Source organism: Tenrec ecaudatus, unplaced genomic scaffold, assembly GCF_050624435.1.
Source record: "Tenrec ecaudatus isolate mTenEca1 unplaced genomic scaffold, mTenEca1.hap1 Scaffold_55, whole genome shotgun sequence".
NCBI classification, from domain to species: Eukaryota; Metazoa; Chordata; class Mammalia; order Afrosoricida; family Tenrecidae; genus Tenrec; species Tenrec ecaudatus.
Genome location: NW_027459461.1, coordinates 128,548 through 416,905, shown reverse-complemented (window position 1 = coordinate 416,905; position 288,358 = coordinate 128,548). Strand labels below are relative to the sequence as shown.

General features: G+C 40.3%; 1 protein-coding gene and 1 pseudogene across 1 annotated transcript; one reads left to right on the top strand and one right to left on the bottom strand.

The window, feature by feature from the left end:
* Nucleotides 1–70,484: 70,484 nt before the first annotated feature.
* On the bottom strand, nt 70,485–71,497 carry LOC142436725 (ribosome biogenesis protein BRX1 homolog pseudogene; annotated as a pseudogene).
* Nucleotides 71,498–131,398: 59,901 nt separating this feature from the next.
* LOC142436724 (uncharacterized) lies at nt 131,399–257,307 on the top strand. The gene is made up of 3 exons (XM_075540207.1): nt 131,399–131,464; nt 138,132–139,696; nt 256,592–257,307. Exons 1-3 carry the CDS (start codon nt 131,399–131,401, stop codon nt 256,653–256,655), a joined length of 1,695 nt encoding a protein of 564 aa, XP_075396322.1. The 3' UTR covers nt 256,656–257,307.
* Nucleotides 257,308–288,358: the final 31,051 nt, after the last annotated feature.

Sequence of the window (288,358 nt, the reverse complement as noted above, 5' to 3'; positions counted from 1 at the left end):
ATTGGCACACAATTCTCATATCATACAATCGAACAGTTCAATCGTTCAATCACATCAAGGGGAGTTGTATTCAGTTGATTAATTCCTCCTTCTTGCAGTACTTTCTTTCCTTGCTTTTTCATAACAAGTTCTTAATATTCTGCCTACTCCCTCATCTGCTTTTCATGAACTTCTTTGATAGCTCATGCCCTCTGAGATTTCCCCAATCTTGGGGTGCTCTCGCACTCTACCTGTGGCTACTTTCTCCATCTAGACATCTTAGGAGTAATCCTATCCATTGTCTTGACTTTAATATCTATGCACAGAGATGGCCACATTTATCCATGGTAAGCCCTTGGACAAATGCCAGACATCGATTTCTTCATTTGGCAACTCGAATTTGATGTTTCATATATTGAAACTTACCATGTACAAAATAGAACTCTTCATTTGCCACTCCCCTTAAATTTACCTTGTAACTTGCTCCATATTAAAGTTTTAATTAAAACATTTTAAATTGAAAGATCATTCTATCGGGGGGCTCTTACAACTCTTATAACAATCCATACATCAATTATATAAAGTATATTTGTATATATGTTGTCATCATTATTTTCTAAACATTCACTTTCTATTGAACCCTTGGTATGGGCTCCTCTTCACCAACCCCACCCTCATGATCCCTTGATAAATTATACATTATTGTTATTTTTATATCTTACACCAACCACTGTCTCCCTTTCCCCATGGTTTCTGTAGTTCGTTCCTGTGTTCGTCTGGGTAGACTAGAGAAACAAATTCATAGACACTCATGTATATATAGAAAAGAGCTTTATATACAAGAATAATTGAACAGTGAGGAAACATTGTAGCCCAGTCCACATCAAGTCCATAAGCCCAATATTAGTCCATATGTCTGGTACCAATCTATAATGCCCTCTTCTGACTCACAAAACACATGCAATGACATAGAATGCAGGAAGATCACAGGCCAGTGGGTAGAAAGTCTTGTGGATCCAGTGGCATTGTAAGCATCTTAGCGCTGGCAGGGGTCTCCATGTGGCTTCTGCAGCTCCCAGGGCTCTGGTTGCATCAGGGTAGGTCCATGAGGCTTCTCAGAAAGGTCTCACAGGGAGTGAGCATGAGTCCCGCCACCGCCACCAGTGAACTATTTATCTCCTTAGCATCTCCAAATGAGGTCATCAAGCTACTGCCTGATTGACAGGCTAGACTCCACCCCTTGACACCAGATTATGTAACTACCACAGTCCCCCTCGTGTGTGTCTATGTGTTGATCATTGCAACTGGTTCCCCCTTCCTTCCCTGCTTTCCCTGCCTTCTCTCTACCATCCTGGTATTGCTACTCTCATTTCTGTTACTGGATTCCTTTTGTTCTGAGCTTTTACCTCTCATCTGTACTTGTGCACATACTCTGGTCTAGGCTGCAGTGAAAGGAAGGACTGGGGTCATGATAGTGGGGGGTGAGGAAGGCTCAAGGAACCGGAGGAATATTGTGTGTTTCATGGGTGCTATACTGCGCCCTGGTTGCCGCATCCCTTCCTTGTGACCCTCTGTAAGGGCATGTCCCATTGTCTACAGATGGGTTTGGGTCTCCTTTCTTCGCCACATTTGCTTACGCACGCATTTTGTTTTCAGTGATTGCGCTGGGAGAGTGAGCATCACAGGGTGCCAGGTTGTTAGAACAAAGTGTTCTCGTATTGAGGGAGGACTTGAGCAGAGGCCCGAAGTCTGTTTAGGAGCCCCTCAAATAGACTTCAGGGTAGGAGGGGCAGATCCTGGAATTCCCCCAGGACCAAAGGGGAAATAGTCATAAAGGTCAACAGACAGACCTGGAATCATGTATTTTTTTGGTTTCTTTTTTGCTAATTACTATTATCTTTTTCCTTTTATCTTTTTATTCAATTTTTTTCTCTTTGTTTGGTCTCTGATATTGTTGGTTTGCCTACATATATAAGATAGGCATGGGAAGAAAGTTCGAGGAGAAAGCAACAGGACTGATGGTTCAGGAAGGACTTGGGTGGGCTAAGTGGGGGAGAGAAGGAGGCAGGGGAAGGGAGCAGTGAGCAAACCACACCATAGAGAGGGGAACAACTAGGGAATTAAAATCAGCAATGAGAAGGACATAGAGATCCTGCAGGGTTTGGAGCAACAGCAATCTAGCTGAGAGGAATTACTAAGAGGAAAAAGAAGGGTGAGCATGATGGTGGGGCAGGAGGAAGGTAAAAGGAAACACAGGAATGATCTAGGAAACAACGCTATGGAGAGAGGTATAAGCGTAGGTGTATAGAGCTTAAATTTTAAGCACTAGGGTTTCAGAAGGCTACCATTACAGTGAAAGCCCCAACTCCATCTGAGTCTCTAGGGAGATTAAGGTGCCATTGAATTTCTTTCTGACCTTTAACTAGCAAAGTATATATCTTTGCTCTGAGACAAAGTACATTATCACAAAATCAAACTCACTGCCATCCAGTAGGTGTAGACTCATAGTGACCATACAGGGAAAGGGTTGAACTGCCATTTTGAGTTCCAAAGACTATCTGTTTACAAGAATAGAAAGTCCTATCTTCCTCCCTAAGAATTGCTGGTGGTTTTGAGAAAAATCTCAGTCCAAGGCATAACCACCAAGCTACCAGGGCTCCTCCCAGGGTACATTGAAAGTGAATTCCTACACTCCCCTAGCCAAGGAACAGGGGGAAGGCCTTCCCTCAAGGGCTTTCCTAGCTGTGTCTTTGGTGTAATGGGGTACTAGAGTCTCATGGTCATGAGTCATACTCTGAGCGTCCTGGTCAGAGGCCCTCAAAAGCAATTCTGTCTAGCATTTTGCATGCTTCCCAATCATGGTCTTACTGCTGCTTCTGTATTCCCACCTGCAGATGTATTGATGTGTTGCCAATCATGCTTTTGTGTCCATTTGCCCTGTACTCCCATGTCCTGCTTAAGCAGGCAAGCTCACTACCATGAAGTTGATGCTCACTCATATTTTCTTACAAATCCTTAGGCATCATTACAACCTCCCACTCATGGTCTCCTTCATCGGGATGAATTGTTTCCTTTGTTGTCCTGTTTAAGAAATAATAAATGTGTCTTTACCAATGATATTTGAGATCTGGGGTTTCTTTTGTCCCCTACCTTTATCTAACAGCTCCCAATTTGACCTCTATTTCAGTTAATGGCCACTTCTCTTTTCTGTATTTATTAAGCTCTGGTTTAGCCTGGTTTTCCTCTCTTAGATTACTAACATCAATGAGCTAATTCTCTGTATTTAATCCTCTTCATTTGAAACATTCCCTAGATTTTGTGGAATATACCCTGATTAACATAGTATTTTTAATCTGTTTGATTTTCTGTCCTGATTGTTACAGGCTTGCATTTTCTCAGATTCATGTACTTATTCAAATGTTACCACCATACTCTATATTTATGAAAAAATGAATATTGATAACACATTGAAGACATTTTTGAAATCATTCATATATATGAATCATTTGAAATTTCTTTTTGTAATCTACACTGTTTTGTGATATATCTTTGTTGATAAGTGTTGAACAAGTTCATTAATTTTCCCAACTATATGCTATTGTTGAACAGACTATAGTTTATTTATATAGTCTTCTACTGATTTACTTCCATTAAAACTATGAACCAATCTGCAATCAATATACTTTTGAATGTATCTCTTTGAGCCCAGTTTCTAAGTTCATTGCCACAGTGCTTTTGATACGTCTTTCTTGTTTGAAGTCAGGGGATGTCATTTTAGCTACTTACTATTTTTGGTTTAGCAGTGCATTCCAAGGAGGTAAATGAAAGCCATTTTTTTTAGGATTTGCTATAAATAATTATCTAGTTTTCATATTTTTGGAATAACATACTCTTGAATTTGTTCACTATTTTACTCAGATTTCTCAACGAAATTACCTCTTAATTGATGAGTTCAATTGGCCTATTTCAGTTTTTCTTATGCTTTGCTGCTTGATAGTTGACACACTCTCTCCCCTTTTCAGTCAGCTTATGTCCTCTTCTCTTTGCTTATAGTTAGACGGCACCACCCACCCCTGAGTCACCGTTAGCTATTGCTGCCTCTGACTTTTTCCCTATTAACTCCTCCACTCTGTGCTTCCTGGGATTTGTCTGTAGTCATTTTCTCTTATGTAGTCTCTGTGCTAGTTAGGTTTATGTCAAGTTGAGTAGGACAGGATTCTCCCATGATGCCATCTAACATAGTGTGGTCAATTCCACGATTCAATTTTTGACAAAGCACTTAAGCAGCTGTGGGGAGAATAAAATTAAAAGCCCAACTCACTTCCATGGAGTGGATGCAGGCTTTTAGCAACCCTATAGAACAAGATAGAACTTCTCCTGGGAGTTTCTGAGAGTGCAACTCTTTACAGGAGTAGAAAGCGTTGTCTTTCTTCCCGTGTGGCTTATGGTTTTGAACAGCTGACCTTTCAGACAGTAGCTGTAAGTGCAACCACTTAATCTGGTCACAGACTTGATATGGCTCAGGGAAGTTTCACTTAGAATGTGGCCTGTGCTTAGTATAAGTTGACAGTGGATGGAAGTTAGCTTATTCTTACTGCTGAATTTGGATCCTGCATTGCTTCATCAACCTCCTATTTAAAAAAATCCTGCCCATCAAAGGAGCAATCATTAGATTCATTTGAAACGTGGATTCATTTGGCTGATCTCAGATTCATTCACCTGGGCATCCACCAGTCTGTGGTCTTCTTGTTTCATCATCTTGCTTCTTGTTCATTAGCTCTTTCAGCTTTGGAGGTTAGCTTACATCTGGCCCATGTTCATGAACTGAACTGAACTTGATGCCCTTCTACAATGGTATGAGACTTCTTGATAAGAACCTCTTTCTATATGCATGCAAGCTTCATTGGTTTTGCTTCTCTAGAGAACCCAGCCGAATTCACTCTCCCTAAGGAATTGCATGAACTATCAACTTTGGACATGTTAGCGGGAAAGACCAGTCCCTGGAGAAGGACATCTTGCATGGCAAAGTGGAGCGGCAGTGAAAAAGAAGACGGTCCTCGAGATGGATTGACACAGTGGCCACAACATGGGCACACACATAAGAACAATTGTGAGGATGGTGCAGAAGAGGGAGGCGTTTCTTTCTGTTGTAGTTAAGGCTGCTATGAGTCAGAACCAACTCAATAGCACCTAACAGCGACAGTAACAAATATCAACTTTTACTTGATGCTTCCCAAACTCTTCATTTGAGTATCTCCTACTCTCTAATCTATTTTAATTAATTATTCAACATTTTCATCTGGATGCCCAATAGGATCACAAAGTCAGCGTGTATATGCTTAAGTTCATTACTTTACTTCCAATTCTCATTCACTTTGTTTTAATTATCCATCTTACTGTCAAATTAGGAGTTGAATTTGGCCAGCAATGTGGATGAGCATCTCAGAGTCAAAGACATAGACTTTACCCAATTATACATATCTATCTCTTTGTATCTGGATCACATTTCTTATGTACCCATGCACTTTTCTTTTCAATAGTATTTCCAATGTCTGTGTTTCTTACATTGAGGTACTTTGACCCTTTCCAATTCATGGAAAACAGCTGTACAAAGTATAAGACAAAGGATTCTGAACTCAGAATCTTCATTTAGATTCATTCTTTCTAGGAGTACTAAATAAGTTATGATGTACAGAATTTTTAAAATAAGGACATAAGATAATATTTTATTCTAATAAAATAACTGTAAATTGTTATCATCAAACAATTCTTTAAAGGAACTTTTTGGATCAATGGACTGCCCTGGTTCCCGCATGGGAATATTTGTTCTTCATTTCTCCCAGCCTGTGCTTTTCTGCAATGCCCTGCACATCAGCATTCTGCTCACTCCTTACAGTTCAGGTCAAATGCTGCCGCTGCTGTGGAGCGATGCTACTCTGAATTAGAATTAATTATTGCTTCCTTTGTGTTAATAAAGCACTGTTTTTTTGTTGAATTTTGTCTTGTGCTTTATTTGTTCATAGGCAATTTGATCCCTACTGTTGAATCTTGTTTATTTTTTCTTGTATTTTAGTTATATATATATATATATGTTTCTTCATGAATTATATAGCAGGTAATTGTCTACTCTTTGTAGCTTCGCTGTACCTAGCTCATTTTAGGTGCCAAATGCATATTATGAATTTAATCCCTATTAGCAGATAAATAATATTCTACAACTTTTTCTTTATACTTTTGCAGCAGGTACAAAAAGAGTTGATTTTTTTCCCACTCAAATCATATCCTCTACCTTTAAAGCTAGAAGAACATGAGATGTCTCTCCATATTATTCTTTTTCCCTATGTAATTTCATTGTTTGATTGTTGATAGAATTAGTCTGTTAACCTTTCAAATGAAGATAAAAATATAAACACAAAACAACTATATTACTTTTATAAAATAACTACTTTAAAATATAGGATTATATGCTATACTATAATACAACATTACATACATGTGACATATTTTTCTACACATGTAAAGGAAAACATTTTTTTGCATGCAATGAATTACACTTGACAACTAATAACTTATAGGAACTGAACTTGTTGAAAGCAATGGAAACTACATGATTTACTGAACACAACTGAATGAAAATAAGACTTTTTACCTTTTCTCTTTTAGTGTAGTACTCTAAGGTCTTCCACATTTTCTATTACAGCTCGCTAAAATGCGTCAATAAATCTCTACATTTTACTTTCCGTGCTACTTTATCGTTCTCTTGGACATCTGCTCATACTTCGTCCTTTGAGACTCTTTTATAGCCCCTCTCCCCAGGATCGCCTGGTACAGCTGATGACCAAAAAAGATGAGGAGAGCAGGGATGTTACCTATGACTCAGTCATATTAACTTAGATCGAAAGTGTTATTCGGTTTTTACCCCTGGTGTCACCTGATCCTCATTGGAATCTTACTTTACTCAGGAAGCCTAGGAAGAACAACCTCTTTGGGACACGTAAAAGGCCACGGTCCAACTTCTTAGGGCTTGAATCGAACCGTGTCTGGAGAACAAGCATGGTTCACAAATGTCAGTTCTAATGCAGAAAAAGGTAGACAACTTGGCACATGGTGAGCATGATCCGTAGCAAAAAGGCTAAGCCCCCTGAATATACTGGTATGTTTAAAGTTCAATATTTATGTTAATATTTATAGAATTAAACCTGGATCCAAAAGGCATTGGAAGATTACAAACTACCCTAGCAAAACGTATTGGCAGCTGTGCTTGACATGATTGAAGGGGACGCTTTGTTGCTCTCCTTTTGCTCTCCCGTAGTCCCGTGTATCTAGCACACGAGGTGGCCTCAGGCCTCCCCAGTCTGCTAGCAATGAGGCCACATTAACATTCACGCCTGCTTTTGCTGCATGCTGACATTTACCTGTACCACTGTGAGGCCTCAGTTCCTTCCTGTCCCCATCTCAAACATCTTATTTCTCCAACATTTATTTCTAAGCATCTCTAGGAGCAGTCTCATGAGATCTCTGGATCAACAACATTAATCTACTTTTGTCTCTTCGATGTCTGTTGCCTGTGAGTCACTAAGGGAAGTGTCTCACCATTGTCACTGTTGCCAGCACGTTACTGTGCCTAAGTTCCTTCTGTCGCCCTCTTCCTAATTATTTCACATTTCATCACTGAAGCTGTCCAGTCTGTGTAAACCCAAATATCAGGGTGCTCTAACCAAGGGCCCCCCGTTTCTGCCTTCAGAGGGGGGAGGGAGGAGGAAAGGAAAGTGGCTTGGTCATGGCCAGGCGCGCAGAACCAACCTCACCACTTCTTCTGCGACTCAGAATAAGTTACTAAAACTCACTGAGCCTACTCTGACTCTTCTGCAAGTGGGGATTGATAAGAATATCTATTTTAAAGAGTTATAATGCAAAGCAAACTCACTGCCACAGCTCGATGTTGACTCACAGCTACCCAACCGGACAGGGGAGACCTGCTCCTGTGGGTCTCTGACACTGTGACGTTTTACAGGAGTAGAAGGTCTGTCTTTCACCCAAGGAGGGGTTGGCGGTTTCAAACTGCTGATCTTGGGATGAGCAGCCCAACAAGTAACCGCTATGCCACCGGGACTCGTTCAGAGGGTTATGACAGAGGATTGAATTAGTTACCATTTGCAAAGTATTTATTCAGTGCTAGTGAACATTGGATATTATTACCATTTGTTATTGAGGCTACAAAATTATCTTTGAATTTTATATCCATGCTTTATTCCAGAGTTGAATTACTCCACGCTTCTCTGGCTATCTTGAAGCCACAGACACCATCTCGGGATCCAGGCCCTCGAGTTCAATGGGTCCGTAGAACAGCCCGTTCTGCCGCCGTGAGACCGATCCTCGACACTGGCCCTCCGCCCACTGGGGCATGGGTTAGACTGCTAGCCACAAGGTGATCACTTTGAAACCACCAACTGCTCCATGGAGGTAAGATGAGGTTTCTACTGACGTGTAGATTTAGTGCTGGAAACCCGTCCGAACGGCCTCGATGGCAGGGAGTTTGATTTGGGGTTAGCTGCTCTTACGGCTTTCCTGCTCTCCCACTCCTCCCAATCCGCCGCCACTCCCCTTGGGATTTTTCCGAATTGTCCTTCTCACCTGCTTTCTTTATCGTCCAGCCATGGTCTGCTTCTGGACGTGTCTGCTTAGCCTCCCTGCGCCAGTCCTCTCCTGTTGTCAACTGTACCCGCTTTCCGGAGACAAGAAGCAGATGGGTTGTGATGAATACCATCTCATGTGCCTACACTCGTTCGGTAACAGGTGGCTGCTCCGTCAGCTGGGGTCTCCTTGAGGACACCCTCCCGGCCTCCCTTTGACCATGCATACGCTCGTCCAGATGGCGACTTGCTTCCCCAGAGTCCTGAATCAACCTAACAGGAGATGGCAGGGCTGTGCTCATTTTGCCTGGGGCTTAATACAGGCATGGAGTTTTATTTATTTTTTGCCCTCTTAATTCAGGAAAAAGGAACAAACCTTATGTGAAAATGATGTTCACAACGTGGTTTTAAATTCTCTCACAGGAAGTCTAAATTTGTGTGATTAAATTAGCATTCATAAATGCCAAAGCAAGAAACCAAATTAATTTGTTTTTGCTGTTGGAAAAGAATAAAGATATCTTTGAATCATCTAATGTATTAGATTTTTACTCTGTGTATCTTACTTCTGTTTAATGCACTCTGGCTACATTAAAATGGAGGCAACTGAATTTATTATGTAAAGATAAATGTATAGGTTAGGTTCACCTTGGTAAGATGGAAGCAAGTTGCTTTCCCCTAAGGTTAAAACAGCTCTTCTACCTTGTATTCTGGAAGTAACCTACTTTCAACCAAATTACGGCTTCAAGAACAGTACACATTTGCTTGAATTCATCTCTGTCTCTATCGTTTTCCAGATGCATCTGTGCAAGCCCTGATTAAAGTCTTCATGTTGCTTGAATGCCTACTATCCCTGAACATTAGAGTAAGAAAACCTGGAGCCAATGTCCCAGAGTTGAAGGATAGACATTTTTAAAGTTTAAAAATAATATGGCTTTATTTAAAACATATCTAGTCATTTGTAATCCCTGTAAAAGGAATCACTTATGGAAGATTTTTCAAAGAATTAAGAAATCCCAAATATAAAGTCTTCTAATCTTAATCTGTTAAACATTGGTGTAGGTCAGGTTCACTAGGCAAGCAAACCTGGTGACACTTATAAAGGTATTTATATTAAGAAAATGCCTAACAATTATAGACGTGAGCATGTCCAAGTTCAAGCAGGATTCAAGTCTGTGAACCAGACGCTAGGCTAGAGGTTTCTCCTGACTCATGTAGCTTCAGGGAATAGTAATTCCAAGATCAGTAGGAAGACCACATGATGGTCTTCTGAGTGGCTGCTGAGACAGACAAATCCAAGATTAGTAGATCAGGCTTGTGGCTGCAGAAGCAAATTAATTCACAGTCAGCAGGTCAGATGACGGGGCCCAGAATACTCCCAGGATCAGTAGGCAATAGGGCAGAAAATTGGCTCAAGTCCACAGAACCAGAGGTTGATGAGCCAGATACAGGAGACAGATTCAGCAGAAAGCAAAGCAAACTTTCCCACAATGTCCCATTTATATTGGACGTAGGACACACACCCTAGGAAACATCCTTTCCATTGCATCCATCTGTGACCTTAGTAAAGATGTTGCATAACACGTTAATCTTGTTTCAAAGACTGGCTGCTCGTAGTAGATTCCATTATGTAGTTAACTACACTGTGTTAGATCACATGATAAATCATAACTACCAAACCACTGGGAATCTTGCTCCAGCCAAGTTGACACAAAACCTATCAGAAACATTAACTAATTTAGAACCACAAAGAGTGTAAGTTCAAGAAGATATTTTATGTGCATATACATTTTTCTCCATCACCTGTCCGTCAGTTTGTCCTACTGTTGTGGTTCTGTGTTGCTGTGATTCTTGAAGCCATGTCAGTGGTATTTCAAAAACCAACAAGGTCACCTACAATAAACAGAGTTCAGCAGAGCTTCCTGACTAAGCACAGACTATCAAGAAGGAAGATGCTGTCTGCTTCTGTGGAGTGAACCACTGAATACCTTATATATTGAAGCACAGCACTGTCACATACGGAAAACCCATTAACATCAACAGAACATGGTCAGAGACAGTTCCAGAGAAAGAGTCTCCCAGGTCAGAGGGCACGGCCCTCACATTATAGCTGAAGTACTTGGGGAAGACTGCCTTCTCAGAGCAGAATGGACCACAGTGATGCAGCTGGAGTAAAGCTTTTGTGACCTTCCTTTGCTGATGAGGCGCCGCTGAAAAGGAGAAGAAACACTTGCAAACACCAAGAATAATTGGAAGATGAAATGTAACAAGTATGAATCTAGGAAAACTGGAATTTGTCTAAAATGAAATAGAACTTCTAAGGATGGATTTGCTAGGTATTAGTGAGCTGAAATTAACTGATACTGGCCTTATTGAATCAGAAAATCATATAATTTACAATGCTGGAAATGAGAGATTCAAGAGGCATAGTGTCTCATTCATCATCAAAAAGGATATTTTAAGATCTATCTTGAAGTGCAATGCTGTCTGTGATAGGGTAATATTTATCTGCAGGCAAGTAAATCCAATAAATACTATTATTCAAATGTATGCAGCGATCACAAAAACTAATGATAAAGACATTGAAGAATTTTATCAACATCATTCTGAAATGGAACTAAGATGCATTCATAATTATTGGTGATTGGAATGTAAAAGTTGGAAACAAAGAAAAAGAAATAATTGGAAAATATGAGTTTTGTGATAAAATGAAACTAAAGATCAGGTGATAGAGTCTTATATGACCAATGGCTTCTTAATAGCATATACTTTTTTCAACAACACAAATGGTGACTCTACACATGGACTTCTCTAGATGGAACACACAGAAATCTAGTTGACTGTATCTGTGGGAAAAGACTATAGAGAACCTCAATATCAGCAGCTAACATGAGGCCAGGGACTGATTATTGGAAAAGACCATCAATTGCTCATATTTAAGTTCAGGTTGAAGTTGAAGAAAATTGAGTCCATGACACCCCAAATAGGATCTTGAGTTCACTCCACCTGAACTTTTAGCACATCTCAATTATAGGTTTGGCATTGAGCAATAATGACAGAAGACCTGATGAGCTGTGGGAAGACATTGAGAACATCATTCATGAAGAAAGCAAAGGTCATTAAAAAGGTAGGAAAGAGGGTGTCAGAAGAGGGTGTCTATGTGGGTGTCAGAAGAGACTCTGAGACTTGTTCTTAATCACAGTGTAGCTAAGGCACATGGAAGAAATATTAAAACCAAAGGGCCCAACAGAAAATTTGAAAGGCAGCTTGAGAAGACAAAGTAAAATATTATAATGCAATGTGAAAAGACCTGGGGTTATAAAATCTAAAGGAATAATGCACTCAGCATATCAAACTGAAAGAACTAAAGAAAAAAATTAAAGCCTCAAGTTGCAATATTGAAGAATTCTTTGGAAAAAATATTGTCTTAAACAGGAGGCATCAAAAGAAAGAATATACAGAGTCCCTGTACCAAAAAGAACTAGTCATCATCAACTGCTTCAGGAGGCAACATACGAGCAAGAACCAGCAGTACTGAAGGAAGAAGTCCAAGTTGCACTGAAGGTATTAGCCCCAAAGAAGGATCCAGGAGATGATGGAATATCAGTTGAAATGCTTAAACAAGCTTATGCAGTATTGGAAGCATTCATTGGTCTATGGAAGACAGCTACCTGGACAACTGAATGGAAGAGAGCCACATTTGTATCCACTCCAAAACAAGGTGACCAAGCAGAATACTCAAATTATAGATAATATCATTAATATCACATGAAGTAAAATGTTGCTGAAGATGATCCAACAATTCAGAAGAGGATATTGATCAAGGGATATCTTTGCTTATGTCAGTTGTGTCTTGTCTAAAAGCAGAGAATATCAGAAAAAAGATTACTTGTGTTTCATTGAGTGTATCACAAAAAAACTATGGAGAGCCTTGGGAACAATGGCATTCCAGAACACGTCTTATGTTTATGCAGAACTTGTACATGGATCCAGAGGCAGTTGTGCAAATAGAATAAGGGCATGCTGTGTGGTTTAAATCAGGAAAGGTGGACATCAGGGTTGCATCCTATCACCATATGTCCATATGTATTCGATCTGTCTACTAAGCAAATCATCAGAGACGCTGGATTACATGAGAAAACATGCAGCGTCAGGCTTGGAGGGAGGCTTACTAACAACCTGAGATGTGCAGATGACACAACCTTGTTTGCTGAAAGTGAGGAGGATCTGTGGCACTTGCTGACGAATATGCAATTTTCTTTCTGAATTACAACTCAATACAAAGAACAGCAAAATCCTCACAACCGCACCAGTAGGTAACGTCATGATAAATGGAGAAAATAGTGAAGTTGCCAAGAATTTTGTCTTGCTTAGGTCCACAATCAAGCTCACGGAAGCAGCAGTCAGGGGGTCAAAGGACGCATTGCACTGGGTAAATCCGCTGCAGAAGGCTTCTTTAGGGTATTGGAAAGGATGTCATTTTGAGGACTAAGGTGTGGCTGACTCAAGCCATGGTATTTTGAATTGCCTTGTGCATGTGAAATTGGACCCTGAAGATGGAAGACCAAAGAAGAATTGATACATGTTAATTGTGATGCCAAAGAAGAATACTGGAAGCACCATGGGCTGCTGAAAGGGAAAGCAAATCTGTCTCAGAAGAAATGGGACCAGAGTGCTACTTAGAGGTAAGGGTGACCGTCTGACATACCTTGGACCGGTGGTCAGGAGAAGGAGCGTGCCAGAGGGGACAGAGTGGCAGCAGTAATGGGCCGAACACAGCAGCCATTGTGAGAATGGTGCAGAGGGTCGCAGTATGTCAGAACTGACTTGATGTCACCTAACAACAACAACGTATCTGTACAACTGCGTATTTTTAACAGATTAGTTAACATATCAATCATGTACCATACAATCTAATGGTTTAATATATTTTCCAAAGATTGTTCAATTATCACCATAATCAGTTTTAGAACATTTTCATCATTCTTGTGTCCCTTGTTGTTAGCTCGGTGTTACCACCCTGTTTCCTCTGCTATAACCCTAAAGAACTATAAATGTATTTACTGTCTCTATCGATTTACCTATCTTATATTTCATATAGAGAAAATCATACATAAGAAATTGATAATGACAACAAAGTGCAACACAGAAAAACCTCAATTCAAGAGAAAGCAGAAGTTAATAGAAACTAGAACCTATTAAAATAGTCTAAGGGAAAACAAATGATAATATATTCAAATTTAACTTAACTAGTACTGAAGTAGTCTACTCTCCAATGCACTCTGAGCAGAAGAGTATTTATATAGCTGGTCAATTTTCCAAGGGAATTCTATGGAGGCCTAATTCTGTGTAGGCTCTGAAAATACCTTTTAATCTTTAATTTTTATCCACCATCTTGCACAAACCACGTGCTCAGATGTTAAGCTCTAGTACAATCTTCTCTTCTGAGCTTGAATTTTATTATTTACAATCCTTGGATTACATGGGCTGGTGTGTGCCTTCACTGTGAACAGAGCATCTCCTCATTTAAATGGCTGCTTGTTTTATGACAAGCCTTTAAGATCCAAGACTCTTTTCTTTCTGATAGCTGGGCACCATCTGATTTCTTCATTACCATTTGCTATGGCACCACTGTCTTCAGTGTGCTCTTCATGAGGCAAGTATTGAGAAAGGGCCACATCATCAAAACTATTTGTCCTTTGATTAATGCTTATGATTGTGAGTTCAAAATCCATTTGTGTATCTAATGTTTACATTTCTAACCCTAGTTCCCACTCTAGAGGCAAAATCATCACCATCTGTGAAATAATTTAAGTAACCTGCATGAGACATTGGGTAATTCTCATAATAGCATAATTTATCTAGGCAATGGCACAAACTTTAAAGCACTTTAAAGGAAAAATATACATATGTGGGAATGCTTTTTACACTTAAATACATGGGATGTTCACTTGTACAGGATATAAACTTCAGTAATTTAAAGCTGCTTAAGAAAAAAATGAGGGCTAGACACAGGGCAACAATTTCAGCCACATTGATTCACAAATGGAAAATCACGTCTGCAGGACTAACACATGTCACAGAAGACAAGGTGGGGTGAAATTGGCCAGTACATGGCAGTCTTCAGTTGCCAATTAATGGGAAACCTCAAAAGCCAGAGATTTGAGCCAACGTCCACGAGCATCCAAATGTCCTACTTCAGGCTGCAGGGTTCTGCTGCTTCTCACACTGGGGTGTTTCAGCTTTAACTCCAATGGAGTGTTTACGTTCCTTTCTTTGCAAGAGTTATGTTTAAGGTAAAGTCCTGTCCCATAGTGGGGTTTTCAAATCACATAATTCTGATGTGGATTATGAAAAGTGCTGTCCACCTTGAAAGACAAAATCTAAAATCCAGGTGGTCTGTACCATTCAGCCAGGGTCACTGAGTGCTAAAATAAACTTGGTCAAAAAAATGCATGATTAGCAATATTATACTGGGTGGGTTCTTGAATTGAGAGTCTATGTACGTAATGGTAAGCCATACAGTGAAGTTTCTTTCGACAATTAAAAGAAATTAAACACTGACATAAAATAGAGTATGGATGATTTTTCAAAGCATTATCCTAATGGAAAGAAAGCAATCCCAAAGACTACATATTATATAATTATGTTTATACAAAATATCCAGAATAGCTGAATCAATAGCAATAAAAATTAATTAGGTTGTGTTTGCAAATGGAGGTGGGAAAAGTAGGGGACATTGAGAGTAACTGCTAATTGGTGTGGGCTACTTTTTAGGGAGTTGAGGATGTTCTAAATTTAGATTATGGAGATTGTTGCTCAAAACTGTCAATATACTAAAAACCATGGAAATACATACTTTTAGACTAGTATTCAAATTATGTCTCAATAAAGTTGCTAAAATTATCATGATATGTTGGTGCTTTGTAGTCCATGTGTCAGGTGACGTTCTCTAGAGAAGCAAACTAGAGATGTTTCTGCATGTGTATGTAGGCATAACTTTACATCAGGCACATGGTTCACTTAGCCGCAGAAATGGGTAAGCCCAAGTTAGTTTCAAGTCAGATGTTAAGTTGGAGGCTTCTCCTAACTCACATAGCTTCAACAGCTGATAAACCAAGCATCAGCAGGAGCACCACAGGCTGCAGATTCAGACAGATTCAAGGTCAGCAGGTCAGGTTTGTGACTGGCAAAAGTGAATAAATCCAAGGCTGGCACAAGCCAGAAGGCAGGCTGCTGGTGGCTCCAGGATCCAAACGCAGGACAAAGCAACACACTTTGCTGCATGGCCACATGGATACTAGGTCTTCAGAATGCAAACATCATGCTGTTTCCGTTATACTGTGGTGCTCTTTAAATTCATCCTGCAGTTATTAAATTCCAACAAGCTTCTTATACTTAATCTAATTTGTGCACATGAATGAGCACCACAATTTTTGCAAAATCTAAAAAGAATTGCTTGGCATTATACACAGGCCACAGGATAAAACGGAATTTGGCTAAATTTTCTGTGAGTCAAGTGAAAGAATTGCCTATTAGTTGACTAACGTTATTAATTCAACCATGATATATCCCATATTACAAGGATCAACTATCTGGAACTGAGGAAAAAATGCCTTTCGCTAACAAAACTCTTTAGTAATTCCTGGCTTCCCACCACTGACCTTTTGTTGGGGAGCACAGCACTGTTGTCACTGTATAGTCAGAGCTCCTTATGCATCTCCATATGCTACAGCGCCCAGACGATAGCACACGGCGGACTGAAGAGCGAAGAAAAAGAGTTACAGCGTAAGTTCCTGGTGCAGACATATAACCAGACATGTAATTTTAGCTAAGTTCAATTTTTTATACATCTCACTCCCAGCCTTTGTCTGTCAGTTTGTGTCTTATAACATGACTTGCATGTTACTATGATCCTGGATGCCAGGCCACTGATATTTCACCTGCCAGCAAATGCCCATAGTGGACAGGTTGCAGTGGAGCTTCCACACTAAGCAAAACTGGGAAGAAGCTTCACTTCTGAAAACTAGCCCAGTGAAAACCTTCTGAATCACAGTCTGACATATCTTACACTGTGCTGAAAGAAGAGTCCTTTTGGTTGGAAGGCACTCCAAATAGGAAAGAAGAACTGCCTCTTCAAAGTAGAGTCAACAACAAAAACATAGATGCCGTCAAGCTTTCAGGACCTACATTTGCTGATGAGAAGAAAAATTTGCAAACTTTCATTAGTGATTAGAGTGTGGAATGGACAAACTATGAATCTAGAAAAATCGGAAATAGTAAAAAATGAAAGATACACTTGGATGCACAGTAGGTCAGGTGATTGTCTGATTCAAATTGTCATATGCCAGTCCCTTTTAGCTGACTACTATGCAAACATGACGAATTGAAGAGGGATGGCAACCATGCACTGTCAGAAAGAACATTTCAGAATTTATCCTGAAGTACAATGCTGTCAGTGTTAGGATAATATTCCTTCATCTACAAGAAAGATGAGTTATTATGACAGTTATAAAAATTATAAACCAACTACTAAGGCCAAAGATGAAGAAATTTAAAATGTTTAACAATTTGCACAATTTAAAATTGGGCAAATATGCAATGGCGATGCATTGATCTTTACTGGTGATTAGAATGCAAAATCTGGAAATACAGAATGATTAGAAGTAGGAAAATATTAATTTCATGGTAGAACTGATGCAAAAAATCATATAATAGACTTTTACAAAATCAATAATTTATTCATTGGAAAATGACCTTTTTAATAACACTGACAACTACACAAAGGGCCCTCGTTGCATGAAACGCACAGGAATCAAACTGACTTCCTCTGAGGAAAGAGACAATGGAAAAATCAATGCCATCAGGCAGATAGGACCACCCACTTTCCTATGGAAATTTGAGTCAAAGCTGAAGAAAATTAAAACAAGTCATGAGAGCCAAAGTACAACTTTGAGTAGCTCCCACCTGAAATGAGAGACTATCTCAAGCATAGATTTGATACTAATTGAACACTAGTGAAAAAAGCAATAAGAATTTTCAGATGGCATCAAGGACATTGCACACGAGGAAATTAAAAATTTCATTAAAAAGAAAGGGCTAAAATGAATGTCAGAAGAACTCTTAAACATAGAAGAGCTAAAGCAAATGTAAGAAATGATGAAGCAAAAGAGCTGATACCAGCTGATACCAAAAGAGCTAAACAGAAGATTTCAAATGGTGGCTGATAAGGAAAAGTATTATAAAATGAACAAAGACTTAGTGTTGGAAAGCTAGATGAGAAGAACACACCACACTTGACATATCTGAAAAGAATTGAAGAAGAAAAAAATTCAAGCCTTCAGTTGCAATTTAAAAAATCATTTTATTAGGGACTCATATAACTCTTATCACAATCCATACATCCATCCATTGTGTCAAGCACATTTGTCCATTTTTTGCCATCATCATTCTCAAAGCATTTGCTTTCTACTTGAGCCCTTAATATCAGCTCGTCATTTTCTCCCCTCCTTCCCTACTCCCCCCTCCCTCATGAACACTTGATAATTTATAAATTACTATTATTTTGTCATATCTTACACTGTCCGATGTCTCCCTTCACCCACTTTTCTGTTGTCCGTCCCTCAGGGAGGAGGTTATATGTAGATCCTTGTAATCAGCTCCTCCATTCTACCCAACCTTCCCTCCACCCTCCAGGTATCGCCACCCTCACCACTGGTCCAGAAAGGATCATCTGTCCTGGATTCCCTATGTTTCCAGTACCAGTGTACATCCTATGGTCTAGCCAGATTTATACGGTAGAATTGGGATCATGATAATGGGTGGAGGAAGAAATTTAAGAAGTAGAGGAAAGTTGTATGTTTCATCATTGCTACCCTGAAAACTGACTGGCTCATCTTGCAATTTTTAAGGATTCTGTGGACAAAACATTGAGTGATATAGAAAGCATAACAAGAAGAGAGAAATCCAAAGATGGTACCAAAATTATTTATCATACAGTCAGCCATTTTAGGAGGTAGCATATGATCATGAACTGATGGTATTGAAGGACGAAGCCCAAGCAATGGCGAGCAGCAAGCTTTTCCAGAAATTGACAGAATATCAATTGAGATGTTTTTTGAATGATGCAACACTGCATTATTTGCCAAGACATTTCAATGACAGCAACCTGGCCGAGGAACTGGAAGAGATCCTTAATTGTGTAGTTGAAATTATCAAGCAGTATCATTAATACCACACACAAGTAAAATTTTGCTGAAAATAATTGAAAATGATTGTAGTAAATACAACAAGGAGATACTGCCAGAAATGCTAGGGATATCATTATCATGTCATGATAGAAGAGAATCCCAGAAAGATGCTTACCTGTATTTTAATACCAGTGAAGGCATTTGCAAATGCATTTGACTGTGGATTATAACGAATTATGCATAACATTGTGAAAGGTAGGAATTCCAGGCACTTAATTGTGCTCATTGTTTGGGCCGGGTCCAGATTAGGCAGCTGCCTCCAGCTCCTCAAAAGGATAGAAATTCAAGGCCCCCTTTGCCAGCCTCTCAGGAGGATAAATGACCTATTGAAGTATGCATCTTCTGCCCCAACATTCCAAGGAGCTTGTCTCTCCACCAAGGTTGTGCAGCCCCTGTCCCAACAATCCAGGGAGTAGGTGGGTCGGTAAACAATAAAGGCACTTCCCATGGATCGCATCTTGACTCAAGGACCTGCAGCTGCAAGGAAAAATATCTCTCTTCTTTTTGTCAACGTCTACCTCCCTATCTCGAGCCCTGCATGTATATCTCCCACGGCCTCACCGACAAGCTGTGATTTCCCTGAACCAACTCGTTGGGTCTTGGAACCTCCCAGAAGCTCAAGATGCTCCTGTCCCTTTCTCTGCTCTCCCTTCCAGCCCGGCAGCTCTTTCCCTGCCCTAATAAAGCCGCTCTTAACCTCACATTCTTTGTCCCAATCCTATCTCCGTCAGTGTCTCAATGTTGACCTCTCACTCATGTATGCCCTGGACACAGACCAATGGGACAAGATGACACTGTATGGTTGCAATTAAGAGAGGTGTGGGTCAGGATTGCGTAATTTCACTGTAATTATTCTTTCTATAAACTGAGCAAATTATTTCAGAAATTGAGCTATAAGAAGAAGGCCATATCAGGACTGGAAGGAAACTAATTAATAATCTGAAATACGCAGGTGATGCCACATTACATGCTGAAGCAGAAAGGATTTCAAGCACCTTGATGAAGCTCAAAGACTGCAGTCTTCAGTATGAGATGTACCTCAACATAAAGAAAGCCCATGCTCTCACAACTGGACCAATAAACATCATGATACATGCTAAATGAAGAAACTATTGAAGCTGTGAAGGATTTCATTTTATTGGGAACCAGTCAAGAACGCAAACAACATATTGCATTGAGTTAATCAATTGCAAAAGGCCTTTGAAAGCGATAAGGAGCCAAGATGCCTTTTTGAGGATTAAGGGCCACCTGACTCGACCCAGGGTACTGTCAATTGCATAAAATACTCATGAATGTGGAACCACGAGTGAGGGAAATAAGGAACTCTGGTGTTGGCAATGAATATTGCATACCAAAATAAGGACTACCCCTGTCCTGAAAGAAGCGCAGAGTATGCTCGGCAGGAGCATTCTGGTTGCACTTTCAGCGAGAATTCTTCCCAGGTCCTATGAGTATGACAGTAGGAGGGACCACTTCCTTGATGCCATGCTAAGTAGAAGGTCACTGAATAAAGGGAGACCTTCAACAAGATAGACGGGCACAGTGGCTGCCCCAATTGGCTCAAAGCTAGCGATGATGGTGGAGATGGCACAGGCCTGGCGATGACATTCTTCTTTTGTACCCGAGGTCACAGTGATTCAAAACAATAAGAATACAACATTTCACTCCTTGCCACAAATATCTAAACAAAGCGGTGATGATTTTACTGTCGTTCGGGGGAAGTGAGAGCAGGTGAGGGGTCCGTACAGGAAATGAGCTGGCTACGATTTCCCGAGAGGACACGCAGCATGTTTGGCTGCAGTTTCTTTACAAAGTACTGCTTTCAGTGGGGACACAGCACTGCCTAGAATGTAAAATAAAACCATCAGTTCTCTGTGACCCTATTCCAGGATAATTTGACTAGAAATTAATAGCTGCCAACTGGAGAGAGTTTGCTGGCACTAAGGTAAAATGATGTGTGATTCTTCCTTCAGGTTACTCATATTGCAAACAGCAGTTACACCCGAAGATTAAGGTACCGACTGGAGTGGGGGAAAGCATTTTAATTTACACAATTATTGCCTTTTCTGAGGTCATGAATTTGGTTTTCTAGATATTTAAAAGTGCTTCCTTACTCAATTTCTAAATAGCAAGTAAAGCTAATGATATGGTTTCCATGACTTTCTAATAAAGAATTCAGTGTTTTACATTTAATGGGGTTTTTACACATTTGAAAATTATTCTATGAGGACCATTGAAAACAATAAAGACAAACAAGCAGAAGACCCAAGGACACATGCTCATCTTATGTTGAATGCACTGGTAGAATCTGTTAGGAAAACAATCAGACTGTTATTGAAAGACATATTTCACATCTATTTTCTCCCCTCAGACACTTTTTTTCTGCATGCTCATGCTGTTTAAGAACAAAACCTTTTTTAATTCTACATGTACGTTCTACTGTGCGACTGACAGCACCAATTGTTCTAAATCTCTGAACGCGTTGAAGGAACCATGAAAAAGTTGTATCTTTTCGCTGCTTCACTTCGCCCAAGCTGTTGTTTATCGAGTGCCTTCCTGCGCTTGATTCCTGAGTGTGACCTCACTTCTCTTTGCTTCTCCAGCTGTCGATTAGATAGCTACTTGTTTTGTATGTGCAGAATGAGGCTCCGGGAGGACAGAAACTGCCAAAGGACACTCAACTGTTCCAGACTCCTCAAGCCGCGCAATCTCATGTCTCATTTATAAAATGTGGCTATCAAAATGTATTTCTATGAATTATTTAGAGGATTAAGTCAGCCCATACAATGTATCAAAGAGCAAGGATGTTGCTTTGCGAACTAAGGTGCACCTGACTCACGCTGGGATTTGTTCAGTCCCCTCGTACGCCTGGGAAAGTGGGACCATGAGGAACCAGGGCTGGCGCAGGGCTGACAGCTTTGAATTGTGGTGTTTTCGAAGAATGTTTAACAGACTATGGAATTCCAGAACAAACAAAAACTTCCCTTATATTCTTCAGACATGTCCTCAGGAGGGACCCACCCCTGGAAAAGGGCACCCTGCTCGTTGAAGAAGAGCATCAGAAGAAACAGGAAGGGCCTCTGGAAGACGGCTGTAAAAGTGGACTCAAACGCAGCAGCAGCTGTGAAGATGTCACAGGACTTTACCCACGGAGCTGCAGTGAGCCAGAACTTCTCCATGGCGCACACCCACAACATATAAAGGCCTAGGTAGGAGGAACTCAGAAATGTTAGTCGGTTCCATGCTTCTGAGAAATCCACTGACTAGGAGCAGTCACAGCAGCCTGGCTTGAGTAGCCTTTGCATTTGAATCGATATGAATTCTCCGTAGGCGATCTTGAATTCATGTTTATAGGAAAGCAAGGCCACCCTGTAATACTTTTAATGTACCAAGAATTCTCAATACACTCTTTCACCTGATACTTTTAAAAGGCTTACGATAGTCTCAGGCCTTATACTTAGTATGTGGTCTATGTAAACTCTGACTAATTAAAGATGCAGGGTCTCAATGAGTCACAGTCACCTTGATGGCTGTAAATTTGAAATTTTTGTTTTAGTAAAGATGAGGGGGATGATATTCAGAGTGTTAACATAACAGCCAAAGTCACAAGATTGCCAGTTAGGGAAGCTAAATAACGTGTCTTCTGTGTTCAGTATGTCATTAAAGATCTCTCCTGAGGGGTGGGGACGTAGTAAAGTTGTAATGTCCACATTATTCAGATTAGCTTGAGCCCATGGTTCTTGCTGATCTTAATTTCCTTTAGAGTATGTGTCTTAAATAGAAAAATATGACTCTTATGGACAATATAGAATCAATATTAGTGATCATTTTGGAAGCGAGACAATTTATGCTGATTGGTTTGTTGCATCACCCAAACATCATTCCTATATTTTCCAATTACATTTTACATTTCCTTGAAGACTTTTTACCACTCTAGCCATATACCAACATAAATTTGCATTTATTTCACTTCAGAAAGGTGAATTTCCTATTATAAATAATTGAACTGAAAAAAATTTACATGAATTGAATTCTCGGCATTTCATTTTAATGATATTGGTCGTGGAAAGTAAACAGCAACGAGCTTGATGAGATTTTCGCATCTTGTCATTGAAAGAATTTTAAGGTAAGGTCAGTTTTTTTTTTAAAGAAGTAAGATGGTTGCAGTTCAGTGAATTACTTAACACGGCCCTTCCAGCTATATTCTTTATTAATCGTACTAAATGACTGAGCATGATTATGCAATTATGAGGTGTCTGTGGTACACCAAAAGGGTTGGATAGCTTGTTGATAAGATGACTTCTAGGGGTCGGACCATGCAAATAGGCGCATGATATGGTAATATGGGGGTTGGTAACTTATGCCAGCCTGCAGGGCCTACAGTGCAGGATAAAAATGAGCCACCCCAGAGTTAGAAAGAAGGATCGTACTATAATCAAGAAGGAAGAGTTAGTGCATCCTTTGGAGCTGACCTTTCTATGCTGAACTTCCTGGAGCCAGGAGATAGACACCTATGACACGGGAGACAAGGAGCAGCAGTGAGGACCAGTGACAGAAATAGCAGCAGCAGACGCAGAGCCAAGTGACTGCAAGGAAATGGTGCGGTGGACTTCCCAGCCCACAGAGTGAGATATCGGAATGCCTTTGGCAAGAGGCAGGTTGGAGAAGTGGGGTACCTCTGAGCTGTTGTTGACACAGTTCAAGAGTTGGTACCACTTGCCAGAGCAGGTTAGGGGCCAGGCTGAGGGCGCAGGAGCAGAGAGTGGTGTCTCTGGAGCCGTGGCTGAGAAAAGGCTGTCCTGATTGAAGAATTGTATCGGGAGCTTTCCTGATCAGGAATTGTAACTTGTTACCTCCCTAATAAACCAAAATGCTGTCTGGGAGTGCTCAGTGGCCACTTTCACGAATGCTGGAATACAGCAGAGAAGCAGAGCGCCGTGAGAGACAGAGGTCATGTCAGAATTGGCAATCGGGTCGGAGGATAGAGGCTTATCTGAGATCTACATCATAGTCATATTCTTTGGCTGATGTTAATGGTGATTTTCTACTTTCCCCAACCCTTTTCACACCATTTTCACAATTGTATTACAGGAATTATTAAAATAAATAATTATAGTTTTCTGTTTCATTGTGCAGCTCATAAATGATTTCTTTTCAAATATCTGTATACTGCCTTAAGAAAAGCATTTAGGAAGAGGATAACGTTTACTGATAAGAAATCTTAAGGAAATAAATACAAGTGACGCTGTGAGGGAGGTATTTTTGTACACAACATCTTCACTGTTTCTCACTCTGGAAATCAGATCTAGTAATGAACTTTGTTCCATTCAATTTCAGCTACTTGCCATAATGAATCAAGTTACTCTATAACCTCATTAATACTAAATAGCTCTCTTTCTAGCCCTTAGTTTCCTAAATAGCTATCCATCCACATCTTGGTTAAGGACCTTCCTTTGTGCCTTTAGTAATTAATGGATTGGTAGCATTACTGCACTGCATCTTAAAACGCCAAAGATCGTTTACTATATTTGGAAAAATCCAATGGATGTCTGACAGGACATGAGCGTTCTTTGCATCTGTCAATCTCTTATTTGGTTGTCAACGTGCAGCATGTCAGCTAGGTAGTCTCTGCGGGAGGAAGTAAGCCTGGTTAATCTCTTTCACACCCAGAAATAACTACTCCATCATTCCAATTTAATGGCTGATTTTTATGCTGGTAGAACGGTGCATATACATTTAAAGTAGCAAGATCTCTGCAGATTCAACAGAATACTAAGTGAAATAGAGATGCTTTCGTTGCACAATATCATGAATCAGAAACATGAGAAACATGAAAAATTTAAAAACATAAGCTTAAATGTCAGATTGCAGAACACATCAACCCAACTTTTTTTACTATGTTTGATGGGAAAATGTTAGAACAAAATATTGGACTTTCTCACAGAAACCCAGAGTCAGATATAATCATTTACTTCTGCATAGTATTAAAATAAACTTTAAAATTGTCTTTAAATGTTCATTTCCTTTGTCTCCAACAGGGAATGTGCAGATGATTCTCAGCCAGGGGAGCTCATTTTGCAGTGGCAGAATTGTAGCCTCCATCAGTAGCCATGTATTTTACTTTCATTCATACATCAGTAATAAAATGATATTACCTATCTGCTCAAATAAAGACACCCACCAATGTTGGGTTATAAAGTCCAGGGGGAAAAATGTGATTACCTTCACAATCGTCATGATTTCATTTCCATGAGATTTTGAAAGCAATTGATGGAAAGCGTTATTGTTGTGGTTTCTGAGACTGGTGCTAATTTGGCCAGACAAGCATCTGACTACATATGATTACCAGCGCTCAGCTAATACTATCACTCTGATGCTTGTACCATGAGCTGTCAAACATTTCTTAAACCACAGGCTCCTCCAGTTTCTTTAATTTCATGATGTTTTTGTAAATCTTACCCTGAAACAATTCCTCCTTAGTTCTCTAGACCTGCACTAACAAATTTAGCACACATTGAGCGGCTTCAAACGCCAGAAAATTGTCTCCCACAGTCCTAGAGGCTAGAAGTCAAAAACCCGGGTGTTGAAGGGACTGGCTCCTTCTGGCGGCTCTGAGGAAGAATCCTTTCCATTCATCTCTCCAGGCTTCATGTGCCTGCTGGCAATCTTTCTTCCTTGGCCCATAGCTGCATCACATCAGTATCTAAAACCATCACCCCATGACTTTCCTCTCTGCCTCTTTGTGGCGTAACGTCCCCTCTGTGTTGAGATCCATCATTGTAGCTAGACCCAGTGTTAGACTGGGTTGGCTAGTGCAACAATTCCAGAGACTTTCATATATATATGTGAAAGAGCTTTTTTATCATTTTATCTCTTCCAGTTCTTATTTTATCTTATTTTTTATCACATCTCTTCCAGCTCTTATCACAATCCATCCATCCATTGTGTCAAGCACTTTTCTACATTTGTTGCCATTATCATTTCCAAAATATTTTCTTTCTACTTGAGCCCTTGGTATCAGTGCCTCATATATTCCTCTCCCTACATCACAAACCCTTGATAAACTAAAAATTATTATTATTTTCTTATATCTTACATCATCCACTGTCTCCCTTCACCCACTTTTCTGTTGTCCATCCCCCTGGGAGGGGGTTATATGTAGATCATTGTGATCGGTCCCCCCTTTCTGACCTCACCTTTCCCTACCCTCCTGGTATTGCTACTCTCATTATTGGTCCTGAGGGGTTTATCTGTCTTGGATTCCCGGTGTTTCCAGTTCTTATCTATACCAGTGAACATGCTCTGATCTAGCTGGATTTCTTAGGTAGAATTGAGACCATGATAGTGGGAGAGGAGAGAGAAAACATTAAAGAGCTAGAGGAAAGTTGTATCTTTCATCGTTGCTGTACTGCACCCTGACGGGCTCGTCTCTTCCTTGTGACCTTTCTTTAACTCTGTAATGCCAAGCGTGACGTTTTCATAACATTTAATTAAATGTATATATTAAGATATAGTGATAACTGTGAAATGTTATCAGCAATGTATGTATATAGTAGCTTTCCCCCTATGCCCCTTTTGCATTTTTAAGTTTACCCCAGCGGACTCATGTTGCACTTGTTCTTTTGTGCTTGGTTTGCTTTGCTTAGCATAATTTCCTGCAATTCTCCCCATGTGGCGATGTGCTTCATGCGTTCATCACTGTTTTTTAGCGATACCTAGTACTCCATTTTATGTGTGTACCACAGGTTTTTATTCCATTCATCTGTTGATGGACATTTGGGTTGTTTCCAACTCCTTGATTGTGAACTGTGCCGTGATGAACATTGGAGCACAGATGTCTGGCCGTGGTTTGTTTCTTGCCTCTTCTGGGTATATGCCCAGTAGGGGGATTGCTGGGTCATAAGGTAGTTCAATTGCCATCTGTTTTATATATCACCAAATCAATTTCCCTAATGGCTGTACATACCTACAGGTTCACCAGCAGTGGGTGAGTGTTCCTATCTCACTGAAGCCCCTCCAACACTTGTTACTTTCTGATTTTTTTTTATTTGAGTTATCTTTGAGGGTGTTAGGTGGTATCTCATAGTTGTTATAATTTGCATTTCTCTTATGATTAATGAATTGGGAACATTTTCTCAAATGTTTATTGGCCATTCGGATTTCTACCATTGTGAAAATTCTGTTCAGGTCCTTTGTCCACATCCTCAATGGGCAATTAGTTTTTTTTTTTTTCTTTTTGGAAGGTAGCAGAGCACTCTAGATTTTAGTAATAAAATCTTTTTCTGATGTGTCATTGCTAAAGATGTTTTCCCTGTCTATGAGCTCTCTTATTTCTCTCTTCGCAAAATCTCTCAATGTACACAGGTATTTTATCTTCAGCGTATTGCACTTGTAATTTGTGCATCTTCTGTGTTTGAGTCCGTCTCTATTTCCGATAGCCTATGTATTCCCTGTGCCCAAGTTCTCAAGTTTGTACCAATTCCCTCACTGATGACTCCAATAGTTTAGGGTTATACCTAGAGGTCTGTGATCAACCTTGAGTTTATTCTTGTGAATGGAATGAGGTAAGGGTCTTGCTTCATTTTCCTGCAGGTAGACATCAATTTTTTTCCAGTACCACTTGTTGAAGAGCGCATCTGCTTCCTATTTTTGTTTTGGAGGCCCTTATCAAAGATCACATGTCTGTATGCTGATAATTTTATTTCTGGGTTTTCAGTTCTTTATCATTGGTCTGTGTATCTGTCATTGTACCAATACCATGCAGATTTGATAATTGTGGCTGTATAATATGTGCTAAAGTCAGGTAAGGCAAGCCCTTCCACTGTGTCCTTCTTCTTGAGGAGTTCTCTGCTAATTCTGGGCTTCTTCCCTCTCCATATGAAATTGGTGGTCAGTTTTTCCAATTCTTTGAAGAAAGATGATGGTATGTGTACACAGATAGCATTGAACTTATATAGTGCCTTGGGAAGAATTGACATCTTTACTATATTGAGTTTTCTAATCCATGAGCATGGGATATTATTTTATTTGTTGAGGTCACTCTTGGTTTCTTGTAATAGCATTCTGTAGTTTTCCTTATACAAATCTTTTGGGTTGTTTATTTTTAGTCAGCTATATCCCTAGATATTTCAATTTGTGCTTAGCTATTGTGAAGGGTACTACTTTTCTGATCGCCTCTTCCATGATCTTCTCAGATTTGTATAGCAGTCTGATAGACTTTTGGTTGTTGATCTTGTATCCTGCCACTCTGCCATATTCCTCTATCATTTCCAGCACTCTCTTTGTGGAGCTTTGGGATTTTCCATATATAAAATCATATCATCTGCGAATAACGATAGTTTCACCTCTTCCTTTTGGAGATGAATACCTTTTATGTTTTTTTCTTTGCCTTATTTTAGCTAGGACTTTTAGTACAATGTCAAATAAAAGTGGGTACAAGGGGCATCCTTGTCTGGTCCCCTTTTTCAGTGGGATTGTTTTCATGTTTTCTCCATTGACCACCACAATGGCTGTTGGTTTTTTATATATTATCTTGTACTATATTGAGGAATTTTCCTTCCCTTCCTATATTCTTGAGTTTCTTAAACAGGAATCTGTGTTTGATGTTTTTGAATGCTTTTTTTCCACATCCATTGCTATTATCAGGTGGTGAAAGAACTTTATATCAAGAAGTAATTTATATCAAGACACTTTGTTAGGCAGATAGGCAGGGATGGGATGTCCATTGACGCATGCCCAGGAGAGCCAAGCATAGAACAAAGGCCTAGGTTTTCCCCTTGGTGGGCATGGTGGGCTGGTGGGCGTTAACTTGGATCAGCCCACCTGGGCCAGGTGAATTCAATCCAGCCAGTGAGGTCAATCTGGGGTCGTCCACCATGCCTCGCCCTGGAATCCTTGAAAAGGCAGGAGCCAGGGGGAGAGAGAGAGAGGAACTGGGGAAGGAACTGGGGAAGGAACTTGAGATAGTCCTTTTGGAGGAAAACTTGGGAGAGAGATCTTTGCGTGACCCCGAGCAGTCTCTGCCAGGCTGCATGGTCGAAAGGAATCTTATGGGTGCCGCGTAAAGCCTGAAACTTCTTTTAAATCTCATTAAATTCACTTGGATCACGAGCCAGGCTTCGGCATGAATTCTTTCTCGTGTAGCGCCAAGGACGGAGGTGTAACTCTAGCCCAGTTGGGAGAGATCTTACAACTTCAGCCCATTGCAACTCAAGTCCATAAGTCCTACACTAGTCTATAAGTCCCTCGTAAGACTCATGGGGCCACATGCAAGAATGCAGAATGCAGGAAGATCACAGGCTGTGGGGGGCAAGCTCATGTGGATCCAAGGTCAGTGGTAACATGGCAGGGCTTCAGCAGCTCTCAAGTTGGCCAGCAAGCAAGCAGGAGAGTGAAAGCAGAGGGAGGGGGTTCCCCAGGGCATGCCTTATGAGAAGGCCACGTTTACAAGGAGGCACCATCAGGCTGAGACTTGATTGAGAATTTGGATACCATCCCTATACTTTTATATATCTGCAATCTGACAAAATGATCTATTACAGGCTCCAATCTAAATACAAGATGGTCTACTTTTAGTATCTTTAATTTAATGACATTTGCAAAGATTCACCATCTCTTTCCCCAAGTATGGTCACATTTATAGGTGCTGATCAAATCTGCGATTCCTTTCTTGGAAACATTTAACAAACTCATCTGTTGGATGGCTGACAGCATCACCCTCATTTTTTTTCTTCACACCTTTTCTATATCATCAAATTGCTGTCCTTTCATGATCCTCTTCATTTTTGTAAACAAAAAGAAGTCTCACAGAGTGAGGTCAGGTGAGTAAGGTGTGCAGGGGCAAGAGGAGCATGCTGTTTTTTGCCAAAAACCTGGCGCACTGAGATGGATGCATGAACTGGTACATTGTGGTGGCTAAACAAGTCCCCCACCTGCCATAAACCAGGCTTTTTGGTCACACACTGTTACATAATCTTTGAAGAACTTCTAAATAGAAAGCTTGATTAACAGTCTGGCCTGGTGGAACGAACTCCTAGTGCACTACAAGTCAACATTTTCATACATTCAGGAAGTTGATGCATGTCCAGAATGAGGTTAGTCATCAGTTGACATTTCACCTTTTTTGAAATGAGAAAATCACTTTTACACGTGAGATTTAACTATAATGCTCTCCTTGTAAGCTGTGTTTAACATTATAACAGTTTCTGTGGCATTTTTCTTGAGCAGGAAACAAAATGTCACAGCTGCATACTGTTCTCTTCAATCAGACATCACAAAAACATGAGGTTCAAGTAAAACTGATTTTAAGAAATTATTCACTATGACCAGAGAGAACCTTCCCTGCTGATGCCATTGGGTGCACTAACTCAGAGCCAGTTGTTCAATGCTTGCCTAGTGGGAAAAATCTGTACTACAAAAGCTTTGCCCAGCGGAGCTTTCTTCCCACTTTTTTTTAAGGTACACATACACACACACACACACACAGACAGACACACACAGAGACTGAGACAGAGACAGAGACAGAGAGTATGAGAGTGTCACGATTCAACCTACTATACTCTCTCAGACCTGAGTTCTGCGAATTGGTTCAACTGGAAAACTTCACACACCAACAGCCTTTTTCTTACCCCTTCAAATTTCTTTTTGTTCCACAAGCTCAAAGAACACTTAAAAGGAACACAATTTGAATCCCTTGAAGATGACAAACTGCCATCTTGACAGGGTATAAATTGAAGTTCAGAGAATAACTCTGTAGAGATTTCGAAGAATGGCATCGCCTTCAGAAGTTTTACCAGTTAGCAGGGAAAAGATACAGCAATTAAAATGAAGTGAATTTTTCATACAACCAAACGGAATCAAATGTAGAAAACAATGTTTATTTCTGTGGTTATGTAGTGGTTACACACTGGGTGGTTGGCTTCACATGCCACATGTCAAAACCACCAGCCACTCTGCAAGAGAAAGATGGGGCTTTCTTCTCCTGTGAAGAGTTTTAGTCTCAGAAGCTCACAGGGGAAGGAAGCTCTGAATCAGCATCGACTAGATGGCAGTGAGGTTCTTTTTTCCCCCTTTCTTCACAACTGCAAACTCACTGCCATCAAGTGGACGCTGACTCAGAGGAACCCTGTAAGAGTGAGTAGAATTGTCCCTGCGGTGTCTGGGCTATCACTCTTTATGGAAGTAGTCCGGCTCGTCTTTGGGCTTGCTGTCAGGGTGGGGGTGGAGGCTGGTGCTTTTGAACACAGACCCTGTGGTTCGCAGCCCAACATGTAATCCACTATGCCACCAGGCCTTTGATGCCCTTCCTAGTTTCTTCTTTTTAAATATAGTGATGATGATAACAATTTGGAAAAGAAGTCATGAAATACAACAAAATATTTGCCATTTAACCACTTTTAAGTATACAATTAAGTGATAGTAATTACATTCACTATGATATGCAACTGTCACCACTGTTCATTTACAAAAGTTGCCTATAATTATTTTCTTAAATATAATTGGGCTAGTTCACATTTGTATTTGTTGTTTTGTGCCTGATTTATTTCACGTAACAGTGTTTTTAGTGTTCATTCATACCTGGAATTGGTTAAGAGCTGCAAAGGAAAGTGTGGAATGGCCTTCCAGCCACAGATAATGGAATATGAAAAGAAGTAGATGTTTGACGGGGTGCAGCACATTGGTAGATCAATCTTCCCAAGACTGTGTGCTGAGTGTGGGAAATGAGGCCTCTAGGGTGTGCCTTGGATTATGACTTTTAAAAATTTTTGTATGGATTTTATAGTGGTTTAATCTCGAAATTATAGTTACACATCTACATTAACCAATCTGATGTGACACTAAAATTGTACATTTATTCTCATACTTATTACACTGCTTAACTCAGACTGAGTTTGTTAGATTCTGGTTGGATTTGAAGTTTTGCAGGAGATGTGAGCCTCGCATTGCCTTTCGGATCATTTAAAGAAGTGGAGGAGCGCAAGAGTGACTGCTCCATGTGCTGCAGAGCTTCTCTGGAAGCTTCAATGAACTCACCTGCTCAGGAAGATTTAGGCATCGTCACTTTTCCCCCATAGTCATTTAAAAAAATCATTTTACTGGGGGCTCTTTCACAATCCACACATCCACACACATCCATTGTGTCAAGTGCATTTATACATTTGTTGCCATCATCATTCTCAAACCATTGTTTTCTACTTGAGCCCTTGGGATCAGCTCCTCATTTTTCCCCTCCCTCCCTATACCACCCTCCCCCACAAACCCTTGATAATTTATAAATTATTATTATTTTGTCATATCTTACACTGTCCAACGTCTCCCTTCACTCACTTCTCCATTGTCCGTCCCCCAGGGAGGAGGTTATATGTAGATCCTTGTAATCTGTTCTCCTTTCTACTCCGCCTTCCCTCCACCCTCCCTGGATTAAGTGTTCAGCAAACATTCTAACTGCTTCTTTGTTTTCCAGGCTCTCTCTTCTCCAATCCTATAAACTGTTAAGGCATTCTTCACAAATTTGGCCTTGGTCATATCATTTCCTGCATAAAAACAAACAAATAAACAACTCATATAGATGTCCATGATGTAAAATATGTAGTCTAGGTCGGTAGTTAATAGATGTATTATGTGTTAAGGGTTAAGACCAGTGACAGACTCAAGATCAGTACTCTTATTGCTTGTGTTGCTAGCCTGGCATTGTTCTACTCTGTACTTGCTCTACTTTCAAAATCATCTGTTATTATTTTTTAAGTATACCTTTATACTTTATAATTAGAAAATACTTGAGAACAAACTTACTAGAGATGCTCAGGACAATGTCAAAACAAATGCAAGAATTAATGAATAACATCAGAAAGTTATTTAGGACATCTGAAAATTATAAAACAAGCTCATATATCAACTGAGACAAATGGAAAATTCCAGTAGGTTTTTGGGTTAGGCTGGGATGACTAGAGAAACAAATTGAGTGACACTCATATATGTGTAAGACTGAGTTTTATATCAAGAACGAATTATACATCGAGAAAACATCCCAGCCCAGTTCAACTAAAGTCTATAAGTCTGATACCAGTCCATAAGGCCCTCTCAGACTCATGCAGTCACACATAATGATGCAGAAGCAGGAAGATCACAGTCTGGTGGGTCACGTTTGCAGGGATCCATGGATCCTGTGGCTCAGCACAGGGATTGAGCAGGTCTCCACGGGGCATCAGCAGGAAGGTGAAGGCAGAGAAATAGGGTAGGGAGGCTCGCAGGTGCCTCCTTTGTAAAAGGCCACTCCCACAAGCAGTCACTATGAGGCTGTCACCTGAAAGACAGGCTAGACTTCACCATACAAGTTGGCACGAAATTATGTAACTACCACATTTCTGTTACTTATTTATCTTTAGATCTTGAAAATTGTTCTAAAAATTATCCAACATAATAGGGACAACTTTTATGAAAAAAGCATTTTGAAATGGGAATAGTCCTACTTGCAATTAAATTACATTGCGTAGCTGTGTTTAAAACAGGGCAGAGAAGGTGCACGCTGAGAGGCAGATCAATAGTCTACAGGGAAAGCCTGAGAAATGAGGGTAGAAAGCCTTTGCTTTTTCCTGCAGCAGGTGATTTAGTATTGCTGACCTTTATGCCCGATGCGTAACCACTAGACCACCAAAAACCAAGTGAAATGCACTGCCATGGAGTCGATTCTGACTCCTAGCTACACTACAGGATAGAGCAGAACTGCCCCTGTGAGTTTCCAAGACTATAAATCTTTACAGGGAAAGAAAGCCCCGTTTTCCACAGAAAGCTTGGTAGTCTCAAACTGTTGACTTTGCAATGAGCAGCCCAAAGCGTATCCATGAGGCCACCAGAGCTCCTCAAAATGGAAAATATTTTTCCAAACTTATTTTTCATCAGAATTAAGTTTTGTTTAATCAAAGCTTAGGAAATAACCCCCCAAAGTATTCATACTTTGCTCTTCTCTCAGGATCTATGCTTTGCTGATGCCACGGATCATCATTTCCAATGCAGACTTGGAGCTGGGTCATAAGAACACATTTCAGTGCTCTCAGGACCGGTCTAGCTCCCTGACTAGACTGATGATCCGCAAAGTGACTTCAAAAAGTTTGTAGAAAAATTTTATCTTTTAATTACATTTCCCATGAACTTTTGAAGCCCCCTTACATGTATGAAGTATATTGTAAGGTTCTTCTATTTGCCCATAATAGCTACTCCCCTTAGAGGATCTCCTCCCAGTCTCTTTATAAGCAGATTATTGATCATTGAAACTAAGTTGGCTGCTTTGCATCTGAACAAATATGATCCCACTACTCCTTATTTCTGTGAGACAGTGGTGGCTCAGTGTAGATTTCTATTCTTTCAAGTGGTAGGTCTGGGCTCCATTCCCAGGAAGGATACTTCATGTCCCCTACCTATCTGTTAGGGAAAGGATACTTCATGTCCCTACCTATCTGTTAGGGAAAGGATACTTCACGTCCCTACCTATCTGTTAGGGAAAGGATACTTCACATCCCTACCTATCTGTTAGGGAAGCTGAGTGCTGTTGTGATGCTGAGCTGTAGATCACACTCATTTGATCTGTAGTCCGTTAAGGGGATGTGCCTGGATCCACCATGAGTTTGGTGGATTAGAAGACAGTTAACAACAACAAAAAAAACCCAAAACAAACAACTCCTTGCTTCTTTTGTGTCATTATAATGATAGTGACAGATGAAAACAAACCTAAAAAACAAAAAAATCCAAATTCCAAACTTTGTTCAGATTTACAAAGTACATTGAACTACTGACTTTTGATCTTGTTCAAGACAGCCACAAGTTAGATAGAGGAGGTACACAGCCCATTCCTAGGAGACCAGGAAATAAAAGAACAAAGGTAGAAACCAAAGGTGGAGAACAATCATATAGATTTCTAAGCGGAAATCTTGACAACAGTGAGTCAGTAAATGATCCTTAAGGGTATGTGATTTAAAATGCAAGAATAAAAATATTAACTCACACATTAGAAAAGTTTCTCTTTGATGCATTGTAGCATGGTAGCTAAGGACTCAAACTGTCAAGGCCACCTGTTAGATTGTGACCATCTCAATTATTAGCTATGTGGCTTTCGGCAAGCTATTTAACTTTCCAGTGCCTCAATTTCCTTATCTACCAAATGGGGATGACAATATTAGTTCCTAATTAATGATGTTTCGATGAGAATTAGGTAAGTTAATGCTAGAAAAGGGTATAAAACAATTACTAACATGTGGTATATGCAATGGTATTTGGAGATTATTATTGTCAGGCAGATGAGGATTAATTTGTGCATCATATACGAAGATACAATCAAAATCAAAGAAACTGTTATTAAACAAAAATAACACAATGTGAAGGCTTTGTTTTTCAGTCTATTTCTTGGTCTATGAAGGTATTCCTTCATCTAGGTCTATACATTTCTGAAGGAGGGATTCTATCTCTCTAACCTTTCCCTGAAGAATCTGCTTTCTATAATTAACATGCAGTCAAAACAATAGTTCTGGCATCCTCAGGGGACTTAACGTTGAGTTCCTTATAAATGTTGAGTTTGGGGAACAAATAATTCTACAGTCAAGATCAGGGCCATCGGGTAGATAGGGTAAATTTTCTGAATGAAATTTTCATAGGATATCTCCTTCTACCCTCACAGGATGAGCAGCTACAGGGTCATGATAGAAACAAACAAAAAAACATCTCGCTGTAATTTTCCTGGTCTTTTTCTCACCAATGCAATTTTCAACTTTCTTAAAAATGTCTTCTTCATAAGTCCCATGATCATCCTCTGATTTTAAGAACTTCTATCCAGATGGTGCCTTTGAGGAGCTCCAAAACCAGTTGCTGAACTCATCTCTCTGTTGGATTTAGTTGACATAGCAGGTCTCCTCGGAGAACCACTGTTTAGATTTTTCCTTGTGCTGGACCATATTGGTAACTGGAAGACTCATCCCCACTTATAATTTGTTCCACAGAATCACTTTATAGCTTTTATCTTGCGTAAAAGACTGGTGGAAAGTGAGCTAGTTTACCTTTGCACTGCCCATTACCTTAAAAGATTTCTGAGGACAAGGTGTTTGCTTAAAATTATAAATGTGGAATCATGTGATATCCCAACTCCCTAGCTATCACATTAACACTAACTCGATGGTTTTTTTCCCACTGGTTTCTGAACCTCAGGCAATTTCATCATTTGTGATGTTGATGATCTTTCTTCCCTTGGCTCATCTTTGAGGTCTTCCAACAGCAGTGACAAAAAGAATGTATAACCTACTCCCTTACTTTTGGGAAGTAGACGTAGTTGTCGTTCCTGTGATAGGCACTCATGGACCAGGAGAGGAACAGAAAACAAAAAGCAGAAAACCGAATTAAAATCCAATCTTTTCAGTGGTAAGGAAGCCTTATGGGAACATTGGTTAAGTATTGTACTGATAATCACAAAGTTGGCGGTTCAAACCCACCAGCTCCTCCCTGGGTTTCAGCTGCTGGGTAAGGAGTGTAGGAATATTAAAAACATTAGTGATCTAAACTGAGTGGTGAGGAAGAGGATAATTTGAGGGGGAAATTCTCATCTCTTTACCCTGATATCCCATATCAGAAATCAATGATTTTCAAACTTCACCACGAATCAGTCAATCACTTGAGGGCTTCTTGAAATACAGATTTCGGAATCTCCAGGGCTTTTGATTAATAATGTATGGAGTGGGGTGATGAGAATTGCATTTCTAATTAACTTTGAGAAGATGTTGAAGCTACATATCTGAAGATTCTACTGTATGAACCTCTCCTCCAGATACTAAGTCATTCTTTGTTTACTATTGTAACCCATTGTTTTACTTAATGTAGTCAGAAAAAATCTCCCTTACAAAATGTAGTAAGCTGAAGTCAGTGGTTCTCAACCTTCCTCAGGCTGCGACCCTTTAATACAGTTCCTCATGTTGTAGTGACCCCAACCATAACATTATTTTTGTTGATACTTCATCACTGTAATCTTGCTAATCTTATGAAGCATAATGTAAATATCTGATATGCAGGATGTGTTTTCATTGTTATAAATTGAACATAATTAAACCATAGTAATTAATCACAAAAACAATATGTAATTATGTATTATGAAATATTTATTTCTAATTACAAATAAATGAAGTTTCATCTTGAAGCATGGTGTAGCACAGGTAAGTCTTCATGCCAGGTACTCGTATGCGGGAGTATTTGTCGACCTGCCTGGAGATGGATGGATAAAGGAGCGATGTCTCAGTTCTTAAGACCATCAGAAATATGTTCTCTGATGGTCTTAGGTGATCCCTCTGAAAGGGTCATTTGACCCTCAAAGGGGTTGTGACCCACAGGCTGAGAACCACTGGCCTACAGTGTTATTTCTTAATGCAGTATCTGTGGAATTTTATAAGTGGCTACATTGCCGAAAAGCAGACAGGTTAGATGCAGGTATCTCCTAAAAGGGCCAGATAATGCGGAGAGTCTTCTCTTATTTACTGTTGTGGTTAGTTACAAAATCTGTTGTAAATTTGAGAGGATATGAGTGAAGGGTTGGAGTTTAGCCTGTCATTCAGGTAACAGCTTGATGACCTCACTTGGAGGCATTAAGAAGATAAATAGCTCACTGGAGGCAGACTGCAGATAGTCCCTGTGAGACATTCTCCTTGGCAAGCCACATGGAGACGGGCTGATGGCAGCCAGACCCTTGGAGCTGGAGAAGCCACATGGAGACCCCTGACCTTGCTGCTTTGCTTACAACACCACTGGATCCATAAGACCTTCCACCACCTGGCCTGTGATCTTCCTGCATTCGGCATCATTGAATGTGTTTTGTGAGTCTGAAGAGGACTTTATAGATTGTTATCAGATATATGGGCTAATGTCGGAATTATGAACTTGATTTGGACTGGGCTGGGATGTTTCTCAATATTCAACTGTTCTTGCATATAAAGCTCTTTTGTGTATGCATGTGAGTTCTATGAATTTGTTTCTCTAGTCTACCCAGACTAACACACCTATTCGTAATTAAAAACCAGGCCCTGCCACCTAGTTGGTCAACAAAGACATCCTGAGACAGGCCTAAGACTTAAAGCATTTTCTCATCTGCTTGTTTGCTCATGGTCAAGAGCTGTTTCCCTTGGTTATCTTGAATCCTGAGTTAATGTAAAGCTGCTATACATGACTCCCCAAAGTGTACATTCCAAAGCCAAAGGCATGTATTTTCCATGTATTCTGATTCCACCCAGCACACCACAAAGACAGTCTGTTCTGAACTGCTGTGGTCTCCTCACTGGTATACCTGCTCAGTAAAAACAAAAATTTCTCTTTCTGCCTCTGATGTGGAGCGGGTGAATTGCCAGGTAAAACACCTGCATGTAAGGTGACACAACTTGCTTCAATTTTCATCAGGTTAATTCCACATTGTAGTGATGCACGGAGTCACTATGATGCAAAATTAACTTGATTCATAGCATTTGGGGGTTGATTTTTTCGGAACTAGATCTCCAGGTTTCTTCTGCATTTGCTTTGTTTAGTAGTTGAGTGCTTAACCATCTGTGCCACCAGGGACTCTGGTTACCTCAGAGTAACCAGTGTGACAAAGTAGACCTACCCCCGGGCTTGTCTAAGCTATACCCTCACAGGAGCAGATTGCCCAATCCCTGTGAACTGAGAAGCTGAACACTTAACTGTTGATCCACGAGGGCGCGTTACTCACGCCTTCCCCTTGTTCATTTGTTCCTTTTGTTCTTTGCACCCGCCCCTGCATGGGCCACGTCGAGACAGACCTCTTTTCCATGTATGTGATCCGTCTCCATACTTTATTTTGGACCTATCTGCCTTCAAGGTTGATGGAGGGAAACGAGTAAACTGAGAAGAATACAAGAAGGCTTCAGGTTTGTGAGTCCTGCTCCCTTAGAGTGGCACCTCTAACTCTGGAGTGGGTACGATGCAAATCTACTCTAGTTTGGACACAATGAAGATAACGTGTTGCTTTCTGACCACTTTTTTTTTTAAAGGTCTCAGATGCCTCCCTTGTTCTCTGGCAGACACTGTTGGCACCCTTAAGCATGTTCTGTCCACACAATGCCTTATGAAACGTATGATTCACCCTCTTTGGGCTACTGCTTTGTAAAAAACAAAAATTCACAAAATCAATATAGTGAATGGAAACACAAATTACAATGGCGCAATCTGGGGTCTTAAATATTTAAGTATTCTTATAATTTCCTTTGATAAGTTTAAAGTTGTTGGTGAAATTAATCTATATGAAAGAACACGAATTTGGCTGTTAGATCAGAAACAAAGGCAGACTGTACAATCTGATCTTCGGGGATATGGACGTGGTGATGATGTCATGGAGCCTGAGCATCAGGGGGTGCATTATTCAGGTTCTACAGTGCAAGGTTAACAAAACTGAGTTTTGCAGAAACCACGACACTCTGGCTACTAAGGCTTGTTCACAGTTGATTTAAAAGCTCCAGTCAAAGCAGGCAAAGAAGAGCATCTGTCCCCATTACTGTTCAAGGACAATGCTGAATATTGGACTCAGATCTCTGTCCATTTGTTCATATTATTAATCTAGGATTACAGACATATCTGGTTGGACACAGAATGTTCTTTGTTCAACTTTTTAAAAGAATGAGCTATCTCTAACTTAAAATTATAGACCTCGTAGCTTAATAGAAATTAATTTGTCTACCTGGTATCCATCTGTATTAATCAGCATCTGCAGCAGTATGAACTGTGTAGCATACTGTCTGGATTCAGCCCCAAGAGAAGAAGAGACCCTCCGTACACATGTCCCCAGAGAGCCAAGGACAGATGGAGAACCAAATGAGAGAAATCATTTGATTTGCATTGGGGTGGGGTGGGGAGGAAGGGTTCCTAAGGAATGGGATAGGGAGTAGCTTTGCTTCTAGTGAGGCTGGATGGGAACGTTTCGTCTGAGAGGGATTGCTCTGGGAAATCCTTCTAGAGTTGGAATAGGGGGCGCTACCGAAACTAACCTACCCTGAACCGGAATCCCACTGCGAGGTCCATGCTCTTCTGGTAGGGAGAGGACGAAGAGATCATCCACAGCACCTCTGGCAATGCTGTGGCACCTGGCTATCTTTAGGGGAGCAGTATCAGGACCAAGGACACTTGGGGTGTGCCTACGTAGCTGAAGCATGGGCCATTTTTGGAGCATTAATACTTACCTACAGATATAGACATCAATGATCTAAGTTTTTCTCTGATTGACTTCAAAGACATTCAGTTGAATTGCCTTTTTCATTGCGTCAGTAAGTGATCTTGCAACTCTTTTGTTGTCTTCTAGTCCCATGCAGGTGCTAGTCTAAGAGTTCCTTACAGGATAAAGCACCACCAATTCTCTAAGTCGAGGAATCCTGGGGGTGGTGTTTGGAGAGCAGGGCCAGTAGATGATTTACAAAGTGAGTCAGAGTCAATAGCATATTTACGAAGTCTTGGAAACTTTGCACAGAGTAACTGTGTGTCAGAATTGACTCCATCGTGGTGGAGGGTCTTTTTTGGTGTTGTCTTTTAATCCTCTAACTCATCCTCCATCAGGGAGAAATCTCGATGAGGGACAAGGACATCGTCTATCCTTTTACTGTCCTTTGTACCTCCTGTTTTCTGGGTTTATACTTAATTTATAATGGTGAAATCTGGCAGGCGATATGAAGTGGGAAAGATGAAATGTCTCCCATTTAACCAGCCTGGCTTGGTCATTTATGGCTCTGTATAATTCAAAGACTGGCTTTAATTTAGGGAGCATATGACAGATTTTCTGGGGTCCATTGGATGTACTCCACTGAATCATATGCTGAATATTGGAGCTATGTTCCTGTAAGACATATCCACGTTGGTTTCTCACTGCCAGGACTCTTTGGGCTCCTACCCAGCTATCGTCTGTGGCATCATTGCCATTCAAAATGATGAAGGATCCGGCTAGTCCACTGACTATTTCACTCAGATTTCTTTCCCTCTTCTTACTCAGGCTCAGGATGGAGATTAGGCAATATGCTTCAGAGGTGACTATCCAATTTTCTGTGTAAGTCCCTCTTCCCTAATCCCCCCAAGTCTCTCTCAACTATATCACACTCACGACTCTCTTTGAAAACAAGTATTTGGCAAAGTCTCATATTAAATCCTGAAATGAAATTCATGGGTGGCAAGTATAAAATGTACTCATAATTTTATAGCAGAACAATAAAGCACTGTATAAGATAAAGGAGAGAGAAAAGAAATAGAATTTACAATAAAGGAATAAGTACTTTCGTATGTAAGTGCTCACATAGTGATACTAGAAAACAAATGAAAAATTCAGATGCTGGCAGCTTATTACTTAGATGAATGAATACTTAGAGTTAAGGTTATTTAGAAAGAAGCTATTCTGAATAGGGAGAACATTCAAAGGCTAGAGATGTGGGTGAATCCTAATTAAAATTAGTGGACAGATAAATAATTTTAAAATATTTATTTGTAAATGATAAGATGAAAAAGAGAACAAGGGAACAACAAGTGATCCAAATGGGTGGTGAGGAGGGTGTCAGAGGTTTGGTAGGTTGTGATCAAGGGTAATGTAGCCAAGAGGAATTACTGAAACCCAAATGAAGGCAGAGCATGATAGTGGGACAAGAAGAAAGTCAAAGGAAATAGAGGAAAGAACTAGGAGGCAAAGAGCATTTACAGAGGTCTAAATAAAGGCATGTACATATGTAAATATATTTATATACGAGGATTGAGAAATAGATTCATGTGCATATATTTATAGATTTAGTATTAAGGTAGTAGATATACATTGGGTCTCCACTCAAGTACTCCCTCAATACAAGAATACTTTGTTCTATTAAACTGGCATTCCATGATGCTCACCTTCCTGACACAATTGTGTTAGACAGGGTTCTCTAGAGAGATAAAACCTATTGCTGATAATTATATATATATATATATACATATATATTTATAAAGAGATATATAGTACAAGAAATGAACAGTTAAGTTATAAACAGATTGATATATAATGCAAGAAATGAACAGTTAAATTATAAAGCAGTACAAATGGCTCAGGGCGACTCACTCCCATGAGAGAGTGGTGATACACTGTCAGTCTTTCAAGTCTTGAGGGCCGTCAGGTAGTCCTCTGTAGAGAGAGCGAGCTAGGCTCTCCCAGCACAGTCAGCAAACAGCAAGGCAGGTCACCAACTGTCAGCCAGGTCACCAACTGTCAGTTCTCAGCTCTGGAGATGTAAATTTCATTTGTGTGGTCTTAAAGGGACCACACAACTTACAGAGACACAGTCCACAGGCTAGGCGTCTCACAGGTAGTGTGTCCTTTAAACTGAGGCACAGAACAAGCAAGGCAGCTGCACCCTGGTCCGATGATTAAAGAGTGAGAGACAAGAAAGGCGAGGCTAACCGAGCCACTTATCTCTCCTCCCTTCAATTAATCCCACTTATGTTTATCGGCCAGGTTGGCACAATAAACTATCTTACTCACCTTCCTGACACAATTACTAAAGACAAAGCAGGTGCATAAACCAATGTGGTGAAGAAAGCTGATAGTGCCAGGCTATCAAAAGATATAGCATCTAGAGTCTTAAAGGCTTGAAGGTAAAGAAGTGGCCATCTAGCACAGAAGCAACAAAGCCCACATGGAGGAAGCACACCAGCCTGTGTGATCACAAGGTGTTGAAGGGATCAGGCATCAGGCATCAAAGAACAAGAAATCATATCATTGTGAATGAGGGGGAGTGCTGAATGGACCCAAAGCCCATCTGTAGGCAACTGGACATCCCTTTACAGAAGGGTCACAGGGAAAAGACGAGCCAGTCAGGGTGCAGTATAGCAACGATGAAACATGCAATTTTCTTCTAGTGCCTAAATGCTTTCCCCCAACCCCCGCCCCACTATCATGATCCAAATTCTACCTTACAAATCTGGCTAGAACAGAGGACGTATACAGGTACAAATAGGAACTGGAAACACAGGGAATCCATGATGGATAATCCCTTCATGACCAGTGGTGAAAGTGGCAATATTGGGAGGGTGGAGGGAGGGCGGGGTAGAAAGGGGGAAATGATTACAGGGATCTACATAAAACCTCCTCCCTGGGGAACAGATGTACAGAAAAGTGGGTGAAGGGAGACACTGGACAGTGTAACATACTACAAACTAATAATTTATAAATTATCAAGGGTTCATGAGGGAGATAGGAGTGAGGAGGGGGAAAATGAGGAGCTGATGCCAGGCACTTAGGTGGAGAGCAAATGTTTTGAGAATGATGAAGGTAATAAATGTACAAATATGCTTCATATGATTGATGTATTTTTGGATTGTGATAAGAGTTGTATGAGCCCACGATAAAATGATTTTTAAAAATGCCCTTGGGAGGGACAAATCAAAGCCATAGAGGGATTGAGGAGGGGCTTGTAAAAAGTGTAATAAACACGCAGGATGGAAAAAATAGAGGCGAGAGAGAATATAAAGTGAGGTAGAGAAAACAAAGACACAAATTACAAACTGTCAAAATGGAGGAAACAATAAAAACAAAAACAAAATCCTAACAAATATGTTAGTCTTATTTATAACCACAGTGAGAAAATGGTTTCTATTCTTTGCCCTAAGATAGATTATTGTTAAAATAACAGAAACCACTCTGAAGTCCACAAGTCGAAGTACATATTCAGGATCTTAATGTCTTAAGAGACATACGGATACTATGTGGCACAGAGCTTGGAACACACATCTTCACGGACTGGGTTTCTATCTCCCTTTCTGTTTCCCTCACTCATGCTGTGTGGCATGTACCCACTGCAGGATGGCTAGCAGCATGGGCTCATGCTTGTCAACCGACTGTCTTTGTTGTTGTGTGTGCTGTGGATGGAATGTCCTCTCCTATGGCAGAGTAGAACTGTCCCATGGATTTCTTAGGCTGTGATCTTTACTGGGAAAGACGGGAAGTTCTTTTCCTCTCTAGGGTTGCTGGTGGGCAAAAACAACTGACCTTTTCGTTAGTAGGAGAGCATTTAACTACTAAATCAGTTGCCTATCATCCACTGCTATCAAGTGGATTCCAAAGATTAACCCCCTATGACACCAGTACGGCAGCCAAATGCCTGTAAGTGCCCCTAAAACTGTAAGAAGAAGAACAACGCATTCAACGTTTTCACAGTGCTGCCTAGAGGATAGCTCCTCCCCTAGAGGAAGCAACAGATCTTAAAATGGTTTCTTTGCTGTGATTTTTTCATTAGACCGTTTTTATGGTTGCTCTCCAGTGAGACCTGCTTTTGTTGAATTCAATACTAGCGTGGTGCTGCTGGTCTGCCCTGACTCTATCTCAACACTGTATTTTCTAAAGTTATGGATAATGTCGATGATGCTATTCTCAACATCAGACCTGTGTGCTTATTTATTTTTCTATGCAGACTAATGGAAGAAATGTATCCCTGACGCCATAATAGGATAGCGAAGCTTCTCTCAACTCTTCTGACTTTGAGACGTATTTATGCTTCTCTGTGTGTGTTGGTCAAATAAGTCACGGGTCAAATTTGTGTTCTGTATCTTGAAGGCAGATTTTTAAAAACATTTTTTCTCCTCTTGTTTCCATTTCCATTCTGCTTTTGTCATTTCATGCAAGCAACTGTTTTTACAACGATTATTTTTTTCCTTGTTGAGTCAAAATAACTCAATAATTCTAGTTTTTAAGATTTCAGACTGAGCAGATATTGTAAGTATAAACTGTAGCTTTAACTATCATCTTCCCCTGTTTACATCAAGCATCCTAGGAAGTACACACACTCACACACACACACACACATATCCCCCATGGGCTATAAAAGGGGGCCATTCAACCATATGGTTGCAAATAAGAAGAATTCCTTTGATGAGGGAATGGAAAGCTAATAAAAATTACTGGACTCTTATATTTCATCAGGTAATGGCTATACAAGAAAAAAAAACTAAGGTCTAGAAACCAAGGGGCAATGCGCACGGTGCAGTTTGGAGGAAAGCAAAGCATATTAATACTTTAATATCATATCGTTTCATACTGAAGATCTCCACTTAACCTGATAGATTTTATTCTTATTGGACTGTATCAATGTTGCTTGGGACTTGGTTATGAGGGCACACCAGGTTACCCAGAGGAAAGCTATAACTTTCTAAGTGTAACAAGGAATTCTGAGTCCTCAGTATGAGTGGGATTCTCACTAGATTTACATCACATACTCAGGTCAAGAAAAAATGAGCAGCTATGGTCCAGTAACAATGACGTTCATTCCTGTTACAAAAATTCATGCATGAGTATTGTGCAGTGCAATGTTTTCCATGTGTTGGCTGTCAGATGCCATAGACCTGTTCTCGCTGGCAATGCGAGGGGAATAGGCTGGAGCTGCTCCATAAGGTTTCCAAGGCTGTGATCTGTGGGAAGCTGATTCCCAGACCTTTCTTCTAAATTGATATCTGGCTGGAATTGTTAACCTTTCCATAATTAGCCAGAGCTTAGCCATATGTCTCATAAACCACCTTAACATTAAAGTAGGTTGGGAAAAATATCAGTGGTTTGAATTTTAATCATAACTCTCCATTAGTACACATATGCAAACATGGCTACATTTTAATCATCTTCCTCCACCCTTAATTCTTGTAAGCTCATTCAATTTTGCATATTTAATTCTTGAGCTTATTCTATTTTATTTATTAGGATTTCAAGTAAGTAATTTTCAGTTTACTTTGGAACCAATGGCTTAAACCCATGCCTACTGAACTTAAATAAATTTCCCTATGCTAGATGAATTGGTAAATCCTGATTCTGCAAAAAATTCTGCAAAGAAATATACCTCCTCCTTGTGAATAAGAATATGAGTATACTGTCTGTCATATACTAAAATGATGCAATTGACCAGCTGTCAGGAAATGCTCTCTGAATTTTTTTCCCAGGGATCCTGCTAAATTACTCTATTGGCTGTAGTTAGAGAAACAGTCTTTTTTGTGGAAAGATTTTTTTCCCCTCTCTGTAAAGTTAACTGACTCAAATAAGGAATGAATATGCAATCTTAGCCTCATAAGCAACATACTATCACACTCTAACCAAAGAATTGCTTTAGTAATATTTACTACTGTGACATATAACCATCTGTGGTTTGTTAAAAGTCTCACTTAAATTTTTTCTGCATATAGTTAAATTTTCTTCAAAGGTCTTTAAAGTTAGGGAAAAGTCAGTGGAAAGAAGAAATCTAGGAGATAAAAACGTGAAACAGGATAAAGTGTAAGGTGGTTGAAACAAGGGATACACATTTATTCAAAGCCACTTTCACCAGGTTTGTAAATAAAACAATTATATTGATGTCCAGAGCTTCTAAGCATTTAATGTGATTACATATGGGAGGTCAACTACAGGACTTCTTTTCTTATGCTTATAGGAGGCACCATTTCTCATTAGGAGGTGGGAGACTAGTTATTGAATTCCTACAGGAATGATGGAAATGAAATTTTCTTTTGGTCTTGAGGTTGGAAGCTTGCATGTCTGACTGCTTTGTTCTTCATGATGTTCCTGGAAGGAAAGCCCCAGGGAAAGATACTGGGTGATATTTCTAGGAGCCTGAGAATGAAGCTTTGACCAGGGGCAGTAGGATTTCTCAGGGAAGAACCAGAGGCTGACTATCTCTTTGGTGTTGTAGACAAGGATCTCACTAGAAATCTAAGATGTGTCATGAACTTCAAATCGTATCGATGTTTGTACTAGAGAGGGTGTAATACTCAGTGTTTTCAAGGTGGGATAGTCGTTAAGTTGTGTGGTAGTTATATGAATGGTACCTAAAAGATAAAAAAACCAAAAACACTTTTACTATGGGTATGGGCATGATAAATGCTGCAACAAACTTATTCTTTATTTCCTCTGAAATCTGTAAGCTCAAACATTTTCCTCTCTTGAGAGCCATTTAAAGGAATCATTTAAAATGACAAACAAGATTCTTGGGGATATGGCTGTCAGGTAACAATCACAGGAAGATCTCCTTAGCAAGTAGTAGAGAGGTCCCACTAGTAGGGAAATCCTGCACTCCTGGGAAGGCAGAAAAACAACTAAACACCTAAATGCACCAAAAATTCTTAAAGTTGGAACTTAGCACCACCTTTTGATTGTGACTGACTCACCTTTCCCATTGACTGGCATCCAGGTTGTTTATGTGTGCTCCCCCTCCCTTGTACAAGTGGAACTTTCCCTGTCTCTGTTCCAACCTGCACACTAAACCTCTTGCCTTGCTGGCCTCTGTGGGCCCTGTGTGGACAACAGACTGTGTGGGTAGCTTGGGTAGGCATCCTAACTACCCAAACAATACTTTTACCCATTAATATTTTTTTTCTTATTTCCTCCATCTTTTGCACCCCTCCCCCACATGCCACCACCTCTTCACCATGCAGCAGTCAAGGGAGCACACCAAAGCAACTAAAGGATTCAGAATCCCCACCCAAATTATGGTTTTATTTTCTACTTTTTGTTTTTTCTATTTTTGACTTGTTTTATTTAATTTTTTCTTTTATCCTGGTTAACTCTTACTTCTTCCCATGTGTCCTCTGAACTGTGAAGATATGCATGCTTCCTAAGAAGATTTACAAACCTGCAGACAGTTTGATACAGTTACCCAAACAAGGTTTTTTTGTTCTGATGATGCCTGATACCTGATCCCTTCGACACTTCGTGATCACAAAGGCTGGTGTGCTTCTTCCATGTGCACTTTGTTGCTTCTGAGCCAGATGGCCGCTTGTTTATCTTCAAGCATTTAAGACCCCAGATACTATATCTTTTGATAGCCAGGCACCATCAGCTTTCTTTGCCACATTTGCTAATGCACCCATTTGTTTTCAGTGATTATACTGGGGAGGTGAGCACACAATGATATGATTTTTTATTTGATGCCTGATAAGTGATCCCTTCTGTACCTCGTGATCACACAGGCTAGTGTGGTTCTTCCATGTGATCTTTGTTACTTCTAAGCTGGATGGCCAATTGTTTACATTCAAGCCTTTAAGACCCCCAGACGCTATATCTTTTGATAGTCTGGCACCATCAGCTTTCTTCACCACATTTGCTTATGTACCCGCGTTGTCTTCAGTGATTGTGTCGGGAAGTTGAGCATCATGGAATGCCAGTTTAATAGAACAAAGTATTCTTGCTTTGAGGGAGTACTTGAATGGAGGCCCAATGTCCATCTGCTACCTTAATACTAAATCTATACATATATGCACATAGATCTATTTCCACATCCTCACATATAAATATATTTACATATGTACCTGCCTTTATTTAGACCTCTATGAATTCCCTTGACCTCCTAGCTCTTCTTTCCTCTTTTTCCTTTTCCTTTCCTCTTGTCCTGCTATCATGTTCAGCCTTCTTTAGGGTTTCAGTAATTCCTCTCGGATACATTACCCTTGATCATGCCCTGCCAGGCCTCCTACACCCTCCTTACCACCAGTTTGGACCACTTGTTGTTCCCTTGTCCCTGAGTTTATTAACATCACTTCCTTCCCACCCCCCACCTCCCCATATCCCCCCAGAACTGTCGGTTTCATTGTTTTCTCCTCCAGATTGCTCATCCAGCCTATCTTATTTAGACAGACCTGCAGAGATAATAACATGCACAAAAACAAGACAGAGCAAAACCAAGCAACAAACTAAAACAAAACAACAAGAGCAACACCAACAAGCCAATGGCAAAAATCAAAACAAAGCACAACAACAAGAAAGAAAAGCTTGTAGTTAGTTCAAGGGCTGTTGGCCTTTAGGAGTGTTTTCTGATTGAATCTGTTGGGGCACCAAGCCCTGGCCCCAAAGTCTATTCTCTGGGAACTTCCTTGCTCTGTTCCCCTTGTTGTTCTGTTCCACACCCTTAGTGCTTTGCCTTGGTGTGGTGGGATCAGATCAGGTGCAATTCCCACACTTTGTTTCCAGTGTTGTCCCCTGTAGGGCTATGGGTCAGTGAGGGATTTCGTATCTCATAGTGGGACTGACCGTGTTGTCTTCTCTGTAGCGACTGCTCTGAGTGGGAATATCATCTTCTTCAAGGCTCGCAGGACAGGCTGTGCTCCACTCTCTCTTCCTCTCCCTTTATCTGCTCCCATGTGCTCTGATCAGACATGTGTCTCTCCTGGAGCTGCAGATACAGTGTTGTCCTTTGAAATAAATCCTTATGGGGGGGAGGGGCAGCTGTCCACATAGTTGGGATTGAGGCTGGCCCCTCAGCACTCTCCACTGGTTCCCTAGTCCTTGCCGGCATGTTGCATTTACATTGGGTTGAAGTCTGGTCCCTTTTTCCCTGTGGAGATATAAACAATACCCTCCCCCTGGGTGGGTTAGAGCCCTGACTCCCCCTACCCATTATTTTTTCTTCCCCCACATCCTTTTTAGTTGGCTACCATATGTATCCTTGTATTTGGTCTGGCCTCTGCCATACTACCTGGTTCTCACCCCAGGAATCAAACAAGGTTTTTAAAACTAGATTGGGTTTGTTTTTTTCTTTTTTGCTTATTGCCCTGAGGGTAGACTCACCCATGTTCACATCACCATAGTAACAGAACTCCATACTCATACCCAAGCCAGGTCTAAGTGTTTATTTGTTTGTTTTTCAATCTCTTCTCAGCACAGTTAAAGTTTACTTTTTTCTTTCTTCTTTTATCATATTTGCCTTCTCTCTTTCCCCTTCCTTCGATTTTTTCTTCCATTCCACCTTCATTTTCTTTCTTGTTCTTTAATTCTACTTATTCTAAATACAAACAAAAAACCAAACTCACTGTCATTGAGTCAATCCTCATAATGACCCCAACAAACAAAAAAAATCTACACAGATAGAATGGTCCCCTGTGGGTTTCTGAAGCTGTACTTCTTTAAGGAATTAGAAATCCCCATCTTTTTATAGTGCAGTGGTTGATGGCTTCAAAGAGCCAACCTTTCAGATCGCAGCCCAATTTGTAACCCCGACCCGACCAGAGCTCCCTTCTCCATGTAAATGCATATTAGTGCACTTCTTCTGGTCTGACTATTTACTTACAATGTTCTCCTGCCTCATGGACTCTCTCTTCTCTATCTCCTTTCCTAGGACACCTTTAAATCTTATGACCTATCTTAAAATGTATTTTCTTTATTTTTATAGACCCTTTGCTCTATTAAGATATCCCTCTTATTATTATTATTATTACTATTAACTTAATTTTATCCTCTCTCTTCTTTCATTTTACCTTCCCCATTTGCCCATCTCCTTCCATTTTCCACTAAATGTTCTCTAGCTCCTATTTCACTCTTCCCCCATAACTTGACAAAACCAACTCCCACAACTCGACACAGCAGCTCACACACTATTAATAGCTTCACCTTGATGCCAGGGAGCAGTCAACCAGAGCACACTCTACAAATCAAGAAAACAGTCACTAACCACTGGTAATCACCTAAATACAATGGGTTACTGTATCTGAAATTGAATTCAAACAAAATGTGTTGAGGTGCTGTCATGAGAAGTGGGGTTTTTTCATGAGAACAATGGAAAGAACTAAAAAACGAGAAGTCTTACATCAACCGATACCAAGTAACTATCAGATGATAAGCAATAATGTTATAGAACCAGGCAGCATGGCAAAAGACCTGAGTTCTATGACAGAAGAAAAGGAGAATTGAATCAGTGAACTCAAAGAAAATATTCTGACTACCAGCTTGGAGAGAAACAATAAAAAAGCAGAGCAATGAAATCCAAAGAAAGCCTGAGAATGTGGTGGGGAAAAAGTAATATCCTACATCTCATTGGGTAAGAAGAAACACTCCAATGTGGTGTGTAAAAAGTAACATCCTACATCTCATTGGAATCCAGAGTAAGAAGAAACAATCGAAAATATCTACAAAGAAAATAGTAAGAGAAATCATGCAAGAAAACTTCCCTAACATCACAAAGCAGGAGAAAATAACTATTTAAAATCTAAGAAAACCCAAACAGGACAGAATCCAATGAGAAATGCTTTGTGATATATGGTAGCCAAATGATCCAATTCCAAGGTAAAGAGAAGAATCATGAATGCAGCTTGGGGAAAAAAGTCATCTACAGAGAAAAATGATAAAGATAAGCTTGGATGTCTCAGAAAACATATGCAGGCGAGAAAACAACAAAGTGACTCGTGTCATGTTCTGAAAGAAGAAAGAAGATTGACCAAGAATCTTGTGCCCTACAAAATAATTCCTCAAATATGAGAGAGAAGTAAAGGTATTTACAGATAAAGAACAATTAAAGGAATTCAGAAAGACAAGACCAGCATTACAAAACGAGGATCACTATTGACAGAGAATCAATAACAGCAGACAAACCTGAGATCATCAGACAGGTAACAGCACCCAGAAAACAATACAATGAAAGCAGTATTCAGACCAACACAGGACACCAATAAAATCACAGCAATAAATAAGGACCAACAACAAAGACAAACACAGCAAAATTATAATGTCAAACACACATATATCAATAATGAAACTGAATGTCAATGCATTGAATGCACCAAGCAAGAGACACAGGGTAGCAGACTGGATTAGAAAGCAAGGCTCACCTATAAGGTGCCTACAAGAGACAAACCTAAAACTCAAAGACAAAAATTGGCCCCAAATAAAATACTGAAGAAAAATTTACCAAGACTTTGGCAACCATAAAAAAGCAGGAATGGCTCCATGATGCTCACCTTCCAGACACAATCGCTGAAGACAAAGCAGGTGCATAAGCAAATGTGGTGAAGAAAGCTGATGGTGCCCGGCTGTCAAAAGATATAGCATCTGGGATCTTAAAGACTTGAAGATAAACAAGCAGCCATTTAGCTGAGAAGCAGCAAAGCCCACATGGAAGAAACACACCAGCCTGCGTGATCACAACAGGTCAACAGGATCAGTTATCAGGCACCAAAGACCCAGAACAAAAAATCATATCAAGGTGAATGAGGGGGCATGTGGAGTAGAGACCCAAAGCCCATCTGTAAGGAACTGGATATCCCCTTACAGGAGGGTGTTTCCTCCCCGCCACTCTCATGACCCCAATTCTACTTTACAAATCTGGCTAGGTCAGAGCATCTACATAGGTGGAGATAAGACCTGGAAGCTCTCAGGGCCAATATTGAGAGTAGCCATATCAGGAGGGTAAGGGGAAGGTGGGGGGAGAAAGGAGGAACTGGTCAAAATGCTCTACCTATTACCCACTTCCAGGGGCATGGACAACAGAAAAGTGAGTGAAGGGAGATATCGGCCAATGTAAGACATGGAAAAATAATAATAATTTATAAATTATCAAGGGTTCATGAGGGAGGGAAGGTGGAGAGAGATGGGGAAAATGAGAAGCTGATACCAAGGGCTCAAATAGAAAAAAAAAATGTTTTGAAAATGATTCTGGCAACAAGAGTACAAATGTGCTTGACACAATGGATGTGATATGGATTGTGATAAGAATTGTATGAGCTCCCAATAAAATGATTTTTTAGAAAGGAATGGCAATATTAATCTCTGATAAAATAGACTTCAAAGTAAATAGCATAATTTGAGATAAGATTGAACATCATATAATGATTAAAGGAATACAAGAACAAGACATACCATAATAAACATGCAAAGTCAAATCAAACTAACTGCTATCAAATTCATGCTGACTCATAACAACCCTAGTATTGGTTTCTGAAACTGTAACTGTTTACTTGAATAGAAAGCCCAGCCTTCCTCCCTCGGAGTTGCTGGTAGTTTTGAACTGGCAACCATGCGATTGCAGCCCAACTGGTAAACAATACACCACCAGGGCTCCTTATAATAAATATATGCCCCCAATGAAAGATCCTCAAATAAATCAATTAAACCCTCATAGGGTTGAAGAGAGAAATAAATGGCTTGACTAATTGGAGACTTAATTTATACCAATATCAAAGAAAGACAGATCATCAAGGCAGAAATTCAGCAAAGAAACAGAAAAGCTAAACAACACAATCAGCTAGCTTGGGCTCCTACACATACCCAGAGCACTCCACTAACAGCAGCATGGCATCCATTCTTCTCCAGGACACTCAGTATGTACTCTAGAATAGACCACCTGCTAGACCACACAGCCAGCCTTACTAATTAAAAAACAAACCAACATTGAGATCCTACAGTCTGTTTCTCAGATCACAATGCTATAAAACTGGAAATCACAATTGATGTATGTATATGTATGGATTGTGATAAGAGTTCTATGAGTCCCTAATAAAATGTAAAAAAAGAAAAGAGGAGAAAAAATGATTAGGGAAAAGAATGTACAGATGTGCTTTATACAATTGATGTATGTATATGTATGGACTGTGATAGGAGTTGTATGAGCCCCTAATAAATTGTTTTAAAAAAAACAAAACTGGAAATCAACAAAGTAAGGAAGAGGAACATAAAACTAAACACAAGTACAATGAACAACATAATACTTAAAAAGGACTGGTAAGAGATCAAATAATAATTAAATAAAACACTTTACTACCGTTGAGTCAATTCTGACTCATAGTGACCCTACAGGACAGAATAAAACTGTCTCTGTAGGTTTCCAGACTATAATTCTTTATGGGAGTAGAAAGCCTCATCTTTCCCCCAGGAGTTTCTGAAATTTTTGAATTGCTTACCTTCAGGTTAGCAACCCAACATATAAGCCTTACATCACCAGGGCTCAAATATCAAATAAGAGATGAAATTGAGAAATGAATGAAAATGGTAGCACAATATAACACAGGGAAGGCATTTATCAGAGAGGAAATTATAGCAATCAAGACACACATGAAAAAAATGAGGGAAAATCCACAATCTACACATTAACATAACACATGCATCAACTGGAACAAGGGCAGTGACATAAACGCTCAGCCAACAAAATAAACCAGAAATAAATGAACTAAAAAACAGAAAAACAATGGAAAAGCTCAATAAGACTGGAAATTGGTGTTTAGAAAGGATCAATAGAATCGACAAACTGCTGATAAATTTAACAAAGGAAAAGACAGAGAAGATGCAAATATCTAGAATTAGAGATGAAAAAGAAAAACGTGACAACAGATTCAAATGAAATTAAAAGAAGAAGAACTCACTACTGCAAAAGACAATAAGTTTGATCCTGGAAGTGGACAAATACCTAGAAATACATCATCTACATAAATTAATGCTGATGCGTTTCGAAAACCTGAAGAGACCTATAAGAAAAAAGAAACAGAGAAGGTTATCAAGTAGCTCCTAAACCAGAAAAGGCCGAGACAGCTGGTTTCACAGGGGGAATTCTACCAAGTCCTCATTGACGATCCGTCACTATTCCGACACAGAATACAGAAAGGGCCAACAGACCCCCACACTCATTCTATGCAATGAGCATATGCCCGATACCAAAGCCAGGCAAAGACCCCGCAAAGAAAGTGAACTGCAGACCAATATCCCTCAAGAAAAAGACACAAAAATTCTCATCAAAATTCTGACTCATAGAATCCAATAACATATCAAAAAGACAACTTGCCATCACCAAGTGGAATTCATACCAGGGGTTCAAGGATGGCTGAACATTAGAAAAGTAATTAATGTAAATAACCACATAAGCAAGACAAGAATAAGAACCACATGAGCATATCAACAGAGAAAATGTAAATGACATTATCCAACAGCTATTTCTAATTTAAAAAAAACCCAAGAAAAAAACAGAAAAGGAAATTCCTCTGCAGAATAAAGGCCCTATATAAAAAATTCAACTGCCAATATCATGGTCATTGGGGGATAAACTGAAAACATTTTCTCTGAGAACAGGAACCAGACAATGATTCTGCATATCATTACTCTTACTCAACAATGTGCTGGAAGTCTTAGCCAGAGCCATTAGACAAAAAAGGGAAATCAAGGACATATAATTGGGAAAAGAAAAAGCTAAATTCTCACTATTATCAGATGATATAATTTGATAAATACAAAACCAGAAAAGATTGTTAGAAACAATTGAGGAATTTGGTAAAGTAGAGGGGTATAAAATTATCCAGCAGAAATAAATCAGATTCCTGTATACTAGCAAAGAGAACTCAAAAATGACATCCAGAAAATAATACCATTTATAATAGCCACATGTGTTAAGTTGGGTTATTTAGACAAAGAAGACCAACGACACTCTTATATGTACAAGAAAGAATTTTTATATCAATTAACTTCATATCAAGAAGGCTCCCAGCCCAGTCCAACTCAAGTCTGTAAGTCTGATGCTGGATTAGTATTTTCAATTGCCGTGTAGGCATGTGAAACTTGAACATTGAATAAGGAAGAGGGAAGAAGAATCCATGCTTTAGAATTGTGGTACTTTTGAAGAATGTACCATGAACTGCTAAATGGACAAACAAATCTGTTTTGGAAGAAGTTCAGCCAGAGTGTTTCTTAGTGGCAAGGATGGTGAGACTTGATCTTACATACTTTGGACATGTTGTCAGGAGAGACCAGTCCCTGGAGAACAACATCATGGCTGATAAAGTAGAGGGCAGTGAATAAGAGGAACTCCCTCAAATAGATGGATTGACAAAGTGTCTGCAACAATGAACTCAAGAGTACCCACAGTTGGGAGGATGGCAGAGGACTGAGCAGTGTTTCTTTTTGTCGTGCATGGAATTGCTATGAATCAGAGCTGACTTGATGGCACCTAACAAGATCAATAGGATTACTATATGAGAGGGTACCCCAAAAAGTCTGGAATTTTTTCAAAGCTATATATTTAATTTTTTTAACAAAACAACCTTATTAGCTTCAAAGTACTCTCCATTACAGTTAATATACTTGTCAAATCTGCATTTCCATTCTTGGAAACATTTTACAAACACATCTGTTTGGATGGCTGACAGCTTCTCCCTCTTTTTTCTCTTCACCTCTTCTAAGTCGTCAAATCATTGTCCTTTCATGTCCCTCTTCATTCGTGGAAACAAAAAGAAATCTCATGGAGCAAGGTCAGGTGAGTTAGGTGTGTGGGGCAAGAGAAGCAGGCTGTTTTTTGTCAAAAACTGGCACACTGAGATGGCTGCATGAGCAGGTGTATTGTCATGGTGGCAAAACTGGTCCCCCGTCTGCCACAAATCAGGCCTTTTTGGTCACACACTGTTACACAATCTTTTCAGAATCTCTAGATGAAAGACCTGATGAAAAGTCCAACCTGGTGAAATGGACTATTCCCCTCACATTAAAAACAACAACAACAACAACAAATAAGCATCATCTTGATCTCAGATTTCACTTGTTGAGTTTTTGGAGGGTGAAGTGACAATGGGGTCTTCCACTAGTGTGATTGATGTTTGCTTTCAGCGTCATGTCTCATTACCAGTAACGAACTTGGTTACAAAAAGTCTGGGTCGCTTCAGAACTGTTATTTCAAAGCATGGCATGTTTCCACTCAGTGTTATTTTTCTTGTTCAGTCAGAACCTGAGGGCGCACATTTTCCAGCAACCTCATTCCCAAATCTTCCGTTAAAATTTGCTGAACCAAGCTCCAAGATAGTCCCTATAACTTCTCCATCTCTTCAATCATCTGACATGGTCTTTGAGCACAAGTGCACAAATTATGTTGACATTTTTGTCCATTTAGGACAGACATCCAGAAGATTTGTCATCAATGGAAACTTCACCTTTTTTTTTGAAATGAGAAAACCACTCGTGCACCTGAGTTGAATAAACTGTGTTCAACATCACAACTTTTGCAGTATTTTCCCCAAGCAGGACACACAATTTCAGTCACACACTGTTCTCTTAAATCAGCCATCACGAAAAACGAGAGTCAAGCAAAACTGCTTTTATGAAAAAAATCACTGTGACCAAAGAGAACTTTCCCAGGTGATGCCACTTGGTGCATGTGGTAGTCACCTAATCTGCTGTCAATTTGAGTCTTAAGGGTTTAGGGGTGGAGTCTAGTCTGTCAATCTGAAGATAGCCAATGTGACCTCTGTGTGGGTCTGGCCTTCTCCTGAGAATTCTGGGAAATCCAGTACTTCCTCCTTGGAGGCAAGAGACACCTCTCTCTGCTACTTCCTAGGGGACATTGCAGAAGGCAAGCTACATGGACATAACCATATCTCAGAAGCTGGAGAAGCCACAGAGAGACCCCTGCCAGCACTGAGATGCTTACAATGCCACTAGATCTAAAGACTTTCTACCCACTGGCTTATCATCTTCCTGTATTTGGCTTCATTGCATGTGTTTGGTATCGGACATATAGGCTAATATCAGACTTATGGCCTTGGATTGGACTGGGTTGGGATGCTTTCTCAATGTTCAACTCCTCTTGTATATAAAACTCTTTCTTATACACATATGTGTGTCCATGGATTTGTTTTTCTAATCTACCCAGATTACCACAATGCACTAACTCAGAGCAGGTTACTCCATGCTCACCTAATGGGAAAAATGCATATTATGAAGGCTCTGCCAAGTGGAGACTTTTTTTTCTTCCATTTTGGGGTACCCCTTGTGTTACCTATATGGATGATTTATGACCTTCTCTCTTAAGATGGTAAAGATACAGTTACTATGAATCAGGGGCCTGTGTAAACTATAGACTTATGAATACATTTTGAACATTCACTTAATTATAACCGTTCTTGTGACTTGGTCATATGATCACTGAAAATATGGTGCTATTGTAAAGTGTGGCGAAACATCAGATGGCACTCGCCTATTGCAAAGGATAATGTGTGGGGCCTTAAAGGCTTGTCTTGATCCAATTTTTGTAACTAATGAAAGCCAAGACGAGAGAAGGGAATGGCATTAGAGCTTACCTTCTGTGCATCCAGTTTGCATAAGGCTGCGAAGGACAGGGAAAGTCCCAATACATTGTCAGGTTACCAACCTGGATTAAGCCTCGAGGGAATTCCCTCTGGCTATTGGCCATGAATGGGAATGGCCTTCCTATCAGACAGATTGCATTGGAATTGGATCAATGTAGATGTATTGCTGTTGTTGGTATCATCAAGTCTGTTCCATTTCATAGCAACGCTATGTAGAGCAGAACGAAACACTGCCTGGCCATGGGTCATCCTCACAATTGTTCATATGTATGAGCCCATTGTCATGGGCACCGTGTCAGTCCATCTGGTCAAGGATCTTTTTCTCTTTTACTGCTCCTCTAATTTACGAGTCTTGATGTCCTTTTTGAGACTGGTCTCTCTTGATAACACGTCCAAATGACATAAGACAAACCCCTTTTTCTGTCCCTCCACTGCTTCCCGCTGATAACATGTCCACAGCATGGGAGATGAAGTTCTGTCATCCTTGCTTATAAGGAGCAATTTGACTTACTTCTTCCAAGACTTATTTATGTGTTCTTTTGACAGTCCATTGTACTTTCAATATTCCTTGCCAGCCCCATAATTCAAATGCATAACTTTTTCTTTGATCATCCATATTCCATGTACAAGCTTCACATGAGCATGAGGCAATTGAAAATTCCAGGGTTTGAATCAGGCACACCTTAGTCCTCAAAGTAGCATCCTTGCTTTTCAGCTCTTTAAAGAGGATCTGTGCTGCATATTTACCCAATGCATTGTATCCTTTGATCTGTTCACCGATGCTTCTAAGAACATGATTGCGAATCCAAGCAAGGGGGAATCCTAGATAACTTCAATCTTTTGTCTATTTATCATGATGGTGTTACCTATTGGCTTTTCTTCACATTGAGTTGTAACTCATACTTAAGCCAGCAATTCTTGATCTTCACCAGCAAGTGCTTCAAGTCCTGCTCATTTGCAGCAAGGAAGGTGCTGTCCTCTGGCTATCGCACATTTTAATAAGCCTTTCTCCAGTCTTCTTCATAGAGCCCAGCTTCTCTGATTATTTCTCAGCAGCCAGATTGAAATACAGGCAAAGTTGGGTTAAAAGTTAACACCTTATGCTTTGTTTCCTGTTGGACCAATTTTAAATTTGTTCTAGGTTTTAATATTTTCTGCTTTCCTTTCAATTGAGATTTTTCTCTGATTTATTTCATTGTTGGGCTTTTTGTGTTTGCTTTTAGTTTGGGGTTTTTTTCTGCGTGTGAAATCTAGGATAAGTAAATCTATAGAGACAGTTTCTTAGGGTTAATGGGGAAGTTTGAGGGAAATGGGGAGCTACTAAAGAGAACAAGAAAGTAGAACTATTCCAAAGTTGATTGTGGTTATGACTGCACAACTCTTTAATATGATTCAACAATTGGAGTTGAAAAATCAATCAATCAATAAAATCACAACGGTTGTTACGCATGGCCAAGGGGAGTCCAGAAGTACCACGTTGAGCATGTGGAACAACAGATCGCATTGGCATACACATCTTGTCTCTTGCTGGCCCTGCCCTCTGTTTTGGTGTTCTCCATGGCAATTTGATCGGCTTCCATGTTTCCAGAGTAGATCTGCTCCCTAAGGTCTTCAAGGCTGAGGCCCTTTGGAAGCAGGGCACCAGACTCTTCCAAGGCACCTCTTGGTAGACTTGAATTCCCCAGCAGTCTGATGCTTTACCGCTTACAGACTCCTCATTCCTTTTCAACTTCTCAGAGATGTAAGAGTGTGGAAATGCTCTGTCTTTACTTATGTGGCCACTCTGTAGAAAAGACAATTGATTTTGACTATAGTGTATTTAGTCTAACTGACAAACAGTTCATAAAAATGTCACTTTAATAAAATAGAAATTATTTTGATTAGTATAAATTCCAGTTAGAGACTTCAGTTTATCTTATAAATAGACTTTAAGCCTCATTGCCAATTTGTGAACTTTCAGAGACCTACTAGTAATTGTTTGACTTTCTGTCATAGAGAATACAGCCAAGTGACAAATAGAATCATCATTTTAATATGCTGAGGCTTGCATCATTGAATGTGCTATGAGGCTGGGATAAGGTATTTAAAGTACTTTAAAATGGACAACAAACAAACACAACTTCTAGTTAAGATGGCATGTGCTTCAGAAACTACACATTTCCTCATGATTTCATCAGGGAGTAATTAACTAAAAAGATGAGAATGGTACCGAAGATTAATGATAACATCAATAAGCTGTTTGAACTCAATAGGCTAAAAAAGGAATACATCGAACATAGCAATTAAGCACATTTGGTTTAAATAAAGCACCTTTAGTTGCCAGGAATATTACCCACTGTGTTTGTGTTTTCACTGGGAAATGTTTCTTGGGATTGGGGTAATGAAAACATTTAAAAAACAATGGGAACAATAAACTAGTTAAAAATAGTTCAGAAAGAAAGCAAGAAAAGATCCTCTGGCCATTAGTATTTAAATTCTCAGTAAAATTCCAAGGCAGATATTAAAGGGAAATGTATACATGCATCAAGAGAGAAATGAAAGCTTGTATGATAAACAGCATGAGCATATAAAGAACAGATCATGCCAGAGATATTCAATTGCATTCCTTTGATCAAATTACCAAGTGGATGAAGGGAATTTAGTAGATGCAATATATCTGGGCTTTACTAAATCATTTGCTTTGTGCTTTATGAAAACCTACTTAAAATTTTAATTAAAATTAGCTTAACTATTTACACTGTCCCATAGACTGAAGTAAACTCACAAATAGATAAAGAGAAATGAGACTTTGCAGCCGTATCTGCACTGAGGAAAAGGGCTGTGGAAAGTCCCCCGATGGCACGAGATGTAGAAGGAACAATTGTATGCTAAGGACAATGAGAACTGTTAAAAGCATAGAGGGGTGAGATGCTAATGTCGTGTTAGAAATTTCAAGGTTTTTCAAATATTATAATTCAATATTCATTTTAAGGAGCTTAGGAAAAATGAATTCTTTCGCAACCTGATATATGATGCAGATATCAATAGTTTATAGATGTGCTAGCAGGAGGATATCTAGTTTATCACTGGCAGATGGTTTTCTTTCTAGAGAACCTTGAGTGATTGAAATCTGCCCTATTAAAATTATTATGTCAATAAAGCAAAGGGCCTTACGTCCTAAAGAGTGTAAAATTTGTAACAATAAACTTGTATTTCCTGTATACATCTTGATAAGTATTATCTGAGATCCTTTCTAGTTTTGGGTCTATTAATTTTCCAGGGCTGTTCTAGCAACACACTAACAGGAAGGTGGCTTATCACAACAGGAGTTATTGACTAAAGTACAAATCAACATGTCAGACAGGCCAGGCTCCCTCCAAACCCTCTGGGGGCAGACAGAGCCTGTCTTGTGTCTCTCAACTGTTAGCCTGAGGCATTCTTGGGCTAGTAGATGTATCATTACATGACTGTTCTTCCCTTGTCTGTTTTTCTGTATCTCTTCTCTTCTTTTATAAGGACTTCGCGCAGATTTTATTAGTACCTACTCCAGTATGACCAAATGTTAACAGACGTTAACAGATGACAACATCTTCAAAGACCCTATTACCAAATAAGTTCACAATTACAGGTACCAGCAGTTGGTACTTCATATCTTTTTCAAAGACAAGTCAATCTGTAACACCAATTAATAATCATCTTTGTTTACTCATAGCCTTTAAGTATATAATTAGCATAGTGATTTCATGTTATTATCATCCATATTATCCCTATTATAATAAACAAAGTAGCTATTGTAGTAATTGTTTCATTCTTTTTCTTATATTTCCCCTCCTGACATTCATGTACCTGATACCAATATATTGCATAATATGTAGTCTGAATACTATACTTTCTAATTAATCAATCACATCATAACCAATCCAGAATGTGAAAATTTACACTTTCAAGCAAATACTGTTTATAGACACACATCAAAACTGAATCTCATTCTGGGTAACTAGGTAATTATAATATTATTGTAATTTGCAGTTACTGTCACTAGATAGTGGAACTAGCTAATATACTGGTTTTTAATAAAGTCTAGAGCTCCCCACTCAGAAAACCAAGCATTCCCCAGGGTGGCTGATTGCAAAAGCTCTCAGGGAACCTTAGCAGAAAAACCCATCAGCTTTGACAGGGTTGGGAGATACATTTTCCCTCCACTCTACTTGTGGTAAAAATTTCCCCGTGCAACATATGCTTATAAAAGTTGGCTGTGTCTTATAAGCTGCCAAAGCTTATAAATGAGAAAATACGGTGATGTGTTCAACAGATATGTAGTCTTCCCCCAACTGTAGCACAAGCTCTTTTTAAGTCAAACGTTGTTACTATGAATCATAATTCTGTTTTCATCACTCGATAGAAATGTAATTGAAAAATAACACACTGGGATTATTTTAGGACCAGAAATTAGCATAAACTGTGAAAAGAAAATGGGTAACAGAAATGATATTGTCATTTTTTGACTTTGGACATTCATCAACACTTAAAGTCAGAGCTGTGTTATACCCATAGAATTAATTCACATACGAGGCAGAATTTTAACTGATTAAGTTTTGCTATTTTTTGAGAAAAAATAAACAAACATAAGACATGTTTATTTGACAATGAAGAAAGAACATGAAAACAAAAAAGAGAAATATTTTAAAATCCTACAGAACACTTATATTTCACTACATTGATCCCCCACTGCTCTGTCAGGCCCTGGCTCATGTATGGCTGTGGGGCTTGACGAAGTCACCAGGATTTTAAATCCCAGAAAGGTGACTGACGGTAGACAGGCTGTAGTGGAGCTTCCAGCCTAAGAGAAGCTAAGAAGAAGGAAGAGGCATTTCACTACTGAAAAATTAACCACTAAAAATCTTATGAAGAGCAGGGGACATCATTTTACATACTAGAATCAGAAAAAAAACAAAACAAAAGTATTGCTGCTATGGTTCCAGTTCAGACACGAATGAGTTCCTTCCAAACAAACTGGTTTATACCTGGCTCAGCCATCAGCGACTGGCTGCCAACAAGGTAGTTCAGTGATACTCTCGTGTCAGTCCATTGGAACACTTCCAACAAGGTCTACTCAAGTAGTCGCTTCCAAGGACAAGTTAAAGGAAAGGCAGAAAGGTCAGTTCAGAAGATTTTGATCACTTGGGGGCGTGGGCAGACTTCAAAGGACAAATCTTTTTTTCATTTTATTGTCTTTTTTAAAATTTAATCATTTGATTGGGGACTCATACAATTCTTATCACAATCCAGACATACATCCATTGTGTCAAGAACATATATACATTTGTTGCCATCATCATTCTCCAAACACTTGCCTTCTACTTGAGCCCTTAATGTCTGCTGCTCATTTTCCCCCTTCCTCCCCACTACCCCTTAACTCACGAACCCTTCATAATTCATAAATTATTATTATTTTGTCATCTATTACACTGTCTGATGTTTTGCCCTACCTTCTTCTCTGCTGTCCCTCTCCCAGGGAGGAGGCTATACGTAGATTCTTGTAATCAGCTCCCCCTTTCTACCACATAGCGTCTGGGGTCTTAAAGGCTTGAAGATAAACAAGCGGCCATCTAGCTGAGAAGCATCAAAGCCCACAGGGAAGAAGCACACTAGCCTGTGTGACCATGAGGTGTACAAGGGACCAGTTATTAGACATCAAAGAACTAAAAATCACATCAGTGGGTGCCCACCTTCCTGATACAATCACTGAAGACAAACGTGTGCATAAGAAAATGTGGTGAAGAAAGCTGTTGGTGCCAGGCTATCAAAAGATGTAATGCCTGGTGTCTTAAAGGCTCAAAGATAAACAAGTGCCCATCTAGGTCAGAAGCAACAAAGCCCACATGGAAGAAACACACCAGCCTGTGTGACCACAAGCTGTCGAAGGGATCGGGTATCAAGCATCAAGGAACAAAAACTCATACCATTGAAAATGTGGGTGAGTGCAGAGTGGAGACTCAAAGCCCATTGGCAGCCAACCAGACACCCCCTTACTGAAGGGTTGTGGGGAAGAGATGACCAGTCAGTGTGTAGGGTAGCAAAGATGAACATACAACTTTCCTCTAGTTCTTAAATGCTTCCTCCCCCCCACTATCATGATCCCAATTGTACCTTACAAATGTGGCTAGACCAGAGGATGTACATAGGTACAGATAGGAGTTGGAAACACAGGGAACCCAGGACAGATGACCCCTTCATGACCAGTGGTGAGAGTGGCGATGCCTGGAGGGTGCAAAGGACTAATCTTGATAGATTTTCTATAAGGGCATAGCACAATCATTCGGTGAGGAAAGGTCCAGTAAAATTGTGTCAAGGAATTTTCCCATCACAACAGTGCACCTGCTCATTCTTTGTGGGAAGCAAATTATCCTACAAGAACTTAATAGGAAACCTTATCCCATCTGCCCTACAGCCCTGATATCACCCCTTCAGTCATTGTGATATTGACAAAATTCAAAGAATATTTAGACAGAATATTGTTGTAGGCTCCCGAGGATGCCCAAAGTTTTGATTTAGTCTAAATCAAAGAGCACATTCTTCAGGAAGGATTACAGAGATGGAAACCACCTTCAGAAGTCTATAGACCTAGCTAGAGAACAATAGCTTCATATTTTGAAATTTTTGTTTAGTAAAGATTTCTGTGATGTTTTTTGCAATATTTTTTAACTTAACTTTTGGTGCCGAAGGTGGGCCCCTCAGGTTAGAAGGTATTCCAGATAAGGCTGGAGAAGCCATCTCCTCAGAGCAGAGGTGAACGCCGTAGTGGACGGCGGCTTTTGAGACCTTCATCTGCGGGTGTGACATGACGCAAGATGAGAAGAGACACTGGCAAACATCCATTGCTATTCAGAAGTTGCAATGTATAAAGTACAAATCTAGGAAAATTGGAAGTCATCAAAAATGAAATGGAAGGCATACAAAGCCACATCCTACACTTTTGTGAGGCGAAATGCACTGATCCTAGCCGCTTTGAATCCAGTCATTGGTTTAGTATTGCTGCAATGTCACAGTGTCAGGCATTCATCATTAGAAACGAACATTTCAACATCGATACCGCAGTACATCAGGTTTATTAACAATCTGCAGATAACACAGCCTTGGTGACTGAAAGAGAAGATGGGAAGCTCTTGTTAATGAAGACGAGTGACTGCCGCCTTCTGTATGGACTGCAACTCAGTGTAAAGACTGAGATCCTCATCACATCATGATAAATGGAGCAAATATTGACATTTCCCAGGACTGTATCTTGCTTGCACCCATAATCAATGCTCATTACAGCACTAGTCAAGAACTCAAACAAGGCATTCTATTGGACACTCTGCTGCACAGGGTTCTTTGAAATGAGGACCATGGATGCTATATTGAGGACTCACGTGTGCTCGGCCTAAATCAGGGTCTTCGCTAAAGAGTGATGTATTTGAATTATGGTGCTGGGGATGAATAGTGCAAGTACCACGGCCTAACGGAAGAACAAACAAACCTGTCTTGGACAGAAGTACAACCAGAATGCTCCTTAGAAGCAAAGATGGCAAGACATTGTCTCACATACTTTGGATATGTTCTCAGGAGAGACCAGTTCCTGAAAAAGCACACTGTGCTTGGTCAAGTAGACAGGCAGCAAAAAAAGAGTAACTTTCCAGAAGACAGCTTGCCACAATGGCTGCGACAGAGGACTCCAACGTAACATTTGTGGAAGTGTTGCAGGACAAGACAGTGTTTCACTCTGGGGCTGCTAACCCCAAGGTCAGCAGAGTGAAACCACCAGCACTCCTGAGGGGAAAGATGGTGCCTGAACTTCCTGGGGGCAGTTCTTGTCCTCTGGAGTTTCTGGGAGTCGGCATGGATTCAGGGGCTGTGAGATTTCCTTCTCTGAGTTGGAGCTGACTTCACAGCACTGGTGGCAACAGTAATTGAAGTACAAGATGAGCAGAGGTAGGATAATGACCAGACGTCTTCAAGGAAGACCAACTAATATGACTATTATTCAAATGTACACTTTGGCCACTAATGCCAAAGATGAGGGACTTAAAGAGTTTGACCGTGTTCTGCATTCTCAATTTGATGAGATGTGCTATCAAGATGTATTGTCAATTACTAGTGGTTAGAAATTTGGATAAAAAGATGATTTTGAGTTTGGAAAAGATGGCTGTGGTGATGGAAACAATGTTGGAGATCATATGATAGAATTTTGTAATACCAGTGATACATTTTGAGTCAAATGGGGTCAAACCTGTCCTCCTGCATCAGCGTCTATAATACTCTATGCACGGACATTGCCAGTGGATAAGACAGCCCAGAGGGATACTGCGTGGTTTAAAACCGGAACAGATGTGGTTGGGGTTTTGTTATTTCCGTATACTTTTTCAAACTCTATGCTCAACATACAATTTTTGAAAATTGAACTATATGGATGAGAACCTGAAATCAAAATCGCCAGTTCCAACTCTTTGCTACATAAATCCGAACAAAACACTGCCTGGTCTTGCACCATGCTCATAATTGTTCTTACACTTGAACCTGCTGTTGCAGCCACTGTGTTGATCCATCTTGAGCAAGGCCTTCTTTTTCACTGGCCCTCTACTTTAGGAGATGGGCTGTTCTCTGGGGACTGGTCTCTCCTGACAACTTGTCTAACATACTTGAGACAAAGTTTAATCATCCTTGCCTCTAAGGAGAGTTCTGGCTCTACTTCTTCCATGATAAATCTCTTTGTTCTTTTGCCACTTTCAATCTTTGCCAGCATCATAATTCATATCCAATGTTTATTCTTTGGTCTTCCTTATTGAACACCAAACTTTCACTATTATATGAGATGACTGAAAATATGACATGAGTCAGGCGCACCTTAGTCCACAAAGTAACACCCTTGCTTTGCAACACTTTAAAGAGGTTGTGTGCAGCAGATTGACCTAATGCACGTGTCCTTAGATTTCTTAATTGCTGTTTCCATGAGCATTGTTTGCAGATTCAAGCAAGATAAAATTCTAGACAACCTTTTCTTTATTTATCATGATGCTACCTATTGGTCCCATTATGAGGAGTTTGGTCTTCTTCACATTGAATTGTAATCCCTACTGAAGGCTGACTTGATCTTCATCAGCAAGTGCTCCTCACTTTCAGCAAGCAAAGTGGTGTCATCTGTACATCACAGATTGTTAATAAGCCACCGCCTTCTTCCCGTAATCCAGCTCCTCTGATGATTTGCTTAGCATACAAATTGAGTAAATATGGCTGGTGGACACAACCCCAATGCACATCTATCCTCACTTTTAGTTATGCGGTATTCTCTTGATCTGTTTGTAAAAGAGCTCCTTGATCCAGGTACAAGTTCCACAGGCGCATGACAAAGTACTCTGGAATTCCTATTCTTTTTAAGTCTATCCTTAGTTTGTTGAGATCTAAATAGTTGAACGCCTTTCCATAGTCAATAAAACACAAGTAAACATCTTTTTGGAAATCTCTCATTTCATCCAAGATTCATCTGATATCAGCAATGATATTACTCGTTACATGCTCTCTTCCAAGTTGGACCTGAAGCTCCCTGTTGATATTCTGCTGCAACTGTTGTTGGACGATATTCAGCAAAATTTTACTTGTATGTTATATCAATGATCTGGTTCTATAATATGAGCATGTCGCCTTTCTTTGGAATGGGTACAAATATGGATCTCTTCCAGTCAGTTGACCAAGTAGCTGTTTACTAAATTTCCTGGCATAGACCAGTGAGTGCTTCTATGCTTCGTGAGCTTGTTGAAACATTTTAATTGCTATTCTATTGACTATCCTGGAGTCTTGTTTTTGGTTAAGGCTCTCAGTGTAGCTTGAACTTCTTTCTCTAGTAACTTTGATTCTTGTTTATATGCTACCTCTTGAAATGGTTGCGTGTCAACTAGTTCTTTTTGGTACAGCGACTGTATCACTCAATATTTTGGCCATAGAATCTTTTAGAATTTCATCTTGAGGCTTGATTTTTTTCTTGAGTTCTTTCCATTTAAGATATGCTGAATGTGTTATTCATTTTGTATATTTCACTATAATATTTTACTTTGTCTTCTCAATCTGCCATTTGAAATGTTCTGTTTAACTCTTTGACTTTCTAAGCCCCGCCCCCATTTGCTTTAGCTACTCTAGGATTAAGAGCAAATTTCAGAGTCTCTTCTGACATTCACTTTGATCTTTTCTTCTTTCCTATGCTTTTAATGATCTTTTGCTTTCTTCATGAATGATGTTGTTTTCTTTTATTTTTTTGAAGTTGACAAAGATGTTTTTACTTGACTCCACAATCAACACCCATGGAAGCAGTAGTCAAGAAGTCAACTACAATATTGCTTTGCGCAAATCTGCTGCAGAAGTCCTCTTTACATGTTAAACGAAATAAGTAAATCACCTTGAGGACTAAAGTGCTCCTGACTCACAAAGTCATTATATTTTCATTGATTTATACCCAGCTGAAAATCAGGCAATGAAGAAAACTCAGAGCAGAATTCCTGGCTTTGAATTATAGTGTTGGTGAAGCATATTGAGCGTAGTATGGAGTCCTATAAGAACCCTCGGATCTCTTTTGGAGGAAGTCCAGTCAGAATACTCCTTGGATGTGTGAGTGACAAGGCTTCACCTCCCATACTTTGGTTATATCATCAGGGGTGAGCAGTCTTTGGAAACGAACACCATGCTTGGTAAAGAATAGTGCAATGAAAGAGCACAAACCCTCCAGGAGATAGATAGGCACGATGATGAATGATGTTCTTGATGTTGTCTCAGCAACTCAGGTCTCATCGTTCATGTTGTGTTCAATGTATCAAATCTGTCCTTGCGATATTCTCAGGTGGGATCTACTCAAGTCCTATTTTGGCTCTGGTGGGCTTGTTTAATTTCTGCTTCACAGTCAAATTACATATAAACAAATGATGTCCTGTTTTACAGTCATTCCCTGGTCTGGCTTACCTGCTAATATTGAGCTTCCTCCTTGTTTCTTCTTACAGATGGAATCAATTTTGTTTCCTACATATTCCATATGGAGAAGTCTATGTGGACAGTCACTTTTTATATTGAACAATGGTATTTGCTTTGAAAAAAATATATTTGCATTGGTCTTGCAAAAGTCTCTAATGCAATCTCTAGCATCATTTCTATACTGTTCCTTCTTCTCGGCTTCTAACTTTTGTGATCCAATTTCCAATAATAATCAATGCATCTTGATTGCATAATTAACCAAGTTCAGAATGAAGAGTTGGTAGAAATCTTTAATTTCTGCATCAGTAGCATTAGTGATTGGTGTATAAATTTGAATAATAATTATCATAAATATTTGTGTATAAGTGGAGTTTTCAGCACATTTTAATGCCATTTTTGTGGTAAAATTAGGTGCCTCGGCTGATATTCGGGTCAGCTTATACTGAAGTATATATAGTATATTGACTTATTAACTTGCATTTGGATAGATATTATGCTATCACAAACAGCAGTGAAATGTCCTTTTTGACAATAAATCAGACACCATTCCTCTTGAATCTATCATTCCCAGCATCATAATTCATAAGATTTTTTCATTCAAAATGGCTAATACCAGTCCATTTCAGCTCACTAAAACCTAGACCATCAATCTTTATGTGTTTCCTTTCATTTTTCACAACTTCTGAATTTCCTAGCGTCGTAGTCTATGCATTCCAAGTTCTGATGATGACCAATGGCGTTTGCGGTGCTTCCTTCTCATTTTGGGTCAGAGCCCATCAGCAAGTCCAAGTCCCAAAGGCTTTGCTCCTGTAAGCCTTTTCTCCATCCGTGTCATGATGACCCACCCTGCTTTGAGAAGCCAGGGCCTCATGACCCTGCATTGGCACCACACCGAGGCTGCATCACTGGGATGACTCATAGAAGTGATTGTGAATGCAGCCTGACCCTGGCAGTGTTTCCGTCTTCTGTCCATAATGTTTCCATGCGCTGGAACCAATGTGATGTCCCCTAGCACTAATCTGAGTCTTTGATATTCCAGAGAGTTGTGACTCTTTTCAGCATTTATTCACTTCCTTCTTTTCCTTCTTATGTAAATGACGCGGCTATTTCAGCCTACTGGCCTAGAAGAAGTTGTGGAGGTGGTGCACACCATGGGATGGGTACCATCTTTTCCTTACCCAAAAACGCCTCTCCCTATTCCTTTTGAGGACCTTCCAGCTGATGACAGTCTGCTGCTGCTGTACAACACTTCGGAAAGCCCCCAACGGGAGTTAGACGTGGCCCGGGAGATCTCTTCTCCCCTTCACTCTTTTGGTCTCATCAAACCAGACCCATGCTTTTCTGTTCGCTTTGTTTTTATGTCTAGACAATGCAAACAGTACCTCCAGGAACCCAGTTTATTATGATTGGAATGTTGTCACCACTAAGAACGTAAGGCTTTGGGGTTACTTTTGAATATTCTGAATAGAATATTTTTAACTTTTTTATTAAAAATTACTGTGAATTAGGTGAAGGTTTACAGAGATGGTCATAGTTTTACATACAATGAGTCATACACCTTATGATTAAAATAATCCACTCCAATCCCCTCAGTATTTCATCATGTATCCCATATCCCCTGTTCAGACTCAGAGCTGAAGCTTTCGTGGGGATCCCACCTGATCTTTCCAAGAGGTTAACCTGTTTGTTTGTTTTTGAGTTGTGATACCATTTTATTTAGAAACATACGGACACCATTAAATCCATACAAAATGATTCTGGTATTTCATTTTTTTCTTTAAAATTGCATGAGTTACACAGCTCTGGATAATGGAAATATTAACACTCTGAATGTAAATTAAATACAAAACAACTGGACTCCTTTCGCACCCCCACTGCTCATCTTCTGTGGCATTTTTCGTTGCCTTTTGTAGATCTTTTTCTTCCTGGTTTTCAATCCCACCCGGGGCTCTGATTTCACCCATTCGATTTTGATGGACTTTTCCTCGGCTGGGGGTTGAGCACATCTGCAGGGGACCATGGGCAGCTCAGTCGTGGGCTCTTTCTTTCTCCGTTTCTGCACCTCCTCCCTTGCTGTCGTGCTTTGTATTTTGCAGCTGTGATGGATTTCTTGATACGGCTGCGTGTTTGGTGACTGAATAGGGTTTTCCTATGAAGTTGGTGCTCTGAGCCTTCCCTGGAAAATCTGGATAAAGTTTAAGACAAAACGTTCCCTATCTCTACCAGAGCAGCATCTTCCTCTATAATCTGGAAATTCTGCAACCATAACCGATTATCCACAATGCTGAAAGCAAACACATGATTCACAAAGGGCTGACAAGGAGGTCAGCTGGGGCGACAGCGGGGCATCCAGAAGATCTGAATTTAGCAGTCTTTTAACAAAGTATCCTGTGGGATTCATCCAATACAGGGTCAAGACACAAAAGGGGCCGAGAAACCTGCAAACAGCTTCCAGTCAACTTGAGTTCAGCTAGGGTATGATTATTCTGAACAAGGAATTTAGCAGATGGTCCGTGAGGTGAATTTGAAAGCCACATATAAAGATGCTGCTTTTTCTTGGCCTCAAAATAGATGCACTTATTAGTTTTTCATTTAGTAGGCCTCATTAATCACGAATAACTTATCTTTATGATCTATTTTAGTATCTGCTTTTGAACGAGGCATCACCATTCTTAAATCTTGCATTAAGCATCTTGTTCTGAAATTTACTCCTCTGGAAGAATAGATGAGAACTTGATCCTTATTCTTCCACTTGCCCTTGCTGACAGGGCCTGGGATATGGTCTATGTATTCCTCTTGTGCCTCCTTTGCAGTGTCATGCTGCTTAGCCGGTGATGGGACATCTTTTTGGTTCCATTTTCATGTCTTGGCTTGGATGACCAGGTTTCCATGCCATCTAATATGATCTTTTTAATGCTTTTGAATTATGTTCCACATTTTCCACTCGTCATGTTCATGACATCCTACTGTGATGCTGCTCAGAGCAGTTGATAGTGGTCAACAAACATGCACCATCTACGTGTTTTGGTCTTAGAATGTTTACATGATCCATTAGTCCATCAGATGAATTATTTCTATGTTTTTATTTTTATCACTCTTTTTTTGTTTTGAATTTGGTTCAATGTAAACACATTGTTCACAATTAAGATGCTGGAATCGTTCTGAGTTAGGAGGCACCACTTCTATTAAAGAGTTCAAGGGCGGTGGACAATTGGAGTACAACTAGAGAGTCAAAGTGAGGGCAGATGGTTATGATCTTGTTTTAATCCCTAACCTAACCCTAACCCTAACCCTCACCCTCATGCTAGCCCTAACACAACTCTAATTGGCTATGATCTTATAACCAGAGGTTGGAATTGGATTTGTGTGTTGTAACAAAGATTGGTTTTGTGTATGTGTATGTATGTATGTAATAATTTTCAGTTATACCGAGCTAGACTCTAAGACAGAATTTTGAATATTATAATATTCCGTTATAATAAAGAGAACCACCATTATTTTCTAATGAAATAAAAATAATTTCTGAGTTGCTCATCTGCTACCTGAGAGAAATTCTGGGAAGGAGGTATTAAGAACCATAGTCCTACCATCTTCCTTACCAGAACACTAACTTCCAAGGGGAAGGCCTAGCTCAAGTTCAAGGGGGAACACCTATATCAAAGTCTTTTTTTTCTTATTTCTAAGACATACTTTATCAGCATATATCTAGGTTCCCCCCTTATTTTCTTGATTCTATTACCAAAATAATACCTTCAGTCAATCTTCTTTCCCGCTGTCTCATATAAATCTGTTTTCTTCCACAGAGTCTCTTTTAATAACACCTATCATTCTATAATTTATACATTTTGCTTGTGTACTTTGCTTATTATCTATCTCCCTCATGAAACTGCAAGCTTGATTAAAGCAGGGAGTTTCATCTGTTGTGTTTACTACCGTTTCTCCATGGTTTTGAACAATGATGGCACACGGTAGATGCCTACTAAATATTTGTTGAAAACATCCCTTAATGAACCATGATGTATGATGTTCAACTTAAAGCTGCTTTCTGTTCTTTTGAAACCTTCAATAACTTTTTTTTGCACACACAGCTTGAGGAATGAAGGCAGAAACGCAGGATAAAACTACAGGGTGAGCATTATCTAGAAGGAATGTAGGCAACCTCAATCTAGTTCTTAGGAGGTAAGGCAACTGGGGTTTGGAATTTCCTGAGCACCTGGCTTGGGATTCAAATAATTTTATTTGAGTATTAATTTTAATTATTGAGTATTAATTTTAATAAAATTCAAATAATTTTATTTGAGTATTAAAATATATTCCAATTGGGTAGGGCAGTGGAGTGCCTATGTAGCACAATGATATTGCAAGAAAGTCTTGGGTAAAGAGAAAAAAATATTTTTAAAATATTCAATAAAAAGCAAAACTGTTAATAAGTTAAGTGAAATTCACAGGAAAAAAGGAAGCAACATGAGTTTCGTTTAAGGGAAGAGACATATTATATCACTACTTGTGTCATTCTCAATATTACTGTGTGATAGTTTCTCAAAACTGGGGTGATTGGCATGATTGAAATAACTCACCTGAGTCTGAATCGAGGCTTCATTGATTACTATTTAGCTACCTATTTACTTTTTGACTACTATCTACTTTGTTTTCTATTTTGCCTTCAGAAGTGTACTGCCTGCTGTTTGGAGCCTTCTGACATTCCTGGAACATTTAGAACCTGAATAGCCAACAATGGAGGAGTCAATGATGCTATTTGCAACAAAATGTGTGTTTGCCAGAGTGGTCTTGCAGGAGTATTTGAGCAGCATGCCTCAGCACGGTTATCCAGGGAGATGTTTCAGAGGATCACTTTCTAGGTTGGAAGGTGGATTAGCTAACCTTGCACTGTTCAATTTGCTGTTTTCCTATACATAATCCCTAATCCTGCCATCGCGCTCACCTTCTTCTTACCCCACTTTTCTATATAACGGTTCATCTCTCTCTCAGAATGTCAGAACATTGAGTTTCTTTTCCTGGGCTCTCTATTTCCCTTTTGACCTCTTAGTTTTACTCTGAATAGAGGATTGGAATTTTATTCTATGGCTCTTCCTTGATGATGTTCTGTGTGCACTTCACTGATATATGAGAAACACAAAACTTCAGCATAAAATTTCCTAGTTTGTGAGTCAACAGTGAAGGATAGGTACATAATGCAGCAACTTTTAGATACATAAAAACACTATTATTATTTCATACTGCTTGGTAACGTTATTCTCTTGTATACATTTTCAAAATTTAACTTTTGAGATGTGTTTTCTTCCCCAGTCAATGCAATACCTTTTCTGTTTTGTCACCTAATTTTTCAATCACTGACTTCCAGCTGATAATAGAAGAGAATGAATAATACCCCAGGTGTGTGCTAGATTCTGTGTTTGTATTGCAATAGTAGAAACTACTTGTACATAACGATAGTAGACCATTTCTCTAAACTGAGGGTAATTTAAGTTATTTGTATTTGTGATGTGACACATCTGCAGTATACCTCTGTAACAAGGAAATACTGAATTTATTGTAAAATTTCTTGATGAGGTATAGTATAATTCAATTTTGGTGTAAGTGAATACAATAATTTTTTCCTGTAAGTGATACAGAGAAAATATCTAAATATTGAGTAAATCCTTGTAATTTTTATGTTCACCGCTTTGTCAAAAAGATGTTATCTTCCCAGCAGCATCATGTTATCAAAGATGCAAACTTTAAATCAACAGTTGTTACACCTCCAGCAAGTCATGAATGTTTTCTGATTTATAGCAATCATTCTTTTTATATCTTTTCTCAGTCAAGCTGGGGCATTACAGTTATTTTCATGTAAAAGATCAAAACACTGTGGCTTACTGGTTCAAATAATCCACACCCAGTACTTTTAAAATTAATTGGCTATTGAAATAAATGTGACTTGAGGGCTCTTTTGATTAATAACATAAATATTGTTAACAAATACAAGGTAGAGACATTTACATAAGAATAAAATAGAAGATAACATAGACATAATGAAAAGAATCCTTTTTATGATTTATATTATAATGATATGCCAATAAAATATGACCATAAAAGCTGAAGAAATTTGTGGTATTTCAGGAGAGAAATATTACAGTTTTGTTTTTTGTTGGTTTTACATTCTCTTTTTAAAAAATCCACTTTGCCTAAATCAAACAAAGAAGGTTACCTTTTGGTGAATTTGCATAAATAATACTTTGAAGTTACAAACTACAGTACGCTAAAACTGACCTTATAGATCATAAAATTGTTTGCCCAAATTAATAATAATTAATCTGTTTTGATTTATAGTAAATTACAAGTGTAAATTACATACTGTATGAAAATATTTTCTATACAGCAGCTAACAGTTCTGGAAAGAACTTTTTGGAGCTAAATACTATTGCGTACTGATGATTCTGACTTACAGAGTCATGTGAGAGTAAAACTGTGCCACCCTCCTGGGCTGTAACCTTTATGGGAACAGAACAGCTGGTCTTTTCTTCTACGGAGCCTCTGGTGGGCTGAACCACCGAGCTTTCAGTTAGCAGCAGAGATCAGACTACTTTACCATGATAGCATCGGGGTTCCTAAGCACTATTATTGGTTCTATGTCATTGATGAGAAAAGTGAAATCCAGTGTCTGGGCCAGTGCCCAAGTCCTAGGTTGTTAAAACCTAGGTTTTTAAATCCAGAATTAAAAAACAGGATTTTGACTCATCTGAAGGAATAATTGAACAAACATAACCCTTAAACATTTTATTATACTGGCTTTGGCTACAGTGTCTTAGAAAAAACTGGGAGAGTCTGATTGAAATGAAAAGAAAAGAGCTTTTATTGAGAGAGGCGTCAATTTACAGAGGATTCTTAACTGAGAAAAGGGGGAGACAATTCACAGTGTTTATATATGGAGTTTTAATAAAAATTCAACAATTGGTAGATATTTAAGTAATAGTTACAAAATTGGGTGATAGTGTATCTGATTGGAAGATTATACACAGTTTCTAAAGTGGTTTTTTTGTTGCTGTTTTTTTCTTTTTACAAAGTGATCATTGCATTGGGTACATTTGGCCTTCAATCATGAGAACTTCCCCTGCCTGCATGGCTGCAGGGTGGACATACATAATTCTAAAGTTTCTTTTGGGTAAGCATCTTTTCTGAGAAGTGTTTTGGACATTGCTTCCTAAGCGGCAAACAAAACTTTTCAGTAAGTAATGGAGAATTAAGATCTGAAGTTGCTTACTGAATGATTTTCTCAAGATAGAATAGAAATTACAGGAATGAAACACTTCCTTCCTGGTGCAGAGGTTATATTTGATTTGAAACAGAATTGTTAGCCTTGACCTTACCAGAGTCACCCTCCTACATTAAGAACCCTAAATTAATTAGAGTTGCTCTCCTCCAGCAGGGAAGCACGTTTGCCAAACCCACACCAAGAACCGACCGGCCGAAGAAGCCAATGTAGAAATGGCCATGTTTTTTACCAGGGAGACCTAAAAATGTGGTTTAATTATACTCAAGAAGAAGAAGCAAAAATTACAGGTAGAGGGATAACAGTTCTAGTTATTTTCCAAACTAATTTTAGCTTGCTTGTGGAGTCCTATGCACATTGCAATTGTGCTTAACATTCTCTCCAAGGCCACTTATTGTCAACAATCAAGAATCACACTTTGGACACATTTCTCGGGCTCGAATAAGACAACTTCATAACGTGGTTACGTTCTTGATAGAAGTGCTTTCTCAACACATTGATTGGTTTATTTTATTTATCAAACACACTAGTAACGTAGTAACTGTGTGCTAGCTACTGTTGTAGGAACTTTGACATATTCGATTTTTGAGATAAATTCTATTATTGTCTCATTTTATGATTAAGATGACTGAAGCATAGCTTAAATAACTTGCTCCCATAAAACGTAACCGGTGAATGGTAGAGATTGGACAGAAAACGGGTTGCATTCACAATCTGTACTCTTAACCACACTACATTAGGATTCTCTGTATCACCCCACTATTGCTACATTGTTGCATTTGGCAAACCACCTCCAAACGTCACGATTCAGCACAAGGATGCTCTCTTCTTGTTTACAGATCTTCCGTTTCAGTCAGGTTTACATGACTTCAGACGGGCGCAGCTGATGGTTCTGCTTTCAGTTCTAATCCAGGCTCCTCACCAGACTCTCAGCTAGGGCCCAGTCTATTCCATATGTGTGTGCAGAGAGGTTCACGCCCACGAGGAGCAGAAACAAGGGCAAGCTCTTCTCAGGTAGATCACCAGAGGACCAAGCTAAACTTAATAAGTACATTAACTCGCCTTTAGAGTGAGGCATGTATTAGCTAACACGACTTTACGCTAGTGAATTAGAGATATTCTCACTCTACATTTGTTTTATACAAGAAGAGCTTGTTGCTCCGCAGCACGCCATATGAGCAGACTTCCTCAAGCGTATTTGTGGATTCAGCTAGGCCTCCATGTATCCTGGCTATTCCTTCCTCTAGCAATCAGACATTGTTCCGTCATAAGGGAAGGTACAGAAAGAATGGGAATTGGCCCTGACGGTAGCATCCTTTAATTCTCTGTATTACATTGGCTAGAACTCAGACACATCGTTCCTAACTCTGAGGGAGAAAGGAAAATGAACTAGAGTTTGTGCTCCAAGAGGGTATTGGGTTTGGTTAGCATCTAGCCAATTTTGAACATGCAAAACGAATCACGTGATTATACAACAATGAGCAGATATCTGTCTACACTTGTTCTTCATGCTATAGCAGCATTAAGTGCATTAGAGAGGTACCTTAAATCCCTTACTAAAATGAAGACAGAATATTAGCATAAAATCAAATCTTTAGGATAATAAATTCAACAAACTACTAGGGGTTTTTTGTTGGTAGTTGGGTGGGCAGGGTGGTCTTATAAAAGTAAGAAGTCACCAGCCACCTCTTTGAATTCCTAGTTCACACTATCATGTAAAAATGAACTTGGAGTATGAAAATCCATAGTTTGCACCAGAGTGAAACAGTTAAAAATGTGTAAATGTGAGTTTTTGAAGTCTCAAAGCAGTTTGTGTCTTCTGAGAAAAATATTTTGAGAAGACATTGTTTTTTCCTAGAGCCGTAAGAAACAGACATTGATCTTTGGTTTTTATGAAAGTACACTGCCTTTCTGCAGACTCTCAACTACATCACATCTTCCAAAATTAATCTTCCACCATTTTTTTGTCAATCGTGACCAGTTAACACTCCATATCATTATTTAACCTCATGGTTTTTCTTTTCCTTTTTTGTATTCAGAAAAATAAAATTATTCATACGAGACAGATGGAAGATTAAGGATTAAATCTATGCTTCTCTACTGCCAAATTGAACCCCATTTTGAGTCAGAGCACCAGCTACACGGTGAACACAAGTATTCAATGAAGGAAGTTATTCACGATATGACTGGCCCATTACTAATGCAATTACTATAGCACTTGTTGCAATGACTACGAGTTCAATTACGTTACAGCAAAATGACTCCAAAACACAAAATGGATATTTCTGGTCTCGTTAGTTGCAGGAGGTTGGAGCACCTAAATCACATCATGTAGCTGTCACTTTTCAATCATTATTTATGTCAGAGGTATTATCGACTGATAAATCCAGTTATTCCTTGCTCCCCTGAAAACACTTAGCATATTGCTTTTTTGTCTCTCATTTTTGACAAGTACTTTTTGTGTCAAAAACAGATTATGTCACAGTATAAATCACTGCTTCAACCTCTGCATGCATTATTTTCTTAATGGAGATAAAATCTGTTATATTCTTTTAAAGTTAAAAAAAACCATAAAACACAACAATTTTTAAAAAGAAATGTCTGTTACTTCACATCCTAAACATTTAGCTTGATATATATAATTTGCTTTACCTACTGGTTATGCCACAAATATAATTGAACTTTGGATGAGGTCTTTTTGTGTCTGTGAGAATAACAAGGACAACACTAATAAGAATCCCTGCTTTAATTGATTTTGTTATTTTCATGGGAATGCCCGTATTTTGTTCCTACCAAAAGAAATCTTGCAATGTTAAAAAAATCCAATTTATGTGTTTTTCTTTCTTTTTGGGTGTTTATTAGGTTTAGGTAGCCCTGCAAAGTAGTCTTGTATTTTTCTTTCTATTTTAAGTAACGTGTTGGTTCCTAGGAAGAACTAGTCTCCAGAGTTGAAACAGCTGGGGCTTCAATATCCATATTTTTAAGCTGAAATAGCACCGTAAGAGCATTGCGGCTAGAAAAGAAGGAAATAAATCAGCCTGTGAGATGTTATCATTCACTTTACATCGTGCAAAACAAATACAGCTGCCATATTCTAACATCCACCATAGATAGATTGAAAATGTATATCATTATTTAACATGGTGCAATGAGGGAGAGGGCGAGAGCATCTATGGCTTTGAAAGTACAGTATTTTGGTAATATGTCTTATTAAAGCAAAGTAAATTGGCTACTGGATGGTAAAATTGCAAAGAGGTTATCAAAGTGTTGAATTGTAGAGACTCAAAATTATATGAATTTAGGAGTGGAGAAGATTTCGCTGTTTATTAATCTCTGAAATAGGTTGTAACACCATGTAACATTTTAAAAAATATGAAGAGGTATCACTAGGCTTCTATTGATTTTTCTTCTTAATACCTCTGGGGAAAATGACTGTTTCCTTTGGAGAAATGCTCTCTCCTCGTTCCCTTTCATCTGTATGTTCAGGGTCTTTGCTATTGGGGAGTGCCGCTGGCATTTCTGACGTCAGTGGCTACTGTCAGAAGAGTAGCTCACCCCGTGAACTAAGCCTAGTGATTCACCTTTTCTATGAACAATGCACGCGATTCAAGCCTGGACCATTTCCCCCCTGTTATTTGCCTGTAATCTCTAAGAACATCTTGTGTCATGAGCTACTTCTCCATATTTTTTTCCTATTAAAATTTTCATAGTTTTATAGTTTCTATTTACTTCTCCGCTCCATTTTGAGTTGTTTTTTTGCACTGTGTATGAGGTTTAGGGCAAGATTCTTCTTTTTTGTTGATGTTGCTATTTTCTTCTAATTCAATGGCCCATTATCCTAGTACTGTTTTTATACATTTTCATTTCAATCCATTATTTAACTATTAAATATTTTCCAACATCTGTCAAAATCAATTAGTCATTTTTATAGCATTCTGTTTCTGGGTTCTTTATTGATCTTGATATCTTTCTCTGTGTCTGCAACATGTCATCTTAATTACACTGGCTATGTAGGAAGTCTTACAATTAAGTGAAATAATTCCTCCTGCTTTATTCTCATTTGTCACACTTGCTTTGACTCTTCAGGATCCTTCCCCTTTCCAAACATATATTATAATGAGCTTACTCATATCCAGAAAACAGTCTTCTGGAATTTTGATTGGTATTGTTTTAATTCTATAGGTCAATTTTTGGAGAATTGACATGATTATTGGTTGAAACTTTTGATATTAAAACATTAGATGTCTCTTCATTGATTTATTGAATTAGTATTATATAATTCTGAGAATACAGACTCTATACATGGTTTATTATAGTAATTATTATTTCCTATTTTGTTGTTTTAGATATTTTACATGAACTAATTTTGATATTTTTTATTCCAATTCATTATTACTAGTTCATAAAAATACATTCTTTTAATTGATCATGTGGCCTGTAACTTTGCTAAACACCAGTTCTAACAGGTCCTTTGTAGATTCTTTGAGATATTTTTACATTAAAAATATTTCACCTCTGAAAAGGGTTGGTTTTATGCCTCCTGCTGTGTTTTCATGTTTTTTTAAAAAAATTTCTCCTTCCTTTCTTTGCCATATTTTCTGTCTAGGGCTGATTAAAGTAGAAATTCTTATCCTTTCCCCAACTTTTGGGATGAAGCATTTAGGTTTGCATCATTAAATACAATGTTAGCTACAGATTTTTGTATATAACTCTTATCAGGCTAAGGGAATTGTTATATGTTCCTATTTTATTAAGAATTTTTATCTAGAATGCCTGTTGAATTTAAAAAAAGGCTGCTCTGCACTAATTGATCGAATCATCTGCTGTTTTCTTTAAGGCTGCTAATCAGATTTTTTCTATTGATTGATTTCTGAATGTTGAACTGCATTTGCATTCTCTGATGCACTCCACCTGACTTTCCTATTCGTCAGTTTATATATTGCTGAAATTGGTATATGGATATTTCTGAGAGTGTTTGTATTTACGTTCATGAGGTCTGTTTATCTGTTTCAGTTCTCTTGAACTCTTTGCTCGTTTGCTAGCAGGGGAATGTTGGCATCATAAGATGAACAGAGAAGTGTTCCCATTGCGCCTATAATTTGGAAAGTTGTGTAGAACTGGTGATAGTCTTCATTAAAAGGTTGATATATTTCACTGATATATACCAGTGAAATGGGGTTCTGGAGACATTTTTGGTTTTACTAATTTATTTTAATTCTCTCTAAGCACAAGATTTTTCTCATTTTTGGATTAATATTAAAATGGCCACAAATATATTTTCTAGCTCCAGTCTCATAGATTCTGATTCAATAGGTAAAAGTAAAAACCATAACCCTGTATTTTTAGTAATCATTGGTTTCAGTATTCTAGAATCCTTACTATAGATTAATATGTCTGACTATGTGCACATGAACTCACATGTTGCCATTTTCTTCAAATGCTTCAATTTCTCTCTTTACTCTAGGTTTTTGCCCCAAGATTCTACTGACACAGGCCTTTCAGAAGGTGACCAATGATTTTCACATAACTGTAACAGGCAATTCCAAATCCTGTGCTATTTGGCACAGTTTAATCTATAGTGAAAATCTTCCAATGTGGAATTCTTCGTTTGGATTCCAGGACACCAGTTACTTTTGTTTCTTCCCTATGGTCTCACTGGCTGATCCCTGTCATTGTCCTTGATTTTTGCTCCTAATCACTTAGACCTCATTCCTCGTGTTCTGTTTGTATCTGCAACCTTCTCTGGAGGCTCTCCATATGTCCTATCCGTGCTAATGATTCTCACATGTGTATCTTCATCCCAGATGCCTCCTCTGAATTCAGGACTTACATATCTAACTTTTCAACAGTTCCACTTAGAAATCTCATAGGTATTTAAATGTAATATGTCCAAAATAAAATTCCTAAAATTATCTCCAAATCTACTCTTTCTGTAGCCTTTCTCATCATAGTAAATGACAACTCCATACTTCAAATTGCGTAGATTAAATTTTTTATATTTTCCTTTTAAAAAAAGAAGCTTGGGAGCTCTTACAGATATTGGAACAATCCATATTTCAATTAAAATAAGCATAATTGTACAAATGCTACCACGATCAGTTTCAATATATTTTCTTTCTTCTTAAACTCTTTGATATCAGCTTCCCTTTATTCCCCCTTCCCCACCCTACCCCCAGAGACCCTGTTTTATTACATATTATTATTTGCTGTATCTTACACCATCCAGTGAATCCATTGACCAGCAATTCTGTTATTCCTTCTCCTCAAGTGGGGTTATACAGTCATCATTACTATCAGATCCCAATTATCCCTCCCACCCCCCTCGCCAGTCTTCCAGACACTCAGGGAATCTTTACTCTCATTACTGTTACAGAAGGGTTATCTACTTAGCTTTCATGCATGGAGCGCTCTTAATTGTACAGATGAACATATGCAGGCCTACAAGTTTAATGAGGCAAATCAAAGACCATAATAGTAAGGGGAAGAAATGTTACAGAATTAGAGGATAGTTATGTGTTTCATCAGTGTTATCCTGCTCCCTAGATTTAACATTCCTACCGTGTGGCCCTTCTATGAAGTACTATCTAATTATCTTAGAGGTGGGTTTTGGGTCTCAACTTTGTCCATGCTCTTCCCTTCAATTTGATAGCTTGCTTTTGAACATCTGATACCCATTCCCATTGACACCTCATGATCACACAGGCTGGTGTGCTTCTTCCATGTGGACTTTGTTACTTCTCAGATAGATAGCCACTTGTTTATCTTCAAGCCTTTAAGGTCCCAGGCACTATATCTTTTGATAGCCGGGCACCATCAGCTTTCTTCACTACATTTGCTTATGCACCTGCTTTGTCTTCAGCGATCGTGTTGGGAAGGTGAGTATCACACATTGTCACATTATTAGAATAAATCATTCTCATACTGAGGTAAGGTTTAAGTAGAGGCCCAAAGTTCATCTGCTTATTTATTGAGTTGACACATGTATACATACATAGACAGATACAGTTATTTTTATATCTTTATATATTTACATTATATATGTATATTTATACCTTTATCTATAATTGTTACTTTCTTCTTCTTTCCCCTGTTCTGTCTGCTGTATTTCTCACCTTGCATCATTCAAATACTATCCTTAACCCAAGTCCATCACCCCATCATTTATACTCTATTTCAAGCCATCATCAAGTATTGTTTATATTATTGTAACAATGTGTATAATAAACACAAATAACCCTCTTGAGAAGTAAGGTTATTTCCTTCCTCTGTTCACAGTTCTTCAGTGGTGAAACTCATCACTCAGGGTGAAAGGGATAAGACGGTCCCTGCTACTTCATTAACCTCATTGCCTCCTACTCCTGCTCGCTCTCATTTCGCTGCCGTCATGTGAACTTACACATGCCAACGAAGCTCCCGAAGAGTCTTTACTCTTCCTAGTCCCCTACCTATCATGTGCTTTTTCTGGAGAGATATAAGGTTTGCTTGCTCACTTTTTTTGTATCGCTACTTAAATGTATGTGAGACCATGTGCCCACTCCCATGATATCCAGTCTTCCTTAGCTGGTTTTATTGTGGTCTTTCCATTGTCCTTATCACAAACACATACATGTGCATATATGTACATGTATATAAATATGTATGCATATACATATGTGTATTCTGTCTTCCTCCTCCCTTTCCTGCCCCTCCTAGAATATAAACTCCATCTGAGCTTGGCAGTTTTCTCTATCATTCATTGCTCTGTCTCAAGTATCTGGAGCAGGAATCAGCAACCTTTTGAGATGGAGAAGCCACTCCTGTTCCTCACAGCAATTTACAAATTATTCAAGAGCCATAAGTATATTTTCACAAACAAATGAAACTAGTACTATCTGAATAGTATCCATTAAAGGAAATGATGTTCGTTTCATTTTCATTTTCAATTTTACTTCAGATCCCTGGGTGCCTTCTGAAGGAACTGCATACGGCATATCAGCTGACCCGGATCTAGAACAGTGTCTGCACAGGAAACTCATTTCACATCCAAACTAAGTCATTCCTTCCTCTTTTATTAAAGTTTTATCGGGCTTTACTCTCACATTTTACCTCTTGATATCTTTAGATTCTGATGCTTTTACTGTAGACTTCAAAGGATTTTATATTAAAAGAGGATAAAGAAGTAATAACTACAGAGTAGTTTCTCTCACAGTTTATTTTCTTTCTAGGGATTGCAAATATTAGCACACACAATTATGAACCTTTCAGGAAATTTATTAATGATGAGAACAGGTTGGTTAATCCATAATTGATATTCTCTGTTGCCCCTTTGTTGGTGTCATGAGCTACGTAAATGACGAATGCAGCTTCTCTGCGACCGATACTTCTTTTCTGGAGAGACAATGGAGGTGGTTTAACTCCGTTTACTCACTTTGATCCTAGGAGATTTGGGCCTGGTAAGACAAAATCTTGGACAAGAACAAGTGACTTTTCCACAGGGGCTATACCATTTTTGCATTCCCCTCAGTAATAGAGGAAGGTTCTGATTTCTCCACATGCTTATTAAGCCCTTACGTTCAGTTATGAGGCTCTATTTATCATTTGATGTTACTACATTTATTATCCTTTTTTGGCCCATTGATGCACACATGTTCAAGTCTATGATGTTACTAACTCCGTTCGTAGCAACTTCCTCATGGAATACCACTGTCAATTATGTCCTCTTGCTATACCATGATCTCGAAACTGCAGTAACCATAAACTTGGAGGTCAATGAAGCTACTCTATAGGTTTGATATTAGAATGGGAAATTTTACAGAAATGTATTTTAGATTCTATTGTAAATAATATATTTAACAATACATTTGAAAATTCAGCTCTTAGCCGTCACTTAACATACCTTAACATACTCTTCTTTTGGCTATTAATTTCCCTTCATTAATGATAGAAGTAAGCATTCCTGGTTAAATGCTCAACGACTAAATGAAAGATTGGCTGTTTGAACCCACAAGTTACTCCACAGAGGAAAGATGTGGCCGGCTTCTTCCATAAATATTACACCCTGCCAAATATGGGGCTGCTCTATGACCAACTGACTCGCCTACAGAAGTCATTTTGTTTTCTTAAAATAGATGAAAATAACTATTTTCTATAAATATATACACGAATTGCTAAAAAGGCATCACCATCTCATTAAGAAATCAATTTCGCAATTAAATATTACTTTATGTTTCTAATTATAATGATTTCGATATGTTTTTGATGGATTAGATACTAAAAGTAATTTTGTTGCTGTAAGGTGTTGTTGAATCAGTTCTAACTCCTAACAACTGTGTACAACGGAAGGTAGCACCACTGGCCCTGCACCGATTCAAAAGGAAACTCACTGTACTTGATGGGTCCATAATTATTTGCAAAGTAAAAATAAACGTTACATACATATTTTACTGATGAAAATGTGATAGGGGGTCAATAAAAGACTTCCAAGAACAATATTCAAGATAGTGTTCTGAGAACTAAGAGGTTATATGATTTACATAGGAGCCTTGGTGGCATAGTGGTTGGGCTGCTAACCAGAAGGGCACGGTTGGAAATCACCAGCCACTCTGCCAGAGGCCTCGGGGCCTTCCTATGCCCATCAGAAGTGACAAAACGGAAACTCCCAAGTCATCTCTACCTAGTCCTTCTGCATCAACTCAATGGCAGGTTTGGTTTCTGATGATTTCGATGTTGCACGAGCTAATAGTCCGGGCCTGGCTCTGGAATATGTTAGTGCTTAGTGGTGATCGTGAGTGTGCCGAGAGGGATTCGCTTTATGTTTCATTTTCAAATTATATTATTAGCAGTTTGTCCATATCTACTATAGATCCCCCGGCACATTCATTAGCCCTGTTGCTTTCAGTGGAGCCAATCTTTTACAATGTAGAGCATTTCTTTTCCTTTTCTGAGTATCCTAATTGCCATGTGGGACAAGCCTAAATCGTGAGCGATAACATTCACTCATTTTCCACTTTACTCTTGTTCGTAACCTTGCTTCACTTCTGAATCAATATTTCTGCCTTTCCTTTGTATGTAGCTGCTAACAGTGTCAGCGATTCTGCCTTCCTCGGGAGCCATGAAGCACATCATGGAAATATTTTCTAAGGAAAATTGCAGAGAGATAATGCTAAAACTCTTGAGAGTTGTGCTCTTACATGATATTGCATGTTGCTGCCTATGAGTTGAAACATATTTGTTACTTTGTACATTTAAAAATAGAACAAACCGTACCATTAATATAAATGGTTATTATGCCTAGCCAGGCATACATATTTTAGTTTTATATTTTGACCGGGCAGTGCGATCCCTTGTACCCAAGAGGAATTAGATTCCCCTTGTCTTACCTGTGGGAAGCGTTGTGTTCTCTACGTACCATTCTTCAATTGGATTTTTGCACTCTGCACTAGTACATGTACATGTGTCAGATGTTCTGAGTAGATGTTATGTGGCATATGACTGCAAGATCAAATTCTTTGGGGACAGAGGACTAACAATATAATTTTAAAGAGGAAAAAGAGTGGTAGAAATTTTCTGACTACCAAAGAGGAGCTTTATATTTATATTTCTGTGGTGTTTAGGCCATTGGCTTATATTAAACATAATGAAATGGGATTTTTAATTGAAAAACAATTTATTTTATATCCCTTAAATCATTAATCATAAAAGTGAAAAAGTGCTTGGAAAACAAGTAGGGAAATAGGAATGAGACAAACAGTCTTTGAACAATTATTTTACCCTTGAGAGATAGCTTAGTTTTGTTTTTTGCCATTCATTCAAAAAATAAACAAGCAAACAAAATATCTATCAGATTCCTTAAAAGGTACCTTTTAATATTTGAGTGGAAACACAGAAAATGACTCTTTCAACATTAAATTATCTATATTAGGCTAATTTATTACTTTACTATTTATTATAAATTGGGCAGATATAAAAGCACACCAGTTTTCCATCAAAGAATTTATTAATGTTTTGGTACATAGCATTAATTTCAATAATGTAACATCATTTACCCCACTTTCATATTTCCCGTTTCAATTCCTTTTTTTCTCACCCTTTTGAACTCTGCCGCTGCCCTTTTCACTACAAGTGGTGGCTTATTTAAGGTGTGCATATCTCTTTAGGGTCAGTGTTCTCCTTATTGACCTCACAACCGCTTGGCTAAAATACTGAGCCACGGAGGTGAGTTCATTTCCAGACGTGGAAGGTGACTAAGGGCCGTAGTCTTGGGTTCCACTACTCTCTGCACCACCAGTAAGGCTTCTCGTTATGATTTTGAGATCTCTTTCAGAACAGTTGTTTCTAGTATTCCAGTACCATGTAGTTCTTCTCCTCTTAGGGCCACAGAGGTTGTCTATGATTTATCATTACAATGGACTCAATTGTTTCCATGCATCCTCCGTTTTCTTCACTCCTCTCATCCATTCATAGAGAGACCAAGTTCCATCTGAGGCAGCTCTTCTGGAGTGTTTGGAGCCCCAGTGACACAGTCAACAGCTTGTTTTATTGATGCTTTGCTGTTTCATTTATTTCTGTTCTAAACTTCTTTTTCTTTCAGTAATTATAGGCCTATTTTGCTGTTCTTATCCTAATTGTTGTAGATATTGGGTTACGATGTTGATTTTATTCATTCGATGTGGTACTCATTGCTTTAAATTGCCTCTGAGCACTCTTTTTGTTGTGATCCCAAAACATTCTGATATGTTGTATTTTCACTATCACCTGATTCAGTAAATCTTAAATTTTCATTTCTTCTATTACCCAGTTTTTAAGCAAGTTGTTATTCAGTTTCCATGTATTTTACTCCCACTACCCTCAATCTTCCAATTGTTTACTTTTAATTTTATAACACTGTGAGCTGAAAAGATGCTATGTTGTTTTCCTATTTTTAAGAATTTCTCAAGGCTTGCATTGTGGCCTAAATTAAGCTCCTTTCTGGAGAATGTTCCATGTATTCTAGAGAAGAATGTATATTGTGGTGTTGTTAGGTAGGATGTTCTATATACATGTATGATGTTAATCTGATAGAACTGAAGGCAAACAATTAAAGTCTGTAGTTAGAATATTAAAAGATTATATGGACAAAATATTAAACATAAAAAAAACCCCAAGCCTTCTTTCCATCATGTAAATTCCAACTGACAGTAATCCTATAGATAGAATATAACTGCCTCTTTGGGTTTCTGAGACTTTAAATCTTTAAAGAAGTAGCCCGCCTTGTCTTACAACAATACAGGAGGCACACATTATGATGGAAGGAACACACAGTTAGTGCACCAAAAATAACTGATGGATATTCAATCCTTTCAAGAGATGGCATGTGATCAAGAACCAATGGTATAGAAAGAAGTCTAAGCTTCCGGAAGTCATCAGTGACAAATAAGGCTCCTGGAATGGATAGACTACCAACTGACATGTTTTAATAAACTGTTGAAGCCTTGGAAACCCTCATGCTTCCTTGCCAAGGAATTTGGCTAACCAATTGGAAGCTATTCATATATGTGTCTATTCCAGAGAAAGGCGACCCAAAAGAGTGGAGACATTATTGAACAATATAATCAATATTGCACACAAGTAAACTTGTGCAGAAACAATTCAACCATGGTTGCATTAGTACATTGCTAGAAATTCAAGCTGGATTGAGAAAAGGACGCAAAATGAAAGATATTATTGCTGAGAGCAATTTCATTGTGGCTGAAAACAGAGAATATCAAAAAAGAGGTTGACTTGTGGTTGATTAACTATGTAGATACATTTGTCTGAGTGGCTCATAACAAACAATGGATAGCCTTGAGAAGAATGGGAATTCCAGAACTCTTCATTGTGCCCCCGCATAACCTGTATGTGGACAAGAGGCAGTATTCAAACAGAAAAGGGGAATGCGGTGTAGCTTAAAAACAGGAAAGTAGCATGTCCGGGTTATAGCCTTTCACCCTACATATTCATGCCTGCTGAATAATCTGAGAAGCTGGATATCAATAAGACTAGAATCAGTGTGGGAGAAAGTCTTATTAACAAGCTGTCATTTGAAGATAACACACTCGCTTGTTGAAAGTAAGAAGGACTGGAAAGATTCGCTGATACACAATACCAAGGAGCTCAGCTTGCGGTGTGGATTGCAACTCAATGTCAAAAACCAAAACCAAATATGCTCACCACTGGATGAAAGTCAGCATCATGATAAATGGGGAAAAAATGAAGTGCTCAGGATTTCATTCTGCTCATATTCACTTTCAATGCTCTGGAAGCAGCAACAGGGAGTCAAACAGTGCGTTGCACTGGAGATATCTGCTGCACAAGCCTATTTTTCAGTCTGGAACAGGAAGGCTCTCACTCTGAGCACCAAAGTACATCTGACCCAAGTTATGGTATTTCCAGTCACCTCACATCTATCAAAAAGTTGGGCAAGGGATAATGAAGACTGAATGATGTGTGGAATTATGGTGTTGGCGAAGAATATTGAAAGTACCATTGTCTGCCCAAAGAGCAAACAAATCTATATTGCCTAAGTACAATCAGAATGCTCCTTCGAAGCCAGGATGGTGAGATTTCATACTCTGGAAATGCTCTTAGGAGCAACCAGGCCTTGCAAAAGGACAGCAGGCATAGTGAACTTGAAGGTCAGCGCAAAAGGAGAGTCTCAACACAGTTAGGGATATGGGACAGCTAGGATGTGGTTTCCCAGTGAATTTCTCTAAGGAGAGCCCTTGCTACTCCTAAAGAACGAGCAGGGGCACCATTAAGATGGACGTGGGTCTGGTTACTTCTGGCCATTTTTTCACTAATTTAGGTGTACAGTTTTCTTAAAACTTCATATTAAGTTCCAGGAATCACCAAAACTTACTGGGTACTCTGTACCTCAAGAAAATCTGTCAAAATTATCCCTTTGGAATAACAGAAAACAACGGCATGACCCCCTAAGATGACTTGTATTTTACTGGTCAGTAGATGCCTTCAAAAGTCAGTTTTCATTGGCCTTTTTTTCCCTTCCCCTCCCCCCCATTCCACCCACTAGCCGATTGGATTTTTTTAAGGTACTCTAATGAGGCTAAGATAAACACATTACTGAGAGAACTTGCCTGCAGTCACACACTGATCACAGACATATTTAAATATTTAATTTGGAATATATCATGCATGTGAATCAACTGGAACTATCGTAGCAATAACTTTGTACTTACTTTGTATTTATATGTAATCAGCCACTCATGTCGCTGATCCTACTTTTCTCCCCAAATCTCAACTTTAGTGGGAAAAAATTAAATCACTCTATTCTCACACACCTTGAAGGCTACACATTATTCAATTTTTCATCTGAGATATCCTAGTGCTGCTAGAAGTTTCCCAAGTCTCTTCTATGAAAACACTATGTTCTGATTCCTACAAGTATTCACAGGATATACTTTTCCTTGCAAAAAGTAAACTTTTACTCCTATGGATATGTTTACCTATCTGTAAACCTTAAAACAATTTAATTTACTACTCTTTCAACATTTCAAAAAAATGATTAAGTAAATGAAGCATATGACTTTACAAATTACATTTTTTTACATTGCATTCTTCTAGTAAGGAAATTATTGTTAAAATTTTTGGTCATTATTTAAATTTACACAGGTACAGATAAGTTGATTAAAATTGATATGCACATATATATTTAATTTTAGGAGAAGCATATAATATATTAGGTTAAGTTTAAACAAATATTTTTCACAACAATAAAGTCTAAAATGCCATGATGTATTTAACCACACCCTAATGGTTTTTCCGCAAGATGTTTTCAAAGTCTTTCTCTTAATCACATGCAGTGTGACAAAGAGCGTCCTGGTGAAAATATCACTGCGTGTGTTTGATTATTTCTCAAATATAGATTCCTAAAGTGGGGTGACTTGGTCAATGATTTTACATGCTAATGTTTCAAAGATATTGTCTCCCCAAACAAAACTATTTTACATTTAGATAACAGTGGAAAAAAGGTTTCTTACACCTTCTGCAAAAATGCATATTTTCAACTTTTAAAACTTTTTGCCAAGCAAGTAGGTGTGAGAAGCTGCAAGAAGTGTGACTTCATGTGGACATTGGCATTTCTCTGTAGCATATTGCTCTGCAGAGAGAAGTGGCATGTCTATAATTTGAGTTTCAGTAATGCTGAGTTACTTTTTCTCCCCCTTAGGCCATGTTTATCTGCACAATATCAGTTGGATATGGATTTTGATTCCCCTCTGTCTCCAGAGAAACATATTTTCCTGCTTTCTTTTTGAATCATTTCCTCCTTTCTATTTTCATCTTCAGGAGCTCTGGTGGCTTAGTGGGTCAGCGGTTTGAACCCATCAACAGTTCCACGGGAGAAAAATGAATGCGTCTGCATCTGCGAAAATGTGCAGTCTCTTAAACCCAAAGGGGAAGTTCTACTCTGTCCTATAGGCTTTCACTGAGTCGGAATCAACTTGATGGCTGATTCTGGGAGTATAGTATAATTAGCATAACAAATGATTCCTTGTCTCCAAACAGGATTTACATCTACAGGTTTAGAGGTTAAATTTACAACATATATTTCAGGGTAACATAATTTAACCCATAATATTATTAATTCTTTTTTTATGTTGGACACAGAATATTGGAGTTAAGAACCAGTGAATTGAGGTGAGTGAAGAGGAAACTGACTTTTTCAGTGTTACACACGTTTGTATTTGACACACTAAATTCTACTTGTTTGGGAAGTTCAGAAAAGGAAGCAGGAGCAATGGGGAGCAGATGACCGCTGTTCCAAGATTGTAGACTTTGTGCTTGTTGGCCTTTGCTTCCAATTTCTTGCTTTGAAGGTGCCCAGTGAATAATGGGTGGCCTGGGACTACCAGATATTTACTATGTGAATACACTCTGCTTATTTATGACATGTGTTAGCCTGGCTGTCATGGTTTTGCCTTTGGTGAGTGAGTGTTATTGAAAGTGTTGCCCTATCCGCAATCCTCGCTGCTCCTGTGAATAGTGGCCAGTCACTTACGCACTGAACTTGACAGATCAACAATTCATGTATTGCTGTCTGAAAAGCTGACCTGTACGTGAACAATATCCTTTTCTCAACAGTTTTCAAAGTCTATACCTCTGGCTAAACTAATGAGACTATCAATAGGATTGCCTCCTGTCCATGGAGATGATTTATCATATTCTCTATCAAAAATAATGATGGCCCCAAAGTGACCAGAGACCTGTATTATTAATGGATTTTGGACGCACACTTAAGCATAGTCACAGTCTAAGAACACCTAGGTCTCATGATGTAATACTAGCCTTCTTGAGGAGAGCCCTGCGGATAAGGGCGCTACTGCAGAGTATGGGGAAGAAACCCGATGGTGCCTGGCATACGAATGAATACTATCTTGGGTTTTAAATTCTCGTCTCCAAGCAAGCAAGCATCTAAGTGATGGGTCAACTAAGTCCACATGAAAGAAGCGCATTAATCTGTGCGATCCAAGGATTGCAAATAATCAAATCCAAATCTAAAGGAGGGGACCATATCAGATCTTAAATTGTGAACACCTGGACTTAAAAAGCTATGGAGGAGAATGGACGCCCAAAATCCATTTACAGGGTCCCCACGCCGAGTGAGGCTTCCTTGAATTCCCTCTGATGGCACTGCACCAATGGAACATTGCTTCCCCACAGAGAGTAGTATAAGATCAATTATGACAGATGTAGTTAATACCTTATCATTTGATCCCTATATGATCCATTTGAAAGCTGTTTCCATTTTTAATACTTTCTTTTCTATTAAGATTTTTTCCTCTGTCTCATTTTGTCATTGTTTCTGTTTGTGTTTTGTATGATTTTCTCTTTATGAAATCCAGAGTGGGTAACTCTATTGACAGTGACTGCATTAATAATCATCCGCGGGCATGGCAGGAGATGTTGGCTGCTGGGGTAGGATGCTAACAACAATGGGCATGAGAAAAAAGAAAATGTTCTGAAATTGACCATGGTGCTGATTGAACAATCCTTCTCAATATGCTCTATTAATGGTATGGCATGTGAATTATATCCAATAAAATTATTTTAAAAAGAAACATGTAGATCAGCACTTCTCAAATTTTTATATTATCAAAAGTTATTGAGGGCCTCAAAGTACTTTTGTCTTTGTGAGTTATAGTTATCCATGTAAACTATGAGATTAAAATGTATTTATAAAATATGTTAATTAATGTAAAAAACGATTCATTTATATTAATATAAATTATTTGTATTTTATTGAAAAATAATAGTTCTCCAATTAAAGATGACATTAAATGAGAAGAATGCCATTTTTTTACCCTTTTGAAAATCTCTAAAATGTGTGACTCAAGAGAAAACAGGTGTATTCTCATCTTTGTATCTGCTGTCTATCGTTGCAATATATGCTTAAATTGAGAATATAAATGAAATTTAATCTTTTACATAGTTATATACATATAAAAGAAAAGGATACTTTAGAAGTCCTTTTAGATCAGTAGTTCTCAGCCTGAGGGTCATGAGAAGACTCAGCACTATCTGGCCCTTTCAGGAGATAACTGTACCCAATCTGTCTGCTTTTGTGAACAATGTAGCGACTTAAAAAAAATTCCACAGATACTGCATTAAAAAACATACCTTAACCAGCAGTTCTCAGCCTGTGGGTTGTGACCCTTTTGGGAGTATGACCCTTTCGCAGGGGTAGCCAAAGACCATCGGAAAACATATATTTCCAATGGTCTTAGGAACTGAGACACCGCTCCTCTATCCATCTCCAGGCGAGTCCACCCACATGCAGATACGCCCACATACGAGCACCCAGCAAGAAGACTGTTACCCATGCTGTACCATGCTTCAAGACAAAATTTCATTTATTTGTAATTAGAAATATGTCACAAAATATAAATATATGTTGTTTTTGTGATTAATCACTATACTTTAATTATGTTCAATTTGTAACAATGAAAATATACCCGGTATATCATATATTTACATTATGATTCATAACAGTAGCAAAATTGCAGTTATGAGTAACAATGAAAATAGTTTTATGGTTGGTGGTCACTACAACCTGAGGCACTGTATTGAAGGTTGTGGCATGAGGAAGGTTGAAAACAAGTGGTGGTTTCTTGAAGGTTAGTTATAATGTGAAATCTACAGTTTGTCAATGTTTTTGTAATCTATTATATTATGTGCTATTGATCCATCCTGTTCTTTTACTAGATCTTTTACCCACGCATGACCTTGTAACACTATGCATGGCCACTTGTAAATGATTGATTTTCTGAGTCATGTAGGGTTTCCAAATGTTGCTACACTGCTTTGTACCATATAAAAAACTTTTTAGCCTAAGTATAAATTTCTTTAGAAAAATCATTAAGCCTTTTTATAGGCAGCAGTTTCACTGTGGCAGGAACACACTTTGCAAATTTCTAATTTTTCACTTCAAGTTCACATTTGATCATTGGCAACTGTTAGTGTATTGTTTTCCTTAAAGTGACAGCTAATTTGGTTTGTTGAGAAAATTTCTGCCAAATGCTCCTGTAGAAATAATTATTTTTCAGTCTTTAATTCAAACAAAAATTATGTTCATGCTAGAGTGATTAGTTTCATTCAGGACCTAAGCAATCACACAAATCCCTCTCTTGGAGACAAGTCATTTTATACAACAGTGTAAAAGTCCTGGATGTGTTTCTTTCATCTTGGTGCATAGAAGAGTAAAGGGATGTTTCTAAGAGTTAATATTTAATAACATTCATCTTTTTCTAATTAAATAATGGACATTATTTAATTTTGGGGGGTGTTCTCTTACCACGTGTTGGTGTGCGATGGTTGTAAGTTGCCGTGGAGTAGGTTCTGATGCTTACAACCCCATGTCCTACAGAATAAAACAATGCCCAGCACTGGCCCAGTGCCATGGTTTGAGTCCATCCTTGCAGTCATCAACCAGCAGCATTGGTCCATCTCCTTGACAGTCTTCCTCTTTGTTGTTGATCTTCTACTTGACTAAGCTTGAAGTCCTTTCCAGGGACTGGTTGGTCATATGCCCAAAGTACATGAGACATCGTTTCACCATACACACTTCTAAGGAGCCTTTTGGCTGGGTTTCTCCCATGAAAGATTTGTTTGTTCTTCCAACTGCCCATGGTACTTTCAATATTTTTTGCCAATACCATAATTGAAATAAATGCATCACATCTTCTTCGGTTTTCCTTATTCGTTGTCAAACTTTCCCATGCATACAAGGTAATTGAACATAGCAGGTCTTAATCATGTGGTAGTGAAAAGTTCAACAACTGGGGTAGCTTGTCCCACTTTCTTAATTCATGCTGCGACTCCAGAAACTTTACTAAGCATTAATAAAAATGTCGTCTTAACATTTTAAAAAAATGACATCTCTGCTTTAGCCTTTTAACTTTTGACCTTGTGGACCCCTGAAAATGTACAAGGGGCTTCCCGTGGTCCATGGACCAAGTTTTGACACCCCACACTAAAAAAAAAAAAATGCTTCTCAATCCTGGCTGCATGTGACAGTGTCTTTCACATTGCAGGCCCTCAGATTACATGCTGGGATTATATTGGGAAACCTACAAGTACATAAACTTTTTAAAAAATTAAATCACCTTATATAACTATGGTACTTTGTGCAGAATATGGGCCAAAGCAATTTCAAGAATCTCTTTCTCAGACTTACAGAGAATTGAAAATATTTTGGAACTTCATTTATATTAGGTATAGAATATTTAGATACTCCAAACCAAGTCCACTGCCAGTGAGTTCCTTATGACTCAAAATGACCCTGTCTGGGGTTTCTGAGACTGGAAATCTTTATGGAGATGGACAGTCTCACCCTTCTCCCTGGAAGCAGCTGGTACATTTGAATCACCGACACTGAAATTAGAAGTCCAACATCTTACCCACAGCACCACACCAATGTAGACAAATGGAAAACAAACTATAAATCAAAAAGTGAAATTTTTATTTAATGCCTTTTCATATTTATATACAATTGAATTGCTCTTAAAAGATACCTTTGCTAAGTCTTCATACAATTTCCCTTTTTTGGCTCCTGAAGCCAACTTATTTCAGAGGGTAAATCATTCTAAATATGTTAGAATGTTAGGGAACAGAAAGTAGAGTGAAGGCATAAGATTTAGGGTTCACTAACGAAGCAGTAGCTGCCCTGACTCTTCTTGAGTATGGGAGGGGGTAGAATTGTTGGTCTCCTTTAGTCACTCCAGGAGAATCAGAACATTTTTATTTAAGGCACTTGCCTTGGTGTATCTGAAATATGGATATTTTGTTAAGAAACTATGTTGCTTATAAGTTTGGAGTCCATATTAGTAGATATCAGCTTTCTTATTTATTCCATTGATGGGAAGTTTTAGGTTTTAAAAGTAAAATATTGAATTTCTAATACATTAAATTAAATACTTGTTTATTTTTAATTTTATTTTATTGTTCAAAACAAAGGCAGGTACTGGCTGTAGACCGACCATCAGTTTCTTTATTTTCTATTTTAAATATCATTTTATTAGGTTCTTACGGTCCTTAAAGCAATCCTTACATCAGTTGTATCAAGCATAATTGTAAATATGTTGCCATCATTATTTTCTAAATATTTACATTCTACTCTGTCTCTGGTATCAGCTCCTCATTTTACTCTCCCTCCCCCAACCTTGTGACCCCTTGATACATGATAAATCATTATTAATTTCATATATTTTAATAATTTTATTGGGGCTCATACAACTCTTATCACAATCCATACATACATCAATTGAGTAAAGCACCCTTATAGATTCATTGCCCTCCTCATCATTCTCAAATTTCACCTTCTGCTTGGGTTCCTGGAATCAGCTCATTTTCCTTTTTTCCCTCCCCCTCCCTCGCAGCTCCCCCCTCCCTCATGAACCCTTAATTATTTATAAATTATTATTTTATCTTATCTTACACTGCCCGGTGTCTCCCTTCACCTCCTTTTCTGTTGCCCATCCCCCAGAGAGGAGGTTATATGTAGATACCCGAGATCGGTTCCCCCTTTCTACCACCCCCTTCCTTCCCGGTATTGCCACTCTCACCGTTGGTCTTGAGGGGTTCATCTGTCCTAGATTCCCTGTGTTTCCAGATCCCAACTGTGCCGCTATGCATCCTCTGGTCTAACCAGGTTTGCAAGGTAGAATTGGGATCATGATAGTTGGGGGCGAGGGGGGGGACGGGAAGAAGCGTTTAAGAACTAGAGGAAGGTTGTGAGTTTCATTATTGCTATACTGAACCCTAAGTGACTAATCTCCTCCCCACTACTCCTCTGCAAGGGATGTCCAGTTGTCTCTCTTATACCCACTACTGTCTTCCTTCCCCTGAAGTTTCTTCCCTGTCTTCTCCCCACCTTCCCCCTACCCTCCTGATATTGCTACTCCCATTTCTGTTCCTGAGGGGTTTATCTGATCTGGATTCCATGTGTCCTGATCTGTATCTGTACCTGTGCACATGCTGTGGCCTAACCCACAGTGAAAGAAAGGACTGGGGTCATGATAGTGGGGAGGTGGGGGGTGAGGAAACCTCAAGGAACCAAGGACTATTATGTGTTTCATCAGTGCTATATTCACCCTGGCTTACTCGTGTCTTCCTTGTGACCCTTCTGTGAAGGGATGTCCCATTGTCTACAGACAGAGTTTGAGTGTCTGCTCTGACTTCCCTGGTCCTCTGAAATATATTTTTGTTTGTTTGTTTGGTTTGGGCCTTCTGGTGCCTGTTATCTGATCCCATCAATATCTCATGATCGCACAGACTGTTGTGCTTCTTCCACGTGGGCTTGTTGCTTCTCTGCTAGGTGGCCACTTGTTTAACTTCAAGCATTTAAGACCCCAGACACGATATCTTTTTTCTTCACCACATTTGCTTGTGCACCCATTTGTCTTCAGTGATCGTGTCAGAAGGGTAATCATCACAGAAGGCCAGGTTGTTGGAACAAAGTGTTCTTACATCGTGGGAGGGCTTGAGCAGAGGCCCAACATCTGTCCACTTCCTCAATGTATTGTCATAGAAATGTATGTACCTATGCCAATACCCCTATTTTTATGAATTGATATATTTACATAAGTGCACACCTATATTTAGGCCTCTATCCATAGCTCTGCTTTCTAGGTCTTTCCAGTTTCCTTTTACCTTCCTACTTTCCCACCATGATGACCCCTCGCTGGAGCATACCATGACAGAGGTCAGTGCTGGGGATACATGGTGGGGAGTGCGTCCAGTCTGAACCCCCGCAATAGGGCGACCCAAGAAGGGAACATAACAGATCCACAATGGGAGCAAAGCCAAGCCACAAAACCACTGAAGAGCCCCCAAAATAGACTTCCGGCTAGGAGGGGCAGTTCCCGGAACCCCCAAAGACCCATGGGAATATAATCAATATGGTCAGCAGGCAGCCCTGGAATTATTTATGCTTGTTCAGGGTTTTTATTTGTTTTGCTAGTTATTATTATTATATATATATATTTTCTATCTCTTTTTTCTCTCTTTTTATTCATATATTGTTTTCTTTTTGTATTGTCTGCATTGTTGTTGGGTTGCCTACCTATATACGATAGGCATGGGAAGCAAGCCAAAGGACCTAAGGTTCCAGAGGAGGCAGAAGGAAATGGTGAGGAAACAACTCCATAGACAGGGGAACAACTAGGGAATTAAAATCAACAATGAGGGGGACGTAGAAATCCTGGGGTTGCTGGAGCAACAACAATCTAGCTGAGAGGAACTACAAAGAGGCAGAAGAGAGGAGAGCATGCTGATGGGAAATACTTAAGTTTAATACTGAATACTTTAATACTAAGTAGTTAAGAACTAAGTTTAATACTAACTAACTTAAGAACTTAAGTTTAATACTACCTGAGAAAAATTGAATGTAGCTCTGGATTTTATTATTTTTTAAAATTTTATTCCAAAGCTAGTTGGAATGTATCATAGACTTGATGTAAAATATCAAACAAAGGATCCTTTAGACAAAAAACAGTGGTTAAGATCTTTATGACATTGAGAGGAATAGATTTCTTGAGGCAAGAAACAAAAGGAATTAGCTATCAACATTTTATGTCCTAATTAAGATCTTGTTAGAATGAAAACTTCTGACAATTTATTATACTCTTAAGAAAAAGTATTAAAGTAAGAAACATATTGGGAGATAATATTCACAATGTATGCACACCTGACAAAGAGTTTTTATCTGTTATATATAAATTCCATAATAATAAGAAAAAGAACCCAATTAGAAAATGGGCCAAAATGTGAAAATTTCAATCAAAGAAGATGTGTGAAGGCCAACAAGCACAAAAATCTGTTCAGCATTAGTAATCACCAGCGACATATACCTTAGAACCACATGGCATTCTACCTACTAGAATGGTAAACATTTTAATGATTTCACAACAACCGAAAAAGCCCCGATCTTATCAACGATGCAGAACTAGTGGAACTCCCACACATTGCTGATGGGAATCTTTTCTTTATGCATTTGAGGGTCTGGCTTTCTTGGTTAAGTGGAACACATGTCTGCCTTTTGATTCTGCCATTCCACGGCCAGCTGTTTGCTCAGGAGTCTTTAGATAGCCCATAGAGACTTGTACATGAATGCTCTTAGCAACTTTATTGGTAATAGTCCCAAACGACAAGCATCCCCGATATCCTTCATCAAGTGAATGGCTAAGGACACCTCTGGTCATAACATGGAACATGCCTCAGAAACAGCAGCAGCAACAAAGCAACTGCTTAGATAAATCTCAAGACTCTCATCCCGAGTGAAACAAGTCAGACCCCAAAACATACATGCTATGTACTTCAGTAAAATTATGAAAGAGGCGAACTTAATCTATATTGATGAAAAGCAAACTAGTGGTTGCCTAGATCTGGGGTTTGGAAAAAGGGGACAAGTCAATTTGGGATGTTCAAAATGTTTCATAACTTGATTGTGATGATGGTTCCACAGGACTGAATCTATTTGTCACCATACACTGGATGTACATGTAAAATGAGTGCTTTTTACCACATATTAATGATGACTTAATTTAAAATAAATATGTTAATATAGGTAATAAGGGTTAGAGAAATTCAGAAATGAGCAAACTCATTAGGGCCTGGCAGTTTCAGTTGTAGAAATGTCAGGCTGGCAAAACTCTCTGAAAGGGGATCTAAATGGTAGGAAGATCACACTGTGAGTCAGATAATCCAGCTTTGAAGATGTTTCTCATATCCAAATTTTGTTGTCACAAATTTTAAAGGGCTAAAAGATGTTTCTCCATTATGCTAAAGGTCAGAAAGCAATCAGGAACCAGATAAAAGAGAGCTCATTTTATATGGTCAGCAAACAACACAAAAAAATTCTAACAAGTTATAAACAGGCTTTTAGATGATACTGAAAGAATTTTTGACACCAAGCTGCTTTGAAAAAGCGTCCGAGGCTTTCACAGTAAAAAGGGCAGGAGAAGGACTTTGAAGGTGTCTTTCTTCTTGGCCAGAGGTAGTTTGACTCTAATAGGTTGACATTAGCTCTCACAATGTATATGCTGCTTTTATTTCCTTGACTTTTGCCAAACATGTTTTGCTAAGATTTTCCGGATATTTTTTTGCATATAAGTTCATGAGAAACATTGATGTATCATTTTTGTTCTGTCTTTGCTAATTTAGGGTAATATTATCCTCATAAAATGAATTGAGAATCAATACCTTTTCTTCTACGGTTTGAAGATATTGAATAAATTATTTTTACTTTTTCTCTCTGCTAAAATTGCCTAGTGAAGTTATCTGGGCCTTAATGTCTTTCTTTTAGGTACTTTTACAAACACATACTCAATTTCCTTAATGTTTATAAAACTACTTAGGTTGTTATTAAGTCTTGGTTGAGTTTTTGGTAGTTTGTGATTTTCAGGGAATTAGTTCATATTTAGGAGGATAAAACTTCCTGTAAAAATATAAATATATCCCATTTAATTACTGCAAGATATGTGGTGATATCCCTTTTTCATACATACTCTTGGTATTTTATGGCTTTCTCTTCATTCATCATGTTTTGGGGGTGGTATCTGACCTCCCCTAATTTCATGAAGAGGAAAGAGAAGAATTGCCATTGGTAGCAGCCCAGCACTGATGTCTATAAGATAAAGTTCAGGAATGCTTCTACCCTCCACATTTCTTACCAATTCTGACACCAATCGCCTCTCCCAAGACACACTATGCTTCTCTACTATGTTCAGTAGTTCGTTTTGAAAGCCACACAGAACTCACAGGCAACATTCACCATGAAGGGATTTATTAGTAAAGTTAACAGATACAGTTCAGGGTCAGAAATGCTCAGGACAGCATCTTTTCGGCCATGTCCACGGACATAACTCTCTCTTTTCCTTGATCTCTTAGCCACTTCTTTTGGCAGAGGACGTTTAGAAATTATTTTAGCTCTGTCGATAAATGTCCAGAGGCACCAGACTCTGCCAACAAGCTTTCTCCTTGAAACCCCTTAACATTCTTGCTCTATCGGCTGGGAAGCTCACTGCACTGTCTGCTGCCAGTCCCCTAGCTCAGCTGCTGCCCTTTCTTTGCTGTCGCTCTGCCATTTGTGGTGTCACAGCCCTATGGATCTGTGCAGGGATTTCTAGGTCAGCCTCCCCTCCTAGCTCTTCTTTCTTGATGGTGGTTGGACCCACGTGGCATCTCTGGAGTGGTTCATTTTCAGTTTAGCAGGATGGTGTAACTAACCAATCCCTTTGTCAAGGTCCCATCCTCCTTATTTGCAAGGTCCCACACAATGGTTTCATGTTTCTTATTTACACTGTTAACATACTAATTCAGTGTAGCAGCAATGAAACTCAAAACCTTTCTCTAGTTCTTGAATGCTCCCTCCCCTCCCAATTATCATGACCCCAATTCTACCTTGCGGACCTGGTTAGACCAGAGGATGTACAGTGGTGCAGTAGGGATCTGGAAACACAGGGAATCTAGGACTGACGAACCCCTCAACACCAGTGGTGGGAGTGGCGACACCGGGAGGGAAGGGGGTGTAGAAAGGGAGAACCGATCTTGGAGATCTATGTGTAACCTCCTCTCTGGGAGATGGGCAATGGGAAGGTGGGTGAGGGGAGACGCCGGGCAGTGTAAGATAAGATAAAATAATTATTTATAAACTATTAAGAGAGCAGGGAGAAGGGGGGAGTGGGGAGAGGGGGTTAGGAAACTGAGCTGATTCCAGGAACCCAAGTGGAAGGCGAATTTTGAGAATGACGAGTGCAACGAATGTATAAGGGTGCTTTGCTCAATTGATGTATGTATGGATTGTGATAAGAGCTGTATGAGCCCCAATAAAAACATTTAGTAATAAAAAACAAACAAAACAACTAATCAATCCCTTGGGTGGATAACAAACACCTTAAATTTGTGGAGCCATGGTGGTGTAGTGGTTATACTTTAGGCTGCAATCTACCTGGTCCACATAGGCAGCAGTTCAAAATCATGAGCAACTCCACAGGAGAGACTTTCAACTCCAGTGAAGAGTTACCGTCTCAGAAACCCACAGGGAGTTGCTAGTAGTCAACATTGCCTTGATGGCAGTGAGACTACACCTCATCATGAAGGAGCCCTGGTGGTATAGGGAGTCACTCCGTGAATTGCTAATTGCAAGATCAGCAGCTGGAACCCACTAGTGTCTCCATGGGAACAAGATGAGCTTGTCTGATCCCATTACGATTTAAAGTCTCAGAAACCCAAAGACCGAGTGTTATTCCGGGTTGTGGGTTGGAGACCCAGTCTTTTGGTGAAAGTTACACAGATGATAGCTAGAAGAGCTATAATAAGCAATACACTACAGCACACTCTTTTAAACTTTATTGTTCTTGCTAAATGTTAATTAGCTATTTTACTTGTATTTCTAAGAAAGCAGTCTTTGGTATTGTTGATTTTCCCTATTGTTTACTGTTTTCAATTTCATTGATTTATCTTCCTTATCATATCCTTCTTTCTGACTATTTGAATTTATTTTTCTCTTTTTAAAAATTCTTTAGGTGAGAAGCATATCCTAGATTATTGATTTGATATTTTTACTCTTTTATTATATATAGTCATACATTTATCTTTTACCAAAGTTAGAGAGTTTTCAACCATTATTTCTTTGAATAATTTTTCAGTCCTGTATTTGCTCTCCTTTTCTCTTGGGACTCTGATGATGTGAATGTTGGATCTGTTATTGTCCCACAGGACTCTGGTGGTCTGTTCTGTGCCACCACCATCCCTGGCCCCCATTCCCCGCAGAATATTTTCTCTCTGCTTTACAGGTTTACTAAATTCTAATCAGCTCTTATCTACTCCACTGGTTCTAACTCTATAACTGAACCCATCTATCATTTTTCTTTATCATCATGTTATCTACTGGTATAGTGGTGAGGATTTTGGTTTCCTTTGCATTCACTTATAATCCATATTGAAGTCTGTAAACCTTGATCTTCATCAGCAAGTGTTTCACGTCTTCCTCACTTTCAGCAAACAAGATGGTGTCATTTGTATATTAAAGGTTAACAAGCCTTCTTATAATCCTGATGCTGGATTCTTTTTCATATATCCAGTTCTCAGAAGACTTGTTCAACATATAGATGAAACAAATATAGTGAAAGCATACAACCTTGATATAAATTTTTCTAATTTTAAACCATTCAGTATTTCCTTGTTCTGTTCAAACAACTGCTTCTTGTTCCATTTACCGGTACCTCATGGACCCAATGGCGTGCTTTGAAATTCCCATTGTTCTAAATGTTATTTCTTTATGATCCATACAGTCAATAAAACACAGATAAGTCTCTTTCTGGTGTTCACTGCTTTCAGCCAAGCGCCAGCTGATGAAAGCAATGATCAGTCACTCTTCTATGTCCTTCTCTGTATCTGTCTTGAATTCCTGGCGACACCCTGTCTATGCATTGCTGCAACCATTGTTGAATAATCTTCTTAAAATTTACTTGTATTTATTATTAATGACATTGTTCTAAAATTTCAGAATTCTCTTGGGTTGCCTTTCTCAAGGTTTTGCACAAATATTTCACCGTAATATTTTATCTTCTTAAGCTGCTCTTTGAAATGTTTTCAGCTGTTTCACTTTGTTATTTCATTCAAGTGATTTATGTTCAAAAGCAAATTTCAGTCTCTTCTGACGTCCACTTTGGCCGACTCTTTCTTTCTTATCTTTTAATGACCTTTTGTTTTCTTCATCTGTGATGTAGTCAAGAAATAAAATAAGGCTTTATATGGGTAATTTGTTTCACAAGATTTTTTTTAATGTGTTGAAGATCATTGATGTTACTATGAGGATTAAGGTGCTCCTGACTCAAGCCATGGTATTTTCAATCACCATGGTATTTTCAATCACCTTAAATGCAAATACTGGACATTGAATAATGAAGAAGAATTCAGGCATTTTAATTATGGTGCCATCAAAGTATACTGAGAGTACCATAATCTACCACCGGAATAAGCAGATGAAGTAGAGCTAGCATGTGCCTTGGAAGAGAGGATAGCGAGACTCTTTCTCTCATTCTTTGGATCAGGAGAGACCATTGCCTGTAAAAGAACATGCTTCTTAATGTAGAGGGGCAGCAAACAAGAGGGAGATCCTTGACCAAATGGATTGTTACAGTGGCTGCAAGGATGTACTTGACCATAACAATTGTGGGGGCCGGACCAGGCATTGCTTTGCTCTGTTGTACATAGGGTTGGTATGGGTTGAAACTAACTAGTTGGCTCCATTTTATTTCAATTTTCAATTCTATAATTTCTTTTTAAAACTTCCATTTCATTCATTTGGAAGAAAGCAAACCTTTATTGTTGTGTCTAATTTATGGTGGCAACCTTATATTCTTTGTCAGATGGTTTCAATATTTGATTCCTCTCAGAATTTGTGCTTGCTGAAATGTCAGTATTTTCTCAGTTGAGCTGTGATTTTTAAAGGTTTTTGCTATAATGAGTAATCTTTGATTGTAGTGTGGACATTTTAGATATTATGTTTAGAGGCTCAAGTTTATTTAGATCTTCTATGTTAACTTGATACTTTCTGATGCTGGTTTGGCAGAGGTCTGGCAGGCCTTCCCCGTCTCTGCTGGGATTGTCATTTGGCAGAATGGGCGTGCTGGCTTAGGGAAGGACAGCTGTTAGCGCACTGGATACTGATGATGGTAGATCATGTTTGTGAGGCAAGGGATGAATTAACCCTCTGGGTGGCAAGTGACTGGCAATTGCGCCCATTACTGTCACCCAGTGTGAATCAAGGGGTGGACAGGATTGCTTAGTCACTTGCTGACAACCCTATTGTTGACAGATCAGCTGCTGCTGCCAGAGTGTGGCTTGTCTCTGCTGGGCTACTGTCTCCCTTTGTTATTTTAGTTCATTAGTCAAAGCAACAGGACATTTCTCCCTCTTTCATCTTTTTTTTGTTTATGCCTGTCGAGAGTTCTGCATTGCAGGGCTTTCCAATGTCCAGCCTGGGCTACAGGAAAAATTAAACACCAGCAGCAACTTATAATGAAGTCTAAGAAGTCATTATAACCTTATTCTTTAAGCCCTAAGATGCCTAGCCAAATAATCTTCTTTCCACCTTCAGAGTTCTCCTATGATTTTGAGTGTTTTGCAGGGTATTTAGTTTTGCTTAGAGGGAGGGAGTAGAAGAAAGCTACTTTTTCTATTTTATCTCAGATATAGACTCTTCTTTTAAAAGTTTTATTGGTAATTTCTTTATCCACATGCCATACAATTCAATAATCCAATCATACCAAGAAGAGTTGTAGAATTACCACTTCATTCAATTTTAAACATATTCTTCCTCCTTGTACTCATTAGTATTCATGCAATTATTTTTTTAACCTTGGCAAAAATATGCATCACAAAACATTCTCCAATTTGACAATTTCTATGTGTATAATCAAGTGCCATTGGTTATACTCTTCATGCTATATAATCATTATTAATATCTGAGTTAGTTTAGGTAGACTAGGGAAAACAAATCCACAGAAACTCATATATGTATAAGAGAGTTTTATATAAGAGGTAAATGTACATTAAGGAAGCATCCCAACCCAGTGCTGTCCAAGCCCTTAAGTCTGACATTAGCCCATATGTCCAACACTGAGCTACAAAGTCCTCCTCAATCTCACAAAACACATGCAATGACGCTGACTGTAGGAGGAAAGCCAAATCAGTCAGCCTGGAAGCATCTCAGTGCTGGCAGGGGTCTCCACGTGGTTGCTCCAGCACCCAGGGCTGCATCAGGGTAGGTCCATGTGGCTTCTCCTCAGGGGTGTCTCGCAGGAAGTGAGCCTTGCCAGCTGAGGCACGGAACTAGCTATGGCTGCACACTGGTCCCACTATCAGAGAGCAAGCGACAACACAGGCGAGGCTCGCTGACCCATTTATCTCTCTCCCCTTCAATTAACCCCAGGTGTTCATTGGCCAGTTTGGCATAACTATCACAATATCCTTTCCCAACATTAACATTAACTCTTCCCCTAACTATTAACATAAACTATTCCCCTAACATTAACATAAACTCAATGACTTCTAAGCAACAATTCTTCCTCCTTTACCCATGTTAACCATTAGTCAAGTTTGGTTTCATTTCCCCCCCTCAGTTTTCTTAATATAGTATTCACATATCATACACTCCTATATTTAAATTGATTTTAAAAAGAGTTGTATACACGTGATCACAATCCGTTCTAATGCTCCTTGCCCACTCCCGAATTTATTGTTTGTTCTCTCTCCCTCCAGTTGTCCCCCAAAATCCCCAATAAATCATTGCATCATGTATTAAGAAATACATCATTCTTTCAGAATTATTACATCTGTCTACTTGGTAGCACTTTATCCAGGTTGCTTAGTATCTGTCAGGGAAATAAACATCCTGTCAAAAAATACAGAATGCCATCTTCACCAGAATTCTTTGTATTATTTTGATTTCTGTTATTTAGCTTTAATAAATAACCAGTATGTAAATAGAAGTTATTTGATTAGAAGATTTGATGTCTGAGTCTCACCTTATCTGTTTCCATCCATGACCCTTCTATTGCAGAGATAAAAGTTGAGAACCATGTCCTGTACTCATAAATGACACACATAATATTTTGTAGATTAAGTAATTTCACAAGTACATATATGCACCCATATAATTTTAAGGTTAATCGTATCTGAAAAGTCTCTTTGTCATGTAAAGTAATATAGGCATATCTTCCTGGGATTAGGATATGGGCATCTGGGGAGTCATTATTCAATGCACTGTGCCAAGCATACATAAAACGATGGCTTTAATTATGAATTCTTAAGGAAAAAAATATCTCCATTCCCTCCACACAGCACTTAAGCCTAGCCCAGAATAAGCTGCCGCATTGTTTGCTTTTTCTGGTGGAAACGATTTTATCTTATTCATCTGTTCATTGAAGACATATGTTCAATATAAAGTTTACCACTCCAACTTCATTTGTTGGATACTCAGGTATTGACTATAGTTTTGCAAGGTAATTAAACACCACCTACTTTTGTTTTTAAAGTGGCACTATTCCCAGGTACCTGTCTGCTCAAGAATGTACCTGTATTGGTTTCTACCTTCTCTTTCTTTTTATTGTATGGAGGTATTTTTGTTGTGTGTGTTTTTTTTTAAAGAGCCCTGCTAGTATTGTAAAGGATCACTTTAAAGTAGTTTTGTTATGTTTCATCCAGAATTTCATGGTATTTTATTGCAGAATATCATTTAGGATACACCTATTTTCTTAAGAGTATATTAGACATACACTGAACCTTATAAGGTCAATGGAGACGATAAGAGAATAATCCTCCAAAACAACTCACTACCATCCAGTCAATATGGCCTCACTGTGAGCCGATCTGGATTTTTGAGGCGTAAATCTTTCCTGGAACAGATCACTTCCTCTTTCTGATGGGAAGTGCATCTGAATTGCCAACCTCGTCCTTAGCAGCCCAACACCAGGTCTATGGGGCTCACAGCCCAACACCAGGTCTCTAGGTCTCCAGGGGCTCCTGGCTCCTAGAGAATACCATAGTCTAGACTGAGAAATAGAGCCCTTGCTGTTCTTAAAGACCCTTCTATAGAAGTGCAGATTTCAAAGGAATGTTTTGGTTTTATGTATTTGATGTAGAAAATTGACAAAAATTTACTTAATAGTGTATGTTTTTTAAGATAAGAATATCAGCATTTTAAACTTAAAATACTGAATTATACAACTTTAAAATATTTCCTAATATTTGACCTATCTATCCAATATGTGCATTTTGTGATGTAATACTGTGCCACCCAAGACCATGGCTAACATCATGGCTAAAAAGAAAGATGATACCTTACACGAAACAGTATGTTTCCATCTTTATAATCATATTTATCAATAATTTCTTTTCTGTCACTCTAATAAAAACTTCCAGCTCAATTACATTCTAGTTACTTTAACCAATTTTAAGTGTTTCTCCAAATGTCATTTCATACCTCAAACTAGTTCACCTGTCATATAACATGCTGCAGAAATATATATAATTGGTATATATGTATATATTTTAATTAAATATTATCTGAATGAATTTTTAAATTCTGACTTGTTTCTAGTGACATTGCTCAATTTCCTTACTGTCATGGTTTATTTGTATTTCGTCCATACATAGTTATGTTATATGTGGCCAATGAAGCTTTCATTTCCTCTTTACCAATCCTTAATGTTTTTATCATTTTATTTGGGGCTCATACAATCCTTATCACAATCCATACATCCATCCATTGTGTCAATCACATTTGTACATTTGTTGCCCTCATCATTCTCAAAAATTTGCTTTCTACGTGAGCCCTTAATATCAGCTCATTTTCCCCCTCCCTCCCTGCTCCCTGCTCTTTCATGAACCCTTGATAAGTTATAAATTACTATTATTTTGTCATGTCTTACACTGTCCACCGTCTCCCTTCACCCACTTTTCTGTTATCCATCCCCCAGGGAGGAGGTTATATGTAGATCCTTGTAATTGGTTGCCCATTTCCACTCCACCCTCCCTCCACCCTCCCGGTATCGCCACTCTCAGCACTGGTCCTGAAGGGATCATCTGCCCTGGATTCCCTGTGTTTCCAGTTCCTATCTGTACCAGTGTACATCCTCTGGTCTATCCAGATTTGTAAGGTAGAATTTGGATCATGATAGTGGGGGGAAGAAGCATTTAAGAATTAAAGGAAAAGTTGTATGTTTCATCATTGCTACCCTGCACCCCGAGTGGCTCATCTCCTCCCCACAACCCTTCAGTTAGGGGGTGTCCAGTTGCCTATGGATGGGTTTTGGGTCTCCACTCTGCATTCACCCTCATTTACAATGATATGATTTTTTGTTCTTTGATGCCTTATACCTGATCCCTTAGACACCTCATGGTCACACAGGCTGATGTACTTCTTCCATGTGGGCTTTGTTGCTTCTGTGCTAGATGGCCGCTTGTTCACCTTCAAGCCTTTAAGACCCCAGACGCTATATCTTTTGATAGCCAGGCACCATCAGCTTTCTTCACCACATTTGCTTATGCACAAATTTGTCTTCAGTGATTGTGTCGGGTAGGTGTGCATCATGGAATCCCAATTTAATAGGAAAAAAGTGTTCTTGCATTGAGTAATTACTTGAGTGGAGGTCCAATGTCCATCTGCTGTCTTAATACTAAACCTATAAGTATATGCACGTAGATATATTTCCCCATCATCTTATATATATTTACATATGTACATGCCTGTATTTGGGCCTCTATAAATACCCTTTGTCTCCTAGTTCTTTCCTCTATTTCCTTTTGCTTTCCTCCTGTCCCACTATCATGCTCAGCCTTCATTTGGGTTTCAGTAATTTCTCTTGGTTACATTGCCATTGCTGAATCCCTACCAGGCCTCTCACACCCTCCTTACCACTAATTTTGGAGAACTTGGGTCGGTCCATACCACCACTAATTTTGGAGAACTTGGGTCGGTCCATACCACCTACTTATCCCCACCTCCCCCTCGCCCATGTCCCCCTGGAACCATCGGTCCAATTGTTTTCTCCTCCAGACTGTTCATCCAGCCTATCTTATCTAGATAGATCTGTAGAGATAATAATAGACACCAAGAAACATGGCATAGCAAGACAAAGCAACAAAAGAGAACCCAACAATGACAACAAAAAAGAAAACCAATGACCCACAAAAGAATAAATTAATTTAAAAAGAAAAAATTAAAAAAGAAAGAAAACCTGTAAATAGATAAAGGTCTGAATTTTGACCTCTAGGCATGGCCTCCAGTCAAGTCTGATGGGGTGCCACGCTCTTTATCGAGTTTATCCTTTGTACTTCCACCAATCCTTAATTTTAAAATGAATTTTTATTGTGGTTGTGCACTGGGTAGGACCTTCAGAGCAATGTACTCTATAGGAGTGACAGATGACTTTTATTGTTCACAATTGTGAAAGGCATATTCTTATAGATCACCATTAATTATGATTTCTGCTGTAGGATTCCTCCTCCCCCACACACACACTTTTTCTGGATATGTGTTGGTGTGTTTAACAAGTATCTTTCTACTCCTAGTTTGTTAAGGGTTTAAAATTTTTTTTTATTCTGAGTACTAGAGTTTTGTGGAATGCTTTTTCTATAATTATTTTCTTAAACTGATTGTTTTTCTTTATCCTGATGATAGGATACTTTATGTTGATTGATTTTTAAATGTTAAACCGCCACTGCATTCCTGGAATATACCATTTAGGATCATGATGCTTTAAAAAACCAAAAATACTGGATTAAAGTGTTATGCCGGGTTGACTGGAGAAACAAATCTAGAGACTATCTATCTATCTATCTATCTATCTATCTATCTGAAAGAGTTTTGTATCAAAGAGTAATGTATACCAAGAAAACATTCCAGTCCAGATCATCTTTTAGTCCAATTTCAAACAATAAGTCCAATACCAATCCATATGTCTTTCTTCAGACTCATACAGCCACATGCAATGATGCAGAATGCAGGAAGATCACAGGCCAGTGGGTGAAAAGTCTGTGAACCCAGTGGTGGTGGATGTATCTTGAGGTGCTAGTTGGTCTCAGCCATGTGGCTCCCAACAGGAAAGAGAAGCAGAGAGAGGAAGTTCCCGAATCCTCCTGAGGCCTTGCCCACAAGGAGGCATCATCAGTCTGTGACCTGATGGACAGACTAGACTCCACCCTTTCACTCTGAATACCCTCAAGTTGACACAAGATTGTATAACCACCACAGTGCCTAATATATGATTTAGGATTTTTGCATTTATTTTTATGAAAGAGAATGGTCTATAATCTTCCTTTTAAATTACATTCATGTCATTTTATTATGACAGTTATGCTGACCTCATAAGTGAATTGGAAAGCATTCTCTTTTTATCTGTTTTCTGAGTTTGTGTAAGGTTGGATTTATTTTTTCGTGAGCTATTTGGAAGAATTTATTATGGGAAATTTTTTATTACAAAGATTTTTAAGTAAATATATAAGGTTTTTAGTGTCAGATCTGATAAATTTTATTTTCTTAGGACTTTTCTTTATATCTAAACTTATAAATGTTTTGACTTACGTTTTTTCCATTGTATCATTTGATATAATTTAATATTAACATTTGTAATTTGTGCCTTGTCTTTTGTCTTGATTAATCTTGTTAGGATTTTATAAGTGTTATCGGCATTTTCCAAGAATCTAATGTCAGTTAGTTAACTGTATTAATATGTACTATGTATGTTTAGATACAACTCATAGTATGACTTATCCCTCATAAAGTGTATTATATTAACCTTTTGAAGTACATACAATGGTTTTCAGTAATGAATCAGTGCTACTTCATGATTCCTACCAAACCATTAGTATTATTTATTGTTCTGGGCTAAGGATGTTTTAGGGTGTCTGGAAGTATTTCTTTGATGCATACAAAGAAGCCTCCAAACATGTCTCTTGCTGTCAATTTGGTTTGACTCGGAGACCCTGTAGAACTAGGCTTCTAAGACCATCAATAATGATGGAAGCGGATTTCTAAGTCTTCCGGGCAGCACCGAGCCCTGTGCCACCACGGCTTTTGATGCACACACGCTAGACTGTATGCGAAGACAGACGCTTGACTGATAATTACGTCAGACCTGTTTCAACTTATATGCACATTTGACGTCAAGACAAATTTGGCAACAGAACTCGTCATAATCCAGAGATTGCCTGTTTCGTATCTTTGCAGTTCTCTTGACTGACGGAGACTTGTTCGCGGCCCCACGCGTGCATAATTCTGCAAATTGGTCCACGTGTACTGAAAGGCATGAACGACATGCATTCTTCGGATGCTGAGTTCTCCATTTTCTGGCTAAGTTTGTGGATTATGCTTTTAAATCTTATGCAGTCTTGATATTTTCCCTGCTTATTTTGGAATTACTGAAAGATATATGTAACATTGTGAACTGTGAGTTTGTCCATTTGACTTTTTATTTCCGTCAAATCTTGCTTTATGTATTTTCAGGCTATGTTACCAATTTCACGCAAATTTAGATTTTGTCTTCATATGTTCTTGAATCTCCTATTATGGAAAATATTTTTTAGTGAAAGTTTTTAGTTAGTAAACCCTTCTTGTTTTCCAGCATACTTTGTCTGCTATTAGTAATGCAATCCCATGTAAATTCTTTGAGTTCATATTTGCTGTTATCTTTTCCTATTCTTTTATGCTTATCTCTTCCTCTATCTTTGCATTCAAGATGAGTAGTGCAATTTTTAAAACTCAGTTCATAATGCTTATCTTAAAGTGTTCAATGTCTTTCCACTTCATGCAGCTGCTGGTACAATGAAGGAAAAGTTACCATCTCATCACTAGTCTTCCATATTTGCTTAAATAACCTTTTCTTCCCTTTCTTTCGTATTTGACATTAATCAAGGATTTTTTTGCATTTGTTTGGTTTGTTTGTCCCACGTATCTTCATTAGTTAGGTCTTGTTACAATTCTTTTGTTGATTACTTAAGCGTCTAGAAATGTCACCATGCGATACGGAAAGAAAACGTTTCTGTGCTCTCTCGACCACTTGTCTACTCCCACCACTTTTATTTTTCATTCACTCGCACTGTCTCCACTGCCCGTGTTCATGTTGTGCTCACCCATGTTCTTCAGACTGGCAAATAAGAGCAACCATCAGACCGCATATCAATTGATTACCAACAAGAGTAACCCCAAAATTTTTGTATTTTTCTCAATCTTGGTCCTCCTTCAGTCTTCTCTACTTCAGTAACTAAGTTCTGTCTCCTTATTGCTCAGGCCAAATATCCTGACATTATTCTTGAGGTCCCTCACAGGCAACAATAGAAATTCTTTAGCAAAATTCAGTTACTTTTCACCACTTGAAATGCTGCCACTCTAGTCCAAATCACAGCTGGCTTTTGCTTGGCTTATTATTATTTTTCAACTTTGTATTGTGAATTGGATGAAGGTTTACAGAGCTGATCAATTTTCTCTTCAACAATTCACAAAGATTTTCATCTCACTGATTGTAATCTCCACACGTGACATCACTTATCCACTTCCGCTGTTTCCTATTTCGAGTCTTTCCTAACCCATCTGAAGCTTTTCTTTGGGTCAATGCTGCCCTTTTATAGCTCAGATGGTTGATGGCTCTCACTGGGCGGTTCTCAACCTGTGGGTGGCGACCCCTTTGAGGATCCAACGACCCTTTCACAGGAGTCACCTGATTAATCACAGTAGCACAATTACAGTGATGAAGTAGCAACGAAAATCATTTTATGGTGGTGTGCGGGGGGGAGGTCACCACGACATGAGGACCTGTATGAAAGAGTCCCGTAGTTAGCTAAGTTGAGAACCACTGCTCTAAGATAAGGATACCCCTCTACTGCTACTGTTCCTTTATAGACCTATTGTTTGGCTGAATAGTGAGCCCTGGGCAGGAGTTGTTTCCAGACCTGAAGCGTGATTAAGGTGAAAGTGTTGGAGGTTCCATTAGTCTCTATCTGACCAGTAAGCCTGGTCTTTCTGTGACCCCAGGTTTTGTTCCACATCTCCACTCTACTCAGGTGCTTCTAATGCGATCCCTTTTAGAGCCGTTGCCAGTGCTAGCTGGGTGCTCTCTACTTGTTCTGGTTTCAGGGTCATGGAGAATGATGTTTGCATGGCCTGTTAGTCCATCAGACTAATTGCGTCCACGTGCTTTTGATTTTCTGCATGCTTTCCTCTGGACAGGGAGAAACATATGTTGAACATTAGATAGCCTGTATTATTTTGGATAGTTTCCATACTGTCACTTTTTGGGTTTTGTAAATTTACATCAATTACAAGAAGAATTTGTCATAAAGCTTTTGCTTTGTCCACTCCAAGTACACACCTTACTTACCACTGGTGTTTATTCACATATAAGGCCTTCCCTGTCAGTTTAAATCCTGGGTCTAGCTCCATTTATAATATACTTATTTATTTTAATTCTAAAATTTTGTCTATTAGAATGAAATCTCCACACGGGAAAATTTTTGTTTTTGTTTTGTTCACGGTGCCCAGAGAAGTACTTTGCACAAAGTTCTTATAAGCATATGGTGAGTGAGTTAGTAAATAAATACCAGGAAGGACAACTTTGGGACAAGTTTCAAGACCCATGATCTAATATAAGAGAGGTTATGCTGAGAAGAGATTGGTTTAAATGGGGCCACATGTCCCAGCCCCTTTATTGTGGCAGAGAGTACCCAAGGAGGGCTGCAGATCCTGGCCTAGAAGAACTAGACCCAGGATTCGCAGCAGCACAGAGTGTGACTTACCAAGGGGCTGTTCTGGATGAAGTCACACAGTATAAGCTTGCAGTAGCTGGGTTTGAACACTGCATCATAGGAAATGTCCAATAAAAGCGGTTAACAGGTCTGGTTACAAGTAGTTCTCAGGGGGATGATCGCTTGGGCAGGGATTCTTAGAATGCCCCAAATACTACTCACCTGATTTGTGATTTCCATTCTTCTTCTATGGCCATTTTCCTTCTCGCCATTAACACCGAGACGGAATTAAGGAGAATGTGAGGTGATCATGACCATAATGGAGATGAGGCAGTTGGTGATTGCAGGTGAGAGCCCCAGGTTATCTAACCGTGTATTCCGTTAGTCTCTGTGAGGCAGATGAACACGAGAACTAAAATATCTCACCAGATAGACTGTGAGTCTATTGTTTCTCCTGATTTGTGGATATTGTTCCAGGTCTTAGAAAGCTCTGTGGCTGTCATTGCTGCTTCCTTTGTACTCCACCTGTCATTACTAAAGAATGGTGGCGATTTTAATTGCAGTCAAGGTGATTTGAATTTAGATCTTCTAAAGTTTTCTTTCAACAATTTCTCACATTCTTGACAAGTGGTGTTTCAGAGTGGCAGGCTGTTTTATAGCCCTGACTTGAATTGCAAGGGGAGAAAATTTAGAAAACCGAACAAAAGAGAATGAAAAGGAGGGGGGATGCTTACCACCCTGATTTCCTTTCTTCTCACAGCTTTAAGGGAGGGTTTGGAATAGAGTATAGGTCAAGAAATGTTGATGGTGGGCCTCTCTCTTTGAATGAGTCTCAGAAGCATTTTTACATCTCTGGTCAAGGGAAAAGGAGGCCTGGTGGTGTAGTGGTTATGAGATGGGGGCTAATTGCATTGTCAGCAGTTCAAAACCATCAGTCTCTGTGGGAGGAGGGTGGAGCTTTCTACTCCCATAAAGAGTTGGTCTCAAAAATTCAGTTCTCAGTTCTACTCTGTCCTGTCTGGACACTGAGTCAGCATCAACTCAATGCAGGTGAGTTTTGGTTTTGGTGAAGAGAAGAGAGGAGGAAACGACGGATAAAGAAGAAGAGGCCTGTGAGGTAAATGAATGGGATGAAGAAAGCTAGGAAGACCAAACTAAACTCCCTGTCTCAATATTCAGTGACTAAGTTCATTGTGACTCACAACGATCCTATAGGACAATATAGAACTGCCCATGTGGATTTCTGGGAATGTAACTGTGGGAATAGAATCGCTCATCTTTCTCCTATGAACCGCTGATGGTTTTAAACTACCGACTTGGTAGTTAGCAGCTAACGCTAACGCCCCAAGTTACCCCTTCCTCCGTCGGTGCTCGCAGGTGATTCATGGGGCTGGGAGAGTGGTCTAGCAATTTGCTGCTTAGCGTGGCCTCTTCCAGAATAATAAACGATGTCTCTAAAAATAAATTCGTGAAGAACAAGAAGGAAAACATACTCTCAAAATAAGTCTTTTTTGGTGTTTAAAATGGTTACACAGGCTTTCTTATGGTGGAAATGTACTTGCAAGACACCAGGAAAGTGAGTGAAAGCAAAAACTTGACTGTGAATTAGTCGGTGGATGGCTGCCACATGACCGCTTCACCTTTTCCCCCACTTTACTCCCGCTTTCCTTACTGCCACTCTACCAATGTTCTGTTCCTAGCAGCACAGGGGCACCTAAAAATAATACTGATGAGCAAGCAGAGAGGCTTGCCAAACAGACTTTTATTTTCAATAATTCCAGCCTGATAGAAGCGTTGTATGAATAGCACAGCATGATGATCTGCCCAGTAACCGCGTTAGTCTGGGTGCTTCAGCGAAACAAAGCCATAGCAACCATGCATAAGACAGAGTTTCATATACAGGTTAAGTGCACATCAAGAGTACATCCCAGCCCAGTGCTGCCCAAGTCCACAAGTCCAACGTTAACCCACTAACCCAGATGTCCAATACCAATCCACAAAGTCCTCCTCCATCTCACAGAACACACACTATGACGCCGACTGCAGGAGGAAAGCGGAGTCAGTGAATGTGTAAGCGTCTCAGCACTGGCAGGGGTCTCTACACGGGTGCTCCAGCACCCAGGGCTGCATCGGGGTAGATCCATGTGGCTTCTTCTTGGGGATGTCTTGCAGGAAGTGAGCCTTGCCAGCTGAAGCAGGGAATTGGCTAAGGCAGCTACATATTGGTCTGACCATTAGAAAGCAAGAGACTCGAGAACTCTAAAGGCAAGGTTCACCGAGCCATTTATCCCTCTGTCCTTCAATTAACCCCACATGTGTTTATAGGCCAGGCTGGCACAATAAACTAACTCAGTAACCTTCTCCCAGAGACCAAATTCAAAATATGCCAATTATTCCAGTAATGTGCTTGCAGCAACAACGGTCACTTCAGGATCGCATTACTCTCAGGTGTCATGTCTTCTCAGCCTCCGTCAGTCTGAAGTAGCTCCTCTGTCTCTCTGACGTTCATGGCCCTGACGTTTGTGAAGGCCAGTGATATTATAGAAACCCCCTCCAGTTTTGTTTGATGTGTATTCTGTTAGGTCAAGGTAATGCAGTTTTACCTGGAATACCAGAATTAGGATGCATTCTTACTGCATCTCATTAGGTGAGTTTTAATGGTTTGGCTTGCACTGACTGTTAACCAGAGTTGGCGGTTCAAAACCACCACAGAGGAACAGGCCGGACAACCTGTGTCTGAGAGGCCCTAGAGCCCATCGCATCCATGGGGCCCCCACAAGTGGAATCAATTTGATGACAATGAACAAGTGTTCATTTTTATCATTTGATTCAAATGGTGTTTTAAAATTAGGGTTCTCCACTATGAAGTTTTCTTCTTTTTTGCAATTGGTAACAATTTTGTCTGAAGATACTTTAAGACGGAGTAAAGTCGTGTCTCACTTTAAAGCACTAGATTTCGCATCATTGTTGTTTCTTGCTGAGTTCCCGGTACCTTGATTAGCTGGCATTCTAAGCTAAGAAAGCACTTCCTTTTCTATTTGTATATATCAGTGTGGACAAACAGATTTCTCTTTTATTCATGAATTTATTATCCATTACTCGCTTCATTGTGCTGCATCAATTGTCTTACCTTCCAGGTGGCTTCTGTGTTCTTTGGCCATGTTCACATCGTTCTTTGAGCTCACTGACTCCGTGGCATACCAAGATGTTAAAATCTCACTTCATTCCTGCTTTGACCCACCGTTGGAACCTCCAGTGATCTTGATTTCTTTAGTACGGAGAGATATTTAGAAACCAGGATTTGGCCATTAACTCTTCTCACTGCTTCGGCAATGTTGCTGCTTCCAGGTTATTTTAGTGGATGCACGCACCATCTCTCGGTGTGTGTCTTAGTTACATGTGGCAGAGTAGGCTTCATGTCGAGCTGCTAAGCACAAGGTCAGCAGTTCCACTCCACCAGCAGCTCCAGGAAGACGAAGCTGTATGCTCCAGCAAAGATTGTCAGGCTCAGAAACCCCAAGGGGCAGTTCTACTCTGTCATCTAGGGTTGCTATGAATCAGAATTAACTCGATGCTAGTGATCTGGAGTTTGTATCTATATTTGTTAAAAACTATGAAATTACATCTTTACCTCCACTTACAGCTTGACTCCACAAAGTTAATTTGAAGTCCTCCCTTTGCATATTTGTGTCTTCCTAAGAGACTTGGTTCCTTGTCCTCATACGTCATCATTCATCTGATGCTGTTGGTCCTCTGATCTGCTCAGGCATCCCTCCTTAGAGTCCTGAACTTTGCCAGATTGCCTTCTTGTCAGCTCCGATGCACTCTTTAGGCAAGCCCAGACAAGCACTGGACTGCTTTTCCTGCGGGACAGAGAGGAAGGCATTACGACTACAGGTAGACTCTGTATCTTTAAGCATTTGTAGACAACTCAGAACAGATGCATATGGTTTTTAAAATTTACCCTTACTTTATTGCAAGAAGAAGAGGCCTGGTGGCCTAATATGTTGTGTATTGGGCTGTTACCCTCAAGTCAGCCGTTTTAACCTGCCAGTCATTCTCTAGGAGCAGGTGAGGCACTGGGTTCCTGTGTAGATTTACACCCTTGGAAACCCATAGGAGCAGTTCTACTCCCTCTGGATAGTCACCATGAGTAGGAATAGACTTGATGGCTAAGGGTTTACTATAGGAGCCCTGGTAGTGCAGTGACTAAAGTGCTCGGCTCCTAAGTAGAAATACAGTGATGTTAACGCACATACGGCAGCCTGCTTTTTTATTTTTTTAAAGGATTTTCAACCTAGGCAACCCTCTGGTTTCAGTTCTACAGGGTCCTAGAAGTCAGAGAAGACTCCAGGCAAGTGAGTTTAAAGGATAGGTTCCCAAACTTCTTTGGCCTACTGCCCTGTGTTCAGGAAAAAACAAACCAAAAACAGCACCCCCAAAACCAAAGCAAACAACTCCTGCCACAATAGCACACAATCCAGGATAAAGCGCAGGTGTCTGACTTTTCCAATCACTTGCAGCAGTCCAGCATCCCCAGGGGATGTACTACCTACTTCGGGAAACACAGATTTAATGCAACAAAAGGCTTGCTATCTTTCCAATGCCTTCAAGTGGCACATGCAGCAAATGCAAGCGACTGTGATGAAGAATTTGTTAGAGGTCTGTGTAGTTGGCTTTGTGTCAGGTTGTTAACCGCGTCAGCAGTTAAAGGTACCAATCTGTGGAAGAAAGATGAGGTTTTCTACTTCCTTAAAGATTTATAGGTTCAGAATCTCAAGGGTTGGTACGAGTAGCAGTTGACTCGATGGAAGTGAGTCTGGCGATTTGTTTTAATGGAGAGGTTGGCTCAACGGTTTCAAAGCAATAGCAAAATTATGTAACATTAAAATGTAAGTAGAAGTAGTCCATGAATCCTAGGTTAGTAAGCCAGTGAGCATATTTTTAAATTAAGCTTTCTGTATTAGCAAGTTATTTTGACATCATACAACTACAATAGTAAATTAGCAGCAGTGTTATTTAAAAAGGGAGGCAGACTAAATGTTGTGAAAATATCAACATTTTCAAAATACTTTACAAAGTCAGTGCACTTGTGATCCAAATTCCATCACAAATTTTCAAAGAAATGGAAAAACTAATTACCAAATTTATATGAGAGAGAAAGGAACCTAGGACAAACACACACACCCACAGACACTATTCAAATTTTTCACAAAGCTAAGAGGGTCTTTCACTCCCAGCCTTTCAAACCTACTTTATTGCCATGCTAACACGCAGCCTGGGACTGGCACAATGGCAGGAAGACCAATGGATGATAATAGACACCTCAGAAGAAGAACCACGTATATACAGACACCTCCATTTTAAAATAAAAACTACAACCTATTAAATGAGTGAGAGACAGCTTTTCAACGAATCATGCTGGAAAACTGGATCTTCACCTGCAGGAGAATGAAACAAGAGCCAAACTTCATCCCATGACCCCAAACATTACCAAAGATGACCCAGAGGTGGCCAAGAACCATATGAAGAATTGTTAAGCTCATTAGCAATGAGAGAAATACAAATGAAAGCAATAAGTTTCCATCGCACACCATCACTTTTCAAAAAATTCAATAAACTAGAAATTAAGAAGTGCTGCAGAGGATGCAGAGCAAGAGGAACGCTGTAACCCTGCTGGTGGGAGGGGGGCGCCGTGCCGGAAGCCAGCGCGATGCGTGCGGCCATCAGCACACGCAAAGCCAAGTCCCTTATGACCTGACCTAGCAATCTCTCTCCTCTCTCCAACTTCTACGAAGAAATTAAGAGGAAAACACAAACAGACATAAGTACACCCATGCTTCTTGCCGCGATTTCTGCAATAGCAAAAACAAAGAACCAAACCCCCAACCCCAGAGCCATGGCTAAACAAGTTCTGGTACATTCATACGATGGAATCTTATACATCAACAAGGAGCAGTAACACTCTTACGCACAGAAAGACATGGACAAATCTAGAGATCTTAGGCTGTCGATATTACAAATTGACATATTTAATCTCCATTGTTATATGCAAAACTAAAGGAGCAATGTGGCTTGGGCACCAAAAAACGACTTGATGCCCGCGAGGAGGCCAGCAACAGGCGTGGGGAAAGGGGGAGGGGATACATAGGAGAGGGCAGGTTAAAAAAAAAAAAAGGTTTCCATTAGAGAAAATAAACGCACAAAACCCCTCCAGACTCCCCAGTCTTTAGATGTAATAAACATTGGTCTGAGTGGCTAAACAATGAACATTGAAGCGAACTTGAAGTCTTCAGTGACATACAAGTTCATTTCAAGCATATGGCGGGGTGGGGGAAAGGTAGTCAAATTACTTGAGTGTTTTATTGACCCAAATTTAACGTAATCTAAAATATTGTTTATGTATTACATGTGGCATTTAAACATACATATTGGTATAATGAAACAGGCACACAAAGCTGACTTACCAATTATTGTAGTAAGTCTGAGGTACTGTTTAGGAGTAAATTGCACCGCAGGTGCCTGTTACCTTATAGTCTTTATTTCAGAGTTTAAGTCCCGTGTGAAGTGTAGCTCATTTTGTAATGCCTAACGTGTTCCAACATCTAGTCACATCCTCCATGTGGGAAAACACATTCACTTTGGTTTCAAAATTTGAAACTTCGAGGATCTGATACTAATTTAGATCCTACTGACTTACTGGCTCATTCAGGGACAATGCTGTCATTTCTGTTAGCTTGTCTCCTCCCAAAATAGGTGGAACTGCTTTCAATAAATATTCTGGTGCCAAATCTCTGACGGGGTTGGAGAAGAGGCACCTTAGTGATGAGATCGCCCCCCAAAGGCGGTTCCTTGGGACGGGCGGTAGACGTCCGAGGTGAAGAGCGCCTGCAGCAGGCACGCATCCCGAGAGGATGTGGCAAAGCAAAGGCAGTGAAGGAGCCAGAAGGCCAAGGGAACTGATGATAAGCACTACTGACTTCACTCATGTAACGTATATGTACTAAGGGCTTGGGATGCCCTGGAGTGCTTGCTTTGTGCATACATAAATAAACATGCCTCTTTATTCCATTTTCCTACGAACCCCTGAAGCCCCTTTGACATATTCCTCACCCCTGAACAGCCTGCAGTCTAGTAAGTGAGGTTTCTGTTAACATTTATGATACAAGGTGTCTCAAACATCTCACTGCAGCTGTTTACTTTGGCGAATTTGACAAGCATTTGCCAAACTACTTTCCATAAGGTTTACATCACTCTATAATGAGAGTTGGAAAAGTAATTTCTAAATATTACTTAAAATCCCCACTCCACACAGGATCTTGTGTATTGGGAAGGCAAAGTGGAAGAAGGGTTTTGTTAACAATTTTAGACTTCCTCAGGACATTTTTTCCCTGCACATTTTCTTCTTCTTCCGAGTTGCTTAACAGGTACCAGGGAAGTGGTAATGCTTTTCTGAGAAACAGTGGCTAGTGGCTACATTTTTCTAGATGTTGACGGTACAGGACTGAACTCCAAGGGGTATGGAAATGATCTTCTTGTCCAGAGGTTGGTAAACTGTGGAGACAGAACAGCCAATCCTGTTCCACACCATTAAAAATCAAAGAGCCAAAAAGATACTTTTACAAACAAATGAAATCACAATTATCTGAACCCTATCCAAAATCCTTTACAATTTTCTGTTACTTCAGAGCCACACATGCCTACTCATAAAACGACATATGGTTTGAGAGGCGCAGTTTGCTGACTCGTTCTAGTCAAATCACTATTGGGTTGTTGGCCTGTTTATTGCCTATTAACTATATCCCAAACCATCGAGTCAATTCCAAGTCATAGTGGCCCTGTGTAGAGTAGGATACAACTGGTCCTCTGGGTTCATGAGACGTCAACTCGCTACAGTAGACAGCCTCAGCTTCCTGGATGGAGTGGCTGCTGGTGTCAAATGGCTAACCTAACGGGCAGCTGCCCAACTCAGTCATCATGCCGTCAATTGTTCAGCGACTGGTACATGAGAGGCATTCAGCTTAAAGCTCCCGGGACTTTGCAAAAGCAGGTGATCATTTCATAACAAACGCTTCCCTGAGAGATTACGTGGCTGAGAGAAACCCATTTTGAGGTTATGGAAGAAATTACAGATTGCTCTTAAGTGATCTTCAATAAATAAACGATGAAGTCTGACATTTACACCTGTGCCTATGTATCTTCATTTTTCCCTCTAGAGAAAACACTGGAGAACATAGCAGTTTGGGGGAAAGTAATTAAGGAACTCAGAAGTAACACCGGAATATAAAGGTCCTCAGGCCGGATTACTGTTGGAGTTGGGGAGCAGACAGTAGGGAAGGTGTGCAGTGGGAGTCTGTCATTCTTCGTAGCAGAAGCTCCCCTCTCAGCTAGGAAGGTGCAGACAAAGCCTACTGAAGAGAGGGGAGATGCAGACCATAATTAATTCTCATGGTTAATGCAATTTCAACTAGCTAATAACAGACAAGGCAGTTCAAGAACATTAACACTTTGAGCCATAGGCAATCAAAACGGAGGGCTCATTCTGCTCAAGTCATAATACAGGTTATAGATTATAATGTTGCTGGGAAGCAACTATTTGCATACCCTAAAAGGTATAGCTTCTGCTTAGAATATTTCAAGAGAACTGCTATAGAATTCTGAACATTAAACAGAATTACCAGAGGTAAATCTCATGGAGCTAGAAAGAAATGATTCTACAATCATGGTTTTACAATTATATATTTGGATGATTATCACATCAGTTTAATTTGGCTATCTTGGCAAAAACTGAAAATGGAAGAGTGGCGCAGTATTTTATAATACTACAGGTCAGCAGAGTCTCTATTCAGACCCTATGGAAACATGTATTCCTTTCTCATCAAATGATACCTCTCTCTTATTCATAGATTTAGATACATAAAGTAATATATACACAAATAAGACACAATGATCACAGAGAGGGATTGTAAGCATTGATGCTAACTTGTGGGCACACATTGATTTTAAGTGTATCTTTTACTTTAAATAGCTTTGATTTTCTGTCTAGAAGACAAAAGGGAACATTAATAGGTGTCACTTACTGAGTTTTCCTAGTTGAATGTTAGCGCTTTTAAGAACAAGTCAAAATTCATCACTTTCCACTTTGGAAGATTAAAGGAACCAAGATGCTAAAGAATGTCAGGAATATATTTTGTGCAGCCAGACTTTAAGAGGAACTGAACAGAGACCATACATGCCATTTGACTTTAAAGTAGAAGTCTGTTGGTCTATAATGTAATCCAATTAGGATCTGTCCAACTTGAAATCTGTAACAGAGAAGATATGAAATATGTTTCCTGTATCTATTTACCATAAATAAAATAGAACTTCATCACTGCAGTTCAGCAGTCCCTATCTGCTCAATGGGTTTTCTAGATGGCTTACATAGCAGTTTCTGAAGCTTAGGGTATAATTTGCTGAGAGATTTATATCTGTTCCTAGCTGGTCGTAAGGGCGAGAAAGAAGATAGGCTTCTAATGTTAATGCTGAAGTTGAAGCATGAAGGAAAAACTGCTCAGCACTCTTCTTGGTCCAAGGTATAGGAGTCTAGCTCCGGGGTTTTTGATTTTAGGTTTGGATTTCAAAGCAACTTTCCGAGCACAGGATAAATCGAGAACAACGTAACTGACATCATTTGAAGGTATCTTTAAATTTGTTCCTGTATGAAATCTGTGGGAAACAATGAGGGCAAAATGGAACAATTAAAGTTCCTGAAATGGAAAACACAATGTATTAATTCTGGAAGCACAGTGTGAGACTTGATCAAGATCAAAGGTGAGTAGGGAGTTATATTCGAAGGGTTTGCAGTCTTGCTGATAGTGTTTGACTGGACTGTGTCCTAGTTCTGTAATTAGACTTTAGCAAGCCTAGAAAAATACTTACATTTTCTTGTTTTGTTGGTGTGCTTCCAGCATTGATAACCAGTAGCTTAAGACATTCCGGTTATAGGTCAGGTCCGAGGCCTTATTGCAGATCCAGGGAAAATTACTTTTTGAATAATACATGGCCCAACCTTCAAATGTTAATAGGTTAGGAGGAGTTCAACTCTGAGCATTTACACATTCCAAGTAACCAGACTATACATGATTTTTACTTTCTCTTAAATGACTCCAAAAATACAATTTCAAAAAGTGTCCACATACACCCACAGCAGTAAGTTCAGACACATTCACTTTTTTTTACGTTTGTCTTTTTTTTTTCTTTTTTTTACATTTTATTAGGGGCTCATACAACTCTTATCACAATCCACACATATACATACATCAATTGTATAAAGCACATCGGTACATTCTTTGCCCTAATCATTTTCAAAGCATTTGCTCTCCACTTAAGCCCTCTGCATTAGGTCCTCTTTTTTCCCCCTCCCTCCCTGCTCCCCCCTCCCTCAGGAGCCCTTGATAATCCACAGATTGTTATTTTGTCATATCTTGCCCTATCCGGAGTCTCCCTTCCCCCCTTCTCTGCTGTCCATCTCCCAGGGAGGAGGTCACATGTGGATTACATTCACTTTTTAAAGAGGATAAGCCATGGATTTTTCTTTGACAATTTAAAAGATTATTATAATATGTAGAAAATGTTATGCCCTCAACCTTCCTCATGCCGCGACCCTTTCATACAGTTCCACATTGTGGTGACCCCCAACCACAAAATTATTTCCGTTACTACTTCATCACTGTTATTTTGCTACTGTTATGAATTGGGCGACCCCTGTGAAAGGGCCGTTTGACCCCCCAAAGGGGTCACAACCCACAGGTTGAGGACCGCCGTGTTAGGGAATATATATTTCCTGTATGTCTGAAAAAAGACATTCAATATATTGTGCGGAATTTTTCCTTCTTCTCTCATAGCAGCAGCATAATTGAAAAAAAAAACCCTGAGTATGATAACTCAATGCAAATGCAATCTCATGTTAGAAGTAAGCTGCCTTAGCGACGAAATCAGATACCAGAGCTTTTCTACAACAGGATTAAGCAGCGCTGCGAATTACCTAGAATCAATTCTCATGGGACACTGTTGGAAACATCATGATACTGAATTGAGAAAACACTTTTCTTATGGAAAAATCACGTCCGAGCTGGCCAGTTATGTTATCCAAGATAAGTTTGGTGATTATCCTGTAAATTAACATCGATTTTTGTATAGACTCCAATATTGCCGATCTCTGAGAAATCATCCTGGTCTCCAGAAGGGCCAGTTGCAGAGGTATGGCACATACCTTCTGGTGCAGAGGCTGTCTGAGGACACGAATGGCCGAGTTTACCACACCACGATGAAGACTAGCTTAAACACAGCAGAAGACAAAAACTTCCCCCAAACCCCAGAGACTAAAAACTACGTATTTATTGTTACTGGCGAACCCACAAGGTGGCACTAAAGAGAAAAATGACTAAAGTGAATATACAAGGAAGACTTACATAATAAATCCTATACTGAGAATTAACCAATTTTATGAAAGGGTCAACTTTTATTTAATAATTCACAAATCGTCTCCTTCAGGTGCATTGCTTTTCCCCTCCCACAAACTGTTGAGAGGAAAAATGCTTCATTTTATGACACAGTTGGTTATTTTTCAAGAGTCAGCAGTTTGCATTTTCTGTGGATCCCTTTTGCAGGGACGACTTTGTACAGATATAAACTGGTCAACTGTTTGGCATATAAATGATGATCATTGCACTTTTACGTTTTGTATAGTCCCCAGCACTTAGTTTCTTAATATAAAAGGCAATCAGTGTAACAACATATTATATGAGCTGGGGGCCTTTCAAACATTCCTGGGAAAATTCCATTATTTCTCAAGTCCATTTTTTTATGAACTTTTTGAAGATTCTTTTAGTGAGATTTTTAATATTTGTAATAATACCCCATAGCCAAAAGTCTAAATGTTCGAGTTTCAAGAATATTTCTGCATTCCCAAATTCCTACTTTCTTTTTAAGCCATTGAAAAGTGCCTTCTGGGTGTGTGGAAATGTTCTCAGAAAACAATGTGTGTCTCAAACAAATTTGGTGTAGTCTTAGTATCCAATCCTGAGACTGAAGATGGGTTCTGAATTAGGGTATCATGAGCTGAAAGGAAGAGTTTCCCTTTACTGACTATGCACAAGCTTTACTGACTATGCGCAAAGAGATGGAGTGAACCAGAAGCTGCTCTTCAGTTCCGAGGGAAGGAACTATGCTATTTGCACACAGACCTAAAACTTGAAGAGGGAAAAAAAACAATAATTCATTCCTGTGTTAGGCTGAGTTGTTTAGAGAAACAAAACCAGTGACACTCAGATATTTATAAAAAGAACTTTCTATCAAGATAAAAGTATATATTAAGAAATCATTCCAGCCCAGTCCAACCAACGTCCGTGGTCCTCTTCAGACTCTGGTAGCCCAAGACTGATGACACCGAAAAGTGAAGCGGGACGCAGGGACATCAGCCTGTGAACACTGGGATCCAAGGTCGACGGAAGCAAGGTGGGGCGCCAACAGTTCTCTGGAGAACCACAGGGTGCTGCCCTTGGTGGCAGGCAGAGTCCCAGCAAGGAGGCCAGTCAAGGGCAAGAGAGGGAGTTCTTCCTGCCTCGCTTGCAAAAGGCCATACCCTAATGAGGCATCCTCAGGCTGTGACCTGAGGGATAGGTTGGACTCCACCTCTGCACCTTCACACAGACATAGTGGACTGACATCTAAGCACAACTCCTTTGCCTAGTATCCCGGTAGGAATTTAGTGTAGTTGACAATGTGATTTAAATTTTTAGCATTATTTTGCATGTTCGTCATGAACTATTTTCTAGCAGAAAGTCTGCTTCTGACACAGACATTAAAATGTCCTTGACCAGGAAGCTGACTATGCAAGAACAGGGTTTAATATTACAATATTAAAAATAAGACACCGTGTGCCAAAATCAGCTTTTAAAAAAATCACACCTAGGCATATGACTTCCATGTTAGCTGTATTTTAATACTACACTAATTCACCATATTTTTGTCAATTTATCCACAATGATCATCTGATAGCTAGATTTAATATTCTACTTAGTATAGTTATATTTATATATCAAATAAGGGGCTGTGATGATTTTTTTCTATTAATGTAAAGAGATGGGATAAATTACTGTAAGAAAGATTAACATTTACAGATTAGAGTACGTGGAGGCACTAAAGCAGGATGTGTTTCACCTTTATGTGCGTTTACACTCAGTATGTCTTTTATGCAGATACTGACTGTGGTTTGAAAGTGGTGAGGCGCCGTTCAAATCGTGTAAATTTGATCTGTCAAACCATCTTGGGTCAAAGGGGAATATTTTTAATGCATCCACAAGTTAAGATTTGTAAAGCACATAAACTGCTTGTTCTGCAGTATGAAAATAAGCTATCGTCAACTCTTTCAACTACTTAGTTCTCAATCCAGGATGGATAATGCTGTGCTTTCTATAATCATTATTTTATAAAATTATAATTATTCTGCGGAGGGTCACACTACACTATTCTCTATTTATTCACTTCACGTAACAAACACCCAGGTAGCACTTCTGTACGCTAGTAAGAGTAGAGCTCAGAGCTGTCTGGTTCTGCCCTACACTCCTAGTTCAGTGTCTCACCAACTTCATAACTTATATAAAGAGTTTCAGCTATGCACTCAGACTTGTTACAGTTGCTTACCTTTCTGAGAACAGGATAGCATTATGGTTACCTGTAGAAGTTACAGAACAACATGACCTGATTTGGAATCTGAGCATTGCCACAGCTGTTGATTGAAAAGGGCTCTCACAAAGGTATGTTGCAGTTCTAACCCTTGCTAGGTATGACGGTAGCTTTTTAGCACATAGGATTCTTGCAGAAGCCCTCGGTTGGCATGAGGTCATCCTGGAGCAGCGTGGGTTCTAATCCTGTGTGGCTGGTGTTCTCGTAAAAGAGGAGCAGCACGGACTTAGGGCAGCCATGTGAGGATGCATCTGACAACCCGTGAATTTTTCAATTTTAAAAATGTTAAATTTTTTAAAAATTTTGAAAACTCATGAAACAATATTTATTGTAAATTAGGTGCGTGTTTAATTTTCAGATCACTAACTTTGTATTCAACAATTTAAACTACTAATCAAAGTCCCAATAGTTCACCCTTCATCCACTCGATTTCTCTTCTCCCTCTTGTGGACCGCCTTATTCCATTTCACCTAATGAAACACCTGTTAACAGCCTAGCCCATTGCTTTGTCTTTCCTCCATGGCCTCCCAAATTCCAAAGCCTGTTCCCTTTAGCATGGAAGTCCTCATCTTGGTTTCCCCCCTCGTTATAAGAGTGGTCTCATATCACACTTCTCCGTTTGTGACGGCTAATTTCATGCATCATCATATTCTCTAGTTCCATATGCCAGGACATGATTTGTGGTTTGGTGTTGGTAGTTTTAGTGATGCATACTATTCTATTGTGTGTTTGTGTCAGTTTCTTTATCCGTTCTTCTACACTTAGGTTTTTTCCATCTTCTTGTTCCAGCTTACAGTGTTGCATTGAACATGGATGTGCTTATGTCTGCTCCTGGTACGGCTCTTACTTCTTTATGATTTACACCCAGCAGCGAGATTACCAGGTCCTATGGAATTTTTATTCTCAGCTTGATTTCTTACCGATGACTTTATGGCTCTGGGTTTTACTTTTAGGTCTTTGATCCATCTTAAGTATGTTTCTGTTCATGGGGTGACAGGTCTTGTTTCATTCTTCTACAAAATGGAAATCTAATTTATCTAATGCCATTTGATGGTTTTAGGACCTTTTTTGAAGATAAATTTTCTTTAGGTGGAAGGATTTATTTCTGGCATCTCGATTTGGTTCAACTAGTCTATGTACCAGTGTCATTGTGCCAGTACCAGGACGTTTTCGATAATGTGGCTGTACAATGGGTTGTGAGGTCCAGAAGGGCGAAGCCTCCTCCTTTGCTTTTCTTAAGTATTATTTATTTTTATACCTCCTGGGTATCTTTCCTTACCACATGAAGTTAGTAGTGTCTTCTTCATGTCGTTAAAGAACGCATGTGGAGTCCGGATCTGAATTGCAATTGTATTCATAAATATTCTTTAAGTGGTTCTCTTTCGGCTTCTTGTAGAAGCATAGTTTCGCTGTACACGTCCTAGGTTTTTCTGGTGAGGCTTATCCTTTATTCCTAAGTACGTCTCATTGTTTGTGTGGATATTGTAACTAGTATTGTTTACTTGATTCCTTTTTCTCATATTCTTCCCGTATTGCTCTCATTAGCACACAGGGATCAGATTATGTGTATGTTAATCTTGTATCCTGCCACGTTGCTGAGTCTCCTCAGATTGTTTCTAACAATTTTCTGAATGTTTGGGGGATTTTCTATGTATAAAATCATATAATCTTCAAGTAGTGAGACTTTGACTTCTTCCTTGCCAATCCACATTCTTTGATTTCCTTTGACTGTCCAATAGCTCTGGCTAATCATTCCAGCACAAGGTTGAATAATAAGAGTGATGAGTCTCTGTCCGATTCCCACTCACTAGGCGGGGATCTTTGCCGCTTTCCTACATTGACGAAGAGAGTGGCCTTTGGTTTATAATCTATGGCCTTAATTGTGTTGAGAAATTTCCCATCTAATTCCCATTTTGTTGATTGTTTTCATCAGGAATAAGGGGTGGATGTTGTCAAATGCCTTTTCTGCATCAAACGATATGACCATATGGTTCTTAACAAAAGATCTTAAGAGTAGCAGTTCGCAACCTGTGGGTCGTGACCTTTTTGGGGATCAAAGGGCCCTTTCAAAGGGGTTGCCTGGTTCGTAACAGTATCAACATTACAACCATGAAGTAGCAACAGAAATAATTATGTGGTTGGGAGGGGGTCACATGTGAGGGACTGTATTAAAAGGTCGCAGCCTTAGGAAGGTTGAGAACCACTGTCTTAGAGACTTGGAGTGGGGGGGAAGGGCTATGGCCTGGTCTACACATTGAATTAGACTTCTAGCTTCTAAAATTATGGGATAACATTTCTGTACTAATATGTTAACCACAGTTTATGATGTGATCTGAGCCTTAGAAACCTAAGACAGTCACCAACTAATTAAATTAGTTTAGGCACATTAATTTCTTTCAGTCTCATTTTTTTCAAATAGGGATCATGGTAGCAATGATCCTGTTGGGGTCATTTTCACGATAAATGAGATATTCTAAAGTCGCTCAACAACCATAGGGCACGTGGCAAGTTCTCGGTGTTGTTAGTTGCGGAGCTGGTTCTGACACACAGGGACTGCATGTACAGCAATGCCGCACCACCTCACAGCATTGCTCTGTTTCACATTAGTGCTGCGGCTGGGGCGCCGCTTTATCTGAGGTTCTTCCCATTGTCTTGCTGCCTCTCTAGTTTACACTGAAGTTCGAAGTTACCATTGATCGGGTCTCTCCTGATACCATGTCCAATGTGCGTCAGGTGACATTTCACCATGCTTGCCTCTAGGGAGCCTTCTGGCTGCACTTCTTCCAGGACCGGTGTGCTTCTTCTTATAGGCCACAGTATGATCTTCACCAAGACCGCAATCAAAGGTAACAATTTTCCTTCGGTTTTCTTTATTCATTGACCACAAGGGACTGAAAATACCATGGCTGTGGTCAGGCTCCCCTTAGTCATCAAAGAGGAACCCGCCTTTTGAACACCTTTCATAGGTCTTTTGCAACAGCTATTCCCAGTTCGGTATGTCGTTTGGCTCCCTGCCTGCTGCTTCCGTGGACATTGACGGTGCACTCAGTGAAAATGAGATCGTTGGCACTCCCATACTGCTCTCTTTATCATGGTGTTGCTTATGCTGCGAGGGCCTGTGTTTTCTTGATGCCGAAGGGAAATCCACATTGAAGGCTGCGTTCTTTGTTAGTCATCAGTACGTGCTTTCAATCTTCTTTACTTTTAACCAGCTAGGGTACATGATCTGCACATAGCAGGCTGTTAACGTGCCTTCCTGTAATCCTGAGTTCAGTTTCTCAGGTTACTGGCTGAGCACACAGATGGAGTAAGGATGATGAAAGCATACAGCCCTTCCAGTAACTTAGTCCTGATTTTAAACGATGCGCTATCCTCTTGTTCTGGTACAGCCTCTTTGTCTGCACACAGGCTCAATAGGAGCAATATGAAGTCTTTTGGAATTTCCATTCTTCGCAAAGTTATCCATAATTTGTTATGATCCACACAGTTGAATGCCTTTGTGTAATCAATAAAACACAGGTTGACTTCTTATTTGTATTTTCTGCTTTTCTGTAAGCTCCATCTGCCATCAGCCATAATATCCATCATTCTCCACCTTTCTCTAAATCTAGCTTGAATCTCTGGCAGTTGTCTGTCAATGTACTGCTATGCCCACTTAAGGATATTTCCAGTGAAAGCTTACTTGTACTAATATATTGGTGGATAGTTGCCAGAGTGAGCCGAATTACCTTTCTTGGGAACTGGCACAGATGTGAGTCTTTCCCAGTCAGTGGAGCAGGTGTCTCTCTTTCCCATTTCTTGCTGTAGGTGAATGTGTGCTTACAGTATTATCTGTTTGACAAAACAGCTCAATTGCTATCTGTTAACTGCACAATTCCCAGAGCCTTGTTTTCGCTGATGCCTTCAGTGTAACTTGGACTTCTTTTTTCAGTACTGTCAGTTCTTGATCAGCTGTTCTCTCCTGGCGTGAACTGAACATTGGTTGATCAGTTTTTTTGGCTCTCGATTCCTTCCTTATTATTTTGTTACTTTGTTTTGTTGAATTTTTGTCCATTCAATCTTTCAACATTGCAGTTGGAGGCCTGAAATGTTCTTTCAGCTTGAGAAAGTCCTCGATAAACCTTTACCATTACCTAATTCTTACATAATTAATTCTTGTCATAGTTATGTATTTGAACAACTTAAGTTCATGACAAAAATATGTTGGTATCTTATAGTTTTCCTTTCTTCAGCTAGTAGACTAGTTAGTTCAGACTAGTTCAACATAATGTATCCCTAGAAAATGACCCAATTTCTGTTCTGTGTGTAAAATCTGGTGCCTATTATGCTTGCAAGCTTTATAAATATATAAGATTTCCACAGTACATACTTTGCCTTTTTATAGAGTTTGCCTCCTGAGCTTATAAAACAAAGAACCCAGAGCAAACACTGAAGTTTTAAGTTGTCATTGATCCAGTGTCAGAGTGGAACTGAGCTCCACAGTGCTTCATCAATGTTTTTTTGGGGGGATGGTGGTGGTGGAGGGGGTAGTATACATTAACAGGCCTTTCTTCTGCTATGCCTCTGGAGGATTCGCTGTCAGTGATTTGGTTAGCAGCTGTATCTGTAACTGCACTACCCGGGGACTATAGCCAACTGTGTGTGTTACTGAGTTGATTCCAACTCATAGTGATCCTGTAAGCCAGAGCAGAACTGCCCGATAGGGCTTGCTAGGCCGGATGCATTACTGGAGCAGATTCCTAGGTCTTTTCTTCTGTGGTGTTACTGGATGGGTTTGAACCAAAGAGCTTGCTGTTAGCAGTGAAGCATTTAATTGTTGTGCCACCAGGCCTCCTTGATTAGGACCCCCCAACACCCCACCTTGGTGGAAACATAACTTTCCAGAGATCCCAGTTATCTCTTCTGTGCGTATAGTTTTCAATGCTTGATTGGGAAAAACCCTGGATATTTGGTCAGATTTTTCCTTACATTTCCCATCTATTTTCTGCTTAGACTTAACCTTGTTTTGATGTAAGAATAATCAGAAGACTTTCAATAATTCTATAGCAATGCTAGTGGGGGTGGGGTAATGACAGCTTGAAAGTTATTTGAAAAGTTCAAACCTACCTTCTGCTCCACAAAAGACATGGCAATCAGATTTGCTTCCCCAGAGATTATAGCTTAGGGACCCCGACCACGTGTTCTACTTGGCTCCATGGAGTTGCTTTGACTTGACTTGAGATTGATTCAATGGCCTACAACAAGTAAACATATTAATGCATTAAGGGATTAAGGGACAATTCCATAGTTTCACCAATGTTTATGTGAGGAACAAAAGACAATGACATTTAGATGTAATTTCTATTCACATAGATCTTTAAAAACAAACAGAAGTCAGACAACTCCCAGTTAAATCAAAGGCCTTATCTATAGTGACAAACTACTCACATCATGGACATTTCCATGTTTCCATATTAGGGCTAATTTTAACCAATTCTCTTTCCATCCTCAAGATGGTGAGGAACGTTCTACCCACCAGGGTCGTTCTTGTGGAAATCCCTCACCACTGCTGACAGGTGCAGTGGCGCCACATGTGAAATCAACAAGTTGTGCAATATGAAAAGATTAATAAACCAGACAATAATATGAATTTTTCCAAAATAAAAATTTCATCGCAATTTCACGAAAGGCAGTTCATTTTGATCATTTACAGGGACAAGGTGAAGTATAAATTTAATTAAAAACAACTTCTCTTTGGACTCATGAATATTAAATATTCAGACTGTTTCCATTTTTACAAGTCAACTAGGGCCACAAAATTGACTTCACGGAAAAATCATAATATTATTCAAACAAATTTGTGTTTTCATTTTTCTGTTGTCACATGGCGGTAACCAGCTTCTCCATATTCATGTCAGCATGGTCCCCAATTGCGTGTGGTCTGCAGGACCTCAGCCCTCACAGCACACGCATCGACCCTGTTTGACTGCCAGTGTGGGGAAGGTTTGATCCTTCCTCTCTGCTCCACTGCTCCATTACATAGATGGCTTAAAGAACAGAGATTGTCTTGAAGTTAGTTGTGGAGGTTAGGAGTTCAAATCCAGGGTATTGGAAGAACCATGCTCCCTCAGCTCTAGAGCAAGATCTTTCCTTTCCTCTTCCAGTTTCCGCAGGCTCTGGGCGCTTCTCAGTGACTGGGCTTTGAAATGCATCTTTACATGGCGGCCCTCTTCCTCGAGTGACTTTATCCTCTCGCCTGCTCTCCTCTTTTAGAAACCGTCTCTCAGATGGAATCAGAGTCCTCTCTCATTCCTAAGTGACAAACCTCATTTCCAAACAGGGTCACATTTCGATACAAGGATGAGGGTTTCCACCTTTTAATTCAATCCATATCATATTTGCTATTAAACATTTTATAGTGTCTCTTTACCCATTAAAAAGGTAAAAATTAAAAATTTCTCAATGGAGATAATTGAGAAATCTATTGAAAGCAGAGAGGGTAATATATCAGTTTCTAAGTCTTTCATAAAAGTTAAGAACTAGTAGCGTTTGCCTAGTCCCACTTCTCCACAGTCAGTCACCCCCAAAACTGAGCTCATTCAGTCACTGGACTTAGGTTGTGTAAGCAGCTGGGACTGACTCGGGCTCTATCTAGCTCTTTCTCCTGAGCAACAGCTGCTTCTGGATGAGAAGCAGTAATCGCACTTGAAGGGGCCGAGAATCCAAGGGCACTTAAATTGCACCTCACCATACAAACCAGTTTCCAAAGGAGAGCAAAAAGAGCTCAGGTGTAAACAATTAAAGCATAAAGTCTCTGCTCTGAAGCCAGCACATTCACGAAAGGCAGTTCATTTTGATCATTTACAGGGACAAGGTGAAGTATAAATTTAATTAAAAATAACTTCTCTTTGGACTCATGAATATTAAATATTCAGACTGTTTCCATTTTTACAAGTCAACTAGGGCCACAAAATTGACTTCACTGGAAAAATCATAATATTATTCAAACAAATAAATGTGTTTCTGAGAAAAAACATCATGTACTTGGAAAGCTCGATATTTCCCTAGGGAAATGCATGGCTCCAGAACTGGCCCAGTCAAAAGTGTCTTTATCCCAGTGACTCACAACACAGAAGGCCCATAACACCAATATTCCTTGGTAGAAATATCAGGGTATTATTTCTTGATATTTTTGTTGGACATACAATCTAACAGAAACACAGGATAGAAATAGCAGGTTCTAAGAAGATATTACTATTTTTCCAAAGACCCTGCTTCTGAGGGTGAGGGTGCTAAAACACTTTCAGAAAACACAACACCATAAAATCAAACAAAACCTCACTAGGATGCTTTTATAACATTGATATGAAAGGCAGAAATATCCATACACTTGACCTTGATAGTCAATTTATTGAGTGAGGCTACATTTGGGGAATCAGTGCATTAAGAGGTCATGTCCAGTCTACTTGAATTTCAAAAAAATCATTTATTAATTCAGTCACATTTAGTAAAGCCTTTACTAATTGGTACATATATATTCTTTATCTCAAAATATCTGAGAGTTTCCTTGTTGTAGCACTGAAAAGAACATGAACATATTGAAAAGGCATAAAGAACGGAAATGTGCCCCATCTTTTCATGACGACTAGCACTTCAGAGCAATACTGAGTGTGTAAACTTCTTCATTAGGTGGCGGCTGTCAGACCCCAGCGAATGGTTCCAGACCTTTCTGATCATCAACGTGTGATGAATCCATGGACTTCAGATCAATAACCTGAATTGGCAGATTAAAACCTGAGGTCAGGTGATCTGAGAAGGGTCCCACCATTCCGTTCCCCTGCTGTGTGATGCTATGAAAGCAAAATAGGTAACGCTGCGCCTTGCTTCTTCCAATGCATTTAGCCAGATACATATGGGCAGCAAGAGCACAGCGATGTAAAAACAGAGCAGAAAAAAGTAACTTGAACAGAATGTGGCATTTTCCCTTGGTTTTGCTAACGGCCCACATACAACATGCTTTTAAAAAGCCACCCTAGAACATTTTCTCTTCATCATTTTCAAGCAGCTTAAATGGACATTTAGAATGTATAGCACTGGGCATGTATTCCATCTGGGAAAAATGGAAAAGAGATTTAGCACGATGGGTTGCATTTCTATAATTGTTGTTAGGACAAAGTTGATGTGTACTTGATCTCTTGTCTTTTGGTCATATTTTAAGGTCATCGTACCTTTTCAGCTCTGTAGTAGCACTACATGTTGCTTTTTGTAAGGAAAATAATTTTGAACATAATCAGTACACTTTATATTTAATTATAAATATCGATTCATTTTAAATGCCTTGAGGATTTGAAGACTTGAAAGACACATATAAGAGGAATTCTCTCATTCTCTTTATATTGTGAAAACTATTTTTATGGACTCTAAAGCCAGTAACACTTCGCTTTATTAAACACCAGTCCCCTGCCTCCTGGATGTTAATTTTATTGGGGCTGTCCTCTGAATATTCTTCCAATTCGAGCTATTCCTGCACAGCCCATGCACACTCATAGAAACTCTGCACCACCGTTCAGAACTTCCCCGTGCAGACATGTGTCCACAGCCAGCCAACGCCGCTCCGTGCCTTGATAAATATTGGCCTATTATAACCATTCTTAACAAAGTTTATTTCCAAACACATTTTTGTAACAATCTTCAAGATAACACCGAAAAACTGCACAAGAGTCATCTTGACTGGGTGAAGCGGGGAAAAAATGCCGACCAATTATAGCATTGCTTTGTTTACTCCTCCAGCAAGTCTGAAGTATTGGGGCTCTGAACCCTGTTGTTCTGTCTCAAGTATATGGTCCTGGATGTTATGTTTAGGTATTATGTTTTTATCATTTCTCAACTCTAAAGATACGGGAGGGAAATTCTCTCTCTAGCTTGTACAGCCAGAGGACTCCAATGCTTCCTTGCTAACCACAATTTAGTACTGCACACCTGCACACATCATACTGTATAATATATGTCGACAGTCTATGGAGAATTTATCTCAATTTACATACAGCTCTCCAAATCCTCTGGTGAGCCTGATGTGAAATCTGAGACAGGCCAAATCTCCCCAACAGGATCTTCTTTTCCTCCAGGGGGTTCACCGCCAAAGGCAATACAGATCCTTGGACAGCGCGGTGGGGCTCGAGATTCCGGGAGAGGAGTGGCTGCGGGGCTTGTTTCGCTGAAGATTTACAATGTAGTTCTTGCAGGCGGCTCAGCAACCCCCTCTGTGGCGGTGGGTGTCTGCTGTGACAGAGCGGGGAAAAGCTCTCTAATCTCCCGTGCCTGCCTCTGCCTTTCAGCCGCTCCCCTCTCCTGCCTTCCCTGCCGCCGAGCGCTCTCGCCTCCTTTGCCTTTCTAGGGGAGGGGGGGATGTACGGGTGGGGTGGGGGGGGTAATAGGTGTTCAGTCCCTGAAGGCAGCTAGAGTAGCTTTGGCAATATAGACCCGAGCCTGTGTGCGCGCACACACACACACACACACACACACGCGCGCGCGCGCGCACACACACACACACACTCACTCACTCCAGCTCTCCCCACGGGGATACCAAGCCAGCCCGAAGCTCCAGCTACCTGCAGGGGGTGGCCCGGCCGGGCGCTCAGCGCTTACTTGCCATCTGCGGAGGGCAGAGCCACATCCAAACCAGGGAGGGCGGTTGGCTGTCCGGTTGGCAAGCTGGAGACGTTGGCCGCCACCGCGGCTTAAAGTGTCCAGGGTGGCGAAGAAGGAGTCTCCAGGGCAGATTCCCGGAAGGGCTCCGAAGCTCCCGGACTTCCTCCGGCGCCGGCGCTCCAGTCGGTCCCTCCTGGCCATCCTCTCGGGCCCTTCTGCGGGGTGCTGGTCTGGGGCGCCCCGGGGCCGCCGCCGCCGCCGCCAGCGCAGCCCACCCGGAGGAGCACTGAACGCCCCGGCGACACCGGAGTGGGGGGCGAAAGCGGGAGCCCTAACTTCCCCCCGCGGGACCCTCGCTCGGCGTCCGCCTCGCAGTGGCGCGCAGCCCGGGGCCGGCGGACGGGCTCCCGCGGAGAGCGCGGCGCAGGGGAGGGCCCGGCGGGAGCGGCGGGCGCGCAGGGGGCGCCCGGACCCCGCCCAGGAAGTAGCGCGCCGGCGGCCGGCGGCGGCGCCTTCCAAGTTGGGCGCGTCCGCGAGCCCGCCCCGGGCGGCCCGGCCCGGGGGGAGGCGGGGCTCCCGGGGGCAGTCGGGGCGGCCCGCGCCCCGGGCCGGCGCCCGTCCTGCGAGAGCGCGGGCCGGAGGCTCCCGGCTGCCAGGCGGCGTCGCGCCGCGGGCCCGCGTGCGCTGCCGGATGCCCGCGCCGGAGGGGGCTCGGGGCGCCCGCCCGCGGGAGGTGCTGGGGAGGGCGGGGGAGGAGGCGGCGTGATGGCCCTGGACGGCGAGCGGGGGGAGCAGGAGGAGGAGAAGGAAAAGAAGAAGAAGAAAAAGAAGAGGAGGAAGAAGAAGAGGGCAGAGGAGGGGGCCGCGGAGAGCCGCTCACCCTCGCAGGCCACCATGGGGGAGGCCGCCGCCGCCGCGCCCCGGCCGGGCGGCAGGGGGCCCTCGGACCCGTGGGCGGACTCGGTGGGCGTGCGACCCCGCACCACGGAGCGCCACATCACGGTGCACAAACGGCTCGTGCTGGCCTTCGCCGTGTCCCTCGTGGCGCTGCTCGCCGTCACCATGCTCGCCGTGCTGCTCAGCTTGCGGTTCGACGAGTGCGGCGCGCCCGGCGCCGACGGCGGCCCCGCGGGCTCCCCCGCGCGTGACCGCAACGCCAGCCTCCCGGGAGCCGCCCCGCGCAACCACCCCGCGGGCGAGGGCTCGGCGCCGTCCGAAGCGGCCGGCCAGGCGACGCCGGCGACCCCGTCCGCCCGGCCACCATCGGAGGAGGAGCGCGAGCCGCGGCGCCCCTGGACCCAGTTGCGCTTGTCGGGCCACCTCAAGCCGCTGCACTACAATCTGATGCTCACCGCCTTCATGGAGAACTTCACCTTCGCCGGCGAGGTGAACGTGGAGATAGCGTGCCGGAACGCCACCCGCTACGTCGTGCTGCACGCCTCCCGGGTGGCCGTCGAGAAGGTGCAGGTGGCCGAGGACCGCGTGGCTGGGGCCGTGCCCGTGGCCGGCTTTTTCCTCTACCCACAGACCCAGGTCTTGGTGGTGGTGCTGAACCGGACCTTGGACGCCCAGAGGAATTACAACCTGAAGATCGTCTACAATGCCCTCATTGAAAACGAGCTCCTGGGCTTCTTCCGCAGCTCCTACGTGCTCCACGGGGAGAGAAGGTAGGGAGGGGCGGGGCCCCGCGGCGCGGGACCCTCAGGACCCTCTGGGCTGCCTGCCACCCACCCCCCAGACTCGGTCCCATTCCCTCTGGGAAGCAAGGGGTGGCGGCGTAAAGTCACCAGCCCAAACCCTCTACTCCCCAAAGCCCGTCCCCAAAGCCCGTCCGCTCCGCAAACTCACTCACTCACTCAGTGCCAAACAGGGAATTCCGCCCCCCTTGCATAGTTGGGACCTTCTCCTGGGGTAAGCTTGCTGGGCCTTAGAATAGATTCCCACTCCCAGTGCTGCTGCTTTTCTAAGGGGAATGTGTAATTTGAGCGATGCCAGATTGACAGTAAAAGGCTAACAAGTTATCCTCTAAAGAAAATGACTGAGCGCTTAAGGCCAACATAGCAGAGCCTCTCCGTTAAGGTATTGGCAAATTCTTCTTACCAGGTCCACCCTGTCTGACTCTTCGTCCCCTGGCAAACGCTTGGCAGAAGATGGGCTTTGGCTGCGTAAAGTTTTCTAAAAGTAGAACGTCAAGTTCACAGCCCTGCCTAGTACAGCTCAAGGCCGGAGAGGCTGGAGGGGTGGTTGGCATGGTACACGCTGCCAAGAGTGCCCCGCCGCCGGGAGCTGCAGTTTGAGGATCAAGGCATGGTCATTCCAGTGGCTTTTCCTAGAGTTATTGCCCCTGGAGATGTCTCTAGTGGTGAAGGGGGAGAAAACACGGCTAGTTAGTCTTCAAACCCGAGTGCCTTTGATGCCTTTTAGATTGGTCAGTATTCTACTTATTAGTGCCTTAAAAAACTTTCCTTCACTTGTTTAGAGTTTGTGCTTAAGAATCCAACAGAACAGGTGCGAATTGCACCAGTTCCTCCAAAACTTTATGGTTTGGTGAAGTTGTTTAATTTAGCTAAGCCAATATTTCTGAACCTGATGACCTCTATCTAAGTTCTATCAACCCCACAGCAGCCCTGTAGGGTAGGAGCTGATATCCCGAGTTTGACAGATGGGAAAAGGGGAGCATCGGGAAGTCAGGTATCTTGACTGTGATTACATGATGAACCGACAAAGCAGGGATTTGAGTTCAGGCAGCAAGGCTTGGTAGAGCCCATATATATCCCCTGACTTGGGAATAATAACAATAATAAATCCATAATGATACCATACTCACAGTATTGCATCAGGTGCCCATGACTCATTCACTTCCAGAGACTCAAGTCTGACTCACAGAGACCCTGCAGGACAGAGTAGACAGAGTAGAACTGCTCCTGTGAGTTCATGAGTTCATGAGACTGTAACTGTGTACCAGAGTAGAAAGCCCTGTCTGTCTGTCTCCTCAGAGCACTGATTCGAACCGTTGACCTAGTGTTTAGCAGACCAATGAGTGAGTACCATGCCACCAGGGCTCCTAGGTGCCTATGAGTAAATGTGTTAAACAACACTCGACCACGTGCGGGGAATATAATCTACCATAAATAAGTGTCTGGTAGTACGAGGTTCTTAGGTATATTTTAATGAAAGAATAAGATTCTTGCTCTTCCCCTGACTCATTGCGTTTAAAGCAAATGATTACTTAAATGACTAGAACAGGTGAGAGTTAAAAAATAACAAAGTAGTAGAAACATAACAAACTTAAAAATGCAAACAACTTGATTAAAGGTGTGCTGGAAAAAAAAAATCAAAGTGGATGTCTGGAGAGACATACAAATTTGCTCTATTTGTAGAGTAACTAAAGCAAATGGAAGAAATGAAGAAGTATAATAACTAAATAGAATTTTTCAGGAGACAACTTGAGAAGAAAATATGAAATATGAAATCCGAAAAGAAAGACACCCTCAGCATATCTTAGACTGAAATAACTAAAGAAAAATTCAAGCCTCAACTTGTCATGTTGAAAGATTCCATTGACAAAATACAGCACGTTGCAGGAAGCATCAAAAGAAGATGGAAATAATATGCAGAATCCTTTACCAAAAATAACTCGTCAATAGTGAATCATGTCAAGAGGTAGTATATAAGCAAGAACCAGTGGTACTGAAGGAAGAAGTTTAAGCTACACAGAAAGCACTGAAAGACTTCAGGAATTGATGGAGTACCAATTGGAATGTTTCAACAAGCTGATGAAGAACAGGAAGCACTTAGTCCTTTATGCTGAGAATTTTGGAAGACAGCTTCTTGGCAAACTAACTGGAATCAATCCATCTTTCTACCCATTCTTAAGAACTGAGACCCAACAGAATGTGAAAATTATACAGCAATAAAATTGATATCACCTACATGTGAAATTTTGTTGAAGATCATTCAACAGTGTTGCAGCAGGACATTGACAGAGAGTTCCAGAAATTCCAGGAATTCCATAAGTTCTGTCTGGAATTCTGTCAGGAATTCTGGAAATTCTGTCAAGAGGATTTAGCGCCAGGGTTATCATTGCTGATGTCAATGGATCTTGCCTGAAATCAGAAAACACCACAAAGATGTTTACTTGTGTTTTGTTGACTGTGCAAAAGTGTTTGGCTGTGTGGATCATAGCACATGGGACCACGAACAGGGGCACACTGCATGCTTTGACATCAAGAAAGTTGTGCCCCAAGGTTGTATCCTCCCATCGTACCTTTTCAGTCTGCATGCCAAGGAGAAGAACGGAGACGCTGAGGAAGAATGCGGTATCACCATTGGAGGAAGGCTTGTTAGCGACTTGTGACTTGCAGATGACACACACCTTGCTGGCTGAAAGGGAGGGGAACCTGAAGCACTTGCTGATGAAGATCATGGATTGTCCCCTTCAGTCTGGATCACAACTCGATGTAAAGACAACCGAAACCTTCCCACTGGAGCAATAGGCAACATCCTGATAAGTAGAGGAAAGATCGAATTGTCAAGGATTTCATGTTGGTCGACTCCGCAATCGATGTTTATGGAAGCAGCCAGCAGAAATGCATTGTGGTCAGTAACTCTGCTGCACGAGACCTCTTTAAATTGGTGAAAAGCAAAGATGTTACTCTGGTGACGAAGGTGCTCCAGAACCAAGCATTGGGATTTTTAATCGACTTCTATGCATGTGAAAATTGGACATTGAAAAAGGAAAACTGAAGAAGAATCTGTGCATTTGAATTGTGGTGTTGTCAAGGAATATTTAAAATACCATGAGCTTCCAAAGAAACAGATAGATTTGTTTTGGAAGAATTACAGCCAGAATGCCCCTTAGAGGCAAGGACGGAGAGAAGTCCCATACTTTGGACGTGCTGTCAGGAGAGCTCAGTTCTTGGAAAGGTGCCCCATGCTTGTTTGAGTGGAGGGGCAGGTGGACGGACACAGTGGCTACAACAGTAGGTGTAGACACACGAGCAACTGTGAGGTCGGCACAGGACTGGGCAGTGTTGTTTTGTTGTACGCACGGTCACGATGGATCAAGACTGATTGGAACATCAGTGTAAACAGTAACGTGACTTCAAAAGTATCCCTTATCCTTGAAGGGGTAGGAAAATGTATTCATGCATAGCATAGTTAAAATGATTTAGATAATGGGAGAGCTGTATTTATAAGACATTTTCAGATAGCAGTCACGGGTCACCTAATGCTTAACAACTCATCTTTCTGAGAGAAATACCCAGCACACTCTTGTGCCTATTTGCAAGTTTTATTAACCCAGAAATAGAGAGAGAGGAGATGCAGATTTTCAACCTTGGGGATTCACAAGACATACAGAGCCAGTTGTCTAGAGGACAAGATTTCTAGTACAACATATTAGTGTTGTAGAAATAATTAGTCCTAATGTCAAGAACGATAAAGAGGGAAGCCAACCTTCAGTGGGAGCCTATAGGGACATAAGTGAAAAGTGGATTGGGTGGGATTGAAGAATATAAGTCAACATGAGACTAAACTGTAGTTTCATGAAATAGAGAGATGAAGTGGATAAGGTAGGAAGATTGTTATAGAGAATTTTCTAGGTAAGGTAAGCAGATTTCTAAGTAAGCTGGAGGGATTTTAAGTTCTACTGCAAATTGGGTGAATTGGGGCAATGAAGATAAGAGTTCTGGAGTGTACATGGAGAGGTCAGATTAGAACAGACAGTATTATTGAGAAGGCATTGATAAGAAATCTGTAAGCTAGACTTCAGCTCCTTGAAGAAATGCACGGCCAGGGGGCTGGCGCAGAAAGGATTTGTGAATGCCGTGAACTCCATCCAATAAGAGAGAAGGTTTTCCATGAAGTAGAAGAGGAATAGCATAAAGCAGCAATTGAGGGAGCTGGGAATGTGCCCACCCCTGTCTGTCTTTGAGGGTAGGTGAACAAGCTGTTTTCAGTGGGCACAGAAAGGAAGAGGAGTCAGAGGATGAGAACTGTCGGAATGGTAGACTAGAGGGACATATTTGCAGAACAGGGGAGGAGTAAGCAGGCAACATTTCGTTAATGGAGGCGCTGACACAAGCATCAAGCCCCAAGGTTTCCATCGGGATATCGGTGTAATGGAGTGTGCCTCCGCAAATCGCCATCCCCTGGTGGCGGGCCTCGGCTGATGGTGGCTTCAGTGATGAACGATAATGGGTTTTGTTATATAATCCACAATTTATCAACAGCCTTAAGGCTTAGAAGCATATATATTGAGGAGCAGAATAGAAACTAAGGGAAAGAGCTTGAATTGAAAATCAAACGTACAAAACAGAAGAGTTCAATTAGTGTAGAGCATTCATGTTTATGGTGTGTTTAGATATGATAACGCGATAACGCGTGTGCTAGATTGTATAGCGCACAACCAGGTTATTCTCCTTCCTTGTACAAACTGGGAAATGATCCTGGGGGTCTTCCAGCAGGATTTCAGGTGTTTACAGAGGGGACCATCAGTTCCCTTGTCTTCTAGTGTAGTCTCGGCATATCTAGACTAAAGAATAGTTTGTGTCCTCCCTCTCACTCACTGCCATCCAGTTGAGTCCAACTCCTAGCGACTCTTTGGGACAGAGTCAGATAGCTCCTGTGGGTTTCTGAGACTGTAAATCTTCATGGGAGTAGAAAGCTGCATTATTCTCCTCGCTTGAATCCTGATCAGTTTTAAAAAAGAGTCTTGGTTGCCCACTGTTAGGTACTCGGCTACATACTAACATGGTCAGCAATTTGAACCCACCAATTACTCTGGGGTGGAAAATGTGCCCCTCTGCTTCTTTTTTTGTATTTTATTTTATTTTATTAAAAAACATTTTATTAGGGGCTCATACAACTCTTATCACAATCCATACATATACATACATCAATTGTATAAAACACATCTGTACATTCTTTGCCCTAATCATTTTCTTTTTCTTTTTTAATTTTTTTTAAATTTTAACAATTTATTAGGGGCTCATACAATTCTTATCACAGTTCATGCATATACATACATCAATTTTATAAAGCACATCTGTACAGTCCCTGCCCTAATCATTTTTTTCTCCTCTTTTCTCTTTTTACATTTTATTAGGGACCCATACAACTCTTATCACCATCCATACATATACATACATCAATTGTATAAAGCACATCCATACATTCCCTGCCCCAATCATTCTCAAAGCATTTGCTCTCCACTTAAGCCCCTTGCATCAGGTCCTCTTTTTTTTTCCCCTCCCTCCCCTTTCCCCCCTCCCTCATGTGCCCTTGGTAATTTATACCTCGTTATTTTGTCATATCTTGCCCTATCCGGGCAGCGCGACTGTGTCTTGTTGGGTACATGCTGGCTAGATCAGGAAATAATGATTTAATGGCAATCGCGTGCTCATCTAAATGTGAGGGGTACCAAAGCTGGAACGGCGCTGGGCAGAGGGCAGCTCGTGTAGTCTGCATTGTTCCTGCTAGGAGAGCATGGAGCAACTCGCTCTGAGCGAGTTTACCCAGTGGTGTCCCCTGGGAAGGCTCTCTTTGGTTACAGTGAATTTTTTCTTAAAAGCAATTTAGCTCAAACCTCGGATTTTTTTTTTTTGTGACGGTTGATTTAAGAGAACAGTGTACGGCTGTGAAATTTTGTTTCCTGCTTGGGAAAAATGACACAGAAGCTGTTCTGATGTTGAGCACAGCTCATAAGGACAGTGTTATGGGAAATACTCAAGTGTATGAGTTGTTTTCTCATTTCAAAAAAAAGATGAAATGTCAGTTGATGACAAACCTCATTCTGGATGTCTGTCAACTTCCTGAATGGATGAAAATGTTGACTACTAGTGCATTGGGAGTTCATTTCACCAGATCAGACTGTTAATCAAGCTTTCCATTTAGAGGTCTGAAAAGATTGCATAGCAGGGTGCAACAGAAAAGGCCTGATTTGTGGCAGAAGGGGACTGGTTTTGCCACCATGCCAATGCTCCTACTTACAGAGCTATCTCAATGTGCCAGTTTTGGGCAACAAAACAGCATGTCTGTCTTGTCCCGTGCCCCTTATTCACCGGGCCTCACTCTGTGCAACTCCTTTTTCTTTCTGCAAATGAAGAGGGACATGAAAGGACAGCAATTTGCTAATGTAGGAAGGTGAAGAAGATAATCAAGGAGGTGCTGTCAGCCATCCAAACAGATGAGCTTGAAAAATGTTTCCAAGAATGGAATTGCAGATTTGGCCAATGTATTAAGTGTAATGGAGAATACTTAGAATGTGATAAGGTTGTTTTGTAAAAAAATTAAATACCTAGCTTTGAAAACAAAATTCACTTTTTCAGAGTACCTCCTCATAGACTTGATTTTCTTTCCTTTGCAGTTGCGTTTATTTTCCTAATTTCAGATTTATTTTTCTTCTTTTTTACCTTTAAGTTCTTTAAGATTTTCGCTTTAAAGGATTGTTTGGCCACGTCTTTTTTCACCCCTGCCTGGGATGGGTGGACTGTGGAGCTCAGCAAGACATGCAGTTGCCAGGAGTTGGTCTCCACTTCACGGCAGCGGGTTGAGACAGGTAGAGAGAAGGGTGTGAGGAGAGATGAGGTTGATTATTTCTGCACGGTCGGGATTGCAAAGGGATTTGTAGGTCATATAAGGAGTTTGGATTTTATCTTTAAGCAGAGAGGAACCATTAAAAGGCTGTGCCGAGAGGCATTCAGATCATATCTGGAGCTTTCTGGAGAAGCACAGGAATAATAGACAATGTCTTATCACCTTTGCCCACATACTTGCAATAGTTCATTTTCTCCATTCTTACTGACCAGTATCTGTTTTCCTATTTGGTTAAGGCTACTAGATTAATCTAGTTTAAGGCTCAAGAAAAAGATTTATTGGCCTTGTGGACTTTCATGTCAAAGCTGACATGAAAACAAAGCCAAAGTTTTGCATCTGATCTCAGACACAAATTGTGTTACAGAGAAAATTTTCTGGTAAGTATCCTATAAAGTGTATGATGAGGCAAAGTCATAGTCTAAAGTTCAATATTACCTAGGTTCAAAAGATTCCTAGAGGATTGGATATTAATTTTTAGGAAGACTTACAAGTATATTTGGTGGAAGGTTGTTTAATATTTCTGGGTCTGGAATTTCCAAGGGGAGAAAAGAGAAAAACCATTTGCTGAAAGATCAAGGAATTATCTTCCTGGAAGGCCTTTCTATTTCAGCAGATAAACAAAGCTGCACATTCAGTGTGGAAGAAGCCATCAGAAGTACTGACAGTTCTGCCTGTCCTCAGCCGTTGCCACTTACTAATGTTTCTGCATGTCCTTATCAGACCAGATGGCAGGCTGGAAACTTACTGGCTCTGTGAGATGCTGCTGTTCTCTGATTAGATTTAATTTAGGGAGGAACTGGCCAGTGTTTGAAACTAATCATTATTCATGTGTACTGTTGACATTAAAATAAAATTATATATTGCTGACCCTATATATTAAAACCACAGAGAGCTATTAATTTATTCACAAACATAAGTTGAACAACTATAACCAATGATGAACTGAGATATTTGGAATACTTTAGCTTAATTAAGCATATTAAAAAGAGAACAGCTTGGGAAGAATTCATAAGCTGTTCACATAAATATAGGAATTTGAATGATAAGAAATGGAATAATTTTGATTAACCTTAATCAGTTGACTAGCAGACACCAGTGTCTTCTCTGAGTGTACTATGTGTAGACCAGCAGGACAATATAGATTTTATGTTTATTGGTTCAGGAAGTAGTTGAAGACACGATAGGCACGCTGCCACTCATGGGGCTTTCTTTACAAGGCACGTAGAAAGGTAAAGTCAGTAGACTGCTAGATGATGAAGAACAGAGAAGAAAGTCAATGAGTGCGGTATGATTACTGAAGAGTCTTGAAGCCTGGGAAGTGAGTGAACATGAGGTGTTAGAAAGCGAGTCAGAGAATGGTGTTTGAGAAGAAGAAAGGGTCAGGAAAGGGAGGAAGGATCATAAGGCTTTCCTCAGAGGGTGAACAGGTTGTGTCAGGACCTGCGTTATCTCTGTTTGCTAGACGAGGACAGTGAGACGCTGAGAGAGTGGTGAGGGTACTTGGTCCTGGTTACGTGGTCCATAAGTGGCAGGGGTGAGGTTCCGGCCCAGGTAGTTGAGCTCCAAGGTGTGTACTTTTGACTATGCTGAAGAAGTTGCAGAATGGAGACTCAGAAAATAAAGTTGAGTACGTAGAGGAGCCAAAAACACACTTTTATATTGAAGTGGGAGGAAATGATCATCATAGAAGAAAAAAGATAAATACTTAAAAAATGTTATTTTTTATCTAAGTAGAGTGTCAAATAATATGGAGAAACTAAAGTCTGTAGTCCTGAAAGCCCATGGCCAAGTGAAGGCAAATTCATTGAATGCCTGTATACCTTTTTAACATGGCAATGAATTATTTTTAACACACTTTAATTTAAGTGAAAATTAACATAGCAAAATAATCTCCTAAGCATTAATTCATACACACATTGTTCTGTGACATTAATTGAAATCTCCTAATTTCCCCTTGGGTACTCCTTTCCATTGATCTGGCTTTTCTGTTCCATCCTTCTTTGCCCCATTAGTCTCAATATAGAGCATGCTCTTCATGGCTGTTATTTATTTTATAGCCCCGTATTGAGTTTCAAGTTGGAAGATTGCCTTCGGGCAGTGGTTCTCAACCTTCTTAATGCTGGGGCCCTTTAATACAGTTCCTCATGTTGTGGGGAACCCCAACCATAAAACTTATTTTCATTGCTACTTCATAACTATAACCATAGCTGTAATTTTGCTACTGTCGTGAATTGGACAACCCCTGTGAAAGGGTCGTTAGACCCCCCAAAGGGGTCGGGACCCACAGGTTGAGAACCACTGTCTTAGGGCACTAGCCTTGCGGTGTCTTCCAATACCTTTCAGAGCAGTAAGCTGGTATTTTCTATTTTTGTTTTTGAATTTGCCCTACTTTTTAATCATTTTACTCAGGATCATCTTCCGTGCTCCTAGTCAGCGCCAACTGTGGTGGCTGGGCACCACCTGGTTCTCTGGTCGCACATTATGGCTCATGTGGGCCGTGCGTCCTTTGGACTGGACTACTAATTGCTTCCTTGAGTCTTCAGTTTTCGTCTTCTTTCTAAACTAATTGTGATTAATACACCTATCAAACCAGGCCACAGTTCAATCACATCTAGCAGAATTGTACATTTGCTGCCACGGTCATTTTCCACACAATCTTTTTCTGTATGGACCCCCTTGATAACAGCCTCCCTTTACCTAATCTGTGGCCCCCTCCCCCACAAAACTCATATCCTACTGCTGACGATATAGGTTCATCTGTCCTGGTTTTCATAACCTGAAAAATGAAAAAGACATATACTGCAGCTTCCAGAGGGTGACTGCAATGATACTGCACTCCCAAGATACCCCTGAATATGCACAGTCAGAAACCCAGCCAAACAATACAATCCCCAATGCATACGATTTTGGAGACCAGATCAGGTCCAGCGTGCATCCTAGGGGGAATCTGTTGACAAGTTTTAACTTTTTCAGGCAGGCTTCTGCCTTTGACCTTCTATACTCAACTCACCAATGCCCTCCGTTTAGTGACCACTTTCCTCCTGTCCCTCGATTCTGGATAGAGTCTTATTTCCTGCATAGTTCCACCAATGAATCTCGGGCTCCCATGTCATCCGTAGCGTCTGGCAAACCAGATTCTTGGGCTTTAGGCTCTGAAACTGAGCCCTCCCTTCAATTTGGATTATATGCTTCACAATCCTTTGGTGACTGGTGATGGTGTGCTTCTTCCATGTGGACTTGGTTGACATCTCACTTAGATCGCTGCTTGTTTGGAGACAAGATTTAAGACCCCAGATGCTATTTTATCTGATTGGTGGCACCATCTAATTTCTTTACCACATTTTGCGATAGCACCCGTCTCCTCCATGTTCCTTTCCTGGAGACGAGTATTGGAGTATTGAGCATGGCCATGATGTACGAACTAATTATTTTTAAGTTGGAACTGGGATTTAGTGTATGCCCAAACCAGTCCTGGATGTATGTTTGTTTGACGTGGTCTTTCAATTTATTCTTACTTTGGAATTAACCCAAATATCATACCACTTAATCTCATCAAGCAGAATTTTACCATTGCTTCCATAATCAGTTCCCAAACATTGGATTTCTCCTGGGTACTCTGACATTATCTCCCTTTTATTGCTATCCCCCTCCCCCACTTTCCTGGGTTTCATTTACCAAAAAAAGGAAAAACTTATTTCACTTCTTCTGAAGGCTAATTCCCTACTCCATAGCACCTGAGGTATGCCCTGCTGTGAACAAACAAAAACCAAATATAGCAGAACGATCATCACATATTTGCCAGAACAATATTTGATCTTAGCACAATCTATGAGGCATTGATGTAGCAAGACCTTATTTGTCTACCTGCCAACAATTCTCCAAAATTGATACAGCTGTTTTCTGCTTCCTTGGACACATGTATTTTCCGGTTTAAGTCCACAAGTTCTAGGTGCGTCTGAGGTGGGATTCCTGCAAGGGATCTCTTTGATTCTGCCTCTGGGGCATGCCGTACGACGTAAAGATCCAGGATTCAGTGTCCCAAGGCCCCGTAACACCCAGCCTGAGTCCCCAGGATACAGCCAGCAGCCTGCGTCAGGGTGGCCCATCTGGTGCTCCAGGCTTCTGTGATGGCCAGTCTCAAGCTTTGCAGACTCCAGTAGCTTCTCTTCAAATGAGGATGTAGAAAATTATCTTTATGAGGTATGTTATGCCAATTAACCCCGATGTCCCTCGAGACGACGGTCCTTAACATTCAAACCCAATAGCTCAGTCCTCTGAGGTGTTTGGATAGGTCTAAGACGTTTCCCCAAAAGTGCCCCTATTTGTATACATACGCCCAATTTCCCTAATGATATCTACACGTGCATGCATGTGTACTCTCAGATGCCCTCCCACACTTAGCTAGTATACATGTTAAGAAGGTAACCACTCACAGATGTTTGGTCAATATTACTGTTCTTCCAGAATTGTATATGTTACAGCATTTACATACCCAAGCCAAATTAACTGCCACAGAGCACCCTATTGGACAGGATCGAATTGCCCCATAGAAAGCCTACGGCTGACCTTGGGGCAGCAGCCCGACTTGTACCCATGAAGCCCCTAGAGCCCCATAGCATTTACCACCGTTGTCCTTTCTGCTTACGATGTTCTCAGTGTCTCCCTTTGCCTTGGTCACATTGCGCCGACTTCCTCCATGTTGTATATTGCTTTTTCTTCACCAGAATCATCCTGTTTGCTGTCTAGTAAGTGATTCCCCTTCTTTCCTTGGTAATGATCAAATGATGTTTCTAAATCTGTTCTGGACATTTTATCATGGCAGTCTCATACAATATTTGTACTTTGGAGTTTGACTTATTTCACTCACATTATCTCTTCAAGATTCACCCGTGTTTTGTGGATTCGTCATTATCATTGCAGAATATTCCGTTGTATGTATGTGCCACTGCTTATTTATGTTTCGTCCTCGGTGGGCTCTTTTGTTGTTTCCATCTTTGGTTATTGTGACTGATGCTGCAGGGAACATGGATGTGCTTTTGTCTATTGATGTAATGCCTCTTATTTAGGATCTACATCTAGGAGTTAGATTGCTAACTCTTATGGCATTTCTCGTCCTGGCTTTCGGAGAAGTGTGGATTCCCTTTTTCACAGTGGGTGTGCTGATTTGTGCCCCGTCATACTGACAGTGTCTGAAAGTCCCCGTCTCCCCAAACCGCTCCAGCATTTGTTGTTCTGTGTTGCTGTTTTTGTTATTGTTCTCCTTTTTTATCAGTGCTATTCTGACTGGAGTGAGATGATATGTCATTGTAGTTTCAATCTGCATCTTCCTTCTGGCCAGTGATCCTGAGCATCTTCTGATGTTTGCTAGCCACCTGGATGTCTTGTTTGGTGACATGTCTTGTTCACTTTAAAATGGGTTGTCTTTTTGCTTCTTTTGGATTGAAGTGTTCTATTGAAAACATTAGCGATCAGACCATTTTTTCAGATACGTTATTGCCAAAAAATAGTACCCGACCTTAGATTCTCTTTTTATTCTTTTGGGGAAAGTTATTGATGAGCATAAATATTTAATCTTTAGGAGGTTAAAGTTTTCTAGTTTATAGTCTGGTGTTTGTGCATTTTTATTTATGTATGATAGTGTGTAGGTATTACATTTAGGTCTTTGCTCTGTCTTGAGTTTTGGTTTTCTGTGTGATATGAGATACGGGTCCTGTTTCATTATTCTGAAAATAGAAACCCAGCTTTGCCAGTACCATTTAATGAAGAGATGACCTCTTCCCCACTGAATGTAGTTCAGCCTTTGCCAAACATCAGCTGTTCATAGGTGGTTGTGTTTACTTCTGACGTCTCCAGTTTGTTCCATTAGTCTTCTAAAAAAATCACAAGAACACACTGTCACTGCTGTTTACTGTCACGTTGGCTTCAGCTCATGATGCCCCATAGTTCCAGGAAACACTGTGTTAAAGAGGCAGAGACTTCTTAAAAAATGGTCTAACAAGGAAGAATTATTCTGGCACAAGAACTTCGAGGGAAAATTTTCAGTTTCACTTCCTCCTTGAAGCCTTGTGATTTTTCCCATTTTGATTCTTCTCTTTTTATTCATAATTTTTCTCTTCAGGAATGATTCTCATTGGATAGTTATCCCGGTTTATTCATTTTGTAGTTTGAAGATATGCGCTGTTACATGCGATAATATTCCCAGTCCCAGAAATGGTATACAAACTAGCTACTACTCACCGCATGGTCCCTAGCCCAGTGCCATGCCCTCGCTGTCTCTCAGGAGGCATCCAGAGCGCTTAGGAATGGGGCCAGGTACGATTTGAAGGGAAGTCATGTGGACGTGATGAGTGCCTTGATTTCGGTGACAAAGGGGTAAAAAGGGAATCAAAGAGAACTTACAGATTTTAGACCATTTTTCCTGAGAGGATGGCAAATTATTACTGTCCCTGCACTTTAGGTTTATTTTTTTTCCCTTTTGCTTCCCCTGCCTCCCTTATCTCATACTTTTTCTTACTACTCTTGTCTGTGAAGCCTCAGGTAGAGGGCCGGTCAGAATGCGATACTCCTTTCTCTCTCTCTCCACTTCCATTTTAACACAGCGCAATCCTGTCATGCCAGTGAAAGAAAATGAAGAAGTATGGCAGGTTATCTTTAATATGGAAAACTTATAATATGTGTCTCTGATCAAATGTAAATCTTTCAAATGCCAAGTCAGGCTGAAAGTTAGGTTATTTCCACACATGCCTAGAATTAATGCCGAAGTCTCTCACAGAATTTCATATATGTATATAATATATATATACACATACGCGCGCAAACACACACTAACTGTTCAAAATCAGATTATTTTTCCAGAGTGAGTTTTATTTACATATTTATTCAGTAGTTCATTAGACAATGAAAAATTCTACCAGAAAGGCCTTTATATGAACATAGGAGAAGTGTGTGGTGGAGACAAAGAAACAGAAGATACAATGTCCAGGCTCAGTATGTGGCTCTGAAAGAGTCCTCTGTAAAAGAATCAACTGAGCATACAGTGAGTCTGTTCAGTGCTGTGGGGTTTCTGGGGGCCATGGAGGTTCCAGTGTAGATTGGTGAGAGGCTCGTGGAAATAGCGTTGGCTTTTGGCACAGTGGGGTTGGACTTCAGATTCTACCATGAACCAGCATTGGGTCTCAGACACCAGAAACTCACTCACTGCCATTGAGTATATTTTGACTCAGAGTGGTACTAGAGGACAAAGTAGGACTGCCCGTGTCAGTTTCTGAGACTGTAAATCTTTAGCGAGTTGAAAGCCTCATCTTTCTCTCTTGGAACAGCTGATAGTTTTGAATGACTGACCTTGTGATTTGCAGCCCCAAACCAGGACTAGAACCTTAGTCTTCTCTTACGAAGATGAGGATAACAATAAGTACTCTGTAATGCAGCTGAGAGGCTTAAAGAGAGACCAAGGAAGCGAAGCACCCATCCAAGTGCCTGATATGTAAGGGCTCTTTCTCAATGTGTAGCAACTATACAGACCAGAGTGCGTGTGTGTCTTGTGAGTGAACAGGGTAGAGCTGTGCATGGAATAGGGGAGAAAGTGCACAGGAGGCTCAAATGGGGAGCTTTGTGGGAGCAGGTTTAAAGATGGAGTTTGCAAAAGGGAAGGAGGCATAGATTGAGAGGACAATATACCCAGCATAATGCATCTGTGGATAATGCTGTAAAAATGCATAGTGCTTATTATTCCTATGATAATCAACCTCGTTATTGGAGCAAATGAGCTAAGTTCTGTCATATGTTGGATGATCAGATCTTCTTAGGTTCAAGGCACTTTGTTCTCAGTAATATACTAGAGACGAAGTATTTAAAGAGATGGAGATTTGTAAGAAGTTGAATTAGCAAATGTTGTGTGATACATGCATGTATATCTGTTTTTTAATAGCAGCAGCAGTAAAGGAACAGAAAGGAGAGAAAGAGGAGAATCGTCGTAAAGGCTGCTTATATAGAGTCAGACACCTCAAGGGGTTTGATTTTTGATTTGAAGGTTTAGGGGTCACGATTTCATAGGACATTCAATTAATTGGCTTATCATTGGTTCTGGTACTTCTGTTTTGTCCCTGATTTGTCACAGGGTGCTAAACAGCTTGCAAGCAGGCATCTAAGTGACAATAACTGGTTTCGACGTACCTACCATGGGAACTCTGATGCTGGAGTGGGCTAAGAATTGGGCTGATAATCACAGCGTGGGGCTCACAGCCACTAGTGACTTCAAGACAGGAAAAGTAGGCTTTCTTCCCATCCCAAAGGCTTACAGCCTCGGAGGCCCACAGGGGCTACTCTGTTCTGCAGTATAGACTCGCTATGGGTTGGAATTGACTTGGTGGCCATGGGGTTCATGAAGAACAGCAGAGGAAGAAGGAGAGTCAGGATTAGGAGGAAGAAATGGAATGCGCCCCGGGATAACATTTCAACTTTACATGAAAAGAATTGTTTCCGAATCCTTCTTCAGTCCAGGCCTCAGTGTAGCTTAATTAATGTGGAATAACTGCCGCGAGCACTTCACTCTGTCAGCGAACTATGTAGACAGGTCCAATAGCTCATCACACCTTGAGATGTGGCATGGGAAGCTTCGGGAACAGTGAAAGGCAGGCTGAACGTGGTTGTGCAACCTGAAGAATATAGTCAGTGTCACTGAATTGTAATTTTTAACTGTGGAAGTGGCATGTAAGGATACGTAAAAAAGTAATGCTACAAAATCATAGAAACCTCTATTAAACCTTTACAAAATGCGAAGCTATTGCTTCCTGACATATCTTCTGTCTACATCTATACTTCCAAAGGCAGTGTTTGTACCTATCTCGCCTGCCCTGAGGAAGGGGCATTCCTTTGCCCTCTTGGATTTAGACCATGTCAATGATAATTTTGGCATCCGCAAGGGATACAAATTGGGTTTCTTTCAAATGTTCTGTGAGTTTTCAGGACAAAGGGAAGTGTGAGGCCCAGGACCGAGGTTGTGGGGTGAATGGGCTAGGATTTCCCGAATAGCTGCTCTTAGGACCGAGCAGGTGTATTTTGATGGGAAAATTCTTGACACAACTTTCCTGGCCCTTTCTCACCTATACGGTTTTCAATTTTCTCCCCCCCCCCCCCAGTAAACTCTAATTAATTGTGCATTTTTCTTTGAGAAAACCTATGAAGATTATCCCACTGGGATCCTTACAAACAGTGGCTGTAACTTTCGGAGCTGGCTTTGTTGTCTGGAGTTTAATTGGCCCGGCAGATCCTGTGGGGCGCCGCTGTCTTGCAGTGCCCCACCTTCTATTCCCTTTCCTTTATGAAGGCGCCCTGATCAGACCAGCACAAGGACATTGCTGACAGGGTTTGTCCGTACCCATCCACGGATCCAAGGACATGCTTACATACATTTTGTTTGGAATAAACCCATGCGCAAATGAACGGAAACGGTAGTATCAATACTTTTTGACTTACAGTTAGCTGTTTTACCGTGTTTATTTTCAACAACAAAAATAAAGCAGGTAAATGATTGCATTAGTCATGCACAGGTGCCTGTGACAAGTAGCCGTATGTAAAGCAGAGTGATATCCTGCTAGTTGTCCGGCTGTCCTGAAAGAAGGGGTGGGGGTGGGGGGCTGTACAGCAAGTTCGAAAGCTGGAAAAGAGATTGTCTGCACTGTTGGGGCTGTACAAAAATAAATCATTTATTCACCAAATAATGGCTAATACTTATGTTTCATTAATCAAATAATACCTAGTGTTTGCTTTATTGATTATTATGCATCAGTTATCTCATTTCATCTTCATAACAATTAGGAAGAAATTTCTGTCACATTATTTTACAATATTTTATGGAGGAGGGCACAGAAGCTCCGGGAGATTGGAGTGATGTTCCCATTGCCACGTGACTCTAACTTGTGGGGCTGAGACTCCAGCTGGGATGGTCTGCAGAGTCCCTTCTGCTCCTTCTGCCCTCCCCCACGGGTTGCGGTAGGAGGTCTGCAAGGCAGGCGCAGCGGGAAGCAGGGCAAGCCCTTTCTGTCTGTCTGCATGGAGTTAATTCCGAGGCAGAGATGAAATTCTCTGAGCATTCTAACTCCAGCTGTCGAGGGGAGGGACCCTTAAGCACTCTTTGGAACACAGTTTCTCCATCTCAGGACCATGCTCATGTTGACCTGACTGATTCTGTGGTTGCTGTTGTGATGGCCTGTCCGGCGCGTTACCGGCTGTGGATCAGCATTTCCTTGCCCACTAGATGCCAGCAGCGCCAGCAGCTGTGATAATCAGCAGTATATTCAGAGATGGCCACATGTGCCGGGAGGACCCTCCCGAGTCTAGAAAAATGCGTTGGCTCTTGGTGAATTTAAATTGCAAAAGTGTGGAGGTGTGCAGCCAGCCTATATTCGGAGGTGACAGAGGGCTTGGCGAGACTCACCTTACTCCTTGGTAATCTTCTTTGTCTGCAGAAAAACTTGAACTCAAATGGCGCTGCAGGCAGGACATCTGGACTACAGCGCGAGAGACTTAAGGGCTTGGCGTAACCAATTGAGTGATTAAAAGGGAAAGGTTTTCAGATTTTCATTGGATAGTTATTTTAAATGAAGAGAAAATACAAGTAAAAGGAAGTGAGAAGTAAACATTTTATGAGCGAAACCCGTGAGAGTTGGGACTCAACACTACTGCTTTGCTTTTTCCAAGTCTCACAAGTATTTTCCTTTTACAGGGAAAAATCTTAGGACCTTTCTGTCACTTGTTTGAGCGGAAGGAGCCCTGGTACTGTAGTGGTTATGCATTGGGCCACTAATCGCAAGGTCAGCAGCTTGAAACCACCAGTTGCTCTGTGGCAGAAAGACAGGGCTTTCTACTCCTGTAAAAAATTACAGTCTCAGAAACTCAGCTAACTGCAAGGTCAGCAGTTTGAAACCAGTTGCTGGGGAGGAAAGAGTTAGTCTCAGCCTTGGAAACTCACAGGGGCAGCTCTGCCCTCTCCTGTAGGGTTGCTAGGAGTCAGCATCGACTGCACGCCTGTAAGCTTTTCTTTTGTCTTATTTTAATGGAAAAGATTTGAGTTTCCCTTTTCTGACAGGCTTCTACCGTACACGAATCTGGCTTTTGTCATTTTCAGAGTACCCTGGTTTGCTTCTGGGGGTTGCTGGTGTATTTTGGAATAGTCTGAACTTGCATTTAACAATGTTTTTAATGCATGATTGATTAGCCTTCGGTCCTCCTTATGTTTTAGTAGCCTTACAGTGGTGGTCATATATATATATCAGAATAAACTGAGGACATTTTTCTCTCAAATTCATACGTATAGATGCAGCTCCAAACCTGCTGCGTTGGAGTCTTTAGATGCAGGAGAGCATATGCTTTGACAGCATACAAGGGGGCTCCAGAAATTCATGGGAAATGTAATGAAAATAACGTAATTTTATTTTTGGAACAAAACTAAAAAGAAAAGTATGACCAGGCTTACTAGTCAGATAGCGACTGATGGAACGTATGAGCCGATGACCCTTGGTAACCCTCAGGTGTGGACATGAATTCACTCTCATGCTTAATGTTGAGCTAGAACCATAGGGGGAGCAGTCACACTAGAGAGGGAGAAGACCCGACACTCAGGGCTCAGGGGCAGTGTGTGCGAAGAACACAGCTCAGCGGGTGAGAGAAGCAGGACACAGGGAAGTCTGGAGGAGGCGGGAGAAGCAGGATGCATTGTGAGGTTTGCAGCATGGTTTGTGGAGTAGAGGACTGATCTGCCCAGTAACCTTCTACTCAATTCACTAAGAAGGTTCAAAAGATAACAGAAGTTTTAGGACTGAACTTTTTGAAGCTTCCTTTGAGTTAGAAAGCTCTGAAGCACACTCTGATTGAGAGGCATCTACAGTCTTTTTTCCCTGCCTCTTGGTCTGCAGTGACCTATTGTGACCAAAGGACTATCCCCCAATTCACAAAGAGCAGTTCTGTTTAATTCTTATTGTCTAGAACTTCTCTGTCATATCGAAGTTCAAGGGATGTTGGGAAATGTAAATTGTAGTTAGGAAGGTCACATGTCCAGCTAAAAATGAGGGGTTCTACTGCTCAGTAACAAAAGAGAACAGACATTGATGGACTGTTAGCAGTCCTTAGCACATTCAATTATTATAATAGGGGGTGATTTATTGAGCACTGAACGGGTGCCAGGAAGAGGCAAAGCCACTACATGATGTCCCTGCTTTGAGCATCCTTGTTTTATAGATGAGGAAATGGAATCTTCAAGGCCTGAACAACTTGTTTATGGGGACATAGTTGCTGAATATTGTGCTGAAATGCTAAAACAGTTTCTCTCTATTCTATCGGCATTTGCGACGAGGCTATTGAATTCTATCACTTACCTCAGTTGCCCAGGACAATTTAGTTACAGTGTTTAGAGTCTTTAGATTTATATGTAAAGCCAATTTGGCCTCTGTTGGTAACAGGAGGATCAATAAGCCTTTATGTTTAAGATTTTATTAGAACCATAGTACTATTTATTTTGAATTTACTATCTTTTATTTTTAGAGAAAAAACTAAGATGCTTTATTGTAATTTGGCTTCCAGTTTACAGAGAAATTTGGATTTTCCTTCCATAGTTCATATACCTTTTGGTGCATGACATTGACTGCAATGTGTACAGTGTAACAACACCCTTTCCACACCCTTCTTAGGTTTACTCTTTCCATTTGTCCTTCTTTACTATCCCTTTCTGTCTACTGAGCTTTACGCTGGTAAACATGCTACCTGTGCTCAGGGAAACATTCATGCCAAGACACATGGAGATCTCCCGGAGATGCCATGTCTACAGATATTGAAGGGAGGTAAGAACTTCATCCTAGGGCTGACACCCTGAATTTGGACTTTTAGTTTCTAAACTAGGAGAGAATACATTCTCGTTTCCTCGAACCAGTCAGTCATAGTATTTCTGTTAAAGCAAAACTAGACAACTAAATCTAATGTCTTAATTTAATGTTTTTCAGGAAGAATGAGGAGGATTTTGACACTCCCATGTTTATGTATTTTCTGAGACTACATTGAATGACAGTACTCATTCATTTTTCTGTTTTTGATTTCGTGTCAGAAAGTCATCATGGACTAAGAATAGTACCTGTATAAGTCACAGGATAGTAACCCTTTCTTAGAAATCTGCATAATACTACCATTTTAAAATCAGTGATTTTACAGGGCAGAAACCATGTAAGATAAAATTCTAGTACTAAACTGTAAAGCTGACTTTTGCCCTAGTTTCTTATTTATTTTAGATTTACATTTCAGCTGTTGTAGACATGAACGCAAGCGTTCTTCTCTGTGTTTTTGTCAGTCATTTATTCATCACACAATCATGCTCACTTGACAAATACCCCCTTTTGAATCTTAGCACGTGCCAGCCACTTCTCCTGGCACTGGGGACACAGCAGTGAAATAAACAGATAAAACTTCACAGACCTTACATGTCTTCTGGTCGAGGAAGATTGACAAAACAGAAAATACATGGTAAGTTCAATGGTGATGTGTGCTGAGAAGAAAAACAATGCCATTTAAAATAGGGTGGTTATCACAATGAACTGTGAATGAACGCTTGAACAAAGGTTTCATGAACTGCAGGTGTGAGCCTTCGGATAGCTGAGGCGAGAGTATTCCAGGCAGAGGGACAGCATATGCACAGGGCTCAGACAGAACGCTGCCTGGAGTTCTTCAGGTGCTACAAGAAAGCATTGACGCAAAGGAAAGGATGATTTAGGGGATTGCGTGTGCTGTGGAGAGGCCCTTGTAGGTTTACTGCAAGGACTTCCTATTCAGCCTGCAGGAGATGGGAATTCTCAGGCTTTTAGAAAAACAAAGGAGGGACCCACCAGGTTTACATTTGAAAGGGCCTCTCTATGAGGACTTTGAAAAGTTCAAGGACAAATTGAGTTGAAAAGTAATAAAAAATTTCCATGAGCTTTTTGGAACCCCTCCTATAGGGGGGCAAAACATAGAAGCTGAGTGGTCTTCTAAGTGATTTTTGCAGCCTCTGATAGCAGAACTTAGACAGGCGGCGGAATTTAAAACTTGTCTATATAAGATATTGCGTGTGGTTTGTAAGAAAATTTGAGAATGCAAGGTTCTAAGGTTTGTTTTGTACTTAAAAGATATTTAGAAATGACAAAATAACGATGTATAAATTACCAAGGGCACATGAGGGAGGGGGGAGAGGGGTGGGAGGGGAAAAAAAAAGAGGACCTGATGCAAAGGGCTTAAGTGGAGAGCAAATGCTTTGAGAATGATTGGGGCAGGGAATGTATGGATGTGCTTTATACAATTGATGTATGTATACGTATGGATTGTGATAAAAGTTGTATGAGTCCCTAATAAAATGTAAAAAAAGAAAAGAGGAGAAAAAAATGACCAGGGCAAAGAATGTACAGATGTGCTTTATACAATTGATGTATGTATATGTATGGACTGTGATAAGAGTTGTATGAGCCCCTAATAAATTGTTAAAAAAAAAGATATTTAGAATGTGGGGATACATAGGAAACAGCTGAGCTAGTTGTTCATTGTCAGAGAGCACAGGTCTAAACAAGCTCAACTGAATTAACATTGGGATCATTTAGTCTGTAAGTGGACAGTACTAAATTACTCTGCTCAACACAGTAATTAATTGAACAGTTGAGAATTAATTTTACAGATTGCATATTGTATGCACACCCACAACAGAGTATTTATTAATAAAATCAGATTCTTTATCGCCTACATAGTCATTTTGTCATGCTTTCAATTCTATATGGTGTCGACTCTGAGATTTAACAATAACTATCTGAAGGTATTAACAGAATCAAGGCTGATTCTACTAATTCTGTTTCTTGCTTTCGTTCCTGAAGATCTTCATCACTGTGGAGAGAAAGCTGGTTAAGAATATGTTAGGCTCTCGGAGCAGGGCAATTCCCACTCCCCCTTCTAGTACTGGCTGCAATACGCTGACGGTCGTTTTCCTCCATGCACATGCCAGTGAATGGAAGGACAGATTGCGCGTGGTCCAGCATTTGTCAATGATTTCTTCAGACAATTGGTATCTGAGAAAGATCATGTCATCAGTAAACTGACAAACTACTTGTTTAGATTAGTGGCTGTGTATGGCATACAGGATGATTTTAAAGCTTGACATTTTCTGGAACTGATTCTGCTATAATTACATATTAGCCGTGTTACTTAACTATGTTAAATAAATAATTTCATTTCATCTAACACATTTTTATGCATGTCAGGTAAAATAAGATTACATATCTAAAATGCCTGGAATAGAGAAGCTGCTTTGTCTTCAGTTCTTTGCTATCACTGGGGTGTATTGTCAAAAAGCAGCAGCCACTGTCCAGGTTATCTTAGTAGCTGTTGCAGTTTTTTAATCAAGTAATTATTTTTAAAAGATTTTTTAAAACATTTTATTAGGGGCTCGTACAACTGTTATCACAATCCATTCATACATCCATTGTATCAAGCACATTTGTACATTTGTTGCCCTCATCATTCTCAAACATTTGCTTTCTACTTGAGCCCTTGGTATCAGCTCCTCTTTTGTTCCCTCTTCCTGCTCCCTCCTCCCTCGTGAACCCTTGATAATTTATAATTTTTATTATTTTTTCATATCTTACACTGTCCAACGTCTCCCTTCACCCACTTTTCTGTTTTCCATCCCCCCGGGAGGAGGTTATATGTAGATACTTGTGGTTCCACCTTTCTACTCCACCCTCATCTGTCCTGGATTCCCTGTGTTTCCAGTTCCTATCTGTACCAGTGTACAGTGTACAAATCTGGTCTAGCTGGATTTGTAAGGTAGAATTGGGATCATGATAGTCGGGTAGGGGGAGGGGAGGGATGAAGCATTTAGAAAGTAGAGGAAAGTTGTGTGTTTCATTGTTGCTACACTGTACCCTGACTGGCTCATCTCCTTCCAACGACCCTTCTGTAAGGGGATGTCCAGTTGCTTACAGATGTGTCTTGGGCCCCCAATCTGTACTTCCTCTCATTCACAATAATTTTATTTTTTTTCTTTGATGGCTGATATCTGATTCTTTCAACACCTGTTGATCACACAGGCTGATGTGCTTCTTTCATGTGGCCTTTGTTGCCTCTGAGTTAGATGGCCGCTGTTTACCTTCAAATTAAGACCCCACATGCTGTATCTTTTGATAGCGGGCATCATCAGCTTTCTTTACCACTTTTGCACCCTTTTGTCTTCAGCAATCATATCAGGAAGGTAAACACACAATGATATGATTTTTTGTTCTTTGGTGCCTGATAACGTGATCCCTTCCGCACCTTGTGATCACACAGGCTGGTGTGCTTCTTCCATGTGGGCTTTGTTGTTTCTGAGCTAGATGGCTGCTTGTTTACCTTCTAGTCTTTAAGACCCAAGACCAGACATCCCCAAACTACGGCCCGTGGGGTCACATGTGGTCCACTGAGGACATTTATCCGGCCCACTGGGTGTTTTTGACCGCCCCCCCTCTTTTTTACTTCAAAATAAGATATGTGCAGTATGCATAGGAATATGTTCATAGTTTTTTTTAGACTATAGTCCGGCCCTCCAACGGGTCTGAGGGACAGTGAACTGGCCCTCTGTTTTAAAAGTTTGAGGACCCCTGCCTAGATCCTATATCTTTTGATAGCCGGGCACCATCAGCTTTCTTCACCACATTTGCTTATGCACCTACTTTGTCTGCTGTGATTGTGTTGGGAAGGTGAGGATCATGGAATGTCAGTTTAATAGAGCAAGTATTCTTGTATTGAGGGAGTAGATCAAGTAATTTTTAATGTTATGTCTCATTTTTTAAAATAGAAGTGATGCATAAAATATTCACTAAAATATTTCTGAATTTTTATTATTTTTACCTAAAAACTTCATCTACAAGGACTAAGTGATACCATCTTCTTTGAATTCTGGTAACACAAAACATTTCTCTAATTTCATATTAATCCCTTTCTGACTTTGTTATGGAGAAACTCACCTCTCAGTTTAGTGTCTAGCCACATAGTTCATGTTCTCACCCCTTTTGATCAGTGTAATTCACTTCTTTGCAATTCATTCTTTCTTTGTTTTCTTAATCAGCTTATTTTTAAATCAATCTTATGGAGAAATTTATGTATGATAAACTATCTTTGTAATATACCATTTTTATAATCATTTTCAATTTATAGCAAAATGATGAAGTACAAAGGGCTCCCATGTACCCTTTCTGTCTCTTGGACACAGTTTTTCCTTTCATTAATACTTGCATTGTGCATTAGAATTGCTACCACTGGAGAACCAATACAGCAGCATTATTATTAAGTATAGTACCTCATTTACATATGGCTCCTACTCTGTGCTGTGTAGTTCTATGGATTTTGACAAATGCACAGTGTCATATGACTGCCAGCAAAATCACCTGCAGAATAGTCTCACTGCCCTAACACTCCTTTTGCCTATTTCCTTTCTTCTTCCCCTTGAGTCCCTAGAAACCACTATTTTTTTTAAAACTGGTTCTAGAGACTAGACTTCTCTAGGGTGTCATAGAGTTGGAATCATACAGTTCATATGCATTTTAGGTCCACCCATATATTTCCATAGCTTGCTAGATCATTTCTTTGTATTGCTGAATAATATTCCGTCTCGTGGCTGGACTGGAGTTTTTGTGTAGCACAAAGAGTTAAATCCTAAACTCTTAACTGGAAGAGTTGTTTCTGGAACTTACCCAACAGCCCCTCCAAAGAAGGGTAACAGGCGTGAAAACCCTCAGAAGGGGTTGAGCTCTGAGTTGCCACATGTTGAAATTGACTTTATGTTCCATAGTTCATCCAGTCACCAACTACAAGGCATGTTGTTAGGTTCTTGCGTGCCATTGACTCAGCCCCAACGTAGCAAGCCTATGTACACGAGAGTGAAATGCTGCCCCACTCTGCATCCTTCTCACAACTGCTGCTGTTTGAGGCAGGTGCTGTAGCCCCTGCCCCTTTCCTGTCATTGCATCTGCAGCCCTCAACTTTCCCTGCAGTGTCATGTCCTTCTCTTGGGACTGCTGTGCCTGCACAGCCTGTGCGAAGTATGGGAGACAGCTCACAGTCCTTTCCTCCAAGGATCAGTCACGTTGTACTTCCGCTAAGACCTTTTTTTTTTTTTCAATTTTTTGGCAGTCCAGAAGCTATTCAGTATTCTTCACCAACACCATAATCATAGATATCATTTCTCAGTTTTCCTTATTTACTGTCCAACATTTCCTTTCACATGATATCATTGAAAATACTGGGTCAGAGGTCCCCCCCAGCACCACCCCCAGCCCATTTGTCCAATAAAGTACATTATAATGCTTCTTGGAAGCTAGGGGTTAAGACCTGATCTCTCATGCTTTGGACGTATAATCAGGGGAAACCAGCCCTGGAGAAGGGCGTCATACTTGGTGAAGTTAGTTGAAAAGAGGAAGATCTTTAGCAAGATGGATTTGCTCAAGTCAACCAGTGTGGTGATGTGAAGGACCGGGCAGTGGGGCCTTCTCTTGTAAATAAGGTGGCTGTGATTTGGAACTCACATGGGGGCACTTACCAACACCCTGCACCCATTAAGGGCGAACTATTCAGTGATGCAGTGAGCCTCAAAAGAAGATCGAAGGAACACATGGCATCACCGGACCGAAGGAATTAGTTGACCTATTTCAAGAGACAGCGTGTGACCAAGAATCGGTGGTATTACTGGGAGAAATGCAAGCTGCAGTGAAGGCACTGTGACAAACAAGGCTCTGGGAATTGAGGAAGTACCAATTGAAATGTGTCAACTAGCGGATACTATGCTGAAGCACTTACGACTCTGTGCCAAGTAATTTGGAACACAAAGAGATACGTGTCAGTGCCATTCCAAAGAATGGTGAATCCAAGGAACACAGCAAATATTGACCAATATCATTAATATTCCATGCAGGTGAGATTTTGCTGAAGATCATTTTACACTGACAGGGCACTGCTAGAATTTCTAGCTGGACTCAGAAGAGGATGTGGTTGTAGACTCTGAGGTATCATTGCTAGTGTCAGGTGGGTATTTACAGAAAGCAGAAATCACCAGAACGATGATTATTTGTGTTTTATTAAATATGCAAAGGCATTAAACCATGATTCATTAGAATCGTAATAAATAATGTATGTGATTTAGAAACATGGGCTTTCTTGTACTCTCCGTTTTAGTCAAGCCAAGGTTGTATGTAGACATAAAGGTGGTCATTTGAACGCACAGGGTCCTGCGTGGTTTCAGATCCAGGAAAGGGTGTGTCAGGGTTGTGTCCTTTCTTCGTGCTTATCCAGTCTTCGCGTTGTGCAAAGAAGCTGAGCAGCTGGAGTTTATGAAGACAACTGTGGCCTCAAGATGGTAGGAAGAGCCAGTCACACCTGTGGGATTCAGGTGACACAGGCTCACTTGCTGACAGCAAGTGGGTGATATGTCCCTGAAGGGCTTTGTAACAATCCAGACATGCTGGAGTATGGGCTCTATAAGTAAGTTTTTAATTGCGAGGATGGTGCTGAGTAATTTTTTTAAAAGCCAGTGGCAGGCCAAATCAATCTGGGAAGCTATGGGCTAGACTCCTCTTCAACAAGGATTACACCTCAATGTTAAGAAAACAAAACCCCAAAGTTTCTAAGGACCCTTTTCTGCATGGCTCTCGTATGAAGGCGAGGGAAGAGACTGAGAATTCCCTGTAACTGTGAGCAGGATTCCCTGGAATGCCATCCTGCTGCATTTAAAATGAGCCCTCTGAAAGGCAGGAGGAAGGATGGAGCTGAGCCTATTGTTTGGATGTGAGATCCCTGTGCAGCGAATCTCCTGGATTCAGGACACAACAGTGCTTTGTTCTGTTGTCCTGTGTATCAGGTCTGACCCACGACACCCAACAACAATTGACATTTGATACTGAGCGTTTTCCTTATACCCTGTGTCCCTTTCCGGTGAAGTGCCTTCTCAGATATTTTAACCCATTTTGTAATTGGGCCGTTTGAGTTCTTATTGTTGAATTTTAGTAATTCTTGTGTATTTTGGATATAAATCCTTTATCAGGTGTACATCTTATAGATTTTCCCATTTTCTTCTCGAACTTTTATAATTTTACATTTTGCAATTTGGTCAGTGCTCTGTTTTAAAGTAGTTTTTTGAAGGATGTAAGGCTAGTGTTCAGATATTTGGGGCATGCTGTTGTTTTGTTAATCCAGTGCATTTATTATACAGCCCGTCATTTCTTTATTGGATTGTCTTTGCACACTTTTGAAAGATCAATAGACTAGATTTGTGTTGGTCTATTTAAATGCTATTTTACTGATCTATTTGTCTACTGTTTTACATAAACCATACTGCCTTGATTATTTTTCTTTCAAGATAGAAGCATTGCTTAAAGTCAGCTATTAACTGACTGTAAAAGAGGTGACCTTATTCTAGTTCATGTGCAATATGCTCCAGTATCCTTTTAAAAATGGATAAAATGCGTACATTGGTTGGAGTAGCATGTATGCCTATCACATATGGGATATGCTGTTTACACAAATATTCTGTGGTGAATTGTGCCACGGGGGCTCTATTACCATTAAGAGTCAGAAAACTTGAGTTCAAATCTCATATCTAAATTCAAAGCCAGTGGGAAAGCTGTCCATTCAGTGCTATTTGCTTACGTCAGCTGTGTTGTAGGTTAAATTAACTTACCTGAAAGTAGTTGAGTGACAATGGAATGATATACTATATATGCTTGTGGTATATACAAATAATAACACAATTTTTAGTGTTAATTGTGTGTCCGATTACACAGGAATTCTGTAAAGTAATGAATATGAACATGTTATAGGCTAGGCAAGGCTATAAATGTAGAGCAGTGTTGAGATTAAAAATAGTCTGTAGATTTTTATTATGATCATGTGGTCCCTGGGTTTTCCAAATGATCGAGAGCTCAGTTGTTTACAGAAAGGTTGGAGGTTTGTGTCTACCTAGAAGCTCCTCGAAAGAGAGACCAGACAATTCACTTCTGGAAAAAATCAGCCAATGGACATTCATTAGAGAACAGCTCTACTGACAAACATGGGCTCAGCATGAGTCATAACTGACTTCAAGGCAACTGATAGCATGGTGGGTTAGGAGTTGGGCTGCTAAATGCAAGATCAGTGGTATGAAACCACCAGCTGCTCCTTGGGAGAAAGATGAGGCTTTCTACTACTGTGAAGAGTTACAGGTTAGGAAACCACAGGGGGCAGGTTCGACCCTGTCTTCTGGAATCATTATGAGTCAGAATTGACTCGATGGCAGTGAACCAATATTGATTATGTATTTATGCAATTATATTTTTAACCTGCAGCCTCGAAGAAATATTTTATTGGCAAGAAAAGAAGGCAACCGTTTAAATTTCTCATTAACAGAAAGTTTTGCTGTTCTTGTGGTGCTCAGTCCCTTTCTTTCCTTCAGCACGTGGCGTTGGAATTTGACAGTGCCTCGGCAATACCAATTTCAGTCGATCCCAACCTCTAATAGCATACAGCCCAAGAATTCATTCAGGTACAAAATGTTGCAAGTTCTTTTAAAGATTTGTGGTAACTCTGTGTATTAACTTCATGGAGCACCATTGGAGGATAAATTATAGCATTTGCTGTCAGTGTGGGTTCCCCTACTTTCTTTTCCTTTCTCCAGTGAGCTGTTTTATTTTTAAGTCAGATTTATTCATATGTAATTTGCATATCATCATATTTATCCTTTTAAGGTGAAAGTTCTCTGGATTTTGAAAAATGTGAGCAATCATGTATCCACTAACACAATCAAGATATAGCACAAGCTCATCACTCCCCAACGGGCCTTCGTGCCTCTGCGCTTCGTCTCTTTGCCCAATGCTCAGGCCATGGGAACCACGGATCTTTTTTCTTTCCCTGCCCTTTTATTTGTTCCAGGATTCCATTTATATCAAATATGTGAAGTTCTGTGAAGTTTGTAAGTTTGTCAGAACAAGTGGTGTAGTTCTTGTGTCCTCTTACTTCAGTGCAAGAAGAGCCCTGGTGGCAGAATGGGTGACATGTTGAGCTGATCACCACAACGTTAGCAGCTCAACCCCCCCATCGGTCCACTGGAGAAAGATGAGACTTTATTCCTGCAAAGACTTGGGAACCCAAATGCAGAGTTCTACTCTATCTGATGAGTTGGAATTGACTTGATGATCTTGGATTTTTTTTTTCAAGTGCAAGAAATTCTTCTTATTATTTTCATTGATTTGAAAGTTGAAGTGGTTGTGATGGCTAATTAATTGCATGTAGTGGTTGGTTCAATTGTTTCAAAGTTAGGATGAATTCACATAACATGAAAGCAGTGGTTCTCAACCTGTGGGTCGTACTCCTTTGGGAGTGGGTGTTGAATGACCCTTTCACACGGGTTGCCTGATTCATAACAGTAGCAAAATGACAATTATAAAGCAGCAATGAAAATAGTTTTGTTTTGGGGCTCACTACCACATGCAGAACTGTGTTAAAGGGTTGTGGCATTAAGAAGGTTGAGAACCAATGCATTAAAGGGTCAGTAGGATTCATCGCTACGTGGGAATTTTGTTACCTGGTACTGCCTGTATGTCCAAATTTACCCACGGAGGCATGCGTGGGTGTATGAGTGCTGTGTCCATGTTTGTGAGTGGTTCGAGGCAGGTGGTAAAGGATGGTGCTAATGAGCCCCAGGGCCCAGGCCTCATTTATCGCCCGAGAGGCTGATGGGATGGGATTTTTAGAGGGCAGCACAGTTGCTGAAAATCAGAGAAAGGAGGAGGTTTCTTTTCTCAGTTGCCTCTCAGTCAACCCTGTTGACTGCTGACATGGTAATGGAACTAAGGAAATAGCTTTACTGCTGGGGAGAAGTCAGTTGATCTGTATGAAAAGGAGAATAATAATAACATCAGCATCAGTGCTGTTGTATCTGTTACACTGGCCAATTTGGAGTGCTACTGTTGCTCCACACATTTTGGTAGATGGCCAGCAATACAGCTGGAGAACACTAAATTGACTACAAAAGGGTCAATTGATGGGCAGTAGAAATTCTTCCCACACACATGGGTGAGAAGGAAACTCATTACTTACCTCCTTACGAGTAGAGCTTCAAATCACTTAGTACCTCCATCCTAGGAAGTTTCATATCCTGATAAATTGGGATAATTATATAATCTTCTATTTTAGATTGTAGCATTATCATAGATGCAAATAGGTGGAAAGACAATACTAACAAGTATTTAAGTTTCTGCCACATGCGCACTTATGGATGCTTTAAATACATCTTACAAGCCGGACAGAAACCCTTAAAGGGGGCTTTGTGATTCCTATTTTCTACATACATAAAGTAAGCGGAGCCTTTCGAGGGCCATGCAGCCAGTCAAGCCAGATACCACCTTCAAAGACCACAGTCAATGTGCCTCCCCTCGTTGATTTCCCTGTATGCTGTGTGGTGACGCTTCAGTGTCATTCCTTTGGTCCATTTATCTACTAGCTAAATGCATTGATATTGTTCACAGAGCATCAACTTTATGATTATGTACAAGTGTTCAGCAAATAACAGGAATTGCTTTTTCATTTTCTATATTTAGGAGGTTAGAACAACTCATAATAAATATGATGACCTTAGGTCAGACATTTCCTGTAAAGTAATGACCAGAACTTCTGCAGCCTACTATTAATTATGATCCAAGAGCACTCAGCCATTGCTTTAAAAATAATAAAAAAATAAAGAATACAACAAATGATGCTTTGGTTGTTATGTAACAGTGTGGTGGGTGTTAAAAAGGTAATTTTGTTGGCCTATGACTATTTCCCGTAACTTCACTCACAAGAGCAGGTGAACTCATTTTCCGGTAGGTCGCAAATGTACCAGCTTGGGCTTTATTACCCACTTAAACTTTAATAAAGTCTCAAGAAGGTTATCAGTCTGTTAACTTTCTATGGTTACGTCATTGAAAATCTATGAGGTGACCATTCCGTTTTTTAAGCAAATGAAGAAAGATTGGGTCCAGGAATATTGTGAAGTATTTTTTTCTGCATTATTTTTCTTCTTCCTCCTTCTCTCTCTTTAAAAATTTTAAAATTTATTTTAAAGACCCGCTCCCCACCTTCCTCCTTCTCTTGTCATTCTGGGCAGGCCTTGACTTATGAAAGATTTTCAATCCTGCTTCTTTCTTTTCTTTTGTAAGTTACAATAGTTAGGTCGGTCAAATGTTTGCCTTTGTGTGTGTGTGTGTAATATTTCTATGAATAAAAATCATTAAAGAAGTACCCTGGGATATATTAAAACATCCTTAACACAATACAATAATACTTAATAATAATGTTTTGATGTGCATTGCAAAGTACCATCCCTTGTGACTACAATCCATTTCCTCTCATATTTAGTAGGCAACACAGGGCTGGCCCTTCAGTATAGGCTGCAGCCAACTCAGACCTGGGTGACCTGGAGACTGCCTACATACCTGAAGGGATTTGTAGGACGTTTTTGTGGGTCTTGAAACAAACTTTTCTTAAACTTCTTAAATTTTGAGAAGGAAGAAGTGTTTTCCCTCCCTCTATCCCTCCTTTCTTGTTTTATCCACTTGGAATGTTTCACTCCTGTGATGTAAGCCATTGGTTAATTTTATTAGATTAGAAGCATTCAACTTTGGACTTAGCTGTTCAGCTTGACAATTGTATTATTTCTGGCAGGATATATGTATAATTTCAAACAACTGTATCAGGGAACAAGGCAATGTATCTGTTCTTTCCAATGGCCAAACCATTTGGCTGCTTCTTAGAATTTTCATATTTTATTTGCCTTATAGAACACCTGATGAAGTGACTACTAATATAGATGCTTATTTGGGGAAAAAATGTAATGTACATTAGATGTTGAAGTGAACATTTTAAGAATGGTATTAGGCAAATAAACTATAATAGTGGTAAGGTTATTAATTCTATCATCAAAGGGGAATTTTTTATTTTTTGTCAACAGCAAACTTTGTTCCATTTTATCACTGGGGGAAAAAATGTGCTTCCAGCGCTAGTTCAAACCTTTATTTTTAGGTAAAGCGTGGAAGATTTTAGAAAAAACATATTTCAGAAAGTATATAGCATGTAGCTGAGAACTGCTAGTGTGGGGGTCGGGTGACAGTTCCCATGGGAATTCTCCACGTCTTGTGACCATTGTTGTTCTGGACTATCTTTTCAGGGGTGTTTGCCCAGCAAACAGCTTTAGAAGCTAGGAACAGTTCTGCCTTTGAGGCACAGGGGAGATTTTTTCCTTGATCCAAATAGATTCTGTGCAGAGAGGTTAGCAGGTTTGTGTGCAGCTCTCTATAAAATTGGGGATTTCCTAAATTTGGGATTCTTCCGGTGTGACACAGACACTGTGAGTACAGCACCCCCCGTGAGTGAGAGAGTCTGTGACTGGGACGTCAGCGTTTATGGAATTGTGACAGGCGAACAGGGGAGTTTGACAGCCAGATAGAGTTCTCAGTCCCTTCACAGTGCTTGATTTTTTTTTTATCACATGTAGCTAAACATTAGAACACCAGGCCTTCCTTTTAAAAAAGAGAAAAAAAAGGAATACAACTGCCTTATAAATTGCACTTATTTCTCAAACTAAATGCACTGGGAATGAAGCATTCATATATACTATTTGCCGTATAAAACTTCAACTTATGGCAGCATTTATTGCAGAGACAAGAGTATGAATATGAAATTAATTTTACTTGCATAAACTCACACTGCTTCAAATGCTAAGCAGTACTGATAGTTCGAGGCTTGATGTGTCCATGGTGTGTGGTTCTGTGCAGTTTAAGTGTTTGGCCCTCAAAGGAGCAGCAGGTGGCACTTATATCTGAGTTCTAGCAAATGAATAAAACACATGCAAGAGATTTAATAGATCAAGATGCCTGGTAACTGTGATCTTAATTTTTTTCCCCTTTGGTGTTGTGTTCCTTCTTCAGATGTGGCGCAACTGATACGGGAATTGAGAATTGGGATTAGAAATGGGGCTACTTTTTGAAAAGCTACTAAAGACGTTGCATTGAATGCCCATGCTCAGCTTGGTGGCAAGTTTGCAGTCAATGAACCACAAATACCTGTTAATATAAGTGATGTATTCATCGCAAGTTTACCAAATTAATTTGGTGCGCCCTAGATAAAAGTGAAATGCTCAGGCAGGTGTTATGGATTGAATGACGTCTCTCCAAAACATATGCTGTAATTCCTAACCTCCATGCCTGTAGGTGTAATTCCACTTCGGGGCGGGCTGTCTCTGTTACGATGTTTATGACGAGGGCTTTATGTAGGTGGTATTTCAGTCAGTCTCTTTTGATATACAGACGCAATTAAAGAAGCAAGCTAGTAGAGATGGGACTAGACTGAAGCTGAGCCACGTGGAGATCTGCAAGAAACCAGGAGGCTAGCTGAAGGGACAGGGCCGTCCACAGAACCAACACAAAGAAAATCCCTCCTCCAGCGCTGACTCCTCACCTCTTAACCTGTGAATTTTCACACAATTTCTGTTTGCCGTGGCCACCCACTTGTGGTATTTCTATTGTAGTAGTGCTAGACATAGAAGACAGCAGGCATATTGATAGATTTATATTGAGATAGAGCCTTAAATTTTATATAGGGTATTTTGCTTTTAGCTTTAGTAAAGAATAATTTTAGTTATATTTAAAGGAAAACTGCATTTTACTTTTATATATTTTTTAAGTGACAAGTTATTCTCAGCAACTAACTTCCAGATCTTTCATTTGTATATTCTACACGAGCAAGATAAACTTCTACCTTCAACTTTGGTGCTGTTAGGAAGTATTTCAATATGATAGCTACTGGCTGCTTCCTACTAATTTTCTCGGGAAAAAATAAGCAAATTTATAGGTGTTCCACAAGTTCCTCAAGGTGGTAATGTTTTATGGAATGAGTAGTTTAGATTTTGTAAAGTCCACATATACTTTAGATTTTTATGGAGTGTGTGTGTGTGTGGTGTGTGTGTGGTGTGTGCTGTGTGTGTGCGTGTGCTGTGTTTAGGTAGCCATCTGCACCATAATTTATGATGTCTTGTGCATTTTAATCAGCGTCTAGTTATGCACAGTCCTAGCCTTTCTGCTACCTAAATACTTAAAACAGCAAAGAGCTGTGGGATATAGGGCATGTAGCTGGAAAACTACTTCCTGCTTTGCCTCCCTGTACCTGAGCAGATGATCTGCGAACCAAGGCCTCTCGGAGGCACAGCTGCTGAACTGCTGGAGTGCGGTTGGCAGCAGGAAGCAGGGACTGGGTCTGTGGCTGCCAAGGGGCCTGGCCTTCCTGCTGGTCAGCCTTGGGTGCTCTAGTTAGGGAGGGCAGCATGGCACCATTTTACCCATGGCTGTCTCTGAGTAGGCTTTCGGCGCTGGCGGAAAACGGGAGCTGGTGCTGCCATGTTGTTGCCATGCAGCCTCCTTGCCCGCAGGGTTTTAATTGCATTGTGTGGCTTTGGCACCATGGTCATTTTAACGGATAAGCATTCATTTTTCCCCCTTTGATGTGTAGTTTAGTCAGAAAAAACTGCAACTGAAATCCATTTCAAACAGAAATGCGTTGTGCCAGCTGCAGATTGAAGCCTGGCCTTGATTTGCAAATTTTCACAGATTCGGAGGATGTTCTGCCAGCGAGCCAGCGCAAAAGCTGGGATAGGGCCAAAACCAAGCTCCACTGAACACTTTCCATCCCAGATTCTCAATGTACAGATCCAAGGAACTTTTTCCTTGAGAAGACACTGGTATATATGTTTTTTGAATAGCCTTATACACACATAAATCCAGAACCCTGGCATGGAGATAAGGCTTCTGGGCTTTAATTCTGAGTCATGGGTTTGTTATATGACTTTGCTGGATTAATGGGGCCTGGAAAGACCACAAGGCACTTGGGGATACCAATTTTCAAAATAAACTATTTTTTGAAGTATTATTAAGTCAAAAAGTATTGCTAAAATTAATAGTGGCCTTTCTTAAAAAAATCTAAAGGTGCAGGTATTACTTTTCAACAGATTCTCCATCTAGGTCTACATACTTTCTTTTCCTTTTTTAATCATTTTATTAGGGGCTCATACAGCTCTTATCATAATCCACACATACATCAATTGTGTAAAGAACATTTGTACATTCATTGTCCTCATCATTCTCAAAACATTTGCTCTCCACCTAAGCCCCTGGTATCGGTTCCTCCTTTTCCCCCTCCCTCCTTACTCCCCTGTCCCTCATGAACCCTTGAAAATTTATAAATTATTATTTTGTCATGTCTTGCCTTGTCCAACGTCTCCCTTCACCCACTTTTCTGTTGTCTGTTCCCCAGGGAGGAGGTAATGTACACATCCTTGTAATCGGTTCTCCCTTTCCAACTCACCCTCCCAATGCCCTCCCTGTATCGCCACTCACACCACTGGTCCTGAAGGGATCATCCGCCCTGGATTCCCTGTGTTTCCACTTCCTATCTGTACCAGTGTACATCCTCTGGTCTAGCCGGATTTGTAAGGTAGAATTGGGATCATGATAGTGGGGGGTGGGTTGTGGGGGAAGCATTTAGGAACTAGAGGAAAGTTGTATGTTTCATTGTTGCTACATTGCACCCTGACTGGCTCGTCTCCTCCCTGAAACCCTTTGGTAAGGGGATGTCCAGTGGCCTAAACATGGACTTTGGGGCTCCACCCCGCACAACCCCCCCGTATTCATTATGATATAATTTTTTGTTCTGATGATGCCTGATACCTGATCCCTTTGACACCTAGTGATCACACAGGCTGGTGTGCTTCTTCCATGCGGGCTTTGGTTTTCCTCTCTGTAACCCATTCCTGAAAAATTCTGCACTCTTGCTTTACACCATGCCCAAATGGCAGATTTGCCATCCTCCAGGGACTCAGATGAATTTCCCTGTTGAACAAAAGGAAGCCTGAAGAGGCAAGCTCAGGCTGTTGGGTGAATGAGGTAAAGATTTCTCAGTAAATTCTCAAGGAATACCTTTGCCACCCTCGAAGAATGAGCGGGACGTTTTGCCTCCCAGGATTCTGCCCCTGCTCGAGACTAGCAAGGGTTGCTCTAGGGGAAATTCTTTGAGAAACCTTATGGCAGACGATGGCCCCTCTTTCCTCTGAAGAACAGCTGGCTGTTCGAATCCCTGACCTTTTGGTTAGCAACAATGAATGCCTCAATCAGTGTGCCAGCAAGTCTCCTTTTATTACGAACATACCACAGCTCATTAACGAAGCAAGAGTGCGTGGCATCAAGTAGCTTCGCGCTAGTTGTGTAGTGTGCATTTCTAAGTCAGTGATCGTTCAAGTTTCTCACATGCAAGCTACATGCTTTTCTTGGATCGTTCATACAGGATCAAGACTCACTTCTGACAGGGTAGGATGTATTCATTTATTTTTAATGAAAATATTTGTGTATAGCAGACATTAAAAGAAGTGTGTGCAGTTATGACATGTCCTATCCTATTAAATTCATTAAACACACCTTGAGTGTTGACACTACTATGTACTCTGGTCTTCAGAACAATCCTAGAAGGTATTGTCATTCCTTAGTGTGAGGAAATTGAGCCTCAGAAAGCTGAAGCTAGTTGCCTACAATGCAACTTCTAAGTGGTAAAGCAAAATTTAGGCTGCTTTCTTAGCTTCAAGTTCCACGTGTGTTCAACTCTACTTTCTTAAAACATGCTAAGGCATAACCTCAGCCTTCCTGTAGCTTGTATTCTGTGGCACTAGAGATACAAACAGAGAAAGTGACTGCTTAAATGTGAACTTTTGTACAATGGCTGTACATTGTAATGGAAGCATGGGAGCAATCAGTGCATGGAAGTCTTCAGGGTAGGGAGACAGTTGTAGGTCGAATGTGCAAGAACCATGCAAAGTAGAACAGGTGCTTTTGCGGAGGCATGGCACGATGTGGGGAGCACAGCTACAGCTCAAGGTGGGCATGGGGTAGGATAGCAGGAGAAAGCACATGGTAGAACTGAGCCTTCAGTGCTGGCCTCTGAAGGAAATTCTTCTGGGGAGAGGGAGGGCTGCCCACCTAGTTGGGATTGGGGCTGGTCCTTCAGACCTCTCTATTGGATCTACAGCTCAGGGAGAGGGACATATATGATCAGAGCACACAGGAGTAAACGGAGGGGGAGGAAAAGAATGGGGAACACATCCTGACCCACCAAGCCCCGAGGACAATATTCCTGCTCAGAGCAGCCAATGCACAGAGAGGAACATATGGCCGGGCCCACTATGACACACGACATCCCTCACTGACACATAGCTCTACGGGGGGCAACACTAGAGACACAGTGTGGGAATTGTGCCCAACCTGACCCCACCACATGAGGCAAAACACTAAGGGTGTGCAACAGAACAGCAAGGTGAGCAGAGCAAGGAAGTCCAGAGGGGGTACCAAAACACAGACCTTGAACTATTTATAGGCTTTTGTCTTTTTGGTCATTGGGTTTTTTGTTGTTCTTATTTTTTGTGCATATTATCTCTATAGGTCTATCTAGATAAGATAGGTGGGATGAACAATCCGGAGGAGAAAACAACAGGATCCAGGGTTCCGGTGGGGTGGGGGTGGGGCATGGGAAAGGAGGAGGTGGGGGAAAGGAAGTGGGTGTTAACAAACCAAGGACAAGGGAACAACAAGTGATCAAAAATCAATGGCAAGGAAAGTGTAGGCGGCCTGGTAGGGCTTGATCAAAGGCAATGTAACCCAGAGGAATTACTGAAACCCAAATGAAGGCTGAGCATGATAGTGGGACAAGTGGAAAGTAAAGGAAATAGAGGAAAGAGCTAGAAGGCAAAGGGCATTTATAAAGGTCTCAATAAAAGCATGTACATATATAAATATATTTCTATATGACAATGGGGAAATAAAGTAAATTCTTCTGGGGGGAATGGCAGTTGTCCACGTAGCTGGTATGGGGGACCGAGCCCTCGGGCCCCTCTAATGGCTCCCGTCCTCTAGTTCTTAATGCTTCCTCCCCCCGTCCCTATCATGATCCAAATTCTACCTTATAAATCTGGCTAGACCAGAGGATGTACACTGGTAACTGGAAACACAGGGAATTCAGAATAGATAAACCCCTCAGGTCTAATAATGAGAGTAGTGATATCAGGAGGGGAAGGGTAAGGTGGGGTAGAAAGGGTGGACAAATCATAAGGATCTACATATAACCTCCTCCCTGGGGGATGGGCAACAGAAAAGTGGGTAAAGGGAGATGTTGGAGAGTGTAAGACATGAAAAAAAATTATCAAAGGTTCATGAGGGAGGGGGATGGGGAAGGAGAAAAAGAAAATGAGCTGATATCAAGGACTCAAGTAGAAAGCAAATGTTTTGAGAATGATGATGGCAACAAATGTGCAAATGTGCTTGACACGATGGTTGTATGTATGGATTATGATAAGAATTGTTAGAGCCCCAAATAAAATGATTTTAAAGGGGGAATAAAAATAAAGGACGTGAGGCCTGGACAAGAACGAGGAGGACGGGGTTTTCCTGCTAATGAGTGTGAGCTTTTCCATATAGGTAATTTGTAGTGATTATAGGACTTTTATCAGGGGGGAAACAGGAGAATCAGTACTGCACAGTGACACCAATATCCTTTAACCAAAGCCCATAAATAATGCGTCTGCAATGGAATAACCTGGACTTATTCTTACTGTAGAGTATGTTAGAAAAAGTTAAGATATGATTTGGTGATTCAGGGTAGGTCAAAGGAACCAGAGTTTCACCATGGATTTGATGTTATCAGGAACCAGAGGTAATTCTGTAATTTGGTAATTTTATAAATTGGATTTAGTAGGAGTGCTGAAAGAAATCTGACACTGTGATTGGTCTCAGAAAAAGCAGAAATTATTCATATTAGCTGGGAGAGGGTGTGGTTGGCATTTTTTAACGGAGTACACGATACATCTGTTTTTTTATATGCTTAGGCAGGATTATGAAGTAGACTTGGCTTTGCTCTCCCTTCATCAAAGTCATAGTGACCTTGGGTGATGTTGGTGTTCCCTGGGACTGTTTGTGCCCACAGGACAATACTGCAGCTGTGCTGTGAGGGCCAGTCCGGGGTGTCTCTTCAGCCAGATTTTAGTGGTGCAAGCTATGTATTCGGACTCCACTGTCTTAGCTGAGTGAGCTTTGGCAAGCTATTTAGACTCATTATGCCTCCGTTTCCTTTTCTGAAAATAGGATTAGTTCATGGAGTTATGATGGAATATATGGGATGATAATATATGTAGTTAGAATCATGTCTGGGAGATAGTAAAATTTCAGTAATTATAATCGTTTCTATTATTTTGGAAATATTACTCCATCAGAATTGGAACCAAAGGCATGAGGAAGGAAATGCTTAGGAGAGCTGGTTGACTGCTCGGCCAGGGTGCTAGAAGTAGGCTCTGAGAGAGGCAATCCAAACGGACGTTAGACAAGACTCGGCCTCAGATGGTGGCGCGAAGACAAGAAGAGGCTATACGACAGTCTCCCTATGTTTATCCCCGAATGTGCGGTGGGAGGTGAGATTCTCACAATAGATCTGGAACACAGGAATCGCAAGGAAGATTAAAGGGCAAGAATGATAGCCAGCTGGAGATGTTCAGCAGCTGCTGGTGATACATAACCGAAACTCAGGGACAGGCCAGGCGCGCTAACCACTGTGCTTTCTGCTGTCTTAGAGAGGGCCTAACTGTCCACAGGTGAGAAGTGCCACTCATTTCATCCTTGCCCCCCTCCCCCCTTTGCTCTCTGCAGGTCTGAGGGAGGAGGTTTCCATGATCTCATATATAATACCAAACAATCAGCAGACTGTCAAAAATGATGGATTTGCTTTTTGTCAACAAAATGGAACATTCTTTTTTAAAAAAAAAATCATTTTATTGGGGCTCATACAACTCTTATCACAATCCACACATACATCAATTGTGCAAAGCACACTTACACACTCATTGCCCTCATCATTCTCAACATTTGCTTTCCGCTTGGGTTCCTAGAATCAGTTCCTCATTTCCCTTTTTCTCCTTCTCTTTCCCTTCCCCCGCTTCCCCCACCTTCATGAACCCTTAATAATATATAAATTATTGTTTTATTTTATCTTACACTGCCTGGTGTCTCCCTTCACCCACTTTTCTGTTGCCCATCGCCCAGAGAGGAGGTTATATGTAGATCCCTGTGATTGGTTCCCCCTTTCTACCCCCTTTTCTCCTAGTATCGCCTCTCTCACCCTTGGTCCTGAGGGGTTAATCTGTCCTGGATTTCCTGTGTTTCCAGTTCCCATCTGTACCGCTGTGCATCCTTTGGTCTAACCAGGTTTGCAAGGTAGAATTGGGATCATGATAGTTGGGGGGAGGAAGCGTTTAAGAACTAGAGGAAGGTTGTGAGTTTCATTGTTGCTACATTGAACCCTGAGTGACTCGTCTCCTCCCCACTACCCCTCTGCAAGGGATGCAAAACAGAACATTCTTATGCCAAGAAAATCTTGTCTGGGGCTTTTAACTTTGAATAATTCTGCATGATACTTTCACAAATGCTTAGATGGAAAAACATAAGGTGTTCTTCTAGATAGTTCCTTAGATAATTTTATATATCTGTCTACACATCTGTCCTTCCATCCATCTATGGCCATCAGGTTTGCTGAGTAATGGACCGTATTACTTTGGTTCTTAATAAGGTTGCTTCTACAAACCATGATTTGGCAGGGTGCAACCAATTTTTACTGAGAGATGTTATAAGGAACTGGCAAGGAACCATGGTTTATTTTTTAATTCACTTTTGGTTTTGTGAATAATCTGGTTCTCGATAGTGTACTAGGTAGACTACATGAGGACTCTGGGAGAAAAGTAACTTCCAGTGATCAATGACAGGAAGTGCTCTACTTCTCTTGAATATTCACCGCCCCCCTCCCTTGATGGTGAATTATGTAGCTGCTGTTATTTCCTTCTTTGAGTTAGTCACTGGGAAACTCAGAGGAAAGCATATGGTTCTGAATGAAGTATCTGTTACCAATAACAGTAATTATAGTGCTAATCAAAATTCTGGCTTTATTCTCTCCTCTTTTTACTTCCTGTTACACACCTTTTCTCAGTTCTCTTTAGTCTCATTACTCGAGTAAGGTACTCGGAAGATGGTAAGGCGCTTACATTCTTGTTTGTCCTATAAATACCTGAGTGTGTATATGTACCTACACGACAGTTTTGTTGCTACTTATAGGTGTTGTGTGTTCCACGTGACAGAGTAGAGCTGTCTCGTAGGCTCAATCTGTATGGAAGCAGATATCTGGCGTTTTCTTCCGTGGAGCCACTGTGGGGACCGGGGAGTATTGCATGCTACAGATATTTTCGTTGGAAGCTAAGCTGGAAACCATTGTACCACCAGGGCTCCTTTGCACAGGCTTAAACACATGTCATTGTAAAAGCACTAACAAGGACCTGACAAACCGTCTCTTTATTCCACTGAAATGGGCTCTTTTGTGTGGCATATGTAAGAAACATCCTAATTTCATAAGATGGGAGTTTTATCTTTATTACAAAGATATATATATATTAAAGAATAATGGAAGCAGGGTAAGAGGTTTTCTAGAGTTAAAAGGAACCAGAGGCAAATACTACTATAGACACCATCGTGCAATCGTGGAGATCTACAAGTACATGCTTGTGTAGACACAAAGGCTGAACAGCTATGGGAGGTGGAGGGGGAAGTAAGCCCATGTACATACAGAGATTTGACAGAGGTTATTTGTATATGTGATTTTACCTTGAATTCAATGACAGAAATGAATGTGGCTGAGTGTACAGGGGATCAAGCTATCAAAACTTTTTAGACATAACCAAACAACCTCAGGGAAGGTAGTCTTGGGAGATACCATGGTCAATTGGCATGACAAAGACAATGTTCTACATCCTACTAAGGTGAGTAGTGACTGGGGTCATAAACACTATCAGTATCCATCTAAGGTGCAAATCTTGGGGTCTCCTCACCTGAGGAAAGAAGAGTGATGAAAATCAAGAGAAACCATTAGTCCAATGGACTAACGAACCATGCAGACATCAGTCACTATAATTCTGAGAGCAGAAGAACTAGATGTTGCCCACCACCACTGCCAACTGCCCTGAAAAGGATTATGTTCGGTCCTGGATGGAGCAGGAGAAAAATGTCGAACAAAACTAAAAATCATAAAAAAAGATCAGGCTTTCTAATGGTTGGATAGATACAGGTGGAACCCCCGTGATTATGGCCCTTAGTCCTTCTGTGTGTTTTGAACTGAACTCCTTTGTTAGAATCATCAACCATTTAAGAGCAACAGGAAATACTCAAGGCAAAGCTTAGCTGACGGGGAATGAAGAGGAATGGAAATAGGACACACAGGAAGGCAATGGTGTACGTGAGAGTACCTTGGGGGGAATTGCAACAAAGTGTGTAAGAATTGAGTATAAAACCGATTTCTGCTGTAAATCTCCATCTCATGAACAGTAAAAAAGTATTTTAAAATGCTATATGCAAGAAAAATGAGTTAGCTGTGTAACTCATGTGTAGATTGTGTTAGGAAAAGCTATGGATTTGAAATCAGAAGGATTTCATCCTTCTTGGTCTTTTAATAGCTGTGTGGCCTTACACAGCTACTTAATCTGTGTGAGCTTTGAATTTCTCGGTAGAATGAGAATAAAAATATCTGTTCTACCTACTTTTCCTTTATTGCAAAGATTACACTAGATAATGCATAATCCTCTGTAAACTGCAAAGAGCTAGAGGTAATATTGTTATCCAAGTTTTGATTTTCACTTCTTAGAAGAGTATCTGTCACAGCGTTAGAACAGGAGCCACCAACTTAACACCAATGTGAACGATCAGGGGTCAAGAAAACGAATCCTGTGATTCTCTGCCTTTTTCTCATCATCGATGGAGGCATTAGTAAAAGAAGTACTTCTCTCAATATTAGAATAGAAAACTCACTGCAACATCAGGGGTAACAGCAAGTAGCAGAGAAACAATACTTAGAAGAACCATCTGCCCTGTTCTGTAGGAGTTCCTGGGTAAAGCAAATAGTTAATGATCTTGGCTGCCAACCACAAGGTTGGCAGTGAAGGTCCACCAAGTAACACCCCCGATGAAAGGGCTAGCAATCTACCCTTGAAATAAACTTGTGGGACATCATTCCACTATAGCACACACAGGGAGGCTTGCCGTGAGAGGGAGTCAACTCAGTGGAAGATCGTTGATGCGTGTTTCTGTATGTCCTGTACAAGGAGCGCAAGTGGGGCCGGTAGGTAAGCATTGGACTGCTAACTTCCAGCTTCTCAGTTCAAACCCACCAGCCAAAGACAGCTGAGGTCATCTTGTCGCATAAACACACACACAATCTTGGAAACTGACTGGAGGATGACTGTGAGTCTAAGTCAGCACAGTGGCAGGAGGTGGGTTAATGTCAGATACAGCCAGCAGCCACGAGTCAGTGACTCCTCGTGGTTTCCAGGCATACATGGGAATGGTTTTGTTTTTAAAGAGAAGGCAGAAAAAAAACCTTTAAAAAAGTCTTCCCAATATAGTTTTTGGTAATTAATTCAAAATTTTAAAAATACATATATTGGTGAACACTGTTCAGGGAGGACAGGATAAGTTGTGGTTACTAGGTCATGACCTCAGTTACAGAAAGTATTTCTGAAATTCGGCTCATGTGTGAGGCAACACGGACCCAAAAAGGAATAAATTTTTAAGTTCTTTGTAGAAAGCAAACGCACATCTATTTTTTAAGTGTTACAAAGCATTTCTCTGGTGAATATTCATTAAATTCTATACATGGTGTTCTAAAAATATTCAAATTTGTTTCTAAAAGGCACTTTTTACTATGAATGCATTACAAAGGTATATTTTTAAATGCACAATTAATATATTCATGCAGCATACAAAGGAAGCAGTATTTATAAATAATTATTTGTGAATAATGTACAGTTTTGTTAGGTGTTGCTGTCTTCTGCCTAGTTGTGGTAACATGCTGATATCAAACAACAGGTATTCCTAGGGACTGTATTCCAGGAACATCAAAGGACTGTTGGCTGCTTATCTTATTATAGTAGGTCCCCGGGGTAAGATATCAAAAATTGAAATTGAGAAACTAGCACATTACCCAGATTATATATAAATATATGAACACCAGATAATAGAGTAATTTCCACCATGTATTAGACTTGTTATCACTACTTTAGAATTAAAAGGGATATCTGAAAACGTCAGTAATCACCATATGATAAATTATAAATGAGCTTTTGAGCTTGAATTTATCAGGTATGTCTCAAAAAAAAAAAAGTAGATCAAGATTTTCTGTAATCGCCACACACTAAGCTGGGAGTGAGTTTTAAAAACCTGTTGCCCTTGAGTTGATTCCGACTCACATGACCCGTTAGGACAGAGTAGAATTGCACCTTTGTGTCTCCAATCCTGTGCTCTTTATGGAAGCTGATTGCCACATCTCTCCTGCAAAGAAGCTGATGGATTCTGTGTTTCGGTCACCACCTGAGAGCATTAACCTGTGTCCCTAGCACTCCTTTAAGTGAGCTCTAGGACCTGGGTTCTCCAGGGCTGGTACCATCAGCAATGGATGCTGGAAATACACGAGCACTGTTTGGAGCCCTTGCCGACCTAGTGCTAATCTTTGCCTCCTAACAAATTAGCCATTGTCAGTTTCTCAGGTTTCATTTTTAATCTTTAAAAGGATGGCATAAATGAAGATTTTCAGAGTTCTATTCTTACAATTATATTTGTCTGTGAAAATATTACCACTTGTGTTTCCCCATGCGCTAGGAGAAGGGAAAAAGAAATTCGGTTACAAAAATGTTTCTATAGAAAGCATAGTACTTACAGTGAGGAAGGTCACCACCAGTTGTAAGAGAACATACTGAAATTGAAACACAAAGATCGGAGATGATGTAACGAGATCAATTAGAGCCTATGGAGCCGTGCTTTCCAGCCTAGAGGAGGAGGAGGGCAGAGAGTAGCTTGTTAGAGTCATCTGGTGAGAAGCAGAATTTTTCGCATTAAAAACACATACCGCTCCTGTCGACTCTTTATGTTGGGTTTGAATAAGGTTGAAAACCATTTGTAATGAATATTGTATGAATTGCTAGAACAAAACAACAACTTACTTGCTGTCGGTTCTGAAGGCGCTGTGCTTATACAAACTACAAACAGGTTTGTTCCAGGTGATCCCAAACCCATCCTATTGCCCAGGTACACAAATAAATAACTGAACTATCTGTCAAAATCTGACCCAAAGGAAACCATTTTAAAATAATTGACTATGATGGCTAATAGCATGACATGGGTCAAAAAAGTGTACTGGGCCAATCACATTGCTTCATCGTAAATTTTAAATAAGCCACATGGAGTTGCAGCTAAAAGGCGTCATGGTGTTGAGAGAGGTTGGGTTTGTTATGATGGGTATTCTGCAAGAAAAAAGTTATCAGAAAAACATAAACACAGAAAAATGAGGGTGGTGGGGAGTCTGGTTGACAGAGGATGAGAGAATAGACAGAGTGGGCGAGTCACACTGGCGGCAGGGTATTTACCGCAGACCCCATGACTCATCTCTGCCACTGATTTTGTTTTTCCCAGATCACACATTGCCCATAGTCATTTTACCAGTCTTTGGTACAAACAATAAACAAAGAAATTTTCACACCTATTTTTATGTTGACTTCACAACATCACATTGTTATAAAAATGGTTTAATTCCAATTTAAATGTTATCTTTTTCCATTTAAGCCTGTTTATCCAGTTTTATTTGCACATAGTCACCATTTTTTCTCCGAACTATTTTTTTTACATAATTTCAAGTACTGTCCACTAAAGAGATTTAGACTTCATCTTGAGAGATTTATATATCTGTATGTTTCTACTCAAATCTCAGGGGGAAAATAGGAAAGAAAGCCTGTAAAACAAATGAACATTTCTGTTGATCAAATAACTTTTGTGAAGAAAGAAAACAAGGGTGATTTTGTTTTTGTAAACAGAATTTTGTATTTTTAAGAGTAGAGTAACTATGCTAATAAGAAAAGTACAGCAATCAATAATCCTTTTTTGCTGGAGAGGAAAAAGTAATAGAGAAGAATGTTTTACTTATATCACTTGTAGTGCCTTTCGCACTGTTTTGGATGGGTCCAAACTTGGTGATGAATTAAAAGATACTCGACTTTTAAAATTTAGTGGGATCTAGAATGCGAACAGGCATTGGTAAAAACATGGTCAAAGCATTGGAATGGCAAGTCTCAGAAGAGGCCTGATGTTGTTACATGAAATGAGGCCAGTTTTGACTCAGAGCAACGGTTTGTACAACAGAACGACACACTACCGGGTCCTGCTCCAGCCTCACCGCCGTTCCTTTGTGTGCCCATTGTTGCCAGCCACTGTGCCAATCCATCTTATTGAGGGCTTTATTTAATTAATTTATTTATGCATCTCTACTGAGTAGGATGCCCTGTGGCAGGATCTTGTCTTTCCTGATAACATAGCCAAAATACTTGAGACGAAGTCTGACCATCCCTGCCTCTAAAGAGCACTCTGGCTGTGCTTCTTCCAAGGCAGATTTGTTTGTCCAGTTAGCAGTCCACGGTACCTTCAATATTCTTCCCCAGCACCACAATTCCAATGTGCAGATTCTTCTTCAGTCTTCCTTATTCATTGTTCAACATTCACATGCCTATGAAGCAAATGAAGAAGATCATGGCATGGCGCTGGGGCACCTTATTCTTCAAAATAGCAGCCTTGCTTTTCACACTTTAAATAGAACTTGAGCTGCGTATTTACTCAATGCAATGTGGCATTTGATCTCTTGACTAAGCTGCCCTCAATGTTGATTATGGATCCAAGCAAGATGAAACCCCTGGCAACTTCAATGTTCTTTTATCATGATGTTGCCTATTGGACTAGATGTGAGGATTTCTGTTTCCTTGACACTGAGTTGTAATGCATAGTGTAGGCTGCAGTCCTTGGACTTCATTTTCAGTATGCAAGGTTGTATCATCTGAATATCATAGGTGTTAATAAGCCTTTCTCCAATCCTGATGCCATATTCTTCTCCATACAATCCAGGGTCCTTAATTATTTGCTCAGTTTACAGATTGAACAAGTGAGGTGAGAAGACCCAACTCTTGACACACACCTTTCTTGATTTCAAATCATGTCATATACAAAGGGATACCCCCTAAAACCAGAATTGGGCTGGCAGAGCTTTCTTAGTATGTGTTTTCCCCACTGGGCAAGCATTGAGCAACTCTCTCTGAGTTAGTGTATCCAGTGGTGTCACCTGGGGAGGTTCTCTATGGTCTCAGTGGATTTTTTTCATAAAACCAGTTTCTCTCAAACCTCATTTCTTGTGATGGTTGATTTAAGTGAACAGCTTGTGGCTGTGAAGTTTTGTTTCCTGCTCAGGAAAAATGACACAGAAACTGTTGCGATGTTGAACACAGCTTACAGGATAGCACTATGGGAAAAACTCAAGCGTATGAGTGTTTTCCTTGTTTCAAAAAAAAGGTGAAATGTCTATTGATGACAAAACTCATTCTGGACATCCATTAACTTCCCAAACAGATTGAAACATTGACTTGTAGTGCATTTGGAGTTCATTCCACCACGTCAGACTGTTAATCAAGTCAATCTTTCTATTTAGAGCAGTGGTTCTCAACCTTCCTAACGCCACGGCCCTTTGATATAGTTCCTCATTATTTTTGTTGCTACTTCATAACTGTAATTTTGCTACTCTTATGAATCGGGCGAACCCTGTGAAAGGGTCATTCGACCTCCAAATGGGTCGCAACCCACAGTTTGAGAACCTCCGATGTCGAGGTTCTATAAGGATAAATGTAATTACTTTGAAATGAAGGATTATTTAGTGAAATTGAAAATATGACTGCCAGTTCTTTTTAATGGTACATTTTATTTGCCTTAACTACCGTATATACTTGAGTATAAGCTGACCTGATTAACAACTGAGGCACCTAATTTTACGACAAAAACTGCATAAAAAATGTGCTGAAAAATTTGGTTTATACACGAGTATATAACTAATTATTGTAACATGCATTTTGCCATTTACAGAATATTTGATTCTTGGTTATGGGACTACAGGCTCAATATTGGATGCAGTGCATACAAGAAAATAATTGTCTAGTTTTGGAGGGAGAAAATGTATTCTTGCTGACCATTAAAAACAAATGTCAGTCTGGGTGTCAAATTGTTCCTTGTTACTGATGAAAGCCATCTTTATTAATATTGTTATGTGAAGTGTATATGGATGTAATTTAAATAAAATCTTCCAACCTATTTTTTCTGGTTAACCTCCTGTTGAAAATTTCCTTTTTTTCTCCAGATAAATTGAAACTGACTCTATAGTTGGACAAGATATTCATGTGATTCTTTTAGACCCTATTAAAATGTAGATTCTGATTCAGTGTACGTGAGATGGATGTTGAAATTATCAGCAGTGGGTTGAACTGGAATTCCCGATGTAAACACCCTGATTTAGACCTCCACCCGATTGTTAGTTTGCTGTGCTCTGATGGCTGCGTGTTGCAGTGATCCTAGAAGCTATGCCTCTGGTCTTTCAAGTACCAACTGGGTCATCCGCAGTGAATAGGTTTAGCAGCGCTTGTAGACTAAGACAGAGTAGGAAGAAAGGCCCGATACAAACATTAACCAATGAAGACCTTAGTGATATGAACTGATCATTTTAAGACTAGTTTGATTTGAACTGGTCGAGTTATGGAATAGAACAGCACTTCTGGTCAAGTAGAAGACCACTAGAGTATCTAAGGAACAATTTGGCTGTACTTCTTTGAATACATATTTATTTGTTCTTCTCACAATCCACAATACTTTCAGTATTCTTCTCCAACATATTAATTAAAATGCATCAATTCTTTCATCTCCCTTATTCATTGTCGAATTTTCACTTGCATATGAGGAAATTGAAAACACCAGGGCCTGGTCAGGCACACCTTAGTCTTCAAAGTGACCTGCTTGCTCTTCGACACCTTAAAGTAGTTTTGTGTGGCAGATTTGCCTAATGAAATACTTCACTAAATTTCCTGGTTACTAAACAGAAGGCAGCTATACCAAGATTATTGAACAGTCAGTAGGCTGACAATCATTGTCTTACCACATCAATGTCCCATATGCTATAGGAAGATATATATTATTCTAGCAAACCTGTGACTGACATTCTCAGTGAGTATTATTTTAAGTTTTCCCTGGCAGCCAACTCCCATTGTTTGTATAAGTAGCGTCCAGCCATGAAACGATTGATTCTGTACAAGCGAATAATTCAGGTCCTGCGATAGGGAGTTAGTCTACATTGGACCGATATCTCTATTAAAAAAAAATTAGGTACCAGGGGCTAATCAATGACAATATTAACAGAAGATCTTTTTGCCTCAAGGAGGTGATCAATAAGACTCTCTAACATAAATTGACAATGCGGTCTCTAAAGGGAGCCAAATGCAGATAAAAATCCATACATCCAGAAATAGATTTTGGGTTCATACGATATCCTATAGAGAACAATTAGTGCTTACATCATGGCCCTGCTTGATAGGGAACCGAGGATATATGAATGCTATATCAAAGTGTGGTGAAGAAATTAGATGGTGCTTTACTATCAGAAAAAAGATAACATCAGAAGTCTTAAAGGATTGTTTCCAAATAAGCAGCCATCTAAGTGAGATGTCAACTAAATCCACTTAGAAGTACACCAATATCAGTGACCACCAAAGGATTATAAACCATATCATCTGAAGCCAAAGGAGGTCAACAATATCAGAACCTAAATTGTGAGACATTAGTTTGCAGAAGGCTATGAGTGATGGGGGGCGCCCAAGATACGTTTGTGAGTTCTACATAGGAAATAAGTCTTCCTTGATTCCCTAGATCCATAATTGAGGGATGGGACGAAACTGGTTGCCAAACCAAGTGCATGGCAAGATGACTCTAGGGAGATCAAAATGATAACCTAACTTGAGCAGTGAAAACCTTGGCAGCTGATTTCCCCTCTGTTAAGCCTGATCTGGTTTTCATCATTTTCTGTAGTTTCTTTCTTTTTTTCATTACGGGGTTTATCTTCGATGTATTTTATCATTGAGGGTAAGCTCCTGTGATGAATGTTGGGCCTGATCTGGTTTTCAATATTTTCTGTGTTGTGTGTGCGTCTGTGTTTTTATACTGGGTTTTATTTTAGATGCAATTTGTCTTTGGGGGTAATTATCTTGAATTTTTGTTACATTTTTCTGTTGATCAGATCCAGGAATGATGAACCTATAGAGACAGCAGGCAGAATAAGGGTTTCTGGGAGTATGATTGAGGGTGATGGGAGAAGAGAGAGAGATGATGTCAGAGTTCAAGAAGGAAGCGAATGTTTTGAACCTGATTGTGGTAGCAGTTGTACAATATTGCGCCATGTGATTGAACTATGGGATGACAATATATTAGCCCCCAATAAAATGGTTTTTGGGGGAAAAAACCAACAAAATAAAATTTTTGCAAACACTGATCTTTCCCCTGTTTATTGTGATGTTACCCATTGGTCCAGTTGTGAGTATTTTTGTTTTCTTTGCATTGAATTGCAACCTATACTAAAAAGCGACTGTCCTTCATCTTAATCAGCAAATTCTTCCTCCTCCTCACCTTCAGCAGGTAAGGTTGTATAATCTGCATATCACAGGTTCTTAGTATGCCTTCCTACAATCTTGATGCCAATTTCTTCTTTATATCATGCAGCTTCACAGATCTTTTGATCAGCATGCTATTGCATAAGTATAGTGAAGGATACAACCCTAACACACACCTTGTTTGATTTTAAACCAATGTGTACATCCATTCATGTTCCTATGGCTGCCTCTTAGTCCATGTACAGGCTTTGCATAAGCACTATGATATCAGTATTTTGGAATTCCCGTTATTCTCAATGTTACCCAGAGTTTGTTATGATGCACACAGCTTCATGACTCTGCATAGTCCATCAATAAAACACAAGTAAACATCTTTCTGGGATCTTCTGTCATTGTTAGTCTTGTTGCATGTCCTCTTCTGAATCCAGCTTGAAATTCTGCCTGGTACCTGTGAATATGCTGCATTGACTATTGTTGAATTATCTTTGGCAAAGTTTTACTTCCATGTGGTACTTATGGTTTTATTTGATAACTTCCATCTTCATTTTGGTCACCTTAAGCTCTTACTTTATCCTCTCTGCAGTTTTCTATAGCTGTATATGTTCAGGAGTTAGCTTTAGAGTCTATTCTGATATGGATTTTGATCTCTTTTTGCTTCCTGTCTTTTAAACACCTTTTGTTTTCTTCATGTATGAGCTTCATGTCAACCTACAGATGACAGATTTTCTCTCATTAGTTTTCTATGGAGCACATCTGTTCCACAGGTATTCTTGAAATTCAGATGGGATATACTCAAAGTTGTATTTTAGCGATGTCAATTTGTTTTCATTTTCTTTAGTTTCAACTTGAACTTGTGTGTGAGCAATTGGTGATCTGTTCCACAGTTGGCTCATGGCTTCACTTTGGCTGCTGATATTGCATTTCTCCAACTTCAAAATGTGGTCCCTTTGATCCCTGTGTACTCTACCTGTTGAGATCCATGTGTACAAGTCACAGTTTATGTTGTTGAACAAGGTATTTGCATTGCAGAATTTGTTAACTCAAGTCCATAGTAACCCTGTAGGATAGAGTAGAACTGCCCCTTTGGATTTCTGAGACTAAATCTCTATAGGAGTAAGACAACTTCATCTTTATCTTTCAGGGCTGCTGGTGTGTTTGAACCACTGACCTTGTGGTTTGAAGCTCAATGCATAGCCCACCATGCCTACAGAGATCCTTAAGGAGTCATTGTTCTTGCAAAATTCTGTTACTGTTTCTGTCAGCAGGGTCATAGTTCCCAATGACTGCCCCTTTTTCTTTGTTGCCAGCTTTTGCATTGCAATTGCCAATAACTGTGATGGCATCTTGATAGCATATTTGTTCAGTTTCATACTGAAGAAATTGGTACAGTTCTTCAATGTCTTCACCAGTAGCTTTAGTGTTAGTTTGTAAATTTGGATACAAGTTGTATTAACAGGACTTCCTGTAGATGTATAGATAATATTTTATCACGGACAACATTGTTCTTCAAGGGAGCGCTTCAAGTATTCTCTTTGATGATGAGTTTGACACTATCCCACTTCCCATAGCCAAATCACTACCTGATTCAAACTGATCAAAACCATTCCATTCAGCTCACGAATATGTAGGATATTGATCTCTGTGTGTTCCATTTCATTTTTGGTGACTTTCAACTTTACTAGATTCATACTCTGTTGTGGGGGAAGCCAGCCCCCCACAAATAATCATGGGTTCAGTAAGCACAGTTGTACTGTTGAGCTATATAAAGATTATAATAAAGTCATAGAGAAATAGGAGAGATGGGAGAGAGTAAAATAAAGAAGTCAGACACATTTCTTGGTAGCATGCTCACCTCCTGGATGGCCATGATCTCAATAGCCAGGTCCATGCACAGCGCGGGCAGAGAGGGCAGGAGGAAGATTTATTACTAACCAAGGCTTATATATCTTTTGGGGGTGTGCAAGCCCCCTAATTACAGGTAAAGACATATGTCACAGGAAAGGGTTGTACTATAGGTACTACAGTAATGAGGGAGACAATCTAGGGGTATACGCACAATAGGAAGGGGAGTTATTGGGGGTACACATGTGACAAGATGGGCAGATCCTAGACTCATGATGGTGGGCCAACCTTGATTGCCCTTGAGCTGCAGACTCCAAGCTTTCAGGGGAAGCATTCCATTGTCCCTAACAGCAGGGAGTGAGCCCCACATGTGGTGGGACCAGACAGTAGTCTGGTGGCTGAATGCCTTCAGGGCGGATATCTCTTAAGCATCTGACCTCCCACCATGTGCCTGCAAACAGCCTCTAATGTCTGGCATATCTTTGGGGGAGACAAAGCTGGGGAGAAGTCTTTTTTATATCCCACACTCTGTACATTCTATGTTCTAGTTATTAATTGATATTTGTAGCTCCTTCTTATTTTGATGCTCTGTCTGTAAATGAAGTTTCCCAAAGCTTTCCTCTATCCACATTATTATGGTGGACTCTGCCTTGAGAAGGCAGCTCTTCCTTATCTTATTTTGAGGGCCTTCCAAGGTGAGGGGCTCAGCTTCTGGCACTTTAGCGAGCAGTGTTCTTAATCCCTCAGCAGTGGGAGCCTGGTCCCCTTCAGGTACGCAGCTAACAGTGTTCCCCTCGTTATAGTGGTCAGTGGCTAATACCTGATTTCTGCTTTGGGGTCTCTGTGTGGGAACGCTCGCTGAAATGCGTTTCCTTTGGTGGCCCTGGCTGCATTTAAAGTACAGCGTCACAGCCACCGGTGAGTCGTCCATTATCTCAAACTGACACGCGAGGGGTGGGATCGCTCCTTCGGAGGAGCCTTATTCATTTCCCCGCTTACAGAGGCAAAGATGTTTCATAATGTGCACTGACCAGATGTGTCCAGTGAGAGGAGGTGCAAGAAGGTGGAGACCTTAAAGAAACAGATTTTAATTAGAGGGAATAGAGTTCGGAGGGGAGGGAGTCAGGGGCAGTGTCCGTATTTCTCCTTAATTCACATTAAGACTTCTATTGAGGAAGTGAGAATATGATGTGAACTTGAGGGTGGGACCCTCACAGGGGTAGGAGAGTTTCTGAAAAAATAAGTAGTGCTGGTCAGGCAAGTGAGTGAGTGAAAGAATGAACGATTGTTCTTATACCATTAACCCGTGCTGTTAACAAAAGTAATTAGGTTATGTGCACGAGTGATATTCTAAAATTATTAGTCTTTGGGAAATTGTCATTATTTTTTTGATCACCTATTAGAACACACTTACCAGAGATATTTCTTCTCAGAATTCAACGTCTACCCATCATGAAATTGCCAGTGTGGGAAACTGCTGAGACCACAATGAAGACATATCGTACAATCTCCACCCCCTTGCCATTGTTAACACTATTTATTTTCCTTTTAAAGCTCCTTAAATCCAAGATGAAGCTAGCTTTTAGCAGTTATTCTCTTTTATCGGATTAATAGTAGAAAGAAAGAAAATGTAACACATAAAATTAACACCTAAGCTATTTGATTACCTATCAGGGTGAAATATAAAAGATATAGCTTTGACTTTCAAAAGATTGTTTGGGGAATTCGTTCTGCTCAGACTTCCTTTTCTGCTTGTCTCCCACACGTTTTCTCATCAGTTTTCTTGCTAGGAGTGTATGCAGGGCAAGCAGCCCAGTTTTAGTAATTGTGCGTGTTTTGGCTTTTGCCTAATCAACACCAGGCACTCTGGTTTTTGCATATTGACATACATTGTAAATTACCCAGGGGTATCAGAGAGGAAAAAACTGCTCTACTAGGTTTGAACAATGTCAGGTTATGAATTATATCATTCGAAGCCGAAACACTCCAACCCAATCTCGCAAATTCCATTCTGAATTTGATATGATTATAGTATGCTTTTGTGATGCTGTGTATAAGGAGGCTTCAAAAAGTTTTTTGACAAAATGGAAGTGAAAAATAATATAAAATTTCCATGAACTTCTTGGATCACCTCATATGGACACCTACTAAAATTAAATTCCTGTGAAGGCAGTCACTGATTGGGTGGGGTGCAGACTCAAGGAGATTTAAAATAGAAGCTGAGTGTTACTGACGCATTCCAAGTAATTTCCTAATTTGGAATTTCTTTTCTGAAGTAGGGTCACTTATTACACATTAATGGGTCAAATTTAAGTTTGATCGATATTCTTTTCAGAAACAACGTTCCACTCATTTTCTTTGCAAATGCTGGCACTAAAGTGTTGTTACAGAGATATTTGTATATTTTCTTTTAGATTATCAGTGATTTAGTTCATTGTAATCATGGACAGACACAATAGGAGAATACTTTTTACTTTTATGACCTGGAGACTTTCATAGGCAAACAGACAATCTTTACCCTAGATACTTGTGAAATTTTATTAAATTTTCACCATGTTATATTTTAGAGAGAAATGGTACTACACATGAATCATAAGTGGTCTGGGTGAGAGATAAATTTGTTGAAATAGTTTAACCAGGCAAGATGAGATTGTAAGTGGGATGAAGTAATTTTACAGAGAGGAAAATTGTCCTTCTTTCTGACTTGCTTGCATTGCTATACTACGGTTTTTCAAGTGGCACAATCTCTAGAGTTTTTGCTATTGATGTAGCTTATAATTTGTATGAACATGTTTAATAATATCTAGTGTATTTTAAAACCTTAATTATATATGCATCTATATATGAGTCATAATCAACTGACAGTAAAAAATGTATGTATGTATATATATTTATATCATATATATAATTTCTGACATCCTAATTTTATGTCACTGGAAATATATATGAAAATATGAATACTAGTTTCAAAGTTCTTTTATAAAGTTCACATTTCAAAAATATTTATGGAAAGCTCACCAGATTCTTGTCTTTTGTTAGGCTTTGAGGTGCTAGCCCATATTTCCCTACTCACAGTTGACTGATTGGAAGTCTGATAGGAAACTAGAGACCGTTGTCAACTCTGCTGAAGCCAGCAGAGGGGATTATGGGAGGTTAAAGGTTAAATAAAAAACAAGGACAGAGTCCATCTAGGTCAGATAAATCCTTAGAGGCTTCAATGAATAAAAATAAAGATATTCAAGTTTTGAAAATTATGAAAATACCATTTGATTTAGAAATACATATTGGGTATGACTCAAGCAGAGTGGGAAATCAGAGTGACTGTAATTATAGTAAAACATTGAACCCATTTTTCCTTACAGGTTGGTAATGCCTACCTTTACCTACCAATTCCATGATAAGAAAGTGTATTACATTAAAACAAAGCATATAGAACTTATCAAAGAACATCAGTTTTTGAGGCTATTGTACGTTGTTTCTGTTGTGCTTTACAGCTACATCATAGGGTGCAGCGCTAGTTGGTAGCATGTTGCATCTCCATTTTAAAGGAAAATAAGTAGTGGGAGTGAGTGGAACAGTCTCTCTGATTATCATTTGTTCCATTTGGATGGAAAAGGAAGTTCTCTTCTGATTTATGCCTTGAAATAATGTTTTATTTATTCCATCTGTTTATCACAGAGGAGACGGATAGCTTGGGGCTTGTTACCCAAAGGAATCACTTGTCCTGCTTTCCCCCAGTTTGGTCTCATCAAAATTCAAGAACACTGGTGCGACAGGAGTAGGGTGTGGAGGGGACAGACAAGGGAAACAGGAGGGAAAGAGGAGAGATGGAAGTGGGGCTGTAGAAAAGATAAATGGTTTTGCTGTCAGTGCAGTAGAATGAAAATGAAATCAGCGTAGGCCATGTCCATTTCCCCCATCATTCCAAACCCCAAACACTGCTTTAAATAAAACATATTTCTTTTATTTCCAATTTCTTGCTTGCTAACTTAAAGATAAATGACTTGCTTGCAAGTGCAGTGAAAAGGAAATAAAATCAGTAACAGGCAGTGCCCAAAAATGCCCCAGCTGCTTAACGGTCTGGCCTTGAGCAATACACCACAGTTTTTATGGAAAAGTTTTACTATTCGGCTGTTAAGGAAACAAAAGCAACTCTCCCCAACTCAGGCCCCTAATCCTCAAAAAATAAAAGCAAAGACAAAATAAAATCTAAACCTCAACAAATCCGAGCAATCCAGAACCCTGCATGTCGTGTACGTAGGGTGGTGACATTAAGGGTACGAGAGGAGGTGTCCAGCCTGGAGCTGCGTGAGCACCATTCTGAGGCCACTGGTGCTCGCCCCTGTGATGGGCTAGCTGATGGTCATGCGCCTACAGCCAGAGGTCAGGTGCTGTAATTAGACCCAGGGGTGTTCCTAGGCAGGCAATTGGATATCGTTTGTGAGCAGCAGTTTGGAGCAGCCTCAAAGGTTGGTAATTAGGCAGCGAGGTAACTGAATCAACTAGAGAGTTACTGATATACAGGCCAGGACATGTGTTCAGAAGTAGAGTGAAAGCACTTTTAGATTAAATATATCTTAATAAAAATAATAGGAACCATTTAGCTAGTATCTCTTTGCTTGTCACTAAGCGAAGCGGTTTACACATATGATCTAATTCTTACAACTTGGTGATTTTCTGGGGCAGTATTTAGTGTGTAGTAGATTTATCTGGAGGGCTTTTCCCAACATAGATTCTTTGGTTCCACTCCCAGGGCTTTTAATTCAGAAAGTCTGGGATGGGGCCTGGGGGGTTGCCTTTTTAGATGGTTCCCAGGTGATGCTGCCACTGCATCTCTCAGGAGTGTATGTGGAGAACCATTGCCTACATAAACTTGTCTGTGGTTGTTGTAGCCAGGTTAACATTTGAGGAGTTTATATGCAGCATGTATTCTGTAGGCAGCTTGCATGTATTTTATCTCATTTACTATTTATAATGGCTTTGTGAGGTATCATGTGCTCCTTTCAACAGAGCCTCTTGGCTTTACAGAAGCTATAGGACTTGGCCAAAGCTATCGATCTAATAAGTAGGAAGCCGATTGATCTTTAAGTGCTGGTCTCTAAAACCCTTGTTGTAAGTACCACACCTCAGAATTTTGAGTGTCTTTTAAAATAAAAAAGAAAATACTTAAAAGAGTTCACCTGCCCGTATAGCCCACGCAAGGAATGAAAAACGCTCGGATGGTTACATTTCTTTACTCTGCATGGACAGTGCAAATACAAGACATTGAACTCGCAGGGAACTTTTTACACCAATAGAGCGCATTTCATGACTTTGCTCCTAAATAGACTAAATGTCTCTGATCTGAGATGCTTCCCATGCATTTTGCTCTCTTAGAGTGCCCTAAAAGATTGATGAGGTACACATTTCCTGAGGGGCTGAATAATGTCTGGTATGACTGAAGAAACTGGGCAAGACTTTATGGAGGAGGTAGGACTTGAGCGAGTGTAAGTGGGAAAGGGAGCAGGTGTGAAATGCTCGAGAGATGAACGGGCAGTTCAATAGATAAGTGCGGTGAGAAACATGGCCCCAGCTAAGGGAATGGTGTAGAACAATGCAAGGGGATAGGGATGCGGAGTTAAATGTGGGTGACCTTGATGGCCAGCATGGGAAATTGGATGCAGAAATGATTTGATCAACCCTCAAGTTTCAATCTGTATGCTGAGCAAATAAGTTGAGAACCTGGACTCTAAGAAGAAAAACTTGCCATCAGGATTGGAGGAAGACTCATGAACAACTCTTGATATGCAGATGACGCAACATTGCTTGCTGAGAGCGAAGAGGACTTGAAAATGTTCACTGGTAAAGGAAGACAACGCCCTGCAGTAGACTGATGGTTGCCGGGGGCAAGGGAAGGGGCTGTGGGATGGAATAGGGAGTCAACAACAATGGGAATGAGAAGGAAGGAAAGGTTCCAAAATTGACTGTTGTCAGGACTGCACAAACCTTCACGTGGCTGAGTTATTGAACTGTACGTTAATTATAATGAAATGAAATTATAAAAAAGAAAGACAAAAATACTCACAAACAGGAAAAATCATAAGTAGAGAAAAGAAAGAAGTTGTCAAGGATTTCATTTTACTTGGATACACAATTAATATTCATGGAAGCAACAATCAAGAAATCTAATGACATATTGCTTGCATTGGTGAATCTGCACACGACCACTTTAAAGTTTCATTTTGAGGTCTAAGGCGTGACTTTGCGGTCTAAGCGATGGTCATTTCAGGTGGGTCCCATGCATGTGAAAGCTGAATGATGAGGACAGAAGATTGATGCCTTTGACTTTTGATATTGCTGAAGAATATTGAGAGTACCATGGACGGCCAGAAGAACGTACACGTTTGTCCTGGAAGAAGAGTAGCCATAATCCTCCTTAGGCCTTCATCTCATGGACGTTGGGCATGTTATCAGAAGAGACCAGTCCCCGGAAAAGGGCATCGTTTTTGTAAAGCAGTGAGTCAGTGGCAAAGAGGACGACCCGAACAAGGTGGATTTACACAGTGACTGCATCAATGGGCTCAAACAGCAAACACGCGACGATGGAGCAAGACTGGGCAGTGCTCCGTTCTGTTGGGTGTAGAGTTGCCTCAGCAGCGTCTAGCAGCAGCACACACAGGAAAGAGCCCTGGTGGTGTAGTGGTTAAGTGCTCACTGTTAACCAAAGGTCACAGACTGAACCCACCATGTGGTCTGCAGGTAAAAAGACTTGATCTGTTCCTGGAGATGTTCGGTTCAAGGAAGTAATGACCGTAGTCAAAGGCTTTACTTTCTTCACAGCCTCATTTGTTTCTGTTTACTTTGCTAGTTCTAGGGGAGCACGTCAATTATCTTTTTTTCCTTTAAATAATTTGCTTTATCTGTTTTTAATTTTTTTTGAACAGTTTTATTGGCATATAATGCACATATCATACCCTTCAGTAATTCAGCCATCTTAAGAGGAGTTGTACAATCCTCATCACCGTTTTAAAATATTTTCTTTTTTGTTGTACTCATTGTCATTAGCTTCCCATTTGCCCCAGCCTCTCTAGCCGTACCCTCAAGAAACTATTAATACTGTGTCTATAGATTTGTATATCCTAGATTTCATATGCAGAAAAACATACAAAACAACACCGCCAAAGCTAACAACAATAACAAAGGAAAACAGAGAAAAACTTCAGTTGAAAAGGGGATAGAAAATAGAACTAGAACACAAAGGAGCTCAAATGATAAGGTGTTTTAAATGACCATTTTAAGTGAGCTTCATCTGCGCTGACCTATTTCCCATTGCACTCTGGATGAGAATAAGGCTGTTCACAGCCCTGATCTGTGCTCTGAGAGGATTCACTGGCAGCTCTGTCCATGAATATTGTCTCTTCACTTAAAAAAAAAACAAACTGAAAAAACTGGACAATGTGTCAAAAGGGTAATCAAATGATAAGATATTACATTTTAACCTAAATATACCCACCATAATCAACCTTACGATGCTCTTTGTCGGATAACAAGTCTATTCATATCCCTCGACTATGGTCAGAGGGGACTCAGGAGAAGCTTATTCCACACGTGGGCTCTGCAAGTGGATTTGGACTTCTACTCTCAGCACAGCCTTCTGCAAACCAGGCAGGTGTTCAGAACTTGGCTCTGAGACCAGGAGGGGAGGGAACACCTTTAGAAAGATTTGAGTTTTATTGCTTACCATTTTTTTGAATCACACAGTCTGGTTTGCTTCTTCTATGTGGACTTCGTTGGCCACTTACTTACATGGCTGCTTGTTTGAAGACAAGCCTTTAAGACTCCAGATGTGAGTCTTTCTGATTGCCAGACACTCTCTAGTTTTTTCGTTTTTACCACACTTTGCTCTTACATCCTTATCTTCAGTGATCTCTTCATGTGGATGAGCATCCAGCGGGGCCATGTCATAAAAGCTAATTGTTCTTAGATCCGGGCTGGCATTAAGTGCAAGCTCCAGATCCATTCATGTCTCTATGGTTAATACATGTCTCTGGTTCACCTTAGAGACATCGTTATCATTTTATGATACAGAACAGGGGCATCAGACAAATCTATTAATAGTGTCATTCATTTGTTCACTAGAATCAAAAACACCATCGAGCAAAGGAAATTACTCAAGTATAGGCTAGCTAAGACCAACAGTACATAAATTGTTGATTTGCACATGTTGAACTCTTAAGTGACTGGACACTACATACTCAATGGAGGTTGGCACCAGGGTAAATTTTCAATAATATTCATTCCTCACAGCATAACCAGGGCTACCAGATTAATGCATGTCATAATCATGAAAAGAGGACATTAAAATAGTAAGTATGCGGTAGTCTTGGACCACCGTTAATTACACACCTTCCTTTTTTATCTCTTCCTCAGCACCTACTTCAGAGCAAAGCACTTTAGTTGAACTCTGAGCAGAATGAAGATTATTGGAATCACGGATACACCTAATACAAATTACATCAGAAACTGTAGATTGTCTGAATATTTACCAAATATATTGGTGCTGTGCTGAACCTGGCGGCACATTGGTGGCGCTTATAGTTCAAGCCATGCAGTTGCTCCACAGGAGAAAGACGAAGCAGTCTGTTTCTGTAAATCTTTCCACCTTGGAAACCCCGTGGAGCAACTGTCCTCCATCACTGTTAGTCCGAATCAATAGCCCCAGGTTGAGTTTTGCTCTGTGTTTATCAGAAAGAAAGTTTTAGCAGATAGAAAGTTATCTGAATGAGAGAATGTTAAATCATAGGAATTTGAATTAGAAGAGAATGAATCAAAGATGATTACACATTGGGATGCTAACCACAAGGGCTGCAGGTCCACAGGAGAAAGCTGAAAGTTACTATTCCCGTGAAGGCTTCAGTCCTAGAAACTCCCAGGGACAGGGACAGCTCCACCCTGTCCTAGAATGCCATTATGTGTTGGAGTCGACTCAGTGGCAGTGAATGAGAATCAGAGTGAACATAATTCAGATCCACTTAGGAAACAAGGCAATTTGGAAAGTCTCTGGAATTTGTGACATTAAGAAGGTTAAAACAGTAGTGTGGTACTAAAGCATTCTTGCTCTAGGCATTAAAAGCAGAAGGATATAGATTGAAGGGCCCAGGTAATGGGGAAATTCACAAGCATTAATGATTAGCTCCGTTTGTGTCCTTAGTGAACCATGTCTGACCCTCTTGTCCATGTAGCCTAAATATACTTCAAGTGATGGGAAATAGGGATAAAAATATCTTCATACCATTTTTTAGGGTCAGTGATTTTGCACTGAGGTATAGATGAAATGTATCTTGTTCATTGTTTATTTACATCATATTTTGAATAGACAATATTGGAAAAATTTTCCTTTAGGAACAGGTTTTTTTATAAATAAAAAATGAAAATATTGCATTGGATAATTCAAACACAAGTGTTGATGCACATAGAGAAATAGTGTTTTATGGTTCAGTTGTTTGGAGACTAAAGTCAACCTTTGATTTTTTTAATCTAGTGGAATGGGTACAATTCTGGGTTTACAGAGGCCTCTGGACGGTTTTCCTAATTATTTTCTCTTCTTCTAATCTTTGTAAAGGAGAAGGAGAACTGAGGTCGTTCGCTCCGCCTCTCCAGCGTGGATTGTATCTCAAGGGGTCTGGTATAAAATAATCACATTCCGATGCTCACAGAGAGCAGAAATCTCTGTAACGTTTGTTGTTCAGCAAATCATTCGTCATCCTGATTGCCTCAGTCGGCACTTTGCTCATTTGTAGATTTTTCCTTTCTTGCCAGAATTTTGCCTTAGTAAAAATGACTTAGGGTGTAGTTATAAGGTTCACTCTGATTCTTCATGATAGAACAGGTACAAGAACTGTGTATTTCCAAATCCACTCCCACTCAGATTCTGTTATTGTGACTATGTGTTGCTTAGAGCTTGCCAGTCATAGAGTGTTGACTTTATATTCTGCCGAGGACGACATCTGTGCTCTGGCAAGAAAGTTTAGGGAACATTAAGACTGCACAGCCCTAAATGACATTTTATATTTACTTTATGAGGAATTAATTTTTTGGACTACAGATATGAAATCCAGATAAACTGATGAGCACATATACATATGAAATGATTCTGGCATCTAGAGATATTTTATTTCAGCGCCTTTTTTGTTGGTATTTTGAAGTCTTTTGTGAAAAATTGCAAAATTTTGAAAGTATAATAACTTTTGGGGTTTCATGATAACAGCACCTATGTAACCATTATCTATAGTTCGGCTTTTAGAAAATTAAAACTGTTCATTGAATTGAGTTAAGAAGCATAAAAGCAGAGCGAGTGCAAAGAGAATGAGGAGGAAGAAGCAGTGCGCGCGTGCCCCTGTTCATTCCCCAGAAACCGGCTCAGTGCAACCACCCACCCACCGCCCTTGAGTCGCTCTGACTCAATCTTATGTAGGTTTTCTGAGGCTGTCAATCTTTATAGAAACGGTCTCAACTTTCTCCTGTGGAGATCTGGTGGGTTTGAACTGCCAACCTTGTTGGTGGCAGGCTAACTCTAATGTGACCCTGTTCAACGAACAGTGAATAAATACAGCATGGATGGAAGCCCCAGAATTCTGGGCTGCAGCTAAGAACCTGGGAGTTGGGGTGACTCCAGCAGCAGGGACGATGAGGACCAGCGATGGCAAAGCAGCCGAGAGAACCTTCCCACTAACGTTGTATGACTCCTTCTTCACAGCCATTTTGAGCTGGGATTGGGCAGTCCTCCAGAGAAGGGACATCAAAGAGAAACTCACCTGAATAAGCTGTCACCTGGTATGTTAAAGCAGTGTGGCTTGGTGATAGGAATTCATAGGCCTTGAACCTGAGAGGGGTTAACAGGAGGCTGTGCCGCTACGAGAGAACACTTGAATCTTGCTGAGGTTCGAGACAAATGGACAGCAGGACAGGGAGGAACTGCAAGCAGCAGGGTCGGGGGAAGAGTCCACACCGTTACTGACACAGAGAGAAGGAGCCAGCTTTTGGTCTACTGTGAGACACCATCGGAGAGCCTGTAAAGGGGTACTCAGGAGGGTAAAGGGGCACCCATGAGGGAAAGAAAGAGCCCTCTAGTCTTTGCCCTGGAAAGTCAAGCCCTGTTGCTTACATCACAGTCCAGGCAGCTAAATATTCCCGCCATTTCCATATATACCTGTTGTCTTTCTGAATTCAAGCATCCGGAACTGAATCAGCACTGAATAATGACTTCTTTCAGGAAAAGATAGCTAGTCCATGGCTGCTCTGTTGATTCGGATACACAGGGACCTGTGGACAGAGTGCAGCACCCCGCTGGTTTCCAAGGCAGGGGTCTTTCCCCACGCAGAGGCTGTTGAGTGTGGACCCGAGTCTTTTGATTGGCACCTGGTTATTTGACCTTGGTGCTACCAGGTCAGTCAATCAGAGACAGTTCCCACCGAAAACTAGAGTATGACATTTAAAGTTAAAAAAGAAATAGGAAAATGACCAAGGTTTAACTAAAAATAGTAAAGCACGCAGAATTACAAGAGAAGGATCAATCAAAAGAAAAGCATGGAGGAGAGAGATTTTATCCCATGAGGTCAGACTACTGCCAAGAATCAATCATTTTCAGACTGTGGTGCTAAATGTGTTTGGAGGAAGCAAAAGTCACAGAAAACAATGGAAGGAGTGTATTGGAAAGTGGATTATTAAAGATACAATTAGGTTAAAAATGTATCACCTTACCACTTGATCTCTCTTTTGAGCCTTTTAAAATTAGAACAAATTTAAACTAAACTAAGTACAACAAGGTTTTTTAATATTTCGACTGAGATAGAAATATATCAAGTAAGTAATTGGATGAATGGTTTCCTCATGGCACAGTGGGGGAGGTTGTAGGGAAATGGCGAGCTAATGACAAAGGATACACGAGGTAAATGTTCTGAAATTGATTGTGGTGATGATTGTATTACTTTTAAAAAATATGATTGAATTATTGTATTATATGTGAATTATATGCTAGTAAAATGGTTAAAAAAGAAAATGGAGGAACAAAATGAGAGATTCAACAAGGAAACTGAAACTTAAAAAAGAAAGAAAATTGGAAAACAAGGCAAAGTAGTAATATAATAGGAGAGAGACCATAGTAGAGGTCAACAGACAAACTGTAGAATGAGTGAATTAAAAGACAAAATAACAAGCCTCAAGAACAAGAAACAAAAGAAAAGGTAATATTTGATTTAATTAGGAATCAGTCTAATATAGACATTCCAGAACTCTATAGTAATAGTAAAGACATAGATATTATTTTTCAAGCGATAACCATAGAGATGATCAGAACTGAACAGAGAAACAAATACGAGAAGCTACATGAGCAGAACTTTGAGCAGGAATCAGAGGAGGGATGACATTGATGTTGCTGGATCTTAGATGAAAGAAAACATCCTTACCAGTAGTTTACTTGTGTTTTATTGATGCGAGAATGGCGAGACTTAGTTTTGTGTACTCTGAACATGTCACCAGTAGAGACTGGTTCCTGAAAAAGCACAATGTGATAGTTAGGGGTTTTTTTTTTTTGTTTGTACCTGGCTCCTGTAAGAAGATGTGGGTGGAGGATAGCCTGCCAGCCAGGTTGCAACTTGATGACCTCCTTAGGAGGTGCGATGAAATAAATGGCTGCCTGGAGACCGGCGCCTCTTTCTCTTTCCTTTCACCTTCCTGCTGGTGAGTCACTATGAGAACTCTCGGATCCACGGCCATTGGAACCACGAGACTTTGCACCCACCGGCCTGTGATCTTCTTGCATTCTGCATCATGGCATGTGACTGCATGAGTCCAATGAGGGACTTACGGACTCGTGTCGGCACAGTGAAAAAGCAGAAGGCCCTCACAGAGATTAACTGACACAGTGACTGCAACAATGACCTTGAAAAGAACAATTGTGAGGACAGTGGAAGACCAGGCAGTGTGTCCTTCTGTTGTACACAGGTCACTCTGAGTGGAATTTACACCACAGCCAACAACAACAACCAACAGCCACAACCGCCCAACTACCCAACCACAACCAGTCACCCCGCCCAAACCAACTGCAACCAAACACAATCCATGGATGTCAACCAAAAGAGACAAAGATTAACTCCCAGCCGTCTTCTAATAAAACTCTTCAAAACCAAAGCAAAAGAATTCGGAAAGCAGCAAGAGACAAAGATCAGTGTAACTTACTGAGAAGCATTCATAGAATCAGTGTACATACCCCCCAGCAATTTTAGACAATGGAACAAAATGTATAAATTATTAAACAAAAATGATCTCTAACTAAGAATCCTCTACCCAGAAAGATGTCACTTAAAAACAAGTGTGGAAAATCACGATATTTTCCGCAACCAAATGCTCTGGGAATTCGCCACTACCAGGCCAACGCTGCAAGTATGAAGAGAATGCACCAAGGGAACAGCAAGGCCATCACATAATTGCCTGGATTTATGCACTGCAAGAGGCAACATGAAACAAACTTCTAACTAGGATCACAATACTTTGTTCCATGTAGAATGGGAGAGAAATGGGGAGCAGAATGCCTAGACTTTCTTTGTTTGGCTGGCAAGCAGAAGATGGAAACCAAAATAAGAGAGTCAAGTGTTGTCTGTGGGTCACTGGAAGAAATAACTGCCTTCAGCACACAAGAAGGTGCCCTGGTGGCATAAGGGTAATCCATTTGTTGCTAACTACCAGGTCAGCAGTTTGAAACCAACAGCCACTCTGTAAGCGAAAGAAGGGGCTTCCTTCTCCCATAAAGAGTTAGGGTCTGTGAAATGCACAGTGACAGTTCTACCCTGTCCTTGTAGGGTCACTGTGAGCTGGAATAGACTCAATAGCAGTGAGTTTGGTTTTGGGTTTGGTATTATGCAGACCAATTCCAACATTGTGGCAACCGGTTTTGCAGACTCACCCCCCAACCCCCAGATTATACACAATCTGAGTACAGGGATAATATGGTAATCATGGAGGTTTGCCCCATCATACCTTATATGTTAGGAATTGAAGACAAACATTAGAATGAGATTATTAAAAAAATTTTTTTTTAGTAAAACCCTTCCGCGGACCCATGGTGGCAATTTATTATGCTCTGTTTTATGTCAGTGGTAGCCATTTTTTAAACCAAAAATTGGTGATCATTATTTAATGAGTGGGCAGAATATTTGAAATCCAAGCTTCCTTGAAAAACTTAAGGCAGATATACGATGACCACATCTTTACTTATTTTGAGGAATAGGCTTATGAACTATTATTTAAAGAATAATAACAGTGAGCAAGTGGAATAATACATTTAACTCATTTTTCCCTAGAAGACAGAAAATTTGCAAATTCAGTGTTTTTTTAGAGACATAAGCACATTTAGAGCAATCAGAAATGAAAGTAACTATAAAGGATGGAGGGTGGGGAGAGCATTTATGGTGAGGTTGGAGTTGCCATTGATTTTAGATGCCAATAAAAGGGGAGAGAGCGTGACACATGTTAAGAGCTCACATTTGTTATACCTTCTACAACCCCAGAGACAGGTTTTATTGTGCCCATTTCCCCATGGGAAACATTCGTTCAGAGATGTTACCTGATTTGAAAGCCCGTGCTGTTCTGCTCCATACTGTCTTCTGTTCAGTCACTGTAAAATCCCAGGCCAACCAATGTCAATCAGGATCTAATTGAATCCTTCTTATTCCTCAACTTAGTCATATTAACTATCTGTGAATGGAAATGTCACGAGAATTTCTTGAGCGTCCTTTCAAGATCTTTAATAACATCATTTTTCAGAACTGAATGAAGAGTTTTCTTCTCTGGGAAACTGCACTTCCTCAGGCTTAGTTAGTGACCTATAATATGTTGTTGCTGTGCTTGTTATGTGCTACTGAGTCAATTGTGACCCACAAGGACCTCACGGGACCCCGTAAAGCTGTCCATACAGCGTTGTCTGTCGTCTTTATAGAGCAAATGGCCTGGTAGTTCTTTTGTGGAGCAATGGGGTGGGTTCAAACTACCGCCCTTTCAGTTAGCAACCAAACCCCTCACTCTTTTCATTACTAGGGCGAATTCTATTATTTGTTGCCGTGTCGTTAGATTAGTTTTATCTCTCTGTGCCTGTCTCTCCCACAAAACTCTCAACTCCTCCGATGCTTACTATTAAAGAGTGGCCCATAACACGGCAGCCTCAGGATCATTTAGGAGCACTAAGAAAAACAGACTCTCAAAGTCTTTCCCGGATCTGTTGTTGGTATTGTGGGTTGCCAATTTAATGGAGCACAGAGCAACCTATGTACAACAGGTGAAACGCAGTCCAGTTCTGGGTTACCCTGAAACACTGTTATCTTGGAACCCACTGTGTAGACTTCTGTGAGAATCGGTCTGTGTTGACCAGGGACCGGACCTTCTGGATCACATGTCCAGAGTACGTGAGACAAAGCCTTTTCATCCTTGCATCTAAAGAGCATTCTGCCTGTACTTCTTCTGAGGCAAACTTGTTTTTGTTCTGGAAGTCCATGGTTCTTTCAGTATCCTTCACCAACACCATGATTTATAGGCATCAATTCTTATTTATTGCTCGGTTTTTACATACACGAGCTAATGGAAAAGAATATGGCTTGAGTCAGGCACACCTTAGTCCTCAAAGTTAGCTCTTTAGCACTTTAAAGAACTCTTTTTGCAAAAGATTGCCCCAATGTAATAGATCATTTGATTTTTTGATTGATGCTCCGATGGACATTGATTATCGGTACAAATAAAATGAAAGACTTGAGAACATGAATCTTTTCTCAGTTTATCATGATGTTGACTTGGGTCCATTGTTTTCTTCACATGGATTTGCAGTCTGCTGAAGGCTACACTCTGATCTTCATTAGGAAGTGTTCCAAGTCCTCTTCACTTTCAGCAAGCAAGTTTATCTCATTTATATATTGCAGGTTGTCAATCTACTTCCAGTCCTGACGCCATATTCTTTAAAACATCCAGAATCTCAGATTACTTGCTCAGGACACAGATGGAATAGACACAACCCAGACACATTTCCCTTCTGCTCTAAACCTCACAGCATTCCGTTGTTCTGTTCTAACAGTTGCCTTGTGGTCTCTGACAGCTTCTGCATGCCTTCCGTGAAGTGTTCTGCAGTGGTCATTGTTTGCAGTGTACTCCATAATTTGTTAGGATGCTCACAGTCAAATGCTTCTGTGTAGTCAATAAAATACAGGTAAATAAGCTTCTGGTCTTCTCTGCTTCTTGCCAGGATCCCCCGACTCCCCCAATGGCGTCTCTAATTCAGCATCGTCTTTGGGACGCAGCTTGAGCTTTGGCAGCTTTCTGTCCACTCACTGCTGCAGCCATGGTTGAATTATCTTCAGTAAAGCTTTAACTGCATGTGATACTCGAAGGGGCACTGAATGATTTAATGTGGTTCTTCTGGCCAAAGTCTCTAACTCCCATAAACAACCTTTCCATGCATGGGTCTGGTAAGAAGGTGGGGATAATACTGATCAGATTCACTTGTGAGTCATTGAAAACAGGATTCCTGGGAGTGCCATCCTGCTGTGTATCACCTGAGAAGGAAGAGTAGGGATGTCCTTATCAGCAGGACGCAAGAGTGGACCAGAGATGACTGCATAGGGTCCTTCTGGATCCAGATGACAGTTATCGCAGCAGAGGGGCAGCTGTCACACCAGGAGCTAGAGCATGAGAGGGGAGGGCTGGGTTTCCGAGCTGAGATTAGGGCTGTTGTTCAGGAGGCAGACTTCTCCAGTGGGGCACCTCTGGGTTCTTAAAAGAGCTGGGTTGCTGATCCATAGAGCTTGAGCTGACTGCCTTTGGATTGAGGGTTACAGCAAAAGGGTACGCCAATTTGGCCGTATTAACAGACCTGTGACTTTGTCACACACATGTCCTGGTTAGCAACTACCCTGAGCACCTCTTATGGGCATTACAATTTGTTAACTTCTTTAATAAATCATTTAATCGTGGATTTGGTCTCTGAGTTGCTGTGTAGCCACTTCAATGGATATTGGAATCTAGAGAAGTAAAATAGAGAACGCTAAGACAATTCAATATTAAAGATATTGTTTGATAATGTAGGTACAAGGGGGCTTTAAAAAGTTAGTGGAAATTCATTTTCCTAATCTCTTTTCTTTTTCACAAACTTTTGAAAAGCCTGGTATTCAATTGGCTCACCTTTCTTTGGAATGGGAACAAATAGGCATCTTTTCAGGCTGTAGTCTGGTTACTATCTTCCAAACAGATAGCCATCTTCTAAACAGATGTGTGAGTGTGTCCAGGGTTGGAGCCATTTATTGAAACTTCTGAATGGGTGTGTCATTAGTTTCTTAGTGCTGTCAGTTCTTGATTATATTTTTGTTGTTCAGTATCTGGTCTATGATGTTGGTGTGATATTGCCAGGTCATCTTTGATTTATTACAACACTATATGTAGCAGAACACTATCTGGTCTTGCACCATCTCCATAATTGTCATGGATGAGCCCATTGTAACAGCCATTCTGGAAAGCCATCTTTTGTAGGGTTTCCCTCTTGTTTTGCCGAATCTATCAATATTATGACTGAACCCTTTCCTTTTCAGTTCTTTCAACTTGAAAAATATTGGGTATGTTTTTCCTTCTTAGTTGTTTATTTCCAGGTGTTTGAATTTTTCATGATAACAACCTCTAGGTTTTGAAACCTTCTGTGTAACTCTTTTGATTCAGCATCTCTCTATTGGCTTTAGCTACCATTCTGTGCCCCAAAGCACATTTCCGGGTCCCCTCTGTTTTTAATTTTTAAAAATTTTTCTGACTTTGCCTTTTTAATGTATGGTATCCTTGATATGATCCCACAACTCATCTGGTCTAATGTGTCCTATCTATTTTTGAGATGGCCTTTTAAATCCACGCTCTATTTTGGCTTTCATGGATTTCTTTTTTCAGCTTCAACTTGAACTTGCATATGAGCCATTGATGATCTCTTTTCATGGCTGTTCCTTGACGTTGTTTTGTCTAATGAAATTGAACTTTTTCCATCTTGTCTTTACACAGATAAAGTTGATTGATTCTTGTGTATTCTAACCAACCATTTCCACGTGTGTAGTTTATTCTGTTTAAAAAAGGCATTTCAATGAATAGGTAATTGGTCTTGAAATGTTTTATCAAACAATATTCAGCATTTTTTCTATGACCAAAGTCATATTTTTAAACTGATTTTTCTTTGTTCTCAACTTTCACATCTAATCCCCTCAGACCTACTTAGAATTGCACTTTAATGAAATCTCTAGATGTTTTACCTATACTTTACAGGTTGCTAAATGCCATGTTATTACATGGTGAGCACTCATTTGAGCAAATAGAATATATATACATATATATACATACATACATACATGCAGTAGACCCACTGTTACTGTGTTTCTTCCTTTGGACAGCTGTGGGCAGTGCTATTCTAAAACGTTGGTCACCTGGAGCTCAGTGCACATTAAGTCCTTACTTTCCTTCCCCCCCCTCTGAGCCTGAGGACCACTGATATACATTCTACGCTGTACATTTGCCTACTTTATTGCTTATTTAGGTGGGATTGTGCAACACCTGTCATTTTCTCTCTGGGTTATTTCACTTTGCAGAATGCTTTCTAAGTTCATCTATTGTAGTATGTGTATGTTAACTTCATTTATGTGTATGGAGTAAGTAATATTCCATCGTATGTGTGTACCTTCTTTGGGTGAGACACATAGTTGTCAGTTAATAATTACAAGGCTGGCTGTCTGAAATTATCAAGAAACTCTGCAGAAGAAAACCCTGCCAGTCTATTTCTGTAAAATTTCAGCCATGGAAAACTCTATGGAACAAACTTCCCCTCTGACATCCACGGGGTCCCCATGAGCCAGCGTAGATGACAGCAGATTTCATAGGTATGCACAGACATTTTGCTTATCCATTCATTTGTTGACAGGCATTTTGGTTGTTTCGAGTTTTTACTATTATGACTAATGCTACAATGAACATTGGTATATAAGTATCAGTGTCCTGCTTTTAATTTTTTGAACATATGCCTAGGAGTGGAATTGCTGTCTTATGTGGTCATTGCATTTTTTAAAATACTTTTATTGGGGACTCTTACATCCCTTATCACGATCCGTACATTCATCCAGTGTGCCAAGCACATTTGCACATATGCCGCCACCATCATTCTCAAGGCATTCTATTCCCAATTGAACCCCTGATATCAGCTCCCCATTTCTTCCCCTACCTCCCCTCCGCACCCACCCTCACAAACCCTTGATAAGTTATATATTATTATTTCCATATCTTACCTTGTCCCCCGTCATTCCTCACCCACTTTTCCATTATTTGTCCCCCTTGGAGGGGGTTCTTGTTGATCATTGTGATTGATTCCCCCTTTCTTCCCCCACTATCCCCTAATCCTCCTGGTATTGCCACTCTCATTGTTGTCCCTGAGGGTTTATCTATCCTGGATTCCCTGTGTTTGGGGCTTTTATCTATAGCAGTTGGCATGCTCTGGTCTAATCCAATTTGTAAGTTAGAATTGAGGTCATGATAGTGGGGTGAAGGAAACACCAAAGAACTAGAGAAAAGTTGTGTGTTTCATTGGTGCCACACTGCACCCTGACTGACTCATCTCTTCCCTATGACCCCTCATTTTTAACTTTTTGAGAAGCCACAAATCCAATTTCTTTTTCTTGTGTTTAGGAGGGTTGGACACTGGCTCCCTGGGGTGGTTAGAGGCATGCTTCAGAAGTGTTGATTGGCAGAGGTCTAATCCCTCCACTGCTGGGGGGTCTGAGCTGTATGGTCTGTGGGACAAAGGAGAGTCCTTCTTCTTATGCAGGGCCGAGTAACTATAGCCACATGTCAACTCTTCTGCCCCAATATGTCCTGGGCAGGAGCAACCAACTCTCAACACAAAGCTGTTTTGATGCCAAGAAGTGGGAATAGAGAAGTAAATCTAAAACTTCATTTTTAGAGCTCCTTCAGAGATGACGAATATTTCCTCTCCTTAATTATTTATGGTGTTACCTTGGTGGTATTTATAGAGTGTGATCAGCTTCCCTCCTTGATGCTCATTCTGGAGACTGTGTAAATTTAGTTTCCCCGAGTGTGTCTCATATGTCTTTTCCATGGAGCCAAGACTGACATGCATTCTATCTCTCTTTACTGACGCTGTGATTTATCTTCATTGTTACTAAAGTGCTGGGGTCAGAAGAGCTCCAGCTTATGGTCTTTGGCTGGTTTAGATTCACGGCTATCTGCCTGATTGTTTTAAATGCCTTTCATAAGAGACATATCTGAAAGTTGCATGCAGATTTCTTTTATTATTTTCTATTGCCAGTCTATGCAAACTTTGAAATGTCATAGAGTGGGTAAGTGTACCATTGTCCTGCTGCATGCACTTAACTATGGTTAAGCACAACACTAATAAGCCTTTTAGGTAGGAACTTGAAAAATGTGAAAACATCAACAAAATCCAGTAAATTCTCAAACCAACACAGTGAATAGAGTAACTTGCAGACATTTCCAATCTGCAGGATTTTCTACTAATTGGATTTCCAAAATATGTTTTATATGACTTTGTGAACAAGTGACACTGTGCCTGCTTATGTTTTCACACAGAGTGTTGGAAAGCAAAGCTTTCTCTCTTTCTTGGCGATACTTATTTATTAGCTTGATGCCAAGCTTTCTGCTGGAGCCTTTTATTGCCAATTTAAGGCTTTATTTCATCATCCCTCCTCAGGCAAAAATCCTGTTATTTTCTGAGGATGGCAGTGATGATGGTGTTTTTGCTGGGAAATTATGCCAAAGGTGAGTCGGTGATGTAAATAGAGTGTCACCTCCTCAGTTGGATAGTTTCTCTCTGTAGCACTTATCTAGTATATTTTAAAGAATTCCAGGAAAGTGAAGCGATAGATGTTTACTCTTTAAGTTGGCCTTTAGAATGTGGAATTATTGTTAGTAAAGAAAAGCTTGTTTGAGAATTGAAGTGTGGTGGGAAGTGTTAGACTAGGTGTTAGACAGTGTAGGTTCTCCCTTTAGATCCCCAAGTTATATGACTTTGCCCAGTTTGTTGATACCTGAGGATAAGTTTTTTCTGGTTCAAAACTCAGTACATAGAATTTACTAATTGATATATGTAAGCCCTAACCAAACAAAATCAAACCAAAATGACAAAACTAATTGATCCCGACTCAGGAACACAGGAGCGCAGAGTAGAACTGCCCCATAGGGTTTTTCTCAAGGCTGTAAGTCTTTGAAAGTAAGGCGGCTGGTGTATTCATGTTACTGGCTTCTGAGTTAGAAGCCCACCCCTTCATGTACTCACAGCCTTCTGCACACAGTGATGTGTGGTAAACAAGTGGCAGATGATGATGAGGATGTTCCCGATGTAATTTATTTTGGTAATGTAATTGATGCCCCACGAGAAAGACATATTCTAAGTAATTATTCAGAATGTACAACTTATCTTTGGAAAGATGAGATGTAAACACAAAGAGACTACTAATGTATGCCCCACTCCCACTCCTCACCTGTGCCCAGGAATTTAAGACACAACAGATAAGATACTGAAAACTTTTAAAAGAAGAAGTGATGTTGAAACGTTTTCTCTTTTTAAGAAGGTTGCATAACTTCTTCTTGACCTTTGGCAAATATCAAGAATAATATCTGTTCTTAGCAGTTTAAAAAGATTGTCTTTAGTTGGAGAATATATATTATAAATCTTTTTATTGGGGGCTCATACAACTCTTATCACAATCCATACATCCATCCATTGTGTCAAGCACATTTGTACATTTGTTGCCATCATCATTCTTAAAGCATTTTCTTTCTACTTGAACCTTTCGTATCTGCTCCTCATTTCACCCCTCCTTTCCAAACCCCTCTCCCTCACGAACCCTTGATAATTTACAAGTTATTATTATTTTGTCATGTCTTATACCGTCCAACATCTCCCTTCACCCACTTTTCTGTTGTCTGTCTCCCCAAAGAGGAGATTATATTTAGATCATTGTGATTGGTTCCTCCTTTCTCCCCCACCTTCCCCTTCCCCTCGTGGTATCACCACTCTCACCACTGGTCCTGAGGGGTTTATGTGTCTTGGATTCCCTGTGTTTCCAGCTCTTATCTGTACCAGTGCACATCCTCTGGTCTAGCTGGATTTGTAAGGTAGAATTGAAATCATGCTGTGGGTGGAGGGGGAGGGAGGAGAGAATCATTCAAGAACTAAAGGAAAGTTGTATATTTCATCCTTGCTACACTGCACCCTGACTTGCTTGTCTCCTCCCTGTGACCCTTCTGTAAAGGGATGTCCAGTTGCCTACAGATGGACCAGATGGACTTTGGGTCCCCACGCCACACTCCCCCCCATTCATAATTATATGATTTTTTATTCTTTGATGCCTGATACTTGATCCCTTTGACACCTCATGGTCACACAGGCTGGTCTGCTTTTTCCATGTAGGCTTTGTTGCTTCCGAGCTAGATGGCCACTTGTTTACCTTCAAACCTTAAAGACCCCAGACAATATATCTTTTGATAGCCAGGCACCATCAGCTTTCTTCACCACATTTCCTTATGCATCCACTTTGTCTTCACCAATCATGTCAGGAAGGTGAGCATCATAGAATGTCAGTTTAATAGAACAAAGTGTTCTTGCATTGAGGGAGTACTTGAGTACAGGCCCAATGTCCATCTGCTATGTTGATACTAAACCTATAAATATATGCACATAGATGTATTTCCCCATGTATAAAATATATATTTACATATTTTGAGAGAAAAACTCTATGGATTACTTTTGTGAGAATTGGACATTGTAACAAATTATTTTATTTGAACTTTCTGCTTGTTTGAATAACTGCATGTGGAAGAGTGTACTTTCTTCATCTCTCTCAATAGCCTAGGACAATCAACTAACAATTTTTATAAACTTTTGCCCTGTGGAGCTCATAAACACCTTTATTTGGTTTATGCTAATTATTTTAACAACTAGTTTAAAGAAAATAGTGAAGCTTTTAGTCTTAAATTTTTTTAGTTTTATTTTTCTATCTTATTTTCTATTCTGCTTAGGACCAACATTACCTATTTTGTGATTAGCCCAACAAATGACATTTCATTCTTTATATTTAAGCTCATTTTCTGAGCATTAAGTCTCAACTTGCACTCCTACTGTCTAGGTCATTTCACACTGAGTATGAACCTCAATAATGTCATTTAACCTCTTTGAGGTCTCATTTGCCTCATTTTTAATGAATGTCAGACTGAGACATATATGCTGTTTCAACTTTGATGGTCCTGTTGGCTATAGCAGTTATTTCCCTCTCTAGTCTTCTAGCTTTCACAGATAATTTCAATTTCTTCTTAATTAATATCATCCCCTTTGCTTGAAAATATACATCCTTTTTCATTCATCTCTATTTCTGTCTATCTATTCACTTTAAGTAAATTGTTTTAACTATACAAGGAATTTGTTTCTTGAAAAAAGAACAAGACATGGGTGTACAATCTCTGCCGGTAATGGATACTGACTAATTGATATAAAGATAGCAAGCCATGTCTCTCATCGTAACTGTGACAATTCTGAAGGGCATCCCATCTCCCGAGCACCCCATAGGATAGCCTGACACTTGATTTACAACAGCACTGCAAGGGAAATTCTTCTTCAGACCAATTCATTTATCTCACTTCTTTTCAATTTGTCTTTTGAGAAGACATGCAAACAGACCTCTTCATTCACCTCTCCTTCTCAGAGTTGGTTTCTAGAGAAACCATTCTAAGATGGTACCATTCAGAAGTTTACACTTCAATTAGGATTGTAGACAATAAAACTAGTGTTTAGTGTACACTGAGCTTCTGTTATAGGTAATGGGGAAATTTGAAACTAGATCCACTCAGTTGTGATCGGTCGAGCAACTTGGCGTATTTTGAAAAGAGACAGGGAAAAGTTGGTTGTACACACACACATGAGTGAGTATACATATATGCCACTTTTTTAAAGCATGGTAAGCACAATGGTGAAATTACATTTGGTTTTATGGGAATTTGCATGGGGGAGTGTGAAAAACATACAGCAACTCATCTTGGGACATGAGGATTCATGAGACAACAGGGGAAGTCCTGACCATTGATATATGTTGAGCTAGCCACTCCAATGAAGGGATAAAAGTACTTTAGTAGCCAATTGCTTTCACCAAGAGAACTTGAAATGATTCTCACTGAAATGAATTCTGGGTGGAGGGAATATGTGAACAGATTCAGAGCCATGAGTGGCTCATGTAGAGGACATCTGCTGGTTTGCTTGTTTTCCTGTCCAGCATCTGTACTCATCTATACTCTTCCAATATTAGCACTTTGATTCCAATTAGATTTAGCTACAAAAATGTGAACTCCACAAGTAAGTCAATTGGAAACGGACCTCACTCTCTTACACACACGCACACACAGTGTAGAGGTGCTCCTCTATTGTCTGAGGCCTAGCTTCACCTAATGCTGTTACTCTACCACATATGATTTCCATTCCCAAAGCTACTTGATGGGTGCACTGGCTGCTGAGCCTACAAATAGTCCTTCTGTGTTTCAGCCAGCCATTGGGAGAAAGAGGAGGAAAAGACATGTCATCTGTTGCTAAGGATACTTCTTATATAACAATGTCCATTTAGGTACCATTGGACAGAACCTACCTATGAGGGAGAGTAGGAATATAGTATGTATGCAACAGATCATCTAGGACATTAAATAAGTGAAAGAGAAAATATTGGGAAGTCTTTGCCGTAGAAACTGTCGCCTCTCAAAAACACAGTCTTGCTAGACTCCAAAGGGTAGGCATGGGATTTAGACCTGCTAAGCCATGCTCCGTCCACGGGATTTGAATGCAAGTTGAATGAATGAAGAGTAGTGTGGTGGGTGCTCTGGGGAGATTGTCCATGGGGCTCTGTCAGCTGGAACGCTCTGTTTTCACCAGTTTCCCCTTTGGCTTTTGTCAATGAACCTATATCTTTCTTAAGTTAGAAAGTTTTTTCATCACTTTTACCTACACACACACAAACCTCTAACACATTATGTTATCTATATAAAATTGTGACATTTTTGATAGGAAGGATGCACTGAAGAGTTTTAAGCAGAAAAATAATATCAATTTTTCTGTGTTAGAAATTAATTTTTTTTAAGTGGAGCTCAAAATGAATTGGAAGGAGTTAAGTTTGAATGAATTGGAGAGTCCCAAGATTAGTTCATGATCTAGATGAGCGGCAGAATCTATGATAGCAATGTGATTAGATCCATGAAGTATGATTTGAAGGTTCTTGGGAGGTAGTACTTATTGACAAATATTATTCATTAGCAAAAGATGAATTTGTGTTTAAAAGACACTTCCAATAGAATCTCCTAAAAACAAGTGCAATGCTTCTTTCAAATCTTTGTCTAGTGAATAATAGATGTAGAATGTGAAAACAAATTTGAAAACATTTTTGGAACAAGTAGTCTAGAGAAATGGCAAGCTACAAAAAGACAGCACATATTAAGTAGCAAGGAGGATTGAAACAATTCGAAATCAGTTTTCAAGATATAAATAAATATCTTCTACGTAAAATGAAAATACCTTAAAAAGTCCCATGTTTCTGTGAATATGGAAAATTTGAAATAAAATCAGAGCTCATTTAGAAAAACAGTGCCAAAGTTTAACAATTCTTCTTCTGGATTGTCAGTATGTTTTATTGTTATATTTTGATTGTTTTTCTTTCTTTGTGTCATTACATAAATAAATGAAAATTTAAACTTATGAACATAACCTTTTTGTTAGATTGGAAAATATTTGAGGAAAGTGGTATAAATGAAAACAAGCTAAATCTACCAGAGCTAAACATTTCTCAGAACTCTTTTGTCTTTAGATGTGTTCTATAGATTTTAGTGTTTTGAAGGCACAGAAACAAGAAGAAAGTTTCCTGCCCTTTCTGAAAATGCAAGTGTATTCCTGTTCAATCAGTGATTTTGAATGAACTCTGTTTCCTAAAGAGGGCAGTAGTATAGAGTATATGGTTACTCTTGGTGATTGAGATGAAGAACTAGAAAAATCAATTTTTATTTTCATTAGCTAGGTAAATAGCAGTTAATAAACTGGATACTATTGAAGCCTGATTTTATAGTATTTATGTCAAACTTTCTCAAATTTAGTTAATAATTCGAAGGAAGAATTAGTTCTATTGTATTTTTTAACATTACAGGATGATGAAAATAGTTGTATGTATAGAATTTTGAACACATTGTTTTTCTTCATTTGAATGGCATGGAATATAGTTATGTCAAAAAGATTCCTGGATTGAGGTTTTTATTTTCTTTTTCATATTTTTTAACACAGCCATTATAGCGGCTAGAGTTTGAAATCTTATTTAATTTTAATGACAATACTAATAATCACAGCCAACATAAAGATTTTCTTAAAATTTTCCCATTCTTCTCCTGGTATTTGGACAATCATAAAAACAATAAATCAGTTTTTCAGTTACTGATTTTTGTGGGCCACATCTGGTCGCCAGGGCCATCTTCAAGTTCCTGTGGTGATGCCACGGTATGTGGAGTCCAAGATACATAGAACACCATTGTTCATATGAAGGGGCTTCAAAAGTTCATGGAAATATTACCCTGCCTTTTATGTTAACGATTTCATAGGCCCATAATCCACATAAGCATACGATCTGGTAGTTCCAGCACATCTACATTATCTTTGAATTCACATTTTTTCAATAACTTTAAGGACATAAATCATGGTGGACTAATGAGTACATAATGTTTTTTGTATTTTTTATCTTTGTTTTAAATATAACTTAGTTGTACGTTTATGTAATTTTTAATAATGAGCACATTTACCATTAAGCTTCCAGAATTTATAAAACTCTAAGTGGACTTTTTCAAAGAGTAGATTTGACCTCAGCAAACTACTGCCTGGGTTGCTGGCCATGAAATGACAGTCATTGAGCTTTGGGGGTGCCTGGGTGCCAGGTGAGCAGAGTCTCTTGGCCCCCAGAATTCTCACACCTGTGAGAAGTGGAGCCGGAGGAGCAGAGAGACTCCCGCACTCCCCCTGCCGCCTGTATCAAAGGACTGCTCTGGGAATGAAGTAACAACACAGAGACTTCTTTCTGGTCTGCCCAAAGTGACAAGTGTTCCCTAGGTGGGTGAAGCTATAGAATAAGCATAGCACATCTTGATGGAAAATCAATTTTACTCATATATTTGATAGAAAAATCCATGATTTTTCTATTAAAATAAGAAGAACTTAGCATGCAAAACCTTATTTTTCAAAAGAAAATGCCAGCCAGCCTCAAAGTCTGCTGGAGGAGGGGGTGAGGTTTGGGATGTGTCGGCGGAAAGGGAGAGGCACTGCTGAAGGAATCTGCTCTAGTTGCCGACTAGTGTGGGCCGTTTGTGTTCTTCTGTCTCTGCAGTTGGTCAGGATTCACTGAAGGACGTTCGCAAAGGTCTTTAGGGGCAGATAGGTAGAACCCTTCACTCAGGGCTGCCAATTGGTGTTTCAAGTGCAACTTGTATGAAAACACTGAGTCAAGAAGGCACGCATCCAGGATGAAAGCCAGTTGGCAAACCCTGTGAGGTAGAATTCCTCTGGTCAGATGGATGCGTTTGTGGGTTGTCTGCCCAGGTGAGATGCGTCCCAATTGTTTCTTCCAGAGAATCATCTTTATGTCACCTCACCCTTCAGGAGGGGGTGCCATTTAAAATGTGGGTGCTTAGAATTGGGTCCCCTGTTTCAAGCACCTTGTTGGCAACCTGCGTGCGAGTAGGTACTGCAGCTATATTTCTTATGTGTTGTGTTGTGTGTCCAGTGTGCAATTCAGAGCCTGTCACAGAGGAAGCACTGAGTATATATTGAATGAATGAATGAATGAAAAGGTGGAAGATGGATTTGGAGGAGACAATAATAAAGGAAGACACCAACTTTAAATGAGCGAAACTGGAGTCCTACAGTTATGTAAGACTAAGAACAGAATGAGGATCTTCCTATTCCCAAATCAGTAGAATGTCCTTCTGTAGCTAGGAGGCTGTGCAAGCAGCATAGTGTGATTATTATCACCTACTCGGTAGTAAATTATCCACCCATCTTGTTTCTAGTTGCTGCTGAGTTGCTTCTGACTGCTGGTGAGCCCTCGTACACCACGGTGCAGCACTGCCTGGGTCTGCGCCATCTTCACAACTCCAAGTGTGCTCGAGTTCATGGTTGTGGTCATTATGCACTTTTGAGTCCTTTCCCACCGAGGAACTTACCTTGCAGCACTATATTGGGCAATCTTATACTGTCATTCTTAGTATTTTCTTTGATTTATTTTTTCAGAAGTAGCTTACCAAGCCTTTCTGGCTAGTCGGTCTTATTTTGGAAGTTCTGCAAAAGCCTGTCCATGGTGGACGACCGCCTCATGTTTTAAACACTAGTGGCACCGCTTCCGCATCATCGCAGCAAAGGAGCCACCCAGGATGACAAGTAGATGGGTACCTGCTGTGTAACTTAGTAGCTGGACACAACATTTACTATTGCACATTTTCTCTGGGTCAGCAAAATAATCATGGCTTAACTGGATCCTCTGGCTTATGGTATCACACAAGATGACAATCAAGGTGTTTGCAGGGACTGCAATCATTTCAAGGCTAGAAAGGGGAAATTTACTCATATTGTTGGCAAGAGTGTGTTCACCGTGAGTTGTGTTGACTGAGGGCTCTGTTCCCTGCCCTCATTGGTTGGAGGTTGCCTGTAGTCAGAAACCGTGAGATTCAGTGATGGAGCCACCACGCATCCATTTGTCATAATGGGTGACCTGTTTATTGCCATCATGCTAGAAGCTAGGTGGCCTCTCCACAGAACAACCCCAAACATGGTAGCTGGTTTAATGAGCATGAGCAAGTGAAAAGAGCCAGAGAACCAGCAAGCTAGAAAGCAAGTGTGAGAGCTAGATAGATGGAAGAGGGCGGGGCTATAGGAGAATGATCGAAGAGCCAGTGGCTTTTCTAACCGAATCTAGGAGTTGACATTCTTCATTTTCACCAGACTCTTTGAAGGAGCTCTGATGGTGTTTTTAGATACACCTTGGCTGGTAACTACAAGGCCAGTGGTTCAAACGCAACAGCTATTCAGTGAGAGAAAGCTGAGGCTCTCTGCTGTCATAAAAATGTACAGCCGTGGAAGCCCTGGGCAAGGTGACTAGGAGTGGAATTGACCTGATGGAAATCGGTCCGTCCCCCACCCCCAAGAAGCAGTTTGATAGGTATAGCTAATATGGGAGAAGAGGGGATTGGACTGGGGCAAATACCAGCAGGCAGGGTTCGTTGGAAGCATTGCAGAGGCTGTCTACCTCGTGTGCCCCATTGTTCGTGCGAGTAAAGCTTTGAACTTTAAGTAGTTGTTCAACATTTTAAAAAAGTTGCTATGTGCCAGTCATCTGGAACTGTGTTTCTTTAATCCTGTTAAGGCCATAGAAATCCTCTGGTTCCTGGTCCAATTCTCAGTGTGTGTATGTTTCTCCCCCTTCTTCTGCATCACCCTGGACCACTGGCGAGGCTGCTAATCACTTTGATCCCTGACTGTGACCTTGATCTTTTCCTTTGGGGAGTTAGCTATAAGAACAACTTCTTAATTGATTCAGGCCATCTCTTTTCTTTTTGGTGTGAAACATTTTTATAAGATTATTCTAGGAGTCATATTAAGTCTTGGCAAGTAGAAGTACAAGATTGAAGGAAAAATCTATTACTTCTTTCTCTTTTTCTGTTGGTGAGACAGAGACTAACTTTTCAGATTAAAAGTCATTTGAGTGATTCCAAAAATGGAAATAAAAACTTGTGGTGGCTGCAGTGATACTGTCTTAAGCTAAAACAACAACAAAAAAAGATGAATATGCCTGAATGCCGGTCAACACGCACTCTTTTGAGTTCCATGCTCTCCAAAGAAGTGTGTTAGCACGTTGATGCATGTACGTGGCCAAAATAATATAAAAGAATGAAGTTTCTGCAAATTTTCTTGACTTGAAATCATTTAATTTTTTTTATTTTTTAGCTGGAAACATTTTATTTGTTTGTTTGTTTTTTACATTTTGTTTGTTAAAGGTCTTTTTCACTAATAGGTTTTTCCTAGTAGGATATGGTATATGGAAAGTTTGATTTTTATTTTTTGTTTTCCTATTTCATGGTTAATGGATTTTTCTTTTTCAAGTTGAATTGTATGTCTTTCCCCTCTGACATGTTTCTAGCTTCAGGGAATTTAGTCCCTTCTGGTCCATTAATATTAGCAATCATAAGTGATGTAATCCTGTTTCATTTCCACTATTGATTTGATACTGTAGTGGTAACTTCTCATACATAAAGTTGAATTTATCTAAGCATGCATTTCCGTCATTTTTCCTATGAATATCTTTGCATTCTTAAAAGTGTTAACCATATATATATATATATATATATATATATATATATATATATATATATATATATATATATATATCAGAAATCTGTTTGCTCATGCAGTCATCACAGAAATACTTTGCTTTATTTCTAAACTTCCTTTCCTTTCTTTTCTTCTATGACCCACACTAGACAACCAGGTGTTCTTTATGTTCCTGAAAGGCTGGCCCATTATAGGGCAATATAGTGAGGCATGTGGCCAGCAAAGCAGTTGTCAGAGTGACTTGATTTGATACCTGGGAGCAGTGGATTGAAATATGGCTGTGCTTTCCTTTCCTATGTTTTGCTTCTAGCGAGAAGATTTCCTGAGAGGTAATTGGCATGTCTTTTGGTTCCTTTGGGTCTTTTTTGGCTTCTAGATAAAATACCCTTCTAGTGTCCTGTGTAGCAGACCCGGCTTACTTTCCACTGAGGCCAAATATCATCCACTTCTTATTGGGAATCATGATTTATGACAGAAATTCATTGCACATACAGCTTTGGAGCGGAGAGGCCCAGCCTTGTGGTCTTGGGTTTACTTTGGTCTAGAAGAGCACACCTGGGTGCTGAACTGAAAGCCTGGCTTATGGAGGCATTGCCTATTATTTTCTAAATATGTGATATAAATAAATCATTGAGCATGAAGTAGCTCCTCTGTAAAATCGTAACAGCAAACACATGTTTTTCATAGGGTTGTGACGCTCAAATCAGTATTTAAAAAAAGTTTTACGGGAAAAAAATGAGGAGCTGATACCAGGGGCTCAAGTAGAAAGCAATGTTTTGAGAATGATGAGGGCAACAAATATACAAATGTGTTTGACACAATGGATAGATGGATGAATTGTGATAAAGAGTTGTATGGGCCCCCAATAAAATAATTTAAAAAATAAAGTTTAAAAAATACAGATTAGAATATGCATATTCATGTGAAACGCTGAGTGAGACTAACCAATGGAGCTATTGTTTGTAAGTCTGCTGTCATCATTTGGTGTGCATGAGTGGTACACCACAACTACTTCTGTTGTTCATACACGCTCCTCTTCAGGACGCAACTTATCCCTTCATATTCCAGCACATGGGAGGGCACTGCTCCCTTCCTTCCCCTCTCACCATGTATTTTTGTTGAATTCACAGAGTTCTTAAAATGTGCAGCTGCTCTGTGACTTACTCCATCTTGAATCTTTGATGTGCCAGAAGGCAGGAATCGTTGACAAAGCCTCTCCCTCTTAACTATCTCTGCTCCTTCAGTGGGTGATCAGGCTTGGAGGGCAGCAGGCCGATGACAGTGATGGACATCTGTGCTAAGCTTTGTTTATACTACATGTGCGCATTATTTATGCTATATGTCATCTTGTTATGTATTTTAGGTAATATTGTTTGCTATATCTTTATATTATTTTATATAGTGTAATATATATTCTAACCTGCCTTTTACAATTGAGGAAAAAAAGTGTAAGTAGATTAAAGGACATCCCCAAGTCTATGTAGCCGATCTATATGAAGATCCATGTTTTTAACCAGAGCCAGCCTTTGCTGATGTGAAACATTTTGATAAGATCATTTATCTAGGAGCCATTTTACGTCTTTTGGTGTCATGGTTATGCATTGGGTTGTGATCTGAATGGCCAGCAGTTCAAAACCTCCAGCCGCTCAGCCCGAGAAAGACTGGGCTTCTTACTCTAGTAACAGACACCGTCTGTTATGTTATGTCGCTATGAGTGAGTCAGCTTTGGCTTGATGCTAGCGAGGTTTTCTTTAAAAAAAATTTTTTTTTTTGTTGAGTCCAGAACTCGGGTAGAGGATTGGCATAGCTAATTCTAGTTGACTAGGTTTGGATCTTCTCCCTTTAAACTTTCTTCCAGGGATTGCTCATGAAAATAGGTTCGATAGGGGAAAAATGTACAGTACAGAAATATCCTAAAGGAGATTAAAAATAGGTGTGTTTTCAGAGCATATGCCCGAATGTGAACAAATAAATCAGAAACTGCAATTGGCGGAGAACATGGCACACATTTACATATAGCTGCTTGCGAGCCTGAAGGGAAAATTGTAGCAAAATCTTAAATATGTTTGCATTTCTGTCATTCACAGTTTGTTAAACTGATGGAAGCTGCAGAGAAAAAGCTTAGAATATTTTTTAAAATTTCTACAAGTTTTATAGACTTTTCATAAACGAGAGTAAATCATTAAGGAAGGCGTGAAGTCTGGGGCAGTAGACATCCTCTCTGTGATAATCCAATGTGCTGAAGAATGAAATGAGGTCAACAGCGATGAAAATAGCTCATGTCTCACAGGTGAAATAGGATCCTATTCCGTCTGCAAAATTAGTTCTGGCCTCTTACAGAAGTGTAAGCTCTGGACAGAATATCTACAACTGCAGGAGTTCTTTATATTGTAAATGGCATTGACCCTCCCTCTTTAATGAAAACATGGGCAACTCTGCCTGGTTTCCAGTTTCAAGAGAGTGGCGCCCTTTTAACCAGCAGGGATGTGACTACCTGGCAGCCAGACCAGAAATAAGGGCACTGGAAGAAAACATTGTTGGAGAAATTATGAAAGAGGCTCTTGTTAAATCTTTCCTTTCTTGTCTAATCATATTGATTTTGCCCTTTCAATATCGCTTACGTTCCTGGATCGCTCTCTGTCTCCATCACCACATCAGCCCAAGCTACTATCTCTCATTTGAATGGAACTGTGGGAACATCCTTAAAGTGCTTTCCATTGCTGCTGTCCCACCTTTCATTCTCTCCAGTAGAGTCTGTCATCGAAAAGTTCGTCATTATCCTTCCAAATCATTCAAAGTAAAGAATTAACACTTAATAAAGAGCCAAGTATCCAAGCATATCTGGGACAGACCTCTGTCCCCACAGCTTTCTCTTGAACTGTTATTCTTCTGTCACAGCCACCGTTTGGAACTCACTGCTCTTTCTTGAATTGTGGCTTCCAACTTGCTCTCTCTGGATTGATCATCAGCTCACCTCTTCCTCTTCCTATAGACATTGACTTAAAGCAACATTCTAGAACATTCCACATGCATTCAGATTTCTTCTGTTGTACGCTCTCAGAACCATAATGCTCAGTGTTCATTCATGGTTTTGCTATTTTAAAAATTAATGTCTGCCTTCCTTGCTAAATCATGACCACAAACATGGCAATGTGTTTTGCTCATTATTTCAACTCCAGAATGTAGTCAAGGCTCATTAAGTCTAAACTGAGAAGCTTTGGAACAACTTATATCCTAAGTTTGGAATTTTTTTAGAAAGGAAAGATTTGGCTAATGTTTTCTTAATTGTGTCCATTTTATCTACTTATTGTGAATATAGTTTAAAAACATATTGTTCATCAGGGTACAGACACTGTTATATGGATTGTTGCCTCCCTCACCTACGCTTGCCATGGAAATTAAAGCATAGTACCATCAGGCCATAAAAAGCCATCTTGGTGAAATATGGAACTGGTGGTGTTTGCTTATCATTTCCATTTGAGTTACAATTACTTTGGGTTAAATGCCTAAAAATCTGAAATGGTAATTATGGACTTCCTATGTAGGACTAAGGTTAGGCTGTTTGCTTGCTGCTAGGTTACCCATTTGAATGTTGTTTTGAGTTGGTAGGAAAGTGGTCATAAACTTTTGGGTTCTCTGTATGCATTTCCCGGTTCTTCCCACCAACCTCACTTGTATCAAATGTTTGTTGGTGGTGTATTATGAACTTTTCAAAGACTTAAAAAAAATAGATGATTCTTAAGGAGCACTTACAAGTGGCCTTTTAACAGTAATAATACTTAGTCTTATAAAAGGAGCCCCATCCACACAGAACTTAAGGGGCACAGCTGAGTTTTCAGTCAAACAATAGACATGTCTCAGGAGAACAGGAACCCTAGTGAGGCAGCAGCACAGTAGAATATCCATCCATTTCCGATCAAAAGGGCAGCATTTGCTCAAGGCCTAAGGTCAGAAGGGTTAGTTAGAAAAGGAAGAAGAATTGAAATAGGAAACGGAAGAAGTGAGATGAATGACATACTGCTCTGATTGTAACCAATGAAATGAAACCAAGTATGTATGCATGGTGGAATGTAAAACTGACCCACTCTGAGTCAACCAGGGTGCAGTAAAGCATCGATGAGACACACTATCTTCCTCTGGTTCCTTGAGGCCTCCTCACCCCCCACTACCATGACCCCAGTGCTGCTTCTCAATTCAGACTAGAGCGGAACATACATGCAGGTAGAGATAAGAGACGGGAGCTCACGACACACGGAATTCAGGAACAGGAGTGGGAACTATGATATCAGAAGTGGAGAAGGAAGAAGGGGAGAGGAGGGGAGAAAGGGGGAACCAATCACAATGATCGATATATAACCATACACCCCTCTCCAGGTGGAAGAACAAAAGAAAACATGTGGGAGAAGAGACACAGCGGGCGGTGTAAGATATGAATATATTAACAATGTACAATCTATCAAGGCATTATCAGGTGCATGGGGGGATGGAGGGGAAAAAAGAGGGGCTGGTACCAAGGCCTCAATAGAAAGTAAATGTCCAGAAAAGAATGAAGGCAACATATGTACAAATTCTCTTGATGCAAGCTATGTGTGGATTGTGACAAGAGTTGTAAGAGTCACCAATAAAATGAAAAAAGAAATAGTAATGTTTAAAAATAAAACTTCAAGTCAAGGAAAACAAAGCAAAATGACCAAAAATAGGAACGGGTCCGCTCTGTAAGCTATCACCCAGTTTAAGGTAAGCCGTTTAAAAAGGAAAGCGCCGCGCTGTTCTTTTAGGGGGGTTGAACCTACCAGGTGCTGCAGGGTCAGATCCCGGTGAGGAGTCCTGCTCTGCCCCGTGAGGAAGGTCCTTCTGAGTCAGAATTGATTTGGTGGCCGTGATTTTTGCGTAGGCTTGCAGAAAACGATACTGTTTGACAGCACATTTTCGGGATTGTTCCAGATGAATAATGAGTTCGAAATCGAAACAGATTACTTATCACCGAGAAGATTTGGTGGAACCCATAGCTCTGTACATGCTCTCTCTCCCTCTCTAAAAAATTATCCCTAAAACCCACAGACAGACTTATTTTATGTTTTCAGTCCATAGCTGCGATGGTTTTTACAGTGTATTGCTGACTTAGAAAAAATGGAATACAAATTTAATTTTATTTAAAGCATATTGACCAGATTAAAAATATATTGAGATTTTTTGTGAACAAAAATCACCCAGCAAGGCAGAAAAAGGAAGTAATCCGAATTCTGTGAAACCAATCTGGCATGTTAATCTGTGATCACTCACCCTGGTCTATTTAGATGAAACTATACTAGGAATCGTCAGAGGAATGATGGTGAGAATATGAGATAAAGGGTAAAATCAGTAATAAACCGTGAAACAGAAGCAGTAACTTTCACAGGCCACTGTTGAAAGCATGACATGACATAAGCTTAATGTGGGCAGAAAGTTAATTGGTTTTGTTTACTGTTCTGTCCCTAGTGTTTGAATCAGTACCTGAGAGTTAGCAGGTACATGGATAAGTAAAAGGTCAATGAAGATCTCTACGTTCTAGGTATATGGCGTCTAATCCTAATCCCCTCCCACAGTTCTTTCCTAACAATGAGGTTGCCTATTACAAGAGGGTGTAGGCCAGATGCTGGACATTTAAGCATATATTAATTCTATTTCCTGCCCTCTAGAGACTCATAATTTAGTTGGATAAATTGAATGGAAAATTGATTTACACCAATGATGGTAAATAGTTTAAGACAGGAATTTACAGAGCCGGGTGGAAACATAGAGACTGAACCCCTAGACACCATTCATGCACTCCCACATTCATTTGACCAGTAATAATCGAGTTCCTTCTTTGTGCCAGTTCTAGATACTGGGATGCAAAAGGGAGTAGTCCTCGTTGCTTGTGGCAACTGGCATTATTAAATCGCTCACAGCCAAGTAAGTGGAAGGTGCCGCGCTGCAGTTGTGCCATCTTTTCTCTAAAAGTGACGTAGATTTAGATTCGAGGAGTAGGTTTCCTAAACGAAGGATTAGAAATACACAGTTGAGTCAAAGTTCATTATAAAGGGGTTGTAGGGTACAACAGGGTGGTTGGGGAACTGTTGAATGTTAGGTGAATCGTTTATATGTAACTGCTTAGAGATTTACCACATAGACCTCATAGGCTTTTAAAATTTAACCTGAGAACAAATGGACCAAATAAAAGTAGAAGTTACATAACCAAAATTTGTATCTACAAAGACCCTCTGGCTCTCTAACGAGGAGTTTGTGAAATGACTGTGAGAAATTCCTATAGGTGACCAGGTGAGAGATGGGGGTCACAGGACTGGGGTGGTGGCTCTAGAGAGAAGTAATGGGTTCGAAAACAAAGAGGTAAAAGAAAAAGATTGTGATTGGAGTAATTTCTTGATCTGGGGTTAAAAAGTATCACAACCTAGGCGGTTAAAAACAACAGATAATAGGTTTTTTTTTCCTTTCAGAGTTCTGGTGGCTGAAAGTCCCAAATGAAAATGTTACCAGGTTGCTATCTCCTTGTGAACGCTCTAAACATACAGTTCTCTGCTTTCTTCTTTCAGTGCTTGAGATTTCTTGAGCGCTGGTGTCTCAGTAGGTTAAACATCGGGCTGCTAGCTGTCGGGTCAGTGATTGTAATTCACTGTTTCTAAGGAGCGGTCTGCTCCTCAGGAGGGTTTACATGACAACCTGGGAAACCCTGTGGATCACTTCTAGTCTAAACCAGCGTTCCTGTGGCTTAGAATGGACTCGCTGGCAGTGGGAAAGTTGGGAGGGTTCACACCATCTTTTATTTGAAGCACACACCTCTGCCTCCATGTTTGTAAGGCCCTCCTTACTGTATGCTCCCCCTATCTTTGTGGTTCCAGATCTTACGAGGACACCAGACATTGGATGTTGGGGTGTCCTGGTGTAGTATGATCTCTTCTCAATTATACTACGTCCACAAAGACTCTGGATCCCACTAAATTTACATTCTCTCTCTCTTTTTTTCTCTTTCAGTCTCTCTGTCTCCTGTTCTCTGTCTCTCACTTTCTGTTATTGAGTTGATTCTGACTCATAGCAACCCTTTAAGAGAGAGGGGTACTACGTATGTGGACTTCCAGGGGTGTAAATCACTATGAGGACCAAAGGCTTCATCCCTCTTTCTTGGAGCCTCAGGTGATTTGAACTACTCACCGTGCAGTTAGCAAACCAGTGCATAATCCACTATGCCACAGAGCCCCTAAGCTCACATCCACAGTGTACTTCATGAGGGATCGAACCCGCCATTGTGTTCAACAGTGTGATACGCATGAATCAAATCTCCAAAATGTGGCGATTGGTCAGTCCTTACCTTCTCACATCTCTAGCCCATTTTCCAGCGCCCCACAGGGCCTTCTCTCTGATCCTAGGCACTTGGAGCTGGGTTAAAGCTCACCGATTAGAAAACCAGCATTCTGCAGACAAACTGGTTGTAGCCACCTGGAGTGAGGCTAGAGCTCACAAAGGAAGACACGACCAACTCTTCAGATTACCAAACAGGCAGATGCCAAGTGCTATGTTAAGGAGTTCACTTTATTTCCCAACCTAAAGCTTTGCTGACTGCAGATTCTGGGCTCTCTGTCCCACTTCTCCTTCAGGTTGCAAGCCACGAGCTTGGGAGGGCACAGGACACCCTTTCTTCCAAATCTGCTGGCTCCTACTGCCCCTTTATTTCTTTAGGCTTGATAATTTGCTGAAACAATTCACAGAATATAGGGGTGAAATGGAGGCTTTCCTATAATTGCAACAAAGGTTTTGTTTTTTACCATAAAGGGTATGAGCAAAGAGAGGCCAGGGCAGGGTCTGGAGGGTCTCAATGGAGATTTACCAAGGGATGTATGCTGCTCCTGAGAACTGATGTTCTTGTCAGCCAGAACACCCTTTGTGTCTGAGGGTCGCAGACTCTTATGCATGCGCTCACCATGATAAGTTAAATCAGGCTTTCTGTGCTAGTGGAGATCAGCCTCCCAGTGAACGCTTACTGGTATGGCCAGCACCCATGGGCCACCTCCAATCATCAAGTGTGGCCTGGAATGCCAAGGCTCCACAGTTTCTCCGAAGGTTATTTCTAAGAAACCAAGGAAAGAAAAACAACGCAGCAAAACTATCAGAATTATTTCAGAACCTTGACTTGTTTCAAAGTCACTTTGAAAAAATCAATAAGAATTTAATATCAGTAATAAGAGATTGAAAATGCTTTTTCGAATTCCAATCCGAGTGACAGCAAGCAAGGCATCAGGTAACTAGAAGTGAATCTAGATACAAAAGCTATGGGAAGTATATATGGAATATAAACTTGAATAAAATATATGGAGGAAATGATAACATTTTAAAGTAGGACAAAGATGGTCATGAAAGAGAACTATTCCATGGGCATACATATTGAGATCTAATATTGCAAGGATGTAAAATTAGTCTATAAATTCAATGAGAGTTGAGCAAAATTTCTAATAGGGCATTGTATAAGTGCAAAAAATGACCTTAAAACTCATACGAAATCTTAAGGAATTAGAAATGAAGCTGGAGATCACATGACAGGATTTTGCATGATCAATCAATTAATCATATATGTATTTTTCCCTTTTAAGTAGTGACTATACATTTGAACCCTCCCAAATGGAGTACATGGACAGCCAATTGACTACCTCTGTGAAAAGAGATGATGGAGAAATTCTAAATAAGGCAAGAGTAACGGTAAAACATCAATTATCCATAATCAAGTTCAGATTGAAACTGAAGAAAATTCCAAGTCTGTGAGAGCGAAACCCATGATCGTGTGTGTTTTTAGATGCCATCAAGTCACTTCCAACTCACAGGGGCTCGATGTACAACAGGAGAAACGCAGTCCGTTCCTGCACCAGTCTCACAGTTGTTCTCATGGTTGAGCCTGCCGTCACAGCCACTGGATCATCCATCTCATAGAGGATCGTCTTACCCTGGCTTTTCTCCTTTAGAAAGCATGGCTTCCTTTTCCAGTGATGGTCTCTCCTGATAATATGTCCCAAGTATGTGAGGAAAAGTCTTGCTACCCTCGATTCTAGGAAGCATACTGGTTGTACATTTTCCAAAACAGATTTGTTTGTTCTTTTGGAAATCCATGGTATTTTCCATATTCTTCACTGGCACTGTACTTCAATTGTATCAATTTTTCTTCTCTCTTCCTTATTCAAGGCTGCGGGAATCGATGAAATGCCAATAGAAATGTTTCAACAAACTGATAAAGCACTGGAAGCTCTAGGCCTAGAAATTTAGAAGTCAGCCTCCTGGTCAACTGACTGAGATTATTGAACAATGTTAAAATTATTATGATTATTCAACAACACTTTCAATAGTGCATCAACAGGCTCCTGCCAGAAATTCAAGCCAGATTCAGAAGAAGACAAGTGGGGGATAACACTGCTGATGTCAGAAAAATCATCAGAGTATGTTTACTTTTGTTTTATTGACACTGCAAAGACATTGGTTGATGTGGATCATAGCAAACTATGGATAGTGCTGAAAAGAATGAGAATTCCAGGAAAATTCATTATTCTTATGTTGAACCTGGAAAATGAACCAAGGCACAGTCTTTCAAAAAGATCAAAAGAATATTGTATCCCAATTAATATTTGAAGATTTCCATTTTTTCCTAGGTTTATACTTCATGCACTTTGCATTTCAATTGTTATTGGATGTTAGCAGGTTTTTTGCCCTTCTCATTTTAAGTAATGCCCATGCAGAAATGCAGGACATAAAGGCCTAGCTCTACCCGCATTATGGTTATGGTTGCCTCGACTTTGAGGATGCAGCTCTCCCCCAATTGTATTTTGAGTATCTGCTTACCCGACTGGTTCATCTTCCAGCACTGGGGAAGTTCCATTGCTATTCACAAGCTTTTCAGTGGCTAATCCTTCAGAAGTTGAGTGCCTATAATTTCTTTATAATTTGTTCTTGGCCTAGAAGTTCAGCTGAAACCTGTTCACTTGGCTAATCCTGCTTTTACGTAATATACAGGTGACATAGCATTCAGCATTGCAACAGCATGTAAGTCACCACAGTCTGGCAAAAGGACAGAAAAGCGGGAAGAACATTGTGATTAATGGAGAAAAGGTTGAAGTTGTTAAGTCTTTCACTTTATTGAGATCAACAATCAATCGTCATGGAAGCAGCAGTCAATAAATCAAACGGTTTACTGCATTGGACCAATCTGGTATAAATGCCCGCTTTAAAGTATTAAATAGCAAAGACATCACTGTGAGAACCACTGTGTGCCTGAGTCTAGCCATGGCATTTTAATTCATTTTAAATTCATTGAAGAAGACTCTTCATATAGGCAGCGAAAGAATCTCTGCCTTTGAAGTACGGTGTTGGTAAAGAGTATTGGATGTACCATTGACAGTCAGAAGAACAAACAAATATGCCTTTAAGGAAATAAGACCATAATGTTCCTCAGAAGTGAGGGTGGCACTTCCATTCTCACTTAGACTCATGTAGCTTGAACTTACCATGAGGGATCTACCCACATCCAACCCACTGCCTTCAAGGCCATTCCAACCCATGACGGCCCGAGGCTTCGGGTAGCAGAGGCTGTAGACCTTTATGGCAGTCGATAGGCTCCTCTTTCTCCTACAGCGTTGCTTTGGGGTCTGAATTGCTTACGTAGCAGGTAGCAGTCCAGCACGTACCCAACAGCACCACTTCTTTTTATTCTTTATTAATTAAGAGTTAATAGGTGTATCATAGTCCACAGTTCAATCACATCAAACAGAAGTGTACAATGGCTACCAAAATCAGTTTCCTAACATTCCTTTCTTCCTGGACTCCTTGACATCATCTCCCTTTGACCTTCTACCCCTGAAGTTCTTCATCTACTTGCTGTCCTCGTAGGTTCATCAAACTGGATTTCATATACCAAAGCACAGAAAACCATATAGCAAACTTTATTAGAGTAACCTCCAATGACGTGACACCTCTGAGATATACCCTAATACGAACAAACAGAAACGAAACAACAGTACAGAAAAGCTTGAAAACCAGATCAGATCCAGCATGCATCAGAGGGGGGATCAGGTGACAGAAGTTTTAAGTGTTCCAATCAGATTGATGCCTTTGATCTTCTAGACTCATCTTTCCCATGCACGCTGTTTAGTAACCACTTTCCTCTCATCCCTCAATTGTGGGTAGAGGGAGTTCACCAGAGCTTTGTGAAGTTCCCACAAATGAATCTTTGGCTCCCTTTGCCATCCATAGCCTTCTGCGTGCCTTTTGAATTTAGGCTCAGATGTTAATCCCTCATTTGATTTTGGATTATATGATTTACAATCCTTTGGACAGCTCCACTTCTTATCAAAGGGGCCAGAGAGACCACTTGTCTGAAAGGGACGTCATGCTTGGTAACGCAGAGGGTCAGTGACGACGAGGAAGACCCTTAAGAAGATGGACGGCTTGGGTGACTGCAACCATGTGTCACAGTCATGAGGAAGTGCACGTCTGGCACTGCTTCCTCTGTCACGCATAGTATGACTGTGAGTGGCACTCAGCTTGATGGCACTTACAATACCAAGAATAGCCGGAACTTCTGGGGGATGCACAAGGTCAGAAGAAAGGTCCATTGATCTATTTCCTCAGAAAATTAGCCATTGAAAATCCTACTCTGATACACACCTGGTTACCATAAATTGGAATCAACAATTGGTTGCTCGTTATAATAATAATAAAAAAATAAGAATCGCACATTGCTCCCACTAATTTTACGTTACATTACTTACTTTTAGTGATACAGAATGTTTTATTGACTTACTGATGGCCATACTTAACAAAGAAAAATAATATGATCCTATTATATATGGGAACATGGTCATGAGAAAAGAACATTAAAATTAATGGGCAAGGTCAGACTTCTCAATAACTAGTACTAAGACAATGACTATCCACATTAAGGAGAACGAAATGAGAGCTTTCCTTTCCAACTCACAAAAATATATCCCGTGTGGATTAAATCCCTGACTTTGAAAAGTGAACTTCTAAAACTTTCAGAAGAAAATATGAGAAACGTATCCTTTTGGCCTTGAGAACAGTGAAATAAAGAACTTTTTTTTTAAACACCCAGAAAGCACAAACCCTAAAGGGACCTTTTGATCTTTGAGTACATCCAAAGTTAAAAAAAGGAAAAAAAAAACCTGTTTGATCATCAACATACTGTCCAAGACTAGCACAGCCTGGGACAGGGCTGCTGCAAATCATACATTGGCAAATGATTACTCTTCAGAATATACAAAGAACTGCTCCAAATCGTGAGAAATTGATCAGTGATAGGATGGAAGACTAGGCAAAGGAACAGAGCAGTCTGGCAGAAAGAACTATTTGAACCAATGCTCACCCTATGATCACAAGCACAGAAGTTACAGTTAGCTTTAAGACACCATTTTATGCTCATTGATTAACAAAAAAAAATCAAAATAGAACATTTAATGAAGATGTGGGGAAGCAGGGACTCTCATTTGTTGCTGGTAGGATGTATATTGGTATAATTTATTTTGAAAAGAGCTTGATAATATTGAGTAAACTGAAGGAGAAATATTGCATTAATTGAAAATATACTGCACAAATGACTACAGAAACTCTGAATATAGAAGACTCTGATGTTGAATATAGAAACCATTATCTTGTCCACAGTGGTACATATGGAGGGAGGGAAAATGATGGAGACGACATGCTACCTTAAGGGGGAGGTGTAGTCTTTTACATACTTAATGCTTATATAAAATAAAAAATTGAAAAAATAGCAACATTATGAAGGTCATGCTACTAGCTTCATACATGCATACATATCTAAACATGTCTTTGATGCTTGTGTGACTGAGAAGAATCTCAATGTCTCCAGCCTTCCCAGACTAGGTTCTTATCTCACTTGAGAGAAAGATTTTAGGCAAGAGATAAGAGTCAGAACAGAGTCAGAGAAAAGGTTTTGACAGGAAGAGTGAGTTTATTGAAGGCGATACTTTGAAAAAGAAATCCGAAGGACCCTTCGTTAGTTTAAATGGCCTGGCAAAATGTAGGGCTGACCCTTAGAGTTTGCTTACGGTGGACCTCCCACCATTGCCTGGTTTCTGGTACATCTTCTGCTATCGGCTGGTCTTCTGTAGTGCACCTCCTCTTTCTAGGCATGTGCACCCCGCACCCCACACCTGGACTTCTTGCTGGCCTCTTCTCTGCGCTCACAGCCCGAGTGCCTACTCAGTCCCTGTGGGCATAGTGTGACTAGTCTGTCTTGTCCAGAAATGTCTCTTATTTGATCTTCCTCTTCCTTTGTGCTGGAGGGGCCTGTGAGGAAATATGTCTCTAGTGCTCCGTTGTGTTTCCATTCCTGCCATATTCCTGCCATCATTGCCTCTTCTCCCTTTGCCAGCCTCTGTCGGGCTAACATCCCCATCCTCAAGTGATACCATGCAAAGTCTTTGGTAAGTTTTGTTAGGCTGGGTTGACTAGAGAAATCAATCCTGTGACACTCATATATGTGTAAGAAAGAGCTTTATATCAAGTATTATATATCAAGCAAACACCCCAGCCCATAAGTCCTCTCGCACATAAGTCCTAGAGTCCAGAGTCCTGTAGACTCATGCGGCCACATGCCGGGATGCGGACTGCAGGAAGATCACAGGCCGGGTGGATGCAAAGCCTTGTGAATCCACTGACAGTGGCTCTGGCCGCCATCAGGGTCAGCAGGAAGGTGAAGTCAGAGAGAGAGGGAGCGGTCCCCAGGCCTCCTTATGAGAACACCATTGCCACAAGGCGTCACCATCAGCCTGTGACCTGACTGACAAACTAAACTCCAGCCTACACACTTATATATCTTAACGTTGACAGGAAATTGTGTAGTTAGCACAGCAGTTGAGCGGTGAAGATCGTCCTCGTGGAACTACTTCATGCCGAACACAGACGTAGAGCCGAGCTGATCCAGTTGCCACCACTTTTGTTCCTTATTTGGGCATGGGTTTGGAGCCTGGTAGCAGCCTGATCTAGGTGGGTGAGCTGCAGGCTGGGCTCCATGATTATCTTAGCCTCACAGTTTCCACCTGGAGAGACCAAACGAACAAGGGCATTAAACCTACAAGGTCCAAAATGAAGTAGGAGAATAGTAGAGGCCAAGAGGTCCACAAAAGGGCGTCACAAGCCCATGACCAGACATATGATCAGGAGATCCATCCTTGTGCAAAAGAGCCTGCAGTTCCCGTGCCCAACCCAGGAATGAGCAAGCATGTTCTTGAATGCGGTCTTGTCTGACTTACCCAGAAACGGCTTTCTTCTTTGAGCATGGCACAAGTTCTGTGCTGAGCCACGGGCAGCTGGCCTAGGCCCCGCCGCGCTGGAAGAGAACTGCCACGGGGAACCAGTCTGTGCCTGTGTGGTCACGAATCCGCAGTCTTGATGCTGAGTTATGCTAGTTTGGAAGAAAGCTGAACTGTTTTCTGCAGAGACCACTCCAATGGTTCCAACAGCATCGCACTGATCCCGAGGAGAGGTGTGTGTGTGGGGGGGGTGGAGTGTTGGGGGTGGGGTGGGGGCACTCAGAGGCCCTGCTCTTTCGCTTAAGGGAGCAGATATAGGTGATGGGGCCTTATCAACAGATACAGTAGGCACAAAATAAGATGGCTGCAGACAAGTTCTCTCAATGGTACACTTGTCACCTTAGGGTTAGAGAGATGGAGACACTGCCTTCAGAAGTGTATAGACCGAGATATAGCTCCCCCCCCCAATAGCTTTCCGTTTTGATAATTTTATTTAATAATTTTTTCTATGATTTTGTATTAATACTGGAGAGGGTATAAGAATACTGTCGCATTATTCCCTCTACTTTTGTATGAATCTGGATCGTTTTATACTTAAAAATAATTGAATAGAGAAGTTTAAGGAATTAAAAAAATAAAGATTTAATGGACTTATTAATAGCTAGTGCTGAAATGCATGTTCCATAGGAATATATGAAAGTGCTTTCAAAAGTTTGTGGAAAAGAATAATTAAAATATAATGAAGATTTTCCACAGACGTTTAGATGTACCGTCCATCTTGCTCGTGTTCTCGCTCATGTCAGATATTTATTCAAATATCACCTTTTCAGTGAAGCTTTCCTCGACCTTCCACATTCCCTAACTCCTTCTCTTAGTTACGTGTGTGTAGGAATCTGACCAATTCCAACTTTCAGAATGAAGGGGACACTCCATGTCCACACCAGTTCAAGGTGGACTGCCACATGACCGAGGTTAGACCTGCCTCCACCCTCACTTTTCTTACCCTATTTTGATACCTTCTGTCCCTCCCACAGCACACTCCTTTCCTGCTGGGTTCAATAAGTCATTACGATGCCACCCAAAACTCTCAGACAATACTCATGATGAGTGGGCCTTATCATGGAATTGTGTTCGGCTGGGTTTTCTAGCGAGACAAAACTACATATATGTATGTGTGTGTATACATACACATATGAAAGAACTTTATAGTAAGAAATAAATTTATGTCAAGGAAACGGCCTAGCTAAGTTCAACTCAAGTTCTTCGCTCAGCTGCAAACGGGAGGCCCTCAGGAAGCAAGCAGCGACCAGCTGATGAAACAAGGAGCTGAGAGCCCACCGGCCGGGAGTGCAGTTAGTCCCATGGGTCTAACATGCATGGTGCTCCCAGTGCCTCCCCAGTCCCAGGGGTGAGACACAGGGCCCAGTCAAGCAGGAAGGAGAACAAGAGAGAAGTTTCTCCTATGTCTCTTGAAGACCACACCACCAAGCAGGCATCATCAGATTGCGACCTGATGGATGCATTGGAGTCCAGCCCTCCCTTCACTCAGACGCATTAAGTTGGCATAGAATCTAGTCATCACAGGGCGTTAACAGGTTACCAAATGTTAGGATCATAAACATTAAGGATGCAGTCTTTGTATCATAACAGCACCTCTCCTCACCCACTGCCAAGTTTTCTGTCTGTTGCTCACCCTCTCAGATTCATGGTTTCTTGGCCTCTTCCTTGTTCTTTTTTTGATGATCCTGGTGGTTTTTTTTTTCTTCCTTCCGAGATGGCTTTCTTATATGCAGAGGAATGGTTTAGATAGAGGTGTCTGTTTTGCCTTTTAGCATACCATACCCACAAGGAAACAGAGTGGTAGCTTGATTCACACCTTCCAGTAAGGTGCGGGTTAGGAGTCCTGGTGTTGTAGTGTTTATGACTGGAGCCACAAGCCCCATGTCAGCAGTTTGAAACCACCAGCCATTCCTCGGGAAAAAAGATGGGCATTTCTACTCCTACTAACAGTCTCAGAATCTCACAGGGGCAGTGACCCAAGAGGGTCACTAGAGTTGGCATTGCCTCTATGGCAGTGAGTTGTTTTTTTTTTAAGGAAGGTGGGGATTCAAAATACATCCCTCTTAATCCTATCTATTAGCAAGATCAAGGACTTCTTCTAAAATGAGATTAAAGGCTAGAATTTACAACACATTACAAAGAGCTCATGGATCAAAGATCCGTGCTGTCTGAGTGTTCTGTACTGTACCTCTGTGAGGGATCCCGGTGGTGTCAGGGTTATGCATTGGGCTCTTACTCATAAGGTTTGACACTGAGCCACTTCGTGGGAGAAAGTTTTACCTTGCCCTACGAGGTTACAATGAGTTGGCGTTGACTCAATGACAGTGCATCTGGGCTTGGATTAGAGCCTCTGGGCTCTACTATCCATTGCAATGGCTACACTGAACTCGGATAAAACTCATGATTGAATGGTTTATTAAGAAAGTTAACAAGTTGTAATGCAAGTGAGAAATGCACACGGTTGAGTTGATTATCAGGACATGTTACACAGTTCTTTTAGGTCTTGCTACTAAATGCCAAAAGGGTCTACCGCTCCCCTATAGGCCTCAACCCAAAGGCATTCAGCGCAAGCTCCACGAATCAACAAATCCAGCTGCCTGAATTAAGTGTCCAGAGGTACCCCACTCTAGTAAGCATCAGCCTGAAGGCACTGAGCTCCCTCCTGTGGGTCAGCAAGTCCAACCTCCTCAACTAAGTGCCCACTCCACAAGCCCGCCTCCTGCACCCAGGCACTCAACTGCATTGCTCTGTGGGTTGGGAAGTCAATTACTCTGGACCCTGGTGCTGTTACCACTCCTCCAGTGTTAGACATGTCTTCTGGATCTCGGAGGTTCACTGTGCAGGGATCTTGGGCTTCAAGGATACATTCCACTCCTGGCTCTTGCTAATAATGAGATCCCTCCTGCTGCGGCTCAGAGGAAACCTTTTATACATAGCAGGAGGCACTCCAGGGAATTCTGTGAGTAATTACTCACAGGAAATTCCTATCCCTATCTTCCCTCACTCCTTTCCTGATCTATGCAGCATAAAGTTGTCTGATGAGAGTTAGAGACTTTGGCTAGACAGTCCACATTAAATAATTCACTGCCCCTGCAGAGCCACATGAAGAAATTTCACTTCACCACACAATTAATGCCATTTAACATTGTATATTTCATCTGTGTTATTTTTTTGTCTTTTCTACAAGACGAGGCGCTCTCCATGAGTTACCCTCATTTGGTTCACGCTGTATCCTCAGTGCCTGGAAGAGTGACTAACACAGAATAGGCTCTCAAATATTTTGGTAAGTGAATGAATTAAAAAGCCAATTCTGGAATTTCCCCCCATAGTTCAAGAGCCCTGGGGATGCAACTGTGAAGCACATGGTTCATAATGGAAAGGTTCTTGGCTTGAACGGCTCTAAGTCGTCCACCCCAGAACTCCTTATAGAAAAATTAGAGCCAAGAAAGCCCTTTGAAGCTGTTCTGTGCTATCACGGGGTCAATGTGAGTCCGAATGAACTCCTGAAGACCCAGTAGCAGCAAACACAGCACTTACTTGCAAATGGATGCCAGCAGCTTTCTCTTCAATAGAAGAGAGGTGAGTGGTATGGGGAGCTGGATGCATTTGAAATAGATGTTGACTTAGGTGGGTGTGATAGGTTGTCAGGCCAACTTGGGTGGGTCAGGATTCTCTCATGATGTGGTCGAACATAGCGTGCTCAACTCCATGGCGGGCTCTGCCGTGAAGCAGCCGACCTATTTTGGAAGAACGGGCTTCTTTTGGGAGAGCAGGGGTTGGCCAACTTTTGAGATGCAAGAGCCAATCTTGTCCCTCACAACTCTTCAGAAATTGTTTGAGAGCCAGAACCTATGTTTACAAACCAATGAAACCACCATTACCTGAATAATATCCTACAGAGATTTTAATTTTTACACCAGAGCCACACGTGTGTATCGGAAGAGGTGCTTATGGCTGGAGAGCCTTGGTTTGCGAGCCCACGCTGTGCATATGGCTTCCTCTATCTGGCCACAGCCTTGATACAGTTGAGGGAGTTTCACTTGAACATGGCCCACTTTTCAGACAGATGGACACTATGTGTAAGCTAGCTCACTTCTGCTGGATCTGGATTCTGCATCTGGTTCATCACCTCCTGTTATAATACCTGCCGACCCCAGAAGCCATCAGTTGCCTGGGGCCCTTGGATTCCTGTGGCCAAGCTGAGATTCATTCCATTGGCATCCACCAGCCTGTGGTCTTCATATTTCCTGTTGGTCAGTCTCTGCAGGCGCTCGAATCAGGAGCAGCCCCTAGTTCACATCAGCGGCACAGGCTCGAATCACACTGGGCTTTGCACTTCTGCAACTGCGTGAGCAATAGCTTGATGTGAACCTCTTTCTATGTGCACATTCACACAAGCATCGCTGGCTCTGCTTCTCTCGAGATGCCAGCCAAACCCAAGGGGAAAAAAGGTGCACATAAAAGTGAGGTCAGCAGGCGGTTGGAAATCAGGGAATAAAAAGACAGATGGGACAAAGTAAATTGAAACCGAGTCCAGCTGTGCACCGAGCCCCTGGATTTACAAAAATATATACTTATCAGCCACTCTTGCTGAAGATATTTGACCAAGGATAAAATAGATATCTTAATAAGGACACTTTATAAGTTCATTCTATCTTGATTAAAAAACAACCAAACCAAAACAAAAACCTTGTGATTCAAAGGAGATACTTATCTCCAGTCACCCCCTGCCGTGGAGTCAGTTCTGATCCTTAGCCAGCCGAGGACATGAATCGCTGCCGCCGCCATGTCTGTGGGCGGTGGCAGTTCTAAACAACTTCTTTCCAACCATTGGGTATGTTTCATCTGTTCTTCATTGTTTATTGCACAGGGGGGAAAGTAGTCATTGTAAAAAATAATAGTGGGCATGTTAATTATATCTGCTTTGAGGATACAGAAGTTGCAAGGGATTTAAGGAATAAAGATGTATACGTAGATACACATTTTCTTATATGTTAGGCTTCGGATACATATTTCTTTTAAGGATTTATTGAGATTTGCTTGCTGTAGTGCTAAATGAACAAAAGAATGGTTATGTTGTGGGTTGTAATCACTGCAAGGTCAGCGGTTCAAAACCACTGCTGCCACTTGGGAGAAGAGAAGGGTTTTAATACTGATGAAGAGTGACAGCCTCAGAAACGCACAGGGACAGATCTGCTCCAGCTTAGAGGCTCACTAGGAGCCGCATTGACTTGGAATTTGCTAAATGAAGATTTTAAGGCCTTGCCTGAGAGAGATGACTCAAAACTTTTGTGTGGTGAAACCTAGGAATCTGAGTTTTAAACAACGATTCCGGGGAATTCTGATGCAAAACATTCTGAGACCACACTTGGAAAAACATCACTGCAGATCATTCTTACTGTCATTCAACCAGTGCACGTTCTCTTTCTTGTGCGCGCCTATGCACATTGGTATGTCGTGTGACTGGTGATCATGTGAAATGATGTGGAGGTGCCGAAACAACACCTTGAGAGCCGTAAGGCACAGGAAGAAGCATAAATTGTGCCCCAACTTTCAAAATCCGAAAAGAAAAAATGCTGTATTTAGTGACACGGAAACAAAAAATGTTGTACTGCAGTACAAATGATCATAAATTCATGCCTTTAAGCAATACAGATTATAATTTTAACAGTTCTGGAGATCAGACGTCTAAATGAGTCTCAGAGAGTGGAAACAAGAGTGTCTCTGGGCCTTATTTCTAGGTTTTTCCCATCGTAGCGCCTGTAACTCTCTTCGCCATCACCTACCACCTTCTCTTCTTTTATTGCCTGCCTCCTTCTTTTAGGGTGCTTGTGATCATGACTAGGGTCCACTTAGGTAAGCTAGGATAACCTCCCTATTCCAAGATCCTTAATCACGTCTTCCAAAGTCTCCTGTGCCACATTAAGGAGTCGTCTCGGAATCCGGGATGAGGATGTAGTTATCTTTGGAGGCCACATTCAGTTTACCACATTTATAAGAGGTTTCAAAATGCTCAGGGGAAAATGGAATCAAATGATAATGCCATTTGTTCTCAAATCTTTGGACACCTCTCTATTTTCACTCCCCCATGCACATAGGAAAATCCCACTGTGGAATGCGTGACTGCGATAAAGCCTGTCTTGTCGTGAAGTGCCCGTACATAACTTCAGCTTGGAAGTTCTACAGTGAAGTGGCAAATACTACGCTTAGGAATAAATGCGAAGTGATCTTCAAGAAGAGACTGCACAGGTTGCCACAGTGCTAATTTCCTTGCCTGAAGCAAAATGCGGTTTGGAGATGCAATCAATCTATGATAACAGCATTTTAGTACCAGAGTGGACAAGGACTTTGAAAGTTTATTATCGGTTTATGGGAGCTAGCAACATGTAGTCAATCCATGCTGAGTGCAAGGCATTGCACTGGACAATGGACAGCGAAAAGAGAAATTTAAAAAATGCACTTGCTCTTTAAAGAACTTAACATCCTATTGAGAAATATAGGACACACTTTAGAGAGCCTGTGAACCCGTGTTCAGGACCTCTTGTGGTCTAGTGGGTGAAAAATTGGGTTGCTAGTTCTAATCTGTCAGTGATTCAACAGGACGAAGATGAGGCGTTCTGTTCTTGTCACACTTTATACTCTTGGCAGCCCACTGGGGTAGTCCTATAAGGTCAAGATGAGTCTGCTACGACTTGATGACAGTGAATTTGGGTTGATTTACGAACCATGTTATCAGGAGAGACCAGTTCCTTGGGAAGACATCATGCTTAGGAACGTAAAAGGGCAGAGGAAATGAGGAAAGCTCCTGACAAGATGGATTGATCCAGTGGCTGCAACAATGGGCTCAAATGTAACAACAATTTTTAGGATGGTGCAGGGCTCAGCAATGCTAAGTTCTGTTGTACGAAGGGTTTCCATGAGTAGGGACTGACTCAACAGCCACTGACAACAGTGGCTGCAACAACGACAGCAAACAGCAGCAGGATTCTGCAGAGTAAAGGCTGTGAGATCCAGAATTAACGCCATAAAAGTAGCAACTCATAATTTTCAGCCAATGCTTTACTAGGGAATTCTTTGTTATCATATTAATGGTAGCCCAGTGGTAGAATTTCCATTCCATGTAGGAGACCTAGTTTAGATTACCTGTCTATTCATTTCATATCACTCAACCACAGTGGAGGCTTTTGGATATTGATATGATGCTAAATACATTTCAGTGGGACTTCCAGACTAAGAAGGACTAGACAGAAAGGCCAGCAGATCTACTTACAGAGAGCCAGTCAATGGGAACTGTGGAATCACAATAGGTACCCAAAGTGGTATCTAGAAGCAGTGTGCGAAGCAAAAGGGGTAGGCACAAGAACCAGACGTTAGAGCAGCTTTATCAGTACCAATACTCCGGATTGTCTTTATGACAGTTAGTGATAAGATGGAATTTATTATAAGTCTGGCTTTAACATCTCTTGGTGACCCCACATGTTACAAAGTACAACTGTCTCACAGGGTTTTCCAAATGCTTATGGGAACATATCTTGATACTCTAGGCAGGTTCAAACCAGGAACCTGAAGTTAGTATTTGAGCCCAAACCATTTGCACACCTAGGGACTCAGGGCGAGTCTTTGTGAGATGTTTAAAATGATTAAGGTATGTTTTATGAAACGATCTACCCGAAAGGTGTATGGTTTTGGTTCCAAGTGAGACTCCTTGAGGAGGCTTGGTATGTACTTCTGCTTTGTGATTTGACGTCATGTTAGTTTTGACATCGTTGTGTGTCATACCCTACCATGTGCCTCACCTCCTCATCGTGAGCTATTTCTGATCCCTTCACCTCTGATTTGAAAGTCCCCTCCTCAGAATTAAGACTTTAATTAAGGTGATAGTGCCTATTGCTGACGGTTTTCTCATTAAAATCTATAGGATACATCTATGTGCATATATTTATAGGTTTACTATTAAAGTAGCAGATGGACATTGGGCCTCCACTCAAGTACTCCCTCAATGCAAGAATATTTTGTTCTATTGAACTGGCATTCCATGATGCTCACCTTCCCGACACAACCACTGAAGACAAAGCAGGTGCATAAGCAAATGTGAAGAAAGCTGATGGTGCCCGACTATCAAAAGATAGAGTGTCTAGGGTCTTAAAGACTTGAAGGTAAACAAGTGGCCCTCTAGCTAAGAAGCAACAAGGTCCACATGGAAGAAGCACACCAGCCTGTGTGATCATGAGGGGCCGAAGGGATCAGTTATTAGGCATCATAGAACACAAAATCATATCATTGTGAGGGAGGAGTGCAGATTGGGGACCCAAAGCCCATCGGTAGGCAACTGGATATCCCCTTACAGAAGGATCAAGAGGAGGAGAGGAACCAGTCATGGTGTATTGTAGCAACAATGAAACATACAACTTTCCTTTAGTTCTTGAATGATTTCCCCCTGCCTCCCCACTATCATGATCCCAATTCTACCTTACAAATCTGGCTAGACCAGAGGATGTACACTGGAACATATAGGAACTGGAAACACAGGGAATCCAGGACATATGATCCCTTTAGGACCAGTGTTGAGAGTGATGATACCGGGTGGGTGGAGGGAGGGTGGAGTGGAAAGGGGGAACCGATTACAGGGATCTACATAGAACCTCCTCCCTGGGGGACGGGCAAAAGAAAAGTGGGTGAAGGGAGACATCGGACAGTGTAAGATATGACAAACTAATAATTTATAAATCATCAAGGGTTCATGAGGGAGGGGGGAAGCAGGGAGGGAGTGGTAAAAGTAAGGAGTTGATGCCAAGGGCTTAAGTGGAGAACAAATGTTTTGCGAATGATGAGGGTGATGAATGTACGAATGTGCTTTATACAATTGATGTATGGATTGTATGAACCCCTAGTAAAATGATTTTTAAAAAAAGAAGAAAAAAATCTATAGGATACATTTTTCACTTTTAATAGCATGATTTTCTATACTCTAGCCTCCCTGGCTCAAGATATCTTAAATTCTGTTGCCTACATAGTCTCTCTTTGTTGCTTTCAATCACATTACTCTGCTTTAGACTGAGAACTGGCTCCGAGCTTCTCCAGGCAGCGCCTCCAGACTCTTCACTGGGGTGTTCAGGCCCTGGTCAGTTACCTGATCCTTGGCTGCTCCTGCCAGGCCGGCCTCCTGCCTCTCCTTCTTCCAGGCACCTCTTTAAGTTTATTGCCTCCTGAGCTTAGCACTGGTCCCGTTTCTGTCAGGTTTGTGTGTATTAACTCACTGTACTTAGCTAAAATGAGATAAACATAAAACTATAAAATGTTTGGGTTTTATTTCTTGTTTACTATCTCCTTTTGTCGTTGTATCAATTTATTTCTCTGCGCTTAGTACCTGAAGCACCTGTGTCTTTCTCCTGGCCTTGTTACGGTTTAGTATTTTCTGTGAAGAATTCCCAAATCAAATTATATTCACGTAGGTGCATTAATTCAGCTTTATTGGTTGAGAATTTAGGGACAGTACATTGTCGCTTTGCAGTTATTAAAGGGACTAAGCTTTCCATTAGAGCAGAAAGGAAATGTAAACTTATTATTGTTATTATAGTGATATTTTAAAGGTGTGAAGTAATTACTGTCTCCCAAAATTCCTAACATACTCTTGCAGTGTAAAATTTTCTCAGAGAATAACTCCAGCAAGCCAGAAGGTTTATTTAATTTAAATACAAAATTACAGATGACAAATCAGAGAAAATTTCATTTAACAAGTGTGCTTCTGGTGTAGATTCTGTTCTTTGTTGTATGGTGTAACGACACACTGTTTCATACAGTTCATTTTCGAGCACAACAAATAACGAAAGCCGTCTAGTAGAAATGCTTTGGGAAGTTCAGCGACTATTAAAAACCCTATCTCCATCTTCTTCATCTATAACACGTGAATTAATTACTTAAATCCCTATCTGTTACTTAGGAATTTTATAAAGAGAAGTGATAAACTATATGAAGTGTTTTAAATTGAGATGATACTGTTTGGGCACTTGCGAGTGTGGACTTGAACTTTTTTGCATTATGTTACAATTGCGTATGTACTTTTCCCTACATCTTTACCACAGAGAAAGGTATCAGCACTCTGTCCCAGAATCTGAAACTGTGTTTCTCCTGATTCCTCTGGTCCACTTACCCTGTTTTGCTGAATCACCACCGCTGTAGGGAGGCTATATTTGAAAAGCTCCTGTAACTGAGGTCCACTTTCTGCTTCTCAATATGAGTTCTTGTAGTTCTGTGTTCCCGCTAGACTGTGCCCTCCTGCAAAAATGAGACCCGTCTCTCTCGCTTCCCTTTGGACACTCAGCACACGCATGGCAGCCTGACCATCTGTGTTAGACAGGGTTCTCTAGAGAGACAAAACCAGATTGCTGATAATTATATATATATATTTACAAAGATAGGTAGATATATAACACAAGAAATGAACTGTTAAATTATATACAGACAGATAGATATATAATACAAGAAATGAACAGTTAAATTATAAATCAGTACGAATAGCTCAGTGCAACTCACTCCTGTGAGAGTGTTGTGAGCCACTGGCAGTCCTTCAAGTCTTGAGGGCCACCAGGTAGTCCTCTGTAGAGCGATGTGGGCTATCCCAGCACAGGCAGCCAACAGCAAGGCAGGTCACCAACAGTCAGTCCCCAGCTCCAGAGATGTACATTCCAATCCTCTGGCGAGGCAAGTCTTAAAGGGACCTCAAAGTACAGCGACACAGTTCACAGGTTAGGTGTCCCAAAGGTAGTGTAGCTTGAAAATTGAGGCACAGAACAAGAAAAGGCTCTTCAACAGGTTCAGGCTGCCGTGCATTTGTTAATAGAGGCTCATTAACTATTAATTAATAAACATAAATAAATGATGACGTTCTTAATCAGCCTTTGCTGTCCTTTCTCTAAATCGCACAACCACCAAAGGCCAGATCAATTCAAGTCTATGCAGAGTTGCCTTCCCTTACACCTCCCTGAAAGGTTAGTCTGTCCTGATCATGCATATGTCCCGCACCACCACAACGGCCTTTATCTGTAAATGCACAGCAGGAATTTCACAGATCCCCCTGCTGGGTCCAGATGTAGTTTTAGGATTCCTCCCAACATAGCCTCCAGGCAGTCACTCTCAGTCCTTGGGATAACTGAAATGTATCTACTCTTTGTGGGTTGGTTTTTTTTTTTAATAAAGGATTGAAAGATGCCGTTAGCATCCCTCCCCCCTTTTCAGGAATAAAAAAAATGAAAATACTACAGATAAATGAAACTTGCATAAAATATGGAGAGTCCAGGAAACTACACAGTCAATCCCACTGGGTCTAAGGAGAGACGCTACCAAAAGAACACTGATTTGGGGCATTGAAGTGCTTTAAGGGATCAGTAGCACCCCTGATGGTACACTGTGGGCTGCTAACTGCAAGGTCAGCAGTTCAAAAACACTATCTACTCCTTGGCAGAAAGATGGGGGCTATGTCATCCTATAAAGAGTTACCGTCTCAGGAACTCACAGGGGCAGTTCTTCCCTGTCCTGTAAGGTCACTGTGAGTCCGGCGTCAACTCAGTGGCAGTGAGTGAGTTTATTTTTTTTTAAGGGATCAAAAGTCTGAAGTTCTTAAACTTTAGCTCTTTTTATGATGCATCACCACAGGATTGGAGCCATAAGGACACGCCTCTTCCATTTGTGTTGGTTACTACAGCTATTTCTGTCTTCCCCGTCTCAAGTTCATGGAATAGAAGAGGAATACTCAAGGACAACAGATAGAGAATGAGAGCAAGATAGTTTATTTTCAAGAGAAGTGAAAGATGTAAAAATAGCCAAACTATACTGAGGAAATAAAAACCTTTTCTTTTATTCTGCTTGTAAATGGGGACTACACAGGGGAAGACAATAGGTTTATATCGCTGATCAGTCCCCTAGGCTTAAGGGGATTCTAGATTGTTGCTCCGGGAAGACACTGAGGAGCCGAGATTCAGAGAAGTTTGCTGACTCTCTTAAGCTGACACAAGTTGTCAGAGAGAAAGCCATCCCTGCAAATTCCTAGTGCATTGTCCTCCACATGGGACTCAGTGGCAACCTGGTTGACATTGGTGGTCGGAAAAGCTTTTAGAAGGAGAGATAAAGCCTGCTCCGGGAAAAGTAAGCAATTTGCCTCTTTAGCGCTTCACGCTTATCATGGCATGTCAGAAAATGCAAATAGGCAGGTGTAATAAAATTATATTTCAGTGCTTTTGAGTGATAAACGGGTTTATGAAGATTTAGTTTGTTTGTAATGATGAGGTAGAATCTAGTTACTCTAGAAGAAGAAAGCAAATAGAAATGTTTATGTACGGTCACGTAAATTATTATACAAAATGTTATTGATTAACCACAAGGTTATGCAATATTTTAAACTCTTCCCTCCACAGTTCAATCCAGGTTCACTTAGTACAACAGAGTAAGGTATGTGCATGTGTGAGTGGCTAGTTTTCAATGCGAATGGTCCTAAAATTCACCACGCGAAATATCTCAGTGACTTGTTTAAAAGCGAGTGAGAGCAGTTGAATAGCTCCATCTTTTCTCAGCCTCTCAATTGCTCTCTCTAGATCAAATCACTGTTCTCTTTCATCTGTCTTGCTGGCATAGTCTCAATTTATTTGTTTCACTCATTCCTAGCCCCTATAAGACATATACACTAAGATTTGTAACCCTTGTGGTGTAGTGGTTACATATTGGCTTGAGAATCCCATGGTGGGCAGTTCAGAACCACCAGCAGCTCCAGGAGAGAAACTCTGGGTTTTCTCCTCCCGTAAACAGTCATTGTCTCAGAAACCCACCCTGGTTCACTTTGTGTCAGTGTTCGCTCCACGGCAGTGGATCAGTTCATGTAATCGCTTAACATAACTCTAGTCACGCCACCCTGTTGCTTCAAATCTTTAACTGATATATCTGTGCCTTAAATTCCTATTCTTTATTTCAGTTTACAGTCTATTCTGTAACATGCACGAGTAGATGTTCCATACTCCCCTAGCCTCCCCTTTCAGTGTTTATCTCATTTTTGTGAGTTTTGAAGCCTGAAGCCATCCCCTGTACTTCAGTTCACTAAGGTTTAGGCCCCTAAAACGATATTTCTGAAATGCAAAGGAATGTTATCACTCTGCGGCATCAGAGCCTTCGTGAGTGGAGGGCGGTATTACCTGTAAGGGAGCCCCGGTGACCGAGTGGCTGCTGCAGCAGGCTGCAGACCACCAGGTCTGCAGTGGGAGCTGACCTGCTACTCCCAGGGACAGAGGAGATGCGTTTTTTTTCTGTCAGCATGTACAGTTCACAGTCTTGGAGATCCTGGAAGTAGTTTGACTCTGTCCTACAGTGTCACGATGAGTCAGAATTGATTCAACAGTGGCTGCTTTGTTTTTTGGATTAGTTTTAAACAGGATGAAACAGACTATAGGAGAAGCAGGATGTGTGTGTGTGTGTGTGTGTGTGTGTGTGTGTGTGAGAGAGAGAGAGAGAGAGAGAGAGAGAGAGAGAGAGAGAGAGAGAGAGAGACAGATATCAAGGTATCAAGGTTTGGTTTTAATATGACTGATAGATATTTGAGTGGAGGTATCAGTTGGCAGCTGCATTTACAAATCTGAAATTGTAGGGAAAGTCTTCAGTTTTAATATCTGAAAACTAGATATGATTAGCAAGATCTTAAGTGTAGACAGCCTGTGGAAGAAGCCTATGGCTTGCAATCCGGATCTCTCTACCATTGAGGGAAGAAAGAGGAGGAGCCAGCCAAACTTGGGAGTGCTTAAGTGGGAATAGAAGTCAAGTAACAAAAGTGTTTCAAAGAGAACACATGATCGCCTGTCCCAAGCACTGCTGACAGGGCAAGCATGCATTGTGAAGTCATTAGTAGGGTACTTTTGGTGCGTCTAGTTCTGGTAGACTGTTGGGGGCCCAGGTGGTGCTTTGGGCTGACTACCAACCACAGTGTCAGGGCTTCAAACGCATCAACTGCTTCATGGAGGCAAGTTGAGGCTTTCTGCACCCTTGAAGATTTACAGCCTTGGAAACCCAACATGGAGTTGGAATCAACTCAGTGACATTGGATTTAGTGTTGGTTTTCTGGGTATAAAAGCCTGGTTAATGAACTGTGAAAAGAATTGTATGAGCCCCAATAAATTGTTAAAATTAAAAAAAAAAAGAAAAAAAAAAGCCTGGTTGTAGTTCATGAGCAACTTAAAAGCAGGGGATATACGTTTCAAAACACCCCATTTATAATTGTCTCTATATTATATGCCCACTTTCATGCTGGTTCATATTACATTTTATGTTGTTTATTATAATATAGGAAACTCTTTTGAGTATCATTGATATAAAAGGGAATGGAAATATGGGACAATAATTGGAGGAACAGAGGTTAAGGGTTTTTCGGTTTTTAATTTTAACAAAGGAGACAAAACAGAGTATGTGCCTACCGAGGAGAATGATCCAGGAGGCAGGCATCAGTTGGTGATGCAGGAAACGGGGAAGGCATTTTGGCAGTGACGTCTTTGTTCAAGTAAAAGGGGATGGAATAAGGACTTGGCCTTGGCAAGAGATTAATCAGTTGATCTGTTGGAATGAGAGGAAAAGCAAAAGATGCCCTTTTGATGTTCATATTGTCCTTTTGCTGTTAATCTGTGTGTCATTTAAGATGCCGTGAAGAGTAGTGGTGCTACAACACAGCTTAAGCACCGGGATGGCTTTGACAAGTTCGTTTATTTTCTCATGGTTTCAGGGCTAGAAGTCAGAACTCAAAATGCCAGATCTAGGGGAAGGCTTTCTTCCTCTGTTGACTCTTAAGACAAAGTCCTTGTCTGCCCTCAGCATCTGTGGGCTTGGCATTCCTTGGAGATTTCCATCTGTATGGACATCCCTCTTTCCCTGAATCTAGGCTCTCAGGGCAGGGATCCCGGTGAAAAAGACACACTCTGCTGGCTTTTCTTTCACTGTGGTGGGGAGGGTCCTCTCTCTCTTCTTATCTCCCTGGAGGATTCTCCTGACACTGGACGAGGGGCCTTATCTTGACTAGGGCTGTTGCCTCCCACTGAATCCTGCCTCGGTGACATAACAAACATAACATAATCCTCATCACCATGACCTAGTCCAGCTTCAGCTATACATAGAAGATCACGAAGTGGGGGAGTAATAAAATCACAATACAGGAAATCATGATCCAGCCAAGCTCACCCATCTTTTGAGGATACACAACTTAATCCATGCCATTACTTATCAACATCTAGGCACTGCTATGAAGTGCATGGTATGAATCTAGTCAATTCTGACTCACACTGACCTTATAGGACAGAGCAGAATTGCCACTTTTGGTTTCCAAGGCTGTAAATCTTTACAGGAACCAAAAACTTATCTTTTTTCCATTGGAGCGGCTGGTGAGTTCAAACTTCAGACCTCGAGGGCTACGCACTCTGTGGTCTTGTTTTATTTGTAGGCTCCCGTAAAGTGCCTGGTACACAGCAGGCATGCAATACATGTTGGAATGAATAAATGAAGACACTGCTTCTATGTCTTATTTCCTCACCTGGAATTGGATCATTTCCATCAATTCTTAACAACCAGATTGACTCAATCATGCTTTTCTTGTCTGGTCCTGCAGATAGCTTGACAGACTGGTGGAGTTGATTGATAGAAATAGCTGCATTTTTACCAAAATCGGTGATGGTGCTTAAGATTAAAATCAGTGACCCTTACTCTGTCATTTTGTAGTGGTCCTAGTTATAGTTTTAACTTGAATTTATTAGTTACTTCATTTCAAACCTTCTGAAAGCTATATATTTTTCTCATGATACATTTGCCATTTATATCACAGGAAAATGTTACTTGTACAATGTGTTTGCTGGACAGAGTGGATTCCAAGGACACTCATATATGTGTAAGAGAGAGCTTTATATCAAGAAGTAATTCTGCATAAATAAAATATCCCAGTATAGTCCTGATAAAGTCCTTATGTCCAATACTAGTCTGTAAGTCTGATTTTAGTCCATAAATTCCTCTTCAGACTCACACAGCTGCAAGCAATGATGCAAAATGCAGGAAGATCACAGGCTGGTAGGTGACAAGTCTTGTGGATCAAATGGTGGTAGAAGCATCACAGGGCTCTGGAAGGTCTCTGAGTGGCTTGCCAGCAGGAGGGTAAAGGCAGAGGGAAAGAGAAAAAGAGAGAGTGAGAGAGAGCGAGAGCGAGAGCGAGAGAGAGAGAGAGAGAGAGAGAGAGAGAGAGAGAGAGCCCAGGATCCTTCATATGAGAAGACCATGCCCAACAGGAGGCATCATCAGGCTGTGACCTGATTGACAGACTGGACTCCACCCCTACATTTTCATATCTTCAAGTTGATATGAAAATAATGTAACTAAAAAATACAAATACTAAATTACTGAATATATGTTAAGCTTTTTAATAATGATGATTATATTATCTCTGATCTTTGTACCTTAATGCTTTGTACCTCATTTAACTAGAGACCATGTTTTCTTCATCATTAAATAAAAAATACTTAGCCTTGACCATGGTACAAAATTCCCCCCAAAGAACAAAACACCCACTGCCATTGAGTCATTCCTCTCTCTCAATCTCTCACACACACATGCACACCTGCTCCTCCTGTAGTCTTTTTCATCCCTATTAAAAATAATCAAAAAACTAAACCAACTGCCATTGAGTAATTCTGATTCATAGTGACCCTGCGGGACAGAGAGGCAGGCAGTGTCCCTTAGAATTTCCGAGGCTGTAAACCTCAATGGAAGCAGATGGCCTCATGCTGCTCCTGAAGTGTGAGTTTGAAGTGGTGACCTCTCAGTTAGCTGGTGGCTTTGAACCACTGACCTTTTTGTGAGCAGTCCACCACTTCTCGGATTATTATGGCACCGAGCACGTGCTAATTAAATATCTGTTGACAGTGAATTAGTTTCTATGACAGTTGCTGTTGTATAGGATAGATCCCCTTCCCTATTTGATGTCCCTATTGCTCCGGTTTAGTGATTTTACTCCTAACTGCTCACACCTGAGAGTCCCAAAACACGAGCAATTGACTAGGGGAGCTCCTTACCCAGCTGTCTCAAGAACAGGAAGTGCCTGAGGTTTTATGCCCGCCCTTAGCAGTGAGCAGCCAATGAGGCCTGGTCCAGGCTCATGGGAGCCAGCCAATCACGCAGGACACACTTTCCAGATCATCGAGGCCCTTGTGGGTCAGTCTGTGCTCCAGATTTCACCTGAAATTGCAGCCTCGCTTGGATTCTCACGTTTCTGGATGCTGCTTTGCCTATTCCCTCGGAGGTATCTCCTGGGCACGCCTCTTTCCTGATCACCCACACACCCTACTTGTCTTGTGGCCTATCTCTTGGGAATTCCACCTAAAATACCGAATGTATACAGAATAGTTGATGCCAGGCACAGCAGGGACTCAGAATGATTGCATTTCCCCGAGTGTCAAGAGTGGCATGTGCTGCTCTTTCAGATGGGCTTTCCTGAGAGTGTCGGCTTTCTACCGCTGCCGACTAAATCTGTGGTGACTGGACCCAATTTTATATCTAACTTAGTTGCTGCATGAGAAGCAGCTTCATCATTTTAGTAGTTAATTGTTATTGAATTCATTGCAGATATCTTGACTGATTTGTGGAATTGATTGATGGAAGAGGTTATATTTCTGCCAGCCATTTTTGTTGGAAATGTGTTAGTAAATCTGGTATTGAATTATAGGTCTTTCAAGCTAAAGTCAAAATGTGTTTTCCTCGATTTTCTAGGCTTTTAGATTGTACTTATATCTTGACTGTACAGATAGTTTGCGATTGGCTCACCCCTACCCAGAAATTCTGTTGAAGGAAGTCCCGAGGAACGACTTCCAGACGAATTACCGTGATACACTTCTATGGAGCGGGTCTGCTCTGGGACATATCGAGCCGCTGCTTCAGAATTGACTTAAGAGCAGCTGCTTTGGTTTTCCCTTCTCTCTCCTTTTAATATAGATGGTAAAGAGTCACCTGTACAATCATGTGTTATATTGCGATGGGGTAGGCTAGGGTGTCTAAAGAAACAAAACCAATGACATAGATTATTTATGGATTTGAAATCAGAAAAAAAAAACCTTGATATCAAGAAACAATTTCACATCAAGAATGCATCCCAGCTGAGGCAGCCGGATGAAACAGAACAAGTACCTTTAGCGGAAGCAGGGGGATCACAGGTGGGCGCAGAGTCCTGTGGATCCAGGGTTGGTGGGAAATGGCAGGGTGTTGAAACATGCAGGGTCTGCAGTCCACATGGGGCTGACACTGGAGGCAGACACAATCTTGGCAAGCAGGGAAGGCGGCGGGCTTGAGAAAGAAGTTCTTGCTGTTCGCTTATAAAAAGCCACGCCCCCAAGGAGGCGTCACTAGGCGACTACATGATTGACAGGTTTGACTCCACCCCTGCCTCCACAAAAGTACCAAGTTAGTATAAGATCTAACCATTACACATGGACTACAGTTTTCCTTTGTAGTCTTTATGAACATAAATATCCATTTACATATACTAAATAAAATATTTTATACTGATTTGGGAAAATCACCAGTAAGAAAATAAATCCTTTTATCTGTAAAATGGGATTGGGAATAGGTGTTTTAGAATTGAAAAACACTGTAGAACTATCTGGTGGCAAACACCTTTATTTTATAAATGAGAACATTTGAGACCCAAGCAGGTTAAGTAATTTGCTCACCAGCATCCCACGTTCTTAGTGGTAGAGTTGGACTAAAATCCAACTCCCAGGACACTGCTCTCCACTGCTGTACAAAATACACATTTCTTATTCACACAATTGATATGAGGATTAGGGACCACATCTGTGAAAAATAGACTTAGCCTTTGGAAAGAAGGATGCTGGATAGCTTTATGAAAGCTTTATGGAAACTAATCTCATTTTAGCCTTTTCTGTATAATTGTTAGTTTTGTTCAGTTTTATGTTACTTGCCTTAGGATCCTTCTTGGCTGAGGACTAGATAATATACAATGCTTGATTTAAAATCCATATTAAGGGTCCAGATTGTGCTGGAATATGAATGATGTTCAGCTGGGTTTGAGCCAGGAGCACTTGCAGAGTGCCCACCAGAATGAGGATTGTTGATGTCCAGGCAAGAATTTTCTATCCCTGGTTTGCAGAATGGGAACAAGACAGGTTTTTTCCAAAGAAAAGAAGGGGGCATAAATTATATTTCTGCCCTGCTCAGTAATACTTTCAAAGTTTGTTATAATATGTCTTTAACAAACCATGAATTTTCTCTCCTGCTGAGCCACCGTATCCTGACTATTTTCAGCATCGTTAGGGACCCATTATATTAATCCACCATACCTTCAAATCTCTAACAGGCGCACATAAGTGATCACTTTGAATATTTATTTTGAAGCAAGGTATAGAATTGTTCTCTTTGTCGTCTTGCAAAGGGAGGAAATTGTAACTTGCTCACCTTGGTTACTTCAATTGTTGTAGTTTGATTCTTTCAATTACAAAGTGCCTTGATATAATGGACAAAGGATATTGTTTAATTTTTGTAGTCCTTGAAGTAATTTGTGTAGGTTCATATTTGCACGATAGATACAACTTGAGACCAAAAGGCTAAAGTGCTGCGTCTGCATATGTTTTAGGTGCGGTTGTATGCAAGACCTGACGCCATCAGAAGAGGATCCGGGCACTACGCCCTCCATATAACAAAGAGACTAATTGAGTTTTATGAAGACTACTTTAAAGTGCCCTATTCTTTGCCAAAACTCGGTAAGAATTTTCTTGTTTATTTTTTCAGAAGGGCTCCTTGAAGGTGGAGTTTATTGGTTAAGATGCTTAGGACGCATGAACAGTCTAAGGGTTATATTTTTAGAGGCTATGATTTCACAAGAGGTAAAATAAAGTTTGGTGCTTCTGGATTCTTGCCACAAAGTATGTGTATAATTATTTAAGAACTGATGTAGGTTTAGCATTTTAAAAGATAGCCAAAATAATTCTACTTTGTTAAAAACATGCGTAAAAGGTTCTTGGCAGTGTCACACTTCATGTTCTTAACTACCGTGTACAGTAGGCACTGCTACACGATTATTTTTTATATTAAGGAAATTGAGACCATGAAGTTTCCTATTCCTGCAGACAGCCATTAAATGAAGGAGCTGGGATGTCAAACACATTCTCTGTGATTCCCCAAAGTCTTCACTGTGACACTATGAGGAGGTGCCCATTGATTAGTGCTTGTTTCCTAACTCTCACATGCCGGGCTACAGTGTGTAAGCTGCCCCTCGGTTTTTTTCATTCAGCCACATGTTGGATGCCGAGTTATAGTAAGTTAAATAAAGAGAAGAGAGAAAGGAATTGCACTGGTCATGGGATTGTGTTCTCGAGTGTTCTTATGTTTCTTCCATGCACGAAAGTAGTATACTCAACACTGTTGGTTGAATGAATAAATTAATTACTTTTATTACTTTAACTTCAATGAGGCTGCTTTGGCAACGTCATTCTATGACTTTCCAGAAAGGTAGAATGCATACCCATTTTGAATGCTGAAGGTATTTTTTCTTCTGAGAAAATCTGTTTTGAAATCTCACATCACAACACTCCTTTGTTCCTCCCTCCCCACCGCTACACGTTTTTCTTTCCCAAGGGGATTTTTGATCAGGATCCACATCAAAAGTATTGCTCATTGGCAAGAACAAAGTGCTTTCATGATCACAGTGCTAGCGTTTCAACCACAGGTTCTTGTCCCCAGAGAATAGGCCTGTTTCATTAAAGTACCTGCCTGCTGTGTAGCTTTACTGGTCATACAATGAGCTGTTTAGAAAATAGACAGAATAGTTGACACTCTTACCACTAGGTGTAGCATGTGATGGAAAAGAATGAGATTGTACATATTTGAATTCATTTTAAAACATAAATAACTTCAAATCCATAGGCAACGTGATTTTTTGTTTTCTGTTTTGTTTGCGTTTTTGTTTTATCCTCTCTCTCAAGTCCTCAGTTAGCCCCGGTTACGCTGACATCTCCCTGGTGGGAACCCAAGGCAGGGAGGTGTACCTGACCTTATTTGCGCGGGAGGTGACACCATGCTCTGTACTCGGTCAAACAAACTGGAGCTTCCCAGCTTGACCCTAATGTCCCATTCACGAGTGCTTGTTGCAAGTTCAGCAGAGAATAAAATGTGGATCATTCTTTGTCTCTTTCAGGCCGGTAATTAGCAGAGGAACTCAATTTAAAACTTCAGGGGTCCCATGTAACTGTCAGCTTGCAGCAGGGAGCATTTCTGCTCCTCTGCTTCACTCCCAGCCGAACCATGTACGCTTTCTCTGTAGAAATGGACGCTGTTCACTGTGATGGTGACTCGCTAACATACTTTAGGGTGTATGGCATGGAATGATTTGACTTTACCCCGGCACAGTCAGTGTTATCTTGGGAAGATATCACAGCCCATGTGCTTTGTAAAATTTCTCTCAGTTTCTATGCATTCTATAGATATTTTCATATGTCTGTTAATGACATTATAAGTACATTTTCTATATAAAATCCTACATAAAGTTTGGTAAAAGCAGAAGTAGTTTGACAAGGTCTTAGCTTTTGTTATACATTGTGAATTGTATTTTCAAAAAAGGAATATTTTGGAATCAACTCGGTTTTTATGAATGACCCAGGCAGACTCGTTTTGGGTATTCGCTGTGGCTGTCTTACTATAGAGTCTATTTCACCCATCCTCTCTTCCCTTACCTATCTTCCCTTCCTGCCCTCTCTTCGACCTTCCCTCCTCCTCTCATTTCCTCTGCAGGTGTTCGTTGGGTCACTCACCTGTTGTAGACACTTAACTTTCTGATAGCCATAGAGTTGTGGATAAAAAATGCAAAACTTCATTCTATACTAATATTTAAAACCTATTAATTTGAGGCAAGTTAAATCATTAAGTAAAATATATAGCCTATCAGCTACAGATTAAAAGACAAAACAAAAACAACTCAATGCCATAAGATTGATGCAGACTCACAGCGACCTTGTAGGATAGGGTAGAATGCCCCTGTGGGTTTCCCAGACTGGAGCTCCTTACAGGAATGGAAAACCTCATCTTTTTCCCATGGAGTGGCTGGTGATTTTGAACTGCTGACCTTGGGGTTAGCAAAGGCAGAAAGGATGAATAGAAAGTGTGTGTGTGTGGCACTGTAGATGAAGCTCATATTTTTACTTGTTTTACTTTTTTCTTTTTGTAAATTGATTTTGTTGTGAATTGGGTGACGGTTTACAGAGCAGATCATCAGTTTTTTTCAACAATTAAACACATTTTGTTTCATCTCATGTACCATCACATATGTACTTCCTTTCTGTTACCCGTTCCCATCCATGCTTCTTTTCGAATGCTCTGAAATTTGTCCTTGGGGAAATGCTGCCCTTTGGGTCTTAATTGGTTGATTATACTCAGGTGTGCCTACCACACTAGCGCTGTTATCCCTCTTGAGACCTGTCTGATGTGTGACTGAAACGTGAACTACAAGGGTGAGTCCAGTTACAGACCTGAGGAGTGACTAAGGATCATAGACTTCAGGGTGCCACCAGTCTCTCTCCAGCCTGTGAGCCCGGTCTCTTTTGTGATTCTGGAATCTGTACTGTATTCTCCTCTGCTCTACCCGAGCCTTCTGTGTAAGCCTTTCCATAGCAGGTGGAAGTGGTAGCCAGGCGCCACCTAGTGCTTTGTGTTTCATGGATGTGAAGGCTGATGTGTGCATGCCCCATACAACTATTAGACTAATTGTTTCCATGAGAGTTTCTATTTTTATCAGTCTTCTCTCCTCCCAGTGGGGGAGCAAAGGAGACCAGTAATTGTACCCTAGATGGCCACATGAGTTTTTCAGGCCTCAATCTCTACTCACCAAAGTAGGCCTTAGAACATCGCCTTCATGAATTACCTATGTCACCCTAACCATTGCTAATAAGTGTTTGGTTATGACTAATAAGGTGTTGAGGTTTTTAAATGGGAAATCACAGAAGACACCATTGGGAAAATGGTTTTTGAGCAAAGGACTTAGGGTAGTAGAAAAATTAGCCCAATACATGGAAGAAATGATGGACACAAAGAGATGAACAGAAAATTTCAAAGGACAGCTTGAGAAGACAAAATAAATTATTATGATTAAATGTGCAAAGACTTAGAGTTAGAACACCAAAAAGAAAGAACATAGTTGGCATATCTTTAACTGAAATAACTCATTATTAAAAAAGTCAAGCCTTCAGTTTCAATCTTGAAAGATTCTATCTGCAAAATATTGAATGATGGAGAAAGCATTGAAAGAAGGAATACACAGTCATTGAACCACACTAATCAACATTTGTCCATTTCAAGATGTAGCATGTGACTAAGAACTAATGACACTGAAGGAATAGATCCAAGCTGTCCTGAAAGTATTAGCCAAAAACAAGGTTTCAGGAATCGATAGAATATCAATTGAAATGTTTCAACAAAGTGATGAACCACTGGTAGCACTCCTCTAGAAATTTGGAAGATGGCTGCTTTGTCAACTGACTGGAAGAAATCCATATTTATAATCATTCCAAATAAATGTGACTCAACAGAATAAGAAAATTATCCTTGATATCAGATGCAAGCAATATTTTGCTGAAGTAGTAAACAACAGTTGCAGTAGTTCATTGATTTGGAGCTGCCAGAGGTTCAGGCCAGATTCAATAGAGGATATTGAACAAAAGATATCATTGCTGAAATCAGATGGATTTGGCTTAACACAGAGAAGACCAGCTGTTGTGCAGCGTGTTTCATTCACTATGTGAAGGGATTCCACTGTATGAATCACTGCAAACTATGGATTACCTTGAGAAGAACAGGAACTACCTATTATGCTCATGTGAAACCTGTACATGGATCCAGAGGACATTGTGTGCACAGAGCAAGGGACTACTACTTGGTTTAAAATTCAGTAAAAGCGTGTGTCAGAATTGAATCCTCTTGTCCTACTTACTCAATTTGTTTGCACAGCAAATCATCAGAGAAACGGGATTATGTGAAGAACTCAGCATCAGGATTGGGAGGCAGGCTTATTAACAACCTTCAATATGCAGATGACACACCTTGCTGGCTGAAAGACAGGAGGACTTAAAGCTCTAGTTGTTAAAAATCAAGGATTTCAGCCTTAGTATGGATTACAACTCAATGTAAAGAAAACCAAGATTCTCAAAACTGGACTAATAGGTAACATCAGGAAAAACAGAAAGATTGTAGTTGGCAAGCATTTCGTCTTGCTGGGATTCATCATCAACACTCATGGAAACAGCACTCAAGAAATGAAGCAACACATTGAATTATGTAAATCTGTTGCATAAAATTTCTTTCAAGTATTGGAAAGTAAGAAGGTCACTTTGAGGACTGAGGTACAGCGGACAGAAACCATGGTATTTCAGTGACTTTTTGTGCGTGTGAAAGTTGGATATTGGATAAGGAAGCAGAAGAAGATTCTCTGCATTTGAGCTACGGTGTTGGCAAAGAAGAATGAAAGTCCCACGGACTGCCAAAAGAGCAAACTGGTCTATCTTGGTGAAGGACGGCCAGACGCTCTTTAGAGGAAAGATGGTAAGACCTTGTCTCACATACTTGGAACTTATTATCAGCAGAGACCGGTCCCTGGAGAAGTCCATCATGCTTGGTAAAGTGGAGCAGCAATGTAAAGAAGGAAGGCCCTCAATGAGAGAGAGGGATTGGCAGTGACTGCAACAGTGAGCTCAAAGTGAAGGACAGGCGTAACGCTGGGATGGAGACGAGTGCTTTGTTCCGATGTGCATAGGGTTACTGTGCAGCACCGACTTGATGACAACATTCAAGCGGGTATCCAAAAATAACCCAGGTTTTTTTTTCTAAGCTATGCATTTAAATTTTTTTACAAAACAACCTTTTAACCTTCAAAGTATTATCCATTATACTTAATACATTAGTCAAATCTGTGATTCCATTCTTGGAAACATTTTCAAACCCATCTGTTTGGATGGCTGAGAGCACCTCCCTCGTTATTTTATTCTACTGGACAACAAAGTGAATCACGGCCCATTCCTATGTCATCCTCGCCATCATTTATTATTTTTGAGCCCGTTGTTACAGACACTATGTCAGTCCATGATGTTGGGGGGTCTTCCTCCTTTTCTTTGACCCTCTATTAAACATAATTTCCTTTGGCATGGGTTAATCTCTCCTGGTAGCATGTCCAAAGTACATGAGATGAAGTCTTGCCTCACACACTTCTGAGCAGCATTCTAGCTGTATTCTATTTTTTAAAATTTGGTAGCTCTTATAGATATTATAAAAATTTATATTTCAATTAGATCAAGCATATTTGTACAGTTGCTGCCACCATCATTTTCAAAACATGTTCTCCGTGAACTTGTTGATCTCAGATCCCCTTTATCCCCTCCTTAGCCCTCCCTACCCCCCAGGAAACCTTATTATATTATTATTATTAAATTGCCATATCTTACACCATCAAATGTTTCTGCTTACTACAGTTTTGTTATTTGATCCCCTCAAATGGGACACAGTCATCATTGCTGTCCATCTCTTAGAAGAGAGCTTTGTTTGTTCTTCTGGCAGCTCATGGTACTTTCCATATTGTTTGCCAGCACCATTGTTCAATTGCATCGATTCTTCTGTGCCTTTATTCACTATCCAACTTTCATGTGTATTTGAGGTGACCCATGGCTTGGATAAGACATGCTATATAGTATTGGTTCTTAATCATGGGTAAATTTGTTGCCCCATCCAAAAACCAAAACATTCGGAGGTATTGGGGACATTTGCAATGGTCCCAAATGCGGAGAGATGATATTGACATTTAGAAGCCAGAGGTGCTGCTAAACATTTTACATCGTGAGGCCAACTGTTCATCTGAAAATGTCAGCAGTGGTTCACATAAAAGAACTTTGTTGTAGGTGGAAAGGGCAGAGGCATGAAAAGCAGTTAAAATTCAGGCCCAAAATGATGGCCACTTAGTGTAGGCTGTTAACAGTGGCATAGACAGGAGTAGAACAATTCTGGTTGGTAGCAGAACCATTTGGAATTTGTTGACGAAGATGTATGAGGTGTGAAAGAGAGAGAAATCAAGGCACCAACTCTAAGGTTTTGAGGAAAGAACCATAAATATATCAATAAACTCACTGACCCTGAGTCAATTCCAATTCAGTGACTCTGTAGGATAGAGTGTAACTGTCCCTTTGGGTGTCTGAGGCTGTAAACCTTTGTGGGAGCAGAAAACGTCATCCTTTCTCCTCAGTGTGGGTGATGGATTAGAACTGCTGATTTTGTGGTTAGCTCCACAAGCAAGTCACTTTGGCACCAGGGCTGAAGAATGAGAAGGGTGGAATTTCCATTTGCTGAGACAAAAGATCGTCTGTCCAAGAAGGAGATCACTTAGAGACTGACATATCTATTAAACATTTAGGTAGACATTTTATATCTGCTAGAAATTTAAACAGATATTGGATTTGAAACTGGAGTTGACTGAGTGGTTTGGCTTGAGATATACATTTGTCAGTATCTAATGAAATGTGAAGCTTCGTGCACTCACCCTGGTGGTGAAAGAAGGTAGAAAAGAATGGGACAAGGCAGCACTGACAGAGATCAGTCATCTGAGGCTATCATCTACATGCCCTTGAGTGGATTCCAGCAACTGCAAAGCTGCTAATAGAGGTGCTGAGGAAACCAGGAATAGACAATGTCTAGAGAGTATCTCAAATAGGAGCAGACAATTCTGACACGTCATGTTACAGGCGGACTGACTGAGAATTAACTTTAGCAACGTTAAGGTAATTACTGACTGTGTTACAGATAAAGAAGCAAAACTAGGGACACTTATAAAGAGATAAATTGATATCAAGACAATGCCTCATACAATTGTAGACATGGGTAAGTTCAGTCTAGCTCAAGTGCATGGATCAGATGTTAAGCTGGGGGCTTCTCCTGACTTGCCTAACTATAGTGACTGATTACACAGAAAGAAAGAAGACAGAAAGGTCAATGACTACAGAGGAGGATGAGTCTGAGGTCCGAGGTCAGGCTTGTGGCTGCAGAGTTCATAAAATCCATGCACAGAAGGCCAAATGGCAAACTATTGGTGACGTCGAGGGTCATTAATGTAGATAGTGGGTCTTTGGTTGAAGTCCAAAGAACCCCAGGGGTTGATGAGCCAGATGTAGGATCCCCCACCATCAAAAAGCGAGGCAGTTTCCCACAGCCTCAACTGACCAGTACATGAGTAGTAGGACACATTCCCCAAAGAAACCTCCTTCCCATTGCATGAGGGCTGTGACCTAAGTCAGGAGGTTGCATCCCGCCTTTATGTTCTCACCTGTGCTTGTCTACTCACAAGCAGACCCCAAGATGGGAATTGTTGTGCTGTGTTAGATCACATCGTGGAGGATTACTGGGAACGTATTGAGAATCCTGACCCAGCCAAGATGAGGCGCGACTTACCTGTCACAGTGACTTTGACAAGTTGCAGGGGATGTTGGCAACAAATACCTGATAGATGTGTTGAAGAGACAATGGATGTGGGGCATGGCTATAGACAATGGGTTTCTAGGAATTCCCAGTGATTTTCTAAGAGGAGGAGGGGAAGAAAGGCTTATGTTCTGATAACACTTATCTCTGGTGGACAAAGGCTGCTTCTGCAGAGCTGAGAGCTGAGAGCTGCCTTAACTTGCTTTCCCCAACCAAATCCCAGAGGAATAAGGAGCTTGCTACTTTCCATTAGAAAGTCAAATTTTAGACCAATTGAGCCAATAATAAACTACTAGTTGACCTGATTTTACTTAAGCTATGGAGGCGAAATGTGCATGTAAGGGTTTTATATGACCAATGACCTTAAAATAAAATTTTCTATTAATAAATATTAAAATTTTAAAAATCTTAAAAGTAATTTTTATTTCTCGATTATAAACTCTGCAATGCCTTCTCTCCTCTCTTTTCCTTCTTTCCCAAGTTCTTTTTCAATTGTAGTACTGAGCAGTCTGTTTTTCTATTGTGGTCTCATCTGTTAACATACCCCCAAGGGTTTGAATTTTCTCCTCATGCGGTTTATCCAGGAGAGACCCCAGAGGAGAATTATGTAATTGGTGTTCACCATGTGAGGATTTGGTTTTAAATCTCTAAATTTGATAATTAACCTATCTGTAGGTAATCTATTTATATGAGATTGGCAGATCTTTTCTATTTCTAGCTGTTCAATTATAATTAAAAGTGTATCATCTACTTGATACAATACAGCAAGCTATCTTATTTATAATTTTATCTTCATGAGAACCCTCAGAGGCATGGAGTGCTTCTTAAAAGGATGTGTTGTAGAAATTTGAAGAATGAAATTGTCCTCTTTCCTCCTATCCCAAAGACATACTAAAAATAACAACAACAAATACTTATATCACTTTTACTATATATGAGTCACTCCTTAGGACATGGAACATTTTGACCCATTTAGTGTTTTACTATGGCCTTAGGAGATAGTCCCTCTTATATTCTCATTTTCCAGATGAAGAAAACTAGGCATTTGGTGATGAAGTAAAGTACTCAGATTACACACTTGGATCTGGAATTTCAAACTCCATGATCTGTTCTCAGGAATAATACAAGACTTTTTCCTTTGTTGTTATTGTTGTTTTAGTTCCTTAAAGGCAATACATGTTCTTTATAGAAAAACTGGAAACTTAACTAGCTAAAAGTGCACACATGATAGCTCCTAATTTTATCTCCGAAGATATATTTGAGTATTTCAAGTGTGATTTCTTCATGGACATTTCATAATTAATTCAGTGATAGATAAAGTGAGTCAGAATTTTATTGGAATATTTTGTTATTCACCCTGTTTAAATTTCAATTAATTATAGACTGATAGTTTTCAGTTTCCTTTTGGTGCTGCTCAAAATCTGTATATCAAGAAGTTCTCTAAAGCGTATGCTCGATTACTTCTTTTCAACACTTTATGCTTTTATGAAGATCCATTACCCACCTGGCACAGAGGTGCCATCTTAGAGGAAGAACTGGTATTTTGTAACAAGAATATCTGCCTTCAGGGAGATTGTGGTTTTGATGAGGAAGCAATGAGATATTTATAGGAATGTGTGAATTAGAGACTTACACAATATGGGATGTAATTAAGTACCAACGTGTACGGTACAAATGTACGGTACAATTACCTGCTAGCCAGGCTATGAACAGTGACTCATTGTACTATATATCCAGAACATGAAATACCTATTAAAAGCAGCCTTCATTTTACTTAAGTCCAGAAAAAGAGAGGGGAATTAAATGAGAAGAAGAGATAGAAGTAGATGGGAGATCAGTTTTCATGTTGTGTACTAGGGAAAGCTCATAGATTTCACTTTATACATTTGGTTTTATATAGTATGTTGATCGATTTACTTTCCTATAGTAGACAAATTATGAGATATAGTACCTTTTGAATTTTTGTAAATGAGAGGTTAGCTTGTGTAGTTTCTCAAGTTGTCACAGATGTATCTATGTCTTCATGCTGACAGCACTGATGACAACGACAGTCCTTCTCCTTGAAGGTGGGCACGCTTACTGTCTCTCATCCGGTAGCGTGGTTACAGTTCCATACTTACTCTGTGATTGGGTCTTCTCCCTGTATCAGTGGCTGTATTGTTGTTTTTAATTGGAGGTAATAGATTTATAATACTTGATTATGCATATTATAGTGATTATTTGTGATCCTTTCAGTGTGTTTTTTCTTCCTCCGTATATATTTTTTCTGCTTTTGCTTAGCTATTGGAATGTACAAATACTGAATACCATTTACCATATATACTTGTGTATAAGCCGAGTTTTTCAGCACATTAAAAAAATAATTTTATTGGGGCTCATATAACTCTTATCACAATCCATACATACATCAATTGTGCAAAGCACACTTATACATTCGTTGCCCTCATCATTCTCAAAATTCGCTTTCCATTTGGGTTCCTGGAATCAGCAACTCATTTTCCTTTTTTCCCTCCCAATCCCTCCCTGCCCCCCTCTCCCTCATGAACCCTTAATAATTTATAAATTATTATTTTATCCTATCTTACACTGCCCAGTGTCTCCCTTCACCCACTCTTCTGTTGCCCATCCCCCAGGGAGGAAGTTATATGTAGATCCTTGTGATCGGTTCCCCGTTTTTAACCCCCATCCCTCCTGGTATGGCCACTCTCACCAATGGTCCTGAGGGGTTCATCTGTCCTGGATTCCCCGTGTTTCCAGATCCCATCTGTACCACTGTGCATCCTCTGGTCTAACCAGGTCTGCAAGGTAGAATTTGGCTCATGATAGTTGGGAAGAGGGAGCATTTAAGAACTAGAGGAAAGTTTCATTATTGCTACAGTGAACACTGAGTGACTCATCTCCTCCCCACTACCCCTCTGCAAGGGATGTCCAGTTGTCTACAGATGGGCATTGGGTCCCCGTCACACGCTCCTCTCCTTCACAATGATATGATTTTTTCCCCACCTGTCTTTGTTGCTTGAAACCTGGTCCCCTCGGCCCTTCATGATCACACATGTTGGTGTGCTGCTTCCATGTGGGCTTTGTTGCTTCTGGGCTAGATGGCCGCTAGTTTACTTTCAAGTCTTTAAGACCCCAGACACTATATCTCTCGATAGCCGGACACCATCAGCCTTCTTCACCACACTTGCTTATGCACACATTCATCTTCAGCGTTTATGTGGGGAAGGTGATCACACAATGATGGTTTTTGTTCTTTGGTGTCTGCTACCTGATCCCTTCAATACCTCGTGTTCACATAGGCTTGTGTGCTTCTTCTCTGTGGGCTTTGTGGCTTCCGAGCTAGATGACCGCTTATTTGTCTTCTAGCCTTTAAGACCCCAGATGCAATATCTTTTGATAGCCGGGCACCATCAGCTTTTCCCACCACATTTGCTTATGCATACGTCTATCTTTAGCGATCATGCTGGGAAGGTGGGAATCATGAAATGACCATTTAGCTGAGCAAGGTGCTCTTGTATTAAGGGAATGCACGTGAGGAGGCCAAATGTCCATCTGCTACCTTACTACTAAACCTATAAATATATGCACATAGGTCTATTTCCCCCATAATCATAAATATATTTACATATGTACATGTCTGTATTTAGGCTTCTGGGTATGCCCTTTTCCTCCTACTCCTTCCCTCTATTTCCTTACGCCTTCCTCCTGTCCCACTACCATGTTCAGCCTTCTTTCTGGTTTCAGTAATTCCTCTCAGTACCTTGCCCTTGGTCACTCCCTACCAGTCCTCCCATCCCCTCCCTGGCACTGGTTTTGAACCACTCCTTGTTCCCTTGTCCCTGAGTTGGCCAATACCTCCTCCTTTCCCCCACCTCCCACACTCTCATTTCCCTCCGGGACCTTTGGTCCCGTTATTTTCTTCTTACATTGTTTGTCCCGCCTATCTTATCTAGGTGGACCTGCAGATATAATAATATGTCAGCACATTTTTAATGCAGTTTTTATGATAAAATTATGTGCCTCAGCTGATATTCAGGTCGGCTTATATTTGAGTATATGGGGGTGTGTGTTTTCTTAAGTTGATCAAGTAACACTTTTTTTGTCGGGGGGAATAAAATTTCTGGGAGGTCTGTATAGCCTAGTCTAATTCTGACTTCAACCTCAAAACACTTTATTTCAACTAGAGCTCTTCAAACTTACAATAGAGCTATTTAATCTAGTGGGTTATTGGTGGAAACTAACATAAGCTGTCTCGGTGGGCTCTCAGGGAAACAGGTGAGGCAGTCCATCTCGTTTCAGTTTTCTAAGTACCACCGGGAAATACTTTTGTGCAAATGACTATCCTTGCTCCCCATTTGGAATCAAGTAAATGTAGACGCCTCCTGCCTCATGGAGCTAATTTATTTCGTCAAAGTCCTTCATAGGGTGATTTTTCTAAGGAAAAAGAAAGGCAGTTCCCATTAATTTCAATGGCAAATATTTTTATGCGTTTCCTACCCCCACTGCCTTATGCTAAAACAATACCAAATCCAAGTCACTTCAGGATTTATCAGCCATTTTACAACAATCCAGCAAGGCAATTTTCCCTTCATTAATTATAATATGATCATTTAGCAGTCCTTGTTAAGATATTTTGCATTTACCGCATAGTGTACATTTCCAAGACTACACTAAAAATGCAAAGCCAAAAAATAGCACTGTGACAATGAGAGAAATCAATGAAAACAATGCATTTTAGTGGGGACGCTGCATGAGATTATTATGGCTATAAACCAGCAAACCATGAGTTCATTGAGAGGAGCATGTAATGCAACACAACAGAATTGAATTAACTAATTCAACTAGTATTTATTGAGTAGTGACCAGATAACGTTGTCCTCAGCGATGATAATAAATGGTCTCTTCCATTAGGAACCTAAAACCTAGTTGATTTTTATGACTGTGCAGCTTGCCAGCATTGTTTGATGTTCAGTTTGCTTACCACCCTCCCCTATGCGTTCGTTTTTAAGAGTGTCTGGCCTTTACAACGTTGGGTTTGTGCCCAAGCATATTTTCATTAATTTAGTATTAGTCTTGTGAAAGAGTGCTTCTCCTCCTGAAACTACATGCAATTTCAGAAAGTGCTTAACTTGCTCGGGTGTGTTTGTAAGGAGCCCCCCAAGGCGTTGTTTACAGACTCCAGCAGCAGTATCCGGTCCTGACAGCTCTGCAGTGAAGTGAGAGAATGGACTGGCTCCACTATGTTGACTTGAATCATTGCTAAAGTCTCATGCTCTGTATTCTTCCCCCCGCCCCTATTCCCATGGCTTTAATGATGCCACGCCAGTGATGGGACCTTCTCTCAGGATCACCCGAGCCCAGCCTCGCTCGCCTACTCCCAGACATCTCTCGGATTTCTGTCCCTGCCCTAAATCCTTGATTTTCTCCTTTTATTGGGTCCTTTTCTGTTGGCACTAAAAATGGGGAACTGTTTCTCTTCACTTAAACACACAGACCCACACACTTCCACTCCCACTCATTCCAGCCACTGGACAATTTCTCTCCTTACTTTTATAGCCAAACTGCTTTAAGAGGTTAGCTGTCTGTACTGACTCCAATTTTTCTCTCTCCTTTATCTTTTGAATGCACTTAACACCAGGCTTTTGCCCCCTACACGCCACTAAAACTGTGCTTGTCAAGTGCAAGAATGCCTCTCCATTGTGAACTTCAGTGGTCAATTCCCAGTTTTCATCTTGAACTGCCAGCAGATTCTGACACAGTTGTTCTCTCAACTCCTTAAGATACTTTTTTTTTCACTTGTCTTTTCAGACAACACATTTCTCTTCCCTGCCCGCCATCCCTCCTGCTGCTCATTGGGAATTCTCTTCCTATGTATTTACTTTCCTTTCCGTCTCTCTTCACATTTTCTCTCGAAGTGTCCGGGTCTCAAGTTGCGTAGCTCTTTTCTTAACTACCAACTTTAGTCACTTATTGACTTCACCTAGCTTCTTTAATTACTATCTGCTGATAGCTAACAACTCCCAAATTTGATCTTTCCAATTGAGTTCGCTCTCAATTTCAGATGTCTACTTTGTACTATTTGGCATCTGTTTGAGTGTCTAAAGCGTATATGAAAATTACCATGTTCAAATTTGAGGTACACATTGTAAATCACTGTCTTTTTCCTTCTGAAGTTTTGCCTATCTCAGAACAGGGCAGATCCATTCCTCCAAAAGTTGTTTGGTGTTCTTGCTGGCTGCTGTCTGGTGATTCATTCTCACGGTGGTCCTGTGTGTGTGTAGACTAGAATACGACTCCGTTTGCTTTTCGTTGTTGTGAACTTTTGGAAGTTGATCGCTAGCACTGTCTTCGCTGGTATCTCTGAGGGGAAATGAATCGTTAGCTTCTCAGCTAGGAGCCAAGCACTGAAGTGTGCTAGCTAGAGAACCCCTACATTGTTTAGAAAACACACAAACAAAGTAGCAACCTTAGATTTAAACTCTTTGTCTCTCATGTCACACACCCAAGTCATAATGCATCTTTTTGGTTCTATATTATAAATATCTTGGAAATCTGATCACTTCTAGCCATTTACCATTGTAACAGCTCATACTGTTATCTGACTCGCCGTGCTTTCTTTGTCTTTGTGCACCTTTTAACTGAAATGGATTCTGATGTTAAGTGGTATGTGAATGTGATATGTCCTGAATTTTAAGATTCTGTTGGACAGATGTTAGATTTAGCTGCTGCTGCTGCTCTCCTGTTCACACCTTGCCTTGGCACCTAGTGCCCATTCAGGGATTCTTTGGTGTTTCAAGACCCTGGATGGTGTGGCTGCCGCTCCATCCTCGTCTCCGATTCCTCTCCTCCTTGTGCACACCTGTTCTGGTTACACTGCCAGCCTACTGTTTCTTACAAGCACTACGCAGGCTCCTTACTTGGGTGTTTTCACTTGCCCTTCTTTCAGCCTAAAGCCCCCCTTCCTTCAGATGTATGCATACTTAAAATAATCTGTTTTTCAGAGTTGTGTTTTCTGACTTCCGCTTTTTATATTATAGCGTTGCGGTCACTCCTTATCTTCCTTCTTTGTTTTACTCCTCTCCCTTTCCCTCATTTCATGCAGCATTAAGGTTATCATTTCCCTTATTAAATCTTGGTCTCTAGCCCTTGTCCCACAGCAGGCACTTGGATGGCGGGGAGAAGAGTGTCTTAGTCGGAGGGAAGATCCATTGCCAAGGCTTTGAGGTGTGCAATGTTTTAGTCTGATTAACAGCAACAAGGCCAGTGAGGTTGGACTAAAGTCAGTGGGGAAAGGGGTAGCAAGAGATGAGATCAGAAGGGGCCAATTATATATGACTTTAGGGGTTTTCACTCTGTGTTTTTTTAAGAGTTTGGTTTTGGGTGTTAGGAATGTGACCTCAAGATAGGCGATACAAGAAGAGATGGTTTTATTTTCTTGTTTGCAGCTCGATTTCCACTGCCGAGTGCCGTGCCTGACCCAAGGGAGGTACTTAACAAATCTTTCAGTGTTTTCCCATCTTCCATTTTAACCCTTTGTATTATGTGGAAGATAAGAAGCAAACCTTTTCTTTTACTGTTGTTGAAAGTATATACCAATTCCCCATGTTGACCTCAATGCTAGTGAGTACATACCCCAGGTCTGCAACCTTCCTCATTCTCCTTTGCCGAGTCATTCCCCTCCAGGAACTTGAACGTTTTGCCCCTGAGGTTTCTAGTTAATATTTCATGTTGCTTTGGTCAGCTTGATCTCATGCAGTTTCAAGGGCTCCAGGTAGTGTGAAGCCTATGAGCATTTGAAACGCTGGTACACACTTTTCTCCCGTTTGGTCCAGTTATTCCACAGAAGCTTTGGTCAAGATGTTCAGTAATGGTAGCTGGCTACCATCTAGTTCTCGTGGTTCATCTTGTTTGAGAAAATGATGACGGTTTTCCTCATAATTGCAAAAGCTGTGCCTTTTCGGTAAATAAGATGTCAACGAGACTAAAGATGTGGTATCTCTATTTGCAACAGCCCTGCCATTAGGGCCCCCAAGTAGAGTTTGCTGTGAAGACTGGGGGCAAATGCATTGAGCTTTGTTTACCATCAGAGCAGTGTGAGGGTGGAGCTGTTAAGAAGGGTGGTTTTGCATGAAATGCTTTTTTCTTCTGAAAATGCAGAATCTCGCTTTTCTTGGGCATTAGAACCACATTAATTAATGGATTTGACATATGTTTATTGGCTGTTTACTAGATACTATTCTGCCAACTGGTGGAAAATCAGCAGTTAATGAAACAGATATTCCTGTTCTCCTGGAGCATACTTTTTAATGGGAAAAGACAGGTCGAAAACAAAACATTTATGATGTTAGAAAGTGATAACTTATATACGAAAAATAAAATGTTGGCAGGTCGGGCTGTAGTTTTAAACAAGGTGTGTGGTCAGGAGAGAAAGCTGCTCAAAAGGCATGGAGGAGGCCCCACCTGACCCCTGGCCTGCCTGTTGACATGAGGCAGACGTCAGCCATGCCTCGACCTTCCGTCCTTCTCTATCCTATGCTGACACGGACCATTCCTGCCATGACACTCTACGTTCATGCTGCGTTTCATGCTGAGGCAGAAGTCACACATAGGACCCACAATTGTGTATTAGGGGAATTGGGAGGTAATCCCAAGTCAGGATCAGCAAACAATACAGTTATGGTCATTGGTCCACAGCAGCATCTTCATAGCCAATAGCCAGCTCTCTCTATAGTATCAGCCTCTCGCCACATGATCTCTTGGCCTCTGGCTCTTGCGGCCAAGAAGCTGACCTGCTGCTCTGCCTCGCAGTCTCAGTGTCTGCTCTCTCTCTCATGATCTCTCTGCTTCAGCCTCTGATGTTGGGTTGGTTTCTTTGCTAAGTACCATGGTGTCTACATCATATCTTCTGGTGTATCTGGTGTCTTTGCTCTTGGCTTGTGCTACTTTAGAAAGGGATTTCAAACATACTCCTTTGGTAGTTGTTCTTCTGATGGGTGATCCTGGGACTTCTCTCTCTGCTCCTGCTTTTGAAGTGTCTCTTATATAGAGAAAATGATTTTGAGGTGTGGTGTTTAATCTTTCAGCAGACCATAGCCCCAAGGAAACAGGGTGCTGGCTTGGTTCACCCCCTCTGCTGCAGTGGAGACTTCATCCCCCTAATCTACTGTCAGTGCAGTAGAGAGCTCTCTCCAAAATGGAATTCGAGCCAGCAGCGCAGAGGCCAGCAGTTTTAGTACATCATGTAAGGATTGTGGCCAAAGGACCATATTCATTGATGCTATCTCAAAGGCCTAATGGTGAAATGGTTCATTATTCAGCTCCCTACCAACTGGTTGGCAGACGGAACCCACCCATTCATTCGGTAGAAGCAAACACTGGAGATCATTTGATTGCAGGTAAGATCATTCTAGTGCAGGGGTTCTCGATCTTTCTAATGCCATGACCCTTTAATACAGGTCCTCATGTTTGATACAGACCCCCAACCATAAAATTATTTTTGTTGCTACTTCATAACTGTAATTTTGATACTGTTATGAATCATAATGTAAATATCTTATATACAGGATGTATTTTCATTGTTAAACAAATTGAACATATTTAAAGCATAGGGATAATCACTGTAGTAATTATATATTGTGAAACATTTATTTTTAATGACAAATAAAAGAAATTTGGTCTTGAAGCATGGTGTAGCATGGGTAACAGTCTTCATGCCCAGTACTTGTATGTGGGTGTATCTGCATGTGGGCGGACCTGCCTGGAGACAGATAGAGAAGGGTCTCGGTTCCTAAGACCATTGGAAATGTGTTGAGAACCGCTGCTCTATAGGGTAATTTTACTTGGTCACATGGCATTACTGTGAATTGACATGGACTCAATGGCACCTGAGAGAAGCCTGAAGGAGAACATTGTCTGACTCCTTGGAGAAAAGTCGGGGGACCGGGTCAGACTGCATGGACCTGAGAGTAGGATTTGTAAACTAACTGTTGCTGACAATCAAAGATCTTCCATGGTTAATGAAAGGCTCACTTTCATTTTGAGCAGAGGAGCAATTGAACTCTGCTTTGAGTTAATATTAAGTGGTCACTTAAATAACCCTGATAGCATGGTTGTTACGCATTGGGCTGCCTAATTGCTAGGTCAGCAGTTCAAAACCACTAGAAACTTGGTTTGAGAAATATAGGGCTTTCTACTCCCATAAATAGGTCCAGTCTCAGAAACTCGCAGGGGCAGTTCTACTGTGTTTTCTAGGGTCATTGTGAATCAGCATAGACTCAATAGCAGTGAGTTTCAGTTTTTAGCTGCTTCATATAATATGGCTTTGGAGGATAGAGGAGAATCAAGGGCAGAAGCTGAGAGGCTCCTGCATTAATCTGAGAAAGAATGGAATTTTCTACAAGAGTGCTAGCAGTAGAGGTAGACAGAGTGAACTTATTTTGGATGGATTTTGAGAGGAGACCCACCACAGTTTGCTGCATTACATCTGGAAAAAAGGAAGTTGGGTGCCTCTTTCTCTGAACTGCTTTTTAGTGTAATCTGGTGGCAACTAGTTTGAAAAACGATGCTCTTTCTTCTTTCCCTTGTAGCTTACACTTCTGCATAGCTACAGTGAAGGGGCGCAATCTTTTCATGCTTCCTTATTCCCTCGTGGTTGTTTGAAATTAACATAGTGGGATGAGTCATTTGTATTTTCAGTTTTGTCCAAACAGAGCAGCTGTACTTGGAACAAAATAATGGTTGTAATAATCTTTTCTTGGAGTAAATTGTTCTTTCACTGGCCATTGGTCAATCCGGAGTTAAATATAACCAAATAGCTATCCTAAGCCTCAGAGGACAAGCGCAACATTTCATTAAAGTCTAGGCTGGGGAGTACTGCTGACAGAAGCACTGCCAATCAGGCAATTTGAAAAGAAAGGTGACCATTCCTATAAACTTGAGAGCTAAAATAGCTTATATTGAGATCAGTAGGTTTTTCAAAATAGCTTCATTACAAGAAACTGAGACTGAGGGGTCGTTATGTAAATTAAGGTTACCCTTCTAAAAGCCAATAAAGGCAGAAAGCTCTCTAAGAGAGAAATAGTCAAAATATATTTTTTGTCTCCCTTTTCCCAGTGTTATTTTAAGCATTCTTTATCCAGTTCTGAGCTTCTCAGAAAAAAGACAGGGACTACTTGTTGATTGATGATCCTTTCTGCGGTTTAGGGGCTTCGAATGACCATGATCATGGCTTTCCTTTACCTTCAGCATTTAGGCTGTCTGATCTGATACAATAAAGAAGAGTAACAAAGATCTTTGTTGTAAACCATGGAATATTCACTCCCAATCTTGTGGAGCGAAAAGCAGATGTCCCTCTCTCACCTGAGTGAGGTATACTTTGTTTACTTTTTATTTTTTGTAATCTCAGAGGGGATTGTCTCTCAAACCATATTAAAATTAAACTGGGATGGATATGAGGAAATTATCACAAGAAAAATAAATTGAAATATTTTTCCAGTTAATAACAAAGGTACAGTCTTCTAAATAGTGATCGATGCTGTCATCATTAGGAGTCATTAAGTTGACACTAACTCAGAGAGAGTGCAAGTATGCTGTTAGGTACATGGAGTCAGTGACCACCCATAGTGACCACTATACACATCAGAATGCTACACCGCACGGCCCTGTGCCATCTGCACAATAGTTCCTACCCTTGAGCCCATTGTTTCAGCCACAGTGTCCGTCCATCTCCCTAAAGACTTTCCTTTTATATTGATGCTCCTCCACTTAACCAAGTTTGGTGTCATTCTCAAGGGACTTGTTTCTTTTGATAATATGTACAAATATGTAAGATGAAGTCTCTCCTTCCTTGCCTCTAAGGACCACTCTTGGCCATATTTCTTCCTCAACAGATATTTATTTCTCCTTTGGGCAGTCCAAGTACTTTCAATATTCTTGACCAGCACCACAGTTCAAATGGATCAATTCTTTTTTGGCCTTCCTTATTGCATATCCAACTTTCACATGCATATGAGGCAATGAAAAATACCATTGCATGGGTCAGGCACACTTTAGTCCTCAAGGTAACACCCCGCTTTTCAAGACTCTAAAGACGTCTCGTGCAGCAGATTTACCAAATGCAATGCATCAGTTGCTTCCATGAGTAGCGATTGTGGATCCAAGCAAGATGGAATCCTTGGCAACTTCAGTTTCTACATTTACCATGTTGATACCCGTCAGTTTAGTTGTCAGGATCTTGGTCTTCTTGACATTGAGTTGTAATCCATACCATAGACTGCAGTTCTTGATCATCAACAGCAAATACTTCAAGTCCTCCTCATTTCCAGCAATCTAGGTTGTGCCATCTGCATGTTGCAGGTGCTCGAAGCCTTCCTCTACTTATCGCAGGGGTTAATAAGCCTTCCTCCAATTCTCATGCCACATTCTTCTCCTTATAAGCCAGCCTCTCATGATTTTCACAGCATATATATTAAACAAGTATGGTAAGAGGATACAACCCAGACGCATAACTTTCTTTATAGAGAGAGCAGAAGGAAACACTGCCTAGCTACATCCTCCTATCAGTTTTTGTTATCTTGAGCTTAATGTTGAAGCCAGGGTCAATCCATCTTGATGAGGGTAGTAATATTTTTGTGCTTCCTTCTTCTTTAGCAAACATGAAGCCCTTTTCCAGGGGCCAGTCTCTCCAGGTAACATGTCCAGAGTATGTGAGATGTCTCACCATCTTCGCTGCTGAGGAGCATTCTGTTCTTGAGCACTTCAATCTTCTCTCTGTTTCACATGATGTTATGTATTGATCCAATTTTAAGCACTTGGGGTTTTTGTTTCTTTTTTCAGATTGAGTTGAAATCCATATTGGAGTGAATTATATTTATAAAATAAGATTTTTGCAAACTACATTTTTACTTGATTGACTGTACCACTGCAGTATCTGAGATTGAGATTGAAACATTATGATTTTCAAATGGAAAATATATTACTACGTCAGTTTTAGCCTTACAACCTCTTTCACGATCTTTGAGAACTGTGATGCAGCTGCAGCACATGTAAATGTAAAACAGACTGAAGTGTAAAAAAGAGAGGTGGCCTGCATGGGAGGTTGCCATACATAAGCAGAGCGGATCCAATATGGCAGTCGTAAATGATGCCCCTGGGGCATCTCTAAAGCTTTAGGGAGTCTAATTTTGAAAGAAGGAGTGAGTTCCAAATGCCATTTTTCAACTGGAGGAATTTTAATGGTTTATAGTTTAGATTTATTCTTTATTGGCTTTATTTTCTCCTATGGGTTTAGTCTCCTTATGAGAAATAATTCATGAATGACCTAAAGTATCTCTTCAATAAGATAGAATAGCATGTTTTTTAGCTTTTAAATTGTTTAGCATTTTCTTCTATTTTACAGACTGGAAAAACATTCACTTGACTGTAAAATAATTGGTAGGTTTATAATGTTTAGGATCATTTAGCTTAAGTACATTTAGATAGACCCTGCAAGTTTTTATTAATATTAATAAAACTAGATAGTGAGTGGTATGAATCCTGGTGAGCCAAACTTCTCCAGTGGACGAAACCAACACTCTGTAGCTGTAGCAGAAGTTTGGTTATACTTCTATACTTATGCATGGACTTGGGTCACATTCAGTGCTACTTGCTGAGATTTGAGGGATTGTCAAAGACTATATGGCCCAAATGTAGATATGACAGCCATAAAGTGTATAAGGCTTCCCTTTCACAGTTTCACTTTATATTAATTATTTAATCATTTAAGAGATTTAATTGGGTTATCATCTTAATATCTGTTAAACTACCTTACCCTTTCCTGGCATCTGTATTGAGACAATTTATAAGAATAAATTTCAATCAAGGAAATAAATCTCCAAAATCAATATGATAGTGATTAGAGGACATTCACTGTAACAGATCAGACACTAGATAAATATTTTACAGTTTGGGAGCCATAACATGACATCGACAACTACTCAACTTCGTAGAGGTGGCAAGAAAGCAGCCATAAATAATTTATAAGTGAATGAGGATAGGCGTCCCAGTAAAATTTTACACAAAAACAGGTAGGCATGTGGATTTGGCCACGGACTCTACTTGATTGCCTCCTTCATTCAACAACACAAAAACCTATAGTTTCTTTAAACTAAGAGGTTATAATCAGGGATGTATTTTCTTTCTACATTTCTATATATGCTTAAAAATAAAACTCAACTGTCACATTAAAAAGAACTGGTACATTTAGGTTTTAATAAGATAATCAATTTGTCTATAAATATATATAATGGTACCCACATTAATTGAGTATACATATGTATCAAAATTATAATCATATGCTATATTATTTGTATATGATAAATGACTATATTTGTTTCTATATAACTTTTGAAAAGTTTAAATTATATGTATGGGTAAATTAATTTATTTGTATGTACCATATTAAACATATTTATGTACAGTATATTAAAAATCAATATTGCATATTCATCTAAAGACTTATGTTGATACTTTTGTCTAATTTATTTAACATTCTCACCTGGAATGAATAATATCTGGAAACTTCAGGATCGATAAACCCATTTTTCTCACCACTTTGAATAATGCTGAAAATTAAGAAGAGCGGTAGTAAAGCATAATGACTGATTCTATACTGCTGACTCAGGGAACTGGATTTAAATTTCAGGTCTGCTACTCAGTGTCTGTGAGATCTCTGGCATTCAGATATTTAAATCTATAAATGGGAATGTTTCCAAGTTAACAGATTTACTGTGTCCATGGTATGTTTCAAGGAGCCCTGTGGTGTAGTGATTACACGTTGGGTAGTTGAAAACTACCAGCCCCTCCTGGAGAGGGAGATGAGGCTTTCTACTCCCATGAAGAGTTACAGACCCGGAGACTCACAGGGGCAGTGCTACCCTGTCTTACAGAGTTGCCGTGAGTCAGAAGTGACTCAATTGCAGTGAGTTTGGTTTTTGATTTTCTTTTTGTAGGTTGTAAGTATTTTAATATGTGTTTGTGGTAGTCACCTAATCTGGTGTCAATTTAAGGATTGAGAGTGTACGGGTTAAGTTTAGGTTGTCAATCTGGAGATAGCCAATGAGACTTCTGTGTGGGCATGGGCTTCTCCTGAGAATTCTGGGAAATCTGGTACTTCCTCCTTGGAGAGCTGGAAGACACCTCTCTCTCTCCCATTTCCTGGGAGACATTGCAGAAGACAAGTTACATGGACACAACCAGACCTCGGAAGCTGGAGAAGCCACAGAGAAACCCCTGCCAGCGCTGAGATGCTTACAACGCCACTGGACCCGGAGACTTTCTACCCACTGGCTTGTGATCATCCTGCATTTGGCTTCATTGCATGTGTTTCGTGATTCTGAAGAGGACTTTATAGATTGATATCAGACATATGGGCTTATATCAGACTACGGACTTGATCTGGACTGGGCTGGGATGTTTTCTCCATGTTCAATTGCTCTTGTACAGAAACCTGTCTCTTATATACATATACATGTTTGTGAATATGTTTCTCTAGTCTACCCGAACTAATACAGTATTTTTATTGTTAGTTGCTATCAAGACAGTTTTGGTGCATGGCTACTGCATATTTTCAGAGTTAAAAACCCTTTTAAATTTTTTAAGATATTTAAGAGTTCAGAACGAGAGTGCTAGGTTTCTCTTCCAAAATAGCTTTGGGTGGGTTCTAACCAGCAGCCTTTTGGCTAGCACTCAAGATTTTAACTATTTGAGCTACCCGGAGACTTTATAATATGTGCTGTCTATTTTTATTTTTATTGGTTCAATCTTTCTTAAAAGTTTAAGTTCACTAAGGCTCACGCTTAGGCATGTAACGCCCCTGCTTCAGAACTTGGCCATAGGAAGAATAGAGTTCTTCCCCACATGGCAATGGATTTACCCCTGCGAAGTGCGGGTGAAGTGAGGTCAGAGTAGGCAAGGGATGTCTTTAATGCAACAATCTTAGAGAGAACATAACATGTTTCAGAATGAATTCTATTTTTCAAAGCTAGAGGATATAAAAATTGAGGATCTGTACCCAGTGTCATCTTTTATATATATGTTGTCAAACATATCAGTCATTTGAAATTTAAGATTAAAAAACCCTACAAATAAATGATCACAATAAAGAAAATGTACTGATCCTCATTTTTTGATGGCAGTTGATTTATTTGGGCTGATATAATGCTGTTGTATTTTGTGTTTTTGTTTTATATAGTGAGCCTAGAAAGTGAATCTTTATGGTGGATGTCATGTGTGAAGTGTTAGAAATATAATGAAGATATTACTTTAAACTTCACAAAAATATTAAAGTTTTCTATTTATTAGTCTTTTTGTGCCCTTCAGGATATAGTAGAATCAAAGTTAATATGCAATGTATCTTTCATGCATGTGTTTCTAAAATTCTTTTGAAGACAATGAAAAGGGTTTGGAGTAAAAATAATAAATGTGCACTCCTTTCTTAAGTGAACACACTCAGGCGTGATATTTAGTTATCTGTACTGAGACTGGTAAAATTTTTAAGATGTTAAGGTAGATAGTTGCAAAAGCAGTAAAATTTATATATGTGTCTAAATAAAGAAAGAGACTTTTTTTTTAATCTTAAGGGAATGATTCATAGTGTTGCTGTTAGCTGTTAGGGGCCATCGAGTTGGGCCCAGCTCATAGCTCCGCCGCCTGGTGCTGCGCCATCCTCCCTATTGTCTTCTGCTTAAGCCCATTGATGCAGCCACTGTGTCAATCCTCTTGCTGAAGGTCTTCCTCTTTCTTTCTGCCTTGCTACTTTACACCAAGCATGATGTCCTTCTCCAAGGACTTGTCTCTCCTGAAAACATGTCCAAATTATGTGAGAGAAATCTCACCATCCTTGCCTCTGAGGAGCCTGCTGGCTGTACTTTTTCCAAGACAGATTTGTTGGTTCTTTTGGCAGTTCATGGTACATTCAGTATTCTGAGCCAGCATCATAGTTCAAATGCATCAAGTCTTCCTTAATCTTCTTATTCACTGCCCAACAGTGCATATGAGGTAATTAAAATTACCAGGGCTTGGGTCAGGTGTACCTTAGGTACATAGTTGAGAGGCTTGGAATTCCCAAGTCATGGGTGAAAAGTCAGTATGGCGGCTTCTCTTTACTCATGAAGCTACAGGGTTGATGAACCTAAGATTGGCAGGTCAAACAGACTGCTGACATCTATTGGAAGCAGATGAGTCTTAAGAGCAACAAGCAATACAATAGGCCTCTGGTTCACATCCAAAGAATTAGAAGTCAGATGATGTGGTCCCGATACATGTCCTATACCAGTGGTTCACAACTTTCTAATGCTGCGACTCTTTCAGACAGTTCCTCATGTTGTGGTGACCCACCACCCATAACATTATTTTATTGCTATTTCATTACTGTAATTTTGCTACTGTTATGAATCGGATGACCCTGTGAAAGGGTCGTTCAATTCCCAAAGGGGTCACGACCCACAGGTTGAGAATCACTGCTCTAGAGCGAGAAAAAACCTAAAGATATTTATCTGAATGTCTGTATGTTATTGTTCTTAAGTGCCTTCAATTCGGTTCTGCTTCATAGCAACCCTACGCTCAACAGAACAAAACACTGCTCAGGCCTGTGCCGTTCTCACATTTGTCCTTATGTTTGAGCCGTATTGCTGCAACCAATGTCAGTCCATCGCATCGAGAAGTGCATCGCATCGACAAGTGCATCGCATCGACAAGTCCATATTGCTGCAACCACTGTGTCAGTCCTCTCATTGACAAGTCCATCGCATTGACAAGTCCATCGCATCGACAAGTTCATTGCATCGACAAGTCCATCACATAGCAAGTCCATATTGCTACATCCACTGTATCAGTCCATTGCATCGACAAATTGCATCATCAAGTCCATTGCATCGACAAGTCTGCTATAGTTGATTGTGGCAGCCTGGCTGATAAACACAAGTAGGATTAACTGAAGGGCAGAGGGATAAATGGCTCGGTGACCCTCACTTTGGTTGTTCTGTGCCTCAGTTTAAAGGGGTACACTACCTGTGGGATGCCTAGCCTGTGGACTGTGTCGCTGTAAGTTGAGGTCCCTTTAAGCCCACACGATTGGAATGTTCATCTCTGGAGCGGGGGACTGACAGTTGATGACAGTTCGGGACAGGCCTTGCTGTTTGCTGCCTGGATATATGTAGCCCAGCTCTCTCTACAGAAGAGGACTGGCAACTGGCAGCTCTCAAACCTTAAAGGACTGCTAGTGTCTCACTGCTTTATAATTTAACTGTTAATTTCTTGTATTATATAGCTGTATATAATTTAACGGTTCATTTCTTGAATTATATGTCTATCTTTATAAATATATTTATATATAATTACTAGCAATCTGGTTTGTCTCTCTAGAGAACCCTGTCCAATACAAAGTCCATCGTACTGACAAGTCCATATTGCTGCAACCACAGTGTCAGTCCCTCGCATTGACAATCTTCTGCTGTCACAAGCATATGCCCTCTTTCGGGCACTGGTATCGCCTAATAACATGTCCAGAGTATATGAGACGAAGTCTAACCATTTGCTTCTGAGGAGCATTCTGGCTGTATTTCTTTCAAAATTTGTTGGCTTATTTGGTACTCCATGATATTTTCAATATTCTTTGCTGCCACCTTAATTCAAATGCATTGGTTCTCCAATCTTCCTTATTTAATGTCCAAATATTATACGCATATGAGGTAATTGCAAATACCATAGCTCGGGTCAGGTGCAGATTAGCCTCGAAAGTGACTTATTTGTTCTTCAACACTCTAAAGAACTCCCGCGCAACAGAGGTACCGGCGCAGTGCATCACGGAGCATGTTGAGTGCTGCTCCGTCAACATACATAGATGTGCATTTAAGTCAAATGGAACGCTTGACAATGCCAATCGTTTCTCCGTTTATCACGATGCTTTCAATGAACTCAGTTGTGAGGATTTTCATGGTCTTGAATATCCATACACATATATTCACTAGAACTTTATTAGTAGTCTAGGTAATAGATTATGAAGACATCACTTTCAACTTCCCATTTCACTCAGGTGAGATTATGTGATGTCGCACTGTAATCACTCCTCTGGCTTTTGTCTTTGACTCCTTTGCCTGGTCTTTCATCATAGTCATTATTGTTGGTATGGTTGATTCCATAATTTGTGGCCATTATGTAGTGTTTTCTAGTCTACATGCAGGGAGGTAAAGTTCTGGCAGTATATCAGAAATATTGTGTTGTGACCCATAGTGTTTTCAATGGCTAATATATGGAGTTAGCTCACCAGACTTTTTCCCTAATTTATCTTAGTTTGTGTGATAGTTAGGTATTGTGTCAACATGGCCAATGAGAACATGTGGGATTAATAAAGTTGCAGTTTGTTTGGAGGGCAAATAGATAAATGGCTCGCCAAACCCTGGCCCCTCTCTCTTGCTCTCTGGTGATTGGACCAGCATAAGGCTGCTTTAGCTAGCTCTCAACTTGTGAGCTACACTACCTGTGGGACAGCCAACCTGTGGATCTTGTAGCTAGAACTTGAAGTTCCTGCAAGACCTGCTTCACCACGGAGCTGGTGTATACAGGGCTTGAGCTTGAGGCTGTTGGATCCTGTGTCTTGCACTGCTTGAGTTTGATGTCCCATCTGGGCCTGCTTCACTAAGCTCCTGAGCTGCTGACTATTGGTGACCCGTCCTGCTGTTTTCTGCCTGATCAGCTGTCTGTTCCTTAACCTTGGACTGAGCAGTGCTCATGAGTTGGAGGACTTCCAGTATATTAACTATTCCATGGAAGTGAGTTGAACTGAGCCCTCTATACTGCTGCACGGACTAATTAGCTGTTATATTCCTTTGTGCTGTATCTAGCTTTCAAATCATAAGTGTCCTGGTTTTGTTTTTTTCTAGCGAACCCTGTCTAACACAGTTTGAAAGGTCTGCTTAAGTCTCTGGTGACCTTGCTGCTATCTGCAATGCTAATGGCACAACTTACAGCATCAGAAAAATACACAGCCACCGTATTATAACATAATATGACACCAGTCTCAGTTCCTTCTCCGAAGCTTTTTGTTCTCTTTCCCTCGATCTGAAGTACTTTTTCATTAGAGATTTATTTTGGTAATATACTCAAATAACACTTCCTAAAAGGGACCTTCCTATAACCAATCTTCCCTGATTACTTATCAAATACAGCTAAACTTAGACTCTATTGCCTTGTCCTATATAGTTTTTCAGAGGAGCCCTGGTAGCATAGTAGTTCTGAGTTGGGCTGCTTACTGCAAAGTTAGCAGTTTGAAACCACCAGCAGCTCCTCGGGAGAAAGTCAGGGCTTTTGACTCTTGTAAAGAGTTACAGTCTCAGAAACCCGCAGCTGTAGTTCTTCCCTGTCACCTGCGGTTGTTTTGAGTTGACATCAACTTGATGGCAGTGAGTTTTGAGTTTTATATTGGTTTTCTATGCAGTAGTCGTTATTCTGTGCTCTTGAATTACATGGAGTAGTGGTTAAGCATTGGACTGCTAATTGCAAGGTTAGCGGTTGGAAACCACCAGCCGTTTTGTGGGAGAGATATGAGGTTTTCGACTCCTGTTAAAAGTTTTGGAAACTCACAGAGGCAGTTCTACACTGGGCTATAGGTTCACTATGAGACAGAACTGACTCAATGGCAGTGAGTTTGGTTTTGAGTTTCACTGAATTATATGCCATTTTATTTATATGAAGGGTCTTTAAAAAGATTGTGTAAAACCGCAATTCTTTAAATTTTTCCTATGTCAACTAAAGCAGAGAATACTAGAATGATTCTAGTAGCAATAAAACTTGTGTTGTATTGATTTGACAAGGCATTCAATTGTGTAGATCATAGAATACCGTGTATAACTTTGAGGAAAATGGGAATTCCCGAACACTTCATTGTGCTCACTAGGAATGTATACATGCATCAAGAGGCAGTTGTGTGAATTGAACACGGGACTACTGTATGGTTTAAAATCAGAAAAGGTGTACGTCACGATAATTATTCAAGCTATATGTTGAAAAAATAGAGAAACTGCTTATATGAAGAAGAATGTGGCATCAAGATTGGAAAAAAGGGTTATTAACAACCTGCAATATGCAAATGACACACCTTGCTTGCTGAAAATGAGAACTTGGCGAACTTGTTGATCAAGATCAAGCATTGTAGCTTTCAGTATGGATTATGATTCAATGTCAAGAAAGATCCAAACCCTTATAGCTAGACCAACAGATAGCATCGCTAAAAATGGCAAAAGATTGTAGCTGTTAAGGATTTGTCCTTCCTGGATCTGCAATCAGTGATCATGGAAGCAGCCGTGAGCAGATCAAGACCCATTGTATTGGGCAAATCTGCTGCACAAGACCTCTTTAGATTATTGAAAAGCAAGGATGTTACTGGGAGGACTCTGGTCATCCTGACCTCAAATGTGGTATTTTCAGTTGCTTCGTATGCAGGGGAGAGTTGGAAATTGATTAAGGAAGATCGAAGAGAAACTGGCACGTTGGAATTGTGCTGCCAAAGAATATTGAAAGTAACGTGTACTGATTCAGGGACAAACAGACCCGTCTCAGAAGAAGCATGGGAAGCGTGCCTTTGGAAGCAAGGCTAGCCAGATTCCGTCTTAGATCACTTGAAGCTGTCAGGAGAGAGCAGTCCCTGGAGAAGGGCATCCAGCTTGGTGAAGGGGAGCGGCCGGGAATCGAGAAATAACCTGGAGGTGAAGAAACGACACAGTGGCTGCAGCAATGGGGGTGGCACAGCTCTGGGTAGAGTTCTGTCCTGTGCATAAGGTGGTTCTGTTTGAAACGGACTTGGTGGCAGCTCACCACAGCAACAGTTTATTACATGTGTAAGGTTTGCCGGGAGAGGGATTTTTACTGGATTAACCATGCATGGTAGTCTCTGTTACAACAGTGTTTGGTTTATAATAAATGCTGACTCAACATGGATTTGGTAAATGAATTATTGAAATGCCAGTGTTTTATTGTAAATTAACTTTCCTCCCTATTATTTTTTACTACTTTTAAAATTTGAATACATTGTCCATTAATTTTAATCAACAGAATCCATTTAAAAAATCTTTTTTTAAGTCCCAATATAGAAAATGAATGAAAGTAGTCCTTATGTGTTTAATGTGGAGAGGAGGGGAGGTTGAACTGCCCTTACTCTACCCATCGTCAGCAGATGAATATTAAAATACTATATGTTTAATGTTATCAAAAACATTTTCTCTAGTCCACTCGAGTATTTACAGGTTAATAGAAAAAAACAAAACACAAAACCCCCAAATCCTCTGGGCATTACCAAAAATCATAGTGAAAAAAATCTTTACAAAATAATTTAGAAAGGTTTCCCCCCAAAATTAGATCATGACATTTAATTCACAAGAGAAGCATTCCTAAATCTTACTGTGAAAAATATAAGCCATTTTGGACAGCAAATGTTATCAATTTCTGAATAATACAAGCTTGAACTTAACTATTTTTGTTTAATAATTTAAAAATATTTCTGTGCTTCTTATAACCATACAGAATATTTAGATGATTTATTTATTACAGTAACATAACTGTCAATGTTGCAATAACATTTTTCACCAAGAAAGAGTTTTTTATCCTGATCAACCCTATAGCTCTTGGTAAACACTCAAATTTGGATGCAGAAAGTTCACATGAAACCCACTTTGTAATTGATGAGACATTTAAACTGCAAACATAACTTACTTCCACAAGATTTTAGAAGATTTCTGCACAAGTTTAATTAAAACCACTCTTTTCTTCTGATACTTTATTAAAGTGTAGTTATTTTGATGACTTGTTACGAAGACTACTTTTTTTAGAAAAATGTAAACTCTCAAAGACAGATGACTGACAAATTTCTAGATTCTTTATTGCCTCGGTATCTCAATTGTCTGTCGTCTATTTTAAAATGTAGATGAATAGGCTATCAAGGGAAAAAGTTGGTGCAATGATTCTAGATTTAATTTCCCACACTGCCACTAACTCACTGTTTAATCTTGGGCAAAAATCTCTATGGACCTTAGTTTCTTAATCTAATAAATGGGGATCTTACTCTATGTCATATTAATTTTTGTCCAGATTATTGACAGACAGGTATGAAGCTATTTGTATCAAAATGACTTTTTGGTGAATGTACATTAAATACCTATATAGATTTGTGAATACTTCAGTTAAATCAGATTAGTGTGTTTTCTTGTGTATTAATAGAAATAAATATTTTTACAGTGAAAATCCACTGATAGGACACATAGTTGATGTTCTATTAACATTAAAGTCACTTGTTGATTTGGGAGAGTTTTTTTCTCATGGCAATGGAGAAAACTAGACAGTGGTATTAACTGCTATTGGTATGAAGAATTATTTTGCTGAAAGGATAAATACATTCTCTACAACTTGAAAATTTATTTAATATCACGGTATAACCAAATCATATTTTACACTTTGGGAGTAAAATTTTCAGTTTAAGTCAGTGTTTGGCATGCACACCTTCAGGTCACGGTGAGATGGAAATTGACGCAGTTGGCAGTGAGACAGTTGCGAGCTGTGTGGTGGGGAAGCTTCTATTGACAGATAATGCAGTGACTCCAAACTTTGGAAGAGATAGAACTTTGGGGAGGATAGTGGCAAAAATCCCTTAGGGTTTAGCATGCATTGGTAAGCTGCTTAACTAAGCTGTATACCAAGTTTATAGAGAAGATTTTAAGGGAATTCATATAAGACTGGATTTAAATGACATATATTTTGTTAAATTTCACATTTGTGCTGCAGCGTGCATTATGTGCAATTCGCTTTGAGATTTTTTTTCCTCAAGGAAGTTATAACTACTAAGACACTTTGCTGCCAAGTCACACAACTCTCCTATCTT

Coding starts and splice junctions, on each gene's coding strand:
- LOC142436724 (XM_075540207.1), top strand. CDS start 131,399: ATGTCGTTTGGCTCCCTGCCTGCTGCTTCCGTGGACATTGACGGTGCA. Junction 131,465..138,131: donor CACTCAGTGAAAATGAGATC/GTTGGCACTCCC, acceptor TAAAGTGTCCAG/GGTGGCGAAGAAGGAGTCTC. Junction 139,697..256,591: donor GTGCTCCACGGGGAGAGAAG/GTAGGGAGGGGC, acceptor CATATGTTTTAG/GTGCGGTTGTATGCAAGACC.